The 276,666-nt window shown below is 45.3% G+C and overlaps 1 protein-coding gene across 2 annotated transcripts; it reads right to left on the bottom strand.

The window, feature by feature from the left end:
• Positions 1-7,625: 7,625 nt before the first annotated feature.
• TMEM44 (transmembrane protein 44) lies at positions 7,626-206,417 on the bottom strand. 2 transcript variants are annotated; one of them, XM_085635258.1, is made up of 10 exons: positions 204,894-206,339; positions 177,783-177,909; positions 167,576-167,669; positions 144,595-144,758; positions 76,539-76,625; positions 73,845-74,015; positions 65,153-65,326; positions 60,973-61,077; positions 26,040-26,216; positions 7,626-8,141 (listed from the first exon to the last, which is right to left on the bottom strand). In XM_085635258.1, exons 1-10 carry the CDS (start codon positions 205,073-205,075, stop codon positions 8,001-8,003), a joined length of 1,422 nt encoding a protein of 473 aa, XP_085491384.1. In that variant the 5' UTR covers positions 205,076-206,339; the 3' UTR covers positions 7,626-8,000. The 2 variants fall into 2 exon arrangements, with proteins under 2 accessions (XP_085491384.1, XP_085491385.1); XM_085635259.1 differs by lacking the exon at positions 26,040-26,216 and having other exon boundaries at positions 204,894-206,417.
• Between the last annotated feature and the right edge of the window lie 70,249 nt (positions 206,418-276,666).

A 276,666-nucleotide genomic window follows, 5' to 3' on the forward strand; every position in this document is an offset into this window, starting at 1 on the left:
CTAACATGAAATATGATAATATAATGCAACAGGCTGGCAGGCTTGAAGTGGTAACCCTGGCTGAGTCACAGTCAAAAGACACAGATTAAAGAAGCACCAATTTATTTTACTTCCTTGAACAAAATTGGTTCTGCATAGCCTAATAAAACCCAGGAACGTCAACGTCTTGATTACTAAAATAATCTAAGAATATGTGTGAAATCTCATTGCAAATCCACGATTTTGAGCACATTCACTGCCCTCAACTACTCTGCCTGTGTTTTAATTTAAATACTCGATCAGATATTAAGTACCAACATTCTCCCGTGAGGCATATCATACAAATAGATGTGCACAGTACACTTACAAAACCAAGACAATGTAGGGCCTCTTTTACAAGTATTAGGGACTGTTATTGCAGTTTACATGGGTAGTTTTGTCCCTTGAATGTATGCATTCACTGTTTGCATGTACACAGAGAATAATCCATTCACTTTGAATCAATCTCTGCTATTTATTCTCTCTTAAGTAGAATTCACAATATTTGGAAACGGACTTGCTCATTATTTTACACTTCCGCCCAGATTAACAAAAGTGTAACACAACACAGCACAACATCCAAAGTTGCTGTGTTGCGTGTTAGGGAAAGAGTGTGAAAGCACCTCATCTACAAAGATATGGCACTATCCTGCTCTCACCCTCGCACTGCCGCAGAATTTGGCTACTGAGCAACACGCAAACACCCTTGCACCATAGTGCAAGGGTGTCTGTGAGAGTCTGGCATAGGTTTTCTACTGGAAGGCTACCTCTTCAGTACAAAATACTATGCCTCAAAAAATGTTAAAACTTCGGATGTTTGCTTTAAAGTGAAGCACACATGCAAAGTTGGAAAAATTAGGAGAAATGAAAGCATTTCTCCTTTTTAACGCCCGTTTTCAAGTGGTATTATTTTTTTGTGCAAAACACAGGCTACTATTGCTAGTAAATAGAGTTTAGCACCAAAAACCATAGGTGGTAGCACAGGAAAGCCCATATACCATGTATGGAACACCCCCTTGACTTAGAGTACTGCAAAACAAAGCGTCAAGCTTTTTATTACTAACCAATGCAAATACCAATTTATGTTGGCTTCCAAATCCCCAAAAAGGATTTTGCATCAAGCCTGTGTTAAAAAAAAAAGTAACACAAACCTGAAGCAATACCTCTGTTATTTTGGACGTAGGAGTATTAAGGCAATGAGACAGTTGTGAGTTGTTCTACAATATCAGCATCTGGAGAATCAACAACTAGTCCCTTGACTTCACCGCTTGGCTCTCCAGTGCTGTAACTCGAGTTGCTCCGACCAAACCAGCCAAAAAGCACAGATGCACCAGGTGAGTCAGCTGGTACTCCCCGGAACTCAGCACATCAAAGCGCACATGCAAACAACTGGAAAGAAGATGGAGCTCCAGGAGGAACAATGCAAACAGAGACACCTTCAAAATGGCCCTCAACTTCTACCACCGCCCGCACAAAGCTGCGAAAAAGGAGGCCATGAAACACCACATCAAGACCAGCTCCAGCCAATTCAAGGATCTCTTCACCATCAATTAGAGAGTTCACCCACTGAAAACTCAACCCCCCCTCTTCACAGGAACTCTGCGACACCCTCACCATTCACTTCCACAACAAGATAGCAACCATCTACAGAACCTTCAATTCCTCTACCCACTGACCTCCTCAGCATCCCCCCTGTGGCCTCCTTCGCCGACCACTTCAGCATCCCATCGACCACCAGTAGTGACCACCAGCTCACCACATAGTAAAAACTCAGTACACCGAATGCAGTTACTATAATGAGCTCCATCCACTCGGGTGCTCCAACGGACCCATGCCCCCACCGACTCTTCAACCTCAGAAGAGACTAAATAAGCCACCAGCTCACCACCATCCTCAATGCCTCCATCACTACAGCCACCTTTCCCGACAACTGGAAACATACAGAGATGGGACCCATCCTCAAGAAACCCTCTGCAGACCCCAGCGAGCTCCAGAACTACCGCCCCATCTCACTGCTCCCATTTCCTGCCCAAGTCCTGGAGAAGACCACCAACCTCCAACTCACAGAACACTTGGAGAGAAAACACCTGCTGGACTCTTCTCAATCAGGGTTCAGAGCCAATCACAGCACCGAGGCAGCCCTGAATGCCGCAACAGAGGACATCCGCACCCTTCTCGACAGAGGAGAATCAGCTGCCCTGACCCTGCTTGACCTTTCCGCAGCTTTCAACCCAACTCCCACCTTCACGCTCATCGATTGCCTGCACAAGATCAGAATCACAAGCGATGCGCTCAGATGAATGGCATCTTTTCACTTGGGGCGCACTCAGAGAATCCATCTCCCTTCATTCACCTCACAACCCAAGCACATCATCTGCAGAGCCCCTTAAGGCTCACCCCCATAGCTCATATTCTATGCCAACGATAACCAGCCTATTCTCTCACTCTCAGCGGACCCCACCTTAACGAATGCCACCTTCCACAAATGCTAGAAGATTCTCTTAACCTGGATGAAGAACAACCGCCTGAAGCTTAACATGGAAAAAACTGAAATTTTGATCTTCGGCAAGCACACCTCCCTCTAGTATGACTTCTGGTAGCAATCGGAACTCTGACCCACCCCCATGCCAAAAGGCCACACCTGCACCCTCGGCAACATCCTGGACAGCAAACTCTGCATGAAATGTCAGGTCAATGCCATGCGCTTGGCCTGCTTCTGCATGCCCTGCAAGGTCCTCAAGTGGCTCCCCATCAGCACCAGGAAAACGTTAACACAGGCCCTCATCACCAGCCGGGTGGAATATGGTAAAGCACTCTATGCAGGCAACACCACAAAACTCATGAAAAAACTCTAGACGATACAGCACGCAGCAGCCAGACTGACACTTAACCTGCCAAAGAGGACTCACATCACACAGCACCTGAAATGTCTCCACTGGCTCCCAATCCAAAAAAGAATGCAAATTCAAGTTTCTGACCCACGCCTACAAAGCCGTCTCACCTACATGAACCACGGCCTGAATTTCCACCGACCTCCCAGGAACCTCGGCTCTACACGCCTTGCCCTTACACAGATACCACACATCTGCCGCTGCCGTACTGGGGACACTCCTTCTTCCACCTCGCTGCGAAGTCCTGGAACAGCCTTCCCCTCCACCTCCGCACGTCACCCTCGTTGGAAGGGGTTCAAGACATGGCTTTTTGACTAATACCCGCAGCACTGTGCCTGGTTACCCTCTCGGGCGATAAGTCGAGCTAAAAAAAGTACCCGATTGATTGACGTTATCCAAGGTCAGAGAACATTACAGCAGTGCATATAATAAGTAAAATGTCCAGTGATGTAATCAAAACGATAAAAGCTTACTTTAAAGAAGCCATCTAGAGAATGTGGACACAAAAGCTTTTACAAACTACCAGACATCATAGCAACAAAGAAACCATCCCGAATCCTTAATGTTGGTGACACTTTTTTTTCCTACAGTTTCACTGATGGACCCCTTTTATAAAAAGGTAAGGGGTCACTGACACATTATATATTAGATTCTGTGCAATTTTATGATTTCCCACTCGCCAAACGCGCTTGATGTGTCGCAGGCCAAAGGCAAAATCCTGGGATTTAAATCTTCTTCACGTGAAGTTAGCAAAATGAATAAAGTAATGGATCATCAATTGTGTCTCCAACTTATGAATAAAGCAGGCAATGAGTAATGTGTTATTGGGGCAGAGTACATTGGGTACCTGAAATGAGTTAACCAAACAACAAGTTAAAACTGATGTCTGCTAAACAATCTGTAAGTATTACTTAATTCATGTTCCAAATTGATAAGTTATACAAATTGACTAGCAATGGAGCTTGACAATAATTAAGTCATTTGCAGAAGTTACATTTTTTTAAACATAATACTCTAATAATGGCAGTAGAAAGTATGCAAATTAAGGGCAAGTAAAACCAAAATATTCAAAACAGTGTAGTGTCAGTGTAGGGTATTTACAGCAAGTAACAAAAATAGAGGTATCTTGTTCAATGGCAAGGACAAGTCTACGATGACTAAGTGCTCTTGATGACAAAAGAGAAGATGTCGTTGTAAGACGCTTTGTGGCGGTATCATCATGGTTACTTTTTGCCAATAACAAGGGCAAGCGCAATTCCTCTGTCAGTAATGAAAGTTGACTGTTATGTTATTTCAAATATGTATAAAGCGATTACCTTACCTTAAATGCTACCGAAAAACTCTTTAGAAATTAGAAAAACTAAGATGAACAGTGTCATACAGAATCTAGGAGAAAGGTAAAAATGTCCAAGTATCCTGTTATGAGATTTTTTCCACCCTATGACATCACAATATTTCTGGGAATAACATAAAACCTTAGCCAATCTTTTACAGCAGATTTAGGATGGTCAGGATGCTGAATAAACCTGTGATAGTGACATTACCCCTGGTAATTCCTCTTTTTTCTCTCTGAATATTTAAATACTGTTGTAATAGCTCCCAAAAACTGTTTTACCATCACACCATATGAACAGGCATGTTCCTACTACTAACAAATATCTGACACGTTTGCAATATAACCATGAGACCTATTAAAATATCCCAAAAGGCAAAATAAGAAATCTCAAGATAAAATGTTGCCCCAGCTTGAGTTCAGCATTAACTATTGTCAGGATCTTTTTAAAAACGTGTCACGAAATTTCAAAAAAGGGCTTATTTTCATTCTTTATGTCTAAACGCGTGTGTTTTGGTTTACATAAAAATATATTTTTTGCTTCTTGACAATCATGGATCTTGGATGTGGGCTCTGCAGAATGTTTTAGCTAAAAATAGTGACCTCTGAAACCAATTGGAGGTTTTACAATTTCCTCAGCGACACAAAGATCTCAGGGGTAGGGTAGAAGAGGTTTTTATACATGACCAACGGAATTTATCCTGGCCATATGTGAAATTTACCAATCTTCTGAGATGATGCATGGATAAGAACATCAAATGCCATTTTGGGTTGCATATTAATCAACTAGGTCAACTGAAGACACTTTGATTTCACTCTAAAGAGCACAATCCGTTCTTTGTAAATAGTAACACATAGAGCCATCTTGTAGCATGCTTCAGAGTACACCGTAGACCAATCGCCACAGGGCTGTCTTGTATACAACATGGAAAAGACACAATGCATCTCACTCAGTGGGTGTGAGGGTCTACGGTTTTTCAATGCCTGCTCATGGAGGAACCCACACGGCTGCAGAGTCTTCTAGCGACAGGAAAAAAATATCTAATGTTGCACACACAACATGCACATCATGCACACACAATTTGTATTTATTTTAAGTTTGTGCAAGAAGACTCTATGAGAGAGCTAGCTAGCATTTGAAATCTCAACCTGCGTTCTCTAGCAGAATGCTGTATGTACGTGCTCCAAATTCAACCCGCTAATAACAAATCCTGCTGAAACACTCAGTGCGACTGATAATGTAGGGCCTGTGACACAGACAGTCATCTTGTGGCTCAAGCTCCATAGACAATGGCTTTATGTGCCTGTTTTTTCTGTAGTGTCATCCTTGACATGAAGTGGCCCTCCCGGGGCTAAATCCTGACCAGTGGGGACCTCCTTGGCATTATGCAACCCATTCCTGATATGATTTCCGCTTTGCATAATTGTGGCCCTTTGAGTAATATGGGCACCCTTAGTATGATGGTGCCTACAGCTGGCATAATTATGGAGCTACTGTCAAATGATTGGCATCCCGGCACGTGATGGTGATACATCTGCAATCAGGGCAGAAGAACGTGATAGCATATGATGAGAATGGCAAACTGATGTGTTGCGGAAAGTGAATCTGCGTTTACAGAATGTAAACAAATTGTGTCATTTTCAGAAACTAACAAGCTGGTATTGGGTGACAAAACCATTCAATTTCCAAAATATATTTTAGTGATAATTCATGCAGAGTTCTGGAGACTTACCGCTGACAAGGTTTCTTCGAGAGCAGCACTTGGTATTCAGGCTATTTCATGATTCACGTGGAGGCATTTTGTCATCTTTCGTGGTAAAGCTGTTTATGATAAATTAACTACTGATGTTTGAGGCTTGAGACTGTGGGATTGATGTAATCAGTCAGTGTTTAAATTGGTGTGGTCTCTGTAGCCTGAGCAGTACCTTTACTGTCTGGCCCTCTAAAACCCATGTTGCTGAGTTGCCTAAAGCCTGGGATTTAGGGATCTGATTATTACCACCATGACCTTTCCAAGTAAGTAGATTTCTGGTTTTTACATATAACTGAGAAACTACTAAGAAGGGACAGTTAAAATTAAAAAAGAAAATAAACATAGGAGCGGAGAAAATGTTCTGATAAATAGGAGTCCTTCGATTAGGGTGTGGAAGGTCGGGAGAACTGCCCTACTGGAAGGGGATGGAGATCTTGTTGGACGCGAACGGATACAGGGGATACGTTCTCCCATGATACAGATAAACTAATGAGTATCGCCCTACCTAATGAGGAAAAGTGCAGAGATGTGTGTGCACCACGATTAAACACCACTTCAGTGAGAAGTGGAGAAAAGGAAAAATAATCCTTTTTTATATATAACCCTCACCCACTGTAGCAGTGGCATTCTTCATCGGATTTGTCTCGACTCCCAAAGGTCAGGTTGGGCTCAACAGTGTTCCAGGGAGCTCTTTGAATATTAGTAGTCTGGGAGAGCTACACTTACATATAAATTCCTCATCCACTCCCTAGGTATCCCTTTATTAGCAGAGTGGATGGGAAATGATTAAAAATAAACTATATGAGGGACAACAGGGATTTGATGGTCCTATGACCCTAACAGTGCCAACATGTTTCTGCTCTTAACTACTGGCTGTATAAGGTCCAAGACATTCGCCAGGGCGGGTTCATTTTACTAATACTCCCCTGGTGAGGTCTCTATTCTCAGAGGTTTCTTAATAAGGCATGCACAATGAAAGAACTTTTGGGCATGCACTGGCAGTTAATACTTGCCAACTCAATGGTACCTAGGAGGAGGTATTTTCAAGCCCCACGGATATGACAGTAGTAGGTACACGGATGGTAGGGACCCTTGACGGAAGTTTAAATACATGGCCAACCTCCCTCCGCTCCCTGTGGGGCTTGAAAAGACCCCCTCCCGGGTGTCTTTGAGTTGGCAATTATTAACTGCTCATGCATGCCTAACAAATCTTTTATTGTTCATGTCTTATCAAGAAACCTCTGGGAATTATTTTGCCACATTTGTCTCAAAACAGTCTTGTGGATGATGAAAACACCCATGAGGAGGATCAAGCTTGCTGAGCACACTGGGATAGTACTGTTTTAAATATTGTGTGCCTCTCAGATAGCAAGACCTTCTAGGTGGGTATTCTGTAATAGAATGCATTATTTGTTCACTTTTTCCAAATATTTGCCGGGAGAGGGGGCATTCCTCCTCCAATCACAGTAGAGAAAAGTAGTCCTTTCTATTTTCAAAACCTCCGCAGCCAACATTCAAAATGATCGACTTCTCAATTTATACACTTGAAGTGGCCCATAAGTTGTTTTCTAGATGATTGAAAACAAACTGCAGCAGCATACAAAACAATGAAACGGATATGGATGATCATTTATCAATTTTAACCCATTTTTTATTTTTACACCATGTTTTATAACCAGTATTAACAAATATCACCTGTACCATTTCATAGAGTAATAATATTGAATTGTTTTGAGCACAGCTATTCTTTTCCAAGATTGAAGAACATTTTGCTCCTTTTCTCATTGTTCTTTGGCAGTCAAAAGGCACATGTTCCATTTTCCCTGTGCCTCGTTCTCTGAAAAGACACCTATTCAATTTATGACTAACGGAGAATCCATGACGAAAATCTTGAAAAGAGTGTGAGCTGCCAATAAATTCCAAAACGCAAAATTGTTTCCAGTAATCCTGTCCTTCCTCATTGCATCACCTGCAGTTGTTTCTCATGCCAAATTTGATGCGAAATTACAAACTGGATGGTAACTGTTGGGCATAATCAGAATCCTCCCTGGAGCCCACATTGAGTACGGAGCTGTCATGCGGTTCAATATTCGACATGTCTTCATGATTGCCGTTCCATTGTTGATTCAGGTCTTCAAAGTCCCACTGTAGATAGAAAGATATACCATATTGTGTTTTAAATTCCTTAAAAATAAATGCAAAACAATCACAAATCAATTTCTGTAGAGCAACTCTAAAGGGTCTAAAATCATTGGGTCCAATTCACAAAGAACTTGCATGTTCAATTACTTAATGAACAAGTAGTGCAAGGTAGTCACAAAAGGTGTGGTTGCACTCACAAATCCTTTTACTTGTGTGCAATATTAACCCCAAGATGATTTAATATTGCTATTGAGTAAACCCTACCCAAAGAAAGGGATAATGGGCATTCTGGGGTCTGGTTGTCTGGGAAAATTTGGGAACTTGAGAGTTTGTGTGTATTCCAAACCGTTCTCTTAATCATTCTCACCCAGAAAATGGTGGAAGATTTGCTCCTGCCATCGCTGGGAGCAATTACTTGTGTCGGGTGAGAAGAGGAAGGGAGCAACACCGGAATTAGCGAGTTGTAGGGAAAGGGGTCTCCCCTTGAGGAAAAATGAAATAGACATTGCAAAACAGTGACATTTGCCCTCGAAAAATTGTGCTCTGAGTACAATTGTGCATGCAAAATTGCTTTCACAAAGTCACAAATGCAAATTCATAATGTTTTCCAGGAATATGTCTGGGATCCTCCGATGGTCATAAGATTTGTGGTGTAACCTTGTAAATCCCTAAAATGAGTAAACCGGACTCAAACGAGGTCCTATAACCTTCAAAAGTAGGTTTCTCTTTTTTTGTGTGTGTAGAAATGTGAATAAATCTGTAAGATTAAAACTAAATTAAAAACAAAAAACATTTGTGATCGCTGGGTTGAACCCTGTGTGTGCAGTAAAAGATGTCATGTGAGAGGTTAGAGCATCTGTGAGTTGTGGTTTGTGGGTGATGGGCTAATGAAGATGAGCAAAGTAAAGATCCTTTAGAGACCGGCAGCAATGCATTGAGTTACCCACACATAGAGGAAAGGAGACGCTCCCAAAAGGACAGGTGTTTCTGAGAGATGAATAGGTTCAACCGAACCCCTGGGCTTCTTCGGGTATGGTGTGGTGTGGTGTGGTGTGGTACGGTATGGCATAGGGATTTAAATATGCATAAAATACTTTGCGTATAGGTAGCATGCTACTGCATTGGAGCTTAATGTTATTTAGTCATGCATAAACTATAAAGTTTGTTATGCTGTTGTCATGTTGTCAGGTTAAGGTTGTTTTGAGTTATTTGAGATGATGCAAACTAATACGGAACTTTGACATTATATAGTTTCATATTGTATGGGCATTTATATATTGCTTTCTACGCCTGATGAGGAGCTGATGTGCTGTGACACTCGGTAGAAGGACAGCACTCTATTCTGGGAAACACTTACATTAGAGACACTTGTCATACCAATTGAGCTGCAATTTGTCATGCTATTGGAACAGTTTTAGTAGTTTCCATGCAATTTCCCATTCAAGCTGTTATATAAAGCTGTCACAAACTGTCATGCAATCGGTCATTACATGTCCTAATGAGGTGATGCAATCTGTCATGTAGACCGTCAACAATCTGTCTGCACTTGCGGTAACGTAGTGATCATGCGAGCGATTTTGCAAGTAGTCAGGGAAACGTAGAGCTGCATTCCAAATGTCATCCCAAATGTGACTGAATGCCAGCCGCTGGTGGCTAATCCAACAGGAAGTCCAACATGGGGGTTAACCATAGAGCGACACAATCTTAGCCCCGGCAGGAGTGCCAAGCCACCAGGAAGCACTGTATGGACTCAACACAGGAGTGACAGAATTCTAGCCGCTTGGGTGGTGCTAAGCCAAAAGGAGATGCAATGCGGTCTAGTCTAGTGAGAGAGACACCAAAGGTAGATCACCGGATTCAATTGAGAAGTATTGAATTAGTGGGAAGGCGATGTAGTTGACTGCGATGCCATCTCAAGTGTCCGTAGGAGGATTATGTTAGGATTATGCAGTGCGGGAGCTAGAGGTGAAATGACACGAATCACAGAAAAGGGCTGTTAACGCTATATCCTAATGGCATTCACTCCTTATCACCAAGTGTTCATCACTGACAACCATCTCAAGTATTAAGGAGTAACAATAAAGCATGGAGTGATAGTGCCTTGGCAGTTCCTTTGAGTAAAGTATGGGAGGGTTGAAGTCCTTGGCAGGTTGGATGAGTATTAATGCTCAGTTCATGCCAGCACTAAATGAAGCAGCGATAGGATTGTTTAGAGTCGTGTCTTTGTTCTCCATCATGTTATATCAATTACATAAAACAATTACCACCACTCTGGCAAGTGTTGTGGGAATCACAGGAGAACCCTACATTATCTGGTTTATTTTCCCAACTTTAGATCCACCTATTGATATTTATTAAGGCCGTGTGTGATTGATTTTTATCCCGCAGCGTGGTTTGTATAATCTTTCCTTTCTCTCTTTTTTCAAAAGTTTTCCGGGGTGATCGGGGTTAAAGGCATGTAAGTGAAAATGTGCTCATTTCTAGTTTATTTTGAAATTAGCCCTTCAGGAGCACTTTTTTGTTTCACCCGATACTTACCCACTCTCCTTGGGTTCTATTGAGTTGCCCTTTACGTGGATGCAGCATTTCTAGTTTAATCATATTACATTGATTTGTGATATACATTTTTTCCTGAATCTCTCTACTCATATTCCACTTGTGCAGTGTATTTTCATCACCTGTGCCTACCATTCTCTTATTGGTTTTATCTTTGCTGGTAGAGCAGGCAGTCTGTTAATCTGCACCTGGACTGGAAGCCGCCTGTATTAGTTTGCACGTGTTTTGTCCTCCCATTCAGTTCTCAACCTATCAACGTGGTGACTAGCTCTGTAGAGCTTTTTTTTCCAAATACATTTTTCCATGAGTGTTAGTCCCATACTCTTCAAATATGGAACACTATAACAAGGGTCCATTTCTCTTAATCTAATATCCAGTACAAGACATATTCCACCCACTCCTATACCTTTTGGTGGGCTACCAAAAGTCAGAATAAATGCTAAATTGACCACTGCTTGTGTTACATTAACCAATCTTGGGTATCTAAAGCACTAACAACAAGATATTTTCCGCACTACTATGTTTGAGAATATACTTTGAGGCTCTAAAACAGTCGAGCCAGAATATATTTTGTTAATTCATACTAATTTACAGTAGTGGACAATACGCAGGCATTAACCAATGTTAATAGATGACATAGTACATTGAATACACTTTGAAACTGATGCACTGTGTTTGAATATACAAAAGTGCTCTGTCTGAAATATACACAGGCAACTTAGAGAGCCATTTGATGGTTTGCTATCATTTCATAAATTGAATTCTCGTATTTTCTTTCAGTACACTTTTGTTTTCAAAGTGGCATTGTCTTGTAGAATCAACCAAACTTTGAAAAGCTCATCAAGCAGTGCTTAATTTTTAAAAGAGTGAGTGCCGGAGCTCTCGTCGGAAGGCCACTGCAGCTTGCATCCCACATTGCCCCTGCCAGCTGCCAATGACCGTACAATCACAGCTACTAACCATCACACTCTTACAAGTGTGGCAATTCATACTATTTCACGCCCCCAAAGCTTTAAGAATGGCCTAGGAGGAAGGAATTAGTCATTGTAAATGTAAATAGAAGTTGTTGTGCTCATAACTAAATTAGCCAGACAGCATCACTATGTGGCAGGCTGTCATAAGTCCCGGTGCTGGCAATAAGGTGCCGGTGCCAAGCACTGGAAACCACCGGCTCAAATTAAGCACTGTCATCAAGTCCATCAGTCACCCCTACCACCATGAGAAATGTGTCAACTGAAAGACTAAAAAGTAAAATTAAAAGTACTCCAAAACAATCACATTTGTAATTACTCACTGGGAAAGTCAAACATTTTACCCTACAAACAACTGATCCTCTAAGAACAACGTTATGCGAGGGAAGTTCATTTGACTTTTTTTTTTTTTAAATAAATAATTTGGTCAGCCATTTTTTTTTATATACAAAACCAATTGAGTCTGGAAAGTTAATGAACACATGGGATCAGCACAGTAGGTGCCATATCCAGTGTTTAATTTGAGCCAGAGGTTGCAGGTGGGGCCCACAGCACTCGTTTGTAAGTGCAGGGACTTGTTTGTTTTCATGAGACTTTGACCCAGAATAAGAGAAGAAAAAAGGCAGAAAAGGGAGAATGAAGAGGGAAGAGAAAGACATGAAAACAGTGACAAAGGGATAAAAAATAGAAGCTGCAAGAGTGAGATAAAGGGGCACAGAGTGGCTGGTAGTGGATGAAAGCGGCATGAGTTGGAATCAAGACTTGACAGCTTTGTATTTGGCAACCAAGACATTCAGCTGCAAAAACAATTAACAACTTTGGCACCACTTCGGTTACAAATCAATCGCTTGCCAGATCCTTCTTCAAGCACGATTCATATAGGATTATTGGGGAGGAAGGCCGCTCCCAGTGGACCAACAAACACCAAAGTACTGACACTGAGCAAGGGCAGGAAACAAAATGGATGGGTAGCAACACACATCAGCGAGAGTCCTCACCGACACCAATTCACCTCCCTCTAGATAAGAATTTTCAATTTTGATTCTGTTTCCACTTGAGATGGTGGGAGTTTCACAATGGCATCCCCGCTTTTCAATTTTCATGTTTGTACTTTGTTTACTGAGAGTCGGATTGGAGTAAGCCATTACCTAGATCTGGTTCAGATTGGAGCACAATCTAAAATCCAAGGTAAAGAGTAACCAGGTTATTATTCAAGGTTCCAGGCAATACACAATGTTCATTGAACTTTAGGACATTACATACCAGCTGTCCCACAAACGCAAGCTCTGGGTACTCCTGGAAGCTTGTTATTGAGTAAACAACAGTTTGAAATCTTGCTAACAAATGTTAGCCTCAAGATATACCTGGGTGTAATCTTCAAAGACACACATTTTATGCTTTTCTTTAAACCATAGATTTTTTTTAAATGTCCAAATACAACATGAACATTGCAGCTATAGAGCCTTTATTCAGAAAAATTGAACCAGTCCAAATGCATTAATTCATTAATACCCCCACAGGCTAATATTGGGATTGGTTTTTAAATTCATATAGTAAGATTGTATTCCATTTTGCTACATGTTTTTATTCTAACATCCGAATTTCTTCGTTTTTGGGGTATTTTCCTTCTTGCGCATTTCCCTTTTAATCTAATTTGGTTTGGAAATGTTAACCTCTTTCTTATATATAATTTTGTTTTTTGCTTGTTGTTCCAAATGTATCGCTTGCATAACTCACTTTAACCTCTTTCTTATATGTTATTTTGTTTTTTTGTTTGTTGTTGTTAAGTGTATCATTTGCATAACTCATGAAATCCTTTCTTACTAATAGAGAACAAGAGAACTCTTCTTGGAAACCAGTTTACTATTTAGGGGTTAGATAGTTTGGGTTTTTCCGAAGTTCTGTCAGAGCTCACATCAAGAATCCCCCTTGACTTTTAGATCTTAGACAATCTGATTTTCAACAGTAATTCCTTGTTACAGCAGACATTCATGTGACATAATTCCCTTTACATCAACTTGTAACAATGCCAAGATATACACAGATAACATGGTCATCAGTGTGCAACGTGATACGGATACACAGGCCCCAAACACTGTAAATATCACAAAATCATGCAGAGGATTTACAGTCACACACAAATTACCCATCATATACAGCAACACTCCCACTTCCCCCATAGCTTGAAGATTCTATGATAATAGTCCCACCTAACATATGAACATAACAAGACTAAAAAAATAACGCAGTGAAGTGTTTCCAAGGCTTCTAATGCTAGTAGCACAATTACATGTAGATCTCTTGTCCCTCATCTCTCCAACTCCTGATAAGTCTGATGCATGGACACAAATTGGATCCTGCGGATGAATCAAGCCTAGGTCCCATAGAAAAGAAGGAGAGAATAAAGAAACAGGAGGCTGTGAAGGAAGAATGACAGATATGTGTGTGGAAGCAAGTGAGATGATTGACATCTAGACCATTGCTTCCCATGCTAGTCATTGAGGCGAATGCGAAAGTAGCATTAAACACTGGTTCGATACCATCCAATCCACTACACACATTTCTCCATTGGCAGTCCATGCTCTCGGTCTGTCTCCGTGGCGCCTCGATGGGCTCTTTGCTGTTAGCTGCCTTTATTGCTTTTAGCGCCGGGACGCCCCTTTGCTGGGGCAGCTGTGCGCTCTACAAATCAGCCTAACCTAACCAGCCCTTTTTAGAGTGCTGGGTGATACGTTCTGTAAACACACAAGAAAAACTCCATAGACTTCTCTTGATGGGAGTGCAGAAGAGGCAGGGGCAGGTAAGATGCTAATGAAAGTGGATAACCATGCATTACAATAGTTCTGAGTCGAACACACAAGTTGTTATTGTTATACCTTTATACGATGTCAAAGGTTTCAACCCAGTAAAAATGCAATAAACAACTGGACGAGCTAATTTTTAGCCTACATTTTTGTTCATAGAATAATACAATATTTTCAATGATCTATTTCAGGATTTTATGGCATATACAATCTTTAACCTTGTATTTGAAGTTAATACAGTCCCTCTCCCACAATTGTTCATTTAAACATGAAAATATGGTGAGCCTTGCTCACATTTATAAATATATCCTTAAGCGTGTGCCGTGGACAAAACATTATTAGTTAATGCCATACCAGTAGGGTGACCAGATGTCCCAGATTTGCCAGAACAGTCACTGTAATTGTTGTGCTATCGCGACACTTTTGTCCCTTTAAATACATGTCACGGTTTTTGGAGAAGGCAGTTCATTAACCACGCATGTTGCTATTAAAATATTGCATATGCCCACTTCCACCTGTGCATTTCTGGTGTGAAATAACAACAGTAATTCAAATACTGTAAAAACACAATGGCGGTGCTGTCCCAGACCCAGCCATGCACACCGCAGGAGGCCAGCACGGCCATCTCCCTGAACCCAGTCTCCCACACAGGCTTAACCTGCTAAGTTCAGTTAAAGTGGCAGCCCACAGTTTGCCGACACTCCCGACACGTGATCCTTTGTGCAGCGAGTTCAAAAGAACTAGAGGAAATAACTCGCAGGATAAAGCCGCATTTATCCCGTCAACTTTAATCTGTAGCAGGCGTACTCTGTAGTTAAATTCCCTTTATTTGCCCTTTTCCCAACTGTAAAAGAGGCAACGTTTTCGTTTGTAGACCTGGCTTAGTTAACCACGCATAGTTAGAGGTTGTGATGTAAAGAAATTGATTATTTGCATATTTTAATAATTGTATTTATATAGCACTTACTACCCCTGACAAGGCATTGAAATATTTTACATTTTCTTCTCCTGATCTCACGAATGGCGCTGATGTTTAGGTCAGTGCTGAGCTCTCTTGCATTTCATCTCATATAGCCATAGTCGCGAGCTTGGGCTTTGGAACAGGGCGCTTAAACTGAAGTCGAACTAGGATTTGCAGGGAGCGTACAGTGCTGTATAAATTGTGGTTTACTTACAGTCCGCAAGATCAGTACATTTGTAAGTGTTCACCTGGCATGTGCACTCAATATGATCAACCATGTATGTCTGTGGATATTTACCAAGAAATAGTCAGCGGACTCCCACCCCCCCACACTACCCGCCCCATCTGGCACCCTATCATAGCTTCGGATTCTTTTGAGCTCAATATATACTCTTTTTTTATTTTTATAGCTGCTCTTAATGAACTAAGTTGAATGACATTTTATCCAAAAAGGTTCACTTTTATTAACTTTAAAACAAATGTTGATTACTTTCTTTTCATTCCATGCATTTCCGTAAATCATCCAAATGTACTGCGCGTATTCAATGCATTTTCGGGGGAATTTGGCATCTGCTGCAAACAGGAGACTCATATTTCAAAGCCATGCGTAAATTATATCTTGAGTGTAATGTGTGCTAATTTGACATCACACAGATAGAAATAAAATAATTCACTACATATATTTGTTTACTCTAAAAAAATTTTTTTTTTAAAAAGCCATGACCACTTTGGATATATATACATACACTTGTTAAAATTGTGTATCTGTACTAGGAGAGGGACTGGAGCAGAGCAAATCTCCTAAAAATGCAGGATTGCAAGGAAGCCTTCTCAAGCCGCTCACCTGCTCTGAAGGTGTGCCATTCATTTTTATTGCTGTCGCCAGCTTTTTATCAGCAAAATATTTCCATCCTGGGGATAATGGAAAGTTCCACAGTCCAAGGGTTTTTATAGCTTTTTGAAATCTGAATAACTCTCCAGTCATTATCAGTGAGCTGTGCACCCGGAAGCGTTTCCGTCTTAAAGTGGGACACAATTTTCACTCGCAGCAGGTCACCTACTCAGAGCAAATGTAAACCATATATCTGGCCGGGTTTAGATCTATCTTAGAGCAGAAGATCGAAAAGAAGGCACATAAGTCAGGATAAGGAATACTCCCCTGCATAGTGCCTGAATTTACACATGGGGATGCTAACAAACATGTATGGCTCAGACTTCAGCACTATTTAATAGCTCGGCAAAAGCTACTGCTCAACATCAACTCTTCCTGCCTAATTTTAAATTAATAATAGTAGTCATTATAATAATTTGTTTTTATATGGCGCTTGATGCCAAATTTTTTACCATGAGTAGCTGGTGCCGATATTATCCAAAAGAAAGGTCCTCAAGTTATCAATCTCGGAATTATTATGGGTCGAGTCAGCCCTGCTGTGATTCCAACTTGCGGTTCACACCTGTGCCCAACTTTTCTAGGGCTTTGCACTGGTCCAAAATGATGTCAAGTAATATATATATATATATATATATTCTGCTCCAAAGGTTGTCCACCTAGTGAGTAGCACTCGATCAGCAGCTTTATTTATGATAGGCAGGGATGAGGATCCGCTTGTAGAATCCGCTCCGTAATGGAATTGCAGGACGCGTTTCAAAGCTCCATATGCTTCTCTTCAGAGGCTTGAACGGAGACGGTGTGTGCAAACGCTGAACCCAAATGGAGTTTTTATCGCTGAGGTAATGGTGTTTTTTATGGCTAGTTAAAATAAACAATTTAAAACATATAAAGCGGGTGCAGAGAATTCAATATTTGGAACAAAACAGGTTTCATTTAAAAATACATAGATAATTTTAATGATGAGATAAAAGAGGTGAAGAAAAGATATAAATACATATTACTAGACCACAAACATTTCTGCTTTAATCTAAATAATGCATTTCTTGGCATTTAACTGTTTTGTTTTACTGGTGAAGCCAATTCCTTTCTTTTCCTGATGTTCTGAACCGAACTGTTGCCTTCATAATGCAAGAGGAAGTTGATCACACCAAAGACTTTACATATTATTGTGCGAAAATCCGTTGCTTTATTGCTCTTTAATGATTAACTCTTTGCTCAAGATTGCATGACTGTTGTAAATTTGACATAATTCTTTAGAACTAAAGTCTATTTTACTAATTCGCCATAAAACCTACTATTATATTTAATTACTGAATGAAGTATGATTTTTAACAGCAAAATGTAGAGATTGTTTAAAAGCTACCCATTAGGGAAGTGATTTTAAATGCACATTATCCTTATAAACATATGTGCCGATGAGCCCCGTTCTCATTACCGCGCATGGTTTTAACTCAATGCCACTAATTCGAAGGCTGAGGAAAACTTTAATGAGATACTATAATAAATGCCTATTACAGGGACCTAACCTTATTGAAAATATAATTTATATTCATAATTTTAGGGGTGTTATCAGATGAATGTATATTATATTTAGAACCAATTTTCTCTGGACCTTTTTTTTAATCAATTTACTGTATTGAGCCCTACACCCACCTAGTACATCTTGCCTGGGTAAGCCGTGATCTTGGTCTACCTCACAGAATACATTAGCTGAAATGCCAATGGCTGGATTTGGTGTGAAGGAAGCCTGATTCAACTGTATTAAGAAGCTCTTTTCTTAGCCACTCCCCTCCTGAAATTTATTATTTCAACATAATGAGCACCTTTTATAGAGGAGTGCTGTACTCTTAATAACATCAACCATCCTCTCTAAAACTTGGCATATTTAGTGCGCTTCGTTCAGCAAATCTGTGAGTCTTTGGTAGAACAAGGTGAATAAATTTATTAAGCAAGAATATGGAGACTTAAAAGTAGAAGTTAAATTGGTTTGCACTGAGGACTTTGAAAGTTGCCACTTTAGGTACAAGCGTGAAGGGAGCTGGAGGGACATGTTTTCTTTCACAGCGCCAATCCACTCTATTCTGCACCCCACTTGGATAGTCTTAGAAGGATACCTGGGAGACCCTGGTACAAACTGTTTCTGAAAACCCAAGCGGCAAACAAAATACAAACGACCCTAAAGACATCTCAAAATAGGCACAATCAGGAAAGGTGGTCTGGTTGAAGGCTCAGCCAAGAATTCCGAGACACCACCATGAGGGAAGCTCAACCTTATCTGGCTATTATCAAGAAGATCTTCAGAGACAAACATTTACCCCCGAAGAAGGTGCTAGGAACCAAAATGAAAAGCATGGCCAAAGTGTTGATGTTTTTAGGCTTTTCACCTTTAAGCTGTTGACGGGAAAATGGATGGATGCATTTAATTCTAAAAGTTACAGAATGGATTTGCATCTTTTTTTTACAATGAACAAGTCAACAAGTAATGAGAGGTGTAAGTGAGAATGTGATGCCTTTCCTAGTGTGTTTATAGTTACAGTAGGGATAGTCCCTTCCTTTATAGAAGACTGCACTGCATCTGACCTGAGTGTGGGGAGCCTCAGGAGCACACTGGTGCCAGCATCAGCACCAGCATGTGGAGGTTGCACTGGAGCTCCTCCAGACCTGAAATCATGTGAGATCATCATTCAAAACACAGGATGCCTTTGTGGTTAAGCTGGGATTGTTTGTGTTCCACTTCCTTGAGCAGCCATTGTTCATACTAACCCTCCTTGTGCTCACTACAGTGCACAACTGATTTGTGCATGGTGTAGTTGCATTGCCACAATGCCAGGTTTTAAGGCCTGCTATTCTCTAAGCCGAAACATATTGAAGGGACCCCTATAAAGGAAAAGCGAAGTTCTCCTCACCCTAGCCTCTTCACTACATGTTTTCGCAATATCACAACTGTAACCCACAAATAACTGAGGACGTGGAGGGACAGTATTTTGGGTATGTAGAACTTAGAATTTGTTTTTATCCCTTTCTAATCCAGATATGGGGAAAAACCATGAGAAAGGCTGTTTATATGCGGATTTCTGCATGTTATTCATACATTACACAGCCTTTTCCACGCACATACACGCAGGATTTTCTTAGTGGAATGTGTGCTAGAAAATAACTCTAAGGGTACTATCCATGCAAGTGAAGCAATCTGGATTCTTCCATAAACGTTTGCAATTTTATCGGCATTATAATTCCTGTACTGAGGAGGTCTGTGTCATTTCACGCAGCTCATTATCTCTCACCATTCGTGTCTCTGAATAATGCCGGGTTATAATAAAGAGCATTTAATAATAAAGAGCATTTATAAGGCGCACGGCTACCTCAGGGGAGGTGTCCCTGGTTTACACAAACTTTGCAACACTACTGGTCCTGCCATGTACTTCTCCAGACCTGCAGCAGTCCTAACCTCATGTGGTTCCAGCACCACTCTGTGTCCCATCATCCACTTCTCTTGGTCCTAGTTTTGCACTGCTACAGATTCCATACCATACCCAGTCTGATATTACTCCTTGTCCTTCAACACTTGTTCACCAGCAAATGCTTTAAATTGACCAGTACTCACAGGCACCGAGTTATAGCACCTCTTACCTTTTCCCTTTCAGTACTTGAGCTTCCCCCTTGGTTCAGAAGAGTGTTGGAACAGATCAGGGCATCTTGGCAGGCTCAGCTTTGTGGACAGGAGTAGGAGCTGCTGATGACGAGCTTGTCCATATAGGGTCTTTCTGTAGGTCACTATGACGTCTAAGCACCATTCACCCTTTGCTGAGCTGCTGCTGAATTAACCAGCAGTGGTTCTTTGCGCTAATGTTTCGGCTACCCAGGTGTTGAGAGGCCTGCGTCACAATGTGATTGACAGTGCACGGTCCAATCACGCCTTGCTGTCAATCACACTCAAAATGCAAGTGTGATGCAGGGCCGCTCAGACGTCTCTGCACATGCGGGAAATGTAGACAGCAACCTCAGAGTGAGGATCATGACAGCCACGGAAGTGGGCTTGAGGGTTTAGTATGCATGTATGAGTGTGATTACAAGTGTATGTGATAAGCCCACTTCCCAAATACTGGCACTGGTGGTGTCAAATAAGTTTGTGAGCTTGGCTTATATAGAACACAACATGCAAAATTGTCAATATAATATCACGTTTGGCTTTCATTTATGTGTCATGAGTTAATAAATGTAGATTGGCATATTTATTAGGCGCTCCAGTAATGAAAGGAAGTTTCCCATGGTTGCTTTATCACGGCATTCTCCATGAGTAATGATGAAGTATACATTTCTTGCATTTTAGTTTAGTTTCACTCGAGGTAATCAGATGTAGTCTCAGTGGTGTCTTAGAGAGCTACATATAAAGAAGCTGCCCTCCACTTATCACTCGAACTACCCGGGATTCCCTTTGTCTCCTTTACACAATTTATGCGTCACTCTAAGCCTGAAAGGGTATGGTTTTGAAACTCTATATATATATATAGCCTTCTGGTGAATAAAATATGATGAAAATCTCCCCCAGCGTGTTGGTGCCTGGTCTCTAAAGACGTCGAGAACAAGATTGGAGAAGATATATATATATATATATATATATATATATATATATATATATATATATATTCACTGATAAAAGCACAGATTACAGGGACATTATAGTTGGACTCAGATTATATGCGTACGAAACCATAGAAATTCAGCAGTTATAATTACCTGAGCTATCTATACCTTACGATCCTGCAATGCACTGCTTATGACCTCACATATTGCATCACTCATGACATGGTGAGGGTCATCACTAGCTTATACTTAGTAGTCTTTTGTGTGTGATGAACGCCTAGTTTGTTGTTCTCTGTGCGTCTAACTCTTATGTGCACAATGGAAGCCATTGCTAAGCAAGTCGTACCAGTTCTGTGAAGCTTGGAATGGATTTCCACTGTATAAAAACCAACACCATTAAATTTCTCAGCACTTGTTTTATTTTTAGTGTTGTTTTAGAGAAGAGGAAGTATGCCAATCTACATTGCGTGCATGTCCAATAAAGGTTACGATACCAGTAAAAGTTACTTTGAGGATATCAGGGAGTGGTAGATTTGTGTCTGCATAAGATATATTCAGCAGGAAAACTAGGTGCAAAGTTCAAATATGCTTCAAGATTATGAACAAAAGAAAGGATGTCAGTGGTCCAAAATGAGTTTCGGTAAAATTATTTTATGATGACTGTCCAAGGAGAGATTGTATTCCATGTTATTGTGTTTTGTATCATTCTATCATTATTATGGCACCGGAGTTCATTCTATGCTTTGCTTACTTACGTTTGATATCACCTGCTCTGAATAATCTATTTTACACGGTTTGTAGGAGAATATATGTATGGTCACACTTGGAGGCTAGCCTTCTGGATGCTGTGTAATGCTTATGACAAAGAAGTACAAAACAAACACAGCCACAATTAAGGAGGCACACCACAACCAGGAGGAGTAACAAAATGGAAGAAATAAGTTCCAAGTGGCATTAGAACATTGGATTGTTGGGGACTCCATTAAAGGTAATGAAGCAGCTCAGGCCCAATAATGCTGGTACAAACCATCTGCTCCAACACTGCAATGCTTGACTTTCTTTCTCCTTGTTTATTATGGATGATTGTTCTATCTTCAGTGGGCGGAATGTTCTAATAGCATGATTGCCCTTCTGTCTCATGCTATACTGGTTGTTAAAAGGCTGCCACCGTCTTTATAGGTCCAGGAATTTGTCTCAATACTTTTAACAGCCATTATAACCCTCAGTTTCTGGCTATAAAGCTTATGGTTTCTTGCCATTTTTCACCTGGTAGTACCTAACCTCTTCATCATTTCTTCCTTTCTTTTAATCAATAGAAGATGAGGCTGGTTTTATAATTTAGCTGACTTCTCAAAGAGGACTCAGAGCTGCCCATGTATTTCATAAGGATGAATATATGTTGGGAGTGCTTTTTTACTGCTCCAAAAAATATAGTGTGCAGGGCAGTGCTCGTTGTATAGGAATGTCCACATTACAAATTAGAAAACACAATAAGGTGATGAACGGAGTGCTGAAACTTTTCAGATACTCACCCCCCCAGTCACAGATCTGGGTTTAATCCATCATTGTTCTTCTGCTCACTGAGACACCCCAGTTTGGACCCAGCCATACGCAAATCAGTCTTGACCCTGTTCCTCATGGGAACAGTCCTGCCTGAACTGCCAAGCCAGGTCCTCCCTGGACCAGAAACAAGCATCCTGGTTTTGAGGTTTCACCCCTCATCAGCCAGGCTAGCTTGAATCCAGTGGCAAAGTGAGCAAGGGACCCACGCCTGGGCATACCCTGGCCACTTAGGGTGAACATAGCAAACACAATAAGATGATGGGCGGAGTGCAGAAACCTTTCAGACACTCACCACTGTCACAGATCTGGGTTTAATCCATCATCGTTCTTCTGCTTACTAAGCCACCCCAATTTGGACCCAGCCATATGCAATTCAGTCTTGACCCTATTTCTCATGAGAACAGTCCAGCCCGAACTGCCAGGCCAAGTCCTCCTTGGACCGTAAATAAACATCCTGGGACCTGTTTCGAGGTTTCACCCCTCATCAGCCAGGCTAGCGTGAATCCAGTGGCTGAGCTCAGCTTGCTAAAAAGTGTTATTTAGAGTATCACCCTTTAGGCATATAGATACACACATAACTGGGTAGAAGGCAGGGGGGACAGGGTGGCGTTAGTGCGTATGCATGGCTCCGCCCCAGTTAAACCTGCCCAGGAGTACGGACCAGCAGAGAGTCCCACCCTCTTGGTATTGTGGTCAGATTGTTACTCTTACAAATGCCATTGTCTGCTCTGCATTTCGTTTTGCTCTAAGGAGATGAATTCCACGTGGCCTCTTACCCAAACACGAACTTCCAGTTTTTGGCTTGGAAGCTCTTATTTTAGGCAGCTGAGTATTTAGTCTACTATAAAGCGGAATCACTGTCTACGGTATAGTCATGGAATTTTAGTATTTCCTCTCCTAAAAAGTTAACAGCACTTGTGAACAAATAAAAAGCAGTGCCACAAATATTTACTAGTTTTACCAGATGGTGGGTCTAAAGACAGGAGAATGGAAGATATCCCATGGGCACAGTAGCATATCTTTATCAATTACATGTAACCCCAGACATTTTACTAGCAGCAACTGCCACATTCAGTATTCAAAGATGAGCCTTCAAAGTACACCACATTCTATAATAATTTTATCGCGCTTTATACTGATTCTGCCATTTGTAACCAATGTGTATAATAAATGTGACAATTACCCACTTACATTGGTACTCAATATACTGACTTCAGAAGAGGAGTTTGCCTTACTAGGATCCGAAATTGTGAGCGTCCGGGGTACCTGCCGATGCTCGCAGTGAACATTAACTTACAGAGCTGTCTAGATTTTTTAAATATGTATTACTGTTATCCTTCTACAAAGCAAACATTACAAAAGCAGGCGGGGCCAATCAATGCCCATTAGAACCTTAGATCACATGCACATAGTATCTGTACAAGGACCTTTAAACCTTAGGAAGTCCTACTGAAGACCATTTCAAGCAGAGTAGGAGCAAAACTGTGTTAGACTACTATTTTGTACCCATCTTCATCCTCAGCATTTTCATTAAACTGTTGCCGAAACATGTAAAACATATAAATTAGGCTCAAATGTGTATTGTGCAATCCACAGTATAACATGTTGCGTATGAATCACATAGCACTGCCCAGTGGTGAATCCAATCCAAACAAACGTTTGTTAGTGTTATTTCCTCACTCAGCCCTTTGCATTCATCTTTACTCAATTTTACTAGGGGCTCCAATGATAGTGTGCCTTGTGGGGGAGACAGAGTCTGACAGAGACTAATCTCTGTGGGTTGCACTGCCAGCTGTCCACAAAGATAGCCACATTTTATGGAGCTCCTGGAAGGGCTCCACTGATTAGCAAAACAGACCGGACTATTCTCCATAGGGGGTGAACAGTGTCGCAGACTTAAGGGCAGGTAGCATGGAGTTGATTTTGCCCTTCTCCCGCCAAACAACGCGGGTTTTAGAATGCATTGATCAGTTGAATTGACTTTTGTGGGCATTTGAGGCTGCCATTCCCTTACTGAGCAGCACAGTGAGGAGAGGTGAATGGAGTGGACAAAGAAAGGCTCTGTTGAACAATGGTGGTGTCATGTATAGGGTACATTGTAATTATCTGCTGTAGGCTGTACAATATTGCTTTACCTGGATGGTGAGAAACCAAATTGCATTAGAGGGCGTGTGTGTAGGGAGTGGACCATCAGAAAGGTAGTTATTGAGCCAGGAATGACAGGTGCTTCGAACTAGATCAGGGGTAACGCAGAAGGGGGAACTACAAAGGTACGTTGCTTGCTTGGGACTCTCAGTAAAGTGTGGAAGAGGCTTTATTGGAGGCAGCCTGCAAAGGAATATGGACCAGTGAGTGTGAGCCTTCCCAACCTAGAATCACACTGAGGCAGAGTGAAGCAGCTGAGCTGGATCAAGTGTGGCAAATATGGCAGACATCTTGGGTGTGTGCAATCAGTCCAGAGTTACAGGAGACACTTCCGAAGTCTGTGCTGTAGACATTGAAGCAATCTAAATACATCCTCTTTCCTGGCTAGAAACTGTTTTTCTACATTAAGGGGGTGAAATTGAAAACCACAGCAGTGAGTAATAGCAATGGCATCGGTTTCGGGAAAGTAAAAGAAGGAGAAGAGATTAGTTGCAAATTGCGTTTGACAAGAGGAGGCATTGCAAAGTGAGACCCAGAGAGCCATATAGCTATTCATATCCCTCATTGTCGCCAATGGCATCGGGAGAATTTGAATACACCATATTTCAGAATCATTTTTGTTTGCTAGAATAAATCTATGTATATATATCAAAGTAAAACAATGGGGACAGACAGCAAATAAAACACAAATATGGTCAAACGAGATGACAATGTAAGCAAACTGTAGGGGAGTAAAAACAGCAAGCATTTAGCATGGGAATCTTAATGCAATTTGTAACTAATGGAAGAAAGACACCTAGAAAACTAGGAATGCCCAGCAGAGGAAGGGAAGGAATGGGTAGCGGCAAGCTGTTGAAGAATCGTAATTTGCATCGGGAAAGTAGGGACAACAGTATGCATGTTTTTGGCTTTGCGTCATTAACTTTTTACTTGTCTACGAAACCATTTTGTCTATTAATAAATGAGTGCACATAGGAATAACTGTACAGTCTTGTAAACATACAACTGTGTGTTGTGCCCATATTTCCTTGGGAGGATTGCTTTGATTACCATAAAGATCATTTGCCATTGATATCTCTTTTCTTGTGGATTTTTATGCAGATTTTTCTCTGCATCAGGTTACCGGTGGGGGGTCCTCTTCCTCAGTTAGGGCTATTATTTATGTAATATGACATACGCCCATTAAACTCTACGCCTCGTCTGGTATATAGCCTTATTTAACATACCTCCAACATACGGCTGGAGATAGCTCTCTTTATGGTCACGGAGCATCAACTGTATGTGTTGTCATCACCAGTATCTTCTTAGCCGCGATAATGCCAACAAGGAGGTATGATTAATTCATATGGAAATGATGTTACACCATTGCAAATGATCTTTAATGGTTGGCCCTAGGCAAAAAGGAGAAAGGTAAAGACCACATACCTCAAGTCCAGAGTTTGTGGAAGAAACGCTGGGGGAGCTGGTGGAAGAGATGCTGGCGCCTAAGACCTGCACTGGAGCGGGAGCAGGAGGATCACGGACAGGTGGAAGCTCCTTATGGAATATATATACGGCACTAGTTTCTCCATCACCTGGCAACCTTATCGCATCAAATCCTCCCTAAACATTAGGGGGAGTTGGACTTACTAACAGGTTAAGGAGGATGAATAGTGAGCATCAACAAATAGTTCTACTTTGTTGAATCCTACAATGTGCACAAATACAACATGAAACATTAAACCAAAGAAAGACCTAGTTACAAAGTCAGCACATAAAGGCCAAAGGGCAATTCATTTTATGCAGACTACAAATACGCAGTCCCAACATCCTACCAGAATATTCAGGTTTATTGTTGTGAACCCCTGCCTAGATTTATAATTCCTAAAGACACAGAATACAAGACTGCGAGATGGATACCATATTTCTCTTTGGTAAATTGGTAAATGAAAAATGCAGATACACAAAAAATAGAAGCTACCGTGAATGAGTGAATGATTCTAAGGCGGAAAAAGGCGCACTATGCCTTCTTCTGTGGGGTGTTGGGCATATCAAAAAATTGGAAGGACTGTCCTCACACACCACCAGGTGCCATGCTTCATCACCGGCGGTCCTCGCTCTCTAAAAACCACGTTTATTAGAGAGCGGGCCTTCACGTGGAGACAGGGAGGCACTTCTACAACTAAGTGGGGGGCTATGCAAAGTAGTGAGCGATTTAAAAATGAATGCAAACTCCACATGTAATTTTATTTACATGGGGTTTGCTCAATATTAAAAGCTAGGGTGGGGACACGGGGGTTTAGTACCCCATCCCCATCAGTGTCATCAACATGTTTCTGCCAAAGTGGCCACTTTAGCAGAAACATGTTGACGACACTGATGGGGATGGGGTACGAAACCCTTTTGTCCCCACCCTAGCTTTGAATATTAAGCAAACTCCATATAAATAAAATTACATGTGGAGTTTGCATTAATTTTTAAAATCACTCACTTCTTTGCACGGGCTCCCACTTAGTTGTAGAAGTGTCTCCCTGTCTCCAGATGAAGGCCCGCTCTCTAACAAACGTGGTTTTTAGTGAGTGAGGACTGCCGATGATGAAGCATGACACCTGGTGGTGTGTGAGGACAGTCCTTCCAATTTTTTGATATGCCCAACACCCCACAGAAGAAGGCGTGGTGCGCCTTTTTCCACCTTAGAATCAGACACTCATTTAGGGTAGCTTCTTTTTGTGTGGATCGGTCTTACTTGGAGGTCCGCTCACCCTGAATACTTCGTAGCCTCTGGTTCCCTCCCCTAGTGATTACTAGGGTTAGTATGTGCAAATGAAAAATGTACACATCTTACACGAGAAGTATCTATGGAACTTGCGTGGGCTTGGGAGGCATTAACAGGTGCGTTGAAGGCAGGGGAAGATGATGACGCGGATGGAGAGTCGAATTAGTTGCTGCATGCTAAGAAAATGGGTGCTGACTTAGAACCATGAGTGCCCTTCAGCTTTGGAGCACCTTGTATGTGCGGGACGGACTCGTGTGCCCCTGTGGCTTTCTGGAGATAAATGTCAGAGACGGTGTGCTCCGGGGGAGGGTGTTGATTGCCTCCTATTACATTTCGCTGGGCCATTGACCTGGCAGGGTGAAAGGGGGCTGGGCACAGTGGGGTTTGTGATATTGAGATGTCTTGGTTGGCCAGGTGGACCTTTTCAGTTGCATTTATGGCACAAATGCTCGCTTGCTGCCCTGGATGGGCAAACGTTGCTCACCGCATACGAGCCACTGTTTTAGGATTTGTGAGCTTCATACCCTGTAATAGATACAGATAAGCTGGGTGGCAAGAACCAAACTTGTCTATTCTGTTTCCAGCTCAAATACGTAAGATGCAGTGTGACGTATGTTAAAGAAATTCGGTTTTAAAAATAAATAAATGTGTATTCATTTCACATTCTGACACCACTCTTAACCAAAAGGTGCTCTGGTGCTCTGTATTTACATACGGTTGTTGAAGAACTACGGAGGAAGCCTTCACAACATTCAAGGCTCTTCCTGCCTGTATCATTGCTTATGAGATTTCCATTTTTTGTGCAACTAGATTTGTACTGCCACCTCTGATGACATTAGGTTAGAATAGAGTAGATTAATATTCAGTTAGGAGCTAGCGCTAGAATGGTGACACTGTATATTTCTGCATTATAATTGGTCAGTTCATTGCTGCATTTGCTCACTCTATGCAGGCTGTGTGATATCAATTAACTTCTATTGCAGAGTGGTCTATATAAATGATGCATTTTGGTGGTAAGCCAGACTTCAAAGTCCCTGACTTTGGAGACTGAACCCTAGTTGGTTTGTGTCATGTTTTGGACTTGGAATATTTTTGCCTTGACTTCATGTCGTTTTCTTGCTGCATTTGACTTAGCCCTAAGTTAATCACTTATATTAATTAGATATGCATATTGACGTATTATTTTTGCCTTCTATATAGCACCTTGAATTATTTTAATAAACCTTTATGGTTTTGATTGCACTACAGACTCCCCCAAAAATATTTACTTGAAAAGTTATTTATTTCACCTCTGTGTTTGGGTGGCATTTAGGGACACATTGCCTCGTACATACTAGCGGTTTAACAGTGTCCCGGACTCTGCTAAGGCGCCTTATCTTGATAAGATAGCATCAACAAGTTCATTATTTCCTGTTACTCCCTCCTCCTATAGGTAAGCAGGTCTTTTGCAACTCTGTTGTGGTGGCACACTTTTCCTCGTTTACTTCCTTCTCTGTTCTTGTAACTGTTCATTTCACAATGACTGACATTCACGCCTCCTTACTAGGTTTTTCTTGCCCTTTTTGAGTCCTTTGGAGCAGAGTAAGGTAGAACTCAAGGGTGTTTCATGCCCACCTAGACATGGAACAGTACAGGCAATTGTGCCACCTGTTTTGCCTTCTGAACAGTAGTTTGTTGCAGAACTAAAGTATGTTTTTATATGTTATTTTTAAGGAAACCAGGATTTAATTGTGCAGAATAATGGCTCCACAATTACCCCCTCACTGGGAACCAAGCACCCCATTGACTCTCTCAGGGAAGCAAAGCAGCACAGTCCAAGGCCTACTTAGGTGAAGTGATGTGGGCAAGTAATCTCCATTCATTGGCACACAGTCAACACTCAAACGATTGTCCAATCTGGGCCTTTTCTTTAGAAAAGACAAGGTACAGTGATTACCCACTCACTAATTAAGCCTACTTAGTAATTTACAATTATGCTAGTGGAAATAACTTTGATGCCATTACATTTGGCCTCAATCACAGTATCCACCTCCCATACAATATAGCACATAACCATAGGGAGGCGGGGGTCACTTTATATCAAGAAGGCCTATCGGCTTTATCAATGTTACCACACTTAAAGAGCAGAGTCGCATGTTACAATGCATCACTGACTTCAGCAACTATAATCCATCTGCAATCATTAGAATTAATAATGGATTGCACCCATCTGAAATTATTATAATAAACATTCACAACCTTTCATGAAAAATCATTACTGTGAGCAATAACAGCAACATTTAAATAAAGCATTAACTAAAGCATTGTCAAAACATAATATATGTAGCCATAGAACCAACCAATACAGATTGCTGCATTTTCAGGCTGTAGAACAAAGAATCCAGCCTTCAACGTGCTTAAATGTGGTCTGAGAAACCAGGGAGAGGGATCATAATTTCTTGTACTCCGCAAAATTAAGGTCACTGGTTAACTTCCTTGGTGGGGTGCTGCTGCACTCCTGCAGCCCTTACAACTCTTAGAACGTTGGTGATGCCCCATCCATCCTGAAGCCACCATATGCAGTAAAACTGTTGGGCTTTTTTAGCCCTGCAAGGCATTATTGGGCGCACCCACGAGGTGGCGTGCTTAAGTAATGAACTGCTCTAGTCACAGCTTTGCTTTGATGTGCAGGGCTCCTGCCCCATGTCTTCTTTTGTTTTTCTTTGTTATTTTTTTATGCTAGTCTTTTTTGCCTAGTCCCACCCGGGCAACCTGACTTGCTTCTTTTCTTGGTTCTTGGGGCAGTGTTGGACCTGGTCCTTTTTGCAGGGTTATTTCCAAAATGTTGCCTTCCTCTTGCATTTTTTCTGACCTGTTTGTGTTGGCTTTTGGCCTCTAGGCACTGTACCACTGCTGATCAGTGCTAAAGTGCATGTGCTCTATCCTTGGCTTAAGCCTGTTTGGCATATTTAATTTACCTGTAAGTCTCTTGTACAGTGACCCAGGGCCTGTAAATTAAATGCTACTAGTGGGCCTGCAGTGCTGCTTGTGCCAAACACAGAAGTAGCCTTTCAAACCTGTCTCAGGCCTGCCACCACAGGGCCTGCCTGCGCAGTTTACTACGACACTGACTTGCCAAGCCTGAAAGTCCCCTTTCACTACATATAGGTCACCCCTAAGGTAGGCCTTAGTTAGCCCTATGGGCAGGATGCTGTGTAGGTAAAAAGTAGGACATGGGACTTTATAGTGTGGCATGTCTAGTAGTGATAAACACCCTGTTTTGTTTGTACTACAGTGAATGCTGCTCCTCTCATAGGTTAGCATTGGGAATTCCCTTATATGTCTGTTAGTGGTAATTTCTGATCTGAAAGGAGTAGTGTTGCCATTTTTGGTATGTTTGGAATAGTGGTGATAAATCTTGCTTATTGGTGTAGGTGGATTTATCACTACTATTGTAGAAATGCCACTTTTAGAAAGTGGGTATTTCTATGTGCTTATTACTTTGTGCTTCGCAGCCAGACTCCAATTCACGTCTAGGGCAGAGTGACAGCTAGGCTTTGTGAATACTTTCCAGAGAGCCATCACACAGGGAGGATATGTGCAACAAGGCTACATCTGCATACTGAATGGTCTTCCTGGGCTTGGAGGGATGGTGGTGGGGCGCACTTACATTTGTATAGGCTGTGTCCTGCTCTCACAGAAAGAGCTCGCTTACCCACTATTGAACATCTGGAGCCAGAGCTGGGTTTAAAGGGGGTATTTCGCACTTTTAAGTTTCTTTAGAAGTTACCTCCCCATCAAAGACTTTTTGAGTATAAGTACAGGAGCTCTGACCCCATGATTTTAGACACGGAGTGGACTAGTAACCAGATGGTGATGGCTCTACAGACTGCACATTGCTAGGAGGAACTGGTGTGCTACCACTTGGATTACTTGCTTTGTTGTGCTGACCTGCTGCCTTTTGGGCTAATAGAGGGACTGCCCTCTGCTGCCAGTCACCCTATGTGCTGGTCTGCCTGCTGCTCCTCTTCATACCCCCAATACCTCCAGGGACAGGTGGGCTGGCCCCCTCCCTTCTCAAGTGGGATATCTGAAGGATTCCAGGACAGTGCTGCTTTTTGTAAGAGAGCAGGGAGTGGTTTTAAGCTGCATACTTGTAAGCGTGGGGTGAGCTCTGTTATTTGTCTCTTGCTTGCCTACCATCACTAATGTGTGTACACTTCGTGTTTAGGCGGTGAGACCAGCACCCTTAAGGGAATAGCTGCCCAGGACCGACGTGTTCTCTTGGCAAACCTGCGCCGCAACGGTAGTGCAGACAAGAGCTGGAGAGCAGGCAAGAGGAGGAACCAGTCAGCATGGATCCCGGCAAAAGGAAGTCGCACCAGCCTACACTTCAGAAGTGTTGGACCCCGTGGACACCCACACAGCTGGGAAAGTTGCCCCACTTTTTTTTTTCCTGAGAGGTACTGTGGGGACTGAGTCGGAGGAGCTGTTGTCCTACGCCGCTTCGGAGGTGACACAGCCCCCTTTTCATTGAAGTAGATGAAGCAGGGGTTGTGCAGTTCTCATTCAGCATGGGCAGCTCCATCCACTTGTTTCTGTTTTCCTATCAGCAGTCTGGTAGGCCCTGGAGGACCGATTGTAGGAAGGTGGATAACTGACTATGGTTACCCCCAACTTTTTGCCTAGTGTCTAGCTGGTTTTTCGACTTAGTTGGCCTGAGATCCTGCCATTCAGGGTCTCAGGCTGTCTGCTCTCTCTTTAAAATAGACTCCATGTACCTTAGGTACATACCCAATTAGTAAGGATCACCTTATTGGACCCTGTACAGTGTACCCTAGGTACCCAGGGCATAGGTGTACCCTAGGCCTCCCAAGGGCTGCAGCATGTATTATGCCACCCCTGGTCTGGCCTTCCAATCAGACACAACTGGCTGATCACTCAGCTGGGGCAAGGTCGTGTAATCACCCCTTGCTTAGATATAGTATCCCTATATCTACCCTTAAAATAGACAAATGTGTACCTGTGAGCCACTCCTATGGCAGGCCTTAACAATCCTGGAGGCAGAGTGCTTGGTAACATGTGAGATGGTGCTCTAGCATGAGCTGAGCCTGTCTGCAGCTTTCGGAACCATGTCTTTATAGCTGTTCTATGATATAGCCTACCATATACGCTTAAAGTACCTTATAATCTTAAACGGTTATGGTAACTATGGTTTGGCTTTATCAAAACATGTAGTGTAAGGTGTCTAACACTTTGGTATAATACCCCCATACCATTTCTGGTGAGGAGGATATTATTCCTCCCTTCTAGAGGGAGAGACATGTTAAAATCCTACTTTGATGTTTAACTCTCACCAAAGCCTCAGCATCACAAAATGGATGCTGCTGCCACAGACACAAGTCTGACCTCCTGCTGCTGGGAGCCCTCCCAGCCAGGGAGGCCTGGACAATAGGTTTCCTGCTTGGGGAGGTGCTAGCACCTCCCCAGACAGACTTTAGTGTATTGGGGCAGGGAGGGCTGAAAGGGATGAGACATGCCTGGGGCACACAAGGTGCTCCATGCATAGTCCAGTTCAAACCGGTGCTGGGGCACTCCAGCCCCAGCTCTGGCGCGAAACTGGACAAAGGAAAGGGGGTGTAGCCACTCCCCTTCCTGGTCCCACCCATAGGAGGGACCTTGCAGGTAGCCCAGCCCACTAGCCCAGTATATTAGTAGCTAGTTGGGCCCTGCTAAATTAGATTAACCTGAATCTGCAACTTGAGCAGAAACTCTGGACCTTCGACATTCGACCTCAGGAAGAAGACTGAAGAAATCTCCCTTGTGGCCAAGGAGTGACCACCCTGGGCAACCAGGCACCATCCAGCGACCGCTGCTTGCTTTGCGACTGAATCCTGCGAGGAACGACTACAGAGACTGACCAGCACCAAGACTTCCAGACACCTCTGAACCAGATCCACATCTCCAGCGAAGCTGAGACCCGTGGAGGCGACGAGGGACGTGGGACCGGCAACTTGGGAAAAGTAGCTAGTACCTGACTAGCGCAACTTCCGAGGCTCCCTCGAGGCTGTGCTTGGGGAATTGAGAAGCCCCACTCCCGAGCACCATCTGCAACGAAGACCAGCTCCCCACACTTCACGTGTTCTGCATGGGGCCCTTCTGCACCTGTGTTGCTCGACGTGTTGTCCGGTTGCTGGCCCGTTGGCTAGTAACCTCTGTGACGACGAACCTTTGTTTTCATCTTGCTGGTCCGGCTCCTCCAGACTGGCATCCGCTCCTCTGTGAAAGAGAAGCACCCCAGACCTTCCTGGTCTGCACCAGAAGCAAGTCCTCCATCCTGCGTGGGTTCCGCTTGCCAAGGCTTGTTGGGTTCTGACTCGACTTCGACGCCGCTGACTGCAAGAGCCTTCGTGGGACAGCTCACCTCCTGGTCCTGGTTGTCCTCGACATCTCCTGGTACCCGTGGCTGCTGCGACAAGCTTCACCTCTTCACCTGCATCTTCACGACATCGCCTGGTTCCTTCCTGGTTCCTTCCCGGCTCCTGGCTGGTGACCTAGACTCTGTCCCTTCTGCTTGCAGGTTCCTTCCTTCTTGATCCCCACCTTGGGATCCACCGGACACTCTTCACTGACTGCCTGTCAGCAGCTTTCCTTCAGGCATCCATAGAAGTCCACGACGAAACCCGACGCAAGTTCACACCTATGCACCCGCAGCCCGTGGGCTAGGTAACTTGAGTACTCCGGTGCTCACAAGGGTATTGACTATCCTAGGGTCTAGTTTCCGAGTCTCGACTTTCTAGCTATACCAGAAGTGTCCTAAAACTGTTAAATTCTAACTACTAGTAATTCTATCGACTTTTACGCATTACGCGTGAGTGTTTCCACTCTACACCTGAATCCCGTGGGCCTCCCACTTCCTAACCTTTGGTAGTGTAGTGTAGCCCCAGCGATTCCCTAGGCCTAGGCCTATCCTGTGTTCGTGACAGTGGTCCTTATACCACTTACTTAGTATATGGTTTGCGTGGCCCCTAGGGCCTAACTGTATTACTTACCTGTGTGATTTAATGTATGCATAAATAAGACTGTGTTGTACTTACCTCGAATCTCATAAAGAGTGCTGAGGGTTTGACTAGAATAAATACATTCTTTTTATATATATATCTGTTGTGGTGTCCTTTCATTTGGTATTCAAGGGGTTACATATGGTATAACAGCTGGCTTCACATGCCATTCAGAGTTTAGCCTAAGACTGCTCTTGTCCATGCTACCACTAGGATAGCTGGTCTATAAGGTTGACTTTACAACCAATCACCATAAGGGTTGTTTGGACTGATACAAGGTGTACACTAGAATTAGTGACATCATATATCAGGCCAACTTCTCACACCGATACTTTTCATTTTCTTTTATAAGCTCCTCCAGTGCTGCCATAAGCACTGAAACAGGATGAGCCACCCTTGAAGCAGAAATAGAATGTGAGGAACTGACTCCAAAGAGTCTGAAGGGGAGAAATAATTTAATTTCAGAATATCTATTAACATATTATAATAGGGAAAAATCTATCAACTCTTAAAAGGAAAACATTTTTTCGTTTTACCCATCCTCTCCCTCCAACTCATTCACTTCCCCTCCTCCCACTACCTGTGCATGCTACAGATACCGCTGTAGGTAACTAACAACTCGCCTGAGAAAGGACACCTTTTCAATGCTGTGGTAACAAAATAATAGGCAGTGATGGGGACCCACTGGGTTAGTTAAAAGACCCCTCACACACCCACCTAGTTGGTGTCATGCTTCATCATTGGGGTCCCAACCGGGTGGCCGAATGCCCCCCGGTTGTGCTACGACGCCTGATTTCAGCGGAGCTGGTGTGGTGCAAGAGTGTGATGTGATGTGGGTTAAAAATATCTCTGAGAATCCTTGCCTTTCTATTTTTATTACTGGCGGCTCAGAATATGATTAAAAAATTCTTTGTGGTGCAACTAAAAACAGAAATTAGTTATCTGGTAGTTGTCTTATGTGATGGGTCTACATGTTTCAGCCCGCGGTGGTGTATGGGAGGGGCTTTCTTCAGGACCGGTGAATGTGGTGAGTGGCAAAGTGTGAAGTGCCCCGTGAAAAGTGAAAAGAGAGTACCAACACGCGCTAAGGTGGGTGGACTATGGTGTCTACGTACTTACGGACACCAGAACGTAAAAAACCTGTAGGGAAAGAAAGAGACAGCACACCACATATATATATGTCACAGATGCATAATCAGCGGTCATTCAGCAATTATAAAATGCAATCTTTTGTGCTGTGGTTCGCTCAGTGGGTCTGGCACATGAAGGTACCTGAGGATGCAATGAAAACAGATAGTGCGCATGCTGCATGCTGTGGCGTGTGCAGCAGCTGGTTAACTTATAGGCTAAAAACTATGCAAGAACTGTGCGTTTTACACATGCTTACTTAGTGGCAACCGAGGGTTGTCTGAAAGTCAGTTTAAGTTCACCATGAAATTAGGTGCGGGAACTAAAGGTTGTGGAGCTTGGCCGCTGTGGAGGCTCGAGTGAGACAGCCGGCATTAGGCGTGAGCTGTGGCGTAAGGATATATCTATACGTGGTAATTAAAAGGAAAGAAGCGCTTGGTAAAAAAAATATAATATAATTACACTATGGCTGAGCATATGTAGCTGGTCGGGGCCCGGGAGGAGTGCGCTCCTCTGGCAGACTCTGGGGAAGGAGGAAGAAGAGTAAAGTAAAATAAAGAAAAATAAAATGGTGCGAGTAAGAGGCTTGTGAGCTGTGGCATCGTAGTGCTCACGGAAGGGCCTCGATGGGATGTGCGCCACGCGACCTTACTTGATATCAGAGCGTCACCCGCCGTAAACCTGTGCTGGTCTCCCGCCGTCCCGGATGGTTTGGAGGAGGACAGCGAGTGCTCAGGAGTATATAGCTGTTGGCTCCATGGAGTACGTGTCTGTGGTGAGCCGGTCGTGGGCGTAGCCTCGCTTGTTGAAGGTATGCGCATGTGCGAGGGAGAGTGCCTCCGACCTCACGCATGTGCAAGAAAGTATCAGGAGGAAAATTGCGCGCATGCGCGATGTGGCGCGAGGCGTGTGGAGTGGACTTTGAAATAAAACAGTCCTCACCCGGCAGATGCGGACTTCAAAACGTGGCCAATGTTTGGGTGGCACTGAATGCAAGAGGGCAAGCAAACAATAAAAATTAAAGATTAAACAATGGAAAGCGGGCAAGAAACTAAGAGTGGTCTCATGTGACCATCAGAGTGGTGGCATCAGAGTGGTGTCAGCCTGGCTGTAAGAGTCAGGCCCCATTAATTGGGCCACCCGGAATGTGTGCTGAATAGATGTACGGAACGGGGGGAAGTGTTCCACATAGGTACTGTATGGTGGGGTTATTATGCACTCCTGGGAAGAGGGCGCAACGGGGTACTTGAAAGTGAGATGCGTGGGCATCTGGGGGTTATGATCTGCTTAGGCTGTTCCAGGGTATGTTGTCGTTCAATCCTGTGATGTGGCTTGATAAGCGGTATATCCATCTCTGTTCTTTTTCAAGAAGGCGGTTCTGGATGTGGGGCAAGTTGGGGTCTAGAGCCTCTATGACCACCCATCTCATGTCGTTGGTTGTGTGACCGGTCTCCAGAAAGTGGTTGGTCATTCTGGTTGTGTTTTTCTTGCAACGTATCGTGCTGCGGTGTTCGCAGATCCTAGTTTTGATTTTCCGGGTCGTCATGCCGATATACGCGAGGTTGCAAGGGCAGACGATCAGATATATGACATGTTCTGTGTTGCAATTGGTGTGTTTCCGTAGTTCCCATACTTTTCCCGATTCTAGGTCAAGGTTTTTAGCGGTCTCAGTGATGTGGCACACACTGCAGTTTCCGCATGGAAAATGGCCTGTGATGTTAGGGAGACGGCACGCGTTTAAGACCGTGTTTGTTGGTCTTTTAGGGGGTATGGGTCTAGTAGATACATGGGTGTCTTTTATGGATCTCGCTCTCTTGTTGGAGAGAAGGGGAGGGTCCCAATTGAAGTTGCCAGTTTTCAGTATTTTCCAGTGTTTTCTGATGATTTGTGAGACTTTGTTGTTCACGGTGTTGTATGAGGTCACACATGTGAGTGGAGGTGTGGTCAGTTCTCGCTTGTGGGTTTCAATCAGTCCTTCACGGTTCTGGTTTCTGGCCCTTTTGTTGGCTTGCTTCGTTATGCGTTCAGGGTAACCTCGTTGGTGTAACTTTAGACTCAGGTCTTTGGATTATGTTTTATAATCTTTAACTTCACTGCAGTTTCTGCGGAGCCGAAGGTATTGGCCATATGGAAGGTTCTCACGGAGAGATCTAGGGTGGAAACTTGTGAAATGCAGTAAGGAGTTGCGAGCAGTGGGTTTAAAATGAGTCTTGCTCTTGAGTCCTCCTGCTATTGCTTCAATGTCCAAATCCAAGAATGTCGTCTGGTGTCTGTCCGAGGTATGTGTGAAGCGAAGATTAGGATCACATGTGTTGAGCCATTCACAGAAGGTGGCTAGAGAATCGTTGGTGCCTTCCCAAATCAGTAAAATGTCATCGATGTAACGCTTATAGAATTTGATTTGGGGGATGCGTGGTTGGTTATTGTTGAGAAGATATTTTGTCTCAAAGTCGTACACGTAGAGACCCGCTACACTTGGAGCGAAGACGCTCCCCATGGAAGTACCATACTTCTGGAGGTAGAGTTTTGCCTCAAATTCAAAGAAGTTTTCTTTGAGGGCAAGAGTGGCACAGTCCAGAACGAAGGTGGTAGAGGTGTTATAATGCCAGTTGCAGTTGTTCATCCTCAGTTACCTTCACGTGCCAGACCCACTGAGCGAACCACAGCACAAAAGATTGCATTTGCTGAATGACCGCTGATTATCCATCTGTGACATATATACACATGTTGTGTGCTGTCTCTTTCTTTCCCTACAGGTTTTTTACGTTCTGGTGTCCGTAAGTACGTAGACACCATAGTCCACACACCTTAGCACGTGTGTTGGTACTCTCTTTTCACTTTTCACGTGGCACTTCACACTTTGCCACTCACCACATTCACCGGTCCTGAAGAAAGCCCCTCCCATACACCACCGCGGGCTGAAACATGTAGACCCATCACATAAGACAACTACCAGATAACTAATTTCTATTTTTAGTTGCACCACGAAGGATTTTTTAATCATATCCTGAGCCGCCAGTAATAAAAATAGAAAGGCAAGAATTCTCAGAGATATTTTTAACCCACATCACATCACACTCTTGCACCACACCAGCTCCGCTGTAATCAGGCGTCGTAGCACAACCGGGGGGCATTCGGCTATCCGGTTGGGACCCCAATGATGAAGCATGACACCAACTAGGTTGGTGTGTGAGGGGTCTTTTAACTAATCCAGTGGGTCCCCAACACTGCCTAACAGTGACTGTACCTCACATATTTGGGTTCATCCTTTATTGTTGATTCATACATTATACAGGGGATACAGACGCAACCCCTTTCTCCTTCCCTTGCTCTCTCCTTGTTTTTGAGTAACAAAATAATACACTGTTGTAAAAGTTGATGCCTCCCACTTACGTCTTGTTCACAAGATACTCCCAACCTTGTGGAATGTACTGATTGGCGAGGAGTGATCTACGTTGATTACTAATAGGCCATTGACCTTTGTCTTCCTGCTGAGAGCACAGAGCTGGGGATCATTCCTCTCGCTTACTAGACTGGATCATATTGCTATGGATCTACACAGGCTCCCTGTTGGACCATGCTCTGCTCAGTGCACCCAGTAGAGGACAAGTCCGCCCAGGATATCTTTCAAGTCTGTTCCACTCATCAGCCAGGTAGCTTCATCCGCCCATCCTCTGAAAACAAACAGGCAAAATTCGCCAATCCTTTAGAAACCAACAGGCGACATCTGTCTATTCAGTCATCAACAAAAAGAGGGGGGGACCGGGAGCATAATTAGAAAATAGGTCCAGTACCCACGCTCCCTCAAAATCACGTATTTATATTGAGAGGGTAGCTGTTCCTAAAAAAAGATAGAAAGATCTGCTGTGTGTGCTCTGAGCTTGGTTGGGTCAGAATGAGTGTGGGGAATTTCTCCTTTGAATTATAGTGCCCTCACACACCCTTTCAGGTGTCCTGCTTCATCATAGGGCGTTGCTCCTCGTGGGGGTGGCGCTGCAGTCCCCCACGGGCCCCGCAAGAGGGCTCTTTGTCGGAGTTCTTTTTTAGGAGACGCCGCAGTTGTTCATGGGGGTGTGTGGGTATGTCTATGAGGGATGTGAGTGGTGCGTTAAAAATACTAGGTAGAGACCAAGACCTTTATTCACGGCTCTATCTAGCATAGATTAAAAAAGATCCTGGAGGTCCTCAAAAGTACAATATAATGAGGGCAGATATAAAATGTACTGCAGCTCTCAGGATAGGTGAGTGAATGGGGAGTGAGAATTCTAGAAAAAAAAAGGTCAACATGTTTCGCGCTTCAGACTAGGTCCATAAGGGATCCGATTGCGCTTCGTCAGGACCGAATCATACAGGTGAATCTAAAAAGTATATGAAAAAGAGAAGGTTCCAGTGAAAGTAAGGTTCTGTGAACCAATAGTACCTTCATAGTAAGGGAAATGCGTCGTGGCGCTGGTAGGTGCTCCTTCTTATTGGAAAACCTACACCCAACCCTACGAGATGAAAGGGAAGGGCTCCGTCAGCGGTTCGGATTAGGCGACAGAGAAAATGTGTTCAGTCGTCTGTAGAGTGGAAACCTACCCCTCCTCCGTTACGCGCCGGGATAATGATCTCTTGCGGGGCCCGTGGGGGACTGCAGCGCCACCCCCACGAGGAGCAACGCCCTATGATGAAGCAGGACACCTGAAAGGGTGTGTGAGGGCACTATAATTCAAAGGAGAAATTCCCCACACTCATTCTGACCCAACCAAGCTCAGAGCACACACAGCAGATCTTTCTATCTTTTTTTAGGAACAGCTACCCTCTCAATATAAAAAAGACATCTGTCTATTCTCTGATAATGAAGAGGCGACATCCGTCCATCCTCTGAAAACGAACAGGCAACATCCGCCCATCTTCTAGAAATAAACAGGCAACACCTGCCCATCCTCTGAAAACGAACAAGCGACATCCACCTATCCTCTGCAAATGAACAGGCAACATCCGCCCATCCTCTGAATACGAACAAGCAACATCCGTCCGTCCTCTGAAAACGAACAGGTGACATCTGCGCATCCTCTGAAATGAATAAGTGTCATCCGCCCAATGAGTTGGCACTACTTCTAAGGAAGGTCCCACCACCTTTATGGTTTAAAGTGATGGAATTCTATCCCTCAGAACCTGTGACATTAAAGTAATGCCTGGTTTACCCAAAAAGAAGGAAAGAGAGGCCCTGCCACTTACTTGGGATACAGCTCAAAAACTTCCTTTTTGCATAATAGGTACTTCCGTTGTACCCATGAACAGTAAAACCATTACATGGTTGAACCCTATTCTCAATTGTATTCTTTCCGTGTTAATTCCCCAAGGAGGAGGAGCCGGCTTTGAAATGGCCGCCATCTAGGGAGGCTCCGCGGGCCGGACCGATAATCCGATAATTATCGGGCAGAGCTGGCGGACGCCAGGAGCCTTGGACAGCAGGAGCGGACACCGGAATACTTCAGTAATCAGAAGGAGCACACCTTGGGGCTGGGAACCCCCGCGCTGCAGAGAAAACACTGCTGCAAACTGACGCTACAGGGCTAGCTTTGGGAAGCAAAATAGTGGCCCGCGATCTGTCTTCTAAAACCAGCGGCGTAAACGGAGCTGACTGGCACTGACATCCTTGAATTATAGGAGCGGGCACTGGGTCATCACGGCAGTCAGCGGGAGCGCTCTTGAAGGCTGGGAGCCCCCGCGCTGCAGAGAGAACATTAATGAACCCTGCTGATGTGGGGCTCGCCTTGGGAAAACAAAATGGCGGCCCCGTGATCCGTATTTTAAAGTAAGCGGAGCGAACGGAATGCTGAGTCAGGGAGGAAGTCATTACATTGATACCTACCGTGGCTGGTTGAGAGCGGCTTCTGCACTGAGGACTGCAGTAGACCATCGCAGACCACTGGCGGGCAGATCCTGATCAAGCTCCCTGTGAGCTGGGCGGGCCTTGCAGCGATCGGTGAGTCTGTGGACCGAGGGGGAAGAGAGTGGGGCTCCCCTATTTCCCCGAAGGCCAGCGAGGTGTTACAGCAAGAAGGGGGGCAGGAACGAGCCCCCTCCATGCCGCCTGACCCCAAGATGGCGGACGAAGCACCCAAACAAATAGAACGCCCACGCAGCAGACCGGGGGGGGGCAACAGATGAAAAAAAGCAGTCACAAGTAGGAGTCCCCCCAAGACCTCTGAGGAAGCACCATGGAGACCAGACGCGAGGGAATTACAGGTCCATAACCAATGGCTGACCCTAAGATGGCCGCCTCCAGGGACATCTGAAATGTATAGCTGCCACTCACTCATGACCGTGAAGCCCGAATGTGCACAGCATAGAACCCGGAGAGGAAGCACCATTAGTCATAGATACCTGGCCTGGATGCCCCAGCAAGCAGTGGGGCCAGAGAGCTCCTCGCATCTGCATTGCACAACAACCCCCCCCCCCCCTGCCCGAGTGAAAGACTAAAATGGGAACCGGCTGATCTTAACTCCAAGGTCAGAATCCCTTGCCTGACCTCAAGATGGCTGCCACAGTGGTCCCTACCCAGACCACGACAGTGGGCATCAACCAGACCTCGAACACATCCCCCTTCTGGCTTACCCATCAGGATACTGAATCTGTGAACCTACCTCTGACCCTGGAGACCTAGGTTTTTGGCCAATGCACGGTGGAGCTACTTGATAGCTAAAGAGGAGAAGGGCGGTTGGACTACCCCCTCGGCCGTCACCTACCCAGCCGGACTTTGGGCAGACCTTACTGCATCTCTCCGTTGTATTCTCCCTCCTACCCCTTTACTCCACCCCGTTACGCTCCATTTATCCCTCCTCTGTACTCTTTAATTGTTTTCTCGCTGAGACCTGGCTGTTTGGCTGATGCCCGGTGGAGCTACCTGATAGTTATAAAGGAGATGGGCCGTGGACTTCCCCCTCGGCCGTCACCTACCCAGCCTGACTTTGGGCAGGCTCTCCTTCGTCTCGCCATCCTATCCACCTCATACCCCTTTACCATTCTAAACTCCATTTATTTCATCTTCTACGCTCTTGAAACGTTTTCCTGGTAACTGATGTAACTTGTAACTTTGTGGAACCTTATGTAAAGTGCTCTGATACCTCCGGGTCTAGCCAGTACTATATTAAACTCAAATGAATAAAAATAAATTTAAAATAAATTTGGCAATATTGTTTTTCGAGTAAATCCTCTAAAGGTTCAAGGGGCTGGTAAGCGCTACATAGTATAAATAAAATTAATCAATGTACAATAATTCTTGAAAAATACCATATTCAAATTAGAACCTTAAAAATGGACCAACATCAGAAAACAAATCCCTACTCCTTTTATATAGAGTTTCTCCTCCCAAAAAGCAGAAATAAAGCACTGGCTTACACTTCTGAGGATATGGTCCCATTGAAGATGCTTGCTTTAAGTTTCTGTGAATAGACCGGTTACCGCCAAATGCTGTAAAAGGGGCTAGTGGTAACAAGGTACAAGAGAGGATGTAGGGTCCAGCTTCCTAGGAGTGTAAATAAGCCCTCCTTCCCCACCTCCACGGTCCTGCTGTGGCACAGTCCCACACTTCACTCATACTAAAGGCCTTTTAAGTTTTCAGAAACAAAGGAGACCCTGTCCACAGTTTGATTAAATGGGGGGGGGGGGGGGGGGTTGGAGCTCATGAATGGTCCTTATTCCACTGCCAGGTCTAAGATGGACAGTTTCTTTAGCACAGGCGGGAGTGGCTCATGTCAGGGAAAAGGGGTGAGGTGGGTTGGGGGGCTGTATGGGGAAGACAGAGGAAAAAGAAAAAAAGAACGTACCTGCCGCCATCCAGCATAGTGCTCTTCTGCTCCTCTCCACTGCAGGCGGGCACAGGCTCCTAGACTGCCCTGCGCCCAATCCTGAAGCTGCTCGCATGCATGAGAGCAGCTTCAGGATTGGCCTGAGGGCTGTAAATTTGCACTCCCAGACAGACTGGGAGCCTGTTCCTGCTCTCTCCAACCCAGCATTGCAGTTCGGGTTGGAGAGAGCTTCAGTGCGCATGACGGTTTGGCCGCCCTGAAACGGCTGGCCAAAACGTCATGCGCACTGATAATAGTGCCCACCACTCCCCCTCCAGTAGGTTCACTCCACTGGCCCCACCCCCAAGACTGGCACACAGTCACTTAGAAGAAAAATGAAATGATAATAAAATGTTTTTTAAACCAGTTTTTATTATCGTTTTATTTTTTCTCATTTTTGAGGGCGCTGGCAGGGAGGAGGGTGCGGGGGGGGGGGGGCGCTCCAACGCCATAGCAGAGGAACCGCCGCTGAGTAAAGGTAAGGCAAGTTTGGTGCAAAGATTACAGCCAGCTCGGCCATGTACCTCAGAAGTTTACAACATTTAACCTTTGCTAAGGATTTAAAATTTTCCTTCAGCTTTGCAGTTTTCTCTCTGCTTAGCAAAACCAAAAACCAAGCAACTCAAACATGACCCCCCGAGTGCGATTATGCTACTTGCAACATAATTCATTGTTGGAAATTATACGCATAATTTTTGCTGTTGAGGGTACATTTTGTAGGCCTGTTCTATGGACTATGGCATTGTGGAAGAAAGAAACACTAACGGAGGCCTGAGGCTCGGGCGTAAAACTCCGGTTCAGGGCATTTAACAACCGATATAGCCCTCAGCAGGGGCTATATTTAGAAGACATCAGGGCACTCGGCTGCAGGTACACATTGTACGTTGGGGAAACAAATTTATTAACAAAGATGAACCACGTCTAAAGCTTCGAGTTCCACATCTTGTACAATATGATCTTTTTCGATTGGGGTTTTTGTATGCCTGTAAGAATCCATTCCAAAGAAATAGGACTTAAGTGCTGTAAAGCTGAAAATGCTCTTAAAGGATCCGTTGAATCACAAGTGAATTGTAATTACTTCAGCCATAAGCAATTCTGTGTACTTACCTCACGAATGAATGCATTTTTAATACCATCCTTGTTTGCCCTCTAGTGGTCAATGTAAAGAACGCACACCAACAATGCTGAATAGGATTTGTTTTGCATTATTTATATGTGTACGTTTCTACCCAGAATATAACTGACCACAGTGGGGTAACAATAATCCGTAGTAGTGTAGCATATCTCAATTTATTATGTACAATGTTATACGGCCCGAAAGAAGACCCACTCCAGCTTCTCCAATGCCATATTGGGACAACTTTCAGATTGAAGCTCACCCATCACCAATTGTTTGTCAATCTGATTGCAAACCGCACAAACTCTCAAAATGTTCTCCACTTCTTGGTCCATGACTGGCCACCCGAACTCATGTCTGATACCTCACTTGGTGAGCAGTGTCCCTAAATAGCTCTTATGTACCGTGTAACCAACATATACCCCTCCTAAATGTTACTGATGTGTTGGGACAGAAAAGTCGTCTTCATGATATGAGACGTGTACTCCTGCCCGGAGTACCCAATTGTACTGTTGGTCTGGATCCCTATTGCTGATGATTTTTGTCATAGAAGAACTCGGATCCTGTGTGTGCACCAGGACATAGGCCTGTCTCATGGATAACAGTCTTGTTGGTCCAGGAGCGCGCCCAAAGCCCTCCATTCCTAGTGGTACGCTATTGCCTTCACCAGGTGTTAAACAGCACAAATGCTTTGGTGTGAGCATACCTTGTAGTGGTCAGTAAAAGTGAACAGGACCTTTTTACCCTGTGTCGCGGGAGCTACAGGCTCACGCATCTTTTTAAATGTTCCGCTGCTGTGTGCTTAACTCACCCTTGGCCTACATCAGGTACATGTGGAGTGCTGCACAGCGCAGGAGTACTGACTGCATTAGTTGTATGTGTGCCTGGGAAGGACAGTAGAAGGATGGTGCAGTACATGTGTGGTTAGTACATGGGATGGGTGTATGTACGCCCGAGAGGAATACCTAAAATGAGAGTGTAGGGCTGTGGACCGAGTGTGCAGGGACCACATGTGCTGGAGGTATATGGACTTATGTGGAGTACAATACATGAAGGATGAAGAGTTGTGCAGCACGCACACAACACGTGTGTGTGTGTGTGTGTGTGCTAGCAGTGCATGGGTTCTAACACCCCCTGGTTACAGATAAGAAAACTTCTTTGCTGAACAGTGCATGCAGAGTGTGTGTGCTGGATGCATGGGTACATGTGAGTGTACAATAGACAGAGGTATTGCTGAACAGAAAGTGTCCTAGGAAGGTACACTGAATGTGTGTGCCTGCAACGGTACATTACATGGAGGATCCAGAGTCCCATTTTGGGAAGCCCGGCCTGCCTGGTTAAGACATGTAGAGGAGCAGAATCCCCCCAGACAGATATGTGGATTGCTGCATTCCTGTGAGCTGGGTGGGACCGCACACTGAAGGGAAGGAAGAGGCTTCCTTTTCAGATCAAAAGACTGCTCTTTGATTCAGTGATAGATCAGCAGGGAAGGGGCCTGGACACATTGCAGGAAGGAAGATGGAGCTGCTAACAAAATCATAAAGAGTAGGGCTGGGGGTCTGGGATTAACCTTTTGATGCACATATCACTGGGGCTGACATCCAGGTGTGAACTCTGGTCACTCCCATTAATTAGGTTGTGGTCAATCAGCTTTGGAGTTGTGCCCTCTGTGGCGGACCTCTTTCATGAAGGAAGATCAAAAGGAGAAGTGCCCACTTCAAAAGACCCAATCATAAAACTTCAAAGACCCAGACCCTAACTAGCATATGGTGTCTTGTAAAGGACTTTAAAAAGGGGATGTTGTGTCCACAAATATTTGTCATCTGCCAAGTAGCCAGATTTGCTGTGTAAAAGGGGGAAGCTCTGCAAGACTTCTGCCTGTCACCACGACTAGGGGCAAAGGGTTGCTAGTCTCCATGCTAGGTGAGGGGACATCACCCAGGACACCAATATCATCTGCCCTAGAGCCTGTAGTACCATCGCCTGCCTGCCTGCTTGCCAAGAGCATTTTGCCCTGTGAGGCAGAGGAGAGCGTTGGAGGGTGTGAGCGCCAGTGGGGAGCACTGTACAGGATTCCCTGAGGGAGGTGTGAGGCTGTGCACCAATCAGGCCATTGCCCATGTGCAGTATTTCTCTGCCACCCTTACATGTCAGGAGAGGGCCATGTGTTCTGAACTGTATTGGAAGTCCTGGATGGGAAGCAGGAAGCCACACCTCTGCACTGTGGTGACCCCATATGCCAGAGGGGGGTCACCAATGAACTGAGTTTAGGCCATGTACGCAGGACCTGAGACTGCAGAGATCGGCAAACCTGTAGGTTAGGAAGTGCTGCCATAAGGAGGACAATCGTGTAAGGAGAGTCTGCACCCTGATCGGGCGTATGATGGCAACCCCGTATGCTAAGAGAAGCTGCCAGTTCCACTTTGAGTTACGAGTTCAGGCTGCGATGAGTGGGTCAAGCTTGTACACCGTGATCGGTTTCTGACTAAGTCCACGAGATTTGCTGAGATGCCGGCAAGACCGTTGCACCCTCATTTAAGTTCCAGTCAGGAGTCAGAGGATCACACCAGCTCCCCCTCCCCACTAGGGTGAAGAGCAACATACCTTTTTTGTCCACCTTGCAGGAGCAGCTGCGTTCACTGGAACCCAACCGGCAGTGCTGCTTTAAAGGAACAGCCTACACCACCAGGGGCTGTCGCATCCATTGCGAGCGGCCTAACGTCGCCATACAGGACCGCAACTGAGGAGCGATGAGGAGAGGGCACTCGCTGTACTGCTGAACACTACCATAATGCCGGAGCTGGTAAGACTGAAGCCAGGCCTTAGGGGCTCGGGCGACTTTCTGCAAATGTTGATGCATCATGGACACTTTTGACTAAATTGCTAAAAGGCCGGGGGCGGAGCTTGCCTGACTCCAAGATGGCCACGAGTTAGTGCAGCTCGCCCGATCGCCACCATAAATCTGTCATTATTCAGCATAGGATCCAGTTTACGATCTGTTCAGACCTTGCCATTGTCTTCCCGCAGTCCAGAGCTTTCAAACTAGCCCGGCTGGAAGAAAAACGGCGCGATACAGCGGAAGCCGCTGACTGCTATGCACTTAGGTGCTGAGCTCCGTGACCCATTGCAGCACCCCCGATCAGCATTGTGACCCGCACTGACGGTGGCGTAGCTGTGGAGTGACTGGCCCCTGAGAGGGGATATGATCTGACACGGCTGCACGGGACGCTGACTGCTGGCCCCCAAGAAGTGCAGGTATCAGCTGTACTGCGCAGCATTGACCACTGAGTAACGGGTGTGATCCGGACCTGAGGTGTGTGGTGATCGGAGGGAGTACGCATTCGTCCAGATCAGCTTGTGCACACTGGGGCCCCTATAACACTTGGCACTGACTGTGTAAAGTGGCTCCCACCACCTCATCCCACTGTACTTGGATCCTGCATGCGAGAGCCTGGCGCCAGACGGGATTCCTGCGAGAGACGCTGCTTGGTGCTGTATGCCCCTGAAGTGCCAGAGATTGTATGCACCCTGCCAGACATGTTGCTGAGAGCCCGCAGGCACGTAGGTGACCCCTCAAAGTGAGCTAACAGCATTGTAGCGCTGGGGCTCTGGCTTGACAGTTACAGACACAGAGGTCACTAGCTTTGATAAGTTGGCCCCTTCAAGCGAGGTTTGCTGCCATCTTGCCCCCGGCATCACTGAAGGGAACATTCACTAACTGTTTAAGCAGAAACGATAGGGGATAAGTGCACCCCATGTTATAGAGACTCAAACTGTCCCCTTCACATGCAGAGAATTAGGAACCTAACAGGCACGAACCCTGATACTGCGGTGTTCACAACAAGCACGTAAGTTGGCGCCGCTCATCTAGACTAGCTTTTAACCTTGCAACATGAGCAAGACAGATAAGCTTCAGTCCAAACTCAATTTTGATTTGTGGAAAAACCTAAGATCAAAGAACTCTGCCCCTACTGAGCAAGATAATGCTTCTGATGACCTGGAAACTGGCGCAGATATCTACGTGAAACATGCCTTCCACACAATTCAACGAAGCCTCTCCAAGATGGACAGTAAAATTGACGCACTTTCCTTTAGGATGGACCGCATGTAAGAGCGTGTGGACAAGCACGGGGAACGGCTCGATGCGGCGAAACAGGTCTTCGACATTGAGGACGTCATGTGCGCAGATACAGAAACCTGCGACAAAGAAAGACAAAATCCTACGCGCCCTACAGGCAAAGACTGAAGACCTTGAAGCACGATCAAGGCGGAATAATGTGCGCATTTTAGGAGTTGACGAGTCGACCAACTTTGGCAATATGGAGCAATATTTGAAGAAACTCCTTGTCACACTCCTTGGCCGGAACACCTTCTCCGAAATCTTTGTCACAGAGCGGGCGCATCGATCTTTGTCACCTAAACCAGTCCCCGGTACACCCCCCTCGGCCAATAATCGTACGATTTCTAAATTACAGAGATCGAGACTCAGCTTTACGTAGAGCCTGTGAGCTAGGATCGCTTCATCACGAGAGATCAGATATCTCCCTCTTTCCGGATTTCACGTTGCAAGTTCAAGAGGCATGCAGGCTCTTCATTCCAGCAAAAAAAAAAAAAGCTTTGGGACCTGAATCTGGAATACAGTATGCTTTATCCAGCTAAACTACGAATTAAAATGGACGGCAAGATTTTCTCACTGAACCTAAAGCTGTACTGCGGGCCATCAAGGACAGAGAGCTACGTTCGCGACAATGTGGCTCACCATCCACTTTGCGGTCCCAAGCAGAAGAAGCATCCAGTCCTCTTGAGGAACACCCGCAAGAAGAGTGACTGCATAAACTATTTTGCTGAGGACATCGAAAAGGATACTGAGTGACACTATGGGTAATTAGGGTGATATGCTTCATAAGGGGTAGCTCATACTGTTATGCTATAGCCCATTTTATGGGAGACAAGAGATTGGGGCTTGATCCACGATCCCTAGCACAGTTGCGGATTGCTCGTTGCAGGTACCTCTCGCCGAATGCTGGGATCCGTTTATTTGCTGCTTCACAGTGTAGCAGGATTTTCTTGCTTAAGATCTAACTATAGTCATGGTGGTGGAGGGAACTAGAACTTAAGGCAACATCTGCCCCCATGTGTATCACACTCTTCATTCCTATGTTTCTGGGGTTATTGTTTGTCATTATGGGTTGGGGTGGGATGGGAGGAAGGCATCAAGTCGCGACGGTTGTGTACATTCGTGGTGTGGGAGGGAATGCTCTTTATATATATGTACGCACAGGTATTATTTTGTTTTATGATCTTCATGCCGCATCTACTGTAGACATAGCGAGCTGCTACCGGCAGTTGTCACCTCTGACACATGATCGCTGACAGTATGGTACCCCAGGGTCTTCAGCTCCTCACCTGGAATGTCCGAGGGCTAAATAACAGTAGAAGAATTAGACAAATAGGCGCCTACATAAGAAGACACTCGATATCTATTGCAATTTTACAAGAGACTCATCTTGCCCTAGAATGTAGTCAGGACATACACCGTAAATTGCAGGGGAATTACTTTTCTTTAGTATTCACGTCACATGCTAGGATCGACAGAAAGGCAGGGGTTGAGATGACAGGCCTATTGAGCGATCCACAGGGCAGGTTCGCAGTTGCGCTGTGTACGAAATGTGACTTGCGATTTGTGCTGGTGGGAGTGTATGGCCCCAATTATGATGACCCCCAATTTTACGACTCCTTAGCAGCTAAACTCGTACAATGGCAGAGTATCCCGCCAATTTGGGGGGAGGGGGGGGGGGACTTTATTTGCATTTTAGACCCACATATGAATAGGTCAAAGGGCCCACCCAGATGCCCAGCGGCCGCAGCCATAGCCTTACAAAACATCATGAGTACAGATGGCCTCCTGGACATTTGGAGACACAGATCCCCCACCGCGCACAGCTACACTCACTACTCCTCAGTTTATGACACACATACCCGAATAGACTATTGGTTAATTTCTGGGAGACTAGAGTCCCGCGTCATTGATTGTGATCATCTTCCGATCACTCCCCGGTTCATTTAACACTTAGCTACCACGCTCCTCATATCCCGCCATTCACGTGGCGCTTTCCACCTTACTCGCTATTGGACACAGTATTTCGGCAGGAACTGGCAATGGCGAATGAGGAATTCTTTACTAATAACATTGGTTCTGTCTCTTCTTTTGCTGTAGTCTGGGAAACATTCAAAGTTTACATCAGGGGGGTAGTGATCTCAAAACATGCAGGAGTACTACGTGGCATTCGAGGTAGGCTTAACTTCCTGGAAAAATACATTCGGCACTTAGAACGTTCCCTGTCTGCGGCCGGGAATACACAAAGCGCTGCACAACTAAAACTAAAGTTAACGAAGTTCCAGGAAACTGCCAATGATGAACTATACGGGGAGAGGGATCGACCAGGTGCCATACTGGCAGGATTATTAAGACCCAAGAGGGAGCTAGATAAGATGGTGGGCATGTTAGACGACAGCGGAACACTGCTCAATACCACTGAAGACATTGTAACACACTTTTGGGAGTATTATCAGAACTTATACACCTCGAAAATCCAAACAGACAGCGCTGCCCTAGAGGAATTCCTCTCATACATAAAAATGCCCTGGTTATTGACCAAACACAGAGAATATTTAATGTCACTGTTGACAACCGACAAGATCCGGGGGGGCATGGAGTGGAATGGCGTCCGGGAAAGCCCCGGCGGATGGACTTCCAGTGTATTTCTACAAAGAATTCCTACTCCCTCACCTTCAAACGTTATATGAAGAAATAGCAGAGTCCGGCATCATGCCGTCTTCCATGCGCAAGGCCATCATAGTCACTCTATTAAAATCAGGTAAGTCACCGAGTAATTGTTCCTCGTATAGACCCCTGTCTCTAAGATTTACACCAAAATCCTTGCCAATAGACTGGCCTCCCTGTTACCCGGCATCGTACTACCGGAACAGGCGGGATTTGTCCCCACTCGCAATCTTTCACACAATCTAAGAACCTTGTTTGGAGCGGTACAGGGACTCAGTCCAGAAGTTAAAGCTGCAGAAGGGTTTCTTGATGCTGAGAAAGCTTTTGACTCTGTCAAGTGGGGGTTTAGGTTTGCAGTTCTTCAGAAGATAGGGGTCGGAAATATCTTTTTGCGTCTGGTAGCAGTGTTGTTCTCTTCGCCCATGGCTCGGGTGAAAATTGGGGATGTAGTCTCTCAGTCATTCCACATAACACGTGGTACGTGACAGGGGTGCCCTTTGTCCCCACTCCTGTACGCAATAGTTGCAGAACTCTTGGCTTGCACCCTCCGTGAACACCACGCGCATAGAGGGTTGGGATTCCCCGGGTACACTCTTAATATTTTCACTTATACGGACGACACATTACTGTACGTTTATAACCCAGAAGCTAATCTGTCCCCCTTATTACACGAGGTCGTTCAATTCGGCGGGCATTCGGGACTCTGAGTCCATTATATTCCCCCTCACCCCTGTCACAACAGAGCCTAGCATGGAATTCCTCCTGCGTTGAACATACGAAGCTCTACAGTATTTGGGGATTCAATTTCACACCCACCCTGCGCTGGTGATTCAGGAAAACTATGGCAGGGCCATACAACGGCTGATAGAGAATGTAGATAAATGGATAAAGCTTCCCCTATCATTAATGGGCAGAATCGCTATTATGAAAATGGTAGTCGTACCCCGGTTCCTTTTTCTATTTCAAAACATACCTATTCTCCTACCCAAGCATCTTTTTAAAATCTGGCGTACACAATTGATACGACTTGCTTGGGCCGGCAAACAACCCCGTATATGGTGGGACTCGCTCACTCTTCCTTGGGAGCTCAGTGGTTTGGGTGCCCCAGACTTGGGAAATTATAATAATGCCGCCAACAGTATATTTGCTCACTACTGGATTCATGGTTCACAAGATGCTCCCTTTTTATATCTGGAAAAGAATGCGGCGGACCCGCTTTCCCTGCCCCAGGTACTCACCCGTCCTTCTTCTAGAAGATTGCGTGTCTTTGACTCACTTGCAGTCACGGTACAGGCATGGCAGAAGTTATTACACATGCAGGCTGGACCCTTTTTGTACTCCCCGGAAATGCCACTTCAATGAGGATTGTGGTTCTCGCTGAGCGCAGATGCGGGAGCACGGCAGGCGTTACATTAAAAAATTGGAGACTTTTTCGTGACGGCACACTAGCATCATGGGAGGACTTACAGTGGCCGGAGGTGACACCGACGGGTACTGCTTTGTTTCATTACTTTAGAGCTAGACACTTGTGGAGGGCTCTTCTGGGTGATGAGCTGCAGGAACCGCAAGCTATGGAGTCGTTTACTAAACTCATTAAGATCGAAGAACCCCTTAAGTTGATCACTAAATTGTATTCCAGTCTACAAGCCACTCGTGGGTCTGAGGTTCTTCGAGTTAGATTGGAGTGGCAACAAGATCTGGGCACCCCATTGAGCGATAAAGAATGGCAGTACTGTTGCTCTCGTACTCGTTCGGTCTCCCTCAATGGGAGGCACAGACTCATTCATTATAAATTCCTTCATAGAGCGTACTGCACTTCTGCATGGCAGTTTCGGTGTGGACTAGCAGAGGACTTGCGCTGTCTGAGATGTGGGGTGGAGGATGCTGGATTTTGGCACCTAGCTTGGCAATGTCCGGGAATTAGGGTACTCTGGGACAAGGTGTTTCAAGAGTTGGGAACAATTTTCAGCGCTGACCTAGAACCTGACCCTAAAATGGCCCTTCTGGGATGGGACCTCACAGTTAGTATGCAAAACACCGGGTTGCATTGCGATGGATGGGAGTTGCCATTGATAAAGGACTGGCATGCTGACATGTTATACTGCAACACTCAGGCCGATGCATACAATGAGTTAGTCCCCCCCAGAAGTCGCCCTCGAAACTACTGATGACCTTACCAAACATACCTAACCAGTAGAATTGCCAACACAAACTCAGATCCTCTATTCACCCCCACTTAGACATTCATGTAGGTTGCAGTATTATTGTAGAAAGAGGGAGCCACGGGTGTGGGCATGTCGGCTGAGGTAGAGCCATCAGACAGGAACAGGAACTTTTGAGGGACACTGGTAGACCATATTGAGTATTATATCAACGATGGCCGAAACTTGGGTGGTAGCAGTATTATACAGACAGTATTCTCTAAATGTCTAATTGCGGTTCATGAACAACAGTTATTGATGCATAACAAGCTGCTTTGAAGCAACGTACCTGTGTATGTATTTGTACATTCTTTTGTTTTATTATGATGAAACTAATAACAAAACAAAATGCTAAAATGTCAAATGGGAGAACTCTTGAGTACGGCCTAATAGTTTGCATTCCATCATGAGGTCACCAATGAATGGGGAATAACCCTGGACACGTTACACAAAGGAGGGTGGGACAGGGATTTGCCTGACCACTACTACATTCCCGACCTCAAGAAAATTGTATTGTTGATCCTGAATGTCATATTCCTTTACACTGGGAGAATTATAAATGAAATACTACTTTTTCTTATAAAAGCAGGTATTTGGCTGGACATTTATTTATTGTTCGAACTGTTTGGGATACGAGTCGTGTTCACTGACCTGTATCTACATCCCCTCAGAGGGTGACTTGACTACTTGACCACAGCTACCACTGAGAGTCAAGTGCAGACTGGGTACTTGGCCCAGCGGAGCCAAATCCAGAGTAGGTCGGGCCCCGGCACATCAGGAGTAAAAGGCCTCAACCACCATGGTTGGACCCAATAGCCCCCAGCATGCCCTATGGCCCTCTGTAAGGGGTTCTGACAAGGTGGAACAAGTTTGTCTCCCTGAATCAATATGCCATTTTAACAAACTATTCTGCTCCCTTCAAAAATCCTGGAGGTGTCTGTTCCAAACTTGATTTCGGATTTATAAAGTACCTGAATCACCCCAAAAGGGTATCTCTGCGCTTGAGAACTGCATGGTTGGACAGAAACAGGGAGTAAGTTAGAACAATGAGCTTCAAGAGCTTGCGAAATCTCAGGAGGTCCAAGCATTCACGCAAATGAATTGGAAGTAGGATCCAGAGGGTGGGGGCTAAGTGAAAGAAGGCTTTCCCACCCAAGCCGGACCTTCTTACAGCGGGGAACCACAAGTAGAGATTTGGTCCCTGAGCGTAGTGTCCGAAGAGGCTGAGATTTATTGATTTTTTCTGCTAGATAACGGGGGCCTTTGCCGTTTAGGGCTTTATGCACAATGCAACATATCTTGAAGCGAATTTGTTTCCGTACAGCGAACCCATGCAGTTTCTGTAGGAGAGGAAGAGAGGGTGTGAGAGCAGGGGCATTCGAGACCAGTCTTGCAGCGGTGATTTCGACCACTTGCAATTTGTTCAGTGAAGCTTCACTGGCTGAGATCAGCAACGCATTACAGTAGTCTAGTCGACTCAATATTAAGGCGTGGATCAGGGTTTCGCGAGTCGACAGAGGGAGGAAGGGAAATACTTTACGCAAAAGACCTAATGTATGGAAGCAGGCACCGATGGTGGAAGAAACTTGCTCCTTCATAGTTAGTTTCCGGTCTAATCGAACCCTAGATTTTGGACCACAGTCTTGGGTTCTGGTGCTGGTCCCAATTCTGTAGGCCACCAACTCGGAGACCATCTCGAAGAAGCGTCCCCAAACAGCACGATTTCTGTTTTGCCCGAAGTAAGCTGGAGGAAATTTTGTCTCATCCAGCGGGCAATAGTTTTCATACCTTCTGAGAGGGTGGACTGGGCATTGGGATCTTGTTTGTCAAAGGATAGCAGGAGCGGAGTATCATCATCATAGGAAATGGGTGTGAAACCTAGCTTCCTGAGTAGACCTTCCAAAGGAGCGACATAGATGTTAAATAAAGTGGGACTGAGACAGGATCCCTTAGGTACTCCTTTGCTTAGTTCCGTAGTCTCAGACCAGAAGGGATCCAGATTGACAGTCTGGGTTCTATGCGAGAGGAAACTCATCATCCATTGTAGGGCTGTTCCTTGCATCCCAATCTCACGGAGTCTCTTGAGTAAAGTTCGATGTGAGACAGTGTCGAAGGCCGCTGACAAGTCGAGCAGCACTAATATAGCTGCCTGTCCTTTGTCTAGAGCCTGTCAGATGTTATCCGTGACGGCAATCAAAGCTGACTCAGTTCTGTGTCCGGGTCTAAAACCAGACTGAGATGCATCAAAGTAGCCAGATTCCTTCACAAAGTCTGAAAGATGTTTATTAATATGTTTTTCTAACAACATGCTCTGGTGATGTAACAGTGAGATAGGGCAATAATTAGTTAAATCATCCATAGGGGCCTTAAGATTCTTCCGTATAGGGATGATTTGTGCTGCCTTCCACTCATCAGGAACATAACCATTATTTAGTGATAGGTTGAGAATGGAGCTAATGGGGATGGCCAGCTGTTTGGAGAGTAATGTGGTAGTCCTGGCCGGGATTATATCAAGGGGTGAGCCTGATTTAACAGTAACGAGTAGAGACTCCACTGTATTGGGTGTAACCAAGGGAAAGTTTTCCAGCTTCTGGACAGGGGTTCGAGTGGGTGAAATATCGGCAGATGTGTTGAGTTGGCCACTTCCATCTTGAGGGATTGTGTTGTAGATGAGATCCATTTTCTTTGTGACGTGCATCGCTATTTTGTCGCATAGGGCTTGCAATGGTGCCAGCTTATTATTACATGCCTCCGGGTAAGTAAAGGTTTTAAGGATCAAATAGAGAGTTTTGGGAGCATTCTCAGCCTGCTCCAGTAGGGAAATAATATGCGTTTTTCGGGTATATTTTATATTTGTATGATATTTAGATAGAGCCAGTTTATAGTGCGCTTTATCTAGTGCATTATGGGAGAGACGCCAACGTCGCTCCAATTTCCTGCAGAGACTCTTCTCCGTTTTTAGACTGGGAGAGAACCAGGCTGCCTGAGACCGCCTACCTGAGTTTGTACCCTGCTTTAGTGGGGCTAATTGATGATAGATTTGTATTGGGCTATGCCAGTCTCTACGTTTTCCATATCAAGATTTCATGAGTTAGGTCTTGGAAGTTAGCTGGCGTGATTTTGTGCCACTGTCTGTGCCTGCTCTTTTTGAGTAAAGGGCTGTGTATTAGATATCATAGGACCCCTAAATTTGAACTCGATCAGTGAATGGTCGGTCCATGTAAGAGGACTCGTAGCTCCACATTGCACGTTCGGAGATTTAGTGAAAATGAGATCTAATGTATGTCCCGCTTGGTGAGTGGGGCCCACATTGATCTTATTTAAATCTAAGGAATGTAAATCTGTTAAGAGTGATAAGGCTTCCCGATTCATGGTGTCTTCACTATGCACATTAAAGTCACCCACTAAGATGACATTTTTTGTAGAAATGGCGTGCGCGGAGATTAGTTCCAATGATTGGACAGTAAAGTTACGGATAGGCCCGGAAGGGCGGTAAACTAGAGTGCCTTTCCAGCAGTCTTGTGGGTGTAAGTCAATTCTAAAGACTAACGCTTCCATGCTGTCGTTGCTAAGTTGCTCCAGTATAGTGATTTTAATGGTGTCTTTATATACTATAGCTATACCCCTTCTTACCTTAATAGTTCTATCTAAGCTCGAGATGCGATAAATTCTAGTAGGGCTATAGTTATGGTGGGGGTGGAACTTGGTTTTAGCAAACTTCTTTCCCTGGCCACCATGAAACAACAATGCTTACGATTCTTACTAGGAACAGAGCTCCCTCCAACACGGCACACTCATCTTCTTTGACACCACACTGCTATTAAACACTCTTCAACTTCATCACACAACTGTTGTTTTAGCTTTTCTTCATCCCGTATTATTATAACAAAAACGCTTTAACTCTTATTGACACAACTTACTAAAAACTTCTTTAGACAAAGTATAACTCCACGATTCTCATGGAGAGTACGCTTCTAGTCCTTGTCTTATGAAATGAACCTGTCTTTTAAAATACTCCAAAGTATCCACTCTGTTGGAATAAAAGCTCTGACAATTCAAAAATTGTCAATGGGGCTGTAGAAGTTTCATTGTAGGTATCAACATCAATGTAAACACATATCTTGGATCCTTACTCATGGACATGAATCTTCAAAGATGTCTTTCTTGCACACACAATACTCAACTATGAATGAATCATTTCTACGCATCCAATATGGGCAAGTATGATCCCCTTCAAAGTCGCCACTAACCATAACCCGTGCTCCAAGCAGATGTTACACCTCATCCATGTACACTGTGAATTACAGCATGTACATGACAGCAACATTGCCATACATACGCAATCTCCCACATAAAAAGATGCTGCTAGCCGTCTCCGCACATTCTCATGTCATCACTGTCCACACATTCCACAGCATAGGACTTAGCAATGGAACACGAGGTCGGAGGAGACCTCACCAAGGCTTCCTGGTTGTGCTTTCTTCGCGATCGCTCCACTTTTAACGACATGCAGCTTCTTACCCGACACTCTCTACCCTTCCCCCCTGACAGATAGTCACCTTCCATGTGAACTAGAGGCATTGTGTACCTTAGCTACAACCTTCACAGAGCAAATCACAGACTTCACCAACACCCCATTCATTCCAGCAACATTTTCTCTGGAGACATTAGCCTTCTAGGAGACCTTAAAACTCAGACTATATAGGCAGCTTTTCTCAACTTATCAGTACGGCCAACATTAAAATTTAACTTCATGGCTTGCCGTTGCCCTCAACTCCATGCAAACTCTCAGCCCGCCCCCTCCAGGGGACTGATGTGACCATTTACCAGTCCAAACAGTAAACTGCCCCGTGCCCCGCCCATTAACTTTAACCAGAATGCACCATCAAAATGCATGCGATTGTGAGCTAAAGGTCATGGTGTGGGTGCATTTTGAAGCTCTGGCTGTCTTATAAATGCATCGGCCCTGAAACGTTTCATGTGGCTTGGGAACAGCATTCATCGAACGCAACAATGACTCACATTTGCTCTTCGAATAGTTATACGTAAAAGTGCAATAGTGTTGACGGGTTCACACCTCTTTCCAGCCATTGAAGGAGGAGGGGAGGGAGAGGGCGCAAAATGCGACAATGACGTGTAAACGCCAACAATTAGCCAGACCACTAGAATTATGTGACGTGAGTAAGTCGAATTAGGCAGCAGCATTGACTAGAAAAAGGCAAAAAAAATGCAGCGTAATGTGGCACATTTTGCGACAGTATTACTGCTTTATTTAATCTTTTTACACACATTCATACTGTCTGAGAAAAGGTTCCACCTCATTAGTAACAGTTTAACACTCACATCCAGCAACAGGCAATTGAAAAGTGACCAGTCAACTTTTGCAAAGGGCCTTCCACTGCACTGAAACACGTGTCGCTGCACTTTTAAAAACATTTGATTTGTGTGAGCTAGACACGTTTTCTTTTTATACAAAAATCACCTGAAGATGGATTATGCGGCAAATCCATAATGATGCGGTAAATGATGTTGCCACAGAATCGCATTATTACAGTGGCTCTGACTCCTAGGTATAGCTCCATAGAGGCAAGAATGAGATGTGCAAAATGATTGGCTACATCTTCACTTTCACATTCTCACGTGCATTGTTCCTCGCCGTTGGACGCAGGATCTCGGCTTGTGGATACCATAGTTGGGCCCGATAGGCTAAAGCATCCTGTGGAGGGACCGGTATTTCAAAGCGTGTATTTATTTTTTGTGATTTTATATACTGCAGTCATTACCCAGCGGTGTCAGAGCACTTTACAAAAGAGCGAAGACCGTTACATGAGAGATTAAGCGTAATAGGGTAGCAGTAGACCGTACGTATAGCAACTGCGGTTACTCATGGTGAGAATTACGTATTTACAAAAAACATATTTCATTATAGGTTGCATATTTAGAAAAGTTAGAGCGATTCAGGATACTCAGATAAATATTACATATTTACAGAGCTGAATTCAAGTTAACTTAAGTTACAGAGTTATAGCTCTTGAGAGTGTTATGTAACAGTCAGGGTCACGCCATTAAATGCGAGGGCGTATGCCTGGTGGGGAGCTTGGCGAGGAGTGAAAAATGTCACACGTTCAAATTCTACAGGTCTCTTTGCCGTTCAGAGTCCGTAGCCGGGTCTGGTGGCCTAGTGCCCTCAGGGGCGTAGGAAGGGGGGTGTGGTGGGTGTGGGCCGCCCTGGGTGTCATCACTGAGGGGGGTGACAAAATGGCAAAAATATGTGTTTTAAACACATATTTTTTTGTCAAGCCGGGGGTGACAAGAAATTTTTCGCACCGGGTACCACCTGACCTTGCTACGCCACTGAGTGCCCTAGTGGAATGCGCCCACTGTAGGGACCCGTGTTTGACCTCATGGTCACAGGTTCAAATCCCGGCAGGTTCACTCACCCTTCTGAGGTCGATAAAATGAGTAACATTGGATTGGGTAACAATAAACATCTGTTGTTCAGCGCCAAGAAGCCTACGGCTGAACGTGCGCTCTACAAATGCACGTTAGGTTATAAGAAAGTGAGAGCCATCAGGGTGGATAAACATTAAGAGACATTAAGGGGGCGGCTCAACGAGCGCCCTATATATAAATGCGCCTGCTGGTGTTCCAGAAAGCCGACTTTGAAACAAGTTAGTCTTCAAATCACACGCCCGGTCAAGGCAGCACCGCGTGTCTAGAATTTGAAGCTCGCTGTACTTTAGACGGGGTAACACCGGCAATGTCAGAGGTTAAACCTACAAGGTTTTCCTTATTCAAAAGGAAATACGCCACTGTGAAAATGGAAACACCGAAGATTAAGCAGCAGACGCCATCTAGTGGCAATAGGGTGTAAATGCTTCGTCATTCTTAAGGCAGGCAGCGGTGCTTACAAATCTATAATTAAATGTTTGTCGCACGTTCTCTGGACCGTCAAAAAGTGTAGGGCGTAGGGAATAATGACGCCTCTGATCCCCAACCCGTTCTAACGTGTCTTTGAGTAACCTTTATCAGCACTATACCCAAAGCCACGGGAAATCTGTGGCAGGCTTGGACCAAATTATGTGGCCGGGTTGACTGTGTTATGTGGTAAGAAAGGGCACATTTTGAGGTGTAATACTGCACATTTTGTGATGGTATTACTTTACTATTTTGTGTTTTTGACACTTAATAATACTGTATGGGCAAAGGTTTCACCTAATCAATAGCAGTTCTACCCCTAAATACAGCAATAAACAAATGACTGGTCAACCTATGAAAAGGGCCTTCCATTGCCTGTCAACATGTGTTGCTGCGTTTTTAGTAACTTTTGACGTGTTTGAACTAGAATATTTTTTTGTTAAAATTGGCACATTATGCAGTAGATAATGGGTTATGTGGCAAAGCTATACTTATGCGGCTGCAGAAACAAATAATTTCAGTGGCACCGACTATACCCTTCTTCGACTTTCTTTTTGTTTTTCCTTGTAGCCAGCCTTACCTTCTGCACAGGCTCAATGCTCAGATCCATGTAACGGCCAATTTCTGACACCTTGTGAGAGGCCCTGGCAGTTGGAAACATCTTCAGTGGCGTCCAATTTGACCTCTAAACGCAAAGACGAAAATAGATTTTTAATAATTAGAAAAATATTTTTTATTCAAAGATACATTTAAAATAAATTCAAAAGGTATTAAAGCCGTTCACTAAAACCTTTTGTTGTGTCACACTGATCTAAAGTGCTTCAGATACAACCTTTCTGTTACAATTATTGTTATTAAGTAATGGTAACTGGACTTATTTTATAATTTTATGAAAGATGAAAGGATGACCTTACTTGTCACTCCTTGTAATCGCACTCTCTAGACTACGGACGGCAGTGAGCGGCGTCCTTCCCTTGACGATTGTGTGACTTTAGGGAGACGCTCACATTCCTACCCCGGTTTCAAAGAATGTAAAACAGGAAAAACTCGGAGTGTGGTTGCAAGGAGTTGCAAATAAGGTCACCGAGTAAGATAACTCCACTCAATTTATACAGACTCAAAACAATGGGTGGTTAGATTCAAGTGTGGAATCTTAGTCCTGAGGCAGGCCGACCGACCCATAGGGGCGAATCAACAGGCGAAACATGTTGACAGATAGCAGATAAATAGGATGATGGGGCATTAATATGGAGTCATTGCTGGGTTTTATTTTAATCCTAATCCTGCCAAGGGGGCCCAATATTAAAGAGAAACCAGGGACGTCCTTGAGGTAGTTTTAACGAGATTTTCTGCACAGTGGATCCCCATAAATGTACGTACTGTCTTTCCCCTTAACCCCTTGCTCCATCTCAGGCGTTGGTCTGCGCAGGGATGTCGAAGCACGCCCAATATTGAAGCATGCCACTACTAGTGGGTGAGGGTATTTTAATAAAACTGTGTTTTTTTCCTGAGAAGGAGGCAAACCGCCCCACCCCATTTTTTACTACCTCCTTTTCTCTTTTCGTTTGTGAATTCAAGGTTATTCAAGAGGAAGGACGGAAAAGGAAAGGTACCTCTCACCCCTCTTCTTGTGCATATTAAAAAAATATGTATGGACTTATATACGAGCTCCTTCTCTTGTGGCGCAAGTTAAGCTTTGCAGTCCTGAATAAGAAATACTTGCAAGATGTGCAGCATCCATCTTTTAGAAATCCTACATGCACTCCTAGCAAACACTGGCAAAGGTAATACATCTGGCATGTATTTTGAGTCCTGAGTAAAACATTAAAGAAAGTTTTTCTGCAGTGGAAATACAAAAAAAAAGAAAACAATTGCTTCTGAATACAATGCCTTTATGAGATAAATAATGTAATGTGTGATGTTTCAGTGTACTTGTAAAATGTAAAATAATCCCTCATGCATGCGAGTGCAAGCCCTCTATAGGAGGCCGAATGATGGATCGAACAACCAATAGAATATGGTGAGAGAATTACTCCTCACGCTGGAGCCAACGCCCACTCTATGTATATTGTAATAACGTGGTAACAGTAGGTGAGGCAGACAGCTGTGCTGCCATGCCAGACAGTTCGGCTGAACTGTTCCCATTGGAGTAGGATCAGGGCTGATTTGCATATGGCTAGGTCCAAACTGAGGTGGCATTGTGTGCAAAATAAAGATGGGCTGGCATGTGGCCTGAGTAATTACAGTGGCTGAAATGAATTCAAGCATCCCATCCATCACTTTTTCTGCATACTTTAGTGTGACGCCCAAAGTAGGACAGGTATGTCCAAACGAAATTCTCGTGCTCACTGTCACTGGAATCAAGCTGTACCCATTACTAGGGTGAAAATGGTCCCCAGTTGCTTGCATTCTATTTCAGTGAGGACCTGGTGTGGTAGTTGAGGATGGACTGTTCCCATTGGAGCAGGGCGAAGACTGATATGCATATGGCGGAGTCCAAACTGAAGTTACATGGTGTACAAAATAAGAATGGACTGGGATGCGGACTGGTCCATCACATTTTTGCATCCTTTCGTGCCTGACCTAAACAAGAACTTACAGGCCTTATTTTCGGGTGCAACAATAACAGACAGTTGCTTAGGACATTACCAACAGACAGTGTCAGACTGTGCCTGCAGTCAGCTAATGTGCCCCTCCCCCCCTTAGTAGGAAGGCCCATAGCCTGTTTGTAAAGCAACTGTACACATTCACCTACAACCTTAGTTGTAATTCGCACCTTTCCAGCCCCTTAGCTCCATTCACTTTATGATGAAAGTATAAATAAGGTACATGGTGATTAGATCTACAAAATCAAAACGTTATTAATCTTCTTCAGATTGTTAGGTGCGAGTTGCAGCCTCGGTAAGCTTTGGCAAAGACAAAAGGTCTGGCTTTTTATTAGGCGAGGTGTTTTGTAATAGTTGTGTGACTTTGGGTGTGTTGCCACCTGCTTTTCAAGAAGTAAAAGCCACGTAATTCAATATGAGAAAACATCCTGGTCTACAGCAATGTGGAAGCTGGTGGTAGGACACTTTTCCTGAACAGACTGTAATGGCAGAATTAAGTTGTAGATTTAAAGAATTTGAATAATCTGGATCACGAGAGAGGATCCTTCGGTGAAAATTGAAGATCACGAGGAAAAATATTGAACGTGATACTTCTGATACAGTGAGCTAAATAATATAGACTCCTTGCATTTTTATACTACAAATGAAGAAATTATGAACACATCTCCACCACAGCATTAATAACTGCGGTGGGTTGATAAACCATGGACAAGTCTACCAAATATAACTCGATGACCCCTATGAGAAAAATATTGGAGATTGGTACACGTAAATATATATTTGTGCTCTTATTATAATTGTCCTGAAGAAGGTGGAGAGAATATATAAAACCACCGAAACGCCGCATCGACAATTTTGAGCTATAGTTTGGATGAAATATGACATTGAACATTTGAGATTTTTTTACTATTGGTTTTTAACTATTTGTGTAGTTTTAGTTTTGTACTACAGAATTATTAGAAATTGTGACAACTTGAAAAGTAGGGGTTGCTTTTTGAAAGCAAGACATTTATCAGGGAATTTTTATACATGTATGATCTCTATTCTCTCTTCAACTCTGCATTATTCAGTATTATGTATACTATGTTATAATTTTATACATGAGCAGATGTGTAAAAAAACCTGACCTTTTTACATAGTACAGGGGTCGGTGTTTATTGACAATATCTTCATGTTAACTGGTGATAAAGGTTTTTACCTTTCTATTAGAAGTCATATGGTATGAAAGATGTGTCAGTGAGTGCGTGCCAAGGAAAGGGAGTGTTTCTATTCGTGAATTTGCTTTAAAGAAGACTGCAAAAACATGAATCAGAAAATGAAGCTCGGATTTTAAGTGGTGAACCTAAAGACACACCCAGCAAACATTGCTTGGTTGATTCTTTTAATATAGGGCCAGTATTTCTCTTGCATCTTTAATAAAGTTTGTGTGTGCTCATATCATTCCTTTGTGATAAAAATCCAGCATATTCATCAAGATCCTATATTAACGGCAAAGTAAAACAAATGAAGGTACAACAGTGGTTAAAGGATAGCACTGAGTCGTTTTAACACGCTAAGACATTCAAACAGCAAGTACTTGCCAACTTAAAAAGAGAATCCATAAACCAGCAATTAAACAGTTATTCTGCCAGCAAAGTAAAAACTTAAAAGTGCACATATTTGCTCTAGTCTAACAAAAGGACTACTTCCCACCATCATTATGAACTACTCATTACCCACCTTTTAGAACCACTGTGCCCCTCAAAAGTCAGCAAGCTGCTTTGCATACACATTGATGCTAAACATGCCACAAATACCAAGGATGGCACTTTGGCCAACTACACTCTTTTCCCAAGTGAAACTACAGCATCATATCTTGCCTTAAATCCCTGTTGTGGAACAGTTGCCTATATGCTTGGCCATAGAACACCCCTAGGAGGACAACATGAAAGTAACCCTATTAGTGCCAGCTTATTCAAGTAGCAGTCCAATCAACATCATAGTACGAGTTATTTTTTGTTTTTTCACTAGTGACAATTCAATACAGGGTGATATTCATGAAATTTAGGTTTAAAAATATACATGGTCAGGTGCCCAGTTACTTGCCACTTCACCTTTTGGCATTCTAAGAATTAGTCAATATTTGCAGATTTGCCAATTTGGAGATCCACTCACCTTTTTCCCATCTGTACCACCGAGCTTCTCGTCCAACTCGTTCTCTTCCTCCGCCTCCTCCTCCTCCTCCTCTCGTGCCAGGAGTGCCCGCATGTCCGGAGTCTCAAAGGTTTGCACCACTAGGCCCATCTTGCGGGTGAACTTGCTTTTCATGAGGCAGGAGAGAATGGTAATCTGGTTAGGTTGCAACCTTGTCAAGGATGTTTCCTTAGAAGAGGGTGGTGGCAAAGTACAGCTTCTCTCAACTGAGTGGATCTAAACTTTTCCTACACCGGGTTCCGCAGTGAGATTGAGATTTGAGGACCAACACAAAACCAGCCACCTCTGGTGTGAAAGGATCTCCCAGCATTTCCCTGCATTTACTCAAGCCGTGGTATCAAAGAAGCAACAATGCAGTGAGGAGCAAGTCACTGTGGTCCAGTCTGAAGAGAACGAGGGCTTGCATTAAAGTCTTCAGACTCAAGGTTTCAGGTCGGGTGTGCCTCCTGCTCACCGCTGTTCCTGGTTTTGCCGCTGACTTCTTTGACGCCGACTTCATTTCCCTGCAGGCGCCCCAGCCGCCGCTGAGCCGCCCGCCAGCCTGCACTCGATTTTCCCGCCGCTGCCTCCCTGCGGCCCCACCCCCCCGCCAGCCGATTGGCTCCCACGCTCCCGCCACCCAGCAGACCCTCCCTCCCGGCTCCCTTCTTATGACGCCCCCACGCACGCGCAGCGTTGACATGCAGCGGGCGAGCCGATTGTGCGCCGAAGGCGCGCCAAAGGCAAGCCCGTCTTCGCCCGTCCACGCCTGGACCGTGCCCAGCGCCAGGGCCCCTGGCCCCCGCCGATGCAAACCTACCCTACGGACCTACGACACCGCCACCCTCAACGCACTCAACACCGGCCGAACCCCCGGCTGCTACCGAGCCACCCCGAGACGCACCCACGGACCCTTCACCTGCCACTCCTGCAAGTTCTCCGGCATCCGGACCTGCACTGCACCCGCCAAGCCGACCCCCAGCAGCAACCACCTCAAGTGCATCCTGCTCAACACCCGCTCCGTCCACAGACACGCCGTGGAGCTCTGGAACCTCCTCGACTCGACATCTCCAGACGTCGCCTTCCTCACGGAAACATGGTTGAACACCTACTCAGCGCCCGCCATCGCAATCAAGGACGGCTACAAGATCACCCGGAGGGACCGCGTCAACCAGACGGGAGGAGGCATCAACATCGCCCACAAGAACACCATCCGCATCACAACCAACACCGACGACACCCTCACAGCCGCCGAACACCTGCACTTCCAGATCCACACCGACCCCAAGACCACCCTCAGAGGCACCCTCATCTACAGACCCCCGGGACCGCGCACACAATTCAGCGAAGACATCGCCGACTTCATCAGCCCGCACGCCCTCCCCTCCGCCGATTACATCCTCCTCGGGGACCTCAACTTCCACCTGGAGAACAACGACGACTGCAACACCACCACCCTGCTGGACAACCTCGCCAACCTAGGACTCAAGCAGCTGGTGACCACCCCCACCCACTACGCCGGCCACATGCTTGACCCCGTCTTCTCCTCCAGCAAGGACATCTCCTTCAGCCACGCCACCGGACTCCACTGGATGGACCACAGCTGCGTCCACTTCAGCTTCAGAAGGAACACGATCCACCACCACCAGCAACAGGCTCCACGCAGAAGCTGGAACAAGATCACAGCCGACCAGCTCGCTGCATCCCTGAGCCAGAACCCTCCCGCCAGCTCAGCGAACCCCAACCATGCCGCCATCAACTTCTCGAGGTGGATCAGCAACTGCGCAGACGACCTCGCCCCACTGAGGACCCCTCCCAGCAGACCCGGCAGCAAGAAAGCATCCTGGTTCACCGACGAACTCAAGAGCTCCAAGAAGAACTGCCGAGCCCTCAAGAAAGCCTAGCGCAGAGACCCGACACCAGACAACATGACCACCCTCAAGCTAGCCACTCGAAAACACCACCAACTGATCCACACCACCAAGAATACAGCATTCAAGGAACGACTGGACAACAACGCCCACAACAGCAAGGAACTCTTCAACATCGTCAAAGAGCTCTCCAACCCCAGCGCCGGAAACAACGACATCACCCCATCGCAAGACCTCTGCAACTTACTCGCCTCGTACTTCCACAACAAGATCGCAGACATACACAACAGCTTCAGCACACAGCCGACGCACCCTACGACCGCACCAGCACCCCCCACCACCACCCTCCGCGCCTGGATCCCGGTCAACACCGAAGAGACCATACGCACGATGAACTCCATCCACTCCGGATCAACAACCGACCCCTGCCCTCATCACGTCTTCAACAAGGCCGACTCCGTCATCGCACCCCATCTCCGGGACATCATCAACGCCTCCTTCGACACCGCAACCTTCCCGGAGAGCTGGAAGCATGCCGAACTCAGCGCCCTCCTAAAGAAACCATCAGCCGACCCCACCGACCTCAAGAACTATCGCCCATCTCGCTGCTCCCGTTTCCTGCCAAAGTCATCGAGAAGACCGTCAACAGACAGCTGTTCCTCGAGACGAATGGATCCCTCGACCCCTCACAGTCCGGCTTCCGGGCGAACCACAGTACCGAGACCGCCCTCATCGCAGCCACTGACGACATACGAGCCCTGCTAGACAACGGCGAAACAGCGGCCCTCATCCTCCTGGACCTCTCCGCGGCGTTCGACACTGTCTGCCACCGCACCCTAGTGCAACGCCTCAGCAACGTGGGAATCCAAGAGAAGGCACTGGAATGGATCGTCTCCTTCCTCGCCGGAAGGACACAGAGTCCGCCTCCCCCCGTTCAGATCAGAAGCCACCGAAGTCATCTGCAGCGTACCACAAGGATCATCACTCAGCCCCACGCTGTTCAACATCTACATGAGCCCCCTTGTGGCCATCGCACGCCAACACAACCTCAACATCATCTCCTACGCCGACGACACCCAGCTGATTCTCTCCCTCACCAACGACCCCGCCACAGCCAGAACCAACCTACACGAAGGAATGAAAGACGTAGCCGAGTGGATGAGGAACAGCCGCCTGAAACTGAACTCAGATAAGACGGAAGTCCTCATCCTGGGAGCTTCGCCCTCCGCCTGGGACGACTCCTGGTGGTCCCCTGCCCTGGGCAGCGCACCCAAACCAACGGACCACGCACGCAACCTGGGCTTCATCCTGGACTCCTCCCTCTCCATGACCAGACAAGTCAACGCCGTCTCCTCGTCATGCTTCAACATCCTACGCATGCTACAGAAGATCTTCCGGTGGATCCCCACCGAAACCAGGAAGACGGTCACCCAGGCCCTCGTCACCAGCCGACTGGACTACGGCAACTCCCTCTACGCCGGAACCACTGCCAAACTCCAGAAAAGACTTCAGAGGATTCAGAACGCCTCAGCACAACTCATCCTGGACATCCCCCGACACAGCCACATCTCCGCACACCTAAGAAACCTGCACTGGCTCCCAGTCAACAAAAGAATCACGTTCCGATTCCTCACCCACGCACACAAAGTTCTCCACAACCAAGGCCCAAGATACCTCAACGACCGCCTCAACTTCTACACTCCCACCCGCCAGCTTCGATCGACCAGCCACGCCCTCGCCGCCGTTCCCCGCATCCGAAGAGCCACAATGGGAGGAAAATCCTTCTCCTACCTGGCCGCCAAGACGTGGAACTCCCTCCCCACCCACCTCCGTCTGACCCAAGACCACCTCGCCTTCAGGAAGCAACTCAAGACCTGGCTGTTCGAGCAGTAGCAGGCCCCCCCCACCTCAAGCGCCTTGAGACCCTCCGGGTGAGTAGCGCGCTATACAAATGCTTTGATTGATGGATTGATTGATTGATTGATTGATTGATTGAGCTGGGGACCGGTTAGAGAGACACGCATGCACCTTAAGAACATTCAGATCCAATGTATGCCATCACAACACCTCCAGACCAACCCTCATTTCAGTCATAAAATCAAGCGATTCAAGAGGTTGGAGATTGTAGAAGAATGGCATCTAGGAAACACTAGACTGCTAACCACCGTGGGAGTGTGAACTCCCTACATCAGGGATTCCCATCTGCATCATCAGTATGGGAATTAATACTTAACCTTATGGTATATGTGTCTCCTTGCCTGACAACATTGTGTAGCTGTATTGGCTCTTTGCTTTCGTTCAGTTCAAACTTGGGTACTAATACATTTGTTGTTTTTCTCCCTCTTGGTTCAAGCCTCAGGTTAGTCCTCACCCTTTCACTTTCGCTACTTTGTTGTGTTTGTATGGTGTTTGTCCTTGTTGTAAAGTTTTCTGCTCCTTGGCGTCCTGACAGTGGGTAACTTATCGGTGCAACAGCTTTTATTTGGAATTCTTGGGCACTGACCTTTCAGGGGAAACTGTCCTCACTGAGAACTCCTTCGATCTGCGACCCAAGGTTCACTACTCGCACCAGGCTGTTAACCCATGATGGTCCATGCCAAGTATTTTTTTTTTAAAGAAAATCTTATATTTGAGCATTTCCAGAATAAATGCACATAGATACTATAGAATCAAAGGTAATATTCTCATTATATACAAATTTAGCAGGAAAAATCAATAAAATGTGCTTTAAAAAAATATACGGATTTAGCAGCTTAAACGTGCAATAGAACCCCTAATGGATTTTTAAGATTCCCTAACAATTTGCATGTGCGTTCATAAGCAAAGATTGTTAATTTAATTTCTAATAAAGAGTAGAATTCCAACTATGCATTAGAGAAACATCCTAATAAAGTGCAGAGAATTAGATCAAATATTTCATTAGAGTTCTGATATTTCTAAAAATCAGAAGATTCTAAACCAGAGAGTTATAATAGTACGGCAAGCATACATACGTCATTATAAAGTGCAAAGATTTGTAATCATTCTTACAGTGCGAATTGGATGGATCCTAGCACATAGAGTTGTATTCCAAGATTAAGCTTACATCTTTATAATGTGCTAAGAACTGGATACAGAAATACAAAGTGCTGCCATGCATTACAGGTTAAGGGGACAAAAAATAAAGTTTATAACCATGCTCTCTGGATTCCTAAAAGAACAGCACCATATCTGTCGGAGGATCATCATTAGGCCCATAATGATCCAAAGCTACACTGGACCATAGTAGGCCACATAGTCTTGACTTCTAATGGAATCCAAATACCCCCAACCCTTTTGGCATATGCTTCCTCAAACTGCTTTGTTCTGATCATTTTGATAAGCCCTTCTTGATAACTTGGAGATTCGCCACCTTTGCAAAATCAACGAGCGAGCAACAGTGAACACTATTGGCAAGAACCTCTGCTGGGATTTGGATACGTTCAGAGATTGCTCGGTTTGTACCAAAGCTGGATCGACCTCGGTTGTTTCCCTGATAACCTCATGCCAGGTATTTCTGATAACACAACACCCCAGGAAGCACTCCTGTGTCTGCTTTCCCTTCCTCATGCGCCTCTTCCTTCTCTAGTGAGGTACTTGTTTCTCAATGCAATCAGAGAAGCTTGGGGTGGGATGAGATTCTCATCAGATCTAGGCCCTCAGCAAAAGCTTGACATTGATGTCATTTCCCAGAATAAACTGAGGCCTCAAAGCAACTTAAGACGGTACCAAGCGCTCCTAGCCATAGTGTTTTTTTGAAATTGTAAGTTAAGTCTATGAAACAATATGATTTTGCATGGTCAACAAAGACTAGTTTCCAGTCCAAGTTAAAGGTCCATGATAGATCATTTGGATTTTTAGGAGAAATTAACAATCACTTTCAGAGGTTTGAGTTTTGAAGGATGAAGTCATCCACCTTTGAACGGTCTCCACAGTATTAGAGAGGATAGGGATGGAAATGGTAAGATAGACCTTGACTTCTACCTGTGCATCATCAGCATATTGATGATAAAGGATCTCAGATCTGCTAAGGATAACTCCATTTGTTCCATATATAGACGGATGAGTAAAGCAGACAGTATGGAGCCATGAGAAACTCCTTGTTGCAGATGGACTCCGCTAAAAAACAGTGACAGATTTGAATCGATTGAGATCGATTGACAGGTTTGAGATAAACCAGGTTAGTTGTCATTATGGTCAAAGGGAAGCAAGGATTAAGGTTGGTTTGTTTGGACCAGGCTGCATGCACTTCCCCGGAGGCTGGCTTTGTTGCCGAGACCAAGTTACCAGGGTTTACCGAAGGCTACTTTTATTGAAACCGGTTAGCTCTGTGGACTAGACACTGGGGCTTTGTTCAACGGAGCCTTCTCACACTCGAAGAGTCAAAAGTATTGACTCAAGTTTTGCTACTGCATTAAAGTAATTACACAAACCGAGGTCGTGTGGCCATACCCCATCGAGGTAGGTTGGCCTTGTACAGCTTTGGCAAGCACTGTACTATTACAAATTAACACTATCTCTTGTTTTATGACATCTTAGCTTATCTTTTAGGGGACACAGATGAATAAATCAGACACTGAAAAGGTGCACTTTGGGATACAGGGACTAAATAAACTTGCCACACAAATTATCATGCCTGAGAGGAACACTGAGCAGCTGGAAGTAGAATGCCCCCATAAATTATTTGGGTGACCAAAGTTTATCAATACATTGGAAGAAGAAATGGGATCGATCTTCTGTGAAATCTATGGCAATGTTTGTGGTGGTTAGGTGACAGACTTCTACACTTTCCTTGGTGTGAGCTTGTCTTCCTCCAAACCTTCTACGGCATCACAGACTCCATGTGCTATTAAGCGGTCTCTATTTTTGTTGCACGTCTGGGGCTCCTCTGTGTCAGTTTCATCTCGTAAATAATTCTTAGACACATGAACAGAGAATTATATCAACACATTTATAATTCAAACAGAAAATTCATTTAGATTCTGTATTTAACAGCGCTAACTTTCTAAATATACAAGTAGGGCAGCACTCCTGATGAGAGTGTGTACAAAATCACTGCAAATTACAATGTTAGTGATTCCTAAAGAAAGAAAGTCCAGATACAGAGCGGACCTTTCTAAGCGATTTCTAGCTTTACTACTTGTTAGACCAGCCATCCTTGGTGTGTTTTTCGCCTGGCTTTTTGCCTCTGCCTCCTGTATTTTTTGCTCTGTGATGGATTTAGTTTTTGCTGGTCTAGATGCTTCGGGCACTTTGCGGATGCTGATCAGTGCTAAAGTGCAAGTGCTCCCTCCATAAATTGTGAATATGGATTGGTGTTTCCAGGATTGGCTTGTATGACTTACTACTAAGTCCCTCGTACAGTGCACTGTGTGTGCCCAGGGCCTGTAAGACAACTGCTGCTGGTGGGCCTGCAGCACCGATTGGGCCACCCACACAAGCAGCCTTTCAAAGGGGTCCCAGACCTGCCACTGCAGCATCTGCGCACAGTCTCTACTGCCATGTCGGCCTGGCAAGGGCATCCACTTGCAAGGCCCTCAACTTCCCTTTTACTACATGTGAGTCACCCCGAAGGTAGGCCCAAGGTACCCCTGTGGGCAGGGTGCAGTGTAAGTGAAAGGTAGGACATGTACTGATGTGTGTTCGGATAGTGAAATACAGTGTGTTTCAACAATGCAGTAACAGTCGACGCCTGCTCTTATAAGCCAGTTACCTCTCTAATCACTCGTTAACTGCATCACTGACTGATCTTGTACAGAGCTTGGCCTGCACAATACACCACATACATGCATGCATGTAGGTAGGCAACCAAGTGGTACTGATCTGTGGAAGACAATCTTACAAGATTGGTGGAAGCATTGGCATAGGCAAGGTAAAGCCATCTGCCAAAAACTGTTCAGACCAGGCTACGGAGACCGCAATACGAGGACATGGAGCCCTCACTGTGTGCAAGTTCTGAGTAGTGTCTACAAGATCTGCACAAGATCTAGGAGATCTCTGGAGGGAGAAACCAATGTGCATACGACAAATTCACAACAAACCTTGCCAATTAAAAGGCACCTTGTACAGGCTGGAGCTTTTGATTCAGAGTTTTTGTTTACCAAGAGTTTCCATTTTCCTGATTCAGACCAGTGGAAGCATCTTTGGCTCCATCTTTAGCACCATCCACCTGGTCACTTTGTTTCTCTTCACTGCGCTCTAAGGGAGTAGACAAATGGATTATTCGCCCTTCCCCCAAACTTAATGTGAATACGTAGTTTTAGCCTAACCTGAGCCGTGGGTTATGGAGAAGTACCTTGAGAAGATTCGGTCTGATTTTTGTTAAAAATGTTCACCTTTCAATTTGGGTTATATTAAAGCAGCATTCTACCAATGGGGTTTATAGCAATGGTTCTCTTGAGCAAAATGCTAAATTTTCTTCATTTTTGATACATTTAGTTAAACATTTTTTGCTCTAAGGTGAGGTTGATTATTAAGCATTTTATTTCATAATGATATTGTTGCTCAATATGTTACAACTTCTCCTCCCTCGCTCATCTCTGAAGATGAGCCAATGTAAAGAGGAGCTAGTGTATGCCCTTAGGCAGAAGAATGGTTTACCCTTGTAACCCACCTGTTCAGGAGACCGTGCGGAAGCTCAGTCGCTGATCACAAGACTGTGGCCTCTCTCGTTGATACTCTTCAGCAAGCCTAGTGTATGAAGCCATCAGAATATTTGCTAAGCCACCACTTGTTCTTGTTGTCCAACACTCATACTCCATGCAGCAAAGTACAGTAAAGGATACAGCAACATCGAGCGCAGCAGAACCCAGGAAAATTAGGAACCAAGGCGTTGCTCTGATGAAGTACTCAGCCTTTCGGTCGTGGGCCATAATAGCAGCCGCATAGAGAAGGCTGGCCATCACTGAACAGAAGTTGGCCCAAAGCTGCATCCCTGGAAATGACTTTCCTTTACACTGTAATACAAAATCAAAACAATGACATATCTGCAAATGCCTTTGTGGATGTTTGGCGATTGATGGGTACAGCAACAATACTTCAGCAAAGGCCTCCTAAATCTGTGGGACTGGTTGGGATCTGAGAAAGATTATGTATCCTGTCCCCTTTAATCTCTGGTCATTCTCTGCTCTCCTTGCTAATGGAGGCTGGCAGAAAGAGGATCTGGAGCCATTTTCTGGATTGTTTGACGGTATCAACACAGACTGCGCCCTTAAAGAGTGACAATAGGCTCTCTGATCTAGTTGTGGGTGGCCACCTCACTCAATTTATATACAATGTTTCGAGACCCACCCATTAGGCTTACAAATCACTGCCACCAATTAGGACACTGGCAGTAAACCAAGAATAAATCACCCAGAACGGATGTTATCACATGAAAGCCCATGGCTGGACCACTGTATGTGATAACAGAGTGACATGGCCACTATACCAGCAATAAACCTCAGCTTTACACAATGCAAACTTTACTTCCTGGTTAAAACTGGTCCATGGTAGATAGAGCTATGCCCAAGCAATTCCCAAAACCTCTGATGTGTCATGTCTCATTGTAGGAATTCAAGAGGCACTACACGTAGACCTTCAACCGCGTGTGCTATATGGGTGTTTCAATCTGCTTTCAGGAGGCGCCAGTTGAGGATACCATAGATGCCCTTAAGCAACCTGCATCTTTAACAAAAATGAAAGCTATTGTTGTCCACCCAAAGACATACAATAGTGCAGTATTTCACGCCCCATGGAAAGAGGGTTACAGGAGGAGCCAAAATGAACAATAGACAAATAGATTTATGGGTGCAGGAGAGCCTTACAGGTGGCCATTTTACATATTATGCATCTGTATATTTTGATTGCAAATATCTTCACTATGTTGCTATTTTCTAGGGGTGAGCAGTGAACTCCGCTCCGCTGGCAGAATTCACGGTCTTGTACCTTTCGCGCTCTGCCTGAAGTTCCGGGAAAACTCCACCAACCACCACGTGGAGGAGTTTTTCCTCACGTGAGGCTCACCAATAACACATTGGCAAGCACAAGTGAAGTTCCGATGTGATTTTGCAACGTGGGCGGTTGCGACAGGTCACTACTATTCGCGTTGAGAAAGCGGCCTCTCGAGTACAATATCTACTCAATCGACAGAAAGAAGCAGCGCCTTCTGGTGCACCACATGGTGCCTTTTGTGCCAATTTATCAGTGCGGAACAAGCTCCTGGTGCTTAAAATCAGCACAACGCCACTTGCAGAACTCTGCAGATTCTCACAGAGCTTTCACGGTACTCCGTGGAATTCCGCAGAGTGAAACTCCACGAGTTCCACCCACCTCTATTATTTTCAAGGTCTTACTGTGATTGATAACATCAGCATTGTAGCTAACTCAACTAAACATGTGTACAGTAGTATGTGTATTTAACGGAGTTTGGGTTAGGACTTGATGTTGCAATCTTATATGCAGAAGAACCGTCCATCCAGTGTAATTGTGTAATGGCTCATAACTTAGCATCTGATACCACCAGTGATGGCGGTGGAATCTGCACGCTTGGGTGGAATACATTGTAAGAATAGACTCTAATCTTAAAATCAGGAATTACAGCCAGCTAACTACTACAAGAAAGCCATTGGTGATTTATTTATTCTTTCAACAGCTTTATATAGTCCTGCTTTGCCATGGGGATATTAGAACGCATCACAAGAAACTAGTAAAGTTTACAAATAGGGAAGACAGCACTGGCAAGAAACAAGAGTGATATTAGACAATGGTGGAGTAGTAATGCCCTTAACACAAGATTGTGGATTAGACATTGTGTTCAGTGGGAGGCGGGAACGTTCAGGTAAGATTTTAGTTGTTTTCTGAGCACCAGGATAGTGTGGGTGCAGAAGGTAGTTTAGACAAAAGGTAGCTCCAGGGGGATGTTGAAGCAGTGGAGAACAAGTCATTTAATGCTTGGGGGTCATACAATTCTGCTATGGAGGCTCCTGTGGCCACCTGGGATGGTGAGAAGGTCTCTTACTTGCTATAAAGGTGAACCACTGTTTATTGGCCTTCATTCCACAAAGCCAAAAAACTAGTCAGATGCAGTTTGCTTGCACAACATGCAAGGGAGATTTAAAAAAATGAAGTTCAATGGACACCATTGGAGACCTTCAAATGGCTTACGTATGGAGTCATTCTGCAGGGCAGGTGTACCCGCATGGTTATCAGTTAAGAGCAGCGGCTGCTCCAGAGTTCTTGCCCTTTAGTAAGGCTGAAACTACACTCGTTAATGTAGTATATGGGTACATCGAGCTAGTGGCAGGAACAGAGAGTAACCAGGAGTTCAGATCCCAGTAAGTTTATGTGAAGTTCACGCCCCATAATACCAAAATCCCCGTAATGTAACAAAAGACATATTTTACATCACTGGATTTACCAAAAGCAAACTCTTCTCATGAGTATGCATCTCATAAGTTTAAAATAAAATACTATTATTTCACCTACTATCTCACACTTACCACTTTTGTAAGCACAGGCCCTCTGGACGTCCACGAGATGATCACGGCCACCAGGCCCAGCGTGAACCCTATGATCTCTGTGCTTTCCTGCAAGAAAACCAACACAATCAATACAGGATAGCCAAGCAGATGCCCCTGAGCCGAGTTAAAAGCAAAGTGCATCTTCATATCCAACATCTGCTCTCGGTGGAATCCGAAAAACAAGACACTTCTAGCAGTCATGAACCATTCTTTTTCATTGACATCACATCCTGCACCTTGGCCAACCTAGGCGTGTACGAGCTTTGATAGTCATCTCTTTGGGTCACTTATAAAGATAAGCAAGCCAACTTTTTATAGCTTTGTACATTAAATCCACCACCAGAAAATATGCATAATTATTATCTTCTACGGTTGAAAGTAATTATAGCATTTACAGGATTCTTTGAAATAAAACCTGAAAGAAACCCTAATATTTTCTTGGCAGCACACAGTCAGTCAATGAGTACCACACGGTACAAGGACCCACTTTGCACAGAGATGCACACAGCACTTGCTATCTTGTCAGCAGTGAAAGGACTTGGCAATTTTCAACTTCATAAACATCACATGCATGCAACTGTGCTGCAATTGTTTACATTGTTGACATTCCCGGCAAGATAGCCGGGCCCATTTCCATGTTAAAGCTTGCTTTTTTTTTATTGCAAGCATATCCCCCAATAATAATTTATATATTTAATTTAAAATATGTAAATCTTGCTGTCCTTTAATACTACGGGTGATACCTACCAGTCAGGTGTACTTAGAAGAGGCCGAGCAACCTTTGTTTAGTTTTAATGTGCATCAACAAAAATATTTCTCTTATTGGCAGAAAGAAAATGTACTATTGGCTTCGAACTATACCAATGTGGAGGCGCAATTTAAACACACAAGGATGAATATACAAAAATAAGTATTGACTAAGCCAAAAGGTCTGGGTTTAATATGCTAACACAAGGAAACCGTATTTGCGTGTGGCTGTGCCTGCATGTATACCTTAGATCATGGGTTCTCACAAACATTTGCCCTGGGGACACCAAGTACAGTCTGTGGTGTAACCGAGGGCCGCACTGATGCCAGCAGGGTGGCGAGAGGGGGTCTGGGTGGGTCAGAGATTGTGTGTATGGAGGTCTAAAAAAAAATTTTTAAATACACAGGCAAGAATTTCTTTGCAGGTTAATAAATGCTTGCCCTTTTGTTTAAATTTTTTTTAACTGGATATTAGTGGTCAATAACTAAACAGCAGCTTGTGGCGCATGTAAAGGTCAAGAGGGCCGTACTGTGGGTATCACGGTCTTACATCATTAACCCCTTGAGTGCACCACCCTTTCCCCCTCCTGTGCCGGGCATTGTATTAGCGGGCAGCGTCCATGAAGAGATAGTCTCGTCATGGGCATAGCGCAACCGCGCTCCATGACGAGACTATCTCGTCATGGGCATAGAAGAGGGTTAAAGCCAAAGCTATTAGCAATGGGAACCGCATGCGCAGTTACACAGATCCGCCTACAAATACAGAATAGGCATACTAACAAAGACATCCACAGATTCTTGCCCATGAAGCCTGAAAGCATACAAAGGCACACATACGTGCACACACTACTCATTTAGAGCACACACACGTAAGGCTACGCCACAGCGACACTTGAGACTGAAATTGGAGGGAGTGTTTTGTTTAACTGTTAAGCAATTAAAACAGATTGTTTCACAGAAGCTGTCGGTTTCTTTCATCGGGCTCTGAGATCGTCAATTGAAGGAAGTTCTAGAAGTGACCACTAGATGGAAGCAATTACTTAGTTCAATTCCTGTGTAATTCAGCCCTTCGGCTTAGGACACCGTTTTACAGGGATATGCAACGCAAACATGTACGAAGCATTTTTAGATCTCGCCTGAGCTAGCGCTTTAGCGCTGCTCTGGCGAGAGTTTTAGTAAGCGGGATTTGGAAGTGCAGACTAGTGGCTTTTCAGGCCTCCAACTACAGTGCATGTGCGCCGGGTGCGCGCACCATTTGTCAGCCTGCGTGATCACTTTCGCGGCTGCTCTGATGTTCTCAGTGAGCCGCGCGACCACAGGAGAACATCAAAACGGCCGCGAAAGTGATCACCATTTGCCACCCCCTCCCTTATCCCACTTCCTGCTTGTAGTTCTCCCACCTGGGGCTTTACATTCACACAGGGTGTTGGCAGCAGCCTCGGAAATCTCTGTCATTTGTGTATTTTTTACTTGCTGCCTCCTCCGGAGTCGCGCTCCACCTCCCGCCGCGAGCTCTCCAACAATAACTCCTCCCAGTAAACTCCGACTCCCGCTTGCTTTCCCCGAAGATGGGACATTATTATTTTGCATTTATATTCGGGCGAGATCGTGTCAAGTATGAGCTCCTGGGCTGGCGTGATGTTATTGTCAGAGCACATTCACTTGTGCCAGTCTCTGCCCTCGTGCCGCTGCTTGAGCGGTCCCATTTCCTGCCAACGCCTTACACAAAGCTCACAAAATTTACACCGAAATAACTCCCCCACCAAGTCCACATGAAACTTTAATAAGAATAAGCCGTTCTCGCTACAGAATACATCCGGCTGTGCGTGGGGTTTAGAAAGAACCGAATGCAGATCTTATCAGCGGTCATCGCGGAAACACGCCCCACTTCGGAACAAAACAAGCATTGGCATAGCCAATAGGTCTCGCCTTTGGGACCTTATAAGTATTTAGTTATGCAGCACAAAATCCTTACTGCAACAACATTAACTGTCGCACGGCTAAACACTTATAAGGTCCCAAAGGCGAGACCTATTGGCTATGCCAATGCTTGTTTCTGTCGTAAACAGTTGATTGGGACGTTTGCGACCGCAAAAAATGCATTTACATATGTGCAAGACAAATTGTGATTGGGTAGCACGGTACCGAATCGCAGTTTGCGTTTTGGTATTTGGAAGTGCGTGTTTAGGACGTCCCTTCCAAATACAGAATCTGAATGGGATGTAGGAATGTTTTGCGACCGAAATACGCCTGCAAAACATTCATATTTTACAGACCCCTTGAAGGAGGAGGTAACTTATCGGCAAACAGGAAGGGGTCCCCAGGTGACCCTTTCCCCTTAGAGAATGGAAAACAAATATTTTTTTTTTAAGAGCAGGCAGTGGGCCTATGGAGTGGTCCTGTGGACCACTGCCTAGTCCTAAAAAATTGAACTGCAAATTTTAATGTTTCTTTTTAAACACATCCAGTTTTCCCTCTAAGGAAGACGGGCTGAATAAAAAAAAAAAAAAAAAAGATTGCTTTAATAAAAAGCAGTTATAGACATGGTTGTCTGCTGACCTCAGCAGTCCACCATCTCTGTGATGGCTGTGATTACAAATGGGTCGCAAATTGCAACCTACCTCATTAATATGCAGTGGCGGCTGGCATCTACAGGGATGGGAGAGAACGGGTGTGCACGAGCGAGCACAAATAAAATAGAAAAAAAAAAAAAAAGAATAAAATGAAACACTTACCGAGACGCACCAGACGTCTTCCTCTTCTTTCTGCATCTTCAGCCCAGCCACCAGGAAACTCCCTTGACCAATCCTGGTCAAGGGAGTATCAATCATACCATGAGAGCAGCGCCCTGATTGGAGGGCTGCACTTGCGCTCTGGAGGCCTGCACTTGCTCTAACCCAGCTGTCTTAATTCAGCTGGGTTAGAGATGTTTCATGTGGGCATGTGTGACTGGCCATCACAAGACGGCCAGCTAACAAGACGTGCACTTTAAACAGCGCATAGATAGCCCACTTCCCTCCCTGCTGCTGTCTCAGCAGTGGCCCCACCCAGTCCTGACACACTGGTCGGCAGGGGGGTTGAAAAATAAAGTGGTAATGAATTACCATTTTTTTTTCCCCATCTCTGGAGCTTTGGGAGTATTTGAAGTAGGGCGACGCTCCTCCACTTCAACACCCCAGTTAAAAAGCACAAGGTAGGTCTATTTGCTATCCGTTTCATACATTAGGAATACTGATTTCCTAATTGTAATTTGAAGAGATTTACAATTAGGATGTTGGTATTCCTAATGTTAGTAAATCTGGCCCAAAATGCCTTTACATAATAGCAACACCTTCTTCACACAAACCCTGAAGTCCATTGAGACGATCACACGTGTATAGACGCAGTAATATATACACATTACATACATGCTAATGGGACTAATTCAGACGGGAGACTCCTGATTTTTTTGCTGCCTCCTGCCGGAAATTACCTCTGCTTACATGGGAGAAAAATGCATTCCCACGCTTTTGTTTTCAAAATATTCCAGTTACCTGTTCTAAAATGTTGGCATGCATTATTACACACAATTCATGCATGCATGAAGCACTTCTCTACTTATCACAACATTAAAAAAAAATGTCGATGTTACTTCCTGCCTGTTGAGGTGCAGGATACAAGACACAGCTAAGGGAAAGCGACACAGTACAATCTGTGTGGTTCTCAGTGTAGGATTGCACAAAAACATACTACTCTTGAATTGAAAGCCATAATTGATTCAGTCTTGCCCTCTGCGTTTTTTGGGCCAAGACCACATGAGTAGCTCATCCTTAAAAGCGTTGGGACACTTCCCTCCTAGTTTTCTACCGATTTAGTTCTATATAGATAATAAAAAATAGTCAGTTATTCACCATTTGTGCAAAAATAAGGAACACCTGGAGCTGGAATGGGACTTTCGGTGGCAGCTGCGGTAAGTAAAATAAAATGCTTTTAAAAGTATATTGTGTTTGTGTGTCACGTTGCGGCCTAGATAGTGGGGAAAAGATAGTATGAGTGTCTGTATGAATGTTGCACTATCCGGACTACATCTCCCAGAAGGCCAAGTGGCCATTCCCGTGACACAGGCATAGGAAGCATACTTAAGCACCTCCCTTCCTCTTGACCGGTGCTTGTCAATCCAAGTTCCCGAGTGATTCTCTGATGTTCAGTTTGTCTCCGCAGCACCGTGGAAGAACGCTATTTCTCATCAGGTGCGGCGGAATTCTTCCTTGAAGCGCGCTCCTAGAGTGGGCGTTACCTAGACTTTACCGCCAGCTATCTTCGAACGCACAGAACCGTGCGTAGAAACCGGAACCGTTGCCCCGCAGCTCTCGTGCTCCGCGCTGAAGCGCCCTGGGAACGCTCGCTTACTTTCGTGTCTATGAGTTTGAGTCCTTCGTTGTACTCCTCGAGAACCGGCAACTCTCTCTCACGAGCGAAGGCTCGTCGGCGAGCCGCTTGAAAGGCTCGGATCCCGAGGAGCGTTTTTTCTTTTGTTTCTTTTTTTTGGTTGTGAACTACGCAGAGCGGCTGGACAAAGGGCATGGTGTTTCCGTGAAGGCTCTTTCCTGGGGTTTGCCTTTCTGAACTTCGGAGGCCATTCTTCAGGGATACAGTGGCGGAGGACTTCATGACAGCCAGCCTTCAGCTAAGTACTTTATTTCATTTGATAATTATCGAAACACTGACGTGCTGCAGAAAGCACTGCCTGGACTAGTGTCTATTTCATGCCTTTCGGTCTCTAAGGTGTCTACTTCTATCACCAGTGATCAAGCGTCTATGACCTGGGTTAATTGCAGTTGCCTGTCCAGTAAGTGACCGGCCCAATGGTATACGTATATATATACACATATCATTATCCCTGCATGCCATACAAGTCTTTCAGTGTGATTGTGTTTCTGTCTCACTACAGGGAACATGGGCTTAGATAGCAGGGGATCCCGACGTATACTGAGGGTCGCTTCATCAGTCCCATCCCGGAGTGTGATTTCACAGCTGCACTTTTTTCTTCTTTCATTTGTCCCTTTTTTCCCTTTCCCCGGTGCGGAGTCGTCCCTTGAGGGGTGTTCACAACCTCGGGGGCGGTTCCGTGGTGGGGGACGGGGTTAACTTGCACCATCCATCGCTCCTGCTGCATCCGGAGTGACAGGTTAGTGGGTTACCTGTCTAAAGTCTGACATCGTGCATGCAGATGAGAGCGAGTTTGAAAAAGTGTGTAGTGTACGTGTAAGCATGTGAGCCTGTATGTGTGAGCATCTGTGTTTGAGTGAAAGTCTGTGAGTGAGAGTGACAGGCAGTAAGAATGAGAGACAATGTGTGAAACTGTATCAGTATGTGAATGAGTGAGTACAAGTGAGTGGGAAAGAGTGATTGTGAAAACTCATCAGTGAGTGAAACAGTGAGTGAGTTAGAATGAGTGAGAATGGATGCGTGAGTGCAATTGAGTTTCAGAGAGAAAGTATGAGAGTATAAGAATATAAATGTGAATGAGTGAGTCAAAGTGAAAGAGAATAAGTGAGTGAGGGGTGCAGCGAGTGAGAAAATATGAGTGAGAGAGAGCAAATAGTGAAATGAGTGAGTAACAGTGAGTGAAACAGTAAGAAGAAGTGAGTGTGAGTAAGTGACGGTTGCCACTGTGTAGTTATAGTCAGGTCAATATTTCCATAGGAAAGGTTATTTGTTTTGCTTATACCTCTGGTGCCATTAGACAAAAGTAAAAAGGTTTATCTACCTCAGCTCCTTCCTGGAAAGTTTGTAGGTGATCCATCAAGTGGTGGCCAAGAAAAAGGGGGGCTCTCAAAACATCGTTTCCCATAGGAAAGTTTGGGAAGCGATACAGAAAAAAAGGTTGTATATATAGAAATGCATTTTTAATGGAAACTCTGACCTAACCATGGCTATTACTGCAACTGTGTTTAAAAAAAAAAAATCTATATATATATGTATGTGCTGGAGTGCACGTGTGGCCTGCAATATGTTGGGAGTACCAAATTGCAGGCACACAAGCGTATACTCCAGCACATGAGAGCCATCATTAACCATGATGCGTCTTATCCAGTAGCCAGGCACTTTGGTGAAAAGCACAACAGTAACCTTGAGAACCTCAGCTACTTTGTCATCGATACAATACCTCCACTGAGGCGCGGTGGTGACAGGGAAGCAATGCTTAGGAGATTGGAGACTAGGTACATCCTTGAGCTAGACTCGAAGGCACCCAACGGGTTAAATTCGAGTGAGGACTTCCATACCTGGCTGTAATAGCCCGTATTTGCTGTCTTTCGCTGACGTACTCTGAGTTACCCATTCTTATTATGCTTTTCTGCAGCTTCCAATATTTATTTAACCTCGGTTTTCCTCCTGAGTATATAGATTATCATGACAGCTTTATCCATCTAGCTGTTATGTATTTCACAAATTTGTTGTTAAATTTTGTTGTTGTTTTTCTTTCTTATGTCCCCTCCTCTACATTCATCAGCACTTTCACAAGGAATAACTTTGTATATATGTATTTTTTAGATTGATCAGACCATCACTTTGCGCATTCTCTTTTATGCATGGGTTTTCAAAATTGTTTTTCTTATGTCTTGATTGATTGGAGGCAAGATTATGATTAAGTTTAACCGGATTGATCCAGTTATTATTAGCTTTGGCTTTTTCTGTGTAGGCATTGGTTACCAGGGAGTTCTCTGGTGCAACCGATATAAGCTACAAATTTTAGATCGATTTATCAGATCGAATTGTGCTGCACAGAATGTCTCATCAGTCTTGAAATTTTAAATTCCTTTGGCCAGCACACATGTGTTTTGAAAGCATTTGACTTTTATTTGTGGCTTTAGAATTTATTGCAATATGAATCACACGATGAATTAATGCATTTAACTCTTTGCGCATTTGTACGAATGTATTTTATACAGTATGTTTTCTATATCTATTGTGATGATGTCATGATTAACCTTTGCACTTGCACTTTAAAAACTCTGGCTTCACGAGACAGCGTCATGTGATCAAGGCCTCTGGAAGGCCGAAACGCGTCATGGCAGCTACTGGGTTTTTGATTCAATAAAAACCACTAAGCACTTACTCTGGGTCCGTGTTCGTCTTTCGCGCTGGAATGCTGTGCGGTTGGTGAGGCGATTCCTTGTGGCATATATATATATATATATATATATATATATATATATATATATATATATATATATATATATATATATATATATATATATATATATATATATATATATATATATATATATATATATATATATATATATATATATATATATCCATACCACAAAGTTGACCACAAACGGAAGAGCCCACACAGGAGAGATTTGCCTTGTGATTCTTTAATGAAGACTGCCGCATGGGTAAGTTCAGAATGCCTTCAGCATATATTAAATAAACAAGCAGACGCGTTTCGTGCTGTTGCACTTCTTCAAAGGCTCAGCTCATGTCCGGTCTGCAGAGACCTTTATTCAATTCTGGTACCCGCCCTTGTGGGCGTGGCTAATGGCAAGGCGTCCTGGTACTCGTGCTGCCGATCTCTTTCTCAAGTGAGTTAACCTGCACATCAAATGTCATTAAAAATCCGATGTCCCAAGTGGGTTGCTCAAGAGTCATTCCTTATCACCCTGCGGACTCTTGAAGATCTTCATTACAGGCGTGTGTCCCAATGTAGGTTACGCCGATTGGCGTTTGCCTTGGGTCCGCTTCGCAGCAGGGCTCGTTCCACGGCTCAGACTAGCCGTTAAAATCCATACCACAAAGTTGCCCACAAACGGAAGAGCCCACACAGGAGAGATTTGCATTGTGATTCTTTAATGAAGACTGCTGCATTGGTAAGTTCAGAATGCCTTCAGCATATATTCATGCCATGATTAAAGAATCATAAAAAAAATATATACATGTATATATATATATATATATATACATATATATACATAACCTACTGGCAGTCGCCAGTAGGTAGATATAGTTAGGACCTATTTTCCATAGGAAATCTGCAACATTCTTTTTGGAATAACTTTGGCACCTATTGACGAATCTTTGCGAAATTTTCAAAACTTTTGCCCAGCTCCGGTCCGCTCCTATCCTGAAAGCTTCACGGTGATTCGTCAAGCGGGGGTCGAGAAAAAAGGGGGTCCCAAAACGCGTTTTCCCCATGCAATTTCCCATAGGACCTTTAGCCGCAGCTACAGCCCGAACTGCTGAAAGGAATTACACCAAATTTGGCAAAGAGGTAGTCCTTAGTTCAGACTCGTGCCTTTTGCTTAAATGGTGCAAATCCATTCAGTAGTTCCTGAGAAAATGACATTTGAAAGTACATCTATATCTATGGCCTCGGAGGGTTCGCGTACCCTAAGCGCAGCCTTAGCGCACCCTGCCGTGCACGAGCTGCATTCTAATTGCCTGTCAACACTCCAAATCAGGAAGTGTTGGCAGCCATCTTGTGCCTTGGTACAACCGAGGCACAAGAAACCAAAGAAAAAACCTCGCAAAACGCGAAAAGGGGGCAGGGTAGAAACACCCTGACCCCCTAGGCTTGCTCAGGGGGTCCCACAAGGACCCCCAAGGCCCCCCCAAAAAATGTCTTTTTTTTTAAAAAAAAAAATGGGAGGATGCGCGCATCCTGCCGATAGAAAAAAAAATTTGGCGCGGTCTCCCGCGCTAAATATGCTAATTTGCCCCTGGGGGGCCAAATCCCGGGGGCATAATTAAAAAAAATAGTGTGGGGGGTCCCAATCCCTCCCACACTGCCCCGGGGACCGCCACCCCCGGGGCTTCTTCAAAATGTGGGACGGGGGGCACCCCTCCAGGAGCCTTGTATAGGCCCTGGGGACCGGCACCCCCCAGGGCCGGCTCCTGCAGTGTTCCAGGGTGCCCACCCCCGGGACACTGTAGTTTGCAATAACAGGGCGGGAGCCTTGCAGCTCGCCCTGTCATTGCAAACTGCTTTGCTTCATTGAAGCGAGAGCAGGGAAACCTGCATTCGCTTCAATGAAGCAAAGCAGATTGCTTTTCCACATGGGGAGCAGCATGTCAGCTGCTCCCCATGTGGAAAAGCTATGTCGGCTCCCGCAGGACGCGGGAGGCAGCTGGGACCGTGGGGGGATTGGGGAACCCCCCACGGCCCACAATGAAGAGGGCCAGGCCCCGGTGGATGGGGTCCCCGGGGCCATAACTGGCCACAGGAGGGGGGCAAGGAGGCCCCCTCCAAAATAAAAAAATTAAAAAGGGCAATGCCCCGGGGATGGGGTCCCCGGGGCAAATTATGGCCTCGGGAGATGGGCCACACGGCCCCCTTCACGATTTTTTAAAAACAAATTGGGGGCAGGCCCTGGGGGATGGGTTCTCCAGGGCCAATACATTAGAAAAAGAAGGGGGGCTACACATCCCCCCCTTATAAAAAAAATGGGGGGCTTGAGGTGATATGTGTGCAAACATGCCCTGTGGCGCCTTTTAAGTTGGGGAATTCATTCCTCTTCAATCCAGAGGTCCCCTAGGGGCCAACTAGCCCACCAGGTACCTCCACTAAGCGCCACGGAGCTGCGTTGCAGAGTGTTGTAAAAAGGGGCGTGGCCTCTGAACACCTCTCTGCAACACTGCTCCCTGGCGCATACTGGAGGTACCTGGTGGGCTAGTTGGCCCCCAGGGGACCTCAGGATTGAAGAGGAATGAATTGCCCATCTTAAAACACGCCACAGGGCGAGTTTGCACACATGTCACCTCAGGCCCACACCCTTCCTTCACCATTGTGCAAATATTCCTCTAAAATCAGCCTAACTACGAATTCCGATTTACTCACCTGTTATCAAGAAAGAACTCAGTGCTGCATCTTTGAGCCCAGTACTGATCCTGAAAAGTAATTTTAACCGTACTTACCAGTTACTTGAATTTCCTTCCATAGGCTAAGATTGACTGGTTTCACTTGGAAATTCTTTTAAGTGTGGAGTTTTGGAACTTACAAATATTCCTCTAAAATCAGCGGAACTGCGAATTCCGATTTACTCACCTGTTATCAGGAGAGACCCCAGTGCTGCTTCTTTGAGCCCAGTACTGATCCTGAAAAGTAATTCTAACCGTACTTACCAGTAACTTGTATTTCCTTCCATAGGAATCCATTGTGTGGTTTTCAGCAGAAAAGTTTTTAAGTGTCTATTTACACAAACTAAAAATATACCTCAAAAATCTTCTGTATGACTTAAACACATTCTTTCAACTGTTTACAGGAGGTTGGCCAGTGCTGGATCCAGGATCCACCACTGAGTAAGAAAAAGTAATGATAACACTACTTACCTGCTAAGTGAATTTTCTGCCATAGGATAACATTGGTGATTCTATGTGAAAAAATTTCTAAGTGTCAACTTTTAAAATACAATAATATTCCTTAAAAATCAGTACTGGAACCAAAATGCTTTTACTCAGCTGTTTACAGGAGATGTCCAAGGACTGAATCGAGGATCCAGTCCTGTGGTTAGAAAAGTAATCCATAAAGTAACTAATTGCATTTGACTAGAAATTCACATTGAGCTCAATGTTGCATTGTGTTTGAAATTGTGTTTCCCATTGCAACAACTGTAACTACTGTACTTAAAAGTCTATTGCCTATTTGCAAAGTATTTAAACTAAAGTAATTCATTCTGAGAAAGTATATTTTGTATTGTAATGTATAATGTTATTATAATGTAATTAAAAAATAAAATATCTAAAAATAAATAGTTTAAAAAAATGTAGTAAATCAGTATAGAAAAATCAGTATAACAATTAATACATTAAAAATTGTCATTTACAAAACCTTTGAAATTCACTGAATAAAACATAGGTTTGAGATATGTTATAGTTAGGAATTAGCATTTAAAAAACCTTTGAAATTCACTGAAAAAACAATAGGTTTCAGGACTGATATAGTTAGGAATTAGCATTTAAAAAACATTTGAGATGTCATCAGTAATGTCACTGACCATGTCATGAATGATGTAATAAGTGACATCAGCAGTGGATTGCGGGCGCGCGAGATGTAGTGAGTTCAACTAACTATATCGGAGGAATTTCAATGGTTTTGTACGAGTGAAATGTCCAGCTAACTAGAACACCCCTAAAACCTATGGTTTTTCCAGTGAATTTCTAAGGTTTTTTAAATGCTAATTCCTAACTATATCAGACCTGAAACCTATGTTTTTTTTTTTTTTTTAAACCTACTGGCAGTCACCAGTAGGTAGTTATAGATAGGATCTTGTTTCCATGGGAAGAGCGGTTTTTGTTTTGCCAATAACTTTTTCGCCATTTCATGAATCCTTGCAAAGCTTTCAGAATTAGTACGATGCTCACTTCAGCTTCTGTCTTGAAATTTAGCGGTTATCCATTAAGCGGGGGCTGAGAAAAATGAGGGGTGCCAAAACACATTTTCCCCATGCAAATTCCCATAGTGATTTTAGACACTACAGCCCGAACTGTGAATGGAATTACACCAAATTTGTCAGAAAGGTAGCAGTTGGTTCAGAAAGAGACCTTTTTGTAAACTGGTGTAAATCTGTTCAGTAGTTTTTGAGATAATTAAAGAAATCCATATTAGGATGTATAGGGACGCAGATCCTCCGAGCATCCGACAGTCCTCGTGCTCAAATCTGATTGACTGCCAACACTTCAACCAGGAAGTGTTGGCAGCCATCTTGGGACTCTGCTTCATCTGAGTCCCACAAAAAATGAATAAAAAAAAAAAAAAAAAAAAAAAGAAAAGGGGGCAGGTTAGGAATATCCTGACCCCCTAACTGGGGTCCTGGGGTCCCCGTGACACCAACAGGGCCAAAAAGAAGCACTCTTTGAAAAGATTTTGTGACGAGAATGCGATGGAGCCATTGTTCCGTGGAAATTTAAAAAAAAAAGAAAAAGCATGGCCACCTGTGTCTGTTTACATCATAGCACAGAATGGGCTTCAAAACCTTTTTTTAATTTTATTTTTTTTAAAGCAGGGAGGTGATTGAGGCCCCCCTCCTTGGGCTCAATTATGCCCTGGGGACCTTCATTTTAATAACTGGGGGGTGGGCGGTCAGACCCCTCCCCCCCCCCCCCAAGCTAGGGGATAAGAAAAATATGGATCAGGGGGTTTCACTGACCCACCCCGAGCCCCAGGCACTGCTACCTCACCGGGGCTAAATACGTAGAAATGGTGGGGTCTTGCAGACCCCATGAGCCCCAGGGACCACCACCTCCCTGGGCCTGTGAATAAATTGAAGGGGGGTACGTGGACCCCCCAAACCCCAGGGGCCACCACCTTATCCTAGGGATAATTCAAATATGGAGCGGGAACTGTGCGGACCCCCCCCCCCCTCCTCCGAGCCCTGGAGACCACCACCTCCTGGTTTTTTTTTTCCAAAAAAGAGAGGGGGCTATGAAGCCCCATTCCTGGGTCGTTCTCGGACACTGCGATCACCATCTCTCTGGGGCAGCCATGCAAACAGGAGGGGGGTACGCGGATCCCCTTCTGGAGGCATACGTTGCCTTGGGGACTGCCACCCCGAGGGCCACCTCCTGTTATGTACCAAGGTGCACACCCCCCTGATGTAGCGGTTTGCTTTTGCTTGGCAGGAGTTGACTGCTCCCGCCAAGTAAATGAAAACACTCCAGTTCGGGAACTGTGAAAGTGCTGTCGCCCACTGGAAGCAGTGGTTTCATCTTTTTCATTGCCTGCCGGAATGAAAATGGACTGCAGGCAAGCTGGACAGAAGGGCCGTCACAGGGGAAGGTGCTATTTTTTTTTTTTACCACGTACCCACTGACAGACCCACTCATACACTCATTCACATGCCGGCTCACATGCTCACGCACCCAGTCATAGACCCACTGAGAGACTCACACACCCATTGACACACTAACAATCATGCTCTCATTCTCACACTCATACATCCACTCACAGGCCCACTGAGACACTCACGCAACCACATTCAGATCCACTCACACACCCACTAAGACACTCATGTTCCCATTCACAGACCCACTCAGACTCATGCACCCACTCACAGGCCAAGTCAGATACTCACACACTGACTCACAGACCCACTCAGACACTCACGCTTCCAGTAACAGACCAACTCAGAGACTCATGCACTCATTCACAGACCCACTCAGAGACTTGTTTACTAACTCACAGACCCACTTGTGCACCCACTCACAGATCCACTCAGATAGTCTAACAGCTACTCACAGACTTACTGAGACACTCATGCACTGACTGACTGTAAAAGGTCAATGGTTACATTGAAAAGTTTTTTAAAAAACATTCGAAATTTTCTTAAATAAACAAAGGTTACATGGGCATTATAGTCCTGAAACAACATTAAAAAACTTTAGAATTTCACACAAAAAACAAAGGTTACAGGCACGTTATAGTTAGGAAATAGAATTTAAAAAAACGTAGAAATTCACTGGATAAAAACAAAGGTTACAGGGATGTCTCGCAGCTTCTGGATTTAAAAGCTGATTCACCGGATTTTACTATACTGGACAATTTTAATCTTCAGATGGATAATCCCGATAATAAGGACTCAGTCCAATTTACTGACATGCTGAATAGCCTTGGATTAGAGCAATTAGTCAAGGGACCCACTCATTTCACTGGACATGTACTCAATTGTAATTTTTCAGACTGCCCACACCTTCTAAACATCCCGCCACTCCCCTTGGCCTGGTCCGAACATCGGGTGGGCATGTTTAATATTAATCTGGTACAGAATACACTAACTATGAAGCAACCATTATCCCCTAGGCTCTCCCGCAAATGGGACACTATCGAGTCCGACGAGCTGATAGCTGCCTTAACAGCGAGTCCGCCGCAGGTCACAGAAGACCTGAACTTAGCAGCTAGATCCTATCACCTCTGGTTAGACAGGACCCTGGATAAGCAAGCACCAGTCAAGGCCAATAAAAACAGTAGGTCCTTTCCCTCAGAGTCATGGTTTACAGAGAATTTGAGACTCAGAAACAGGCATGTCAGAGGCAAAAAAGGAAATGGAGCCTGCACTGTGCTATAACAGAAAAACATAAGTGTACCGTAGCCACATACAAAGATTTGATCTTTAAAGTAAAAAGACAGATGATATACTCAGAAAATAGAACCTGCTAAAGTCCTCAAAATACCTTTCGCTACAGTCCAGAAACTATAACTATTCAAGTCCCCAGAAAATGTCAATAATAACTTTAATCAAACTTTCTGTGATTCGCTGGCTACATTTATTCAAGACAAAGCAAATGCAGTGTTCAAGCTCTTCTCAACCAGTCCTTTATGCCACACAATCACACTGCTCTTCAGCTCAAGGAGGATGAAGAGCAGGCAACCATATCAGCCTTCGACAGGATACTACTTATTCAAACCACATCAGGCTCCCTTATCGATCCCTGCCTGCCCAAAATAACACATTTTGCACCAAAATGATTTCTAAACACTCAGCCAACATCTTCAATCAGATGATTAGCTCAGGGCAATTTCCTAGCTAGGTTCTATTCTTCCCCTTCTCAAAAAGTTCAATGTGGATCCCTCTGACCTCAATTACCATCTGATCCCCCATCTTGCTCTCCCTGCTTAGATCACTGAAAAAGCCATGAAGCCAGCTGGCCTCCTTTACTGAGGAGCAAAGCCACTTAGACCACTGCCAGTTGCAGCTTCAGAAGCTCACAGTACGGAGCTGGCTCTAGTAAGTGCATCAGAACAAATTACACAGACTCTGGATTTGGGTGGAAATGCTGCCCTGATTCGGTTAGACTTATCGGCAGCATTCAACACAGTCAATCACAATATCCTACTGAATCGTCTTTCCACCATTGCTATTAAGGATAAAGCGTATCTACTCCTCAAATCATTTTTATCAGATAGGAAACAGTTTGGCGCATTCGACAACTTAAACTCTACCCTCTTCACTCTTCCATGTGGTGTTCCCCAGGGTTCGTCATTAAGTTCAACCCTTTTTAATGTATACTTTGCTCCATTGGCCAAGTTGATCAGGTCATATGGGTTTTCAGCTGTGACATTCGGAGATGATGCACAAATCATGGTCTCTGTGTCAACAGATCCTGTAGCTACAACTAGGTGCTTCCACAACCATATGGAGTAGATAGGGAAATGGATGGCCCAGAATTGGCCAAAACTGAAGTTCTGCTCTTGGGAAAGATACTTCCTTTTGAACCCAAAACTGGTGGCCAATGGAACTTGGTCATCTCCCTATCCCAGTCACTAAGGTTGAACATTTTGGAGTAATGTTTGATAAACAACTTGCCTTCGGGGGTCATATAAATTCCAAAACTTCAGCCTCCTTTTTCATTATGAAATTTCTTCGGAAAATCTTCCCCTTTATACCAAAGGACTTCCAGAAAATTGTAACTTCCTCATTAGTGCTTTCGAGGATAGACTATGGCAATGCTCTTGTTTGTCAATATTAGAAATAAATGTCTTAACAAAATGCAGATTTAGCAGAATTCTGCATCCCGCCTACTTCTAGGCAATCCAAAAATATAATCTGTGTCTGCCTCTCTTTCCCTTCTCCAATGGCTTCCTATAATTAAACATGTCAATTTAAGGCCCTCAGCATTGCCTTTAGAGCACTGTACGGAGAAGGGCCAGCTTTTTCTAGACAAACGTTTCGCTGGTATACACCCTAGATTACTAGGCTCAGCAACAGCTTTCAATCAGACTGTTCCTCAGTTAAAAAAGCACAATGGGGTCGAAGAAGCTTTGTTGGCAGTACCTGTCTGCTTTGGAACTGCCTGTCACTTGCTCTGAAAAAGGAAACTGACCTACTTACTTTCAGGAAAGCCCTTAAGATGTGGCTTTTCAAACAGTAATTCTGCTTAGCGCCCTCTATGTGTCAGTCGGTATCCTACTGTTTGAATGCCATGCCTAGACACCCCCAAGTATTAGTGCGCGCTTATACATTTATATTTCATTTCATGTTATAGTTAGACTCAGATTTCACTAGTACAAAACCAAGCCAGTGAAATTCAGCAGCTATAGTTGGCTGAGCCAACTATAACTTACGCCCCCGCAACAAACTGCTTAAGAGCTAAGATATTGCATCACTAATGACATGGTCCATGACATACCTATTGACATCTCAAATGATATAACTGATGACATCTTCAACAAAAAGCACTCACAAACCCACTCATACCCTATAAAACCTCTAATACACCCACTCATATACCTACCCATTCACAGACCCATGCACAGACCCATACATGTACTCGCACAACTACTAACTCATCCATAGATCTACTCACACAAGCACTCACTCATATAGCTATTCACACAACCAGTCACATACCCATACAGCTACTCAGACACCCACTTATTCAACCATACAGCCACTCATGCTCCTACTCACTCATACAGTCTCTCAACACAGCGACTCACTCACCCATACAAGGACTCACACAACCACTTACATACCTATTCACACATTCTTACAAGCACTCTCACATCCACTCACTCTCCCATACAGCCATACACAAAGATACTCGCTCTCCAATACAGCCACTCACACACCAACTCACTTAAACAAAAGCCCACTCAAACAGCCCACTCAAAGAGCCATTTACACACCCAGCCACTCACCAACACATCCACTCATACAGCCACTCACACACCCATACAGCCATACAGACACCCACTCACACATGGATACACAGTCACACAGCGACTCACATCATATATGTCAGAAGTAGTATCACTCATTAATAGTGTACCTAGTATACTAATCTAACTTTTGTAGTAGGTTAGTATACATCGTTAACATACAAACTCTTAGAAAACCCATACACTCACTGGACCATGTCATTAGTGATGTCTTTTGAGATGTCATGAGTGATGTCACGGACCATGTCATGAGTGATGCAATGTGTGAAGTCATAAGCAGTGTATTGCAGGGGCATACGTTATATTTAGCTCAGGTAACTATAACTGCTGAATTTCACTGCATTTGAATGAGTGAAATCTGAGCTTAACAAGAACTTCCCTGTAATCTTTGTTTTTTCTGTGAATATATATACATATACTCACTCAATGAAAAGGCAATGGTTAAAGCTTGGTTATAGTTTGGAAAATGTTATTCATTATTTCTACATAAAACGAACTTAAATTACACAAACATGAGAAATTCTAACGTTATAGTTATATATCACAGTTATAAATTGTTCCCCGTCCGAAAAGTCCTATAACTTATGCACCTATGTACACAGTTTTGTGAACTACACACTACATTAACTATATCTCAACACTCTACCATGCATAGTGCTCTCAAATATTTTGATTAGACATGCCATCAGTCTGGTTAGGAATGCTAAAATTTAACATGGGACACTATACTCCACTTACAACACTCCACGCAACTCATTGTATGCTACTTATTGGAAAATGGCCCTCTCTGAAGGGTTACCCCAATCTTTTTGCTTTATGCCTCCTCTTTTTACGACCTTCTTTTTGATGGTTTTAAGACTTTTGACACTTTACCACTGCTGACCAGTGCTAAAATACATGTGCTCTCGCTTCTAAATATGGTATAATTGGTTAACACCTGTTTGGCATATTAGATTTACTTATGAGTCCCTTGTAAAGTGGTACACAACATAACCGGGGTCCGTAAATTAAATGCTACTAGTGGGCCTATTTGTTGGTTGTAACGCTTTTCGCCCTAAGTGGGATGGGTATTCCCAGACGTGGGACCCGTGCTCCCTACGCCACTGGAGTCAAGCTATCCTGGCTGATGACGGCTGATAGCCAGAAACCGGTCCTAGGATGCTTGATTCCGGTCCAGGGAAGACATGGCTTGGCAGTTCGGGCTGGACTGTTCCCATGAGGCACAGGGTCAAGACTGATTTGCATATGGCCATGTCTGAACTGGGGTGGCGTAGTGGGCAAAAGAACGATGGATTTAACCCAGATCTCTTGACTGGGGGAGAATGTCTGCATTGTCAGCATTCCGTCCATCATTTGTTGGTTGTAACGCTTTTCGCCCTAAGTGGGATGGGTATTCCCAGACGTGGGACCCGTGCTCACTACGCCACTGGAGTCAAGCTATCCTGGCTGATGACGGCTGATAGCCAGAAACCGGTCCTAGGATGCTTGATTCTGGTCCAGGGAAGACATGGCTTGGCAGTTCGGGCTGGACTGTTCCCATGAGGCACAGGGTCAAGACTGATTTGCATATGGCCATGTCTGAACTGGGGTGGCGTAGTGGGCAAAAGAACAATGGATTTAACCCAGATCTCTTGACTGGGGGAAAATGTCTGCATTGTCAGCATTCCGTCCATCATTTGTTGGTTGTAACGCTTTTCGCCCTAAGTGGGATGGGTATTCCCAGACGTGGGACCCGTGCTCACTACGCCACTGGAGTCAAGCTATCCTGGCTGATGACGGCTGATAGCCAGAAACCGGTCCTAGGATGCTTGATTCCGGTCCAGGGAAGACATGGCTTGGCAGTTCGGGCTGGACTGTTCCCATGAGGCACAGGGTCAAGACTGATTTGCATATGGCCATGTCTGAACTGGGGTGGTGTAGTGGGCAAAAGAACGATGGATTTAACCCAGATCTCTTGACTGGGGGAGAATGTCTGCATTGTCAGCATTCCGTCCATCATTTGTTGGTTGTAACACTAGTGGGCCTGCAGCACTGATTGAAAATCTACTTCTGTGGATCGCACAAACTTGTCTCAGGCCTGCCACTGTCGAGCCTGGGTATGCAGTTCAACTTGGCATTTAAAACTACTTGCCAAGCTTGAAACTCCCCTTTTATTACACATAAGTCACCCCTAAGACAGGCCCTAGATAGCCCTATGGGCAGGGTGCTGTGTAAATGAAAGGTAGGACATGTGCTGGTATGTTTTACATGTCCTGGTAGTTACAAACAGCCTATTTTGTTTTTCAGTACTATGAGGCTTACTCCTCCCATAGGTTAGCATTGGGACCTCCTTAATAACGCTTAAGCTATAATTCCTGATAAGAGAAGAGTAACCTTTTCATGTTTCATAGGTTTGGAATGGTAATGAAAAATCCTCCTTACTGGTGACGTTGGATTTAACATTACTGTTTTAGAAATGCCACTTTCAGGAAGTGGACATTTCTTTGTGCTTATAACTGTGTGTTTTTTATCCTATTTCCTATACATGTCTGGGTTGGCTGACAGCCACACTTTGTGCATTCCCTCTAGACAGTCGCAAATACAGGAAGGGGAAGTTCATCTGCAATCTGAGTACTCATCTGCATTCTGATGGGTCTTCCTGGGAAGGGATTAATGGGAGGGGCTGACACTCACACTTCAATAGGTTGTGTCCTGTCCACACACAAAGCACTGATTTAAGCTCCCAAAGGAAGCCTGTCAGACTGAAGTGGGTTGAAAGGGATCTTGTGCACCTCTGAGAGTCGCTTTGAAGTCCCCCCCCTACATCAAAGGCACTTTTGGGTAGAAGTATGGGTCTCTGACACCCTGAAATCAGACACTTCTGGATCTTTAACTGAACCTCTGTCAGAAGGACCATTGTGCTACTTGAAGGACTCACCTGGACAGCGTTTCTGAAAGGACTGCTTTTCTGCTTGTTGCCCTGCTGCTACCCGACTCTGCTGAAGGAGAGCTATACTCTGCCTTCCCTCCAAATGATCTCCAAGGGGTTGCCTCCTGTTTTCTGAAGTCTCAGGGATACAAAAGACTTCCTGCAATTCTACTGGTGTTGCTGGTCTCTACCTTCTGTGACTCCTACCCTTGCCTGTGGTGCCTCCTCCAAGCTCTGGGCCTCAGAAGTGGGTTCTGCAGCTGCTTTCTTCAAAGCTGATGGATCATCACCACTGCAGCGATCGCAACCGATGCATTGCCCTTCGACGTAGGTGCGGTTAGACTACAGCGATACTACAGCCTGCGTGGCTCGACGACGACGCTCAGTGCGGCTCCACGTTGAAACTTTGCCTTCACTTCTGCAAAGTTTGACGATGACGCAGTGACTCGTCTGCGTGAAAAAGATTGACCCATCGACCCCTCAGCATCAATGCTTTGCTCCAGCCAAGGTCCTTTGTAAAAGGGCCCTGTGTGGGTCCTGTAACTAGCCTAGCCTGCATCACGGTCGGCCTGAACTGGATTTGTACCTGCCCCTCACTACCTCAGGTAACTTTTGACCGCTAGTGACTTCTAAGCACTATTTTTGACTTTAATATTTTAAAATATCATCTCGACGTATACCAATTGTCTTTTTATAATTTTGGTCTTATTTTGCTGAGATAAATATTCTCTATTTTGCTAAACCTGTGTGGAGTCTTTGTTGTATTCAATTATGTTACTGTGTGTGTGTTGCACAAATACTTTACACATTGCCTCTTTAGATAAGCCTGACTGCTCTGCGCTAAGCTACCAGAGGGTGGGCACAGGTCATCTTTTAGTGTGCATCTAGCTAACCCTGACTAGAGTGGTGGTTCCTGCCTGGCCTGGGTGCATACCTCGGCAACCAAGAATCCCATTTCTAACACTTCTTCACCCCACTTTACTCCATTCTACTTTATGACACACTACTCAACTCTGCTGCACTACTCCCCTCTACCTCACTCCCTTCTACAACACTACTCCATTCTATGCCACTCCACTTTAAAAAAAACATTTTTCAATTCCTACAGTGGGGCGTTTTCAAGTGAAGTATCATTGAATGGAAGGGTCATCACGTGGAGCGTTATCAAGTAGAGTGTTGTCAAGTGGTACAGAGTGGAGTATATTGTTGTAGAGTTCAGTGACAGAGTGAAGTAGTGTGTCATACAGTATAGTGTTGTAGAGTGGCATGTCTGAGTGTGGCGTAGCATAGACTGGAGGTGTACATAGTGGAGTAGAGTGGCATAGAGTGGAGGTTTATTCAGTGAAGTAGAGTGTTCTAAAGTGGAGTGATGTGTCGTAGAGTACCACCGAGTGCCATACAGTGGAGTGGAGTTGAGAAGCGAACAGTGGAGGGGCATAGAGTGCAGTAGAGGCTTCTAGGGTGGAGTTGCATAGAGAGAAGTGGCATGTCATAAAGTACAGTGGAGTGGCATAGAGTGGAATGGAGTGTTGTTGAGTGGAGTGGCAGAGGGTGGAGTGGAGTGTAATCAAGTTAAGTTCCATGCCATACGGAGGAGTGACATGTCATAGTGTTTCATACAGTAGAATAGCGTAACGTAGAATGCAGGAGCATACAGTAGAGTGTTGTACAGTGGCATAGAGTGTAGTAGATTGTTGTAGAGTGGAGTTGCATGGAGGAGTAGTAGAAAGGCATAGAATAAAGTGTCAGAGCGGAGAAGCATGTCAGAGTAGAGTGACATGGAGTGTCTTAGAGTGTAGTAGTGTGTCAGTAGAGTGGAGTGGCGTAGAAGGAGTTGCGTAGAGCATCATACAGTAAAGTGTCAGAGTAGCTGAGTGGAGTGTCGTACAGTACCATAGAGAGAAGTAGAGTGATGTAAAGTGGAGCATAGGGGCACAGAGTGCAGTGCAGTAGAGTGGCATACAGTGGCATAGAGAGTAGCAGAGTGGAGTTGCATAGAGTATAGTAGAGGAGTGGCATGAGTGTTGTACAGTGGCATAGAGTGGGGTAAAGTGTGGTACAGTGGAGCAGAGTGGAATGGGATATAGTGTAGTAAAGTGGCAGAGTGGAGTCCCTTGTCATACAGTAGAGTGGAGTGGTCTAGCATAGAGGTGAGTAAAGTGTCATATAGTAGAGTGGAATGTCATACAGTGGAGTGGAGCAGTGTGCCGTACAGTGTCGGAAAGTGTAGTGGAGTAGAGTGGAGTGGAGTGACAGAGTGGAGTAGATTGTTGTAGAGTGGTGTGGAGTAGAGTGTGGTAGAGTGGAATAGCAAAGTGTGTTATACAGTCAAGTGGCACAGAGTGGAGTAGAGTGTAGAAGCGTGTCAGAGTATAATCGAGTAAAGTGGGGTATAGTGGCATACAGGGAGTTGCATAGAGTAGAGTGCAGGAGTAGCATAAAAGTGGAGCAGAGTGTCAAACAGTAGCATAGACAGGAGTAGAGTGTTGTACAGTAGAGTGCTATAGAGAGGAGTACAGTGTGATAGAGTGGAGGGGCTTAGAGTGTCATAGAATGGAGTAGAGTGTCAGAGTAGAGTGGTGGAGTAAAGTAGAGCGGAGTGTCATACAGTGTTATGTAGTAGAGTGGTGGAATGGCATAGAGTGGTGCAAAGTTCTGTAGAAAGGAGTGGCATAAAGTAAAGTGTGGGAGAGTAGACTGGTATAAAGTGTCAGCGTCAAGTGGCATAGAGTGGAGTAGTGTTATAGAGTTGGGTGCAGGGGCATAGAGTAGTAGAGTGTCAGAGTGTAGTAAAGTGTTGTAGAATGGAGTTGTATAGAGGGGAGTAGGGTGACGTAGAGTGAAGCAGTGTAGAGTGGAGTGTCATAGAGTGACATGGGGTGGAGTGGCATAGTATAGAGTGGACTAAAATGTCAGACTGGATTGTCAACATTTCATAGAGCAGAGTAGCGTGGAGTGCAGTAAAGTGGAGTGGCGTAGCACTGAGTGTATTAAAGTGTTATATAATGGAGTGCCATATAGTGGAGTGGTGTGGGATGTTGTATTGTGGATTGGTGGAAACTGTAAGAGTGGAGTGGCACAGAAGGAAGTAGAGTGTAGTGGATTTGAATGAAAGAGTAGTGTGTGGTAGATGTTTGTAGAGTCAGAGTGGCATAAAGCAGAGTTGAGTAGTGGGTTATAAAGTAGAGTGGAGTAAAGTGGGCTGGAGTAGCAATCAGGAAGTGCACAGAGTGGAGTAGAGTGTCGCACATTGGCAAAGATTGTAGTAATGTTGTACAGTGGAATGCAATAGATTTTAGTGGTGGACGGTGCAGGAGCAGTGGGAGGGGAGTCCACAGACTACGATGAGGGAATATAAAATATAAAAAAAACACTTACCATGCTCTCATCGCATCAGCGATGCGGCGAGCACATGGTAAGTGGTTGTTTTTTTTCAAATTTTATTTTCCCTCGCTGTCTGTTGACTCGCCCCCCCACCTCACCCCACCGCTCTTACCTGCACCGGCCGCACCTGATAGATTGGAGTGGAGTGTCAGAGTGGTGTATAGTTGAGTTGCATACAGTGTCAAGTTGTAGAGTGTTGTATTGTAAAGTATTGTGGCATACAATGTTGTAGAGTGGAGTGGTATAGGCATAGTGTGGCCTAAAGTGGAGTAGCATGGCATAGAGTAGAGTGGAGTGGTATAGAGTAGAGGGGCTGAGTGAAGTAAATTGGGGTGGAGTGACAGAGGGAAATGTATAGAGTGGCATAGAACATTGTAAAGTGAAGTATATTTGCATAGAGTGTAGCAGAGTGTCATACAGCGACAGACTGTTGTAGAATGGAGTTGCATAGAGTGGAGTGTCATATCAGAGTGGAGTGGTGTTTCGTACAGTAAAGTGGCATGTAGTAAAGTTGAGTGGTTTAGCATTGAGTGGAGTAAAGTGTTATATAGTGGAGTAGCGTGTCGTACAATGGAGTTTAGTGGTGTTTCATACAGTTGAATGGCAGAGTGGATACAGTGTGGTAAAGTGGTGTGTCAGAGTATTGCAGAGTTGAGTGGCATAGGGTGAAGTAGATTGGAGTAGTGTGTCAGAGTAGAGAGGAGCAGAGTCGAGTGGAGTAAAGTAGAGTGTCACTTTGGGACACTCTATGCAACTCCAGAGTCTAGTAGTTTGTTGTACAGTAGAGTGCCATAGATTGGAGTAGAGTGTGGTAGAAGGGTGGGAAAGAGTGTCGTAGAAAGGAGTAGTTTGTCGGAGTGGAGGAGTGTGTCATGGAGTGGGATACAGTGGAGTGGCATGGAGTGTCATGTCAAAGATTATCGTAGAGTACCATATCGAAGATTATCGTAGAGTATCATGGCATACAGTGTTATGGCATAGAGTGTTTTGGTGCAGTGTGTCATGCCATAGAGTGGAGTAGATTAGAGGGACAAACAGTGGAGTGGAATTTCAGCATAGAAAGGAATGGTGTAGACTTGGATGGGGTACAGTAGAGTGTCCAAGAGTGGCATAAACTGGAGTAGTGTTCTATGGTGGAGGAGAGTAGAGTGGTATAGAGTGTACTGGAGTACAATTGAGTGGCATGCCGTGGAGTGGAGTAGGTGTGTCATAGAGTTGAGTACAGTGATGTACATTGGAGAGGTATATAATGCAGTAGTGTGTTGTGGAGTGGTGTAGAGAGCAGTGGGGTGTCAGAGTGTTTTAGAGTGGAGGGCATAGATTGGAGTGGCGTAGAGTGAAGTAGGATGTCTTAGAGTGGAGTGGCTTAGAGTTGAGTGGCATGTCTCAAAGTGGAGTTGCGTGTTTAGAGTGGAGTAACGTTTCACTGAGTGGCGTGCCTTACAGTGGGGTGTCTGGCGTGTCGTAGGAGTGTCTTTTAACCCCTTCAGTGCGCATGACGGAGTGGTTCCGTCATGCGCGTCGGTTGCGCTGTGCGCATGACGGAACCGCTCTGTCACGGCCCCGCCCGCTCAATAGAACCTTCAGCACGGCGCGGTAATCCGCGCTGCGCTGAAGGGGTTAAACAGACATAGTGGGAAAATGGCTCAGCAGATGTAGATGAAATCTGCAGAAATATAGATTATGAGGTGGAAAGTGTCCTTTCTCGTAGGTCTAAATTGGTTCAGTAGTTGTAAACTTATAAGGCAAATAAAAGTAGAGATATATTGTGCCATGGTATAGCGCAGTAATTTCGTGTTATACCGCCGCATATTGTGTTAACAAAACAGTACATGTTTGGTTAATGAAAACCCTTACAAAAGTTAAAGGACAGCCACATTATTTAGACCACTCTTAGTCTGCATTCTGCATTTTAAGGGGAAATACAGTGCAGTACTGTTTTAAAAGTAAATAGGGAGGAATGTCTGTTTTATTACTTTATATATTTTATAAAAAGTTTATGGAGTATCATGGTAGTACCTAGAAAGTACTTCAATACTTACAGAAATAACAAAACTAAATAAATATGTACAAAGTAAAAAAGTGCACTGTACTACAATTTATTCCCCCTTAAAACACCGAACGCAGACTAAGTGTGGTCTGAATAATATCTCCAATTACAACAATAGATGTTCTGGTCTTGGCTTAAGCCTTTCGATATAACTGATCAATTGAGGATTCCCAAATCCAATTAAAATAATAAGGGCACACTACTGGACTAGAATGCTTTTTCCATTATCCATTGTGGAGTCACACATTTGGCTGTAGTTTTGTGAATCTACAGCACTCCGATTGGCTGGCCATTACAAAACAATTCTGATGACAATACTCAACACTGTGCACTGACCACTGTGTTGGGAAAAGAAAAAGGTCATAAAGAGGCTGGGTGACCCTTCTCGGACCCTTAAGATATTGTGGGCGTTACTCAAAAGGACCCCAGCAATAATATAAAAAGAAGAAATTGTGGCATTTGCAAATCCTATGCCCGTTTCGCTAACCATGGACCCTTCCTGGATCCAGTGGTTCTTCTTGGGCCTCAGGTTTCACAAATCCAGTACGGAATTCACAAATCCTACACAATTGCTTAACCTGAAGTTGGTGGTAATTTGCGATTCCTTAAGCCAAAATCGCACAACTTGGGTGCTTCCTACATTGCATTTAAGGAATCGCAATTTGGGATTCCTTAAATGCATTAGCAAAATAAGGAATCGCAAACGCTGAAATTTGGCAAATTTCAGCATTTGCAATCGCAATTTGGCTTCCTACATATGGCCCCATATCTTTAGTTTAACCTTTGTTGTTTTTTGCCCAATGAAAATATATGATGTTACATTTACACCAATTATTACTTTATTTCAGTCAGGACAATCATAAAAGTACTTAACATCAGCAATAAATATCACACTTCATCTTCAGTTAAAAAGTCTCATTAAAACATATTGTTTAAAAGAGAGATTAAACAATATCACGGGAAAAGCCAGATCAGGGTCTGAAATCACCTAATATTTACACACAAATGTCAACCGAATATAAATGCATACAATAAAATGCAACAGCTATCACAAATTTGTTTTAGCACATTCCTCAATTCCTCGAATACATTTTTCCCAAGACAAAGGAAGGACACAATTATTTCAACAACCAGTAGACACTCTCTGTAGTATTAATATTAGCAATAGAACAGAGCTAAAATACATAATACCATTTCATGTTACCATTACAAGGAATACATGTTCCCCATAATTCAGAGACAAGAAGGCTTTAAGGTGCAAAATTATTTTTTGGGGCATCATTACTTGTATAAATGAAATGGTAAGTCAAGTTTAGGTAGGATATCAAGATCAGGTCTTCACTACAGAAGCTCATGGTCACCATGGCCATTTTAGATACCTCGAGAGTGCAAATACAGTTGATTCAGCTGTGCCACTTTTTAATATATGTAAGGTCATTGCACAACGTTTGACCCCTAGGTTACAGCATACCAGAGGGATCCATCCTGACCTATGGGTTGTGTACCTATCACATACCAATATAAAGCGCACCTCTGTTTACGCTGTATTAGGGCAAAAAGGACCACTCTCTGGACCGGTCTCATCGTACTCCCACTTACAGGTAAACCTCGGAAGGCGTAATTCTATTGAGAAAGTTCAAAAAGCGGGGGGCATTTGTGACTTAGGAATTTGTTAACTAGCTCTTCAGACCTTCTGTTTCGACACATCTTTTGCAAGACATGTTCCCTGTATATTTCCTTCATCTTGCTGGCTGAGTTTTTATCCATTGTGTGTGGGTTCTCCCACAATCCTCATATTTAAATGGGTACACAAAGATTTCACGGCTCTCAGCCACGGTGTAGGGCAGGATTTAACAAGGAGATTGAATTCCTGCAGCGCCTCTTTATAGGGAGTCAGCTCGTGGGCTGTCCATATTCTGGCCCACTAAGTAAAGATTTTAAGGTGTGTAATATAGTCACTTCTGTTGAGGTTCAGGTCCCAGCGTAGAGGAATTAAAGGCATACTAACTGAGACATTTAATAGTACTCTTATACATTTATCTTCTGAGGATTTCAGTCTTGTTAAGTTCCCCCGACCCCCAGATCTCTGCCCCATAGATCTCTCTGCCCGAGGCCACTGCTCTATATACATTAATAGCTTGGGAAACAGCTCTGTTGACCAATGTTTTAGGTTTCCTGGAGTTTGCCGCCGACCTATGGGATAAAAGTTTTTTTGGGGGGGGAGGGGAGTTGCATGTCCAAAATTAATTTCACTGTGAGACTAATACCCAGGTAATCAAAGCTCCTGATTTAGTCTTGATTTGACCCATCTACCTTCAAGTGGTTTCTAAATAGATGGTGGGGGTTTATAGACATGGGCTTTAATTTAACTGCATTGAACTCCACTCCACTAGATTTGGTAAAAGCGACAAAGATGTTAAGGAGATGCTAAAGGCCCATCGGCATGTGAGATAGTAACAAAGGTATCATCAGTGAAGAGCAATACAAGGACGCGAGTGCCATCTATCTTAGGAGCATCATGCTGACAGTTGGTCAACACCTGCACCACTCCATTCATAAGCAAAGAAAAGAGCGTGGGAGCAAAGACGGAACTCTGTCTCACTACCTGTCCGGTAGGGATCCGGGGTGATAAATCGACTTGGTCATTCCACCTCACCTGAGCATACGTATCTGTGTGCAGCCTGACCAGTAGATGGAGAAGGTCCGGAGGCAGACCCTTCTGACCTAGTACTTCCCATAAGGTATGTATTGGTACCAGATCAACTGCCAACCTCAGGTTTATAAAGGCTACATACAGATGATCTTTCCAAATTGTGGCATACTTCCAGGTGCTGGTCATGAAGCAGAATGTCTGGGCAATCATTCTGTTGTTTTTGCGAAACCCTGCCTGTAGAAGAGACAGGACCTTATGCTCCTCCATCCACTCCTGCAGAAGAGATAGTATTTGTTTGCAGATATTCTATTGAGTGTTATCTATCAGGCTGATTGGCATGTGATTAGAAGGGATATCTTTGACCCGCTTTAAAAAAAAATTCTATTACTCATATGCAACAATTGGTAGGTGGTACATTCTAAGTGTCAAAAAGTAGCCCAAACCACTGTGGGTTTTGACCTCCTACATCAAGCCTCTTTCAAACATGTATTGGAAGGTTTGCTGGAGCCACCACTCAACTCCTACTACTTTGAGGTTTGTCTTTAATCCTTGGACCACCAAAGTTCGTTATCCATGCTCATGAGGCTTTCTCCCTTCCTGCTTAGAATACTAACTTAACACAGGAGAGAAGGGTTCCCACATCCTAACCCTCTTTACTGAACCACATACACAATCCATCCTGCCAATTCGCTTCACTGAGTTAACACATCCTATGCAGGTAGGCAGAGTATTCAATATCCATTTAATACAAATTTACCTGCGTGCAATAATTATTAGACTACAGATTAACTGGGATTGTGATCTCACCAAATTTCGTGTATAGCCCTTGACCGTCTAAAATTCCCAAAATAATCCGAGTCAGGCTTACCTCTATCTCGCTTTTCATTACTTCCATTAATACCTTACCCACTTCTTGGCCGCCTTTTTATGGATAGGAACAATTATGGCCCCTTGCCACAACTCGGGTGTTTTCTGGCCTTCTGCTACAGCATTCATTAACATATTTAAGAACGGAAGACAGACATCTAGCTCTGAGTGGAATGAATCCATGGGTACACCGTCAGGGCCAGATGTTTTTACTTTCTTCATATGAAGAAGAGCAGATTTAGTTTCATCCAGTGTGAACACTAATAAACTATTCCGAGGAGGACTTGAATACGGGGAAGTCATACGATAAGACGCTGCAGGAACCACTTCTAGGGAGGGAACTGAACATATTAGTCCTAATAAGTGTTCAACCCAAGATCCTACTGAGACAAGCACTTTGGTAGAAGAGTTCCAATAACCACTACCTACTGCAACAGTTTTCCAAAAGGTTTGATAATCATGCCTCCCAAGGGCCTCTAGCATCTGTGCCCGTTGTTCCTCCTCCCATCCTTTTCAGTCCTTTTGCATACATGTTTTGGACCTCTTTCTAGCCAATGCTATTTCATTTTTAGATCCTTCTTTGATAATCTTTATCAATTTTCCCTTGGCAGCTTGACAGGTTGCTGTATACCAGGGGCATAATGTGGATTTAGCCTGCATCTCAGTGCCTTGCTTTATGAATAAAACTTTAAAAGTTTCAATCAACTCGGAGTGTTTAGTGCTAAAAGGTAGAAATGCTCACAGTATGTTGCTAGAAAGATTCAAGGGATTCAAAATTGGTCACTAGAGATTTTTAGATCGTGGCCTTAGTTTGTTGCTCCTAATAGTTGCCCATTTTATATTCTTACGACAATTTGTAAGGGCTAATGGAGTGAGAAAATTACCATTGGTCTGTTTGAGGAGCTCCCTAATAAATCTCGGGTGAAATCGCCAACAACGGCGTTGTGATCACTATCTGGTCAATCAACAACCATCATGTCTATCAAGTAAGAACAAAGTTATAGATATAACAATATACAGTCTAGGAAGCAGGCTCTGTATCTACTACACCAAAAAAGGCATTGTATGCACAGAGTCCAGAGAGTCCCCAAAGGTATGGCAAAGGTTAAAGTAAATAATACTTACTCTCAAAGTAGTAGTAGCTGGGCTGAGCAGTTAGGCTCATCAGAGGGTAGTGTGAATGTATTTGTGGTACATACTCATACAAAGCAGAAACACACAGTCAAAGACTGACTCCCGGCCAATGTTTGTAGGAAAAGATTACTTTAGTAACCTTTAGTTCTAGGAACCAAGTTAAACTCAGTTACAAGTAAGTACTTTTATGCAACATGTTCAAATGACTGGCAAAAGATTTGTATATCATTAATCAATACTTTGCATGTGCAAGAAAAGCTTTATAGTCTCGGATATACATTCGGGCTTGTCAATCAGAAACAGTAACACTGGGTACTTGAAACCGGTAGATAGTCGGTGCGATAGACAGAATGCAATGCAACCCTAAGGAAGCAAAAACAGTATTATACATCAGCAGGTAAGTAGACTACTTACTTTTCCAGTCTCCAGGGGTTTAGGCTGGGCCTGGGCATGGGTACGTTTACGGTAGGTACTGCCCCAACAGCGGCACTAGGGTGGCCGGGTGCAGGGTTCGCCGAGCCCATGGCAAGTCAATGGAGACTGGGGGCACCTGAAGAGGTGCTGGGTTCAGGATCTATGCAGTGGTGGTTGATACTTGCAATGATTATCAGCGTAAAGCAATGTAGGTGAATGAGAGTCAGTAGACCGCCAACGCTGGAACTGTCAGGTCGTCGTCATCGAGTCACTGTAGGTTGAAGGGAGGCACCCCCAGCTCAGCAGTCGCGGTTGTGGAGATGGAGAGGCGCAGGGAATGAAGGAGTTCCACCAAATTTGGGCCATCTCACACATTTCCCTGCCATTCCTTTGGAGAAATCTCTAAATCTTCTCCGCGCCCTGAAATCTGGCTCCCCTACCGATCCCTGTCCTGCAAAAATCTTGGTATCGATTGCTGAGATAATCAACCCTGCTGTCAACAAGATATTGAATCTCTCACTGTCTATGGGGACTGTTCTGGAGCAATGGAAGCTGGGTAAAATTCTCCCCCTGTTGAAAAAAACCTCCGCTGACCCCTTGATAGCGAGTAATTATAGACCCATCTCACTGCTCCCGGCCTTATCCAAAACTTTAGAGAAGTATGTCAATCACATCCTCAGAGATTTCTTAGAATCCAACAACATCCTACACTCTAGCCAATCTGGCTTCCGTGCTAATTTTAGCACTGAAACCGCTCTCCTTGAGGTCTCTGAATTAAAGTCACTCTGGATAAGGGCGGACGAGCAGTGCTGGTCCTACTCGACTTATCGGCAGCTTTCGATACCGTACCCCATGACCTTCTCTTAGATCGTCTTTGGAGGTGCGGTATCGGGCACCTTGCCTTGCAGTGGTTTCGGTCCTATCTCACCAATAGACAGCAAACTGTTTGGTCCCCCCCTTTTGAGGCCCGCATTCAAGCTATGAATGTTGGAGTCCCTCAGGGCTCCATCCTGAGCCCTACACTTTTTAATGTGTTTGTGGCTCCTCTGGCAACGTTGGTTGAATCATTCGGCGCCAGTATCGTCTCTTATGCAGACGATACTCAACTGCTATTTACATGTGCCAGAGATGAAGTCCTTAATGGGAATAATATCAAGCTCTGCCTTTCAGCAGTCTTCAGTTGGTTTAACACCAATCACCTGAAATGCAATTCAGATAAATCTGAAATGATTTTCTTCGGCGGAGCGCCTGATTAAAATTGGCGTGACTGGTGGCCACCTAACATGCCCGCGCCCACCAATCTGGCTACCACGGTAAAGAACCTGGGGGTTAAACTGGACAGTAAACTCTCCATGAATGCCCAGGTCCAATCGGTGGTAGGCACATGCTTCGGTTTACTCAGGATGTTACGGAACTTTCTTCCTCTGCTTTCTCAATCTCACAGAAGGATAGTCGTGCAGGCTTTGATCCTGTCTCGTCTCGACTATGTCAATGTCCTATATCTGGGTATACCGGAATTTCTTCTTAATCGTCTCCAGGTGGCTCAGAATGCTGCTGCGCGGGCGATTTTTCTTGCTGACCGACGCACACATACTTCCCCCCCTTCTGAGAACACTACATTGGTTGCCAATACGTAAAAGAATTTTCTTCAAGGCTCTGGTCCTTGCCTTTAAGGCTTCTCATAATATCGACGCACCCTATTTAAGAGCTCGCTGTTTACACTACGTGCCTACATGCTTGTTACGGTCCTCTTCTGCTCACCTGTTTCATACGCCCAGGTTTTATCTTTCACGACAGGGTTGCCGCTCCTTTCAGGTTTTGGTATCTTCATTATGGAATAAACTCCCTACTGATCTGCGCCAGGAAAAGGACCTTCTGTGTTTCCGCCACAAATTAAAGACAATGCTGTTTTAATATTCTCTATGGCTATTTCTTCAGCTGAATTGGTTTTGTGTTACGGGTCCTAGGTCTAGCGACGGGACACTCCTGGGAGTAGCCGTGCGCTCAACAAATACCTAGTAACATAACATAACATCTCTGAGAGTCCATGGTTGAGCGGGCAGGAGGAGTCTGACAGGGCCACTTGGAAGAAGATACATGCTCTCAAAAATTGGAACTGTGATCAGCTTGGGTCGTCGGGTCGAGAGGATCTCTCTGGGTCGTGGAGGCTGTCCCGCTGAGGTGCTTTCTTCTGGCAGGGCACAGTCACGTTGACACAAGTGTTGGTCCTCTACTGCTGCAGTATTGTGGCTCCTTTTGTAGTAGTGCGCCGCTTCAAAACAAGTGTCAGGCCTCAATTACTGCGGTATTTGTACCGGCGGACAGGCACTAGCGCTTCTATCCCTAAGGGAGGTTCCTGGAGATTGTTTGAAGCCTGGAAGGTCTCCGGGGTTTCTTGGAGACCTAGCAGTGTTTCTAGAAGGACAGCAGGTCCAGTTGTATCAGCTACAAATGGTGGGGTTCTTGCCGGGCTCTTCCTGCAGCAGGTCAGTTCCTGGTCCAGCAGCAGTCTTCTTCTGTCTTCTTCTTTTGGTCCATCGAATTTGAGGAACAAGGTTCAAGGGAGCCTTTAAATACTACATTTCAGAGTGTTACTGAGGTCGGGGGCAGTAACCAATGGTTGCTGTCCCCTAGGGTGACTACACCCTTTGGGTGTGCCCTCCCTTTAGGGAGAAGGGCACGTCCCAGTTACTATTGGGCCAAATTCTCTAATTCAAGATGGAGAATTTGTAACCCTAGCGGTGTGCTAGGCTGAGGTGGACACTCCTACTCTGTTTCCTAATTTTCCTGCCTGTCCTGCTGCCAAACGTGGAGCCTGGACAGGGTGGGTGGGCATCTCCACTAGTTGGAGCTGCCCAAATCAGCACATCACAAGGTGAGAGCCATTGAGGCTCACCGCCAAGTGTTGCAGCTCCTGCCAGGGAAAGGTGGGCAGGCAGAGCAGGCTTTGTTCCAGACATCTGAAAGCACAAAGGCTCTCACCCCATGAGGTCAGAAACCTGTCTGGTGGTGGCTGGCTGGCAGGGACCAGTCAGCCCATACACTAGAAGTTGGTCGTTTTTTAAGGGGGCATCTCTAAGATGTCCATGTCCTCCGAGTGCATTTTATAATAAATCCAACACGGACATCAGTGTGGGCTTATTGTGCTGAGAAGTTTGGTACAAACTTCCCAGTTTGTAGCATAAACATCATGGAGCTGTTGTAATGACAAACTACCAGCCCATGTACTCACAAATGGCTTCACTGCACTTATGATGTCTGTGAATGGCACAGACACTGTAGGGGCATACTGCTCACTCAGCTATGCCATCACCTGTGGTATGGTGCACCATGCCTTAGGGCTGCAAGGCCTGCCAGAGGGGTGACTTACGCATGCCATAGAGGGATGCGTGCCATGTCAACTCTTTAGTTTGGTCTGTGCCAAAACATGCAGCCTATAATGGCAGTGTGTGGGTGTTACGGTGAGGGGTCTCTGAGGGTGGCACAATACATGCTGAAGCTCTCAGAGGTCCTCTCTGGTCACAAGGCCCTTGGTACCAGGGGTACCTTTTACAAGGGACTTACAGGTGGCCCAGAGGTGTGCCAATTGTGGAAACAAAGCTACAGTTTTGGAAAAGAACACTGGTGCTGGGGCCTGGTTAGCAAGGTCCCAGCACACAATCGAACAAGTTGGCCTCAGGCATCTGGCAAAAAGTTTGGGATAAACATGCAAAAAGGGGCACTTTCCAACATATAGACTATTTGATTAACATACAGCCCGCATTTGAAGGTGGGACAGGACAACGATCAGACTTAGTTCACTCGTTTGTGGCTTGAAGGCCGTGATCTAGTCAAAAGTGAAACAACCGGAAGGCCACTTTTGGCCATTTTGTGGCAGGTTTGGATGCAAGATTAGAAGACCCCACTCTCTATCCTCCCCTTCATTAGAATGGAGAGAGCATCTTCTCCAATGATCGTGAGCCAGGTGTGGTGTAGGCTGATCTCAACTAAGTGGGCTAATGCATGTAACATTGGCTATTCTGTATTTTTTGGGACAGAACGAATATATGTTCAATACAACTATATGGATACCCAGTATGTCCTTTGATCCTGTATCAAGGACCTTCACCTTAAACTCATATGAGTTTCTTCTCCAAATTATTAAGCCCCCAGAGGCACGCCCAGATTTAGCTGGGATGGCATTTGCATAAAAGGTGCAATAACCATGTCTATATATTGTCTCTGTTGCCTGTGTTTCCTGGAGTAAGATGATTTGGCAAGCATCAATAAATTCTCCCCACTCTAGATCATTTAATTTAGCCATTAGTCTTGCCCTCCAGTGTGCCACAGGGATCATAATGACACAGTTGTATTTGACAAAACTGCTGTTCCATAAATCAGGCTTTCATTCGTTCAAGCCCTTTTGTCAAATATAACCGTGTCATTATGATGCCTGTGGCCCACTGGAGGGCAAGACTAATGGACTATAATCAGTTTATCTTGCAGAACCTACTAAGGAATATAAATGGATTCCCAGCATACTACAAATCCCAGAAGGCGATGGTGAAAAGACGCACCTGTGCAGCCCACTGAGGGCAGGAATGAAGTAGCTATAAGCATGCTGGGAAATATGTGCAGATTCACAGCCACGCCTATGAATAAGAAATGGGGGGGCTCCGAAACCAGTCAGGCGGCAGAGTATCAGGAGGATTAATGCCGGTTCCCCATGAAAAAAGAGATCGGAGGAATCACGATTGCTGTTGAGTGCGTTCTTGTTTGGAGTTTAGTGAAAAAAAAAATATATATATATATATATATATATTATTACAAAATCTGTGTGTGTGTTTCTAATGTTTTTTTTTTCTTTCTTAAATACTAGAAGTCTTGGATAACAGCTGACCTAAAAAAAAAAAAAAGTCAATTTATATCTGAGGCTACTATAAGGGTTCAGACGACTTGGATGCACGAAAATATGCAGCTGAAAGAAGCATTGTTTACATTTGGCAGCCTTTGAAAAAGAAGGAATAGTGAGGACATTCGAACTTAAGCCAAGCATTGAATTTTTTGAAACCCATTTTTTAAAGAAAAAAAAAACAGGTTAACCTAGACCTTACATCCAGAACACGCAAATTAAGTTATAAGCGCAATGCACATCTTGCAAGTCTGTTGGTTCTTGCTTTCAAGAAAGCACTACGCTACCCCTCCCCCCATTGCCCCCTGCCATTCCTCTCCCCTCCTAGCCCAACAAGGATCCCTTTGTTACTAGGCTGCCAGTGCTGCAGTGTTTAATAACAGAGGTTTCTGGCTAGAACAACATTCTGAAATGAAGATCTAAACCTCTGTACCTTTAATAAGCGGAATTCCAAGCATGCAGTACGACCTTTTCCAGAAACAATTAGTTTCCCTAGTGCAATATACCAAAGCTACCCACCTTACCTTTAACAGAAAACCAAGAGTACAAAATAAATAAAGGCGCAGGGACACAACCATTTAGGGTGAGGTCACAAATTTAGTCTCAGTTCAGGACAAAGGTGTCATCAGGGCTGTCACAAGGTTTTGTGGAACCTGTGGACCCAGGGTAGTTTTTGTTAGGGCCCGCCAAACCAGTTTTGGACTACATTCTCTTCTGTACACCTTACTTGCTTAACAGCATTATTTCAACCTCCACGTCGCAACTCCCACAACCCCTGTTCATTTACCAGGTCCAGATTCGCTCTTTCACTTGCACTTCTCTGCTCAATTTAAATTCACATATCTCACTCTGTACCCCCTCTTCTCTTTCATGCACCTCTTTCATAGAGCACCCCTTTTCAGAGTGGGCAGTGTTTCAGTTTCTGTTGCCCACATAGTGGATTATAAAATCCTAAATAAATATTGTCCAAGCTCAAGGTTTTCTCCTTAGACATGACAAAAGTGCCCTTAGCGCTCCTTAGGGACATGCTGACTTGAGGTATAGGAATCCCTCAAACCCTGAGCTTTGCCTTTTGCATAAGTTGCAACTGATCTATTTTGGGGATGGATGGCAAGGCAGACCTGGGACTGTATCATACAAAGTGCCCCGCGGGTGCAATGGTTGTTTGCGGCCACTTTGCGCACCCACTAGGGTACCCATGGTATTACAGAAGGGGCCGCAGATGCTTATATGGCCCCCTTCTGTAATGCAGATAGCCCTGGCACACATATACCGCCAGCACTATCATCAGAGGGTGTTCTTATTTTTATGGCAGCGTGACCCATGCAAATGAGGGACTCTTTGCATCTGCGCACGTGCCGTATTATAGATGTGGGCACAAAGGTCAAATAGCTGGGCGCTCGGACCATGCGCCACCTTTCAGGTGTGCCCCCGGATGACAGCCCTCTTGAGTGGGCTCACTCAATGTACCAAACTGTAAGGGGCTCTCTAACCCTTCTTATCCGAGGCTGGTAGTTTGAAATCTCTCTCATTCCTCTCTAATCTACTACCAGACACTCCGTGCTCCTTACTCTCACGCCTGCTGGTTCCTGATTTCGCTCTTTGTTACAGTTTTTCTGTCTTTCTCTTCATCCACCTTTCCAATTTGTGTGTTTTTTATTCTCTTGTTCTCTGTAAATATCTGAAGCGGAAAGGTGCTGGTCCCCATAAATAAGTGCTGGTGGCCATACTGGTTCAAATTAAGCACTGTAGGTTATGCTAGCAATTCACAAAAAGATCTTCTAAACATCGCTACCACTGGTGCGTGAAAATATTATAAAGTATTTGCAGGAAAGTAGGATCTGCTTCTTATGGTTACCCCCACTTTTTGCTTGATGTTGCACCGTTTTTGACTAATCTGACTAGGATCCTGCTAATAAGGACCCCAGTCTATCTGCTTTCTCGCTTAAATTGTTACACATGTACTTTGGTACACTCCAGATTGGATACTGGGGTACCCTTGTTAGTCCCTAGTATATGGTACACATTACCCAGGGCATAGGTACCCCAGAGGCCTTCCATGGGCTGAAGCATGTATTATGCCACCCCTGAGAGGCCAAGCAAAATAGAACAACAGGTCTGCTACTGCAACCTGTGTAAGATGGTGCTTGCACCACTTACATTAGATATAGGGTCACTATATCTATAGGTCACTAAACTTAAACCCTATAAGACACCCCTATAGCAGGCCTTATCAATCCTGAAGGCAGGGTGCTGGGTTTTTAGTGAGAGGGTGCCCCTGTATGAGCAGAGCCTCTCTGCAGCCTTTGGAGACCATTCTCCCAGGTTGTCTATGAGACAGCCAGACATATAGGTAGAGGTGCATTATAACCTCGCGGTAAATGCTATCTCGAAAATAGCTGCATAGAAACATATCGTGTTTGGTATCAAACACCTTGGAATCATACCTCCACACCGGTAACCAATGTGGGAGGTATGATTCCACCCTTCTGAAGTGAGCTTCTTGGGGGAGTACTGGTCTATCCGGTGCCAGCCTTCTTGAACAGGTCAGCACAAAATGGATGCTGCCGACCAGAGACACATTTCTGTCCTCCTGCTGCTGAGCCAAGTTCGAGCAGAGGAAGGCAGCACAATAGGTATCGTGTCACAGGGAGCTGCGACCACCTCCCAGACAGGATTTGGTGTATTGGGGCTGGGTGGGTGAACTCTGAGAGTGCCTGAAAGTCTGCACTTGGGGCACATTTGGTGTCCCTGTGCATAGTCCAGTTCAAACCAGTTCTGGGAGCCATTGGCTCCTGCTCTGGAGTGAAACTGGACAAAGGACATGGGTGTAACAACCCCTCTGTACTGACCCTCCCCTAGGAGGGTCCCCCGAATCTGTCCAACCCCCTCCAGTGGGTACAAAAGGGCTTACCTGGCTGTAAGACTTTAGATTTTACGTGGACAAGATTCTACAAGAAGAAACCACTGACCTTCGACCGTCTGGACACTCTTGGACTTTGACTGGGCCCGACTTAGTCTCCCTCTCTGTCCAAAGCTTTGTCAGCGTCCTTGGTTCATACAGACCCCATGCAGGACCTATGGTGCACGAAGGACAACTGAAGAATCTCCCTTGGAGTGGAGGAGTAACTCCCCTGCATTTGCAGGCACCTTAACGCAACTGACCGGTCTGCTGCTCCCAAGCTCCTGCGGACTCTGAAGACTTCAGCAACACAGGAGGTGGGTTTTCGAAGGTCCCTGAATTTGATCTGCCCTCTCAGCAAGTTTGAGGCCAGTATTCCTCGTGGGGACTGCATTACCTGAACCCCTGTGCACCGCGTCCATTTGCAGTTGCATATGCTTGTTGGCGATTCCCGAGCTTGTGCATTAGACTCCGTGTAGTCCTGACCCTGAGCAGTATTTGCACCAAAGAACTCCGGCCTCCTCACAGAGAGTGCTCTGTGGGCTGGTATCTTGCAATCTGGCTCGAGGTCCCCTCGCAACTCCTGGTCATTCAGCCTGTGGTTCCCCTTGAAGGTCATCTTGGTTTCTATTGGGCTTCCCTGGTTGCCCCAGACATGCCCTGACTCTCCATTGATTGGAGAGTCCCCAGGACCTTGCTGGTTCTCACTGTAACCTGCTTGACCTTCCTGCGTGGGTTGCTTTTGCCGCGGCTTGTTGGTGCTCCAGCCGGACACCAACCCCTCAGCACTCGACATCCTTCGTGGCACAGCTCGCATCTGGCTCCTGGTCATCATCGACATCTCCAGGTACTCGTGGCTGCAGAGTCAAGCATCCCTTCTTCGCACCTGAAGCACCCGACATCGGTGGGCACCCATCTCCCGAGCCCCTGGTCACTCTGAAGTGACCCAGACTCTGTCCTCTAGGCTTTCAGGTTCCTTCCTTCTAGAATCTAGGCTTGGATTTCACTGGACCCTTTTCACCTTCACGGCAGCAGTACTTCTTCACAGCCCTTCATTGAGAACGACTGCAGTTTCCGACACCACTCCAGACCTATGCACCCGGCTCCTCTGGGATAGGTAACTTGGATACTACGGTATCCACAGGTGGGGTGGCTCTCCAACCTCCTGAGTTCCAAAGGGTTTGCTCGAAGTCCTCCTAGAAGGGTCCTTAAACTTTAAAACTCTACCCGCGACTTCCCCCATAGAATTGTACGGAGCCAGCGGTCGTGTTAGAACACTGCACCTGTCCTCAGTGGGGTCCCCATCTACTCACCTTGGATGGTTCCTTGGGGTCCCAGCGATTCTAGGTGCTCTAGAGCTGGTCTTGACCAGAGTCATGGTTGTTATACCACTATTTTATTATACGGTTTGGTCTCCTCCTAGAGCCCACTGTGTATTGTGCTATTTACAACTGTTCGAATGCTCTCGTAGTGTGTGCTTTGTGTTCTATCCTCGTGTAGAGGATACTAGGGAGTGTTATATCAATAAATACATAATTTTATATAACTACTGTGTGGTTCTCCTTTCATTTAGTCAATATAGGAGGTGATATTCTGGTAAAACAAGCTGCTTTACATTCCTTCAAGATTAAGCCTGAAGGCTGATCTCCACAGCTACCAATCGGATAGCTTTCTAAAGGTTATCTCTGACCTCATACATCATAAGGATCGTTTGGACTGGTGCAAGGTTTCCACTTTAATTAGTGGACAGCATATACCAGGCCACCGTCTCACATTGGTGTGCAGAGGTTGGAATTCAAGCCTGCATTGTTTTACCAGATAAATCTCTTTGTATTGATTAACTGAAGACCACTAAAGTAATAAGGCACATATAATACTTTAAGATTAGAATAAGTAAGTTCTACTGAACTTAAGGTTGGGTAAGTTAAGGGTCTAGCACACCCTTTCTCCAACCTAAGAGAGTTTAGTTCCCACCAGGGTAGGTAGGTGGATACACTACACCACACTAGTAATGTCTTCTAAAGGAGAAACCAGTGGCTCTCTGCCTACTAGGTACAATGGCCGTACATTTCAGGAATTGAAAGCCATGTGTGTTTCTAGGAAGCTGAAGACAGGGAGAAATGCCAACACCCAAGGTCTCATTGAGGTGTTACTCTTAGATGACCTTAGGAAGACCCCAGGGTCAGAGGAGGCAGAAAGAGTGGGTGGGGCAGGGAATGAGGACAGGTCAGGAGGTGAAACCTTTTTTGACCTAGACTCAAACCCTGGTCAGGAGGATCAAGATGATTCCCACCTGGACAAATTAGATCTTCAGGAAGAGGGTGGAGAAGGTACCAGTGGCCCCGTCTGTACTCCTCCTGGAAGAGTGCAGAGTTTACCAAGGAGATATAGATCTCCCTCTGCAGAATCTGACCATTCAGGACATTCTATAGGGACCGCCATATCTCATAAGAGAGATAACTCTTATGAAAGACAGTGCCAAATTCTAGAGCTTTAGAAAGTCAAGCTTAGGCTCAGGCAAGAGCAATTTGCCCTAGATAAGGAATCCTTAGAACTCCAGAAAGCCAGAAAGAAATTGGGACCAGAGTCCCATGGTGGCAGCAACAGTGTCCCTAGGGTTAAGGAGTATTCTTATGACCATAGGAACGTGAGCAAGATAGTCCCTCCCTACCATGGTGGGGATGACATCCACAATTGGATAACTGCTTTAGAGAGGACCTGTAAAGTACAAAGGGTCCCTCAAGAGCAATGGGTAGCTATCTTGTGGCTCTCCTTTGCTGACAAAGGTAGAGATAAGCTCCTTACTGTTAGAGAAGAGGATGTTGACAACTATTCAGTCCTGAAGAGTGCGCTCATTGATGGGTTTGGCTTAACCACTGAACAGTACAGGATTAAGTTCAGAGACACCAGAAGACACAGACTCAGGGCTGGGTAGACATTGTAGATTGTGCTACTTAGGCTCTGGTAGGCTGGTTACTTGGCTGCAAAGTGAATGATTTCAAGGGATTGTACAATTTGATTATGAGGAAGCAGATCCTTAATTGCCAAAATCAGTTGTTGCATCAGTACCTGGTTGACTCTGATCGGACTTCTCCCCAAGAATTGTCAAAGAAAGCAGATAGATGGGTCAGAACCAGGGTGAAGCAGAAAAACCAGACCACAGGTGGTGACCAGAAGAAGCAAGATGAAAAACCTTCAGATAAGGGTGGGGAAAAGGGTAAAGACCAGAAGTCTTCATCGAGGCCCCAAAAACCTGCATCTGGGGGGAGTCACAGTCTAACAAAGGTAAAGGCAGAAAGAAACCTTGGTGCTTCCTGTGTAAGGAGAAAACCCATTGGACAAAATATGCCAATTGTCCAAGGGCCAAGGATCCTCCTACCACCGCCACTGCCCCTAAGGCAACTGTTCCCCTAGTACAGCTCAAAGTGGTGGTACAGGAAACAAGGGTATAGTAGGGTTAACCCTGGGATCTAAGATGGGGTCTGGCCTATTCAGAACTCCAGCTCAGGCTGTTCTTGTCTGTGACAGAGGCATAGATATGGCCTCCTTATTTGTGAGCCCCAGTAATCTGGGCAAATACAGACAACATCATTTGATCAATGGTAAGGAGGCCATGGCATATAGGGACACAGGAGCAAGTGTCACCATGGTGACAAAGGATCTTGTGGAACCTAACCAGATCATACTTGGTGAAATGTACCAAGTGACCAATGCTAGCAATGTCAGGACAGACCATTCCTTGGCAGTTGTTAATTTCAGCTGGGGAGGGGTAACTGGCCCCAAGAAGGTTGTGGTTATCCCAGACCTACCTGTGGAATGCTTCTTGGGCAATGATATGGAGACTTCAGCCTGGGCTGAAGTGGAACTCAGGACACATGCAGCAATGTTGAGCATCTCTGCAGATGTGTTTGCCGTGACTAGGTCACAGGCAAAACTGTCTTCAACTGAACAGGCCCTGGATACTGGAAAAATGGACCAGGTGCCTTCCAAGAGGAGGAGCAGCAGGGGTAAGGCAGTGTCTTCCCCCTGCCTCAGAGTGAGGATCAGTCTCCTGAGGACGATGATCCCAGTCCCTGTGAAGGAATTGTCTCAGAGAAACTTGAACCTGACATGTTGAGTTCTTGGGGATAGGGGGCCCTTCCAGGGCAGATCTGAGTCAGGAGCAGCACAACTGCCCCTCTCTTGAACCCCTCAGACAGCAAACTGCTGCTGAGGCTGCTGGGAGTGCCAGTGGGCCCCACAGGGTCTACTTGGATGAAGGACTCCTTTACTCAGAGGGTAGAGACCCCAAGCCTGGTGCAACCAGGAGGTTGGTCATACCTCTGAAGTTTAAAGGTTTCCTACTGACACTGGCACATGATATCCCTCTAGCAGGACACTTAGGACAAAGTAAGATTTGAGACAGGCTTGTCCCTCACTTTCACTGGCCTCACATGTCAGAGGACACAAAGGAATGTTGTCGCTCCTGTATCACCTGTCAAGCCAGTGGTAAGGTAGGTGGTACCACAAAGGCCCCAGTGATACCACTACCTGTGGTAGGGATTCCCTTTGAGAGGGTTGGGATTGACATAGTTGGTCCCATGGATCCTCCAACTGCATCTGGGCACAGATATATTCTAGTGGTGGTGGACCATGCCACTAGGTACCCAGAAGCAATACTCCAAAGAAACACCACAGCTCCTGTGGTGGCCAGGGCCCTCCTGGGAATGTTTTCCAGAGTGGGTTTCCCTAAAGAGGTCTTAACTGACAGAGATGCAAACTTCATGTCTAGTTATATCACTGCTCTGTGGAAGGAATGTGGAGTAAATCACAAATGTACTACACTCTATTACCCACAATGCAATGGGTTTGTTGAAAGGTTCAACAAAACCCTGAAGGGCATGATCATGGTCCTCCCAGAAAAGCTTAGGTGAAAACGGGATGTCCTGTTGACCTGCCTTTCTTTGCCTACAGAGAGGTTCCTCAGAGGGGGTTGGTTCCAGCCCTTTTGAACTTCTGTTTGGATATCCAGTTAGGGGTCCCTTCTGTTTAGTAAAGGAGGGATGGGAGTTACGTCTCAAACCACCTAAACAAGACATAGTGGACTATGTACTTGGTCTTCACTCCAGGATGGGTGAGTATATGAAGAAGGCAAGTAAAAACCTTGAGGCTAGCGAAGAATTACAGAAAGCTTGGCATGACCAAAAGGCTGTACTGACTGTCTACCAGCCAGGACAGAAGGTATGGGTGTTGGAACCTGTGGCCCCAGCAGCTCTCCAGGACAAATGGAGTGGGTCCCATACCATTCTTGAGTAAAAGGGAGAGGTCACCTACTTGGTGAACCTTGGAACTCCCAGGAGCCCCCAAAGGGTGCACCATGTCAACAGGCTCAATCCATATGTAGACAGGGCAGCATGGGCTTGCTCATGGCTACTGATGAGGGACAGGAGGAAGAGAGTGATCCAATCCCCGACCTCCTCTCACAGAACCCGGATTATGGCTCGGTAGATGGTTTAGCCTTGGCAGGCAACCTCACTGAGCAGCAATAGACTGGTTGAAGGAAGGTCCTCAATCAGTACAGACATATGTTTTATCTGACTGCTAGTCAGACCACTTGGTGTGGCCATGAAGTGGACACATGTGAACGTCTGTCTGTTAAAAATAAGATTTACAGGCAACCTGACCATGTCAGGGACTGCATCAGGACTGAGGTCCAAAAGATGCTGGAATTGGGAGTGATTGAACCCTCAGTTAGCCCTTGGTCTAGTCCAGTGGTCCTGGTACCTAAACCTCATACCCAGGTTGGTAAGAAAGAAATGAGATTTTGTGTGGACTACTGGGGGCACAATAGGACTGATGCTCACCCTATTCCTAAAGCAGATGAGTTCATTGATACTCTGACCTCAGCCAAGTTCTTGAGTACATTTGACCTCACTGCTAGTTATTGGCAATTCAGACTAGCTGAGGATGCCAAACCCAAAACAGCATTTTCAACCCCTAGTGGGCATTGTCAATGAATTGTGATGCCCTTTGGCTTGAAGAATGCACCTGCCACATTTCAAAGGTTGGTGAATAAAGTTCTCACAGGCCTGGAAGACTACAGTGCAGCTTATCTAGATGATATTGCTGTCTTTAGTTCCACTGGGATCACCACCTGGGCCACCTGAGAAATGTTCTGGAGGCACTGCAGAAAGCAGGCCTCACTATCAAGGCCACCAAGTGCCAGATAGGGCAGAGTAAGGTTGTGTACCTGGCCACCTTGTGGGTGAAGGCCAGGTTCAACCATTGCAGAGCAAAATCCAGACCATCATGGACTGGGTTGCTCCAACTACCAGACTCAGGTCAGAGCTTTCTTGGGCCTGACTGGGTACTACAGGAGGTTTGTCAAGGGCTATGGATCTATATTGACCCCCTTGAATGATCTTACCTCTAAAAGAATGCCTAAGAAAGTTCAGTGGACAATTAGCTGTCAGAAGGCATTTGATGACCGGAAGCAGGTCATGTGCACTGTTCCCATTCTGCAAAGTCCTAACTATTCCAAACAATTCATTGTTCAAACTGATGCATGTGAGTTGGGGGTAGGGGCTGCATTATCACAACTGAATGAAGAGGGTCAGGATCAGCCAGTAGCTTTTATAAGCAGAAGGCTGACTCCCAGAGAGAAACATTGGTCAGCTATTGAGAGGGAAGCCTTTGCTGTGGTTTGGGATCTGAAGAAGCTGCGGCCATACTTGTTTGGCACTCACTTCATTGTTCAGACAGACCATAAGCCCCTTTTATGGCTAAAACAGATGAAGGGTGAAAACCCCAAACTTTTGAGATGGTCCATTTCCCTACAGGGGATGGATTATACAGTGGAACAAAGACCTGGAAGTAACCATGCCAATGCAGATGGACTCTCCAGATATTTCCACTTAGAAAATGAAGACTCAACTGGTCAAGGTTAGTTTCATGTAATTTTGTTTGGGGAGGTTGTGTAGGAAAGTAGGATCTGCTTCTTATTGTTACCCCCACTTTTTGCTTGATGTTGCACTGTTTTTGTCTAGTCTGACTGGGATCCTGCTAATCAGGACCCCAGTCTATCTGCTTTCTCCCTTAAATTGTTACACAACATGTACTTTGGAACACTCCAGATTGGATACTGAGGTACCCTTATCAGTCCCTAGTATATGGTACACATGTCCATAACCCGATAGACAACAACATCAATGGACTCAAGGGCAAAAGAGAAGTGTTTAGGATTTACACCCTCCGGACCTCTCTTATTGGCCTTAATGAGCATTGTCCTTGGCAAAATGCGTTACTGTAACTGTTTGATCCACTGCGAATATTTTCTTCATTCTTTAGAGGCTTCAAAATTTCTTTGTCCTCCCTTAAGTTTTAGCCTGTTACATTAGCATCCTTGAGTTAGTTCGCCCTACCCTACAGGCTATACTTATTATTTTGAACACCCATTTGTATGGACCTCTTCCTTCTATATACTTATTTTTCTCTGTGTATAAAATGACTTTTTTTCTATCACACCCTTAGTACCCTACATGACGTCAGCCATCCTACGGACATGTCAACGTAATTGTGAATCTGTTCCGATATTTGCGGGCAGTCTGTTTTTTATGTCTATGACATTTTCAGACTTTGTCCATCTGAGGACACTTTTGTGTCAATATTCCAGCGGGCTTATTTTTTCTGCTTTTTACTAGCCTCGTATGAACTTTCATTGTATGATTGAATTATTTTAGCCCTTTATCCCTATTGAGCCACGGGACTTAAGACCGATTTCACTCCCAAGATGGCGCCTGTAATAGTGCGCAAGCTTGTAGTCCGCGTTCTCGCCCTTCACGCCATCGGCGGCTTCAATCATTTCCGGTATTTATACATCCGGTCCTGAAAGGCCATTACCGGACCGCCGTAGAACTAAGGGAATCGTACGCGGGATTCCGTACCTTTTTGCCAGGTGAGTATACATGGTGCGTTATCTTGAACAGTCTTAGTAGTGTCCGCGTGTGTACCGACTCGATCCTTATTGTATTCTTACATTACTCTTGATTAAATTTTAGCCCCGTACATCTGGTGGTCTACTTATGTGAACATGTCTGGAAATTTGGAACTGTTGACCTCACGCGGCTCTTGACTATCACAAATCGCTATCAAGTAAGCCACTTGTTGAATTCCCCTGTAGGCTTCCTGGTCTTCACTATTCCATTTTTACTTTTAGCCAACGCAATGACTATGGGGAATGCTTTAATGCATCTGCATTCTCTGTGTCTACTTCACCTTAGGATACGTTCATATCCTCGGTTGATCCATATTCATACGCCATCGTGCCCGTGATTTCTACCTCATACCTTTGGATACCGGATTAATAGTAAGAGAGCCCACTTACGATTGCATTACCTTTATTAGTACAGATATTGAATAGTATAGTTATACTTTCTTTTATCCTTTTATAGCAACGTCTCACTTTGATTTGAATTCAGACGTATTCTATTTTGTACCACTTCGATATAATTGGCAATCACCGGTTGGGCTCCTCCACAGCAGGTACTATGCCTCCATTGTCCTCTTCGCCATAACGCGTGTGATTGATTTGAATGCAGGAAGCGGTCTCCACCCATCTCGTTCTAAGTATGCAGCGTGTGGAGGTATTTTGTCTCCAGTATGAGTGTGTTTTATATTCTGTATGATTGATTGGAATGCAGCTAGTCGCCTTCATTCCTTACATTTTTTGTATTCTTCTAGAGGCATCTTTTTTCACTATATATATATATATATATCTCGCCTTCACACCCCTCTTATGAACCCTAACCACTTTTTCCAACTCCATTTGCACGATCTTGGTTGACTCCTGGTGGTGTTTAGCTCCAATAGATATGTTAGTTACCAGTTCATATTTTTACATTTATATATATTCTTTTTGACCCTCATTATTGTCCACAGATCTTATTGTGTGATCAAGAAGTCCTGATACCTCACAGTTTGCATTGATATGCTTCTTAAAGAAACTTGTGGATTGGATCGATGACCTAATTAATGACTGATTTTCTGCGCCCTGACGAAGGACTTGTTGGACCTCGGTCCTTCTCCGAAACGCGCGTCGGCGCTTAGTGTGTCTACCTACAGAACTGAAGCATTTTTCTTTGTTATTTGTAACTCTGTTTGTTGTTTTTTAAAAAAAAATTGCATTTTCTTGTATAACCTTGTGATATATGTGGTCTGCTTTTCCACTCTACTTCATTTTTTCCTAGTATAGTTTGTTTAGTATCTTTATTGTTCTAATTTGTACTGTGAGGAGCGAGTATATGTATAGCCTATTAGGGCTCTTTGAACCATAGGCCTACTCAGTTTCTAGAGTGCCTTCAAGTATTAAGTACATTGAAAATACTCTTGCATTGCTTCTACATTTTTGATATCGAATAAACTAAAAATCCAAATATTTTCTGTGGTCTAATGAGGTTTGTCTATTATCTGTTGGATAAATTACCAATGAAAAATTAATAGGGGGAGTTTTTGTTGTTTTATAATTAGTATTTCCCCTGCCTTTCTCATCCTTACATCTTGTCTTCAGGGGCCCTCTTAAGTTTAGGTTTGTTAGTTCCCAGCATGTTGCTGTGAGGGTTGGCTGTTTCCCTTATCCTTTGGAGCTCTCTTCACTACTTTATCTTCTCTTCTCCTATTTTCATTTTTTTTAATCTACTTTGTTCACTTACTGGGGGGTATATCTTCCTTATTTTTTGATCCATACAGCTCTTTTCTGTGCCTATGGATAGTATCAAAACTTTTGGGTTTACTGACGAAGATTATTCTAGACTGATTGGACAGAGTGCGTCTGTTGAGCGTCCCTTTTCCCTTAATAGAACTGAAAACGATGAATGGCTCAAACTCCTGAATTTGAAAAAGAAAACAAGAAGAACACAATCCCATGCTGACTTTATGTTAGAATACCTTAAAGCGGGCGTTATTCCCAATGGACTAAGAATTAGGAACATCCCTGGACTCTTTGTAGAAGTGAGGAAGTTCCTAGAGAAATGGTCACTAATAGCTAACCGTTGTTCCAGGGACCTAATGATTCTTATCATTGAAACAGCCCGAGAAGCAGTCGAAATTCTCCTTAGAGAAATATCTGAAAATGAAGAGTCACTCAAGAAGAATAATCCCATTGAGGAAGCCAAAAAGAAACTAGATGAGGTTAATGTTGAACTCCAATCATTTAGCGAATACCTCATAAAAAAGAAGACTGACAAACTAAAAAAAGATATTCAATATTTCTCAGAAGAAAAGGTATACCCATATTTGGGTACTCAGTATTACAACCTCACTAGAGAACAGCCCTACCAGAGTGACCACCAACATTGGTCTAATAAGAAAATTCTCACCTTCTCTGAGTCTTCTGACTCAGATGGTGAAATAGGAGCGGGGCTATTCAGAAACACCAACTATAGGAGACCTACTGATGAAAACTTTACAAGAGGAAATCGTTTTTTAGGGAACAGACAGGGCACCCCGCGAACGAGATTCAGGAATCAGACCAGAGGGCAATATCAGGAACATCAGTACCTATACCCAGAAAACCCACAACACTTTTTACAGATACGGAGAAATCAATACTGGCGGGAATGACTTCTCCCTCCACTAGTGATTTAATACCCATCTTTAATCTATCTAGCATACCCATGGACCAACAGGCCCTTAATGTACTATCACGTGGACTATCTTTCGTCCCAAGTACAGGACTCAATAAATTTGAATTTCAACGGGATCTCCAATCATTTTTCAGGAAAATCCGATTGAACAAATTCTTTGAAAATTACCATGGACCTCAGATCATTAATAGGTCAGGACTTCGTTCTGATTCGCTCTTCACTCCTACCCTTGAGGAAGTGGGTCCGGAGGTGGGTATCTTTGAAAGGGTAGTTACATCTAAAATCAATGACATCATGAAGTTTGTTCCCAAACCCATATATAACCTCTATTATGAGGAATATATGGCTCTTAAAAATCCTTCTACGAATAATGTAATGTAAGTGTGCATTTATAAAGCGCAAACTGTCACTCCGCAAGGAGCCTCCTGGTGCTGAGGGAACAAGGTAGGAGAAGCTGGAAAAGAAGAGAACAAGATGACGGAGAAAATTAGATTAGTGCTAAACAGCGGTCGTCCGGGAAGTTATAGATCCAAGTTTTTAGTGCTTTCCTGAAAAGTAATTCAGATTCCTGCATGCGTAGGCCAATAAGGAGCACGTTCCATGCCTTGGAACCGAGGTAGGCCACGATTTTTCCTCCTTTAGAGGTGAGTTTGAAATGGGGTGTTTTTAAAAGATGGGCTGAGGAAGATCTAAGAGTCCTGGTGGTGGTATAGGGGGAGAAGCGTGCTGAAAGGTACCTGGGCCCTGCATTGCTTGTGGCCTTGTGGGTGATCAGTAGGATCTTGAAAAGGATACGTTTATGGATGGGAAGCCAATGCAGGGTATGGAGTGCCGAAGATGCGGAGGATCTGCGTGGAAGCCTTAAGACCAGACAGGCTGCTGCATTTTGAGCCACTTGCATTCTTTTTATAGTGGACTTGTTAGACCCTGCCAGAAGGCTGTTGCAGTAGTCCAAGCGCGATAGGACCAGAGCAACTGTAACTGATTTCTTGGCCGCCAGCGGAATGAGCTCAAAGAATTTCTTCAGAGATCTCAATAAGCTAAAGCAGGTACCTGCCGTGGCAAGAGCATGGGGGAGGAAAGATAGGGCGGAGTCAAACTTGACCCCTAAGTTTCTAGCTACTTTAACCATTTCTGGTGGCGGGGAGGTGCCTTCCGGCCACCATCTATTAGGGATGAAGGTTACATTTGTACCGATGGGTAGAATTTCGGTTTTGTCGGTGTTGCATTGCACATGGTTGGTCTTCATCCACTGTAAAATTTGGGAAAGACAAGTTTTGAAGTTGGTTTCGGCCTCTGTAAAGACGATTACTCAAAGTAAAGCTCATAAGTTATTTATTCACATAAGGACAACGCACTCAACCCGGAGGCACAGAGCATACAGATAAACTGACGATCTAACAAACCGTCTAAACTGTCAACATCAGAATGTCCAGCTGTCAACATTCCAGCTGGTGGCTGCCGCGCGCAGGAGGGGTGGGGCGCGCGGGGAGAAGCAATTGGCTAAGGGGGGAAAGGTTAACTACACAACACAACACATCTCCTTCCCTTATGAAAAGTTGTACCTAGAGGAAGAAAGAAGGGAAAGACATGAAAACTTAAAGATGCTGTGCCTGGTTACTTTTCACAATTATAGTCTTTATAAGTGCAGGGTTAGCTACACTGCACCCTCCTTGCTGGTGATGGTCACTCCATCCAAAGTGTTATATTCAGGCACCAGATCATGACTCTGTACTTGTTTTTCAATAGATTCCGAAGAACTACTAGCGGCACCCATATCAGGTGAACTGACTGCACCACTATGTTCCGAACACACTTGTTCTTCCACAGACACCTGGTCACTTCCCTTACCAGGAGATGCCTGCGAGGCGCTTGTGCTGTGTTCTCTCATACCTCCAATATTCATGATATTCTCACAACCTTCTCTATTCCCTTTGTTTTCTCTAATAGTTTGTGGTCGCAAGCCAATGCCCTCCCTTTTCCATGCCCTGACCGGACACTTAAGGGGTTGGAGAGAAGGTCTCAGGGTCGTTTGTGATTTTTCTGAATTTTCACATTGCATGTAATTTCTCACCGCTCTCTCGATTTGTATGTCATACCCAGGCCACCATTGTTTAGTTTTGTTCGTGTCCAAATGTCCCTCATGGCAAGGTTCAATAAGATTCTCTCTCAAAGTGGTCGGAGGTATAACCTTTCCTTGTCTTATAACCAGTTCGTTTTCCACTGACAGTTCATTCTTCACTTCCCAGAAAAGCCGCAATTCTTCTTTAAGTAATACCTTTTTGGGCCATACTTCTACAAAAAGCTTCCTAACCTCTTTTAATGTATCACCACTTTCGTTCTCTTTGTTCCATACCTCTTCTTTAATGCTCGGGAACTCTTCCATGATGCTTGCTACACATAGTTCATCTTTTTCTACCTCGTATTGTGTAACCTGGACCTGATCAACACTACATGGGTTTGGAGTTATTCCAAGTTTCCCCTGGTCCTTCCAGCCAAGCACTGATGGGCCTGTGGCAGCAACATACATCTTGCTGTTGGTTTTCCTTCCCTGAATTGCAAATGTAAGTTTTTTGTAACCCTTAAGTTCTATCGGTTCTCCCGTGAATGTTTTGAGTGATATGTCAGGTCTTTCTAATTGTCTTTCTTCCTTACTGCTAAATTTCTCCCTCTAAACATCATGGTTGATAATAGTGCATGGTGAACCCGAATCGGCTACTATATCTATATGCACTCCTCCTATTTCCACCACGCACATTGGTTTCTCTTTCCTCCTCCTTTCGTCATCCTCTCTATCCGTTGCTTCAGTTACATATATTACAGATAAGTTGTACTCCGAATCATCCGAAGAGTCATTTCCAAATTCATCCTCATCCTCTACAAATTTTACCTTTTCTTTCTTCTTCCATTTGCATGCTTTCTGAAAATGACCAATGATCCCACATTGGGTACATTTGTTGTTTCTCGCTGGGCATTTCCAGTCATTGGCCAAATGCTTGCTGCTGCCGCACCTGTAACATTTCAACTGCTCGTATGAACTAGCATTCTCTTTGAAAATTGTTGTGTCCTTCACTCTATTACGAGTATTTTTACTGTATCCACTTACTTTTGCCACCACATTAGCTTCCTCAATATTACCTTTACTCTCATTGATGACTTCCTTCGCACAACGACCAGTCAATTCTGCCTTCTTTACGATTTCAATAACCTGTTGGAGGGGTTTTTCACCTTTAGCCCATAAGGCGTCCTGAATGTTAGTATTTGCAGCACACATCACTATCTGATCCCTAATTAAGTCATCATGCATGCTTCCAAACTTGCAAACGAGCGCCAAGTTCTTTAAAGCAGCAACATAGTCTTCTATATTTTCTTCTTTTCCTTGCTTCCTTCTGTAGAACTTATACCTGTGTACTGCAACACATACTGTCGGTTTATAATAACTGTCTAAATCCTCCATAGCCTCATCATAAACATTTCTCTCTCCTCCAACTCTTATTTTCTTAGTAATGTTTTTATACACTGTTAGCCCCCCTGCACCTAAACAATGTAATAGTATTTTTTTCTTTTCCTCCTGTTTTAGTGGTTCATCCTCTTTATCGAATGTCGATATATAATTGCTGAAGTACTCCTTCCACTCTTCCCACTTCACAGTTGGTACGCCAGTACCCTTTAAGAACGCTTCTGGTGGCTGTAAATTATATATATTGCCTGTTGCCATGTTAGATCTTGTTTTACTTGACTTATAATTTTCCTCGAATATTTTACTTTTATTTGCTTCTGTAATTACGTACACAAATATCTCTCACCTGCTCATTTGCGCCCAAGCGGTAGACCCCAGTCTATTGTGCTCTTCATTAACCGCACCTTTGCCCTGGAAATTCAAAGCGTCGTGCGCCTCCGTAAGACTTGTACGTCTTGTTTCTGTTTTTCTTTCTCTTACTAGGAACTTCAACTAAGATGGTGACGCGCCCACTTCCTGCGCGTGTTCGCGCGCCGGAACACTAGAACGTAGTCTCTACTTCCTGGAATTCTTCCTCCTCTTCTACGTCTCAACGTTCTATCGTCAGCGCCTTTGCTCTGAGGTGAAATCACATAGACGTGTGGAGTTACTTTACTTGTCCTTACTCTTAAATTGTATTGCAAAACATCACCAGCGATGGCTAGAAGGCAGCGTTAATCCTTCATTCTTTATGCAAATTCAATTTCCTTCGGTTTTACATAGTGTGCTTTATTCCTCAAAACGTTTTCTTTTCTCTTCAATATTTAGCAAATCTTCACCTGCGATTGCTTGAAGGTTGCGTAAAACTTCCCTTCTTTAATCAAATTCAAATTCATTCGGTTTCACATAGTGCGCAGTATACTTCAAAATGCTCTTACTCGCTACTCATATATCCTGTCGTAAAACATCACCTGGGATGTTCTGATGTCAGCGTTATTCCCCTTCTCTGTGCACCTTCACGCTCATTCAGTTTCACTCATAGCGGGGTTTTCCTCAAAACGTTTCCATTTCTCTTCAATTATGACGCCAATCTACACCTGCGATGTCTTTTAGGCAGTTGACACTCATTCAATTCCACTTAGAGCACGGTATTCCTCCGATCACTCTTAAAATTTCCTTTTCGTAACACAGTCCATTTTTTACTTTTACCATCCAATGAATTATTTTCTCCTTCCAATTCTCATTTTATGAAGTGCCAACTATCTTCTCATTTATACGCAGGGCTCACTTTTAGTCCTTACTCGCTACCAATGTACTCCTTTAACTTGCTGTTGCTCCTCATTTAAATATTTTCAAAGTTTTTCATTACCTCCGTAAAATATTTCAAATTCAATCACTTCTTCTTCGTGGGTTCATCCGTGCGTCGTCCCCCCGTCCTCGTCGCCAAATTGTAAAGACGATTACTCAAAGTAAAGCTCATAAGTTATTTATTCACATAAGGACAACGCACTCAACCCGGAGGCACAGAGCATACAGATAAACTGACGATCTAACAAACCGTCTAAACTGTCAACATCAGAATGTCCAGCTGTCAACATTCCAGCTGGTGGCTGCCGCGCGCAGGAGGGGAGGGGCGCGCGGGGAGAAGCAATTGGCTAAGGGGGGAAAGGTTAACTACACAACACAACAGCCTCTATGTTATTTTTGTCCAGGGAGACGATCATTTGAGTATCGTCAGCGTATGAGGGGACTTCAATTCCAAAAGATTTTATAAGGAAGATAAGAGGGGCCATGTAAATGTTATATAACAGGGGGCTCAAGGAGGAGCCCTGAGGGACCCCTGTAGTAATGGCCTTCTCTGTAGAGAGGAAGGAGCCAAGCGAGACGGTTTGTCTGCGGTTGGTAAGAAAGGATCTGATCCATGCTAGGGCGGTGCCCGTGATGCCTCCGCGTTCGAGCCTGGCCAAAAGGATGTCATGAGAAATGGTATCGAACGCGGCGGAAAGGGCCAAGAGGATCAGAACCGCTTTCCTTCCTGAGTCGGCGAGTGTTTTTAGCACCTCTGTGATCTCTAAGAGAGCTGAATCCGTTGAATGTCTAGGATGGAAGCCATATTGCTGAGGGTGGAGGATATTATTGGAGTCAATGTAGTCGGAAAGTTCTTTAAGCACGAACCTCTCTGTGATTTTGCCCAGCACCGGAAGCAGCGAAATGGGCCGCAAGTTTGAGAGGACCGAAATATCCACATGTTCTTTCTTTTTGAGGGGTTTAACCAGGGGGAGTTTCCAATCATCTGGGACAATGCCTGTATTTAACGAGGAATTGACTATTTGGTTTATGACTGTATTAATTATGTCAATAAGTTTGTGTAGGATCATGGGGGGACAGGCATCCAATGGGGAGCCTGATTTACAGGTCATTATAGCCCTGAAGGTAGAGTCAAGAGGAACAGGTGTCAAGGTAGAAAAACCCAGGGAGGCTTAACCCAGAATGGTGGTATCAGTCTCAATGTTGGAAGAGGTGGGCGGGAAGTTTTTCTGTATATTGGAAATCTTTTCTTCGAAGTAGTTAGAAATATTATTGCATAAGGATTGTGAGGGGGGTAGGTCCGTCTGCAGACCCTTGGGATTCATGAAGGATTTGACTATTTTAAAGATAGATTTCTGGTCGAGTTTAGACTCCAGAATAACTTTTGAGTAGTATCATTTTTTTGTGGTTTTGATAAGGACATGATAAGATCTTCTACAAGTTTTATAAGCTTACCTATCCTCATGCGCATAGGACTTTCTCCATTTACGCTCTTTTTATTTGCAGTAATATTGTTCTTTGGATAACTCAGGAGTAAACCATGGTGGTCTCTGAGTTTTAAGTTTCCTCTTTCCTTTCTTATCATGAAGCTCTAGGGGCGCTAGATCATTGCAGATGGTGGATAGCCAAGTATGAAAGAGGCCTGAGTCTTGGTTCGGATTGCCTGTGAGGGTGGGCCTGTAAGCCTGGGCGAGAGGCAGAAGCTTGGAGTTGTTCATAAGATTGGACCATTTGCGACAGGGTTTAGCATTGGGGGGGGGTGTAGACCGGACTGCCTAACGTCGAGTACTCTAGGTCAAGAGGGATCATGTAGTGGTCTGTCCATATTAATGGAATGGGAGGATTCACCGTAAGAGCAGAAAAATTGGAACAAATCCCATCTAAAATGTGACCAGCCTGGTGGGTCGGGTGCTCGACCAATTGTTTTAAAGTGAGGAATTCAATTGTTTGTAGAAAGTTGTCGGTACCCGGAGAACCTTTTGATTCAAAGTGGAGATTGAAGTCCCCTAACATTGTAAAATTAGCGTATTTAAGGAGTGACTGGCTTAGGGCATCTCCTAATGAATCTAGGAAAGTAGTGCTTTGCCCGGGTGGTCAGTAGATAAGGACCCACGAGAATGACAGGGAGGCATCCAGAGAAATATTAAAGCCTAGGCTTTTTGCGCCTTTGAAGGAGGCTAAGTCTAGAATAGAGCAGGAGAGAGAGTCACGGCTAATAATGGCCAGTCCTCCTCCTCTGCTGTCTGTCCTATCTTTCCTATAAATATTGTAGTTAGGAGGAAGAGCGATGGCTATGTCCGGGTTAGAACATTCTTTCAGCCAAGTTTCTGTGATAAACAAGAAATCGAGCTGCATATCCAGTATAAGGTTCCTAATGTCTTGGCAATTTTTGCCAAGTGACATTGCATTAATAAGTCCACCTTGTAACTTGACTTTACGAGTTGGACTGAGAGAGCTCGAGTTATTGGTCACTATGGGGGTGCTGACAAGAAACGCCTGTCTACACTTGTGGCATGTGTAGGAGCCCCATATTTTATCCAGGGCGACTGGATGATTGCATTCATTCCGGTTGTTAAGTGACCTTAAAGCTTCAGCGCTGTACGTAAGTGTAGGTACAGTTTGAGCAGGGGTTACAGTCTTAGGCACGTCCTTGGCGCGGACGGGAGCAGACTGGCTTGCCTTTGGCGCGCCTTCGGCGCGCCAGCTGCGCGCGTCCACTGCGCGCTCGTATTGTCATGGGTTTTAACCCCATTGGCCCGGAAGTGGGAGGGAGAGGGGGGAGGAGTCAGCGCCCGAGGTCCACCCTCGGTTCAGACGGCACTCGCCGCGATGGACCAGGGTGCAGGGCAGCGACGGCTCAACAACGATAAGGTCTGTAACTTTTCCCACCACCCTCCACAATAGAGCACAGTTTCAAAAAAGAATAAGACCATTACCATCAAACCTTGTGACAAAGGAGGAGGCATTGTGGCCCTCAATAGTTCTGACTATCAACAACAGATTGAAAACATGCTCAGTATCCCTGAACATTACTTAAAGGTTACTTCTTACCCCAGCAAAAGAATTAAAGAAGACATCCTATGCATTACTCAAGGAGCACTAGAAAGAGGCTCCATTTGCCAACAAGAGTTTGACTACTTGAATTGTCCATATGCTACCATCCCTACCATGTATGGGGTACCTAAAACCCACAAAAGTGCCACTCAACCTCCCTTTAGACCTTTAGTCTCTACTATAGGATCTATTACAGAACCTTTGTCCAAATATGTGGACAAGTTCCTGAGACCACTGGCGAGCAGCCTTCGGGGATACATCAAAGACACCGGCCATCTTATCAGTACCATCGAAGGACTTCCATTCAATCACCATTTAGACACTTTGGTATCTATGGATATAGAGGCATTATATACTAACATTCCCCAGAGGGGTGCCCTAGAAGCAGTCAAACATTCCTTAGAAGCCAATAACAACATCGATGACAAACTCTTCATACTCGAGTGTCTTAGTATAGTTCTTCATGATAACTATTTTGAATGTAACAAATCCATCTTCAAACAAATTCAAGGCATAAGTATGGGGGCAGCTTATGCCCCAAATGCAGCTAATATCTACATGGGGCAGTTAGAATCCCGTTTCATCTTCAATTAAATTGCACCCTTTGCCGAAAATATAACACATTGGCATCGCTTCATTGATGACATCTTTTTTATTTGGAGAGGACCTGAGGAACAACTAGCTGAATTTTGTCTTTGGCTGAATTTGTAGGATCCTAATCTAAAATTCAGCCCCAATACTAGTAAACTGAAGATCGAATTCCTCGATATCTGGATTCAGGTGACTGATGGAGTCATAGAGGTTTCCCTCTATACTAAACCCACAGCTAGAAACACTACTTCAATATCAAAGTTTTCACCCCCGCAGCCAGAAAGACAGTATCCCCGTCAGTCAATTTTTAAGACTACGTAGAAATTGTACCAATCTCAGGAACTTTGAGACCCATGCGGAAGAACTTCGGAACAAGTTGATCAAACGAGGATACCCCCACAGGCTTGTGAAGGATTCCTACGAAAGAGCTAAATATTTCAATAGGGATGCTCTCTTTCAGGAAAAACCCATCAAGGAAAATTCGAAACTCATTTCTGTCACTAGACACTCCACACTTAATAACAAACTTCGTCAAATCATATGCTCACAATGGCATATCCTCAATTCGGGACCCCACTCCAACCCATTGCCTCGACCACTGTTTGCCTTTCGAAGAAACAGAAATCTTCGCAACATCCTGGTTAGATCTAAACTAGATGAAGTCAAATCTTTCAATCAGAGATCTATCATGGGCACCACTCCAGTGAAAGGTAACCACAAATGTGGTAATTGTCATGCATGTAGCTCTGCCTTGGTTTCAACAGAACTTCGCTGGGGGAAACAAACTTTTCAACTGAAAGAAATGACCAATGTCATCTACCTTATCCTGCGCCCCTGCCTTTTGGGCTATGTGGGTGAGACAGGTAGAGAGTTTAGAACCCGCTTCAGTGAGCATAAATCAGCAATCAGAAACAAACGGAGAGGGGCTCCTCTCGTACAACATTGGCTTGACCATCAACACTCGGAAACTGAACTTAAATGGACCATTTTAGAAAAAGTCCAGAACCCGATAGACAACAACATCAATGGACTCAGGGGCAAAAGAGAAGTGTTTTGGATTTACACCCTCCGGACCTCTCTTATTGGCCTTAATGAGCATTGTCCTTGGCAAAATGCGTTACTGTAACCGTTTGATCCACTGCGAATATTTTCTTCATTAGTTAGAGGCTTCATAATTTCTTTGTCCTCCCTTAAGTTTTAGCCTGTTACATTAGCATCCTTGAGTTAGTTTGCCCTACCCTACAGGCTATACTTATTATTTTGAACACCCATTTGTATGGACCTCTTCCTTCTATATACTTATTTTTCTCTGTGTATAAAATGACTCTTTTTTCTATCACACCCTTAGTACCCTACATGACGTCAGCCATCCTACGGACATGTCCACGTAATTGTGAATCTGTTCCGATATTTGCGGGCAGTCTGTTTTTTGTGTCTATGACATTTTCAGACTTTGTTCATCTGAGGACACTTTTGTGTCAATATTCCAGCGGGCTTATTTTTTCCGCTTTTTACTAGCCTCGTATGAACTTTCATTGTATGATTAAATTTTTTAGCCCTTTATCCCTATTGAGCCACGGGACTTAAGACCGATTTCACTCCCAAGATGGCGCATGCTAGTAGTCCGCGTTCTCGCCCTTCACGCCATCGGCGGCTTCAATCATTTCTGGTATTTATACATCCGGTCCTGAAAGGCCTTTACCAGACCGCCGTAGAACTAAGGGAATCATACGCGGGATTCCGTACCATATTGCCAGGTGAGTATACAATAGCGCGTTATCTTAGAACAGTCTTAGTAGTGTCCGCGTGTGTACCAACTCGATCCTTATTGTATTCTTACATTACTCTTGATTATATTTTAGCCCCGTACATCTGGTGCTCTACTTATGTGATCATGTCTGGAAATTTGGAACTGTTGACCTCACGCGGCTCTTGACTATCACAAATCGCTATCAAGTAAGCCACTTGTTGTTTTCCCCTGTAGGCTTTCTGGTCTTCACTATTCCATTTTTACTTTCAGCCAATGCAATGACTATGGGGAATGCTTTAATGCATCTGCATTCTCTGTGTCTACTTCACCTTAGGATACGTTCATATCCTCGGTTGATCCATATTCATACGCCATCGTGCCCGTGATTTCTACCTCATACCTTTGGATACCGGATTAATAGTAAGAGAGCCCACTTACGATTGCATTACCTTTATTAGTGCAGATATTGAATAGTATAGTTATACTTTCTTTTATCCTTTTATAGCAACGTCCCACTTTGATTTGAATTCAGACGTATTCTATTTTGTACCACTTCGATATAATTGGCAATCACCGGTTGGGCTCCTCCACAGCAGGAACTATGTCTCCATTGTCCTCTTCCCCATAACGCGTGTGATTGATTTTAACGCAGGAAGCGGTCTCCACCCCTCTCATTCTAAGTATGCAGCATGTGGAGGTATTTTGTCTCCAGTAGGAGTGTGTTTTATATTCTGTATGATTGATTGGAATGCAGCTAGTCGCCTTCATTCCTTACATTTTTTGTATTCTTCTAGAGGCATCTTTTTTCACTATATATATCTCGCCTTCACACCCCTCTTATGAACCCTAACCACTTTTTCCAACTCCATTTGCACGATCTTGGTTGACTCCTGGTGGTGTTTAGCTCCAATAGATATGTTAGTTACCAGTTCATATTTTTACATTTATATATATTCGTTTTGACCCTTATTATTGTCCACAGATCTTATTGTGTGATCAAGAAGTCCTGATACCTCACAGTTTGCATTGATATGCTTCTTAAAGAAACTTGTGGATTGGATCTATGACCTAATTAATGACTGTGATTTTCCGCGCCCTGACGAAGGACTTGTTGGACCTCGGTCCTTCTCCGAAATACGGGTCGGCGCTTAGTGTGTCTACCTACAGAACTGAAGCATTTTTCTTTGTTATTTGTAACTCTGTTTGTTGTTTTTTAAATGTTTTTGCATTTTTTTGTATAACCTTGTGATATATGTGGTCTGCTTTTCCACTCTTCTTCATTTTTTCCCAGTATAGTTTGTTTAGTATCTTTATTGTTCTAATTTGTACTGTGAGGAGCGAGTATATGTATAGCCTACTAGGGCTCTATGAACCATAGGCCTACTCAGTTTCTAGAGTGCCTTCAAGTATTAAGTACTCTTGCATTGCTTCTACATTTTTGATATCGAATAAACTAAAAATCCAAATATTTTCTGTGGTCAAAGAGGTTTGTCTATTATCTGTTGGATAAATTACCAATGAAAAATTAATAGGGGGAGTTTTTGTTGTTTTAGAACAAGGTTAGTTTCATGTCATTTTGTTTGGGGGGGGGTTGTGTAGGAAAGTAGGATCTGCTTCTTATTGTTACCCCCACTTTTTGCTTGATGTTGCACTGTTTTTGACTAGTCTGACTGGGATCCTGCTAATCAGGACCCCAGTCTATCTGCTTTCTCCCTTAAATTGTTACACAACATGTACTTTGGAACACTCCAGATTGGATACTGAGGTACCCTTATCAGTCCCTAGTATACGGTACACATGTACCCAGGGCATAGCTACCCCAGAGACCTCCCATGGGCTGAAGAATGTATTATGCCACCGCTGAGAGGCCATGCAAAATGGAACTACAGGTCTGCTACTGCAACCTGTGTAAGATGGGGCTTGCACCACTTACATTAGATATAGATTCGCTATATCTATAGGTCACTACACTTAAAACCTATAAGTCACCCCTATAGCAGGCCTAATCAATTCTGAAGGTAGGGTGCTGAGTTTTTAGTGAGAGGGTGCCCCTGCCGGTGCCCCTGCTTGAGCAGAGCCTCTCTGCAGCCTTTGGAGACCATTCTCCCGGGTTGTCTGTGACACAGCCGGACATAGAGGTAGAGGTGCATTATAACCTTGTGGTAAATGCTATCTCGAACAGCTGCATAGAAACATATCGTCTTTGGTATCAAACACCTTGGAATCATACCTCCACACCGGTGACCTGTGTGGGAGGTATGATTCCACCCTTCTCAAGTGAGCTTCGTGGGGTCACTGGACTATCCGGTGCCAGCCTTCTCGACCCGGTCAGCACAAAATAGATGCTGCCGACCAGAGACACATTTCTGCCCCTCCTGCTGCTGAGCCAAGTTCGAGCAGAGGAATGCACCACAACAGGCATCCTGTCACAGGGAGCTGTGACCACCTCCCAGACAGGATTTAGTGTATTAGGGCTGGGTGGGTGAACCCTGAAAGTCTGCACTTGGGGCACATTTGGTTTCCCTGTGCATAGTCCAGCTCAAACCAGTTCTGGGAGCCATTGGCTCCTGCTCTGGTGCGAAACTGGACAAAGGACATGGGTCCCTCGAATCTGTCCAACCCCCTCTAGTGGGTACAAAGGGGCTTACCTGGCTGGAAGACTTTAGATTTTACGTGGATTCTACAAGAAGAAACCACTGACCTTCGACCGAATGGACACTCTGGACTTCGCTGGACTTCGACTGTGCCCGACTTCGTCTCCCTCTCCGTCCAAAGCTTTGTCTGTGTCCTTGCTCCATACAGACTCCGTGCAGGACCTGTGGTGCACCAAGGACAACTGAAGAATTTCCCTTGGAGTGAAGGAGTCACTCCCCTGCATTTGCAGGCACCTTAACGCAACTGACCGGTTTGCTGCTCCTGAGCTCCTGAGGACTCTGAAGACTTCAGCAATACAGGAGTTGAGTTTTCAAAGGTCCCTGTGGTAGATCTGACCTCTCAGCAAGTTTGAGGCCAGTATCCCTCGTGGGGACTGCATAACCTGAACCCCTGTGCATCGCGTCCATTTGCAGTTGCATATGCTTGTTGGCAATTCCCGAGCTAGTGGAATTGGACTCCGTTTAGTCCTGACCCTGAGCAGTTTTTGCACCAAAGAACTCCGGCCTCCTTGCACAGGGTGCTCCGTGGGCTGGTACATGGCAATCTTGCTGGAGGTCCCCTTGCGACTCCTGGTCATTAGGCCCGTGGGTCCCCTTGATTTCTGGTTGCTCCAGACATGCCCCGACTCTCCATTGCTTGGAGAGTCCCCAGGATCTTGCTGGTCCTCACCGTCATTGGCTTGACCTTCTGCGTGGGTTGCTTTTGCCAAGGCTTGTTGGTGCTCCAGCCAGACACCAACCCCTCAGCACTCGACATCCTTTGTGGGACAGCTCGCATCTTGCTCCTGGTCATGGTCTACGTCTCCTGGTACTCGTGGCTGCAGAGTCAAGCATCCCTTCTTTGCACCTGAAGCACCTGACATCGGTGGGCATGAAGTGACCCAGACTCTGTCCCCTCTGCTTTCAGGTTCCTTCCTTCTATAATCCAGGCTTGGATTTCACCGGACCCTTTTCAGCTTCACGGCAGCAGTACTTCTTCACAGCCCTCCATTGAGAACGACGGCGGTTTCAGACACCACACCAGACCTTTGCACCTGGCTCCTCTGGGATAAGTAACTCGGGTACTACGGCATCCACGGGTGGGGTGGCTCTCCAACCTCCTAAGTTCCAAAGGGTTTGCACAAAGTCCTCCTAGAAGGGTCATTAAGCTTCAAAACTGTGACCGCGACTTTCCCATAGAATTGTACGGAGCCCCCGGTCATGTTAGCACACTGCATCCGTCCTCCGTGGGGGTCTTTATCTACTCACCTTGGTGGTTTCTTGAGGTCCCATCGATTCTACCTTGTCTTGACCAGAGTCGTGGTTGTTATACCACTATTTTAGTATATGGTTTGGTCTCCCCCTGGAGCCCACTGTGTATTGTGCTACTTACAACAGTTCTATTGATCTCGTATTGTGTACTTTGTGTTGTATCCTCGTGTAGAGGATACTAGAGAGTGTTATATTAATAAATACATATTTTTATATAACTATGTGCTTCTCCTTTCATTTAGTCAATATAGGAGGTGATATTCTGGTAAAACAAGCTGCTTTACATTCCTTCAAGATTAAGCCTGAAGGCTGCTCTCCACAGCTACCACTAGGATAGCTTTCTAAAGGTCATCTCTGACCTCATACATCATAAGGGTCGTTTGGGCTGGTGCAAGGTGCCCACTTTAATTAGTGGACAGCAAATACCAGGCCAACTTCTCACAGTATAGCCAACTGGAGTCTTTGCCAACTTTAATATAGTCCATCCAGTCGGGTCTGATCCACATCAGTTTCAAGACTGGCCACTCAAAAGCACTTCAATTGTATTAGTACATCCCAGAGAAGGAGATATCTTATGTGGCTGCCACGTTAGCCTATTTGAGGATACTGATCAAACAAAAGTGGGGAACAGAGATGGCCGTCCACTTGATGGAATCCATGTCAGGCTAAGCAGGGTTGGAAGGTTTGATCTTTAAATTTAGTCATCACAAAAGTTTTCAAAAAGATATAGATTTTCATCCCGATTATCTATCTCAAAATATTTAGAATTCTATGCAAATGGATCAGAATCCCTAAATGCCATGAATTGAAACCACTCTGATGGGGAAATGTCTGGCTCCTTTTGGATTTAAGTGACAACTGCTTAGTGTGGCAAGAAAGAGGGATCATGACTGTTGGAGAACTACTGCAGGATGGTTTATTAAAAACTTTTACAATATTAAGGCAGAATACAACATTCTCAGTAGAGAAATCTTTTTAAAATTCTTGTGACTCTATATTTGGGTTTTATTTTTCATGAACTCCTTTGAACCTGACAAGATCGACTCCGTATTGAGCAGTCTTTGCAAGCAAGAAAGAACCTCAACTCGATATGCCAGATTTCAGTCAAACTACACCAGAGAAAACCCTTTTTCTGAATTTCAACTTGAATGAGCAAAAGCTGGAATAGAACTACCTACACCGGAAACTTCACAACTTTGTCAGAAAACGCACACTCTTTTTCAAGGCTCCAACAATCCTCACTCTATTTTATTTGGTCATGCCTTGCCATTAATTCATGAATGGTTCCCCGAAGCCAAACACAAGTGCCCATGAGGCAAAGAAGTGACATGGTGTTGGAAATGGAGGCTTATAGGACACCCTTACTGCGGCATCCATGGGAGCATGTACACGCTAGTCCAAGTGAACTTACTGGCCAAAATTTGGAAATTGACAGGTTCAGTTGCTGCCTTGATTATATTTTCCCCAAAACCTCAGTGGCCCGAAGAATAATAGCCAAAAAATGGAAAGAACAAATGCATCCTACAATCCGAGAGTGGGGTACTGCGATGAGGAATATTGAGGGATAGGCGAGATGCTACGATGTCAGAAATAGCATATTGAATAAATTAACTAAGTATGGAGCCCATTTCTCATCAGAACTTCTGATGAGTGACTGAAATTGGATCCCAGAGAAGGGTATAATTGAGTTGAGAAGGGCAGGGTGAGGATAATTTAGATTGTACTCTATATCTAGAATCGACACATGACTGGATTGGCCTTAACGAATTGACATGTTTTCAACAGGATCCGAATCAACATTTGATGCGTTATGCTAGCTCCATGTTAATATGCTTAATCTGTTTAATTACGGAAACCCTCATGTATTGATTTTTTCTGTATCCAAATACTCTTTTACAATCAATAAAAAAACTTTCACGTGGAGTGGAGGACAGAGTCTCGTTATTTGCAGACTATCTCACAACTTACCCTAAATATCCCACTTATTCTACCTGTGCAAATGCTGACCATATTTTGGTAATTCTGTGGCCTTAAGGTCAATTGCCCAAAATGTGTTCTCTACCCAATCGACAAAGTTCACTGGATACGGGATGGTCTTTACGTCTACAAGTGACGTCTGATATATTTCAATATCTAGGCGTCGCTGGGGAGGTCTGTAGATTGCAAGATAACCGCCCTCTCTGGACGGGCTGAGGTCTGATCCGATCTTCTGGCCCACATTATCACTGTCTTTGATTGGACGACCTCCCATTACCCAAATGGTTTCCCTCCCCATTTCTTATATGCATTTCAGAACTACTCCTTCAAGATCTCAGAAGGCTTCTTTTGATCACTCAACAACTTACTCATGGGATGTCTATTGGATAGTAGTGCTTCCAAAGTTTTGATGTATAAATCCTTTAAATTCTAGTTTGTTAGTAGCCTGGGCATGACTGACATAATATTGTGCTATTGCATCTCAGGGCTAGCGGTGGCAAATTAAAAATATATTGCTTTCCCTCAGACACTGCCTTTGCAGTTGATAAATTGGCAATGGGACGTAGTCACCCAATAGACTTCTTATAGTTAGGGAACAAGCCTGCTGATCTACCTCCTGCATTGGTCACGGTGCTTAGGCTTTGGCATGAGACCTTGAGAGCTAGGAGCTGGAGTGGAGATACACAAAGGAGATCCCACCATAGGTGGGTGCAGCACTGCCAACTGTTGGCTCAAAAGGTCTTTGAGATCTGGAACACCATAGGTATCTTCAAACTGAGGGATGTGTTTTCCCGTAATACTCTTTGATCCTTTTCAGACCACTCATCAGAGTTTGGTCTCCACAAAAGCCAATTATTTTGGAATCCTCCGCTCCAACACACGCGATCTCCTAAATGGAAGATGTGGAGGTTCTCTCGAATTTTAACCCACAGCAGGCTAAACTGCTGATGAAAGATGTGGGCGGGCACAATTTCTCGTAACTTTATCACTCCTTTCTGATTAATACTTTGTATTCCTTTCCTAATCTTTAGAAATCCTGGGAGATAGACTTGGGTTCATTATCAGACTCAGATCGGATAAGCGCGCCTAAGGCCACAATTGCAGCTCTACTCGGAGAGATCCAATTTGGATACTTGCATAGGACCCAGAAAAAGCTACGGCACATTCAGTGAGACATCTCCCAAAAGTACTTGAGAAGTGGAGACTTGGAGAGAGGTTTCTTACATACTGTGTTTGAATTCTGGAAGCCTCAGCCTTGCTGTACTGGAGATATTTGTTAGATGTACTGGAGCGGTCAGTTGAACTTACCCCTATGGTGGCACTGGTTAACATTCTCCCAGATGCACAAAGGCATAACTTCACACTGGGATACTGCTTGGAGGTGGAGTGATGTGAACCACTCTGACCTCAGCTACACACTTGGGTGAGGGGAATGGATCACTGTATGGCTATAGAAGTCCAGGTAAACTGACCAAGGAAATGCCCCCACAAGAACCACAAGGTATATGGGATGGATGGAGGCTATACATAGATCAGACCATTAAGTTCTATGGTGGAGCATCCTGCCATATGAACGTCACTCTTAACTTTAGTGACTTTCACTGGGAGCTCTTACAGCTGAGAATGAATATCTCAAATTATTGCAGACATATTATATATTTCCTAACCACGTGGTTGCCATGCCTTGTCAGCAGGTTTATTGCTTGATGTTTTTTCTACTTGAAAGCACCAATGAAGTAGTCTTTGAAAAACAGTGGCATGTACCATCATGGATAGTTTTTAGGGCATTCTATACATGTATTTATCATGGTGGCTATTCAAAAATGTGTGGACATTTTTATTCTTCCCAGGAACAGTTTAAAATAAACATCTAGTAAACCTCGAAATTTGGTACTGCATTATTAAAAAGCATTGGCATAGTCAATAGATCTGGCCATGTCAAGGCACTGCAGTGATACCATGCATCATGGTTAATGCAAGCGCTTTGACGCCTCGTCAAGGGTAGTAAGCGCTATACAAATGCAATTACAATACAATATTCCACAAAAATGTAAAGAAAAAAAAAAGCAAGATGCTTTCAAAGCGTAGTGGTCCTACGCGTGCAATAAAAATGGCAATTCAAAAGTAAACATTGCATATGATTTTAACGTAAAAATAGAAGTGCGTCTTAAGAGGGAGGTGAACATAGAACAGATATAGAAACCCTTTTCAATATTAATGAACATCAGAGAAAAATAAGAACCCCAAGTAGCACATAAGAAGATACTATTGCCTTTCAAGTACTGGAAGCCGAAGATATCACTGAAACACACAAGAACGACTACAAAATTTGAAAATCCGAAATAAAGAATTAAAAGGAAAAACAAAATCATTGGTAAGGTTTCGGCCCACCTGCCCCAGCTCTGAGGAGCACCTCTTTTAGGAGGCTGTCCACATGTGAATTTGCAAAATGTCGACCCTCACTGTGCAAACGAACCAATGGCTGAAGTGGGCTGACCAATTGCCCCATGCTGTATGCTGTGGTATGTGGAGGAATACATAAAATGCCAGTTGAATAGACCGAGCAATGAAGATGGCTGATCCAAAGGCCCTCTATGTATGTATTTTTTATTTATGAATTATTTTGATTACATGAGGCTGGAGAGACATTTAAAGCGATTTCTAAGCCAGAACTATAAAGGGCCCTGAACACATCACTGGAATAGACGTTGTGTAACCTGCCAACGCCTCGAAAGTTAATCACCAAAAACACAAATTAGAATATAAAAATCAAGTGCAAATAATTGTAAAAACACAAGTGTACCTGCAGTGGTGTCCCCAAGAGCCGCCTCCTCGGTCCATGGTAGTCTTCTAAAGAAGGCAGGCCTCTGGCAGCCAGGATGTACCCACCAGTGCCCGCAGAAAATAATAAAAACACTGCAAACAAGCTGCTCTTGTACTGCCTCCTCTGCCTGGAATGGCGACGACCTGCAGCAAGAGAGACAAAGATCACCACGACCTCCCATGGAAAGCAAACCAATGGGTTTATGACAGATGTCCATGCCAGAGAAACCACAACCAGACCGTGACAAAGTGATTTTCTACATGAGCACACATGAGTATTGAGATGCATGACATTTATAAAGAAAGTAATCCACTGATTTATAGAAAAACAAGTATTCAATCTCCAAATACTGTTTATGTAAGTCTACAGGTAATCTGTGTTATATTCATAAGAGCAGCCATTGGTTGGTACAAAGGTGTAATTGGGTGCTCAGCGTCAAAGTGGCTCAGCTAACATGAAGATTCAAACTTGCTTCATAAAGAGTGCCTTCATTTAGTATACATTTGTGCATGAATCATCAACACCTTGCAATGCAAACATCCTTCATTTTAAAACAATTGTGCAAATTATTTTTTAGGTGTCTCGTCTGCTTCCTTGTTGACCTGTGTGGTGATTATCTGCCCTCCATCCACAGGAATGCAGCCCATTTCACTTCCACTGGCTGACCAGATCACCCTCTATCTGTTGCCGGGCTGAACCAGGGGAACAGCAAAATGGATCCCACTGGTCTGAGGTCTCAGCCTCACACTCCCTGCACACAGAAGCATTTGACACGCACACTGAATGTCAGCACAAGGTTCTGGGTTTCACATAACAGTGCAACTTTATATGAGACTCACCTTTCTCCGATACAGAGAAAAAGGTTTAGTCCCACTACTGATTCAGGAAAGTTTAGTACCCTGTCTCCACCGCTTTATGCGAGTTACCCAGGACATAGACAGTCCTCCACACTTTGCGCGGCATTCCAGTTCACAGAACAGGTTCTAGACCCTGCCTTACCAGAGGTAGGCTTAGGCCTCTGGGCATATGCGGATTAGAGTGATGTCAGGGCCAAAATAAAGTTGTGGTAGCAGTTTCACATACAGTTGTGTACTCATGACAGGAATGTCAGTCATTACCACGCATGCCTTTACCACGTGTAGTTTACACTGCATGTAATACAAAACGTAAACCTTTAGAGCGCATTGCTTTAGATAGTTGTATTTTACCACGCAAAAGTTCTGGTAACTCTCTATACATCTTTCTTCTTAAAGTAAGGGGAGCTCCCATCCACCATAATATATAGATTACCTAAAGGCAGTCGCCAGCAAGTAGTTATACTTTTAATAGGAAAATAATTTTTTGTTTTGCAAATAACTTTGGCCCCGCTTGACGAATCCTCGCATAATTTTCAAAACTTGTTGGTCACTCATTTCAGCTGCTGTTTGGGAAGTTTTCAGGGCGATTCGTCAAGCGAGGCCGAGAAAAAGGGGGGTCCCAAACGTGTTTTACCCATGCAATTTGCAATAGGGATTTTGAACACAACTACAGCCCGAACTGCTGAACAGAACTACGCCAAATACGGCAGACAGCTAGATCTTGGCCCTGAAAGAGTGCTTTTTGGCTGGCCTCTTCAATGCTGGCCAGCCATTGGAGAAGAGGTCCCGTCACTCCGATCAGGCCCCGTCCTTTTCGGATCGGGGGGTGTGTTTTTTGCAGAAAGTCTAATTATCTCCTCCAGCCAATGGCAAGAGGAGATCACAGCAAAACACGCCACCGAATCCGGAAACGCCGCTGCCTTTCTCCAAGGCATTTCTGCTTCGCCTCATAGAAAGGCGGCGGCGGAATGCTATGACACTGCAACGGTTCCCATATTTTGTTTAATGCACTTAGACCACTGTGGCTGGGGCCATAGGCGTCGCTGCACTGAGCCTTGAATTTGGCAAACTCGAAAAAGCAACAAATCTTGCTACCTTTTTAGTCACATAAATAAATGCGGAGTGAGTACGGGCCGTGCGTGTTGGCGTGCGCGTGTTTGTGTCCGCGTTTTCGTGTGTCTTCCACACAAGGACGCTAAAGACATTGCTCTGCCGCCAGACTTTGAAGTGCGCCTCTTCTCTTTGAACTTGCCACTTCTGCCTGGAGCCAGATTTCGGAAACTGCCCACATAGAGCCAAACAACACCCCTGTGCTACTTAGCTCCATTGGTTCCTGCCGGGGATCAGAGCTGCTTTCTGACGGCGAAAATCAGTGTCCCTAATTTCATGTACATAGTAAAAACGAACTGTAATAGTTCTACCTTAAAATATAACTGCCTATCCGAAACACAATGCCATATGCAGTTTTTGATTTTGCAATGACTAATGTGGTGCTAAATTATTAGCAGAATCCAAATTGTTTATTTAATCCGGCCGTTTAATCATTCCCCTCTTTGACGTGGATGCTTTTTTATACGAGCAGATTAGTTCTGGCGCAACGGGAACCTTAACTCCCTAATCGACATGCGTGATCCTCCTCACCATTTTATTTAAAGAACATTTAATTCGATTTTCTCCATTTCGTTCAGCTGTAAATGTCCCATCGAAAGCGTGGGAGGGAGGGGATGGGGGGCAGGGGGTGAGCTTCCGATTTCCCAACAACCATGAGGGTTAAAATACATTTTACGAGAAACAGGCCAGGAAGTGTGAGGGTGGGGTCTTAACGAGCTGTAGGAAGGGAGAGGAGTGCGGATTGTGAGTGGAATTTATAAGTCAATATTTTATAAAATGGCAATTTGAAAAACTTTAAACCAAAAACGAGTGTGTGCGTTTCTTTCGGATGCGTGTATATGCCAAAATCCCAAGTGAAAAACAATTGAGTTTTCTCCTTATTACCTCTCCGTTTCTTTACATTGGTCTCTGAGGCGAAATGTGGGGCAGGCAGAGAGCCCTCAGTGCTTTGAAGAGGCCCCTGAGGGTGTTGTGGCCCCTTTAACCTAGAGGTGACCTCTCAGATTGCTAACATAACTTTGGCAGCGTGCTTCCTTTCATGCACAGCATGCCTGTAGGGATGACCCCTGCCTTGTGCACATGACAGTCACAGCCATACATGCCAGCATTCCAGAGCAGATCGTACTGCAAACCTTCTGAAGCCGCCTTCCACTGAAATCTCAAGGGGGGAGGGGGGTAGAGGGGTAGGGGGGAGGTGTGAAGGTTCTTCTGCAGTTCTTGGCTCCAGGGCATAGAATCGCCGTCCTATTACTCTGCCTTCCAGCGAATCAGAAGCCTCTTTTAAACAAGCATTTACAATGCAACGGTCTCGGCATTGTTAAAGTTAGAGCTATTGGCATTGCTCATGACATTATTTTTGTTTATGTTTTTGTTTTTAAAACATGTAGAGAAACGGCATTGTTGTTTACAATGTCAATAGCTTAATCAGTGTGTGTGTAGGTGGCTCTGTGTTTGGGTGCAATTGCAATAGGTCTCGCATTTGAGAGTGATTAAGTTATTGACATTGTAAATAACAATGCCGTTTCTTTAAATGTTTTAAAAACAAAAACATAAACAAAAATAATGTCATGAGCAATGCCAATAGCTCTAACTTTACCAATGCCGAGACCATTGCATTGTAAATGCTTGTTGTAATTTGGGGTAAATGTATTATGTAGTTTTGAAGTTATTAAAGAAAAAAGATTTATGTATATCTGAGGACACAGAGCCTCTGTGGATCCGACAGAGCTCATGCTGGGATATGATTGGCTGTCACCACTTCAACCAGGAAATGTGGCAGCCATCTTGGGACTCGGACGCAGCCAAAGTTCCCCCCAAAAAAACAGAATGGGGTAGGGTGGTAACACCCTCATCCCCATGGCCTAGTGGTGGGGTAAAATAAGCTTTTTTTCCTTTTTTAATTTTGCTGCAAATTACCGACGCGAATCCGCAGCAAAATCTAAAAAAAAAAACTAAAAACTAAGCGGCATCTTCAGCACCTTTTTAGGTCTCACGTGGCGTGGCAAAGCATGCGCTGCTCGCCTTGCGAGATTTATTGATAAGGAGTAGTTTCAGAAAAGGGCTTTAAGCCCCGCCCCTCATTTCCATTGGCTGGCATCCCCGTTTATGCTAAACAGTGGCCTGCCATTGGAAATTAGGGTTTTGGGTTCACGCCCTTTTACCTGCGAGCCGGACTGGCTCGCCTGCTTTGTGTCTGTTGTGAAGACATTTCTTATCGGCTTGTTTATTTAACAAGCCGATAAGAAATGTCTACACGAGAGCCATGAAGGAGCATGCACCAGGCGTCCTGTCCTGCACCAGGCGTCCTGCAACCACACTGGCTTCACGCCTGGAGCACGCGCCAGTCAGCTCTCTCATTGGTCTGTCGGTGTCCAGCTGCCAGAGGGCCCCACACAAGGAAGTGGCTCCGTGTCTCAAAGGAGGATGCTCTGAGAAGGCGGGGCAGAGAGCGCCGTGGAGTGGAGCTGCGGGTCTGTGCTGAGAGACCCACTTTGTGAGACCCAGCTGCTCTGCAGGCAAAGACGGAAAACCCCGGCTTGTTTCACTAGTTAATCTGGACACGGGACACGGAATGGGCAGTTCTGGAATTAACAAACGCTGATGCATGCGCCAAACTTTTCAGATGACCACCCCTGCTCATGCGTGCTTTCGTTCCTTGCCGCAGGCTGAAGGGTTCCCGGACGATTCATTTGCCATTTGCTGCTCCGGTGCTTACGTTGTTTTACCCCAGCCTCCTCCCAGCTGTTTCTGCTTCCTTTACCCCCTTCCCTGCTCCCCGTCCAGCTTTAATTTCCACCAACATCCCTCCCTCCTCCCTTGTGTTGCTGGTTAAAGCTGGCACCGTAGTAATCACTGTATCAGAATGCCTTCTTTTTGTATAGCGCCTGCTGCCACAGTATTTGTTTGTTCATAGCGCTACTAAAATAATGCTAAGGTATCCGTCTAGTGAGGCTTTCCTAACATGTTCAAGCAAACACTTTGAAAGTCGCAAAGTCCGGATACGAAGTACAAAGAAAAAAAAGAGAAACTGCGTTTTGTAGATCACAAGCACATCTCTGAGGCCGGGGTAGTAATCTTTCGGGTGTCCTACCCCGACATAGCTGCCTCTATTCTGCGACACCGTCAATCAGTCCACTTTATGGCCAATCATTGGTTGCACTGTGTTCACTCGTGGACTCCAGCTTTGACAGGTTCTAAAACCCCAGCATGCAATGTGCTTTAGGTTAGAAAGCTAGTACTAAACGAGTGGGCCACACACAAACAGCATTCACCAGCGGCTAGACTTGGCTGACATCTGTAGCCTGCAGGTTGCACTGAGTTAGTGACCTACAACAGGTACATTAACCCGCTAAATTATAATATAGGACGGTAACAAGTGACTTGCAGGCTTCTCTCCGGTACCTGCAGCAGGATCTTTGACCGAGTGAGCTATCCTCACGGTTATCCTTCTCGCTTCTCTGTTAGGGAACCTTGGTGGAGCGCCTACTAACTCTACCTAGCCCTGGGGCCATGATATTCCGCTTTGCCTTTGAGCCGCATAAGTGCAAAACGGATAATCTATTGCAGTACAAATGCCTTTTCATACCATGCTTCTTCAGTGAGAAAATACAGCTATTGAGTATCACTACAAACAGTATTATACCTATTAATATAGTTACTATCAAAGTTACAATTGTGTTATATGTTAAGGTGTTTACTGCGCAGTATTATCAATTCCATTCTGATGTGTAACTGACAGGCACAAGAGCTTCGAGGCACCTTCCACCGCCTGGCACTTTTTTTTTTTTAGGTGCAATGCAATAGGTCTGGCATTTACAAAAGTTTAAACTATTGGCATTGTAAATGACAATGCCTATTAATAATGTTTTACAAAAGAAAAACAAAAAAAGCATTGTCATTTACAAAGTCAATAGCTGAAAATAATGTAAATGCGAGACCTATTGCATTGCAAATACGTTTTTTTTACTGCGAGGATGTATTTATTTTTTGGGTGCCCCCCCCCCCACCCTTCCAAGGCCGCTTTCAGCCCCAGGGACCCTATCCCCTGTGGCCCAGCCTTTAAATTACATTGGGAGGAGGGGGCCCATGGACCCCATCCCCTAAGGCCTGGCCGTAGTTTTGAGAGGGGGAGGGAGGCATACAGCCCCTCTTCCCGGGCCGATTTCACCCCTGGGAGCCCTATCCCCCTGAGCCCTGCCGCAAATTGAAAACTGAGGGGGACCGCATGCCCCCCTCCAGGAGCCATTAATGGCCCTGGGGACCCCAAACTCCAGGGTGGGTTCCTGCTATGTCCCGCAGTGCCCACGCCGTGACATAGATGTTTCCCTAGCTGTGTTTTTCTCCCTCTTGGTGGGAGCAATTTTAAACTTCCTGCCAAGTGAGATAATACACGAAGTTCACTCTTAGCTGGAGGGAAATTGGAAAATGCTCCCGCCAGCTGAGAGCGGATTCCAGGTTTAACTATTGCTCCCTCCCACAGGGAGCAGCATTTTTAACTGCGTCCTGCAGGCTGAAGCAATGCCGGCTCCTGCTGGATGCGGGAAGCCAGCTGGGGCCATGGGGGCCTTGGAGCTCCCCCCATGGATATCGTGGGTGACCTGGGTGGGAACCAGCACACCCACCCTTAGTTAGCCGGTCTCCAGGGGATGGGGTCCCACGGGCTGATAGTGGCCTAGGGAGGGGGGCTGTGTGGGCCCCTCCCCCTTTACTCATTGGCTGGGCCCCAGCGGATCTGATCACCGGGGTCTAAACCAGCCCTGGGGAAGGGATCTTGCGACCTCCCTCCCCCTTTAGTCATTGGCTGGGCCCCAGCGGATGGGATCACCGGGGTCGAAACCAGCCCTGGGGAAGGGATCTTGCGGCCTCCCTCCCCCTTTACACACTGGCTGAGCCCCGGGGTATGAGGTATTCTGTGGTGCATGTGTGTCTGTTCAGGGGGATGCATGGAGGTGTTTTCATCATAACCCCTAGTTCAAGCCCTATAAGAACGTATATGGGTACCCATGCATGCAATTAGCGTGGTCTTGTGAACAAGTAAACAAAAAGAGGCACCCATGCCTTACTGGTCCTGTGCCAGAGGCTACCATTGTCCTGATCTGCTGCCATATAATACTGCCCATGACGAAGAGCACCAGACCCTGTGATGCTGCTAAGACAGACCCCTTTGTGAAGGACCCATCACCAGAATCAGATGCTTACCAAACCTATGTGCGGCTGCTAGACATCAGAATATTACATCCCCCCGAAGAGGGCGGAGTCAAGAGCAGCCCAGACACACGGCCTTTGAACAGCTGGATCGTAGAAAATGAAGTCAGTGAGGCCAGGCATGCAGAACTGCTTTGAACAACAATCATTTGCAAATGCAGTAGTTTTGCCTCGCCAAATCCTCCTTCTTACACTGGCTCATGTATTTTGAGCCTGCCTGAACTTTGATGTATGGAAAATAGTTAACAATTGTTCTTTGGCATGATCATATCATGGCTGCCCCCAATATGCCACAATTTGCTATCATTAAACCAGGGCCGTCATTGTGCTAGGGTGGGCACCATCACATCATGAATGCCCTCAATACATCACAAATTACCACTGCATTGCAGTAGCTAGCATTAAAGCAGGCATTGGTGTGTAACTAAATGCCTACAATATGGCAAGAGGTACCACCACATTGTTGGGGTGAATATCATGCCAGGGTTAGGCACCACTGCATAGAAGATGCTCACAATAGGCCAAGAATTATCACTATACTGTTGGGACCACCATTATGCTATGGATGGGAACCATTGTGACAGGGATGCCCACAGTATGTCAAGAATGAGCATCATTTTTTCAGTATCAGGGTTATGCCAGAGATAGGCACCAGTATACCACGGACACCCAAAATATTCTGCGAATTACCGAAATTATACCAGAGCAAGCATTTTACCAAGTGTGGGCAACATGCCATGAAGTTGCCAAGAATTACTACCATGATGTGAGAGCCAGTATTTTCCCACTAGGGGGCAACATCCATCATGCCATGGATGTGCACCAGTTATCAAGAAGTACCACAATTATGTGAGGACCAGTATGAGTGGGTAATGGGCATCATCCGGGTTACTGCTCGTAGCAGAAGAGAAACATAGAGGTTTTATTAACATTGGTAGTTGGATGTTTCACAATTTATACTGACCGATGAGGGGAGATACCCCGAAACTGGTCCCAGGATGCTTTTTTCTGGTCTAGGGAAGAGCTGCCTTGGCAGTTCGGGCTGAACCATTCCTTTGGGGAGCAGGATCAAGACTGAGTAGCATATGTCTGGTCCAAACTGAGGTGGCGTGGCGAGCAAAAAAAAACCGATGGATTAAACCCAGATCTGTGACTGGGATTGAATGTTTGCATTGTTCAGCATTCCGTTCATCTTTTCATTTAGCTTTTTTATTTTAATTTGCTTATCTTGCAACTTGTAGCCTCTACGACAATTTGGTGGGTTTTTTTTTGTTTTGTTTTTTATAGAGAAACTGTCTGATGCGTGGTTGGAACGGACAGCATTTAGAAGTTCATGCAACCCTAGTTATATAGAAGCTTTCCACCTAGCACAAGGAGAATCTATATTCTGTATAGATCGGGTGTGTGCCCCTTTTTGGGATAGGTGCCGCACTGTTCCAAACTTGAAAAGAAAGATAGGCTGCATCGCTTGTGCCAAACAGGTGTGGAATCTATGCAGCACTTCTACTAGAACGCTGATCCTTTGAGACACAAGAATTAAATGTAGTATTACCTTACTTGGTCATTTGGGAATTGCAGTTGGCCGTTAATGGCTTCTAATGATAATGTTCTTGCAAATTTGGATAAAAATATGACTGTATGAGAGCAAGTGATTATTTAAAACAGGAGAGGAGTTGGCCTAACGGCTAGGGCGGTCGACCACACATCTAGGGAACTGGGTTCGAGTCTCGGCAATGACGCTAAACATCCTGTGATTCTGGGCAAATCACTTAATCTCCCCGTGCCTAACAAAAATGAATGTGTCCTCATGTAATGCAAGTGGTGCTATGTGAAGCGCTCCGATACCAGACACCTTCGGGTCAAGTTCGCGCTATATAAAACGCCGCACAATCATATCATTTTTTTTAAAAGTCCTTTCTGTTTTGCAAATAGTGTTTTGCAAATACTGAGTTTAAAAAAAATAATTTTTTTTTACACAACTATACTTTGATTAGTGAATGTTGAAGTGACTTGAATTACATTAGAACCAGGTTGATCTTTTTTATCTATGATATATGATATGCGATAAATGATTTGTAAAGTTAAGCTGGTACCAACACTCAAACAAGGTGACCAAAGGAGAAGGAACCCCTTGCACCATGCTCACATGCCCAACTAGTGCCTGACCACCCAGCAAATGGCTGCATTAGCCTTGGGAGCACTGTCTCAAAGAGGCAATCTCAACTAGGTGTCAAGGAAACAAAGAAAGTATTAAAAACACAACTCGCGCCGGCAATGAAGCAGTGCACCGTACACACTCTGTCCAATCCTGGCATTGTCTCATTGCCCCAGTCACCAAATTGATCCCCAAACATCCAAGCAGCACATTGAAGGCACATTCCCACATCACCGACTTCATCGCATCCCAGACCATCGCCTCAACAAACTACATACTAATTGGAGACCTGACCTTCCACCTCGACAACCCTAGCGCCCCCAACTCCACTATCCTTCGTGACAACCTCGCCAGCACACCGACCCACAGAGCAGGACACACCCTCGACCCCATCTTCGCGGCAGGAAACCGCTTCCAATTCAGCCACACATGCAGCCGCCATGGACCGACCACCCTGCGTACACTTCGCCATCAACAAACCCAAGGCACCCAAACCAGCCCCAAGCCCACCATGAAGGAACTGGAGTAAGGTTACAGATGAGCAACTTAACTCCACCCTCACCCGAGACAACCACACCTGGGCACCAGACGCAAACGATGCAGCCAGAGAACTCCACAGTTGGATCCCCAACTTTGCAAACGTGCTCACCCCGCTACGCAAACCGAACAGACAATGCCCCCTGGGTCACCACCGCTCTCCAAGAAGCCAGACGCACCTGCAGATGCCTGGAGAAGAACTGGAGAAACACCAAGACAACCGAAAACCACACCACCTACAAGGACGCAAAGGCGGACTACCACAACCAGATCAGAGTCACCAAGAGGAACTTCATCCACAACAAAATCCTAGCCAACTCCAACCCCAAGGAACTTTTCAGTGTTTTTCAATAATCCACCAACCCATGCAGTGAAGCCACAGACATCACCCCATCCCAAGCCCTCTGTGACAAGCTTGGAACCTATTTCCACCTCAAGATCAAAAACTTCTATGACAACTTCATCAACCATCCACCAGGCACCACAGACGGCCCCCCGCCCCTCAGAAAGACCAGCCAGCCCACCATCTCCAACTGGACACCGATCACGGCCGAAGACACCGCCTCGACCATGAAAAGCATCCACTTGGAGGCCCCCACCGACCCCCGCCCCCCTCACATCAACCACAGAGCCATGGCCGCCATTGCACCCAACCTACAATGCACCATCAACACCACCTTCAAAACAGGCACCTTCCCAGACGACTGGAAGTGTACAGAAGTCTGACCCCTGCTCAAGAAGCCCACAGCTGACCCCACCGACCTCAAGAACTATCAGCCCATCTCGCTCCTCCGCTTCGCAGCCAAAGTTGCAGAGAAAACAGTCAACAGGAAACGGACACGATTCATTGAAGAGAACACCGTCCTCGACCCGTCCCAATTCGGATTCCGAAGCAACCACAGCACAGAGACCGCCCTACTCACCGCCCCAGATGACATCTGCACCCTCCAGGACCAAGGCCACTCCGCAGCCCTCATCCTACTTGACCTATTAGCGGCCTTCAACACCATCTCCCACTACACACTAGTCGCCAGACTACACGACGCAGGCATACAAGGAACAGCCCTGGACTGGATCCGATCATTCCTCACCAGAAGAAGCCAAAGGATTAGACTCCCACCCTTCCTTCCGACCCCACAAAAATCACCTGCAGAGTCCCACAGAGTTCATCACTGAGCCCCACCCTCTTCAATATCTACATGGCCCCCCTCGCAGCCATCATCCGACAACACGGCCTCAACATCGTATCCTATGCCGACAACACCCAGCTCATCCTCTCCCTCACCAAAGACCCCACAACTGCCAAACTCAAATTCCAGAAAGGAATGCAAGACGTTGCAGTCTGGATGACCAACAGCTGCCTGAAGCTCACCACTGAGAAGACAGAAGTCCTCGTCCTCGGTACCACCCCTTCTGCATGGGACAGCACCTGGTGGCCGACCGCACTCGGAAGCCCACCTACTCCCTCAGACCATGCCAAGAACCTCGGCATCGTACTCGACTCATCAATCACCATGAACCTACAGGTCAACGCCGTCACCTACAGCTGCTTCAACACCCTCCAAATCCTCCGCAAGACCTTCAAGTGGATCCCTCCTGAGTCAAGGAAGACAGTCACCCACACACTCATCACCAGCAGACTGGACTATGGAAACACACTCTATGCCGGCATCAACAAGTTCCTACTCTGCAAATTCCAGACAATACAGAACTCCGCTGCCAGACTCGTCCTCGGCATCCCCCGACACGAACACATCAGCTAACACCTACGAAGTCTCCACTGGCTCCCCATGGAGAAAAGAGTCACTTTCAAAATCCTCACTCACGCCTACAAATGCCTACACAACAACGGACCCAAATACCTCAACGACAGAATCAACTTCCACATACCCAAAAGAAACCTCCGATCTTCCAACCTCGCACTGGCCGAAACCCCGCGCATCCACGGAGCCAGAGAATGCGGAAGATCCTTCTATCACATTGCAACCAAGACCTGGAATGAGCTACCGGCAGACATCAGACATGCCCCCTCCCTGAACACCTTCAGGAAGACCCTCAAGACCTGGCTCTTCGGCTATACAGATCTGCAAACCCCTCCCCCCCCCCCCAGTGCCTTGAGACCCTCACAGGTGAGTAGCATGCTTACAATTCCCTGATTGATTGATTGATTGATTCCTAACACCTGTACAGCATCCCAAAGGGTTTGGAGGAAAACCTTTGTTTAAGTCGCTCCTGCAAAGGTAACTGAGTGCTTCCTCAGTGACTGCCCAATTACTCAGGAAAGGAAGAGAATCAACAGGTACAGATAGCCTGGAATCCTAAGAAACATTGGGAAGCAACTCTTTTACTATCACAATTGGACAACCATCCCAGTAAAAGTACCTGGTGAATTACGCAATTTAACAAAATTAATTGATGGAACACTGCATAAAATAATCAAAAATGGGCCTGAAATTAGGATTGCTACTGAATGCCACTCAGTATACCTGCTACGTAGCAAAATGCATAGGGAATCAAATACAAAAGAAGACACCTGGTACTAGATGTTTTCTGAGAATTTCTCTATCAGCAAGGGCTAATAATGAGAGTCTAACATGGCAGAATGTGGCTGTCCATCTAGTAGTAGGCAATAGTCAAAAGCAGAATGAAAAATACTTAGTCCGCTAACAACTGCACTGCTCTCTGTAACTCAAGGAGACCCTCAATCACTCATAGGGGTCTCCTCAATTTACAAAGAACTTAGGAAGGAGATATAAAAGTGGAATCTGAAACAAGGTTTTAAAATCATCAGATGCCTCTATCAATGGTCATGGATTTGAAAACAAACAGTGCCATTGTGATTGTAATGACCTATCAAGATCTGGAGTTAGATTCAGAAAGCAAACACATACATGAAGAATTTCCACCTCTGGGGAAGCCAGCAAATATTTTTCCTAGGGAAAGTCAATCATGGGTTAAGATGACCAATACGAAACATTTAATACAGAATGGCCACTGCTGGGCATTCCATGGCAAAGCTACCAGGAGAATCGCTAGCTTGTACTCAGGACTATGTGAAGAAATGGAAGACACACAATTGATGGACGGAATTCAAAACCTTCACCCCCAGTCAAGAGATCTGGGTTAAATCCATCATTCTTCTGCTCACCATGCCACCCCAGTATATGTGAAGAAACAGGACAGATGAAAATCTAGATTGAATTAGAATGCCAGGAGATGCCAACAAATGAAGTTGATTCCTTGAAACCAAAAAAGAAATCCTTTTGAAGACTAGCCCGTTAACATTGCTAAAGCCTGGTCGAAGCATAGCCTCGGCATTGAAAACCGAATAAGGTAAATGGATAAAAACAGTGTGGTGGATGTTTGAAAACTGGGTAGATTGGCCACTTGCATCCTATTCATAGAAATAATCTGGTCTACATGTTTCAGCCTCCTCGTGCTGTTTGCGAGGCTTCTGTCAGGACCAACTGCCACGGCGGTATGCGTATGCTAAGGCGCACCCAAACCAGAGGCAGTGAAAGGACAGAATAACTTACGGTTATCGTTGCACCTTTTTAAAAACATTTGAAGGCAGGGAAATCTCTGTTGTAGCGAAACCTTACACCATGGATCCACGCGGGGGGCGGTGGCTTATAGTCACACATCCGTCAAATCCAGACACCCGTTTGGCACCTAGCGTGGATGCACAGTGTAGGGTTTCGCTAGACCAGATTCTTTCTATTTATAGGATGTAACTGGCCAATCTACCTAGTTTTCAAACATCCACCACGCTGTTTTTATCCATTTACCTTATTCCTCCACCATTCATTTTTTTTTTATTTATTTTTTTAGGGTGAATAAAGGTAATTTTAATCTTTTTGCACAAACACTTTATCACACTCACGAATCGAAAAAACCCGCTCCGCTGTAAACAGGCATCGTAGCAAACCAGAGGGGCATTCGGCCTCTCTTGTGGGAAATCAATGATGAAGCATGTCACCAACTAGGTTGGTGAGTGAGGGTTCTTTTAGGAAACAAGAGTGACTCCTCTTGCTGGCTCTTGAGCTTTTGGCCTCACTCTTTTGTTGTTTATGATAATAATTATATACATCAGCAGAAATTATTGAATAACATGAATGTATTCGCCTAAGCTTGATTATCATAGTTGCATGAAATAATTGAAGCAACAAAAACCATGTAAAGAATGTGCATTCGATGAAATCATAGTTGTTCATGTCTTGATTTTGACTAACACACATTTCACATCAAAGGAAGTGGTTCCTGGAGGGAGAAACACTGTATAACAAGAGGTCCAACAATGCCAAAAGATGTCTGGGACTGCTCACATTCCTGTACAGATAGCACATAGTCGTGCAATTAATGGATGGGCCAATACTGATTTGTAGATAGTTGGATCCAGTCTATAGTGAGACAGTGAACAAAAAAACACAATAGACTCTAATGAAGCTCAAAATAATGTCCATTGTTAAAGATTAATTCATGCACTCCGTTGATCGCGTTTTGTTTTTCGAGTTGAGACTGCTTGTGTAGACTGTAAACATGGCTAATAAAAGAAGGTGCAACACAAAAAGATGGTGGACGGAATTTTGAACATTGTCAAACATTCTCCCCCAGTCACAGATCTGGGTTTAATCCATCGTTATTTTGCTCACCACACTAAGAAAATAAGGACAATGTCCTGCGAGTGGTCTACAGTGATAAAAAAATATATATCCATTTTCCTTTTAAAAATGTTACATGACTAAGTTAATTACCAGGAAATATAAACACCCTAACTGGTGGGCAAAATAGGCATACGACTGCATTTAAAAACAATTGTGATGTATTGTTATTACAAGGGACTTTTTTTGCAGGATCTAGATATAACGTTCAGTACATTCAAAGTGCTATCTTTATGCCCCAAACATCTAACACAAACAGAATTGTGATTATAATTAAGAGCAATTTAAATGTTATGGTTAAAAGGAGAAAGAGAGAACAATTTGGAGTTTGGTGGTATGTGAAGTTGTGTCTGAAGAGCAAATACATGTAGTTGCTATAATGATGTGTAGGGCACATCACAATTTTATAAGCTGGCTGAATACTCCCAATATAAATTTGGGGTCAATCAAGCTCTCAATGTTTTAACAGACAAGCGACAAAAGATATTTTGAACCCTTTTCTTGTGTCTTTAGCCTTCTTTCCTGCCCATCAATGAACTATTCACTTTTATTTGATACCATGGCCACACTTGAGGAGCTATTTCCTCATTTGTGCCTGAAACTGGCGTGGAGTCTCCTTTAAGTCATTGGTGTGTATTGGACAGTCTTTTTCAAGTTTCCTATCCTTGAATGTTCTCAATCTTCCCAGCTCTGTTTTTTAAACTCAAATGTGTAGCTTTCTTTTAAGTTTTACAAGAGAAATTTTATTGAAAGCATACAGGTGTCAACATACAATATATCAAATTAAGCATAGGTTGTTTCAACATAAAAAGCTTCTCAATAGTAATACATGAATTGGAAAAATATATAATGTAAATAATATTTACAGAAGTGGGAAGAAGGTATAGTTAATACCAAAATGTAATATGGAAATAGTCAGAGGGATCAAGGCGGTTTAAGGACTTCTTGTTGGCATGGTTTAAACATAGAGAGCGCTTGGCACTTGTATCAATATACAGCGTAACAGGAGAGCATAGTTTAAGAGGCTTTGGCGCCAAAGATAAAGGATAAATAAAACAAGTATCTAACCTGTGGTTATGGCAAACTGCATACCACCATGCCTGAAAAGAGATTTTGGTGAAGTCTTTCCAATTTCTAGTAATTTGTTGAAAGGTAACTGCTAATAACAAATCAATAATATTGACTGTAGATGGATAGTTGCTCCAAATAGGAAAAAGACTTCCCAAAAACACATGAGTAAATGAAAAAGCAAAATTTGTACCAAAGATTGAATCGACTTGAGACCAAACATGTTGCCAGAAATTATGGACAAATGGGCAGGAAAACAGCATATGGAACAAATCAGCATTCGGGGATGAGCATGTCCAACAAGTGTCTTTTACCAAGGGAAATCGTTTACTTAAAGAGTTTGGGCAAAGTAAGAGCCTATTATAAATGAAAAACAATGTTTGCGTTATATTGGCAGCTCTTGAGGATTTGCGTATCTTGGTCCAAATACTTCTCCAGACAGACACCGGCCACGTTGACTCCAAATCCTGCTCCCATGTGTTCTATATTTTGGATTTTTGTCTGGTGTCTCTAGTGCAACATAAGTGACTGTAAAGAGTGGAGGCTTTAGGTCTGGTGCACAATAAAGTGTGAAAACAATCAGGTGAAACAGAAGAGTGGACCCCATCAGATGTGTTGATAAGTTGGGTGTACGTGTCAAGCACTGCCTTTCTAAAGAGATTGTATTTGGGAAGAAAAGAAGCAGGTAAATTAAACGATTTGCTTAACGAAGGGAAGGGTACAACTTGTGAGTTAGAAAATAACTGGTGAATCCAAATTAAACCTTTCTGCCTCCACGTTTTCCAATAAAAAGGTTTATCACTGATTAGCAGGGAATGATTATTAGTTGAGGAATGAATCAGGAGTTAACGAGGGATTTGATCGCAAAAGGAGAGATGTGAATTTGATTATAGGGGTGGACAAAGACTGTGGTTTGCGGGAAAAAGAGAGATATTCTTTAAAGGAAAACGGAGACAAAAATAAGCTTTCGACCAAGGTCCATAAAGGACAATCATCGGTGGAGTCATTCAGCCAATATGCAGATTGGCGAAGGAGGAAGGATTTATGATACATGAAAAAATTAGGAAAATGTACCCCTCCCTCAGATTTAGGGCGAGTTAGTTTAGATAGTGACAAGCACGGTTTTTTATTGTTCCATAAAAAGGAGGAAAGGATGGAATTAATTTTTTTAAATAATTTGGCAGGTATAGGGACTGGAATGTTGGAGATAGTGAATAAGACTATGGGGAAAAGCATCATCTTTATCGTATCGAGGCGTCCCCACCAGGACAAGTAAAGAGGATGCCACTTAGCAGTTAATTCTGAGATCTTTTGGGTTCATTTATTCAGACATAGAGATACTGTGTCGGATATTGAAGGAGCGAAGTGCATCGCTAAGTATTTAATATGATTCGGGTTCCATGTAAAGTGGGAGGATGCAAAATCGTCTTTAAAAGTGTGTTTGGTGAGTGGTAGGATTTCACACTTATCGGTATTCAATTTGTATCCAGAAATAGAGGAGAAAGATTGCACTTCCGTTAAAAAAGCAGGTATAGAGACACTGGGCTGTGACATGAAGAGCAGAATATCGTCAGCATATGCTGCAAGTTTACGTTGATAGCCCTTGAACTCAAACCCGTGCATATCTTTATTTTGGCGAATTTTGAAAGGAAAGGCTCCAGGGCCAAATTAAAAAGGAAAGGAGATAAAGGGCAACCTTGACGCACACCTCTTCCCAGATAAAAAAAAAAGAGAAATTAAACCATTGGCTCAGACAGCAGCGCGGGGGTTCGAATAGAGAATAGAGATTAGAGAGATAAACTTGGGGCCAAAACCAAACCATCTAAAAGTGTGAAAAAGGTATGGCCATTCAACTCTGTCGAATGCTTTTTCCACGTCCAGCGCTATTGCTGCCAGGGATTGTGTTAGGTGGGAAGATTTGGACAAGACATCGAAAAAGAGTTGTGTATTATCTGTAATGAGTCGGCCTTTGACAAACCCAGATTGTTCTTTCCCTAGTAAGTTTGGTAAAAAGGATTCTAAGCGAAGAGCCAGGGCCTTGGAAATCTTTTTATAAATCGATATTAACCAAAGAAATGGACCTATAATTTTGACAAAATTTGGGATCTTTGCCTTCTTTGGGAATGAGACAGATATGTGCTTCAGAGAAGAAGCCCGTGAAGTCAAATGGAAGACTAAAAGAGTGTACCAGAGAATGTAATTTGGGGAGTAACAATTTGGAGAAATAAAGAAAAAATTCACCCGTAAAGCCATCCGGTCCAGGTGCTTTATCTTTTTTAAGGTGTGTAAGAGCATCAAGAAGTTCTTTTTGGGTAAATGTTGTTCTCTTTTTTTCCGAAGGGTTGCTTAACATTAGTGTGACAGAATTTTCTGCTGTCCTGTAACGGCGACCACAACTTTTCTCCTTACATTGCAGCCAGTCAGTAGGAGCTCTGAGTTCCAATCGATCGCTCGTGGGCCAACAGGACTGACCAAACAGGATGCTAGTTTTTGACATTTTCTCCTACATGACTCCTGACGCAACATAGATTTTATAAAGCATAATTTCTCTAAACTGGCTGAACAAATTTACACTAACTATTTTAAAAGAGGGGGAACCAGGAGTATTTTAGGGCCAACATATGAGCTGCTTATCACATCTAGAGCATGAACAAAGGTGTGCAGTTCCAAGTGTAAACTAAAGACAAACGACTGAGCAGGACGTTTTTAAGGGAGGAATATGCTCCAATAGGAGCAAGGGCCCTCACACACCCGAATGGGTGTCATGCTTCATCATTGGGCTTGCTCCTCGTCAGGACAGCACTGCAATGCCCGATGGGCACCCACAAGGGGGCACTTTGTCAGAGACCATTTTAGAACAGCCATTTGATGAAGTTAGGGTGTTTGGGCTAATAATGTGGTGTAGATTGGTAAAATAAGTGCAAGACAAAAATGAATTCAAATAGGTGAAGTCATGCTAAAAAACAAGACATTTAATGAATGAGTTCACTAGCTTAGTTAAACATGACAATAGCTACTACAGGATATAATGGTCCTAGATAGCTTGGTGGATTATTGGCCTAATTGGTCAACATGTTTCTTGCCTTTTATTACTCAAAAATGATCATGTGGCAATTCTTCAGGCCCTAAAAATGACTAATCTACACAGTGACCGGTTTCTCTGGGTGTGAATTCTCAATGTAAGATAACCAGTCACTCAACCAATTTGTGGTAAATCTTGTACCTTACGTTCGTTAAAAACCATCCTAAAACATAAAGACAAACATGAAAATGCATATTTGTCAATCACAAATAAACGTTTCTGAGCACCGCAGGCGAAGCAACTGCCAACAGCATGCCTCAAGGTAATGTGTATACAAGACAACGTGAATATAAATTACACCACCAAAATTTGATAATTGTGAAGCCACAACATTGAGATACACATTCACTGTTGAAGTATAAGTAAAGAATAACAGGGACTCACACAATTAGGGTAATGGTTCAGCCCCCGCAAGTAAAAGCAGAGAGAATGCTAGTTCGCGTCTTGCGGTGAGAGAGCGTGCAGATGAAACTAGGCTTGTCTTACAGTATAAACTGTTACGGTCCTGTGGATAGAAGATATTTACAAGGACAGGAGTCCACTGTGAGACCTACCCCAGCTCTGCTTCCTTGGAGGGAGGTGGAGCAATCGGGGGGGGCAGGTCAATTTATGCACGGTCCAATGAATGCTGATGAGCTATTTAGTGGAACACTGAAGCCAAGCGGCTTACAGTGCAGCACTCGGAAATTGACAGGTGCCATGTTGGAAGTATTTAAAAAGGACGGGTTCACTCCTATGGAGTTGTAGTTCTAAAACAATGTTGCCAGATGGATAATAGTGTATAGGCGCATGGGTTACAAGCACCATATTAGCAAATGGGGCGGAGAGGTGGAACAATCATACCATCCCAATTTTGAGATTACATAGTTCATATGTGCCTTATTATTGGGAACTCCAAAAGAAATTTTCACATGGATAAGTTCATTGTTTAAATGACGAACAAATGAAACAGTACTGGACCACAGTGTTGGTGGGGTGTTAGGATCAAATGGACTCCTCGTGTGAAGGCTAAAATGTATTCTTAATAATTCAGATGTAAGGAAATGCATGGAGAGCAGTTACATGGGTCCACATGGGGCAGAATCAGAGCTACAGAAAACACTATAGTATGCATCTTTCAGGTGTCATCAGTACAATAAGAAGTGATTGTATACATTGCCCCTGTAGTGTGTGGGGTGGCAAGTGTACTCTATGTCCATTTTGCACATAGAGCAAAAGTGTTGTGTGGGAGAGAGAGAGAGAGTGGGAGAGAGAGAGAGAGTGGGAGTGTGGGAGATGGAGAGAGAGTGGGAGTGTGGGAGTGTGGGAGAGAGTGAGAGCGAGAGAGAGAGCAAGAGAGAGAGCGAGAGAGAGAGCGAGAGAGAGCGAGAGAGAGAGCGAGAGAGAGGGCGAGAGAGAGAGAGCGAGTGTGAGTGTGAGTGTGAGTGTGAGTGTGAGAGTGAGAGTGAGAGTGAGAGTGAGAGTGAGAGTGAGAGGAGTTTTTTTTCAATTCGCCTGAGGGAATATCATCGTTGAGGCCATTGATGTGTGTGGATAACCAGAAAATCCAGTTTTGTTCTTTTCTGAAAAGTGTGTTCTTGTTCATGTGTTGGTAGGCCTCCAATGTATGTCATTGGAGGAGTGGCCTACAGTGAAAAATGGGTGCTCGTCTTGGTATTATATTTTTTGCAAAGTTTGTTGCTACGATGCTCCATGAGACTAACCTGAACTGGCTCATCATGCCAATATCTCTCACATGTGACATGGGCAGGTGATCATGAAATTAGTGTGCGTTTTTGTACCCATGTAATTGTGCTGCTCAGTTGGATTTATTTTGTGACATCAGTAGAGGCGCATAAATTGCAAGAGCCGCAGGGGAAATGTCCTACCACGGGAGGAAGATCCCACAGAGGCTTTTGTGTATGTCTTGTAGGTTCTTGGTCTTGTGAGGATCAACATGTCCTTTAAGTTGTCTGTACCTTTACATGCAAACCTGGGTAGCGGTAATGAAAGGTTGCCGGTTTGTAAAATGGGCCAGTGTTTCCTAATAATATTTTGGAAAGCATTGAACTCTGGTGTGAAGGTTAGCACACCTGTACTGGACCTGCTGCATGGTCCCAATAGAGCAGCCCTGTTTTTAGCACGCTTTTGTGCAGTTCTTATGCACTGTTGGGGGTACTAGCAAGCCTCTAGATTAGCTGCTAGTTGTTGTGTTTGGATATCAAGATTGTGTGTGTTACTGCAATTGTGGCATCCTCTTAAAAACTGCCCGTAGGGCAGATTGTCGCGCAACGCTTTTGTGTGATGGCTTCCATACAAAAGCAAACTGTTGCTATCTGTGGTTTTTGTTAAAGTGGACAGGTGGATCATAAGATCCAAAAATGGTAAACACTCTTCAGAGATGTTGCCAGTGAAACATAGGTAGGGCTTCAGCATGTTGATCCATTCACAAAAGGAGGTGAAAGTTGCTTTTTCCCTTTTCCCAAAAAATCTAAATATCATCAATGTATCGACCCCAACTGGGGAGATTTACACTGTAGGGATTGGTAAGACACAGAATGTCCTCTTCCTCAAAGTTTGCCCTATAGAGACAGGCTACGCTTGTGGAAAAGGTGCTTCCCATAGAAGTGCCCTGGGTTTGATGGAAAAGTTTTTCACCATATTGGAACAAATGCTCAGTGAGAGCTAGCGATGCACACTCCATGACAAAACTGATAGGGGTTGATGAAGTCCATTCTGTTGATAAAAGAGTTCTTTCAATCAACCCTAGGGTAGCTCCCTGGGGGATGTTTGTATAGAGAGTTTCTACATCTAGAGTGACCAATAGATCTACTTGTTGCGTGCCTTTGGTCACCTCAATGAGATTCAGTCCATCTCTAGAGTCCTGTAAGAAGGAAGGTGTCTTTTTGACCGGAAGTTGGAGGAAGTGATCATAGAATATCGACAGTGGTTCAAGTAATAAACCTATGCCGGACACCAGGGTTCCGCAGGGGGTGGGGTGTGCTGGGGGGGAGAAATGTCCACTTATGTATTTTCGGGAGGGTATATAAATGAGGGATTTTAGGTTGTTTGTTTACCAGGCAATCTATCTCATTCTTAGAAATCCACGCATGTGTTTCCGCTGTAGATACCATGGAAGTGGTGCAAGTACTCAGGCAGTCAGCAGGGTCTTGACTGATCAGAGTGTAGTAGTCACTAAAATTGCCCAGCTGAGCAGCTGCAACGGGCCCTGCCTAGACCTGCAACTGGACTTGCCTAGAACTAACTGAGCCCTGCTGGCCTCTGTTGGGGTGAGTTCCTGATCCCCAAGAGGTGCTTCCCGAGGTCCTGGGCCCTTGGCTGGCATAAAGTGAGCTATTCTTGTGAAATCCTTAAGTTTTTATCTCCACATGCAGGACCTTGAGAAGGTAACTTTTTCAGTAGGGCTATTCTTGGTCCCTATATTTGTCCCATAGTCCAATGTGGTAGGTCTGAACATGTGATTTTGTCACGGTCTAGCGCAACCAGATGCCCACAGTTAGCGCTTTCTGCCTCTTGGCATTATTTTTGCTTAAACATTTAAAATTACATTTCTCTGGTTCTACTAATTGAATTTTTGTTGTTTTCAGTCTAATTTTATTTATATCATTTTGCACTAGGTTTCTGTATTGATTTGAGATTTTTGTTGTGCTATATGATCACGTATTAGTTTGTGTGCTGCATAAATACTTTACACTTTGCCTCTGGGTTAGGCCTGACTGCCTTTGTGCAAAGCCACCAGAGGGTTAAGCACAGGTTAAAATATTGACTTTTGTGGTTCGCCCTCACCAGGATTGTGGCTGTTGCATTAGAAGGGTTTTACCCTCCCCCTCAACCAACAACCCAGTTTTGTCTCACACCAACACTAAATAGAGACTTACAAAAATGACACACTGCCAACGCCATACTGTCCGCATCAGTTTAACCTCTAACAACTTGGAAACACACAACTTACTTCAGCAGCTACAGCATCACATTGACATAATGTTCTAAACACACAATGCAATCCATAACACAGAACATACAATATGCACCAGCACCACATTCCCACCCTACCACCAGGGTGACAAGGGCCATACAGAAGGCAATGAGTTGCTTTGCACAATACCTTTTCCTCCATTATAATATTATTAGACATTGCATCGATCAGAAATACCTCCTGGCATATTGGACTGGGTTTTGGAAGCAAAGATCATACAACTGATTTGTCTCAGTGAGAAGAATACAGCAAAATGGTAGAAGCAGAGACGATCTCCCCTTCCACGCATGGTAGGGTGAAGGCACCTACCTGATCTAGGTCTGAATTTGACACCACAGATGGGAAAGAGAGTCAGCACAAAGTTAATAACATCTATGGCTGCCATGTACCCTCCAGTGAAAATCTGAAAGACAACAGAAAAGGGTTATGAGATAAGGTGGCTACATTCAAGTCAACAGGGGCTGAAGATGAGCAGTGGGTAAAGTCTAGAGCAATAAATAATGCATGGACCAGTTTAAAACCAGACAACAGAGTTGTAATATTTGTTTTTCCGCATACTTTGTTTGATATATATTTTATTGATATGCAATAACAATGCATTTTAATGCCATTTATAGACTCAAATTTCAAAGTTGAAGAGCGTCAACTGTTTAATGGATTGATAAATGACAAAGATCTTTTAAAAAGTAATGTAAAATAATTGGGAAGGTAAAAAGAAGATGCCACTGTAGGATACCCAGCTAGTTGCACTAAGGGGGGGGGGGGGTGTCTCTTATTCAACACGGATCCCAAAAAATGGACATACATGAAAGAAAATTGATGGATCCTAGTGTAAAGGGCAAGGAAGAAGGTCCTTGCTATTAGTAGATACATAACATAGGCCTTCAGCATAGTTCGTAGACACCGATGGGTGCCATGTCAATTGTAGAAGTCTCAGGTGGCCGATAGACTCCAAATGAATCACAGAAATTGGCTCCCATTGGGAGGAATTCTAATTGCTGTGGTTTCTATTCAATAGGCTATCTTCAGAGGACTGCAGCTTCCGGTTCTCATTTTCAAACCTTTATTTTGTGAAACAATTGATTATTTAGTTTATGAGCAAAATTACAGAGGTCAAATTAGAGTTCCACATCAAGATGTCAACATCAGGACCAAATTCTCCGTCATACAAATAAAGCTTAAGAGTGGGCCCCATGTCGGTACTAGATAAGAAAATAGCAATGGTGGTATGGGGACAGACGCAAGAGTCTTCAAACATTTCTTTAGAACAGCCTAGAATCCCACAACGTACTTGCCTATCACAATCTAGCAACCACAAGAAGTGAAAGCATGCAAAGGATGATACAAATCATTACAACACAATACAGAACAATTCAAAATGAAAGTGGAATGATGCACCCACAAAAAGATCAACAAATCTTCCAGTCTACTTTCAGAAAAGTTCTTCTTTTATTTAATTTCTCTTTTAAAATATAAGGTCCAGCAACCAAAGCATATAGCCAAAACATTTCGTTCAATATAAATCGAACTTCATCAGGGCTTGTTAGTCTTGTAATGCATTAGATTTCTTACTCCTTGAAAAAGTATCAGTAATATTCCATATATAATATCCTGTATCCATATCCGAGATGGCGTGAGAGTGAGAGTGGGCGGCGAGAGAGAGAGAGAGAGAGAGTGAGAGGCGAGAGAGAGAGAGAGAGAGAGAGAGAGAGAGAGAGAGAGAGAGAGAGAGAGAGAGAGAGAGTGGGCGGCGAGAGAGAGAGAGAGAGAGGGAGAGAGTGGGCGGCGAGAGAGAGAGAGAGAAAGAGTGGGCGGCGAGAGAGAGAGAGAGAGAGAGAGAGAGAGAGAGAGAGTGAGAGGCGAGAGAGAGAGAGAGAGAGAGTGGGCGGCGAGAGAGAGAGAGAGTGAGAGAGAGAGTGAGAGTGGGCGGCGAGAGAGAGAGAGAGAGAGAGAGAGAGTGAGAGTGGGCGGCGAGAGAGAGAGAGAGAGAGAGTGAGAGGCGAGAGAGAGAGAGAGAGAGAGAGAGTGGGCGGCGAGAGAGAGAGAGAGAGGGAGAGAGTGGGCGGCGAGAGAGAGAGAGAGAAAGAGTGGGCGGCGAGAGAGAGAGAGAGAGTGAGAGGCGAGAGAGAGAGAGAGAGAGAGAGTGAGAGGCGAGAGAGAGAGAGAGAGTGAGAGGCGAGAGAGAGAGAGAGAGAGAGTGGGCGGCGAGAGAGAGAGAGAGAGAGAGTGAGAGTGGGCGGCGAGAGAGAGAGAGAGAGTGAGAGGCGAGAGAGAGAGAGAGAGAGTGAGAGTGGGCGGCGAGAGAGAGAGAGAGAGAGAGAGAGTGAGAGTGGGCGGCGAGAGAGAGAGAGAGAGAGAGAGAGTGAGAGGGAGAGAGAGAGAGAGAGAGTGAGAGTGGGCGGCGAGAGAGGGGGAGAGAGAGAGAGAGAGAGAGAGAGAGAGAGAGAGAGAGGGAGAGAGAGGGAGAGAGAGAGAGAGAGAGAGAGAGTGGGCGGCGAGAGAGGGGGAGAGAGAGAGAGAGAGAGAGAGAGAGAGAGAGAGAGAGAGAGAGAGAGAGAGAGAGAGAGTGGGCGGCGAGAGAGGGGGAGAGAGAGAGAGAGAGAGAGAGAGAGAGAGCGGGCGGCGAGAGAGGGGGAGAGAGAGAGAGAGAGAGAGAGAGAGAGAGAGAGAGAGAGAGAGAGAGAGAGAGAGAGAGAGAGAGAGAGAGAGAGGGTGAGAGTGAGAGTGAGAGGCGAGAGGCGAGAGGCGAGAGTCGAGAGTCGAGAGTCGAGAGTCGAGAGTCGAGAGGCGAGAGGCGAGAGTGAGAGTGAGAGTGAGAGTGAGAGTGAGAGAGCGCCGAGAGGGAGAGAGAAGAAGAGAGAGAAGAAGATAGAGAAGAGACAGAGACAAAGAGACAGAGAGACAGAGACAGAGACAGAGCCTAAAGGAGGTATGAGAAGCACAGTTCTTCCAAATTCTTAGAAGCTCTGTAATAGTAAAGGGCTTTGCAAAACTAATATAATACTATAGTGAAATAATAATAATAATAATAATAGTACATGGCATTGCAAACTACTATTAACTAGTTTGCAATGCCCGTTATAAACAATGTATGCAATCCTCTAGTAACTGCTGTCTTTGTACTCCCTATACTATACTATACTATATTATGCAGCTTACTATTAGATAGGACTAGCAAAGATGCCTGGCACATTTCTTCTTGACCTGGTGATGTCCTGAAGCACAAAACCACCAATTTCACAACAGATGTTGATCATCCTTCTAGTAGAAAATAGGAGTGAATATGGCGAAGAGCCAAATTACATCTTAACACACTTCTCTCATGCAAATAAAAGGACAGACCTACTGCTGAATGTCTATACTGAGCAGCAAAATGCAAGCATAGGTTTAAGGAAAGTGAGCTTGGCCTCCCTACATGTTCATGTATAAAGAAACAAGAATTGGCATAGCCAATAGGTCTCGCCTTTGGGACCTTATAAGTGTTTAGCCATGCAACAGTTGATGTTGTTGCACCAAGAATATTGTGCTGGATAACTAAACACTTATAAGGTCCAAAGGTGAGACCTATTTGCTATGCCAATGCTTGTTACAGTAAATTGCCGCGCAGAGCTCCACCCTGGTTAGAACAGTTACATAGGCACAGCAAAGAAAACCAGAGAGGAACAAAGGTCAGCTGACCTCGGCTGGAGGGCTGGCGACATTCGCCACACTGTGCACGCACCACCATTAATCCCAGCTCTTATTATGTAATTGTTGAACGGGTGCCAGCCTGTGAGTGCTGAGGAGAGATGTGGTATTTTCTGTTTGGAATAACACTGACAGACAACAGAACTGCTTTGTAATCGCAGCGCCCCCTGGATCTCCGCGAGCACACGCCACTTACAGCCAGAACATTGCTCCTTTTCTGCTTCTCACCCGCCCGTCTTCTTTTCGCTCCGGTTACACGTTGCTTCTGAACAAAGACGTTAAGCGCAGCCCTAAGTGTTGCAAATCAGAAATGTGCCCACTGCCTTTCCAAGCATGGGAGCAGGAGGGGCGGGGCAGCGGGCAGAAGGGCAGTGAGGGGCCCAGTGGATCTGGGCGGAGAAGTTGCATGGACTCCCCGTTTCAACCCTTCTCTCTGTCGCGGACTCTCCAAAAGCAGAGACTGGAAACTCCTTAAGTGGCGCACTGGCCTCTAGGGAAAGTGGGAGATGCCTTGACAAGCTACAGCAGTGGGCAGTGCTGACTGTGCCCAGGAACATCAGATTTTGAGGCACACTCTAGAGCAGACCTTTGCCAATTTCCCAGTAAGCCACTGTGCCTCTCGGTTCTTTTGCACAAAGACATCACTGGTGTGTCAACAAAGTGTGACAGTGCCAAGCTAAATCTTTGTAAAAGAGGCTGTCACCAAGTATTTATAGGATGTGAACGGGTGAAGGATGCCGGAGGTCCAGGTAGGAATCCCTTCCTTAAGGACTGGTAGAGAAGATATCAAAGTGACAGCTCAGAGGGACTGTGACCACATATAAATGAGATGGTGCAGAGGAAGTAGGATCTACCCACACAAGGGACATGGTTCAAATGGTAGAGCTAACAACAGAAAAACAGATATTGGGTAAAAAGTGGCAGGGAGAGAGGCAGAAATGGAAAGAGAGGGAATGCCAACAAAGGGAAGAAAGTGACAGTCAGTAAAGTGAAAAAACGGGCAAGAGGAAGGGTAAAGAAAAGCAAGGGGACAAAGAAAGTGAGAAAGGAAGAGAGTACGGACAAAGAGGAGTGTAGAAGGGATCAAGATGAAGGAAAATAGAGAAATGGGAATCGGTCAGCTCTTTTCAAGCACTCGTGCTTGTGGCGGCATCCACCTTACGGGAGCGAGCAGACGCGCGCGGGGCCACACTAATTGGAAATAGATGGCCCCTGCGCACTGCTGCTCGCTCCCGCAAGGTGGATGCCGCCACAAGCACGAGTGCTTGAAAAGAGCTGACCGATTCCAAAAGGTCATCTCCTATGCAACGCATGTGCGCTGCCTAGGCGAGACCTACAGAGGGGCAAGAAAAACAGCAGAAAGTTTGTTAAAGGGTATTTCCCATGGCTGGATTCATACCAGCATTTGCTATTTAAAGACAGATGATTCAGGGATAAAATCGGTCTGATCATGGCCTTAATAATTTAAAGTTTTAGAAAAAGTGTGTAGGTCCACTAGTGAATGGTCTTGTTGGAATACATAGGGTTAAATGCAATGCGTTTTAAAGAGAATAAATACTTTAACAAACACCATCATGGGGTGAACATCTGCTCCCAGGCCGCGCTTCATTAATAGTGATGTTTTCTCCCATGCAAACACATCCCATTGGGCTCTAGGAACAGAATTTTCTACTGCACTTTCTTGCATTGCCATGGGCTGTTGCTGCTTCAATGAAAAATTAACAAGCTCCTACAACATTTAGAAACAGACCTTGGCCATTGGCTCAGCCTAACACATTCTGCATCTGCCAGGGCTTACAACATCTGTTGCCTCACACCACATAGTAAGGCTGAGCTTTTTACTTCATTTCCCGTCTAGTTACATGTGATGTCACCCATGCTTAATTTGTAAAAGAAATAAGCGCAGGTGTCGAAACGTGTTTTTAAAATGGCACTGCTGACTTTCACCACTGACACCACCCAAAGCAAGGTGCAATACCTAACCCATGGGTCAAATAGTAAAATGGGCACTCTGTTGAGTAGGAAAGAAAAGGCAAAATTAGGGTGTCAGTGGGACACTCACACCCCTGGACCTATTGGACTAATGGAAGCTACCCCCTCATTTGGTGTGTTAGGGAATCTTGCACTGCTATTGGAAGTGACCCCCCCCATTTCTGTGTGTACGAAAGGGTAGCTCTATTGCTGTCTCAGATATTAGACAGTCAACTGGCAGCCCTGGTTATCTAAACACTCTTGTCCAGTGTCTCTATGAGCCCTTTGTTGCCTCAACATGCCTGCTACAGTTTCCATTGCCATGGGTCTTACTGTAGGCCTTTCTATAGATCTCAGTGTTTCTTTCCTCTGTTCTCTTCTTGACTTAACAATGTACCTGCGAGTCTCAAATACTCTGTGGGAGAGTTTCCAGCTGGCGCAAAAAGTGGAGGACTGCCGTCGTATCTTGCGTGCCCGGTTTAAAAGCCTTGTTTGTGCTGTTGAGTGCACAAGTAAATCTCTGGGTGTTTTAGTTGACATGAGTGTCACCCGGTCAGGAGGTGCAGCAGCACTGTGCTGGCTTTGTAGTTTACAATAGTAATTGCGAAGCGCAATGATGCAGTGTGGAGTGCAAGGGGAGGAAGCTCGCCTGGGCCGCAAGCTGAACCCGAGCCATGGGGGCCACTTCTGCAACCTGGGGCTCAACCGTGCAACAAGGCCTAGCTTATTGCCCCCTTGCTGTCACTGCCATTGCTACTGCCGCTTCCACTTCTGCTGCCTCTTTCTGCACCTAATGTAGCTTGTCTCTGGGACCACTCACAGCCTGCCTACCCCTGATGTCACAAGTAAAACAATTGGTGAAGTCCAATTTCATGTAGGGGGCTTGATACAGTAGTAGGCCATGCTGGGTCTTTCCAATTGTGGTCTGTGTAGTACTAATGCAGTGCCTGAAAAGTGCCTTTAGAGCACAGAGTCATCGGGTAGGCTGGCGGGGCGGGGGTGGTGGTGGGTATTGGGAGACCTTTAATGAGCACCAATAACTGACAGGCTTGTAAGGAAACTCTGGATGGGGTTGTCGGGTCTCAATGACAAGCGTATGGGGGTGCCGGCTCCTCGACAAAGCCCAAGCAGCACTGGCCTACCAGCAGCCGCCTCCACAACCCCTTCAAAGAATCCGCTGCCTAATGCCTGTCCACTCGCTATCCCCCATGGCCCTTGGACCAATGGGTGCGGTGCAATCTGCAGCTCGATCTGCGATCGCGGACTCTGGTCTCCGAGCTGCCACTGGAAACAGGCCAGAGCAGAGCGGTTCATAGAAGGGAGCAAGTGGGGGTCAATGCCGTCCCAAACCTTCGAACAGGCCCATATTTATTTATAAGTTCACTGAAAAAACCATAGGTTTCAGGCCTGATATAGTTAGGAATTAGCATTTTTAAAACCTTAGAATTTCACTGAAAAAACAATAGGTTTAGGGGTGTTAGAGTTAGCTGGACATTTCACTCGAACAAAACCATTGAAATTCCTCCGATATAGTTAGTTGTACTAACTACATCTCGCACGCCCGCAATACACTGCTGATGATGTCACATATTACATCATTCATGACATGGTCAGTGACGTCACTGATGACATCTCAAATGACATCACTGATGACATCATCCAATGAATGTGGTTTGGTTCGTTATTTAAATATGTATTATATATATATAGCAATTTGCATTGAAGAATGAGTAGATATAGTGACTAAACTATGTGAATATCTGTATCACTTTGTCAGTTGTTGTGTAAACTGCTGCACCAGTTGGTTACTAGCTACGTGAAAATCTATATTAGTTATAGATTAGTTAACTGAGTATTTGTATGAGAGAGGGAATGTGTGTGTGGTTCGGTGGGGAGGTGTGTGACAGCCCAAAGATGTGTGAATAGTTGATTCAGTAGGTATATGAAGTTAAAACTACATGTTATAACAGTTGTTTGGGTGAGTGAATATCTTTATGGGTGTGGTGATGAGACAATACATGTCTCAATGGTACATGTCCAACAAACTAGAAAAATAAAAGCCAGTGTATGTGTCAGTTGTTGTATAGAAATAAGTATACATAAGACTCAGTGATTGTATGAGTGACTGTATGGATAACTGTATACTTGTAATAGTGTTTTTATAACACACTAAGTAGGAGTTATTATCTATATGAATAGATGAAGTGGTGTTTTTATAAGTGTATAGCTAAGTAAAAGTAAGTATGATCCATTGTTTGCATAAGTGAGTAGGATGACTTCATAAGTGATTAGGATGTGTGCTGGTGTGTAATGTCGATATAGGTGTAAAAGTATATATGATATTGTTCTATTGATCATTGACAGCATGTATGAGTGAATCTATAGGTAAGTGATTAGATGTGTCTATAGATCTAGGAATCACGGAGTGGGTGTTTAAAAACGTGTATTGGTGTGTCAATGGTTTTAAATCTGGCACTCTGTATTTTACAGTGAGTGATGAAAGGTTATACTAGTGTCACTGACCATGGCATGAATTATGTAATATGTGACATCATCAGCAGTGGATTGCGGGCGCGCCAGATGTAGTTAGTACAACTAACAATATCGGAGGAATTTCAATGGTTTTGTTCGAGTGAAATGTCCAGCTAACTATAACACCCCTAAAACCTATTGTTTTTTCAGTGAATTTCTATGGTTTTTAAATGCTAATTCCCAACTATATCAGGCCTGAAACCAATGGTTTTTTCAGTGAATTTCAAAGGTTTTTTAAATGCTAATTCCTAACTATATCAGGCCTGAAACCTATGGTTTTTTCAGTGAATTTCAAAGGTTTTGTAAAGACAATTTTTAATGTATTAATTATTATACTGATTTTCTAAACTATTTATTTTTAGATACATTTTTTTATTACATTATACATTACAATACAAAATATACTTTCTCAGAATGAATTACTTTAGTTTAAATACTTTGCAAATAGGCAATAGACTTTTAAGTACAGTAGTTACAGTTGTTGCAATGGGCAACACAATTTCAAACATAATGTAACATTGAGCTCAATGTGTATTTCTAGTCAAATGCAATTAGTTACTTTATGGATTACTTTTCTAACCACAGGACTGGATCCTAGATTCAATCCTTGGACATCTCCTGTAAACAGTTGAGTAAAAGCGTTTTGGTTACAGTAGTGATTTTTAAGGAATATTATTGTATTTTAAAAGATGACACTTAAAAATATTTTCACATAGAATCACCAATGTTATCCTATGGCAGAAAATTCACTTAGCAGGTAAGTAGTGTTATCGTTACTTTTTCTTACTCAGTGGTGGATCCTGGATCCAGCACTGGTGGATCTCCTGTAAACAGTTGAAAGAATGTGTTCTAGTCATACAGACGATCTTTTAGGAATATTTTTAGTTTGTGAAAATAGACACTTAGAAACTTTTCTGCTGAAAACCACACAATGGATGCCTATGGAAGGAAATACAAGTTACTGGTAAGCACGCTTAGAATTACTTTTCAGGGTCAGTGCTGGGCTAAAAGATGCAGCCCTGGGTTCTCTCCTGATAAGAGGTGAGTAAATCGGAATTCGTAGTTCGGCTGATTTTAGAGGAATATTTGTACGTTTCATAACTGGATATTGAGAAACTTTTCTGGTGAAAACACACAATGGATTCCGATGGAAAGAAATACAAGTTACTGGCAAGTACGCTTAGAATTACTTGTCAGGGTCAGTGCTGGGCTAAAATATGCAGCACTGGGTTCTCTCCTGATAACAGGTGAGTAAATCGGAATTCGTAGTTCAGATGATTTTAGAGGAATATTTGTACAATGGTGAAGAAAGGGGGCGGGGCCTGAGGTGACATGTGCAAACTCGCCCTGTGGCACGTTTTAAGTTGGGGAATTAATTACTCTTCAATCCTGTGGTCCCCTGGGGGTCAACTAGCCCACCAGGTACCTCCAGTATGCGCCAGGGAGCTGCGTTGCAGAGAGGTGTTCAGAGGCCACGCCCCTTTTTACACCTCTCTGCAACGCAGTTCCGCTGCGCAACGGAGGCACAAATGTGTTGCAAGTGGCTTGGAAATCTGCCCCCCAGTCTCTAACTTTACAGTCATACAGTGGAATGTTACCCAAACTGACATTGCCTAGCCTCTACCTTTACTGTTGTACAGCTGGGTGTAGCTCAAGTTGACAATGACAAGCCACTATTTTCAGGTCGAGCCTAGAGTCAGCGCGCATGCGCTGATCTGCGATACTTATTGTAAAGGAGTAGGGAATAGAAGCCCTGTCCACACTCCACCCATATTTGCCATTGGCTTGTGTCATTGTCCATCCTAAATGCAGGCTTCTGATTAGTCAATAGGCAAGTTAGTCCCTCTTTAGTACCGCCTCCTCTTCATTTGTCACCTCACAAGGCGACTGGCAACTTTACCTCAGCTGTTACACAGTACGTGTTATTTAGACTGTGAGCCCTATCTTCTTTAATGAGGTTCTCCGAATGCAGGCATCACATGCTTTGGTGCCTTCTTTAAGTCCCCCCTCCCTCCCGTTATCCGTGCCTTTTTCTCTATCCCCCACCCCGCCTGCACTCTCGTTGTCCATACCTTCTTGCCCCGCCCGCCCTCCTTCCCGTTGTCCGTGCGTTTTCCTCCCGCCTGCCCTCCCTTTGTCCGTAATGCCCATCATTTCCAATGTAATAGATCTCAAATAAATGCGAGACCTATTGCATTGCAAATGCTTGTTACAGTCATGGAGCAGGGTGTCACCCAAATTGGCAATGGCAATCTCCCTCCTTCTTCAGGCATACACCGGGTGCATCATAATCATTAGGCAATGGTTGGCTTTAGCTAACACCTACCTGAATGGCGAGTTGTTTGGACAGGAGGGCCCCGATTGTGTTGCACATGTTTCCAAAAAAACTGTAGACACTACATATTACAGAATCTCCATGCCTGGATTTCTTGCTGTATCGTAAATAGAAGAGCCTGTTAGGTAAAACAAAAGAGAAACTTTAATTACTGCAACCAGGAAAAATAAATTGAGACAAACAGTTAAGAGTGCTATTTAAAAATGAACTTTTAAGCATACATAAGTGTTGGTGAGAAATAACTCAATTTTAATATGTTATTAGGTGCATTAATGGGAATACTTTTATCCGAAAGTCACCTATACCTCTACGAGACGTCGTCAAATACCTCAATTCTTTGTTCAGTAGTCTATTGTCTATTATCTATTCGTAGGGCTTTTGAGAGGAATAGATGATTTTGGAGTAGTGTCCCCAAAATATTATTCCCTTATGACCATCTGTATTGTCAAATTCAGCGAGCAGATAGACTGTAAAATAAGTCCATTCTGAGAGGTAGTTGAGTCTGCTAGGCGGCAGGGCCAGTTCTTTTGTTTGGTCCCATCACCGAAGGCTCAGTTATCAAATGGGTCACTTGTTCGCTTATTTGACCGGTCCATTTTAGAAAGGATGCTGTAGCTGGGAACACCTGTTTTTGTGTTCCTTAGAGATGGACTTTAGAAAATAGTCGCTCTCTGATGTCAATTCATTTTTTGTAGTCCGTAATGTAGGGGGAACACATTCAAAATTGCAATTGTGTAACCCAAGGTAGCTCGAGGGGTGCCCTAAATACGAGTTGCTGCTAAAGTAAAATCATTAAGAATGGCCGTTCAATGCTCCTGGGCCGGGTAAAAAAATAAGAACTTGACAAACAGTTCCCCCTTGTTGTCCCTTTACTGAACGCGCTTACTTTAAGGGGGTATGTTCCATCAGAGCTCCTGTGAGTGTGTGATTGTTTCCTTCCTCATCAGTTGTTCAACTCATTTTAAAATCTCCAGTTAGAAGCCAAAAATAACTGGTTAAGTTAATTTAAGATTTTTTAAAAGTTTTTTCTAAAACAATTTTTTGGGGCAGAGTGAGAGAATATATCTCAGGAGGGATTGTTTTTCTGCCAGTTGTGGATTTTAATCCCCATTAACCATGGCACTGATAGTTGTAGGTCTGTTATTCTCAACTCCAGTTTAGCACATAAGTATATGGCTAGACCCCCCCCCCCCCTCTTTGGACATCCTTTTTAATAATGTATTACACCTTGTGTAGGATAGTCTAAATATCGAATTAATGGGAAAGTGGCTTCGCACCTGGTTACCTAAAAAGGGAGAATGTCGAAATCGCGCCAAAATTCGACCACTTGGCCATCTGAAGCTGTTCATGGTAGACCTTCCAGATCTCAGAAGAAATTGACATGTTTTTATAAATAAATGTATTGCGGCATAAGTTCAGTTTTTATAGCATTTGATAAGGTTAGGGGAAGCCAGGACTAAAGGTTTTTCAGATCTGCTTGTGTTATATTTAAGGGTCATTGAAGCCCTGTAGTTGGTTTAAGTATTTGGTTGAGTACTTTTTGTCAATACCCCATTGTTTTATGGATCACATGCATCATTTTGTTTTCTGAGAACAGTTGAAGTGCAACAGGTCAGTGACTTTACTATGTATTTACTGTTTGTGTCATGGCTTGTACCATTGACAAAACACAGTCCCAAGTTTGCTTCCAAACACCCTCCCATCATCCTTGGCACGCAGTGTTGGTGTGGAGCGCAACAGCTGTAGAATTGTTCGCTTTCCTCCCTGTACTCCATTCCAGGCAATTACAAACCCACAGAGGGCCACACACAAGTTGCACAGTCCTGGTAGGGTGAAAACTCCACACCCATAAATACCAGTAAAGCGTGTCAATCGCCCAAAATTGGGAATAACCATCAGACCTGATTTTCCTTAGCAAGGTTATTTCCTTTTCTCTGTCGATGAACACTTCCATATGTCACCTGCTCTGAGCAGGGGGTAAGTGGGAGCGGGTGGTGTGGAGGGGCACAGTAGGTTGAGGAAGGGGCCAGAGAAGGAAGGGGGCTTGGAAGAGGAGCACAGCTTGCTGCTCATGCTATAGCTGAGAATTGGGCTGGGGCTGTGGCCAAGCTCTTCTTGTAGTCCTATGGTTGTGGAATTTTATTAGCTGGATTTTCTGGCCGGTAAAAATCAAGTCCAGTGTTGACCAGGACACAACTAAGGATATTAGAACCTTACCCCCTAGAGGGCAGAATGTTCTAATTTGTCAAACAAAGGCCTCACGGAGCCCGAGGGGGTTGAGATCTCCTTGGGCTCCGTGAGGCCTTTGTTCACGGCTGTTGCCGTGAACAAACATTGGAATGTTGATGCTCCGGGCTTCTACCAGACATTAGAAACCAAGAGCACTCCATTGACTTCAATGAAGCACTCAACATTCCAATGTTCTAATCCTGGTTCTCACACAACTGAGTGACAGCCATGCAGTACTAGCTGGCCTCCTCGATGCTGCCCTAGCTCCTCTTAAAGCCATTTTCCATTCTGCAGCTCAGCTCCTCAAAGGCACAAAGACATCATAACACATCACTTCCATTCTGGTAGCCCGTCAAAGGGCACCTTGAGGCCAGTATCAACTTCTAAATGACTAGCATCATGCATAAAGCTCTACATTTGAGCCCACTTATTTGTCTGTAAAAGAAACCCTGCACCACAGAAGGTGAAAGACATCAGAAGCAAATCCGGTCTACTAGAGGAAGCCTGAAAACATAAAAGCTGAAAATCTCTGCCAGGCCCTCACCTACCAAGCACCATTTTCTAGAAGGAAAACAGACTCAATCCAAACGTGCTTCTTTCGAAAAAAACTAAAAAACACATCTACAGGGCCAACCTATTATTTCCTTACCTGCAACCCAATATGGTTTTAATACAATTGTTGTATTTCCTTGTTGCATGTGAAGACAATGGCTTTCCATGTGGATAGGTACATCCAATCCAAATACATTAATAAGACTTCAGCGATCAGCAACATTTCACTCATCCATCCACTGATTGCTAGGTGTAGACCCTCCCACACATCCACTACTTTTTATTTAACCAGCTGCTCACCCATACAATCACTCAACCATCCACTTGCAGTCTCATTCTTCTTACTCCTTCTCTGCCTCACCTGTCCACTCATACACTTGTTTATCCAACCGCCCACTTGCCAACCCACACGCCATCAGGCCAATAAACCACTTTAACACCCCACCTCAGATGTACCTTTCTTTACAGGCCACACTACATCAGGAGTTTCCCGATACAACCAGACACAATAAATACCTCACTGCAGACCAAGAGGAATTAACATCACTCCAGATTGGGCCTCCAAGTTTGTACTCAATACAACGGAAAAGTAATCCAGAACGTGTGACAATAGCCCCTGGACAATACATCAAAGTGACTTCTGAGCTGGAGTTAATACTCTAGTTGAAACCCCAACAATTTGATGCAACATGCCAAAAGTACCCCCAAGAACTGCAAAACGCTCCAGCGGTCTGTATATGGTATATGTGTCCAAAACTGGGCGCACTATGTCCGATGTGGCCTCTTAACATTGCAATTCTTCTGCTGATACAATGAGGATTGGACACAATGTTCAAGGTGGGGTTTAAGCATTCTAAACAACACTCTAGATACTCTCGCCAGAATAGATGCAATATGCCAGATGAGGTCTCCAGAACAGGACACAATATGTGGCCTCCAGAAGCTGGGGCACAACAGTTAAAATGTGGGCTACAGAACTGGAAACAATACGACAAAGTGGACTTCCGGAATTGGACACTTTACTCCAGATGAGGCCAGAAGAAGTATAAACATGGCAGAAGCTACATCTAGTATCAGATATAGTATAGCAGAATTGACATTCAGAACTGGGTATAACGCTCAAGATGAGGTCTCCAGAATTGGGTACAACACTCCAGAAAAGGCATCCAGAAGTAGACTGCACTACTGTGGCCTACAAAGGTGGACCAGAGCTGATCGTTCGAACTCGGCAACGATATATGGTCCCTCCTAAATAAAAAAACAACACATGCGATGTGGAATCCAGAACTTGACAGACCACCCAAGCTGTGCCCCCTCAGAACTGGAATCCAGAAAAGGCCACCAAAATTGGGAAATACACCAAATGTGGGAAACAGAATTAAGCACATTAAGACAGTAACTTTCCCAGGCGGACAGATTACTCCAGACGTCTCTTGCAGAACGAAAAACATATAGCAAAGCTAGCAAGCAGGATTGGACACAATATGAAAGATATAACATCAATGATTAAACCGATCAACCAATTGTGTCTTCTAGACTGGGACACAATACTCCAGATGGGCTCTCAATGATGTTTCCAGAACTAGTCAACACTCCAGATGGGGACAAAATTGCCAAGATCTGGGCTATAGAATTCTAAACTATGCATCAGATGGGGTTCCCAGGCTTGTAAACACTACTCCAGCTATGCCTCCAGAACTGTACACAACACTCAAGATGTAATTTCTCCCACAGGAAATAATACACCAGACAGGGCCTCTATAAATAGTTGTAAAATGCCAGATGAAGAATCTGGAGCTTGCCTAAATATTCCAGATGAAACCTCCAGAATTAAATAAAATACTCCAGAAATGGCAAAAGGCAGTGCTTAATTTGAGCCAGTGGTTTCCGGTGCTCGGCACCGGAATTAAATTGCCAACACCTGTGCTTGTGACAGTCTGGCTAATTTAAAGACAACCACAACAACAGTTAATTATTAATTCAATACACATTAAAAATGACTATTACATGCCGCCCAAGCCATTCTGTTAGCTTTGGGGGCCTGGAATAGTCTGAATTGTCACACTTGTAGGAGTGTGACAGTAAGTAGCATAGCTGTGTTTTTACTATCATTGGCAGAACTGGCAGGGGCAATGTATGGTGCAAGCTGCAGTGGCCTACTGATGAGAGCCCTGGCACTGAAACATGCACTTTGAATACCAGCAGCAGACTTCCCTGGTGAGCAGTAGCTTTACTACAGTGATCTAATGATCAACTAGAGTGCTACCATTCAGAATTTATGGCAAATGTGTGACCCATCTGAATGCCTTCTTGATGGAACCAAAGTAAACAAGCATTGAAAATGCAATAGGTCTCGCCCTTGTTTAAGTTAAAGCAATTCTGTTTGTAATTAGGTGGCTTTTTAGCTTCGCTTTTATTGGTGTTTTTCAAACTTTCATGTACATAACATGCATATGTATGCGTATATGTATGCTTGCATATATTTGTATTTATGAGAGGTAGAGGTAGAGAGGTAGAGGTAGAGAGGTAGAGGAGTAGAGAGTGAGTAGTAGAGAGTGAGGAGTAGCAGAGTGAGTAGCAGAGAGCGAGTAGCAGAGAGCGAGTAGCAGAGAGCGAGTAGCAGAGAGCGAGTAGCAGAGAGCGAGTAGCAGAGAGCAAGTAGCAGAGAGCAAGTAGCAGAGAGCAAGTAGCAGAGAGCAAGTAGCAGAGAGCAAGTAGCAGAGAGCAAGTAGCAGAGAGCAAGTAGCAGAGAGCTAGTAGCAGAGAGCTAGTAGCAGAGAGCAAGTAGCAGAGAGCAAGTAGCAGAGAGCGAGTAGCAGAGAGTGAGTAGCAGAGAGTGAGTAGCAGAGAGTGAGTAGCAGAGAGTGAGTAGCAGAGAGTGAGTAGCAGAGAGTGAGTAGCAGAGAGTGAGTAGCAGAGAGTAATAGAGAGTGAGTAGCAGATAGTAAGTAGAAGAGAGTGAGTAGCAGAGGGTGAGTAGCAGAGGGTGAGTAGCAGAGGGTGAGTAGCAGAGAATAGCAGAGAGTGAGTTGTAGAGAGTGAGTAGATAGTGAGTAGTAGAGAGAGTAGTAGAGAGTGACTAGTAGAGAGTGAATAGTAGAAAGTAGTGAATAGTAGAAAGTAGTGGAGAGTGATTAGAGAATAGAGGGTAGTAGAGAGTGAGTAGCAGAGAGTGAGTAGTAGAGAGTAAGTAATAAAGTAGTAGACAGTGAGTAGTAGAGACTGAGTAGATTGTAGTAGAGTGAGTAGTAGAGAGTGAGTAGTAGAGCGAGTCGTAGAGAGCAGTAGAGAGTAGTAGAAAGTGAGTAGTAGAGAGCGAGTAGAGAGTAGTAGAGAGTGAGTAGCAGAGAGTAAGTAATAAAGTAGTAGACAGTGAGTAGTAGAGACTGAGTAGATTGTATTAGAGTAGTAGAGTGAGTAATAGAGAGTAGTAGAGAGTGAGTAGTAGAGAGTGAGTAGTAGAGAGTGAGTAGTAGAGAGTGAGTAATAGATAGTGAGTAGTAGAGAGTGAGTAGTAGAGAGTGAGTAGTAGAGAGCGAGTAGAGAGTAGAGAATGGTAGAGAGTGAGTAGCAGAGAGTGAGTAGCAGAGAGTGAGTAGCAGAGCGAGTAGTAGAGAGCGAGTAGAGAGTAGCAGAGAGTGAGTAGCAGAGTGAGTAGCAGAGAGTGAGTAGCAGAGAGTGAGTAGCAGAGAGTAGAGAATGGTAGAGAGTAGAGAATGGTAGAGAGTGAGTAGCAGAGAGTGAGTAGCATATTGTAGTAGAGTGAGAAGTAGAGAGTGAGAAGTAGAGAGTGAGAAGTAGAGAGTAGTATAAAGTGAGTAGCAGAGTGAGTAGTGGAGAGATATAGAGAGTGAGTAGTGGAGAGAGTAGTAGTGAGTGAGTAGTAGAATGAGTACTAGAGAGTGAGTAGTAGAGAGTGAGTAGTAGAGAGCAATAGAGAGTGAGTAGTAGAGTGAGGAGTAGAGTGAGGAGTAGAGTGAGGAGTAGAGAGACGAGAGTGAGGAGTAGAGAGACGAGAGTGAGGAGTAGAGAGACGAGAGTGAGGAGTAGAGAGACGAGAGTGAGGAGTAGTGAGTAGTAGAGAGTGAGTAGTAGTAGTAGAGAGAGTAGAGAGAGAGTAGCAGAGAGTAGCAGAGTGAGTGAGTAGTAGAGTGAGTAGTAGAGAGTGAGAAGTAGAGAGTAGTATAAAGTGAGTAGTAGAGAGTGAGTAGCGGAGAGTGAGTAGCGGAGAGTGAGTAGTGGAGAGTGAGTAGTGGAGAGTGAGTAGCGGAGAGTGAGTAGCGGAGAGTGAGTAGCAGAGAGTGAGTAGCAGAGAGTGAGTAGCAGAGAGTGAGTAGCAGAGAGTGAGTAGCAGAGAGTGAGTAGCAGAGAGTGAGTAGCGGAGAGTGAGTAGCGGAGAGTAATAGAGAGTGAGTAGTGTAGAGAGTAGTAGTGAGTGAGTAGTAGAGGAGAGTAGTAGAGAAGAGTAGTAAAGAGTGAGTAGTAAAGAGTGAGTAGTAGAGAGTGAGTAGTAGAGAGTGAGTAGTAGAGAGTGAGTAGTAGAGAGTGAGTAGTAGAGAGTAGTAGAGAGTGAGTAGTACAGAGTAGTAGAGAGTGAGTAGTACGGAGTAGTAGAGAGTGAGTAGCAGAGAGTGAGTAGCAGAGAGTGAGTAGCAGAGAGTAGAGTGTAAGTAGTGAGTAGAGTAGTAGAGAGCTGCTACCGGGCAAAATGTTTTGTATGAGGCTAATATATAGGGTCGCCTCAGAACCAGCAGTGTCAATTTAGCATTATCTGATTCAAAACAAATATACAGGGTCACCTCAGCGCTCTCTGCTGTCAAACAAATGACTTTGTATGACCCAAATATGCAAGGTCACCCCGGTGCCTTCTGCTACCGCACAAAACGACTTCTATGAGGCAAATATACGGGGTCACCTCAGCAGCAAACAGCACTGTGACTTCAACATTGTCTGATCTAAAATAAATGTACAGCATCGCCTCGACGCTTTCTGCTACCAGAAAATACAATGTAAATCTTATGAAAATATATATATATATATATATAGATATACACACACATAGACATACATACATACATACACAATACTCTCTGCTATTGATCAAAATATAATGCAACATCAACAGTTTGATACCAAATAGATATACAGGGCCACTTCGACATCCTCGGCTATCGAGTAAAATAGATTATAACATTATCTGAAATAGAGCAGAATGCATTCTAATGCCGGTCTCTCAATCAAGCAAAATACATTGTAACTTCAGAAGTATGTTGTCCAGATCTAAATAGTGTCGCTTCAACGAGCTCTACTACCGAACTGAAAATATGGGCGGTCCTCAACACTCTCTGCCACGGTGCATTATTTATTTACATTTTTTATGTTATCTTGCGTGCATTAGTAGGGCGCGCTTACTTTAACTAATAAGGTACACGTTGTAATTTCGACTTTGTACGATACAAAATAAAAATAGGGCTTTCCTTCAGCCACTACCACGCAAAAAACACAGGTGACCTCAACCTTCTTTGAATAAACTACACTGTCATTTCATCGTGTAGTAGAGAGTGAGTAGTAGAAAGTAGTAGAGACTAGTAGAGAGAGAGTAGTAGAGAATAGTAGAAGAGAGTGAGTAGCAGAGTGAGTAGCAGAGAGTGAGTAGCAGAGAGTGAGTAGCAGAGAGTGAGTAGCAGAGAGTGAGTAGCAGAGAGTGAGTAGCAGAGAGTGAGTAGCAGAGAGTGAGTAGCAGAGAGTGAGTAGCAGAGAGTGAGTAGCAGATAGTGAGTAGCAGAGAATGAGTAGTAGTAGGGTGAGTAGCACGGGGACTAGCAGAGAGAGAGTAGCAGAGAGAGAGTAGCAGAGAGAGTGAGTAGCAGAGAGAGTGAGTAGCAGAGAGAGTGGGGAGCAGAGAGAGTGAGTAGCAGAGAGAGTGAGTAGCAGAGAGAGTGAGTAGCAGAGAGAGAGTAGCAGAGAGAGAGTAGCAGAGAGTGAGTAGCAGAGAGTGAGTAGCAGAGAGTGAGTAGCAGAGAGTGAGTAGCAGAGAATGAGTAGTAGTAGGGTGAGTAGCACGGGGAGTAGCAGAGAGAGAGTAGCAGAGAGAGAGTAGTAGAGAGAGTAGTAGAGAGAGTGAGTAGTAGAGAGAGTAGTAGAGAGAGTAGTAGAGAGAGTGAGTAGCAGAGAGAGTACAGAGAGTGAGTAGCAGAGAGTAGCAGAGTGAGTAGCAGAGAGTAGCAGAGAGTAGCAGAGTGAGTAGCAGAGTGAGTAGCAGAGTGAGTAGCAGAGTGAGTAGCAGAGTGAGTAGCAGAGTGAGTAGCAGAGTGAGTAGCAGAGTGAGTAGCAGAGTGAGTAGCAGAGTGAGTAGAGAGTGAAAAGTGAGTAGCAGAGAGTGAGTAGCAGAGAGAGAGTGAGTAGCAGAGAGAGAGTGAGTAGCAGAGAGAGAGTGAGTAGCAGAGAGAGAGTGAGTAGCAGAGAGAGAGTGAGCAGCAGAGAGAGTGAGCAGCAGAGAGAGTGAGCAGCAGAGAGAGTGAGCAGCAGAGAGAGTGAGCAGCAGAGAGAGTGAGCAGCAGAGAGAGTGAGCAGCAGAGAGAGTGAGCAGCAGAGAGAGTGAGCAGCAGAGAGAGCAGCAGCAGAGAGAGTGAGCAGCAGAGAGAGTGAGCAGCAGAGAGAGTAGAGAGTGAGTAGAGAGTGAGTAGAGAGTGAGTAGAGAGTGAGTAGAGAGTGAGTAGAGAGTGAAAAGTGAGTAGCAGAGAGTGAGTAGCAGAGAGTGAGTAGCAGAGAGAGTGAGTAGCAGAGAGAGTGAGTAGCAGAGAGAGAGTGAGTAGCAGAGAGAGTGAGTAGCAGAGAGAGAGTAAGTAGCAGAGAGTGAGTAGCAGAGAGTGAGTAGCAGAGAGTGAGTAGCAGAGAGTGAGTAGCAGAGAGAGTGAGTAGCAGAGAGAGTGAGTAGCAGAGAGAGAGTGAGTAGCAGAGAGAGTGAGTAGCAGAGAGAGAGTGAGTAGCAGAGAGAGTGAGTAGCAGAGAGTGAGTAGCAGAGAGTGAGCAGCAGAGAGAGTAGCAGAGAGAGTGAGCAGCAGAGAGAGTAGCAGAGAGAGTGAGCAGCAGAGAGAGTAGCAGAGAGTTCGTAGAGTAGCAGAGTGAGTAGCAGAGAGTGAGTAGAGTAGCAGAGTGAGTAGCAGTGAGTAGCAGAGAGTGAGTAGCAGTGAGTAGCAGAGTAGCAGAGAGTAGCAGAGAGTGGCAGTGAGTAGCAGAGAGTGGCAGAGAGTGAGTAGCAGAGAGTGAGTAGCAGAGAGTGAGTAGCAGAGAGTGAGTAGCAGAGAGAGTGAGTAGCAGGCAGAGTGAGTAGCAGGCAGAGTGAGTAGCAGGCAGAGTGAGTAGCAGGCAGAGTGAGTAGCAGGCAGAGTGAGTAGCAGGCAGAGTGAGTAGCAGGCAGAGTGAGTAGCAGGCAGAGTGAGTAGCAGGCAGAGTGAGTAGCAGAGAGTGAGTAGCAGAGAGTGAGTAGCAGAGAGTGAGTAGCAGACAGTGAGTAGCAGACAGTGAGTAGCAGACAGTGAGTAGCAGACAGTGAGTAGCAGACAGTGAGTAGCAGAGTGAGTAGCAGAGTGAGTAGCAGAGAGTGAGTAGCAGAGAGTGAGTAGCAGAGAGTAGTAGAGAGTAGCAGAGAGAGTAGCAGAGAGTAGCAGAGAGTAGCAGAGAGAGTGAGTGGCAGAGAGAGTGAGTGGCAGAGAGAGTGAGTGGCAGAGAGAGTGAGTGGCAGAGAGAGTGAGTGGCAGAGAGAGTGAGTGGCAGAGAGAGTGAGTGGCAGAGAGAGTGAGTGGCAGAGAGAGTGAGTGGCAGAGAGAGTGAGTGGCAGAGAGAGTGAGTGGCAGAGAGAGTGAGTGGCAGAGAGAGTGAGTGGCAGAGAGAGTGAGTGGCAGAGAGAGTGAGTGGCAGAGAGAGTGAGTGGCAGAGAGAGTGAGTGGCAGAGAGAGTGAGTGGCAGAGAGAGTGAGTGGCAGAGAGAGTGAGTGGCAGAGAGAGTGAGTGGCAGAGAGAGTGAGTGGCAGAGAGAGTGAGTGGCAGAGAGAGTGAGTGGCAGAGAGAGTGAGTGGCAGAGAGAGTGAGTGGCAGAGTGAGTGAGTGGCAGAGTGAGTGAGTGGCAGAGTGAGTGAGTGGCAGAGTGAGTGAGTGGCAGAGTGAGTGAGTGGCAGAGTGAGTAGCAGAAAGTGAGTAGCAGAAAGTGAGTAGCAGAAAGTGAGTAGCAGAGAGTGAGTAGCAGAAAGTGAGTAGCAGAAAGTGAGTAGCAGAGTGAGTAGCAGAGTGAGTAGCAGAGTGAGTAGCAGAGTGAGTAGCAGAGTGAGTAGCAGAGTGAGTAGATTGAGTCGTAGAGAGAGAGTAGAGAGTGAAAAGTGAGTAGCAGAGAGTGAGTAGCAGAGAGAGTAGCAGAGAGAGTAGCAGAGAGAGTAGCAGAGAGAGTAGCAGAGAGAGTAGCAGAGAGAGTAGCAGAGAGAGTAGCAGAGAGTGAGTAGAGTAGCAGAGAGTGAGTAGAGTAGCAGAGAGTGAGTAGAGTAGCAGAGAGTGAGTAGCAGAGAGTGAGTAGCAGAGAGTGAGTAGCAGAGAGTGAGTAGCAGAGAGTGAGTAGCTGAGAGTGAGTAGCAGAGAGTAGTAGGGTGAGTAGCAGAGAGTAGTAGGGTGAGTAGCAGGGTGAGTAGTAGAGAGTGAGTAGTAGAGAGTGAGTAGCAGAGAGTGAGTAGCAGAGAGTGAGTAGCAGAGAGTGAGTAGCTGAGAGTGAGTAGCAGAGAGTGAGTAGCAGAGAGTAGTAGGGTGAGTAGCAGAGAGTAGTAGGGTGAGTAGCAGGGTGAGTAGTAGAGAGTGAGTAGTAGAGAGAGAGTAGCAGAGAGAGTAGCAGAGAGAGTAGCAGAGAGAGTAGCAGAGAGAGTAGCAGAGAGAGTAGCAGAGAGAGTAGCAGAGAGAGTAGCAGAGAGAGTAGCAGAGAGAGTAGCAGAGAGTGAGTAGCAGAAAGTGAGTAGTAGTAGGGTGAATAGCAGAGTGAGTAGCAGAGTGAGTAGCAGAGTGAGTAGAGAGTGAGTAGAGAGTGAGTAGAGAGTGAGTAGAGAGTGAGTAGAGAGTGAGTAGAGAGTGAGTAGAGAGTGAGTAGAGAGTAGAGAGTGAAAAGTGAGTAGCAGAGAGTGAGTAGCAGAGAGCGAGTAGCAGAGAGCGAGTAGCAGAGAGCGAGTAGCAGAGAGCGAGTAGCAGAGAGCGAGTAGCAGAGAGTAGTAGTAGGGTGAGTAGCAGGGTGAGTAGTAGAGTGTGAGTAGAGAGTGAAAAGTGAGTAGCAGAGAGCAGTAGAGAGTGAGTAGCAGAGAGTGAGTAGCAGAGATTGAGTAGCAGAGAGAGTAGCAGAGAGAGTAGCAGAGAGAGTAGCAGAGAGAGTAGCAGAGAGAGAGTAGTGGAGAGTAGTAGAGAGTAGTATAAAGTGAGTAGTAGTGAGTAGTAGAGAGTAGTAGAGAGTAGCAGAGAGAGAGTAGCAGAGAGAGAGTAGCAGAGAGAGAGTAGCAGAGAGTGAGTAGCAGAGAGTGAGTAGCAGAGAGTGAGTAGCAGAGAGTGAGTAGCAGAGAGTGAGTAGCAGAGAGTGAGTAGCAGAGAGTGAGTAGCAGAGAGTGAGTAGCAGAGAGTGAGTAGTGGAGAGTGAGTAGTGGAGAGTAATAGAGAGTGAGTAGTAGAGTGAGTAGCAGAGTGAGTAGTAGAGTGAGTAGTAGAGGAGAGTAGTAAAGAGTGAGTAGTAGAGAGTAAGTAGTAGAGCGTGAGTAGAAAGTGAGTAGTAGATGGTGAGTAGTAGAGAGTGAGTAGTAGAGAGAGAGTAGTAGAGAGTGAGTAGTAGAGAGTGAGTAGAAAGTGAGTAGTAGATGGTGAGTAGTAGAGAGTGAGTAGTAGAGAGTGAATAGTATGGAGTAGTAGAGAGTAGCAGGGAGTGAGTAGCAGAGAGTGAGTAGCAGAGAGTGAGTAGCAGAGAGTGAGTAGCAGAGAGTGAGTAGCAGAGAGTGAGTAGCAGAGAGTGAGTAGCAGAGAGTGAGTAGCAGAGAGTGAGTAGCAGAGAGTGAGTAGCAGAGAGTGAGTAGTGAGTAGAGAGCAGTAGAGTAGTAGAGAGCTGCTCCCGGGCAAAATGTCTTGTATGAGGCTAATATATAGGATCGTCTCAGCACCAGCATTGTTAATTTAGCATTATCTGATTCAATACAAATATACAGGGTCATCTCAGCGCTGTCGAACAAATGACTTTGTATGACCCAAATATGCAAGGTCACCCCGGTGCCTTCTGCTACCGCACAAAACGGCTTCTATGAGGCAAATATACGGGGTCACCTCAGCACTCTGTGCTCTCGAGCAAACAGCACTGTGACTTCAACATTGTCTGATCTAAAATAAATGTACAGCATCGCCTCGACGCTTTCTGCTACCAGAAAATACATTGTAAATCTTCTGAATGAAAATATATATATATATATATATATATATATATATATATATATATATATATATATATATATATCCACAAGAAATCCCTCCAGCCGGAAAGAAAAACGGGATGCACTCTTGACAACCTTTTATGCGCTTTATTTTCTTTATATTTTCATTGCATGGGGTACAGGCAATAGCTGATCTACGCGTTTCGGTATTCCTGATACCTTGCTCACGATCAACTGTTTGTTTGGTCCCGCCCTTTTTAAGTTCAATTGAAATTACATAATTTCCTGGCGGTTTCCAAACACCCCTTTGCATTCTGGAGAATGTAGTTTTGAAACCAAATGTTTCTTTATGTTATATATGTCCTTCTTATTTATTTGCACTCCAATGCTTTGTTTTTTGTAAGAAAAGTCCAGTCAACATTGTTCTTCGTAAGCGCTTTATCTTTTCTTCGCTTTACCTCCTCTGGTGGAGTTTAATCTTGTGAGTGATAAGTTCTTTTGGATCATTAATTTCCATTTTTACGATTTGTTCTTCGATGTTTTCATCCCTGGACTGCATTTTCTTTTTATTTTACTGTTTTCATGTTCTTGTCTTCTTTTTTATAGATGTATGTAGAGCTCTTCTGACTGTTATTCATTGTTAGAACCGATGGCTAACTACATTGACTTCTTCCTAAACCCCTACGTAACTCAACTCAGCTCCTATATACAGGACACAACAGACCTGTTAAGACTACTGCAAAACACTCCCTGGCAGGACACATATCAATTGGTAACAATGGATGTTATATCCTTATATACTAACATTGAAAATGACATGGGCCTGGAGGCATGTGACTTCTTCTTGAAAGAACGTAACATCAAATACAGTGAACATAACAAGATGCTCCTTGATATGATATCAATATGCTTGAACAAGAATATCTTTGTTTTCGGAGATGAGGTGTATCGCCAGAGGAATGGGACTGCAATGGGATTTTCTTTTAGTCCCAGTTATGCCTGTTTAGCGATGGGATATTGGGAGAAAGAGGTCGCATGGTGTGAAAGTAATGACAGAATGGTGAATAAGGTCGTCAGTTGGAAACGGTTTATTGATGACCTTTTCATCATCTGGGATGGCACAGAAATGGAATTCAAGGAATACTTTGAGCTACTAAACAACAGCAAAACAAATATAAAGTTTACATATGAGATCAGTAATGAAAGAGTGGTATTCCTTGACACGGTAATATACATCAAAAATGGCCACATACAAACAACTCTACACAGAAAAAGTACAGCAACCAATGCCACCTTGGAAGCAACAAGCTTCCACCAAAGAACCCTAATTTCAAGTATCCCTTATGGGGAGTTCTTGAGGATTCGGCGAATATGCAGTGAAGAAGATGAATGGCGAATACACGGACAAAACACAATGGAAAGATTCAAAAAAAGAAAATACAACACCCACATAGTAAAAAAATGCTGGGAAAAAACAAACAGCAAAACGAGAGAGGATTGTCTATCCAGAAAATCAAAGAAAACAGAACCTGAGACCATCCGGCTAATAATGGATTATTCATTGGAAAGCAAACAAATAGTGAGTATCTTGAGAAAAAACTGGAAGATACTACAGTTGGATCCTACTGTGAAGGAACTAGTAGGAAAGCATCCGATGGTAACATACAGAAGAGCAAAGAACTTGAAGGATCATTTAATCCATAGTCACTTCAAAGGAAAAGATAAGGAATCTACATGGCTGAAGACAAAAGGTTTCATAAAATGTCATATGTGTAAAGCCTGTCAAATTGCCCAACAGACAAAAAACATAAAGATGGCAAATAACAAAATCTGGGAGATTCGCCAATTAATAACGTGCAAGACGCAATATGTGATTTACATGTTGGAGTGTCCCTGCCCACTGAAGTACGTGGGGAGTACCATCTTTGAATTGAAAAAGAGAATACTGGAACACATAAGAGCTACAATACATAAAGACAAATCCAACGCGGTGGCAAAACATATGGAACAAGTCCATCAAGGAGACTGGAAAAAATTGAAATACTATGGAATTGAGACCATTCCAAGGAAAGAACGTGGGGGAGATCGTGAAAGACAATTGCAACAGAAGGAGTCACGTTACATTTTAAAATTACGAACATTATATCCGCACGGCCTTAACCAGTCAGAAGAGCTCTACATACATCTATAAAAAAGAAGACAAGAACATGAAAACAGTAAAATAAAAAGAAAATGCAGTCCAGGGATGAAAACATCGAAGAACAAATCGTAAAAATGGAAATTAATGATCCAAAAGAACTTATCACTCACAAGATTAAACTCCACCAGAGGAGGTAAAGCGAAGAAAAGATAAAGCGCTTACGAAGAACAATGTCGACTGGACTTTTCTTACAAAAAACAAAGCATTGGAGTGCAAATAAATAAGAAGGACATATATAACAAAGAAACATTTGGTTTCAAAACTACATTCTCCAGAATGCAAAGGGGTGTTTGGAAACCGCCAGGAAATGATGTAATTTCAATTGAACTTAAAAAGGGCGGGACCAAACAAACAGTTGATCGTGAGCAAGGTATCAGGAATACCGAAACGCGTAGATCAGCTATTGCCTGTACCCCATGCAATGAAAATATAAAGAAAATAAAGCGCATAAAAGGTTGTCAAGAGTGCATCCCGTTTTTCTTTCCGGCTGGAGGGATTTCTTGTGGATTTGAAGCGGTGTGGTTCAACCGCAGGGATTTGCACCCACGAGGAGCGCTGCAATCACCCGGTAACTGGGAACCAGTGGAGTATATATATATATATATATATATATATATATATATACACACATACACATACATACACACACATATACACACACACACCACTCTCTGCTATTGATCAAAATATGATGCAACGTCAACAGTTTCTGATACCAAATAGATATACAGGGCCACTTCGACATCCTCGGCTATCGAGTAAAATAGATTATAACATTATCTGAAATAGAGCAGAATGCATTCTAATGCCGGTCTCTCAATCGAGCAAAATACATTGTAACTTCAGAAGTATGTAGTCCAGATCTAAATATTGTCACTTCAACGAGCTCTACTACCGAACTGAAAATATGGGCTGTCCTCAACACTCCCTGCCACGGGGCGTTATTAATTTAATTTTTATATGTTACCTTGCGTACATTTGTAGGGCGCGCTTACTTTAATAAGATACACGTTGTAATTTCGACTTTGTACGATACAAAATAAAAATAGGGCTTTCCTTCAGCCACTACGACGCAAAAAACACAGGTGACCTCAACGTTCTTTGAATAAACTACACTGTCATTTCATCGTTGTGAGATAGAACAAGATGCACTGTCACTTGACCATTAACAACACGCACTTCACTGCTAGTTAACAAAAGGCAGTGTGACGTCATCGCTGTGTCACACGGAGAGGTTGCAGCGTTGCTTCACTGCTACTTAACACGCAGTGTGAGGTCACAGTTATCTCAGCCCGAGAGAACGCGGTGTCGATTCACTGCTATTGCTTACACATAGTGTGACGTCACATCGCTGGTGTGGCAGAACATAGTGCAGTTTACGTTCTGTGCGGTCTTAAGGAACAAAATGCAACGTCGATTCAGCACCCACTTCCAAATAACAGAACAGAAGGTCCATTCAGCATTCGGCTGTAGTTCGAAGTACAAACTCACATCAGCACTTTTTGAATCAAAATAATAGAGATAACCATCCAGGCTATGGTACAGAACAACAGTGGTAAGCAGCTGTGTCTCACAGAGACAGACGGAAGGGGAAACAAATAGTGCTTACCCAGTAAATAAAGGCACTAGTGTAACGCCGCGGGAAAAGATCCAATCCCGCAAGGCATAGATAAAAGGAGACAGGGTGGCAACAATAAGGGAGTGACATGCCTTCAGTGCAATCATTGCACTGCCTGTGGCATAATTCGTGACGCAAGACAACGCGCACAAATCAAAAGTTAATGCGGAGCTGGGACGAGGCTTCTGGAATCGTATCGATTCCAAGAAGCCTCGCATGACGAGGCAGAGCTTAATAGAGATAACCATCTAGGCTATGGTACAGTGGTAAGCAGCTGTGTCTCAGAGAGACAGACTGAAGGGGAAACAAATAGTGCTTCCCCAGTAAATAAAGGCACTAGTGTATCGCCGCGGGTAAAAAATTAAAAGTTAAGGCGGAGCTGGGATGAGGCTTCTGGAATCGTATCGATTCCAAGAAGCCTCGTATGACGAGGCAGAGTATGGGCTGCCTACGTCAGGCCGAGACCTACAAAGGAAGCCTACCTATGAGGAGGGTAGTTAATGAGGAATAGTTTCGGCCGTGGCATTGTCCGCTGCTTTGCTGTGGTCATTGACACAGGGTGGGCTTGAATGTGTCCCAGAGTAATTAACAGTTCCTGAGATTAATTCAAGCATTCCACTGGTCGTATTTTTGTTTTTGGCATTCATGTACCTGTCCGGCATGCACAAGGAAGTGCGCATTGCTGTTGCTCATGCTGTATTAAATATGTGGGAACTTTGGTGAAATTTTGTTAGTATACGAAATACAAAAAATATGTTTTTGTGGTGCGTATACAGCATAAAGAGGGGCTTACCCTACAGTCTAAGGTGGTATCCGTTTTAGATGGCAGAACAAATGGTGGCAAGTGGGTCACGGTAATCAAATCAGGGACATTTATTCTATTTCGAAAACGTAGTCTGAAAGTTTTAATTTAAGTTAGATCTGCAACTTCTCCTCTACTCCCCCCTTCAAATAAACCTTGGTGGACTAACCCAGCGCTTGAAAGGAGCATTTATTGTTAGGTACTAAATAGATGCACTTCTTTAATTTGAAAGAAAGAGTACCAGCACTTCCCAGGGGCAGAGAAGCACACTGGGATATCGAATATCAGCAGTCCTCAGTGGCAAACAAGTACGAATGGCGAGTAGCTGCACGTTTATATTCCAATTTCAAGCACCAGTCTAATCCTAATGCATGCATTCTTCTTAGTCAGTGACTTGACCAAAACTGACCCTCATTCAAGCTAACAGACCTGAATGCGGTCGGAGACTCCCGATTTTTAGGAAGAAAATGGATTTTAGCTGTCTCCCACCTACAATTGTCTTAGCTTCAATGCAAGATAATAGAGAAATTAAAGTACGTTGATTTTTTTTTTATCAAACCTCCTCTTAACGGTTCCAACATTTTGCCATGTATGGACCCCTGTCTCATGCCCTCACCACCAAAACATGTCTAGCAGTCCCTTGGATACAGCGCTTAATTTGAGCCAGTGGTGTCCGATGCTCAGCACCTGCACTTCATTGTCAACACTGCACTTATGACAGTCTACCACATGGTGGCACTGCTCATTTAATTTAGAGATGAGAAGAACGGTTGTTTGTGAATGCAATATACATTAAAAATTACTAACACCTGCCTCCCCAGCCATTCCTTTGGGGATCAGGAATAATCTGAACTGTCGCACTTACAGGCGAGAGAGATCGATAGTAGTTGTTTTTGGTACCACCACAGGCAGCGATGATGGGGGCAATGGGTGGTGCAAGCTGTAGTGGTCTCCTGGTCAGGGCTCTGGTACTTATTATTTTACAAATAAAGCACTGCTCGGATTCCCGCAAAGGCCTGTGTCCCTGCCAACATCATAAATCTGGAAGACCAACACACACATAAATGGCTCATTGAAGATTCTGGCTGATGTCAACGTCCTTAAGGATCTTCAAACTAGGAGGCGGACTCTTATAGGCAGGAGGGAGGGGGGCCTTCAGGCTTTGGCCTGGTGCCACTTCACCAGCAGCAGCAACGCTCATGTGAGCAGCTCTTGTGTTTTGAGAGAAGACCAGCGTGCCTCAGCTCGAGACATTATGGTCCGACTTGACAGCACAGACAATTGCGTGATCATCACTAAAGAGGGGCTTTGGCTCCGCCCACGTGTTGGGAGACAGGAGTTCTCGTGCTAGTTACTTGCAATGCTTCACATTACCGTTCAACATTTGGCATTACCAATGCTTGCTTTCCGTTTGTGGAGCACTGCTCTATGACTGTGTGAGCCTGGCAAAGGTGCAGCCTGCTGCAAACAATAGCAGGAAACAAAATCGTTATCTGCACGAAAATGTAAACATGGCAGAGAAGCCATTCTGCAGTTCTGGCTGCACCCCGCCCTCCCCTCTCCAGGATGCAGCTTGCACCCAGCGGGCCCGCCATGTTGACTTAGCACATGGCTTCATGACACCCATTCCTGGCTCGACGACACGCGGTGGCCTCATTGGTCAGACTAGAAACAAATGGTGTGCATGGATTAAACATTAAATAAAATGTGAGAAAATTAACACATTATCTCACGGGATTGTTGGTATGTATCAACAACGCCTCCTTTTCAATTAGGATCAGGCTCGTCCCAGGGCAAAATAAAGGGCTGCAGTATAAACTAGTTTGAACCCCAATTACTTCTTTGTTGGTAACATAACAACACGTGGACGAGTCTGAATAACAGGTCATGTCGGATCCGGCACTAGAAGCCGTGGCGGTCACTCCCAAACACTTCTCCCCCCCGTAATGGAAAATGATGCTCCCCCCGCGCACCTAATGTGACTACCCCCCCCCCCCCTCCCCCAGTCTCTCCCATATCTCAGATAGTTATTTGCCTGGAGTTAAATGCCCTCTCCCTGAGGGTTTGAGGCCCCTTGGAGGTGTTGGGCGTCCCTACGACACAGGGCTACGGGGAGCCTTCGTTACGCCCCCGCCCTGCGCATTAAGGGGCATTTCAGCAACAACCGGCGATAATTATCGCTAAGCGCACCTAGCGCTAGGAAAATTATCGCCGGCTAAGGTGGATTTTTATCGCTGAGATACCATGCTAATAGCAACGCTTATCTCAAAAGCGATAAAAGTCCTAGCGCTAACTGCCAAACGTGAGATTATCGCTGGAAACCCAGCGATAATCCCACGAAGTTTGGCGATAGCTTGCTGATAGGGCCTCACATATTTAGCCATGATATCCACCTTCCATAAGATATCATGGCTAAGTCAGTCCTGAAGCAGGCGTAAGGAAAGTAGCGATAACAGAGGTTATCACTACTTTTCTTGTCGCTATGCTTCATAGCGTGGGGCTTGATGATTGGAGAAATGTCGCTTAGCGACATTTCTCCAGTCGTGTCAGGTCAGGAACGCCCACTTTGCATCTCATTAGAGATGCAAAGCTGGGCGTTAAGAATCCGGGCGCTAATGCAAGGTTTCACGCGATAGCGGGACCTTGCTAATTAGGCAATAAAATTATCGCCGCTTTTCGCCCAAAAACGGACGCAAAAGCGGCGATAATTTTCTATCGCCTCGTTGCCGAAATGCCCCAACGTTCTTCAACGTGCCAGACACGTCTTCAAAGGGCACACAGCATAAATGGTACAGTCCAAAAGGCTATTATGCTTTTCTCTTTCCAAGCTCGTAGAAAGCAATGTCCTACATGTACAGTTGCAAGGCTATTGTACAAAGCACCCATTAAATGTAATAAATATAGAATAACTTAATGCAAGAAGAACAATGACTAAATACACAACTTTTATTATCGCTTCACGGGTCCGGGCCGCATTGGTAATAGAGGGAAGTTGTGTTTGCGACTTTTTCCAAGTTGTTTTAGTGAGGAACGTCTACTTTGCATATCATTAGCGATAAATATCGCTGACATGCAAAGCGGCAAATAAACACGGCTGCTGTCGCACGGAAACAAGCGCTAACGCAGGTTATCGAGTCCTTGTTGATAGGAAAATCGCCGCTTTTACGGCGATATGTGCCAGAAAAGCGGCAAAACTTCTCGATAATATGCCCCTAGATATTGCACCAGAGCTTCCTTTCCTCACTGGGAGGGCAGGTGCCCACAGGTGGGGTTTTCCTGTGGAGCATGGCTTGAGCATTGGGACAACTTTCAGCTACCCACGTGTTTCTCTAACCCCTTTCTGTGGGAGCACATCAATCCCAGCTCCTGAGATTAAGGGTTCAGCACTCCTGATCCACTGGGGAGCTGGGAATATCTGGGTGAAATAGAGATAGTTGGCAGTCACCTCGGCTGCCCTCTAACTGGGTAGAGAGGGCCGCATGCACATTCCTGCCTAGCCACTGGGCAAGGCTGTGTCCAGTTCGGGCAGGACAGTCCCCATGGGGAGCAGGGTGTAGACTGATTTGCATATGGCTGGGTCAGAACTGGGGTGGCATGGTGAGCAAAAAAATAATGGATTTAACCCAGATCTGTGACAAGAGGTGAGTGTCAAAAGTTTCAGCACTCCGTCCATCATCTTGTTGTGTTGCTATGTTCGCCTTAAGTGACCAGGGTATGCCCAGACGTGGGTCCCTGGTTTGCTGTGCCACTGGATTCAAGCTAGCCTGGCTGATGAGGGGGGGGGGGGGGGAAGACCTGAAACCAGTCCCAGGAGGTTGCAAATAAAGAGACATCCCTTGGGGCCATCAGTATTGGGAGTATTTTGCCCATGGAGTGAAAGCAGACTAGTGGAAAAGACCCATCTGTTGTAGATTAGCCCTCATTGGTGCACTAGTCTGGACTGATTTACCATAACCACGAGGATCTTTAAATCTGGTTCACCAAGCTTTCATTTCATCTTGTATGAGGTGGGAATTGTTTTCGCAGTCGCGAATAGAGAATCAGCTTATCACTGAAAATGTAATTGGAGGGTAACAGTGGAGTGGCTTGTTCGGAAAAACACTCTGGGGACACAAATCATCTGTGGAGGTATTAAGGAGGTACAAAGCAAACACAAGGAGATGATGGACTGAGCGCAGAAACTTTTCAGACACTCGCCCCTAGTCACAGATCTGGGTTGAATCCATCATCATTCTTTAGCTCACTTTGCCACCTCAGTTCAGACCCAGCTATATGCAAATCAGTTTTCACCCTGTGCCTCCTGGCTGAACTGCCAAGCCAGGTCTTCCCTGAACCAAAAACAAGCATCCTGGGACGTGGGTCCATTGCTCACTTTGCCACTGGATTCAAGCTAGCCTGGCTGATGAAGGGTGTTACCCAGAAATCAGTCCAGGATGCTAGTTTCGGGTTCATGGAAGACAAAAAATTGTTTTTTAAATCTATCCAACTCGGGAAAATACCAATCTGGTTTCTACTCAAGCCACAGCACGGATCCAGCCACCCTGAAACCTGTTGCCATCAATGGAAATTGCCTCTTAATACTATCCATCTTTCCATCAGCCTTTGACACTATCAACCATGACATTCGCCTAAAGACTCTAAATGGAAGAATCGGCTTGAAAGGAAGTATCCTAAAATGGCTTTAGTCCTACCTCTCCTATTGAGCACAACTTTTTTTGTAACCGTATTTTATATTGCGTGAGCTTGACCGACGGTATTGGAGAGCTTTACATGAGCACCATTACACAATGACACATTCATTGTTTTTGGTGGGTACAGAGAGATTAAGTGATTTGCCCAGAGTCACAGGATGTTGAGCAGACATGTACCTGGTTCCCCAGCTTCAAAGTCGGCAGCTCTAACCGTTATGCCCACATCCTCTCCCATTAGTTTTTGCAAAAAAAAATTATATATAATAACCTAACGGCGAGCACTGTGGCAGTAGGATTAATATACGGCAATTAAATATTACTGTATGTTATTAAAAACCAAGAAATTTACTGAAAAAAAACAAAGGTTACAGGGATGTTATAGTGAGGAAATAGCATTAAAAAAAAAGCAGAGATTCCCTGAGAAAATGAAAGTTTACAGGGACGTTATAGTTAGAAACTAGAATTGAAAAAACCTTGGAAAGTCAGTAAAGAACCAAAGGTTACAGGGATGTTATAGTTAAATTCCAATTTTACACAGATGAAACCATAGAAATTCAGCAGTTCTAGTTATCTCAAGAAACGATAACTTGTACCCTGAGTAAACTATAACTCACGCCCTCGCCATTCGCTGCTAATTACACTTCAATTTTGGCACGCCCTGGACAAATTCTTGAAAGAACTGGGCATCAATATCTTACAATACACCGGTTTCATACTTCTTTACATCAAAAATCTCTCAAGACACAAAACCAGATATCCTGAAAAACTGACTTTCAAAAATCCAACACTGGAGCACAGACTAATCCCAGTATCCAACAAGAAGCAATAACCACTGGATTCAAAGAAGAAGAGGCACTTAAGGATAAATGACACCAAAATGGAATTTCTTTTCCTCCTACCAAATAGGACATGCTGTTGCAGTGATAGCTGGTTAATGCTTTTAAAACCCTAAATTATTAACTGAGTAAACCCTTGGGCTTCATACTGGACACAAACCTAAATCTGGGGGTTCATGACAAATGCATCTGAAAGACGCCTTCTACCAGATAAGACTTTTCAGACACTTAAAAGACTTTATTCGACAAAAATGATCTTAGGGCATTGGTCCAACCCTTTGTACTTGTATGTACTGATCATAGAAACAAACTCTTCTCAAATAACCTGAAGCATCCCAAAAAGCACTCCTACACGCTGTAGCGCCAGTGGCGTAGCTAGATCTTTTGCTGCCAGTACGTTTGCCACCCTACGGCAGCCACATGTAGGAGCAGGAGGGGGAGAGGGGGCTGGAGATTCTTGTGTTTTTTCTGCCCCACGACGGCTGCAGGTAAGAGCTGGGTGCCGCCGCCCCCACAACTTGTGCCACCCGGGGTGGACTGCCCACCCTTGCTATGCCACTGTGTAGTGGACTTACTCAATGGCTAGCGTAAATCTGCTGTAGAGCACAGGGGTAATCCCAATTACCAACTAGAACAACCCAAAAAAAAAAAAATCACTAACCCTGGGATCTCAAGTTACGTGCTGCCCTGCGTACAGCACAACAATGCCTTGTCAGGGGTAGTAAGTGATATATAATGCAATATATAGTCCATACAGAACCTAGTACCGTTACATTCAGCAGTCAGACAGTCGACTGTAGTTCATACAGGCTGCCTAAAAAGTATTTTGACTGCCGGACACTCTTACACTCACTTAAAACAAAACTGCTAAGGGTCAATTCCATCACCCAGTAGTGGATTAGCCCACAGCAATACCACCCATTACCACCTGAACAGACGTGGAATAACTGAAGAGATCGGCAACATGCCGCTGGCCAACTGCGCACTCTTAGTTCACCATGGCAGGTCCCGACCACTTACATACAATGGCCACTGCTGGGCATCTCACAAGGAAGATCAAATTTAGGATAATATTAGCAAGATTCATCCCTGCAGATCTCTCTACCAGGTCTCCCTCTAACCTATGCCTGCTCAGGACAAAAAACCTCAAACAAAATATCTCAGAGACTGGACAACCCGGTGCAGTAACCAGCTAAGTGGACTATGAACATAGGAAGTATCATCAGAAGACCTTCAGAGCTGCTGAAAGTGTCCAACTAACAGAAAACAATACACTGTGCACCTCTCACACTTCTTCATCCATCACACTGCCAAGCGTCGGGTCCCATAACATGATACCAGCACCACGGTGGTCCTCGCGTGCAACACTGAGACACTTCCCACACACGATCAAAACGAAGACGACACTCTTCCAACCACACACCCTACAGGGCGTAGCATGCTACCCGTGTAGACAAGCATTTCTCTAGTACAAAACATAGACCAAGAGCTATCACGTTGGGAGAAAAGCTACAGCACTGCGTAAACACTGGGAAAAAAGTGCAGCACCGCATTTACTGTGCAATGGTGGTGTCATCAGACAAGCTTTTGATAAAAATGCCTCGAGTGCGGGAAACTGGACGCTATTTTTTAGCATTACGGTGCACAGGCCAGCAAGTGGAGTTCTAGGGTGCGTTTGTGCACGAGGCACGCCCTACCAGTTACAAATCTCAGTGCACAATCACCCATCCCAAGTGTCTTTTTACCATAAATAGGTTAGGAGAATAACTCAAGTTTCACCTCCGCCATTTGTTTGCCCCGGTTTCTACTGGGTGCTAGGAATGCACGCAAACTGAAGTTGCAGCTTTAGATGATCTGACTTTGCGTGGAATCCCAGGGTGGTTGCCCTGTTCCCACCCATACACTACTCTTTAACTTATCACTGTTCAGGCACCTTGGGACGCAATGCATTTGGCTTTTGCACCCGCCACCTAAACGGCGCCTGCCCTAACATGTTGGAAGTCTGTGCACACAGTGTTAGCTGGGAGTGATGCTAACCAAGCACTATTGCAGTCACTGGAATTAATCGATTTTGTGGCTGCGCCTTTCCTGCACAATTACAGATTTAATACACTTGCACCACAACCCATCATCTACTGCATAATCTGGAGATTTTAACAAAAATGTTTCTACCTCAGACGGATTATAGGTTATTAAGAATGTGGTGAAACTGGTCGCTCTGCAGTGGAAGGCCCTATGCAAAGGTTGACTGGTCACCTTTCTGTTGCTTATTGCTGTATTTGGGTGTCAAACTGGCAATAATGAGCAAGGCTGGACTGGCCATCGGGTGTTTCCCCGGAAGGCTGAAAGTGTGGGGACCGGTTTTGTTAGAGGGGCTGGTTTGGTTGCAGTGCGGCAGTTTTAAAAGCACTGCAAAGTTCTTGTATATCCAGCAGTTTTCGTGCAACAAGAAATATGTCAAGAAATCTCTTGTGATTAAGGTACCTTATGGAGAGAAATGGGAGATTTATGCACTGGCAGTTTTGAATCATCTACGGCAGCGCAGAGGGTTAACATGCCTGCTGCAAAGAAAGTGTACCATGCATACCAAAGAACAGTCTTTTAGGAGCATAGCTCAGTGGGTTACTGCTTTTGTCACAGAGATTCTTTTGTTACTGTGCAGTTCATAAGTTACAATCGTAATGTAGCACAGTGAGCTATGAACTGCCATCAAAGAGCTGCATGAAAAACTGCATGATACAGGTTAGAAAGTTATGTTTTTTCACACCATTTCATCATCCTGATTTGGGAAATATAAAGTGTGGGTGGAAATAAATTCTTATTATTAAAGTCAACCCTAACCGCTGTGTGTTATGTTCTGAATCCTGAGTTTGTGCATCTCCAGACCAAGAACTCTTAAAAATGCCTACCAGTACGGGTGACATGAATCCTACATCTTGTAGTTCCCTTTGCCTTATGTAACATTTTCTATACACTGAGTTACCCACATACGATTTATTGGTTATGTGTGATGTAAAGTGCTCCGACACCCTACACTGGTATGCGAGGTGCTATAAAACAAATACAATTCATGTGAGAGAGGGGCCAAGGAGAGATGAGAGGCGCTGTTGGAGGGTGATAGTGAGGAGCCCCAAGAAAGGTTGCCATATCCTGGTGCACAGCAAGGTCCTCATGTACTATGCTTGAAAAGCTAATGCTATTGAATATACAATGACAAATGTGTTGTAGAATGCCACCATTTAGTTCCCAAGTGTTCTTGGGAGAACCCCAAAGCCCCCCTGTGTAATGGCCAGGCTCCCTCGCTATGCACTGCATGGGGGCGCTGGTCTGACACAATTTGCCTGGACTGCTTTGGGTTCCCAGCCCGGCCCTGCTAAAGAGGTGAAACGTTTGCCAAGATAGCGTTAACGTTTAAAAATTACAAACTAAGGAGGCAATACCATCACAAAATGCGCCGCATTATGCCACATAATATGCCTTTCCTTGCCACATAATTCAGCCTTCCCTGCCGCATAATTCCGGTGGACCTACATTTATGCAGCAGTGGAGCACAGACAGACAGACAAACTCAACCACATCCTTCAACAGCTAAAAAAACGTGTTGGAGACAGAGTCCCCCTATGGCAGTTCAACAAAGCACCATTAAATGGCACCGCAGACGTGTCAGGATTGCTTTCAAAACCAAACGCGCGAGAAGGCGCTTGCGCGGCGCCGTGCACAGCTATAAAAAGGATATATTTACAGTGCATGCGAGGTGATCCATAGCAGCGAGGCCAGCGCCCAGAGGCCGAACGACAAGCACACTTTGTCATCTGCGAAGCACTTAGTCAGATAGTCCCAGTTCCAAAGCGCCAAGGTTACAAGCTGCTGTCCTCCGACCGCTTCTGTTCCATTTTCGGGGGGACCCGTCGGTGGGAGACCCATTTCTGAACCCTTAAATTACCACGTTTTTGATAAGCGTAACGCTGCCCCGCTGTGCGATTGGGGCCGCGACATACAGGTACACTGTTTCTAGTGCTCTAGCCTCTAGGCACTACGTTGCTATTTGTGCACGGGCCAGTAAAGTGCGCAGTTGCTGATACCATGGCTTCTAGGTCCTGAGTACATGTTTTTGGCGTGGGGGTTCCCAATTAGTGAAAAGCTGCTGGTACAATTCCTTTAACAACCACCCCCAGTGTCCCTCGTGGTTCTAGGCACTAAGTCGCGAAGGCCTGGACATATGGTTAACATGTGCAGTTAGCCCCTTGCCATCCACGCGTGACTCCGATTTGTGGGTGCTGAGCTACCGATGGCCATGTTGCAAGGTGATGTTTTGCAGATGTTACTGAGTCTGTAGCTGGTGTTTGTGCTTCTAGGCGCTGTATTGCAAGAGTAGATTCCAATCCTTGCTTTTAAGAAGTTTCGATATTTTTTTCCTGGGTAGCTCGAAATTGTGCACAACAGTCGCGCACTTACAAGGAGAACAGAGACACGCAGGTTACAGTTAGTCCTAACGCAGAGTCACGCATATTGCGGACAGCTGAGGGATCTGACAGCAAGTGCGAGAGAAGTAGGATGTCCAGGACGCCGGGAGCCGAGATGGGATGCAGTCCTCCTCGGTGAAGCCGGATGTACCCGTGAGCTCAGGTGTCCAAGAGGCAGCTCGGATCGCGGTCTATCTGCTGGCAGGGACTCCCCGTCCCATCACGTCACCGAAATTCCTGCTGCTCTCAACTTCTAAAGGGTTCCTTCCTAACACAGCGCTTCTGTCTCAAGCGAATCCAGGGCGGTTGGAGGGGCTCAAAACCTCTTCGCGCTCACCCGAGCCTCCGAACAGCTGTTAAGATTCTCGGCCGACGATACAGGTCACACCTGTGCTTGTTAGCAAACAGCATGTTGCATTCTGGGAATTGTAGTTTCACTTTCCGCATTTGCTAAAATACCCCCGTAAGAATTGGCTAAAACGCCTGGGATGGTTGAAAGTGTCCCACGACGGTGGGGCCTCTTTAGCAGACGACGGACGGCCGTGCTACTTCCTTCACACTTCAGCTGGCTTCCTCGTGTGGGTCTGCCCTCCACCCCTCCCTCAGTAGCAGAGCGGGAAGTCGCTGCCTTCACTCCTCACCTCCGGGAGCTGGTGGAACCACATTCCTGCACTTCACCGCACCTGCTGTGGCGAAAAATTCTATCCCGGTTTGGGTGGATAAGTGGTCAGGGCGGTGAGACAGCGCCCCCTCCTGCTGTGCAAACATGTCCCTGAAGGCGAGGGCGCTGCCTACCCACCTACGCCCTCTAAGTGCAAGACTGCCTCTCCCAGCCCAAGACACGGAGGCGTTCATTCTGAACACGTGGGCTTAGGTAAACAGTTTACCATAAACATCACCGGCTGACTTTTTTAAGGCACTATTTGCAATTGTAATTTCACAATGAAATTACAGTGACTACTTCCGGCCAAACGGGTAACAACTCTTGTCTCGTTTCAGTTGCTTACTTTTTTAAATATATGTATATATATATATATATATATATATATATATATATATATTCACTGAAAAAACCATAACCATAGGTTTCAGGGGCGTTATAGTTAGGAATTGGCATTTAAAAAATCTTAGAAATTCACTGAAAAAAACATAGGTTTCAGGGGTGTTGTAGTTAGCTGGACATTTCCCTCGTACAAAACCCTATAAATTCCCCTGTTATAGTTAGTTCAGCTAACTATAACTTGCGCCCCCGCAATGCACTGCTGATGACGTCACATATTACATCACTCATGACATGGTCAGTGACATCACTGATGACATCTCAAATGACATCACTGATGACGTCATCCATGTGAAAAATTAGTGCATCTTCTCACACCCTAATATAACCTTTGATACGCAGACTTAAAATTTCAGACGGCCATTTTGACAACCATAGATACTCCAATACCAATAACTACTCACCCATTCATTGACTTTTAAGTCTACATACATCTCCACTCACTCACCTGTACAGTCACTCATACTTACAGTCACTCTGTGCATTTCTACACCTATATAGACACTCACACACCGCCAATCATCCATTGAGGTACTGACACATCTAGTCAGTCATGCAAATAATTAATCACAGTAAAATTTACTCACCTATACAGTTAAAAACACTCAAGTTCATTTACTCATAAAAATACTAACAAATTCTGTGACTTCCTGCAGAAAAACAAACAGCACATGACACAGATATCCTTGCACTATGGCGCATACAGCCACTCCCAAAATCACACACTCTCACATATAGATAGTTATATACTCTTACACACATATACACTGCATTTCACATATGTAGTTACTGACACATGTACAACTGAGATATACATTCAATCACTAACACACCCATACATACACTCACCCAACCATACAGTCCATCACAGATGCACTCTTAAAAACATGCACCCACTGAATCACACACTCACACATCTAGTCACAGAGTCACACACACCCTACCCACACAAACACTCAGGCACCCATACAGATACTCAGACAACCAATCAATAACCCATATAGACACTCATATAGCTATTCACAAAACCATGCAGCCACTTCTACACCAACACACAGACACATACAGACATTCACACAGTTTAGTCACTAGTCTGTAGTAAGATACATTTAATGACTCACTTATAGACTCAGTTACGCACCTAGAAAATCATCCATTCACACACTTGTACACCCACTTATTTTTCAACAGGCCTTTCCCTATATATATTAAACAGAATAAAACTGTTCAGAAACACATACTCAATGGATGATGTCATCAGTGATGTCATTTGAAATGTCATCAGTGATGTCACTGACCATGTCATGAGTGATGTAATATGTGATGTCATCAGCACTGCATTGCGGGGGCGCGAGTTATAGCTAGCTGAACTAACTATAACAGGGGAATTTCTAGGGTTTTGTACGAGGGAAATGTCCAGCTAACTATAACACCCCTGAAACCTATGTTTTTTTCAGTGAATTTCTAAGGTTTTTTAAATGCCAATTCCTAACTATAACGCCCCTGAAACCTATGTTTTTTTCAGTGAATTTCAAAGGTTTTTTAAATGCCAATTCCTAACTATAACGTGCATGAAACCTATGGTTTTTTCAGTGAATTTCAAAGGTTTTTTAAATACTAATTCCTATCTATAACTTATCTCTGAAGATATCATGAAAAGCATTCTTTTTTAAAAGTAGGGTGCACAATCTTTGTGATTGGTTAAGAAAAAGCAGTTTCAACGTGGAGTACATCTCATAGGATAAAATTTGCTCAGCTCAACCACACCTGCTACTTGCATTTGGAAGGCACTGTTCGAACTTAAAACAATCGTCAACTTTTAACCTGCACGTGTCGTTAAATGTTCAAGAAAATGTTACAAAAAAATATCGTAAAGTTTTAAAAAATTGATGAACTTTTAACCTGCACTTATTGTAGAATGTTCTAGAAAGTGTGTTGATAGAATACGTTGCACTTCTGACTTCTATGTGTTATTGAATATTAAAAAAAACGGTTCATATGGAAAATTAAAAAGAAACCAATAGAGAAGTTTTGAAACCTAAAAGAATCAAGGAACTATTCTAATTTATTCTTTACATGTATTTATGTGTGCAGCAACAAAATTATAGACACAACAGCACTAGGAAAAGGAAGAAGTAGGGAGTGGGGGGAGGGGGGAGATGGGCAGAATGGCACACATGCACAATTAAGTACAACACACATATAGACTAACAATGGCCAAAATGAAACACACCAACAAGGAGCACAAGTCACACAACCTGCCAACATCACACCACTGAACGAGCATAGAAGTAAAAACCACGCTGCATTCATACAGGATGTGTACAAAGGCCAGTCGTTGGTGTTGTGGAATGTCTGTGACCGTGGTCATCATGGATGAGATGCCCAGCATGTGGCACATGGTCGAGTTCACTGTGTGTTATGTTGCCAAACGGCTGCTCCTCCCTCCCACAAGCCCCCACACTTTTGTACGGTGAGCTGTTGTATCTCGTGCACTCGTACGGCACGCCATTGTAATGCCTATTTGCGCATGTCCTGCTACATTCCAACTACAACATCACAGTGCCGTTGGAAGGTGGTGCATGCCACTTTACAACATCGACTGCTGCGGCTCTTGTAATAGGCCACACCAGAACACAGAGACACACTTACCTCACTTCATGTACACGGCCATGTCCGAGACACCCTGTTCCCCTTGCCAGATAGGCACACCCCTGCACTGACCTGTGAACGACAGACCAGCACACGCCAGTTGTGCATGCAGGAGGATGCGTACGTAGCTACACATCCAGGCTCACTGCCACCGCTGAGGTGACAGCACACTGTGATGTTGCAGGGCTCGTGCCTATCATGCTAAGACAATGACCACAGGGACACACTTACTAAGATGTGGGTTTGGGGGGCATTGGCGGTCCTGGAGTTGTTGAGATGAGTCTTCTGGCCCTCATGGGTATCCCTGTATCATGCTCATTGACTCTATGGCACCTGTGGGTGTTCTGGTGTGGCTCTTGGCTGTGTTCCCTTTCATGGTGCAGGTAGTTGTCCTGCTTAGCACCAGCAGAAAGCAGGTGTAAAATCCCTGGTGCTAACGTGTCTTATCGCCGGAATTTGTATCACATTGCAATTGGTGTGAAAGTTGTAATGTAATTTTTTTCATGTGCACAACAATATACGAACTGAGCAGTGTATCTCGTCAAGATCCAGCACCTGACGCACTATTCCCAATACAATGAGATTTCTTAATAGATTTTGTGTGTACACTGTAAGTGCAGCCAATACCTCAGTGCAATACAATACAGGATTTTAGTATTTAGAATAAATCACAAAGGTGCACCTCGTGTCTTTTTGCACGGGAACGGCTACTCTCCATTTCATTATCAGCACTTTAACGGAAGTAAAGTTGAGATAAATCTAACACACTATTCAGAAGTTGGTGCAAACTGCAGATATCACCAGTATTCCAGCGATAAGTGCCCCAAAATTTAACACCATGGTGGACTCCATCAAATAACAGTAATAAGAACAAGAAAGAGTCACACAGCAGTTAAGAGAACAACCAAAAACATTATTAATTCTTTTTTCAAACTTTATTTTTTCTAATAATAAATATATAAACGATAAACTATTTTCAAACTTTATTTTTTTATTAACATAAATATAAACAATAAACTAATAAACAAAATGTAACAACAATAATACAAAACAACAAGGCGGAACACTCCTGTGGGAACCACGGATGTCGACGACAGACCTGGAAAATCAGAAAGATTGTTAAAAAAAAAACAACATGGTATTCTCAACAAAATACCACAAGAAACAAATCACAGATATATAAAATGTATACAGCTAACAAAATTTTATAAGTTTAACTTACAAAAACTGTAAATGTTGCCGCTTTAAAATATTTACAGAATCTGAGGACATTTTTTTGCAGAAGGCACCACGCCCACAACGTTTTTCTTCATCGGTGAAGACATTTTTATCTTTTTCCAAGGGGCAAACAAAGACCAATGCCACCTTCTTCATTCGCAAGATTTGCCAAAGAGTTCTGTTACGAGGGGATCCTAACAAAAAATACTCGTGCGGCACAGCAAGTATGATGAAACACCTAAGGACCCTTCATCCAAACAATCTTGCACAAGAAGAGTGCAAACAGATGAGAAGCACTCCTGTTCTGTATCTGTAAAAAAGAATCACAAATAAATGTATATTAATAACTTTCAAATTTATACTATTCCATTACTGTACAAACACATTTTATATAAAAACTGACTAAGAAACTATAGCCCTGAACCACAAGTGTGACGATCGTTAAAACACTACATGCATAGTGCGTACTACTTTGAAGCAGTTCGTGCCCTAAAGCCTACCTCACTAAAAGACTACATGCTAACTGACTAAATGATTACAATACTATAAGGAGACACACTGGGTGAGTGACAGGGTGTTTGCTAGAAGAGTATGAATACTAACTAGGGAATTGAAGGTGTGAAACACAACTGTGTAGGTGATTAGAGGACTGCATCCATACTGCATAGGCATTTAAAGCAGTCCATGTGCTAAGGCCTGGCTCACTGCATGACTACTTGGGTACTGACTGAATGCTTAGAGTACAGCAAGGAGAGTGCCTAGGTGAATTTATAACTGCTAGGCTTTTCGCACAGGGAATGGATTAGTTCTTGGTACTGAATGGGTCACTAGAGGAGTGCAAAGGCAGTCACAAGTGCTGGACTGTATGGATACTGACTAGGAAATTGAAAGTGTGAAAGACAAGTGTCTAGGTGGTTAGAAGACTGCATGCATAGTGCATAGGGGTTTGAAGCAGTCCATGTGCTAAGGCCTGGCTCAGTGCATGAATACTTAGGCACTGACTGAATGATTAGAGTACTGCAAAGATAGTATCTTGGTGAATTTATAAGTGTTTGGGTTCTAGCACAGTGAATGGATTAGTACATGGTGCTGAATGGGTCACTGGAGGACTGCAAATGGAGTGACAGGGTATTTCCTGGAAGTGTATGGATACTGACTAGGGAATTGAAGGTGAGAAAGACAATTGTGTAGGTGGTTAGAGGACTGCATGCCTAGTGGACAATGGTTTGAAGCAGTCCATATACTAAGGCCTGGGTCACTGGATGAGTACTTGGGTACTGACTGAATGATTAGAGTACTGCAAGGAAGTGCCTGGGTGAATTTATTAGGGTTTGGCGCAGTGAATGGATTAGTACATGATGCTGAATGGGTCCCTAGAGGAGTGCAAATGGAGTGACAGGGTGTTTGCTGGAAGTGAACGGATATTGACTGGGGAATTGAAGGTGTGAAAGACAAGTGTGTCGGTGTTTAGAGGACTGCATGCATAGTGGATAGGGGTTTGAAGAAGTCCATGTACTAAGACCTGGCTCAGTGCATGAATACTTAGGCAGTGACTGAATTATTAGAGTACTGGAAAGAGAGTGTCTTGGTGAATTTATAATTGTTTGGGTTTTGGCACAGTGAATGGATTAGTACATGCTGTTGGATGGGTCTCTAGAGGACTGCAAAGGAAGTGACAGGATGTTTCCTGGAAGTGTATGGATACTGACTAGGGAATTGAAGGTGTAAAATACAAGTATATAGTATGTTAGAACACTACATGCATACTGCATAGACATTTGAAGCAGTCTATTTGGTACTTAGAAACTGACTAAATAATCAGACTACTTCTAGGACAGTGCTTAGGTAAAACTTTTAAATTTTCAGTTCTGCCACAGTGAACAGAATAGTACATGGTACTGCACCTTAGTGTCAAACCCTGACTCATTTTATCAATGCATAAGCAAAGACTAGCTTCTAATGCTACTAAAACTTGACAACATGAGAAGTTTTAAATTAGTTATCTCTCAGCAAATACACAATCTCACCAAATGCTTCTCTCACAGTGGTTCTCAAATGCACACAGACTCACAGTGTAATTCTAGACAACAACCACTATACCTAGGTGTTTACCAAAACTCATTCACTACTGTGGAAGTGGTAAGCGAACTGCACACAATCTTCATATTTCAGGACTGCACTATTATGTCAATGCCTGACTCATATAATCAAAGCATAAGCAAAGACTGGCTTCTGATGCTACTAAAACTTCACAACATGACCGGTTTTAAAACAGGTATATGTCAGCAAATACACAATGTTACCAAATGCTTCTCTCACAATCCTTACCCAACTGCACACAGACTCACAGTGTGATTTTAGACAAGCAACACTATCCTAGGAGTTTACCAAAACTAATTCACTACTCTGGAAGAGTTAATGGTACTGCACACAATCTACATATTTAAGTACACCACATCAGTGTCAAAGCATGACTCATTTAATCAACGCATATGCAAAGACTGGATTCTAATCCTACTAAAACTTCACAACATGACAGGTTTTAAAACAGCTATCTGTCAGCAAATACATGATGTTACCAAATGCTTCTCTCACAGTGGTTCCCAAATACACACTAACTCACAGTGTGATTCTAGACAAGCACCACTATCCCTATGAGCTTACCAAAACTCATTCACTACAGTGCAAGTGGTAAGGGAACTGCACACAATCTACATATTTCACGACTGCAATTTACTATCAATGCCTGACTCATTTAATGAAAGCATAAGCCATAACTGTCTTCTAATGCTACTAAAACTTGGCAACCTGACTGGTTTTAAAACAGTTATCTGTCAGTAAATACACAAGGTTACCAAATGCTTCTCTCACAATCCTTACCCAAATGCACACAGACTCACAGTGTGATTTTAGACAATCAACACTATCCTAGGACTTTACGAAAACTCATTCACTACTGTGGAAGGGGTAAGGGGACTGCACACAATCTACATATTTAAGTACAGCACATCAGTGTCAAAGCATGACTCATGTAATCAACATATAAGCAAAGACTGGATTCTAATGCTACTAAAACTTCACAACATGACAGATTTTAAAACAGTTATCTGCAAGCAAATACATGATGTTACCAAATGATTCTCTCACACTGATCCCAAATACACAGTGTGATTCTAGACAAGCACCACTATCCCTATGAGCTTACCAAAACTCATTCACTACAGTGCAAGTGGAAAGGGAACTGCACACAATCTACATATTTCACAACTGCAATTTACTGTCAATGCCTGACTCATTTAATGAAAGCATAAGCCATAACTGTCTTCTAATGCTACTAAAACTTGACAATCTGACTGGTTTTAAAACAGTTATCTGTCAGCAAATACACGATGTTACCAAATGCTTCTCTCACAATCCTTACCCAAATGCACACAGACTCACAGTGTGATTTTAGACAATCAACACTATCCTAGGAGTTTACCAAAACTCATTCACTAGTCTGGAAGAGTTAATGGTACTGAACACAATCTACATATTTAAGTACAGCACATCAGTGTCAAAGCATGACCCATTTAATCAACGCATAAGCAAAGACTGGATTCTAATGCTACTAAAACTTCACAACATGACAAGTTTAAAAAAAGTTATCTGTAAGCAAACACATGATATCACCAAATGTTTCTCTCACACTGATCCCAAATACACACTAACTCACACTGTGATTCTAGACATGCACCACTATCCCTAGGAGTTTACCAAAACTCATTCACTACAGTGCAACTGGTAAGGGAACTGCACACAATCTACATATTTCAGGACTGCACTTTTCTGTCAAAGCCTGACTCATTTAATCAAATCATAAGCCATACCTGTCTTCTAATGCTACTAAAACTTCACAACATGACAAGTTAAAACAGTTATCTGTCAGCAAATACACAATGTTACCAAATGCTTCTCTCACAGTGGTTCCCAAATGCACACAGACTCACTGTGTGATTCTAGACAAACAACACTATCCCTTGCACTATACCAAAACACATTTCTTCATCTGGAAGTAGTACTACATTTTAGTATAGAAACATAACATAACTCATTTCACATATTCATAAACAATGACTGGTTTCTAATTCTACCAAAATATAAAAACTGCACAGTTATCTGTTTACAAACACATGAAAAACACAAATGCTTATCACAGAATGGTTTCTACATGCACACACATTGTAGAGAAAAAAAGTACTCCCTACACTTTAGCAGGAAAAATAAATTAGTCTGATTAAAATCAAAATAGTCTAGATACACCCCCTCACAATTAAATAACTCATCTTTCAAGTTCTTTTGTAGATTAAGAAGTATATCAATCACTCACCATATTATCTATTATAGAATCTCTGCACTGTGCACCTCTCAGCAAAAGCAAAGAATGAAAAAGTTTCCCTTTCATTTTCCACACATATACATGTAAACATCAAATCACAATCCTTCGCACATAAACTCAAAAGCAAACACACATTTCTATTGGTTAAACATTTCAACCCTTTCCAACTGAAATACATTTCAACCCTTCCCCCAATCTGCCTTCTGCCTGTTACCATAGAAACAGGTCATGGAACACTGAACTGAGCTCACAGGTCACAAGTTCAGCACACAATGTTCCTACACAAGACAGGAAGTGTGCTTGACTTTTCAACATATCAGCTTTTCATATATAATGTTCCTTACAATCTGTTTTTGTTAACCAATAACAATCATACCTTTAAAAAACAGAAATATACACCCTACCTTTCAGTGTAGAAAGTTGTCATACAACCAATGATTTCTTGTCGTTTTTCAAAAAACGTTGCAGTGGATCCGCGCACCCACCGCAAGAGAATCCGTGCATCCAATGCGATAGGATGCGCGCACCGTGCGCGCATTTCGCCGTTTAAGAAAAAAAAAAGTGGGGCCCCAGGGGGTCCTTCTGGGACCCCCTAAGCACCTCTAGAGGGTCAGAGTATTTCCAATCTGCCCCCTTTATATGTTTTACACACTTATTCCCCTTGCATCTTCAGCCTCGCTTCTACCGAGGCAGAAAATGGCTGCCAACAGTTCCTGGTTTCGAATGTAGTGAGACACTCGATAGCCAATTAGCATTCAGCGCGCGATCGGGAGGCTGCGTGCTCGGTTCGGGGAGGGTGCGCTTACGGTGCGGGTAGGGTCCGCGGATCCTCCCTGGCTATAGATATCACTAACTTTTTTACCCTAATTTTCTCAGGAACTACTGAACAGATTCACACCATATATGCAAAAGGCACGAGTCCGGACTGAGGACTACCTCTTTGCCAAATTTGGTGTCATTCCGTTCAGCGGTTCGGGCTGTAGCTGCGACAACAGATCCTTTAGGAAATTGCATGGGGAAAACGCGTTTTGGGACCTCCCTTTTCTCTCGGCCCCCGCTTGACGGATCACCGCAAAACTTTCAGGGTCGGAGCGGAGCTGGCCAAAAGTTTGGAAAATATCGCGAGGATTCATCAACCGGCGCCAAAGATATTCCCAATAGAATGTTGCGGATTTCCTATGGAAAATAGGTCCTAACTATAACTATCTACTGGCGACCGCCAGTAGATAATATATATATATATTTGATTTGACATTACATATCACTTCAGTAATTCAGCACCGTTTAGCACCTCTATACCACGTGAAAAGCTTCAGTTAATCTGTTATTAAATTGAGTTGGGTCCATTCCTTTGACAAACATAATTAGTAGACGTTAAATAAATAAAAACAACGAAAACTGCAGTAATATAATGCAAAATGTAGGCATATCAGATATTCCTGCAAAAAAAACACACGGTTGGTATGTTCACTCGTGTGGTAATTGTAATGGTGTGTTAGCAGGGGCGTTACTTGGAGGGGGAGGAGGGGCGGCGTTACACCCACTGCTTTAAATAGGCCAGTTCTATCCGATACTAAGTATAGGCACTTTTTTTTTATTTTAAGAGGGAGAGTACCTGCACTTCTCAAGAAACACTTAATACTTTTTTATTGGAAAGTACCGGCACTTCTCAGAAACAAACGGGCACTCCCGAGTACCTGCACTTCAATCTTTCCAGTTCAAGCATTGGTTATGTACCTTAGGGCCCCTAACTAATGCTTTTTCTGATGAATAATTGGGGACAGGCGCTTTCAGTCGGGTATGGGGAGGTCCCGTCGAATTTCACCTGGGTTTTTTGCACGTGTACACACACGCGCACACGCACTCACTCTCGTCTCTGTTCTGAAAGTCCACAAAATGTTGGTTATTTTACAAAATATTGTTTCTCTCACTTAGTACTCCTATCAATCTGCATTCCTCTCCCTTTCCGCTGCCCCCTAAGTCCCTCTCATGCAGCCTGCTTATCGTATATTGTATTTTAATATTTTATGCTGCCTGATTGTTGGGAAAACAGAATCCCCCTCCCCCCACCCCCCAATTTTACTAACCAAGCCACGCCCTTGTACGCCAGACCATGTATGTCCTTTCCGAGCCCTTGCGGATTAAGTGTCAGCGTCCACCTTTGATGTTTTTTTTGGGGGGGGGGGGGCCTTCGCTGGTTTTCAAGATCGAGCAATCGGACCTTTGTCTGTCAGTCCTACTGGATAAATGAATATACATTCCACTCTCGTTCCTTTAGGACGTGGCCTAACTCCCGGGCCAGGCGTTTCAGGGTTCTTAAATCCCGTTTTACCTGTAAAACCGGTTACTGTTTAAGTGACGCTTATCTGGTATTCTGCTGTTTCTGTGCGAGAAACCCGCACAGTCGTCCTTGTATCTGGGATGGATAACCGATGTATTTATTAGGGGATATTCTGTGGAAGCATTTGGGGCGAGGTGCATCATGTAGAAATAGTTACACGGAATCACGGTAATTTGTAGACACGCTAGCAGCATATCCTCTTTCTAAGGCTGTTTCTCCCTTGAATGTGATTCATACATCTCCTTTCCTTCCGGACTGGGTGTCACGGACTCACTCATTCTCCTATATAACTGAGTTATGTCTTCGGAGTCTGTTCCTTCACTCTACAGCATCTGCGGTGTCTGGTCAGTCAGTAAGGATTCATCCAACTCGCAGCCCCCTGGTCTTTCCATTGTGTGTGGTGGTTGTCTGTCTGCTATGTCGCGAGATTACAACAATTACCCTGCTGTAAATCAGTGGCCTATGGAGTAATACCAGTAGTCTCGACTGCTAGGAACCTGGGGTTCAGACTAGATACTTCATTGTCATGCAGGGCCCAGATAGGCCATGTCTCCTCGTCCTGTTTCTGGAAGGTGAAGGCCCTCTGGAGATTTCTCTATCTTCTACCGGTGGACTGTAGGAAACCAATAGTCCATGCGGTGATTACATCACAGCTCGACCATGCAAACAATTTGTATATGGGGCTGCCAGCATACCTGTTCAGGAAACTGCCGACTATACAGAATGTGGCAGCTAGGCTCATTAGGAACATCCCTCTAAGACATCAAATCTCCCCCCATTTGCGTAGCCTCCACTGGCTGCCAGTCAGGAAAAGAACTGAATTTATGGCACTAACTCTTGCATACAGAGCACTCAATGACATTGGCCGCAATACTTAAAGAAGAGAGTTCGCAAATACCATCAGTCTAGGACCCTAAGATCTAATCATCTCGAGCGCCTTGTCATCCCCCGTTTTCTCAAGTCCAGAATAGGAGGGCGGTCTTTTTCCGTTAAAACCGCGACCCTTTGGAACTCCATGCCTATCCACATTAGAAAAGCAAAATCGGAACTCACCTTCCGGAAGGCTTTGAAGAACTGGCTCTTCAGCCTCCCTTAGCAAACTAGGGCTCGACAACCCCAACCAGCCCTCACCGTCCACTGTGTCCGCAAGCGCCAGGACACCCCCGTTGGGAGTAGCTGAGCGCTATACAAGCTTAAATACATACATACATTAGGCAAAGGTTCATGTCCCACTGTTGCCGCCATCTTGTCGTAGCCAGTTTGGCAGCAAAACACAAACTCTTATGTATGACATTACAGTCTTTGACTTGGATATGTGCGCATGCAGGTTCATGGCAATCAGAACAGATAACCATATAGCATGTCTGCTTCGCAATAGAGTCAAAACCAAACACCACGTGGTCAGTAAAGTAACTTCAGTATACTCTAGCCCTTCTGTACCAGGAAAAAATTATATTTTGCTCATTGGCTCTCAACATGACATACCACTTGGAACTCCAGATAAACAGTCAATGAGTTCCAAATCAGCATGGAAGTCAGTAAGAACCTGATGCTTAGAACAGGAGTTCCACTCCTCTGGCCATGCATAAGACAGACTAGGTTTTGGGTTTCCACCAGTACAGCTCTGTTCTCCTGGCCTGACCAGTCTGCTTACTTGGTTGATGGCCAACATTTTTACCCTTCTCCGGCTGATAAACAGGGATGGTACCTCACCTCCACTCTCACTCATGTTTGTGTGGGTGATCATATTAACTTATCATTAGTATGTCAAAAGTTTATTGTTTCAGTTGATTAAAACCATAACAATACGTTTACTAAAACTGAATGTTGCAATTAAAAGAAATTATTTTCCCTTTTTTTTTTGTATTCCTAAAAATCGTAAAAGCCTTTCGTTTCTACTATAATTATGTGTGAAGAATGGCATTGTTTAAAAAGAAAAAAAAATGAAGTCATTTTTAACATGCATACTTTACAGTTTGGTGGGCCTGGAACATTAATTAATCTCTGAAAAGTGTTCCTCCCAATGTTCTGATATTATTCTGCGTTGTGTTTGGGAGTACCGTCTGCTTCTGAGTTGACCGTCTTATTTGCTTTTTGCGAGCAGAGCACAGGGTTACCTTTCAGTGCTTGTACATGAGCTGAGAGGAACGTTGTTCGTTGGCAATTCAATGGAGTGTCAGTTGGGTCCAAGGACGCCATAATTGCCGATCTGCATGTTTTTATGCCTCTAGTGTTCATGGCTTTTTTATGTCTCGCCTGAGACAGCGCATGCTGTCTCTTCGAGACAGTTAGTAAGTGGCTTTTAAAAGTGCCACCAGAGGCTTTTGCTGGCCTGCAGCTTGCGTTCACGAGAGCGTGCACGTGCACAGCTGCCATCTGTCTTTTTATTGCTGTAATCAGGCTCCTCTGCTTGCACTACCCCCTCCCTTTTCCCCCTCCCTCCTGGTCAGCCTCACTCTCCCAAGCGCCTCGCTTAGGCACATACATTTAAAATACATCAACAAAAGCAACCTTTCTTGCCCCCTGTGCTTGGAGCGACCAAAATACAGCGTGCTAAACTTAACTCTTTGACAAAGAAAATATTAAAACAGTGCAGTTACCTTTTCATTTTTGCATTCACGATGATCGGTGTGAATAATCTTTTTACCGTGAAGACGATTTAACTCATGCCTTCTTTGTTGCATGACTTTAAATGTTTGCGTTTAAAAATCGCAGCAATACCTTTCTACGTTTCTTTAAATTAAATTGGTTAGTAAAATTAAATTGTAAGTTTACATTTTGCATGACTTACATGAAGGCCGAAAACACGCATTACAATAAAAGCAATGGAATGCGAAACGCATAAATAAATGCCCGTATTGACTAGACTAGCCTGTTGATATTTCAGCTAAACTGTTCTGTGTTAAGTACTTGCAGGGTACATCCGATACACGGGCTCGCAATCACCTTTTTGATATATATTGTGTGTTTTTTTTAAAGTTTATTTTAAATTCTGAGATAAAAAGTAAAGTATTTTATGCATCATCGGATGGAGAGCATTCATCCCTTGCAGTTCATCTGCATTGTTTGATGCCCTAGATATATTTCTCAACCCATTTTTGGTTCAGGTTCCAATCGTTTAAATTTATCTTGGTTCCAGGCGATGCTTGGCAACTGATTAGATACATTAGACTGGTCCTTTGTATTTAAGAATCTAGCATGGGGTATGACACTATGCTGCCAGCTACTTCTCAGAATGGCTATTGTATTGCTGGTCGCAATTAATAAATCTTTGGGAACAGGGGTTGGGTGCAAAATCTAAAATGGCTGAACCTGGACTTTTGCCAAAACCTACCACTGTGCCATGCCTCCCACATTTAACCTTTATTTAAGAAGAGTACTTTCCACGGTTCTACTGAAAGGTAGTGCATAGGATTGCAAGACCGCTTTCAGATTTCTGAAATTTATACATTTCTAATTTTAAAGCCAATCCATTAAAATGATGCTTCTTACCCAAACATATACAGAAACGAACTTTAATCACCTTAAAATTACTCTTCTGATATTGAATGCCGTTCAGTATGAGAAACATCCTTAAAAAAGCATTGGCATAGCCAATAGGTGTCACCTTTGGGACCTTATAAGTGTTTAGCTATGCAACAGTTGATGTTGTTGCACCACGGATATTGTGCTGCATAACTAAATACTTATAAAGTCCCAAAAGCGAGACCTGTTGGCTATGCCAATGCTTGTTTAATACATCTGTGGGTTTCCGACAATCCTATTGTGGTGATAAAGTTCTTCACCCAACTCTACGCCAAAATACAAGATCACCATTCATAGCAAATTGCTTTCCACTTACATTATGGAATAAAGACGACCCTTCTTGCATGGAATTTTAAAGATGCAGTATAGGGTTAAATAATAAGTTAGTAATGCATTTGCTCGTTTTAGGTTGCCATTTCTTCCACCTCCCCAGCTTATAATTACATGCACAGGCATACACTTATCGCACTTTTACTTTTGTCTGCTCATGATGAACAATATCGTCAAAAAACAATGGCAAATCTAGTAGGTCTGCATTAGCATCCAATAGGCGAGACCGATTGGCTATGCCAACGCTTGTTCTCAGTTGAGCAGCCTTAGTTGAGTCTCCTTAATGCAAGTAGATGAACATGCCCACTTTCCTCGTTTACTTCATTTCGGGTAACCCAAAAGTGCTGTAAAGTAGTAGATTTCATCCTAGAATACTAACTATGCTGCTTGCTTAGTCAGCGACCCAGACCGTGTTCTAACTGCTAATATGGGTTAAAGCGATGTGTAATCAAATGTTGTTATTGACTTAAAGATTGGGCTTCTGGGTGCTCGCTTGGCTGGTAGTTTTTATAGTCTGCGTAGATATTTTAAAGTATGAACAGTTGCCTGCTCAATATGCCCCAATGTGGAATGGAAGAAAGGAGTGTATGTTAACTAAAGTAAATAACGTTCCTTCTGCGTCAGTTCGCAACACTTCCTGTATTACGGTAAAAGGGGCTTGGCACTGTTTTTTGAACACGTGTATTTAGTGTTGTTTGAAGTTTTCCTCAATAGAAATGTTTGATTATCTGCTGCCCTCCTATGGCTCAATATGGAATTTTCCACAGAAAACCACATTTTAATGGCTTCTGTACTCTCAGCTACTTTAAACAAGCACGCAAAAAGAAAAAAAAGTGAACGCAAGCGCTAGGCCACCAAAAGCCTGTGGCAGTCCTTTGAAAACCCACACACTAAATTTCTCGCAGAGCAGCGCATGCACTGACTCAGCGAGACCTAATAATCTAGACAACTCCCATCAGAGTGAAGGGCAGTGTAAGAATCATGAAAATCTCTCAAAACAGATTAGAATGTGTGGTCTAATCTGAGGGATGATGAGAGTATTGTTCTACAAGAGGCTGACAAGGGAGAAAACACAGTTCTGATAAACAAAGAGGATTATCTGAATGAAATTAGCAGGCAATTGAGTGACCAAATATGCTCTGGAAGGTTAAAAGGCAATCCAGTTCCAGATAGTGAAAGAGATATTAGCACACAACTGAGGGATTGGCTTGAAACATGTCTTATTACAGATCAAGAATATAGATATCTTCAAGTATATAATTCCAGACATCCCTGTATATATATCTTGCCAAAGATTCATAAGACAACACAGTTTCCACCCAGAAGGCCGATCACTTTGGGGACTGTGTCCCCCACAGAACAGCTAGCATAGTATGTGAATGGGATTTCGACAACTATGTGTTAAAAGCCTCCAATCATACTTAAGAGACAGCAAGGATGTGCTTTGCAAACTTGAGGATTCCCAATGGGATAGTTATAAACTTTTGTTCGTCACTGTGGATGTTGAAAGCTTATATACCTGCATATGGATAGAATGTGGGCTGGAGTCTTTGAATTTTTTTCTTTACAGATGAAATGCCTGTCATCTAGGACATACCCTCATGTTGTTGAGGATGGCAGAAATCATATTGACAAGGAATGTTTTGCTTCACAGTGGGGTGTGGTGCTTGCAAAAACAAGGGACAGCCATTGGCTCTAGGTTTGCACCATCTTATGCAAACCTATTTATGCGTTTGATTGAATTAGAGCATGCCTGTGGTCCAGACTCTAGCAACTGGGCAGATAACATTTTCTATGGCCGGTATATCGACATTTTGATGATTTGGAATGGGACCACGGAAGACTTATTGGTACATCATGCCTATCTAAATGACAATAGGTTTAATATCAAGTTGACCCTTAAATATAATACCAACGAGATTGACTATTTGGATCTAAGACTGTATATGAACCAGGGGGCTATTACAAGTGAAATACAAAAAAAACAGACTCCAACAGAGTGCTTCATGCCACCAGTGAACACCCTAAATCAACCATAGAAGCCATACCCTATGGTGGGATTGTTAGGGTCTGAAGGAATTGTAGCCAGGATCCGCAATTTCATGAAAGATTGCAAGACATAAAGGAGGATGTCAGGGAATGAGGTTATAATGATCTCCGTCTTGATAAAGCTTAAGTAAAAGCAAGCAAATTAGGCAGAAAACAGACCCTGGCTGCAGGATCAGGACATAAAAAAAAAGAAAAAAGTCTGGGGCGAGAAAGAAAGTAATTTTTGTTACTCAATACAGCATGTACTGTAATTATATATTTGATATCCTGCGCAGAAACTGCATTATCCTGGGATCTAACACTGTACCTGAGGTGAGTAACACAAACGTCAAGTGGTATATTGCAGGGGTGTTACTCTGAAGAAAACTCTGTACCCTAGCTTTGTCAAAAATGTGAAAGGGAAGGACACCTTGAGAAATTGGCTACCGTATAAACAAAATGGCTTCTTTGTATGTGGAGGTTGCTCTGTCTGTCCTCTATGGCTGTATAAAACTGTGAAATTCCATTATAACATCAAACAGAATACAAGGTGACCTCTTTTATAAACTGCAATACTACATACACGATTTATGCTATTGGATGCACATGTAATAAAATCTACATTGGAAGCAGTGTGCGATGTCTAAAAACACACATACAAGAACATGTGCGGGCAAACACTGTGATGAAAGGTACCCAATGGCTATACCTATACAACAGATCCATCCTATGAATACATCAGTCTGGTTTCATGCCACAGAACAGATCACTGTGAGCAAAAGAGGTGTAAATGAACAAGTTACTTACCTTCGGTAACGCTTTTTCTGGTGGATACAGTATCTGCCTGTGGATTCCTCACCTTGTGAATATCCCCTGCGCCAGCATTCCACAGAACTTTTCTTCCCCAGCATCCCACATCGATGTGGGCGACGTCATAATACACCGGCTCTGCTCGCGACTCCGATCGACGTCACCGGAGCCATAAGAAGCCCACGTCGGCGTGATGACGTCAGTTCCACCCATTTTTCCCCCGTGCCTTCGAGGCGAACAGGTGGACTAACGACAGACTCAAAGTATACACAGTATACAATACACCAACACATATGCATAGCATACAAAGGAAAAGAATGTTAAATAAACAAGCATTTCCTACAATTGCACAACAAAGCATAAAAGCATATCAACAAGACCTATTTCATGGTATACAAAGGTGGACAACGGGGAGGCGGGTGGGTCAGTGAGGAATCCACAGGCAGATACTGTATCCACCAGAAAAAGCGTTACCGAAGGTAAGTAACTTGTTCTTCTGATGGATACATCTGCCAGTGGATTCCTCACCTTGTGAATAGATTCCCACAGCAGTCCCCACTCCCGGAGGAGGGTGTCCACCTTCCTATACCAGAAAGTCTTGCAAGACAGAGCGCGCGAAGTGGCCCTCCCTCCTCATCTCTGAGTCCAAGCAATAATGCTTTGCTAAAGTATGGAGGGAGGCCCAAGTCGCGGCTTTACAAATATCTGCCACAGGAACACCCCGGGCCAAAGCAGATGTAGAGGCCTTAGCTCTAGTTGAATGCGCTCTAATACCATCAGGAGGAGTCTTACCAGCCAGGGCGTAGCAGATCTTGATGGTCAGAATTATCCATCTTGACAGCGTGCGCTTGAGCACCGCCTTCCTCTTAGAACGACCAATGTAGCCAATAAAGAGCTGGTCATCAAGGCGAAAGTCCTTGGTTCTATTCAGATAAAAACTAACAGCCCTCTTCGGGTCCAAACGATGGAGTCTTTCCTCCTCTTTGGAAGGGTGAGGAGGAGGGTAGAAAACAGGGAGAGTAATGGACTGCCCCAAATGAAACGGAGTGACTACCTTTGGCAGGAAAGCAGCCCTGGTCCTGAGAACCATCCTTTCAGCATGCAAAGTAAGGAAAGGAGGTTTGGAACTAAGAGCTTGAAGCTCACTTACCCTCCTTGCCGAGGTTATGGCCACAAGAAAAACCACCTTAAATGATAACAGCCTCAAAGGACAAGTATGAAGAGGCTCAAAAGGGGACCCCATTAGAAAGGTTAAAACAAGATTAAGGTCCCACTGAGGCATTACAAACGGAGTGGGAGGAAACATGTTTGTAAGGCCCTTGATGAACCTCAGAACAACCGGGGACTTGAAAAGTGAAGGTTGATCTGGAAGGCACAGAAAAGCCGATAAGGCCGAAAGATAGCCCTTGACCGTGGCCACAGCACAGCCCTGCTGAGCCAAGGAAAGAGCAAACTGGAGAACATCAGAAAGATGGGCTTTTAAAGGGTCAACGGACCTCCCTCCACACCATTTTACAAATTTAGACCACCTGTAGGAGTAAACGGACTTGGTGGAGTGTCGCCTGGCCGATAAAATAACGTCCACCACATCAGGTGGGAGAGAGAAGGAACTCAGGTTGCCCTGTTCAATCTCCAGGCATGAAGGTGTAAGCTCTGGAGGTGGGGGTGTAGAACCTGCCCCTCCGACTGCGAGAGGAGGTCTGCCCTCAGAGTGAGACGGAGCGGAGGGCACGAGGAGAGGTGGAGAAGATCCGTATACCAAACCCTTCTTGGCCAATCCGGGGCGACCAATATGACTTGGGCCCGGTCTTGGCGAATCTTCCTCAGAACCCGAGGAATCAAGGGTATGGGAGGAAACGCGTAAAGGAGTCGTGAGCCCCAACTCAACTGAAACGCGTCCCCCAACGCCCCCTGCATCGGATACTGGAGACTGCAGAATGACGGGCAGTGCGCGTTCTCGAAAGTAGCAAACAGATCCACCCGAGGAGTCCCCCACGTCCGAAAGACGTAACGAACTACCTCCGGATGGAGCCTCCACTCGTGGTCGGCGGAGAACTGCCGACTGAGACTGTCCGCACGCACGTTCAGCACCCCGGCCAGATGATTTGCCATCAGACAAATCTGATGGTCCTGAACCCAGGACCATAGACGTAAGGCCTCTCTGCATTGACATACCACATCGCGGTAGTGTTGTCCGTCAGGACTTGAACAGACTGACCGCGAAGGGAAGTGAAGGGAGGAAGGCCTTGAGTGCCAAACGAATCGCCCGCAATTCCAGAAGGTTGATGCGAAGCAACCTTTCCTCTGGAGACCACAGACCCTTGATCTCCAGGTCCCCCAGATGCGCACCCCACCCTAAGGTGGATGCATCCGTTATCACTGTGGCCACTGATGGAGATAGATGGAAGGGCTTTCCCTGCGACAGATTGCCCTCTACACTCCACCAAGACAGATCCGCTGCAGCTTCTCTGGAGATCTTGACTGACTCCCTGAGATCCCCGTTGTGCTGATACCACTGCTTGCGGAGGCACCACTGGAGCGCCCTCATGTGCCAGCGTGCATGGTTGACCAACAGAATGCAGGAAGCGAACAGACCGAGCAGACGAAGGACCTTCAGAACTGGAACAACCGCTCCACTTTGGAATAAAGGGACCATCTCCTGAATGTCGAGAATCCTTTGAGGAGGAGGGAATGCTCGACACACAGTAGTGTCCAGTACTGCCCCTATAAACAGGTTGCGTTGAGAGGGCACCAGGTGAGATTTGGGCACATTGATTGAAAAACCCAAGTCGAACAACAGCTGAGTTGTCACCTGCAGATGACGCTGCACCATCTCTGGGGACTCTGCCTTCAGAAGCCAGTCGTCCAGGTAGGGAAAAACCGGAATCCCCGACCTCCTGAGATGAGCAGCCACCATTGCCATCACCTTTGTGAAGACTCGAGGTGCGGTAGTAAGACCAAACGGGAGGACCGCAAACTGGTAATGTTGCGACCCAACCGTAAAACGGAGATACTTCCTGTGCGACTTCAGGATTGGGACATGGAAGTACGCGTCCTGCAAGTCGAGCGACACCATCCAGTCTCCTTGCTGCAACGCTTGAAGAACAAGGGTCAGCATCTTGAATTTCTCCTGTCTCAGGTAAAAGTTCAAGATTCTGAGGTCCAGTATAGGACGCAATCTGCCGTCCTTTTTGGGAATCAGGAAATAACGGGGGTAGCATCCCTGACCCCTTTCCTGCTCTGGAACCACCTCTATCGCACCCTTTTGAAGCAAGGCTAGAACTTCTTTCTGCAGGAGAAGCAGATGGTCTTCCGAGCAATTTAATTTAATTTAATTGTGGGTTTATATAGCGCTAGAATCGACTCCCGGAGGAGTATCTCTGCGCTTCGACCGCTGGGGAACCCGTCCTGGCTCACCCTGAGAGATGGTCCCTAATGGGTATCTCTAAGGTGCGACCAAGCATCCCCGGCGGTCTGGGGGGGCCGTTGTGAAGATGAGGCAAGCTAATGCCCAGAGTTGCCGAGTGTGGTCCCTGACTGGAGTAGGCACCGAGGCGAGAATTATCGAGCCCGCTGACCCTGGTCCACGACCCTGCCGCGTCGGGAATCGAACCCTGGTCCCGGGCCGTCCTCTGCTTACGGGTCTGCCGCCTCTAACCAGTGAGCCACACCTCCAATAACCTTGGCAAGGAGGGTAAGTGGGAGGAAACTCCCGAAAGGGAAGGGCGTACCCAGTCTCCACAAGGTTCAAAACCCAAAGGTCCGTTGTAACCGATTTCCAACCCCGTAGAAAGTAGGACACCCGACCCCCCACAGGCCTTACATGATCCAGGATGGGGGATCTAGGGCTGCTTCCCTGAGGCCTCATTGGGAGCAGAGGAGGAGGAAGAAGAGGGGTTGCGTCCAGAACCTCTCCGACCCCTTTGCCTCCCTCTATAGGACTTATAGAGGGGATTCTGCTGCTGCTGCTGCTGCTGCTGGGGCTGCCGGTAAGAGCGAAAAGACGATCGCCCAAAGCCCCTAAATTTTCGAAAGGTCGAACCCTTTGCCGGTACTTGCAGGCTCAAGGATTTTGCAGTCAATCGGCTGTCCTTAAAACGCTGAAGGGCAGAGTCCGCTTTCTCCCCAGACAGCTTCTGACCATCAAATGGAAGATCGACCAGCGTAGCTTGAACATCCGCTGAGAAACCAGAGTTACGGAGCCAAGCCTGCCTTCTCACAGCAACAGAAGACCCCATGATCCTTGCCACGGAGTCCGCAGTATCCAACCCTGACTGGATAACTTGTCTGGCAGCCGCCTGAGTGTCCGCTACAACCTCCATGAAGGATGACTTATCCCCTTCAGGCAACTTAGGAGCCAAGGACTTAATGGAATCCATTAGAGCGTGCACGCAACGCCCCAGCAGGCATGTAGCATTAGTCGATTTTAACGCCATGCTTCCTGTCGAAAAGGTCTTTTTGGCTGCCTGATCAGCCTTTTTAGATAACCTGTCAGCTGGAGACTGAGGAAAGGCACCGGAAGCATGCTTGGAGCATGAAGCCTGCACAACCAAACTGTCCGGGGACGGATGAGTGGATAAAAAGTCAGGATCCCCTGGTGCAACCTTGTACCTTCTTGCCACCTGTCTACACACTGCAGGAGAAGAAAGGGGCTTCTTCCATACCTCTAATACCGGCTCCAATATGGCCTCATTGAAAGGCAACAAGGGCTCCGATGTCGAAGTCGGAGAATGTAACACTTCTGTGAGCAGGTTGGATTTGTACTCTACAGAAGGCAGCTGTAAATCCAGAAGCTCCGCTGCTTTCTTTATCACTACGTGATAGGGAGCCAACTCATGAGGTGGAGAAGACCTGGCAGATGTATGTTCCCACTCTGGGGTCGTATCCAGCCCACTGGCTTCCTCAATGCCCTCGAATTCGTCCGAAGAAGAATCAACCTCACCTTCTTCCACCTCTCGATATCTTCTTTCCTCCAACACCCTCTTGGCTTCCCTCCTCGACCGGATTCGGGGAACCGACGTCGGCGACGTCGTACTCGGCGTCGGAGGAACCAGAGGAACCGGCGTCGACGGATGGAGTCGGCTTCGGCGTCGAAGGAGGCTCCGAAGCCTGCCGAACCTTCCGAGGTCGAATCGGATCCCCAGACGGCGCCGGAAACTGCCAAGAAGGCGCCATCAGCATAAGGGGCATAAAGGGGGCCTGAGCATACTGCTGTGGCACCCCCATTGTAAAGGCCATCGGACCCACGGGACCAGCTGGTGCTCCGGATGGGTAGGCCGCCCTATTAAAAATGCCATACATAGCATTTAAGAAATTAGCCGAATCCGTACCTGGGGCCGGGAACTGAGGCAAAGGAACCTCTTGTGGGGCCTCCGGCACCGGCTCCGCAATATCCTCCACTGGAGCCTCAGAATCTTCAGGTACTGGAACCGACTCTTCCTGCTCCTCATGCATAGAAGCATCCGACTCCACACGAACCGGAGTCGACGTCTTAGACGGAGCCGAAGACCTCGTCGGAGACTGATTCGGAGTCTGCTTCCTCGAAGGAGAACCATCCGGAGACCTTGAAGGTGAAGGAGAAGGAGACAAACCTTTGCTCCGACGTCGAGACGAAGCCGACCTCGACCTCGACTTCGATTTCTTGGACTTCGAGGATCGACGTCTAGAATGTTTACTTTTTTTATGGTGTTTCTTCGACCTCGACGACCTCGAAGTCGATGACTCTCTCTTCGATCTCTCCTTCTTCCTCCCTCTTTTTTCCTCACCAATCTTCTTCATGAAGAGCTTGGTCTTCCTTTCCTTGAGTGCCTTCGGGTTCATGCTTTTACAGCATCCGCACTCCTCCATATCATGTTCCGAGGAGAGGCACCATAAACAATTCTGGTGAGGATCCGTTATCGACATCAGGCCTCCACACTCCCTACAGGGCTTAAAGCCCGACTTCCTAGTCGAAGACATAGTCGAATAAACAGAGATACACGACCAAACTACAAAGTAGCACTGGATAAAAACCGTTGCGCGTCGAAGGCACGGAAAAAAGGGAACTGACGTCATCACGCCGACGTGGGCTTCTTATGGCTCCGGTGACGTCGTTCGGAGTCGCGAGCGGAGCCGGTGTATTATGCCGTCGCCCACGTCGACGTGGGATGCTGGGGAAGAAAAGTTCCGTGGAATGCTGGCGCAGGGGATATTCACAAGGTGAGGAATCCACTGGCAGATGTATCCATCAGAAAGAGAGTTACTGTTGCAACAAGTAGAAGCGAAATAGTTATGCCATTTAAGAACAGCGCACATGGGTTTAAACACCAATACTGAATTCCATCACTTTTTATAATGTAGGGTGAATTGGGCAAAGATACATCAAGTCCTTTCCATAGACATAATGAATAAAATAAGGGATATTATACGATTGAACTTTGGATGACTGGGGAATGATGTATTGGCTGTGTATACAGTCTGGCCTACATTTATTGAAATATGGGAAAGTTGAAAAAAGGAAAAAACAAAAACCTTAGATCCTTGGAGCCAGACTGGTGCCAAGGGCGAACGCCCAGGGTGGTTCTAGCAGAGGCCCCTCATGCGTGGGTGGGGCCCAAAAGCGATCCAGAGGGTCCGGGCCACTCAAAAATGAAGTACATGGCCTCATACAATTCCTTTTGCTGGGCAGGGTTGCTCCGGCAAAAGCAGGGGAGTGTGGAGCAGACCTAGGCTCAGACCCTGCCAACTTACAGTGCCTGGAGTGCCAACGTTCTCTTGTCAGATGACTTCGATGGACATTAGGAAGTCGTAGAATGTTTGGACTTTTTCAACTTCTTATGTTTGTGGGACTTATCTGACTTTCTAGATGACTTAAGAGTGCAATAAGGAATGTCGGGACAGGATCCGAGAATGGTACCAGCACCTCCAACATGTATGGGACCTCAAGCTTCATGAGTCGAATGACGGCGGCTAGCGAAGAACTTGAGGGACCACTCCCTCAGCACCTTTGGGTGCATGGCGGGCAGTCCTCACACACCCTGTAGTCGTGTCCTAGCTCCGGCACCACAAACAGACCAAGTGGGGGCTGTCATCGACATTTGCCTGTGACAGGCCCCACATGGTTTAAAACCAGTTGGTTTATTGGGTTACATCCTCACACCAGGAGAAGAAATCTTAGAAAAAAAGGTTGATAAAATGTAGAAAAAGACTAGTCAAAAAAAGACTGAGGGGTAGCTGAATATAGACCAGCGCTATCTGTTGCGGAAAGGAAAGCACTGACATCAGCGTGCCAAAGTGGCACCTATGTAGGTACAGTGCACATCATTTTCTTGGTGCAGACGCAGCCAAACCGAACGATGCCACCTACCAGTGTGCAGGGGTACTGCTCGCAAATGTTCCTGATCCAATCTGATGTTTGGGGATATTCAAAGGCAAGGAATCTGTGGCTAAATAGAGTCCTTACCAGATAAGGAGTAACCAAAGGTAAATAACTTGTTTGTCTTTGAAGTAATGTCAGGTGTTTTATCATAGCTTCGGATCACAGCACCACAAGATGCCATTGACTAGAGAAAGCAGTGATAAGGACATTCACTTGACACATGACATGTGGACATGTGGGCCCTGAGTATATCGAATTGAACCCATTGCGGCATCTTCTCCATATTAGTGATCTGATTACTGCAAATCCGGAAGATCAGCAGCCTAGTTCCAAATTCTTTTCCTTATGGTATCATTTTAAGCATGCAGAGGTTTGATTCCCAACCACACATGACCTGATGATTCTAAGGTAAGGAATCTGCGGCTAGAAGTCTATCACATATCAGTTTTCTACAATATAACATATCCACAAAACCAAGCCAACATTTAAGGTGTGTTATCGTCTAACTGGTTGTATTGCCTCGCACTCCCAGATAATATAGAATACCACTCTCCCACACCAAGGCTCAAACACGACAAAGCAAACACAACACCACCTAGAAAGGGATTTTACTTTGTAAAATGAAGCACATCAAAGACTGTTCTCAGAATAAGACTTGGGGTTTTATTTATTTTAACAGAAAGGCTTTCCCAGATGTCAAATGAACAAATATATACATATATACACACACACACACACACACATATATATATATATATATATATATATATATATACACACACACACACACACACACATACATACACACCACACAAGCAATAACACTTGGCAAATGCAACTGTTAAATGCATGGATAATATATTAAAATGAAGACAAGCAGAAAATAATGGACATCCTGCAAGAAATCAGAAAGATATGTACACTAAATATGTACACTAAATACATCAGATGATTAACTTGGATGTGCACAAGACTCTCACACATCACAAAGTCAATACTCAAAGAAAATACCTCAGATGATTGTAGCCACTGGAAACTGAAGGTGCACACAGTCACGCATCACAATGGAAACAATCAAAAATGAAACACATCACCTGGTGCAAACTTCATCCTGGCCCATTCCCGACTGGGGGATTCACAGCAGGGTCAGGAGACTCTGCAATCAGATTCCTGCACTGAAGATGCGGCCACTGTTCAGGCTCAAATCCCGGTTTCCAAGTCTACAAACCTCAGCATTATAATCTCAAAACACACTAGAAGGTTCCGAGAGGCCTTCCCTCTGCGCCAAGGAAACTTAACTGGATTGGCTACTTTACATGCAAGCATTCCAAAGGCAAAGGAGTTCTTATGTTCCTTCTGCATTCTCAGGTGTTCCAGCCTTTATCTTAACGGAGGTTACGAAAGTCTCCAGCAGTACATTCCACAAAAATCTCCAAAAACATAGCAACCTTGAACGTGAATAATGCAAGTAGACGAACATGCCCACTTTCCTCATTTACTTCATTTCAGGTAACCCAAAAGTGCTGTAAAGTAGTAGATTTCATCCTAGAATACTAACTATGCCTCTTGCTTAGTCAGCAACCCAGACCGTGTTCTAACTGCTAATATGGGTTAAAGCGATGTGTAATCAAATGTTGTTATTGACTTAAAGATTGGGCTTCTGGGTGCTCGCTTGGCTGGTAGTTTTTATAGTCTGCGTAGATATTTTATAAAGTATGAACAGTTGCCTGCTCAATATGCCCCAATGTGGAATGGAAGAAAGGAGTGTATGTTAACTAAAGTAAATAACGTTGCTTCTGCGTCAGTTCGCAACACTTCCTGTATTACGGTAAAAGGGGCTTGGCACTGTTTTTTGAACACGTGTATTTAGTGTTGTTTGAAGTTTTCCTCAATAGAAATGTTTGATTATCTGCTGCCCTCCTATGGCTCAATATGGAATTTTCCACAGAAAACCACATTTTAATGGCTTCTGTACTCTCAGCAACTTTAAACAAGCACGCAAAAAGAAAAAAAAGTGAACGCAAGCGCTAGGCCACCAAAAGCCTGTGGCAGTCCTTTGAAAACCAACACACTAAATTTCTCGCAGAGCAGCGCATGCACTGACTCAGCGAGACCTAATAATCTAGATAACTCCCATCAGAGTGAAGGGCAGTGTAAGAATCATGAAAATCTCTCAAAACAGATTAGAATGTGTGGTCTAATCTGAGGGATGATGAGAGTATTGTTCTACAAGAGGCTGACAAGGGAGAAAACACAGTTCTGATAAACAAAGAGGATTATCTGAATGAAATTACCAGGCAATTGAGTGACCAAATATGCTCTGGAAGGTTAAAAGGCAATCCAGTTCCAGATAGTGAAAGAGATATTAGCACACAACTGAGGGATTGGCTTGAAACATGTCTTATTACAGATCAAGAATATAGATATCTTCAAGTATATAATTCCAGACATCCCTGTATATATATCTTGCCAAAGATTCATAAGACAACACAGTTTCCACCCAGAAGGCCGATCACTTTGGGGACTGTGTCCCCCACAGAACAGCTAGCATAGTACGTGAATGGGATTTCGACAACTATGTGTTAAAAGCCTCCAATCATACTTAAGAGACAGCAAGGATGTGCTTTGCAAACTTGAGGATTCCCAATGGGATAGTTATAAACTTTTGTTCGTCACTGTGGATGTTGAAAGCTTATATACCTGCATATGGATAGAATGTGGGCTGGAGTCTTTGAATTTTTTTCTTTACAGATGAAATGCCTGTCATCTAGGACATACCCTCATGTTGTTGAGGATGGCAGAAATCATATTGACAAGGAATGTTTTGCTTCACAGTGGGGTGTGGTGCTTGCAAAAACAAGGGACAGCCATTGGCTCTAGGTTTGCACCATCTTATGCAAACCTATTTATGCGTTTGATTGAATTAGAGCATGCCTGTGGTCCAGACTCTAGCAACTGGGCAGATAACATTTTCTATGGCCGGTATATCGACATTTTGATGATTTGGAATGGGACCACGGAAGACTTATTGGTACATCATGCCTATCTAAATGACAATAGGTTGAATATCAAGTTGACCCTTAAATATAATACCAACGAGATTGACTATTTGGATCTAAGACTGTATATGAACCAGGGGGCTATTACAAGTGAAATACAAAAAAAACAGACTCCAACAGTGTGCTTCATGCCACCAGTGAACACCCTAAATCAACCATAGAAGCCATACCCTATGGTGGGATTGTTAGGCCTGAAGGAATTGTAGCCAGGATCCGCAATTTCATGAAAGATTGCAAAACATAAAGGAGGATGTCAGGGAATGAGGTTATAATGATCTCCGTCTTGATAAAGCTTAAGTAAAAGCAAGCAAATTAGGCAGAAAACAGACCCTGGCTGCAGGATCAGGACATAAAAAAAAGAAAAAAGTCTGGGGCGACAAAGAAAGTAATTTTTGTTACTCAATACAGCATGTACTGTAATCATATATTTGATATCTGCACAGAAACTGCATTATCCTGGTATCTAACACTGTTCCTGAGGTGAGTAACACAATCGTCAAGTGGTATATTGCAGGGGTGTTACTCTGAAGAAAACTCTGTACCCTAGCTTTGTCAAAAATGAGAAATTGGCTACCGTATAAACAAAATGGCTTCTTTGTATGTGGAGGTTGCTCTGTCTGTCCTCTATGGCTGTATAAAACTGTGAAATTCCATTATAACATCAAACAGAATACAAGGTGACCTCTTTTATAAACTGCAATACTACATACACGATTTATGCTATTGGATGCACATGTAATAAAATCTACATTGGAAGCAGTGTGCGATGTCTAAAAACACACATACAAGAACATGTGCGGGCAAACACTGTGATGAAAGGTACCCAATGGCTATACCTATACAACAGATCCATCCTATGAATACATCAGTCTGGTTTCATGCCACAGAACAGATCACTGTGAGCAAAAGAGGTGTAAATAGAGAGTTACTGTTGCAACAAGTAGAAGCTAAATAGTTATGCCATTTAAGAACAGCGCACATGGGTTTAAACACCAATACTGAATTCCATCACTTTTTATAATGTAGGGTGAATTGGGCAAAGATACATCAAGTCTTTTCCATAGTCATAATGAATAAAATAAGGGATATTATACGATTGAACTTTGGATGACTGGGGAATGATGTATTGGCTGTGTATACAGTCTGGCCTACATTTATTGCAATATGGGAAAGTTGAGAAAAGGAAAAAACAAAAACCTTGGATCCTTGGAGCCAGACTGGTGCCAAGGGCAAACGCCCAGGGTGGTTCTAGCAGAGGCCCCTCATGCGTGGGTGGGGCCCAAAAGCGATCCAGAGGGTCCGGGCCACTCAAAAATGAAGTACATGGCCTCATACAATTCCTTTTGCTGGGCAGGGTTGCTCCGGCAAAAGCAGGGGAGTGTGGAGCAGACCTAGGCTCAGACCCTGCCAAATTACAGTGCCTGGAGTGCCAACGTTCTCTTGTCAGACGACTTCGATGGACATTAGGAAGTCGTAGAATGTTTGGACTTTTTCAACTTCTTATGTTTGTGGGACTTATCTGACTTTCTAGATGACTTAAGAGTGCAATAAGGAATGTCGGGACAGGATCCGAGAATGGTACCAGGACCTCCAACATGTATGGGACCTCAAGCTTCATGAGTCGAATGACGGCGGCTAGCGAAAAACTTGAGGGACCACTCCCTCAGCACCTTTGGGTGCATGGCGGGCAGTCCTCACACACCCTGTAGTCGTGTCCTAGCTCCGGCACCACAAGCAGACCAAGTGGGGGCTGTCATCGACATTTGCCTGTGACAGGCCCCACATGGTTTAAACCCAGTTGGTTTATTGGGTTGCATCCTCACACCAGGAGAAGAAATCTTAGAAAAAAAAAGGTTGATAAAATGTAGAAAAAGACTAGTCAAAAAAAGACTGAGGGGTAGCTGAATATAGACCAGCGCTATCTGTTGCGGAAAGGAAAGCACTGACATCAGCGTGCCAAATTGGCACCTATGTAGGTACAGTGCACATCATTTTCTTGGTGCAGACGCAGCCAAACCGAACGATGCCACCTACCAGTGTGCAGGGGTACTGCTCGCAAATGTTCCTGATCCAATCTGATGTTTGGGGATATTCAAAGGTAAGGAATCTGTGGCTAAATAGAGTCCTTACCAGATAAGGAGTAACCAAAGGTAAATAACTTGTTTGTCTTTGAAGTAATGTCAGGTGTTTTATCATAGCTTCGGATCACAGCACCACAAGATGCCATTGACTAGAGAAAGCAGTGATAAGGACATTCACTTGACACATGACATGTGGACATGTGGGCCCTGAGTATATCAAATTGAACCCATTGCGGCATCTTCTCCATATTAGTGATCTGATTACTGCAAATCCGGAAGATCAGCAGCCTAGTTCCAAATTCTTTTCCTTATGGTATCATTTTAAGCATGCAGAGGTTTGATTCCCAACCACACATGACCTGATGATTCTAAGGTAAGGAATCTGCGGCTAGAAGTCTATCACATATCAGTTTTCTACAATATAACATATCCACAAAACCAAGCCAACATTTAAGGTGTGTTTTCGTCTAACTGGTTGTATTGCCTCGCACTCCCAGATAATATAGAATACCACTCTCCCACACCAAGGCTCAAACACGACAAGCAAACACAACACCACCTAGAAAGGGATTTTACTTTGTAAAATGAAGCACATCAAAGACTGTTCTCAGAATAAGACTTGGGGTTTTATTTATTCTAACAGAAAGGCTTTCCCAGATGTCAAATGAACAAATATATACATATACACACACACACATATATATATATATATATATATATATATATATATATATATATACACACACACACACACACACACACCACACAAGCAATAACACTTGGCAAATGCAACTGTTAAATGCATGGATAATATATTAAAATGAAGACAAGCAGAAAATAATGGACATCCTGCAAGAAATCAGAAAGATATGTACACTAAATATGTACACTAAATACATCAGATGATTAACTTGGATGTGCACAAGACTCACACATCACAAAGTCAATACTCAAAGAAAATACCTCAGATGATTGTAGCCACTGGAAACTGAAGGTGCACACAGTCACGCATCACAATGGAAACAATCAAAAATGAAACACATCACCTGGTGCAAACTTCATCCTGGCCCATTCCCGACTGGGGGATTCACAGCAGGGTCAGGAGACTCTGCAATCAGATTCCTGCACTGAAGATGCGGCCACTGTTCAGGCTCAAATCCCGGTTTCCAAGTCTACAAACCTCAGCATTATAATCTCAAAACACACTAGAAGGTTCCGAGAGGCCTTCCCTCTGCGCCAAGGAAACTTAACTGGATTGGCTACTTTCCATGCAAGCATTCCAAAGGCAAAGGAGTTCTTATGTTCCTTCTGCATTCTCAGGTGTTCCAGCCTTTATCTTAACGGAGGTTACGAAAGTCTCCAGCAGTACATTCAACAAAAATCTCCAAATACATAGCAACCTTGAACGTGAATAACCTAAATAACTTGAGTAATCTGGGGGCCTGCCTGTGCTCGCAAAAAGCTCAAGCAAGACAGAGTCAGAATTCAAGATGACATGAGGGCATGTCAAAGCCAATAGTAAGAACTTCATAATACTTCCCAATGTACAACACAATGCACATTTGAGCACCACTGATCAGAACATTGCACTTCAAGACCAAAAAGTACATTGCACACCTCTCTCTCACTCATGCTTTCAAATGCAAATTCCACACGTTCTGTTCTCGGCAAGCTGTTCTACTCTGTGACAGCTCTCACTTTAAAACTAAAAAAGATACGAAAGTAATCTTCAAGGGAAACCTGCCACTCGCACTACACTGGTATATTTTTTTTAATGGTGTTTAAGGATTTTTGGGGCTTTTAAAAAATATCTTATGAAATGGGGTGGGTCACATCCTTCTATGTCGTTCTACTGGTCATGCCTACCTGGATGGATATCATCCACATGTCTCTCATAGCCGCCACCAACCTTCCTGACAATGCTAGTGCTAGCAATGTTATTGGGCATGAAATATCCAGCAACAAATTTCTTTGACATTCTATCAAAATCCGTGCAACCAGAATGGGAGGGAGATCCTTCTCCTTCCTCGCGCCTGCCTTCTGGAATAAACTGCCCCTATACTTGCGCACCATCTCAAGTCAATAATTTGTAGTGAGCTAAAAACTTGGCTGTTTGACTCCTAAACGGCTCTGCTTAATTAACATCTGAGTTTTTCTGCAAGCGCCAGGAGACTTTCGGGTGATACGATTGCGCTAAATAAATATTCCTGATTTGATTTGATTACGAAGATGCTACTCAGAAGGTGACTGAGAAACCAATGTTGAGGATGCTACTGCATAAATTGACAATCTTTTGAAAATGTCCTCCATTGCTCATGCTTAGGACTGTGAAGCAATGGATAATAGGATGCCAAAACAAGGGCTTGGTCTTCCCAACAAGATCTATTGTTACAAATTCTTTAAAATATACATCTAGTGGGTCATGGCTTAATCCAGAGGAGTACTGCCCTCTAACCTCATGCTGTTTGGTGTATTATACCACCTTCTATAGAGTGATTGCATTGTTCTGTATGAGGGACTGCTTTACATCTCAGAAGTACATTGTATAATTGCACATTAGAACATTGGAATGTTGGAAGCTCCATTGAAAACAATGGAGTGCTCCTGGCTTATAATGGCTGGTATTAGCCCGGAGCGCCAACATTCCAATGTGTCTTTGTTCACAGCTCTGGCTGTGAACAAAGACTTCAGGGAGCCGGAGGGGATTTGAATCCCCTCGCGCTCCCTGAAGGCTTCGTTTTGTTTGAACATTCTGCCCTCTAGTGGTAGAATGTTCTAATAGCCTTATAGCCCTTCGTAGCAGGGCTATACCGGCTTTTAAAGTCCCGCTGCTGTTGTTAAAGTCCCTCGCCTTCGGCTCGGGCCTTTAACGCTGCATCGGGCCTTTAACAGCTGGTATAGCCCGCTACGGCGGGCTAAAAGGCTATATTGAAATATTTCGCTCAAACCTGCATTATTTATAGACAGTTAATGTTTTGTATTTTTTTTTTCATGGCAGCGGAGATCTTTAAAATGTTTTAGTCAGGGTTGTGTGTGTTTCCCCTCTGTCTCTCCTACCGACTCCCCATCTATTTAATTCCAGTTGTTTCCACTGTATACATTTTCCTTTTTTTCTTCATCTGTAATTCTTATTTATTGTACTTCCTCCTCTGTTTACACCTAAAAAGAATTGCCCAGCCTGTAGGCAAACACATGCATGCACAAATGCGGTTTCTCTGACTTATCAAATTTAAGCCAGCCCTATCGGCTTTGCCAATGCTGGTTTCTTTTACTGAGGATTGAGATGGCAACGTGTTTGGTTTGTGCATTTGCTTTTATGGACATGAGATCATCCAAAGAACCTGCCGATACAGAGATAGACCTCCTGGTCAGGGATACAATCTCTGAATAGTGGACTGTGGGAGACAGTGAAATACTTAGCAGAACGTACAAAACAACAGATGATCTGCTATAACTCCGCTGCTCCTGAGATCTGCAGACCAGTGAAGACAATTGCTAAAACTTCGAACTCAATGATGTCTAATCTATCCTGAGCAACAGGTAATGTCTGAACTGAAAACAGATTGACAGCCTGTAGGAGGGGGTCCGACATGGGCCCCCAAGCCTCCCTTTCAGGTCAGCTCACTGAGTTATGGTGTTACTGAACGGAGACCCATGACTTAGCCCTTGGGTGGGTTAGTTGGAACTGTTTTGAAGAGTGTTTGTGGTGATCTGTTGAATCCTTTCCATTGTGCACTTGATTGGATAAAGGAGATGGGCTGGAAACCTTGATCCCCACCCCACATGCATGAATGACTCCCATATTACAACAGTATAAGTTCTCAACATGGAAAGTCCGTGGCAGACCAACGATGGTTGCTCGCATAGCCTTTTTGCAAGAGACACCTCACACTATAAAAAGGCAATAAACTGTGGCGATGGGATCCAGTTTTATGCTGCTGAATAGCTTTGCTAGGGGTGCTTTATATGGGTGGGATCAGGGATACAATTTACATTTGTTGGCCATAGAATGTACACTGAGCGGGGAGGTATGTGATGGTTGAGGACATGAGTGATGGAATAATGGTCTTATTTGTTAGTATATATGCACCCCAAAAAAAGAAACTGAGTTACTACTGCCCATGTTGATAGGGAGAGGAGGCTATAATGGAATATGGTTATTGACAGATCTCATCCTAGCCTCTTTATTCGTTCGCCATGGTTTTCCCACAAAGAACCTGAATACAAGCAATATTTCGACAAGCTACGAACAACATATCATAAGCTAAATCACCTTCCTTCCTTCTTGTTGAGGTCGAAAATCACCACCCCACTAGGACATCAATGCCTCCTTTTCATAGATCGACTTTATGTAAAATCAGAGCACAAGTCGGCGGTACACATGGGTAGACTGCGTCCACCCACTATTTTCACATGGTGGATGCCGCCCACCCCGTCAAGAAGTCATGCTGCACTGAAATACGCAGAATTCGTCCTTCATTAATTTTCAGACACTGGGACACATTCAGCAGAGCCTGCATGCTGTCTGCTTCGTTCCGAGCAGCAACGCAGGCGGTGTTAAGCTATGTTATTTAAAATTCTAGATGCGCCAAAAGCAAAGACCGAATTTAAGCGGCCAGGAGGCCTCTTTTTGTTCTAGTATCCCGGCTGGGAGGTACCTGGAGCCTCACACCCAGATGCAAGTGTAATGCAGGGGAAGCAGAGGCACTCAGCTTATTACTTCACAAGTACTTGAAAGGCATCTTTTTGACTTTGTTAAATACCTGTATATAAGAGATATGTATGCATTGTGTCTCAGTACTCACACAATTGATTTACCACTATTTTGATATACGTATATATTGGAGATATATATATATATATATATATATATATATTACCTACTGGCGGTCGCCAGTAGGTAGTTATAGTTAGGACCCCTTTTCCATAGGAAAACCTCAACATTCTATTTTGAATAACTTTGGCGCCGGTCGATGAATCCTCGCGAATTTCTCAAAATAGGTGGGGCGCTACGCTCCGCTCCTACCCTGAAAGTCTCGGGGGGATTCGTCAAGCGGGGGCTGAGATAAAAGGGGGGTCCCAAAACGCGTTTTTCCCATGCATTTTTCCATAGGACCTTTAGAACGAGCTACAGCCCGAACGGCTGAACAGAATTACTAGAAATTTGGCAGAGAGGTAGTCCCTAGGTCAAGGAAGTGCCTTTTGTAGGTTTGGTGTAAATCTGTTCAGTAGATTCTGAGAAAATAGCCTTTAAATCAATATATATATCTGAGCCCGCTTACCGTACGCTTACCGTAAGCGTACGGTGGCGTGCGCGAGCGCGATTCTGATTGGCTCTTAGATCTTAGTAAACATTCGAATCGGCCGAAACCAGGAAGCGGCGTCCGCCATTTTGTCTCTCGCATTGAGAGTTATTTCTCAAACTTGATGCCCAAAAACATGTTACGGGGCATTTTTGACAACTCCCTCCCACACAGTCATGTTGAGGGAGTCCCCAAACATCCCCCAAGAGCAAAAACGTTTTTATTTTTTTTTCGGCAATTTCGCCGAGTACGCTTACCGTACGCTTACCGTAAGCGTACGGTAAAAAAAAACAAAAAAAAAAAACACTATCCACACTTACCCCACCCCCTGTGCTTTTGGTGGCCGGAGGCCACCAAATGTACAGGGCTTATTAATAGGTAAAAAAAACTAAATTTTGGCAACATGAAATTATAAAATCGAAATAAAAAAAACACTATCCACATTGACCCCACCCCCTGTGCTTTTGGTGGCCGAAGGCCACCAAATGTACAGGGCTTATTAAAGTTGATAAAAACCGTGCACGGAACGAACTGCGTTAAGTGGGCGCGCACGCCTCGAATGGCGTAAAGTAACTTAGCATTTAAAAAACCGTACAAATTCACTGAAAATACCATAGGTTTCACACACGTTATAGTTAGGAATTAGCATTTAAAAAACCTTGCAAATTCACTGAAAAAACCATAGGTTTCACACGTTATAGTTAGCGGAAATTTTACTGATAAAAAACCAGTGAAATTGCCCCGTTATAGTTAGTGCTGGCAACTATAACTCACGCGACCGCAATCTTCTGCTGATGACATATGTGTCTTTATGAAAAAAAAATATTTGTAATATATGTATAGCTAAAAATGTATGGAAGAAGACATGGGCAAATAAGTGTCTAAATACAGTATTAGCATCAGCAGAGGATTGCGGTCGCGTGAGTTATAGTTGCCAGCACTAACTATAACGGGGCAATTTCACTGGTTTTTTATCAGTAAAATTTCCGCTAACTATAACATGTGTGAAACCTATGGTTTTTTCAGTGAATATATATATGCTTTATGGCACACATACACATTAGCAAAAACCAAAGGACATGATGGACGGAGTGTTGAACATTGCAAGCACTCACCCCTAGTCAACTGATCTGGGTTTAATCCATCACCGTTCTTTAGCCCACTCTGCCACCCCAGTTCAGACATGGCCATATGCAAATCAGTCTGACCCTGTGCCTCATGGGAACAGTCCAGCCCGAACTGCCAAGCCATGTCTTCCCTGGACCGGAAACAAGCTTCCTAGGACCGGTTTCTGGCTTCCTAGGACCGGTTTCTGGCATTTCAGCCGTCTTCAGCCAGGCTTGCTTGAATCCAGTGGCAAAGTGAGCAAGGGACTCACGTCTGAGCATACCCTGCCAACTTATGGCGAACAAAGCAAAAACCAAAGGACATGATGGACGGAGTGTTGAACATTGCAAGCACTCACCCCCAGTCAACTGATCTGGGTTTAATCCATCACCGTTCATTAGCCCACTCTGCCACCCCAGTTCAGACATGGCCATATGCAAATCAGTCTGACCCTGTGCCTCATGGGAACAGTCCAGCCCGAACTGCCAAGCCATGTCTTCCCTGGACCGGGAACAAGCTTCCCAGGACCGGTTTCTGGCATTTCAGCCGTCTTCAGCCAGGCTTGCTTGAATCCATTGGCAAAGTGAGCAAGGGACTCACGTCTGAGCATACCCTGCCAACTTATGGCTAACAAAGCAAAAACCAAAGGACATGATGGACGGAGTGTTGAACATTGCAAGCACTCACCCCCAATCAACTGATCTGGGTTTAATCCATCACCGTTCTTTAGCCCACTCTGCCACCCCAGTTCAGACATGGCCATATGCAAATCAGTCTGACCCTGTGCCTCATGGGAACAGTCCAGCCCGAACTGCCAAGCCATGTCTTCCCTGGACCGGAAACAAGCTTCCTAGGACCGGTTTCTGGCATTTCAGCCGTCTTCAGCCAGGCTTGCTTGAATCCAGTGGCAAAGTGAGCAAGGGACTCACGTCTGAGCATACCCTGCCAACTTATGGCGAACAAAGCAAAAACCAAAGGACATGATGGACGGAGTGTTGAACATTGCAAACACTCACCCCCAGTCAACTGATCTACACATTATACGTTGACAATAAATCACGTGTGCGTAAATCACAGGATGTGTTACACAAGACCAGGAAGGACTACTGGAATTATGTGGCAATGTATGATCACATTATACACCAGGGCTTACTAAATTATGTGACATGAACATGCAAATTATTCAGCATAGCAGCACATTTTGTGATAGTACCAGTTCATTATGTTGTAATATTTACACATCTTAATATTGTCCCCCCAAAAGTTTCACCTTATTAGTACTAGTTTAACAGCCAAATGCAGCAATATGCAACTTAAAGGTGAACAGTCAATCTTTGTGAAGTGCCTTCGGCTGCACAACAACACATGTTGCCACATTTTTTGTAACTTTTGATCCATTTGAGCTAGAAACTTTTTTTGTCAAAATCTGCAATTTACGCGGCAGATGATGGATTATGTGGCAAATCAATTATGCAAAAAATGCAACAGCTGCAGAATCATATAATCCCAGTGGGCCTGCACGAGAGTGAGGATTACAAAGTGTAGGAGTCACATGTCCTTCATAGTTTACTGTGCTATATTAGAATGATTGCAATTTATGAACCGCACGCTACAAAGGGATGTGTTAAAAGCAGTAATCCACTTACCCATCTACATAAATTAAAAATCTGTCATCTGCATGTTACACGATGTGCTTTGCAGAAGACACATTAACTCTCTATGCTACTTTAATTTAAAACTGGGACTAGACAAAATTCAATCCCTTCAGCAAACGTGTTAACCTCCAGAGTCAACTGACAATTATTGTTATTCCCTGAGATTTACTGGGCACAGAAAGATCTCTGCAGCAGGTGCATTAAGCCCCTAAGATAATTTAAAATGCAGACTTTGCAACCAATTTCAGCAGAAAAGATTTACTACCACATTTCTCCTTTCTTTGTGGCAGAATTTTAATAATAATAAAAAAAAAAGTATAAATTGAGGCCCGGTTTTTCATTAGGGTTGTGTCAGTATTTTGGCACAACCAGACACAAAATCTAATTTGTTAAATCTCGTTATGCGTTTAAATATACTCATGATAGACCTGCTAAACATATTTGTGAAGTTGTAAGATCGGATGTCACTTCTTGTGATGTCACTTCCATGGAGTTTACGGGTTGTGATGGCGCTTTCTGTGATACCACTTCCTGCGATGCCACTGGTATTGTCACGTGGTGTGATGTCGCACACCATGATGTCACTTGAATACTGCTTAATTTGGTTAGTTCCCCACTTTTTTTTTTAAGGACTTGTGCCTGGTGTACAATATTTGGGCTATTCTCTTCATTTACTTTTTAAGGTTAATTTGCACCTCCCACAGGCTTATACATTAAAGGGATATGAACAGAAAAGGACTGACACTTGCATCAGACACAGAGTCCATACGTGACGTTGCGTCTTGACATTGGACACCTGGTCTGACGTGAACTTGGATGCCGCGTCCAACACCCAGTGTACTCGGCACCTCGCACCAGTTAAAAACGACAAATGCTCCTGGATACTTTCCAAGACGGTTGGAGGGCGACAGGTGGATCAAGGGCAATCTAGTAAGTTACTTAGCAGGGATAAGGACCTATTGAGACTAATACAAATGAATTTGCTGGATTTTGACTGAGTTTGTGTGTATGTTTTTGATCCTCTGACTCCTATAGTGTTAGACTAGATGAAATTGCCACCTGCCTTCGACTCTGGGCTAAAATTCCTCAATTGCTAAGGCAAGTTAAGACCACTGTTCTGCACGGTCTTAACTGAATTACGCTGTGCGGTTTTGCAGTGATACCCATGGGTACATGCATGATCTTGGGGTTTTTAAAATGCCGTACTTTGCATTTGGTAATGCCACATTGTGTGATAATGACAGATTCTCGTTTTCCATCAGGAAATTGTTGAAGTTGCGACCAAGAAGGCAAGTTTTCTCTCATGTTGCATGTATGTAGTACCACAGTACAGTCCCCTCCCACACACACACACACACCCTACACACTTTATGTAGGGTGGATCAGACATTCAGGATCCAGGTCCTGAGGAAGGCCACTGACTCAGTTTAATTTTGGTTGAAAGATGTCAATTTAGCATATGTTGCAAGAATAATAGGCATTCCCATGCACCTGTTTTATATGATATTCAGCTTATCAAGGGCATCCTCAGTAAATCTACTTCAGATCTACCAGATAATTTTATTCTCAATTCTTTTCATTCTGAATCCCTCAGTCTAGAAATATACAGGAGCTCTGAGGATGGGCTGAGCCAATTTAGGAAAAGACTTGGCTGGAATGTGGTGGACCACATGATAATGCATGCCACAAATTATGGGTGAAGATTTCCAGTCCAAATACATTAGTCTTATTGGGAAACACATCACATTATAAGTTCTTCTCTCGTGGATGGCTACACCTTTTTGAGTTGCGTGGGAAGTACCAGAACCATAAAGGATAGAGGGGCAAATAAGATGGGTGCAGCATCTCGCCCTTTATGTTCGCCCTGGGAATGGAATCCATCGCTAAAATTAGGTGCCATGAAGGCAAGAATTGGGGTATTTGCATAAACAATACCAAACACATTTTGCTATGGGCAGACGATTTCACTGCTTTATTGGAAAGATATAGCATATGGATGAAAGCCTGTGGGGAATATCGAAACAGCACATACATTTTGTAAAATCCAGGGTTTTCCAATACAGCCAAGTTCTGGTATGAAGATATGTTAACACTGCGATGGGAGGCTGACATTGTGAGCTAGATGGACACACAAATAGAATGATGCTAGCCCTTTAAAGTTTTATCTCCTTCTAGAGGTCTCTTCCCTTGCCATTGGCAGAATACCATTGACAATAGTGGTAAATCCATGACTTTTGTGCCGTTTCACTCATTTGCCGGTGCTCTTGACCAAGCCACTTTTCCTGGGAGCTAGACTTGGAACTGGTTGCCCTTTTTTGGAAGGTAGGTATAAATAAAGTGGCATTGTGAAAAATAATAATAATAATAATAAAAGTCCCAGCTGATGAGAGTGGACTTGGAGTCTTGGATTTTAGATTGTATTAAAAGACAGCTCAACTACAGTGGGTGGATTGGTGGTTTTCTGAGACTCCAATGCCAAAAATGCGATATTGGTTGTGAAATTTAGAAAAAACAAAATCATAACCCTGCCGTTGAAAACAAATATTCAGATAGGAGAACTGCTCCATCTGCTGAGTAGTAACATAGCTGCAGGATACAGACCAACTGGAGCAGCATGTTATCCTGAAATCCCAACTAGAGCAAGGGCCAGGACACTGGGAGGGAGCAATGGTTGAAGGCTCAGGATAATGCCAATGTGAGTTTGATGAATGATTTGCACGAGGCAAGAATCTTCAAGCCCTCTGCAGATTTCATGCAGGCTCCTACCACCTCCATCCAGTTACTAACAGATGGGAAGGCACCTAAATGTGATGAAGAAAATCTGGAGAAATGGGGAATAGGAGCAACTCACCCCCTAGTACCGTGCACAGTATTCTCATTTTAGTTAGAAAAAAGCTGTGACAATTTATAAGACCCTACTGAAGAGCACACAATGGTCACAGACAGAACTGCAGGACAAACGGTCGAAAGATACAGAAAAGGAGGCAAGGGAGGACATGTGATATTTGATACTGAAGACATCCAAGATGTTTTAAAAAAAAAAATAAACACTTTTTTTTATTGTAAACCATTTTTATTGATTTTTCACGACACTTTATATAGTTATAGGCATAACACTTGGCACGATAGTTCTAATTGCACATTACATTTCTACTGATCTACCAAGGGTGACACAGTGTACGGGAGTAGTGGGTCTGCCTGTTGATCACCCTGCTGTGGTCATGCAGTGTCATGGTGTGTCGTACTGTAGCTGTGGGGAGGAGCTATTCGTCTGGAAAAGTATCTGGTCCATGGAACTACCGGCGTGCACAACTAACTGCGGATAGGAACTGGGGGTAGGCGGGGCAAACTAGAGCTGCTCCTGCGGGCGTCTAACAAAGGGGTAAGATTGTTATTGCGGGCATTCGTGGGAGAGGGGGGGGGGGGGGGGAAATAAGGATCTCCAAAAGCGCAGGGCAATCGAGTTAGGGCGTTTTAATTGGACTTCTATTCTCGTGGGGGTGCTACAAAATCAAGTGTCATCTTGGGGCCTGAGGGTGTCTGTGTCATCACAAGTGTTGGGAGAGGACTCGGGTTGTGTATCTCGGCTCAGGATTTCAGTCATAGTTATCAGTGGTAGTGGTTGCCGGGTGCTTAGTGTGGTGGCGGAATTGGTGTGACAATGTAGCCCAATCTGCAGATATATGTTCTCTACGGATCCCTTGTACCTCCTCCCGCCTGATTGTGTCCTCCTCCACCGAGCCCCATTTACTGACTGCTCCCATCCAAGCTGCCAGCTAGGCCCCCTCTGGGGCTCTCCGGTACATTGTGATACCTCTCTTCGCCAGGAGGACGGCTAGGGAGGCAGAGCGCGTTTGAACCTCAAGGGTTTTGCGCCTGCGAAATATTCAGAGCCCGCTGGCCTCCCAGGTATTATTTTCAGTGAGCCCGGTTAGGTTCCGCAATGCCTTGTGTATTGTACCCCAATAGGGCCGTATCGTGGGCCAGACCTAAAACATCTGGTTGAATGTTGCATCTGGGGATTGACATCGCGGGCACAGAAACTGTGTCTGGGTAAAAGCGTTGGAGCCGCGCCGGGGTAAGGTAGGCACGATGTAGTATGGAGAACTGTATATTTGTAAAATGAGCGTTTCGGGACACTTTCTTTTGGTATTCTAAGGCCTGTACCCATTCCTTGCCATGCAGTGGGCGCCCTATCTCATCCTCCCACCTCTGTCGCAGCAGGGTGAGCATAGTGGCGGTGAGATCTCGGATTGCTTTGTAAAGCAATGTAATTAAAGCACAAGTTACTACTTGTGTAACAATATATCTGTAAGAGACATTAGTTAGTGATAGATACCTTACCTTAAAATATCCCCAGGCATCAGGCTGGATCCGGAAAGTTTTGCTAGCAGTACCCCTGCGCGTCAGTAGGTGGCGTCATGCGGTTCCATGTCAGACGCTGGCGTCGTAAGCACCGAGATGTCACGGAGACTACTTAGGAGCCACCCATGCTTGCTGATGTCAGTTCTGTACACGACTTTCAGTGCCAGGAACGCAGAGCCATGCAAGAAACTGACCACAGGTGCCATGAAACAAGGGCCCTGAAAGGGGGATGACCGTCACCCTAGAATCAGGTCGCAGAACGGGGAGGATGGGTGGGGCGGTAAGGAATCTATCACTAACTAATGTCTCTTACAGGTATATCTTTACACAAGTAGTAACTTGTGCATCTGAAAGAGACACGTTAGTGATGGATTCCTTACCTTAAAATACATACCCCAGCAATACCAACCCCGGTGGAGGGTCTGCGAACAAGATCACACCAGAAAGTCACGGAGGACAGAGCGGCCCAAGAAGCAGTCGCTCCGGACCTGACTGTCAAGGCAGTAATGCTTGGTAAATCTGTGCAACGAGGACCACGTAGTTGCCTGACAAATGTCCTGCAAGGGAACGCCACGTCCCAAGGGAGTAGTAGCTGCAGTTGCCCTGGTCGAATAGGCACGCAGCCCCACAGGAGGCTCCTTAGCCAAGGAGTAACATGCCTTGATACACAGAACGACCCACCGCAAGATGGTCCGTTTGTGCACAGCCCAATCTTTTTGGCGCCCACGTAGCCAAAAAAAGAGCTGGTCATCCACCCGGAACTGCTGTGTACGCTTCAGATAGAACGCGAGCGCACGTTTTGGGTCCAGATTGTGGAGCCTCTCCTCCTCCCTTGAAGGATGGGGAAGCTGAAATAAGGTGAGAAAAGTGATTGCCTGCCCGATGTGGAAGGGCGTGACAACCTTTGGCAAAAAAGAAGGACGGGTCCGTAAAACCACCTTGTCTGGATGAACAGAAAGGAAAGGAGGTTTAGAAGAAAGAGCCTGGAGCTCACTCACTCACTCTTCTGGCAGAGGTAATAGCTACCAGGAAAGCCGTCTTGAGAGTAAGAAGACACAAAGGACAGGTATGAAGGGCCTCGAAGGAGCGCACATCAGATATGTCAAGACAAGGTTTAAGTCCCACTGAGGCATTATGAACGGCACTGGAGGAAACGTATGCGTAATGCCCTTCAGGAAACGGTTAACAACCGGGGACTTAAAAAGAGGGCTGATCTGGAAGCCGAAAAAGGCAGAGATGGCCGAAAGATAACCTTTGATAGTGCCCAGAGCAGAGCCCTGCTGGGCCAGCAGAGCCCTGCTGGGCCAGAGAAAGAAGAAACAGAAGGACTACGGAAAGAGGGGCAGAAAGGGGATCAACAGTCTTAGTTGTGCACCATGCCACAAACGTGTTCCATCTGCAGGCATAAACCGTTTTAGTGGAGTGGTGCCTGGCTGCCAGAATGACATCACAGACTTCGGGAGGAAGATCAAAAGCTGTCAACTGTGGCCGCTCAATCTCCACATATTGAGGTGGAGGCTGGACAGGTTTGGGTGGAGGACCGTCCCCTGCTGCTGCGACAGAAGATCCTCCCGAAGAGGCAGCCGGATCGGGGGATCGATCACCATGCTGAGTAACTTGGGATACCAGTATATTCGTGCCCAATCCGGAGCCACAAGGATGACTTGGGCCGGTTGCGCAGACTCTTCTTCAGCACTCTTGGCAGAAGTGGAATAGACGGAAAGGCGTACAACAGACCGCAACTCCATTCGCGACGAAAAGCGTCGCCTAGCGAGAGCCGCCTTGGAAATTCCAACACGCAGAACTGATGACATTGCGCATTTTCTTCAGTGGTGAACAGATCTAACCAAGGCTCTCCCCACTGCTGAAAGAGACCTTGCGCCACGTCCGAGTTCAGACGTCATTCGTGATCCATCAAGCACCGGCGGCTGAGTTCGTCCGCCCTGGCGTTCAGAGAACCCGCCAGGTGTTGAACCACCAAGGTAATGCCTTGATGTTCCAGCCATGTCCAGAGGCGCAGAGCCTCCTGACAGGGTCCAGGACCCCACCCCGCCCTGTTTGTTGCAATACCACATCGCGGTGGTGTTGACCGTGAACACCTGCACCACACTTCCCCGTACAGAGGGAAGGAATGCCTTCAGTGCAAGACAGATCGCCCGTAGCTCCAAAAGGTTGATGTGGAGCTGGGCCTCCGCCAGACCCCAGGGGCCTCTGATCTCCGCCTCTCCCAAGTGGTCTCCCCATCCCAGGAGGGACGCATCTGTCACTACTGTGTGTGCCGGTTGGGGAAGGGAGAGGGATCTGCCATTGACCCAAATGCGATTCGTGAGCCACCACTGCAATTGCCGTGCAGCGCCCTCTGAGGTCTGGACATAATCGGACAGGTTGCCCTGATGCTGCGCACACTGGAACTTCAGGTCCCACTGCAGAGCCCACATATGCCATCTGGCATGTTGCACTAGCAGGATGCCATCAGGCCCAGGAACCGGAGGATCATCCAGACTGAAACCCGGGATAGAGACTGAAAGATCGGAATCATAGCCTGAATATCCCGGACTCAATGCTCGGGAGGATAAACCCGAAACAGCGTCGAATCCAGAAACGCTCCGATGAAGGGGAGCTTCTGAGAGGGACTCAGGTGCGACTTCGGCACGTTGATGGAGAACCCCAGCAAATGCAGGAGGTCGGCTGCAGTCTGAAGGTTTGTGACGACTGTCTGGGGCGAGCCCGCCTGCAACAACCAGTCGTCGAGGTAGGGGAAGACTGACCCCCCTGACCTGCTCAGATGAGCTCCGACCACCGTCATCACTTTTGTGAACACCCAAGGGGCGCTGGTACGGCCGAAGGGGAGCACGGCAAATTGAAAATGCTTGCGGCCTACCGTGAACCGCAGGTAACGCCGGTAGGACGGGGATGTGAAAATATGCATCCTGCAAGTCCAACGCTACCATCCAGTCTCGAGTCAACATCTTGAACTTCTCCTTCTGGAGGAAGCGATTGACGTTCCTGAGGTCCAAGATGGGCGCAGGCCCCCTTTGTCCTTCTTGGGGATCAGAAAGTAGTGGGAATAACAACCATGTTGCACTTCTGGCCCAGGAACGCGCTCGATGGCCCCCTTGGCCAAGAAGGCCGTAACTTCCTGCTGGAGAAGCAGCAAGTGATCCCCCGACATGCGGTGGCACCGATGTGGCATGGCGGGAGGGGCGGGCTGAAAGGGAAGAGAATAACCCCGCGGATGATCTGCAACACCCACTTGTTCGATGTGATAGCGCGCCAGTGGTGGAGGTGGTGGTGGATCCTGCCATCTACCAACGTGGGGTTCTCCACAAAGCTCGGATTAGGAAGGTTTGGAGGTAGAAGCAGCGGGGGCGGAGGTGGACTGCCCCCCACGCTGATTCCCAGAGCCGCCCCTGCGGAAGCTGCGTCCATGCTGAGGCTGGTTCTGCACAGGCTTGTTGAAGGAACATGCCTGGGCGCCCCTGCCTTGGCCACGAAAGGAACGAAAGCCAGGAGTAGCTGGGCTCTTAGTGGAAAGACCCAAGGACTTGGCTGTGGCCCACGAGTCCTTAAAGCGCTCCAGCGCACTGTAGGCCTTATCGTCAAACAGGCGAGTGCCATAAAAGGGCATGTCCATGAGCGAGCTCTGGACGTCAGGCGAAAACCCAGTGGATCGCAACCAGGCGTGGCAACGCAGCGCCACAGTCGTAGAAATCGCCCTGCCCAACGAGTCAGCAGTGTCCAAAGCACACCGAATGGCAAACTTAGCCGCATCCTTACCCTCAGCAACTGCCTGGGAAAGCACAGCATGGACCTCCTCTGGACACTGTGGTAACACCTGAGCAACCGTGTCCCACACCGCGTGGGAATAGCGGCCCAACAAGCAGGCGGTGTTCACCGACCGTAGCACCAAGCTGGCCGACGAGAACAACCGCTTACCAAACTGCTCCAGCTTCTTAGAGTCCTTATCCTGTGGAGCCGTGGGAAAGCACTCTGCGACGTCGAGGCCTGAATGACCAAACTCTCAGGCGTGGGATGAGTAGTCAGAAGCGCGGGGTCACCAGGCCGTGATGCCTGGCGACGCTCTTATCCACAGGGACCCCTGTGGCCGGCAGCGTCCAAGTGCCCAACAGGACGTCAGTGAGGGCGTCGTTGAAGGGAAGCAGTAGCGCCGACGAAGTAGACGCCGTCTGGAGCACCTCAGTAAGGATGTTAGTTTTGAGGGCCACCGTGGGAAGATCAAGTTTGAGGACCTCAGCAGCCAGACGGTGCACCATCATGTAGGAAGCGCCCTCCTCCATCGTAGGTGGGGGAAGAGGCAAACTCAGGGTCAGAAGAGACATCGAGGTCGCCGGTGTCCTCCAGATTGTCCACCCAGTCCCACTCGGAGTCACATTGACGGACAAGAGGATCATCGGACCCCTCCCAGTCATCCTCCACCCCCGTTGCAGGAGGAACCTGTCGCGGCGGCACAGCCGGAGCAGGGACAAACGGCATCGGAAATGGCGCCGTGAACGGCGCCGACCGGTGTCGGGCTAGCGCGTCTCCCAATGTGGATCCCAGGCAGGAAGTAAATGGTCCTGGAACCGGGGCAAGGGTGGAACGAATGGCACCCCTCTCGGCACCAGAGGTGGCGCTGTGGCCGGAGCCAGCAGCGCCAGACCTCGTGGCACCAGGGCCAGAGCCAACGGCGAAGGATCCTGTGGCTCCGAAGCTGGATCCGCCGACGGGCCAACAGGATCTGGACACGGGACCGCGTGGCCCGAAGGCACGCTGGCGGGAGCCCGAGCCCTAAAAAGGCAGTCCATGGTGGCAAGAAACTCTTGCACCTGTTCGGGAGTCGCCGATGGACCCGGTCAAGGCGGGTAGGCCGCGGGACTCCCAGGCTCCAAGGGAGCCGCAGGGGCAGAACCCCTGTCCCCCTCATCTGCATCAGAGGACCGATGGGGGGGACGTCTGAGAGCGAACACGCTTCTTTGACTTTTTATGTTGTCGCTTACCGGAATCCGAGGGCGAAGACTTGGAGCCGGAGGAGTGACGACTGCGGCCCCGCGAGCGGTCCCTGGACCTGGAGCGACGTTAAGACGAGTGCCGGACCTCCAGCAACTTCCGGCACCGCTCCCTCAAGGCCTTCGGGCCATGGCTCGACAGTCCCGGCAGGACCGGGAGCCATGTTTGGTCTCCAGGCAGTAGAGGCAAACATCAAAACATCATGGGGGTCTGCCACCGACATGTTGCGACGGCAGGCCCCACAAGATTTAAAGCCAGGCATGCCTACGTGCACCAGGAGAAAAAAGGGGGAGACCAAAAGTCTCAAAAGAGTAGTCAAAAAGTGACTAAGGTACGTGCTCTATCCGGATCTGCACTTGCTGGCGCGGAAAAAGAAAGAACTGACATCAGCATGCATGGGTGGCACCTAAGTAGTCTCCGTGACGTCATCTCGGCGCTTACGACGGCAGCGACGGACGCGCAGCTGCATGACACCACTTACTGACGCGCAGGGGTACTGCTAGCAAAACGTTCCGGATCCAGTCTGACACCTGGGGATATTCTAAGGTAAGGAATCTATCACTAACGTGTCTCTTTCAGATTGTCAACCGTGCCCATGTGTAGAGTACCAGGTGTGTTGCGGGTTCCCCCTCAGAGAGGTTCCAGACATGGCGGCTACGGAGGACTATCGGTCTGTGGAATAGGAATTGCTCTGGTGGTAGACCTGTCTTTTCTGATAACTGGTCAAATGGGAGCAGGTGGCCCTCCGCAAACAAGGACCCCACCTCCAGGATCGACTGATTCGTCCAGACTTGCATTGGGAGTGATAAAGTCTGATGCAGACGTATTGTGGAGCGCCGATACTCTAGGCAATGCTCGAGTTTCCAACTCATCTCTTGTGGGGGAAGTTCTGGACATAATGGGTCTATAGTAGATTTTGCCCAGTTGACCTTTAGCCCTCCTGCAAAATCCAAAAGTGTGTTCCACATCGGATTGAGATCTGTCATGACATCTCGCACGTACAGCAGCACGTCATCCGCGTAAAAAGGACACAATATGCGTGGCTCCCGCTATTGAGATGCCCCAGGCTTCGCACTCCTGGGGTATCCGGATCGCAAGAGGCTTCACCCAATGGCGAACAATAGAGGGGAGAGAGAGGACACCCCTGTCGCGCGCCTCTCTCTACCCGGAAGAGCGGTGAGACGCATTTACCCAATCGTACCCAGGATGCGAGCTTTGTATATAATAGTTTTATGTTCGCTCTGAAGACTGGCCCTAGTTCCATCCGCTTCAGTGTCTCGAAGGTATGGCCAGGTCAGTGTGAAATGTTTTTTTCCGGGTGGACCAGGCAAGCCGCCCTAGGGTAGCGGCCTCGGGCAACCTTGACATGAAACAGCCTGCTGATGTTTTGGGATGTATTCCTACCCAGTACAAACCCGTTGAGATCAGAGTGTATTAACAGCGGGAGCATTGGGCCTAATCGGTCTGCCAGGATCTTACAATCCGCGCACAATAGTGTTATTGGCCTATATGAGGCCATCCGTATCGGGTCCCACTCAGGCTTCAGGATCGAGACTAAGATTCCCCTAAGGAACCAGACAGTTCCCCCCCTCCTCCAGCGCTGCCTCGTACAGGTCTGCCAGTTTTGGCGCCAAAAGTTTGGGGAAGGTACTGTAGTACTCCAGGGGTAGGCCATCTAGCCAGGGGGCTTTGTTACGGGCCAGAGCCTGGATCGCTTGTTTCACATCAGAGGGCGTGCTGGCTGCCTCAAGGAGGGCCTTGTCCTCACTCTGGACCCGAGTTACAGTGAAAGGGGCTAGGAAATGGTCGACTAGCCCTCTGGCAGTTCTGTGCAGTGCTCTTGTATACCTGTGCATAGTGGTCTTGAAAGAGCCGCAAGATATCTGTCTGGGATGTGGCAATCTTACACGAGGGCCGATGATTTAATTTATTGGTCATGCATCCTGGTTCGCAGACGAGGAGTGCTCCTGACCTGTCTCCTTCCATGTTTCCTGGTTGCATACAACTTGAATTTATATCTCCACAGGTCTGACAGACTCTCCGCGTATGTGGTCTTGGCTACCGCGACCTGGGTTGAGGTCACCGAGCCAGAGTCTGCTGCCTTGGTCAGTTCAAGCTCTGCTTTTTTGTAGACTTTGGTCAAGTGTCCTGCAGACTGCCGCTATCTGCCTGATAAGGTCCCCACTGATGACCACCTTCAAAGCGTCCCATTCCAACGCACTGGTGAACGCCTTGTTGGCATGGTTTGTAAAGTATTCTTTGATACTGTCCTCCTGGGGTGGCGGAATACTGGATCTTCCAGGCATTCTCGCTGTATTTTCCAGGTGGGGACTGGCGGGTGGGTTGGTCGCCATTTAAAGGTTAAAAGTTGTGCGTCATGATCAGAGACCACTCGCCCTAAATATTCGTCCTGCTGGGTCATTGGGATTATCGCAGCATACCCGTAAATTATGAGGTATCGAGTAGGAGTACAGTCTAGAGGATGGGTTCCAGCTTCTCCAAACATGTCAGAACCCAGTGTTGCGCCCACGACCGGAAATGCTCTATTTGTGCCTGGGCAGAGGAACAGATGCCCAGGGGTGTGAGCGGTCCAGGTACAAGTCCAACACTAAATTATAATGGCCCCCCCCCCAGCACCCATGGCGACGTCGCAAATTGCGTCAAAACTGCCGATAGAGTCCCAGACCTCCCCTGGCCAGTATTCAGGGCATCAATGCTGCCCAGCAGTAAGACCTGACCATCCAGGAAGCCCTCTATAAGTGGATACCGTCCCTCTTTGTCCACCGTCCTATGGGTTTTCTTAAATGGGATCCCCAGCCTAAACCAGATCAGCGCTACACCGCAAACGAAAAGAGCCATGCCAGCGTCTTTGCACACGTTCTAATTCGGTCTATGTGAGGTGAGTTTCCTGTAACAGGATTATCTGCGCTTTCTGGTGCTTGGCATAGGAGTAAACCATGTATCTCTTGCGAGCCGGGTGCATTATCGGACGTTTAGGGGCAAGAGAATAATGTCCACTGCCATTGGCACGATAAAGCGTATTCTGGGGTTGGGGGAGTTAATGGGGGTATCATGCACCAATTCTGACCCCAGCCCCCATACATGTAATGCCACCAAGTGAAGATGCCCGCCCTGAGTGGGAGTGTTTGTGTAGAGTGGGGGTAACTGGGAGGGAATTTAAGCATCGGTGAGGGGCTGGGTAACAAAACATTGCTCACTTATCACAACTGGTGATACATCCAAATGGTGTCTATAGATAAAGTTCTAGTGTTTTGTGTGGGGGGGGGGGGCTGTGTGCTCAGGGTCTTGTTTCTGTTGCCCTTCGCGGCCCATTGTCTGAAGTGTGTTATCGGTGGGGTCTATTGTGCCCGAGAGGGAGACTGCTAAGGCGGTGAGCAGCAGCGCAGCCTCCACATGTTTTCCTAGGCATGAGCTGGATGGGAACTTTGTCAGGAGAGGGCTGAGTGGGAGGGAGGGCCGTGGTTCGGAGTATCTGGTCCCCTCAACTCAAATGTATCTGCTGTCGGGGGGGGGGGGGGGGGGTTTACACAAGACCCTCACGGGTGAGTAACATGCTTACAATTCCCTGATCGATTGACTAGGGGTGGAGTCATAGAGTCCGCTCGGGATATACTTGTGTCTCTGGAGTCCTCTTCGGACCAGAAGATATGCGGCTCATCCTCTCTGTCAGAGTTCGCCGTAACTAGATCCAGAGTCGCCGCTGCTTGAAGAGCTCTTCTTCGTTCAGCAATTTTTTTCTCCAGGTTGAGGGGGACCAATGACAGGGCCCCGATGCCCCGGCTCTCGTCACCGAGAGGTTCTTTTCTCCAGTTGACGCCGGTTTCGTGGTTCCTGTGGATTGTGGGCTGCTTCCCTCTGTGTGCTGTCCTGGCCATAGAGTTTCATCCAGTCAAACAGCGCCTTCGGGTCCGTGAAGAATCGCCTGCCTCCGTCATGTTGGATCCTTAGGCGGGCTGGAGAAAGTTGCCAGTATTGGATCCCTTTTTGGCAGAGCATTCATTTTGCTTCCAGGAAAGAGGTCAGCTGCTGCTGCAACGCCCTAGAGTAGTCCAGGAAGACCATCACTCGCTTATCTTCCACTTGAAGTGGCCCATGTTGCCTGGCTGCTCTCAGCACGGCATCCCCGTCCAAAATGTGGAGTAACTTTAGGAATAGTGGACGTGGCGGTGTCCCCAGTGGAGGTCGCAGAGTAGGGACCCTATGGGCTCTCTCCACTGACAAAAAGGGTGTGAGTTCGGAGTCAACGATCTGAGCCACGTCTCCATGTACCCCAACAGGTTGGATCCTTCTGCCCCTTCGGCAAGTTGATCACTCTGATATTGCATCGTCGGTATCGCCGTTACAAGTCGTCTGCTCTCTCCTCCAATCTGGATATGCAGGTTTTGAGGTCCCACAGGGTTTCTTGCTGCGACTTAGCTAGCAGCTGAAGGGTGGCCAGGGCTTTCACCCGGTCTGCCACTTTGTTAGCCAGCTTACGGTGGTCATCGCACAGCTGGCCAAGATCCGAGGACAGGGCCCGAACCTATACTTCATTGTGACCCGTGAGTGCTCGATTGCAGCCAGCACTTTGTCTAGCTTGTCGGACATGGACTGTGAAGTGGTCGTCTCGGCCGCTGGGAGATGATCAGAGTCCATCGAGAACTGACGTTGCTCTGGGACTGGAGTCTGTGACCCTGTGGTAGGGTGCAGGTGCCCCATGACACGGTTGGTCGCATAACAGGATCTCCTTTTCACGTGTTACCTGGAGCGGCCCAGTGGTTTCAACCTCCTGTGTCGAAGGGCTGGCTACTGCTGTTGCCTGTCGGTGAGTCGTCAAGGCTTTGGTGTCCTCTGGCGTGGCAGCAACGGCCCCAGCCGGGATGCCTGGCTCTGAACAGCAGAGGTGGTTGGGAGTGGCTGTTTCTTTTGTCCTTAGGGTGTGTCAGCAGGTTTTTGTACTTAGCCTTCCATAGTGCATCCTCTGTCTGCTGTCCTGGTTTGCCGGTCTTCTACGCTTGAGCTGGCTGGTATTGTGAGGTAGCTAGCTCTTCAGTTGGTATGATCTCCTGCGTTTAGTGTTGCACTGACTGGGGGCTCATGCTTCGTCACCGACTCCTGGGGCAGTCTGGTGACTTCTCGTGCCCCGGCCGATACCTCGCTCGATGCTCGCTACATCACTTGTACCCTGGTTCCGAGCAGTAGGACTTATACGGTGCACTGATGTACCCCTGAATGAGCTTCCCTCTTCAGAGTATTTCAGCCGGCTTACATAGCAGGCCTTTCGCAGCCCATTGGCGGTCCATCGTTCTAATATGCCGCTTTTCTGTGCCTGGACTGGTTTGTGTTGTGCTCAAGCTGGATGCTCGAGTTGGAGCAATCTCCCAGATCTAGCACTGTCTTGATTGGTGGCTCCTGCGCAGTCACCGACTTAGTTGGCAGTCCCCTGGTTTCTCGCGTCCTGACCAATACACTATTGGGTGCTCGGTATATGACTTGTGCCTCGTGGCTCGGCGCCGAACAGCGAGATTTCTGCAGTGGGTTGATGCGCCCCTAGGTGGACTCAAGGCGCTGCTTCTCCACAGTGCTCCAGATTTTCAGAGGAAAATATGGATTTCTGGTGATTCCTCGTCTGCCCTACCACCGGGTAGTCCACTGGGGGCTGTGAGGCAAGCTGGGGTACCCAGCTGAGGGCCACACCACAGCCCCAGCTAGATCGACTGGAGTGCTGGGCCTCCACCAATTGCCGCGCCCCAGGATGGTTTTCACAGGAAGGGGGTCCCCCCCGAGCTCTTGCTGGGTTAGAGGGCCAGTCGCCGTGTGCCAGGCGGCGGGGTACCCCTTTTGGGCAGTCCTGGGTTGGTGGCGGAGGGGTCTGGCTCCCCCCTCGCCCCGCGTCCATGTGAACCCAGCACTGCGTCGGGGTCCCCCGGGTCGCATACCCGTGTGTGCCTGGCTCTGGCGCCGTGCGACTCACGCTTCCCAGGTTCGCGCCCCACCAGATATTCCTCTGCGGCAACAGCTTGTGCTCAGAGTGCGGGCCGGGCCGTTGCTCCTCACTGGTGTGCCGCGCTCGCTCTCAGCCTGCAAGCGGCTCGCAATTCGGCTCCAAAATCGTCCAGCGCACCATTATCTGCCAGTGAGGACCACCATTTTGGGGGAGCAGCCGTGAGGCCAAGGTGCTCCAAGTCTTTCCTTATGGCGCCGCACCGCGCTCAGAGGCAGTCCCAAGGCACTCGCCTGGTATCTGGCAGAAGGGAGCCGCCATTTCACTGCGTTGTAGGGACGCACCCAACAGGATGTATATCGATGATTTAGGCCGACGGCCGGCGCTCTACTCTGGCACGTCCGCCATCTTGGCTGGCTTGGCCACCAATACAGAACATACTTGACAATGAGGAAGATAAAATGTACCGGACCTCTAGGGCTCTTGCGTGTCCTACATGCCAATATGCCAAAGTGGGTTTATTCCTCATGAAGCTGACTTGCCAAGTGATAGTGGGCTGGAAATTAGTAACAGAGGACTGAACTGCAACAATGGCCAGGAAGGTACTCTTAAAAGCAGAGAGACTTGTAAATTGGTTTATTGCCACCACCTAGGAGAAGGAAAACAGGTGGCAAGGTCATTCATTTATTACTAGTATTAGCTTGGAGTTGTATCTCACCAAACTACAAACCGATTAACATGTCCAATGTAATACACTGGAAAAAAACTGAGGCAGAATATTGGGCAAGGGTAGGAGGTACAATATTACACATGGAAGGTCAGAGGAGGGAGAAGTAACCCAACCTTGGGTATTTCTACAGATTTTCAACCTGAAAAATGTATATAAAATCGGACACTGCTGTATGCTAGCTGTTGTGGGGAATGAAGTATCAGGTAGTTTCATTGTTACATGACCCAGGCCTACCAAAGGCATACTCCACCTGAGCTCACTTTCCCTACCGATAGTTCACCTTCAGATGACTCCCTAATGCTTTCCAGTGTTAGCATTTATCGTGTAAAAGATGCCAATGTGAAATGGGTGCATACGCCGAGAGTGTACAAAAAAATTGCAATCATTTTACTGCAAAAGACTAGCACAAACTCAGTTTTGAATTTTGGAAAAAAAAGCAGATTAACACTGCTGTGTCACCTGTAAAAATGTGTTACTTGGAATTGTACGCATTTTGGCGATATACAGTAAGGAAAATGCTACTTACCAGTATGCATTTGTTCTTGGCATGTAGAGCTGTAGATTTGTATACTTGTGCATAGAACGCCATCTGGTGTTGGGCTTGGATGTTTGCACTTTGTTTTTGTCTTTGTAGTCACGAGGTAGGTGACTCCTCCTTAGGACCATAGTGCGCATGGGCATTGACTACATCTCCAGATTGTTTTGCCATGGAGGATTATGATGGAGTTAGTAAGAAATAGAAAAGGATATCCACGTGTAATGTATCTAAGTAAGATAGTACTGGAACAGATAGAGGTATCCGGGGAGGCACATACGAATCTACAGCTCTACATGCCAAGAACAGATGCATACTGGCAAGTAGCATTTTCGGTTCGAGGCATATGAGCTGTAGATTGTATACTTGTGCATAGACTATACAGCAGTTACCTCCTTAGCAGTGGCTACCTGTATTTGTTGCAGTGGTTTGAAAAGGTGTTCTTAATACAGCCTGGCCCACACTAGCTTGTTGTTTTGCTTGCACATCTACACAACAGTGTTTTGTGAAAGTGTGTGGTGTAGACCAAGTTTCTGCTTTGCAGATATCATCTAGGGGAATGATCCCTAAAAATGCCATAGAGGCCCCTAGCTTGTGTGTGGAATGAGCTCTAGAGAGAACATTAGTGTGCGTTTGGCTTTAAGATGGCATATTTGAATGCATTTAACAATCCACCTTGCAGTACCAGCTTTGGAAATGGGATTGCCCTTATGAGGTGGAGAGAAAGCCACAAAGAGATGTTTGGTTTTCCCAAAGAATTTTGTCTTTTCAATGTAGTAAAGTATTGCTCTCTTAACGTCTAAGGTGGAAAGAGCTCGTTCTGCCACTGAGTCTGGTTGCGGGAAAAAAAACTGGGAGTTCAACAAACTGGTTAAGATGGAAGGCAGAAACGACTTTAGGTAAAAATTTTGGGTAAGGCCTAAGAACCACTTTGTTATGATGGATTTGTAAAAATGGTTTCTGTATGGTTAACGCCTGGAGTTCACAAACTCTTGTGATAGCGACTAGGAAGGCTACTTTCCAAGTGAGGTACTGTAGTTCACATTTGTGCAAGCAGGGGTTCGAAAGGGGGACCCATGAGTCTAGTAAGGACAACATTTAAATTCCATACTAGACAGGGTGGAGCTCTAGGTGGAATTACTCTTAAGTCCTTCCATAAAGGCTTTAATAGCGGGTACTCTAAACAAAGATAAGTGTTGTCAGTTTTGGAGATAAGCTGCTTTTACAGCAAGATGTAGTCTTATGGATGTATATGCTAGGTTACACCATTGTATGTGCAGGAGATAGCATATTATGAATAGAAGCATCTAGTGGATTGATTGTTATTTGTACAATACATTACAAATAGTTTCCACTTTGCGGCTTAACATGCTTTGGTGGTAGGACGTCTAACTTCTAAAATGATGTTCATGCAGTCTGATGGGAGATCAAGGTAACCGAACTCTAAGACTTCACGAGCCAGATCGCAAGATTGAGTTGATTGGGATCTGGGTGCCTTATATCTCCATGGTTCTGAGTGAGAAGCTTGGGTGAATGGTGTAGTTTATGATGAGCAACTACTGATGGTTCCAAGAGGGTTGTGAACCATGGTTGTCGGGCCCATGTTGGAGCAACCAGGATCATTATGAGGGAATGCTGTTTGAGCTTCCTAACGGAATTAGTAGGAGAGGCGGAAAAGCGTAGCAAATTGTCTGACCAGTTCATCCATAGCGCATTGCCTTTGGACAATGTGTGTGGATACCTGGAGGCGAAGCGTGGGCATTTTGTGTTTTGATGTGTGGCGAACAGATCTATTTCTGGCTGACCCCACATGCAAAAGAATGGAAGAAGAACTTGAGGGTGAAGTTCCCCTTCGTGAATCTGCTGTGTTTGACGACTGAGCAGATATGCAATCTGATTGTGTACCCCTGGGAGGTGTTCTGCAAGAAGATGTATGTTTTATGGAATGGCCCACCTCCATATGCATTGAGCCAGGTGTGAAAGCTGTCGAGTGTGTCTCCCCCTTGTTTCTGTATGTAGTACATTGCTGTCATATTGTCTATACGAACAAGGACAGCTTTGCCTACTATATAGAATTGAAAGGATTTTAGCGTTAGAAAAATTGCCAGTAGTTCCAGGTAATTTATGTGGTGCTGTTTTTGCCGAGCGGTCCATATACCCTGGATGGTGTGGTTCTGAAGATGAGCTCTGCAGCCGGTGAATGATGTCTGCCATATAGCACTATCTGTGGAACCGGGCCCAGGAACGGCTGCCCTTTGGAAAGGTTGTGTGTTCCACCACTGCAGAGAGCGATGTGTGCGGTCAACCACCAACACCAGATCTGTTAGCTGACCTTGAGCCTGGTTCCACTGACGTGCCAAACATAAGGGACGCATTTGGAGTCTTGCATAAGGAACGATGAGAATGCAAGAGGCCATCATCCCGATCAACTGCATGAACACTCGAGCTGGTAATGAGTGTTGAGGCTGAAATTTGAATATTAGAGCTTGCATACTGCTTATTCTGAGAGGGTTGGGGTACGCTAAAGCTTCTGAGGTGTCTATTGTAGCACCTAGGTATTGTTGTGTGTTGGGCGGTTGGAGGTGGGATTTGGTGAGATTCACCGTGAATCCCAAGTTGTGATGCAGTTGGATTGATTTGTGTGTGTGTTGCACACAGCTGCTGTGTGACTTGGCTTTTATGAGCCAGTCGTCCATATAAGGGAACATGTGAATGTGTTGTCTTCGTAAATGAGCCGCTACTACTACAAGGCACTTGGTGAAGACTCTGGGTGGTGTAGTCACTCTGAGGGACTTTGAATTTATAATTTTGTCCGTCTTCCACGAACCTGAGATATTTCCTGTGAGTGGGGTGATTGGGAATATGAAAGTAGGCGTCCTTTAGATCTAGAGTGGCGAGAAAGTCGCCCTGTTGAAGCAGTGGGAGCACCTGTTGTAGAGTGACCATGTGGAAGTGGTGCGACTGAATGTAGAGGTTTAGTGGTCTGAGGTCCAGTATTGGCCTGAGAGAGCCGTCCTTTTTTGGGATTAGAAAGTAGAGGGAGTATACCCTGATGCCTTGATGAGGTAAGGGGACTGGTTCTAGTGCATTTTTTTGTAATAGAGAGAGGACCTCTTGTTTTAGAAGTGTTAGATGTTCTGAGGACATTGGACGTTGTCTGGGAGGAATATTTGTGGAAGTAGAGGTGAGTTCCAGGCAATAACCATACTGGATAATTTGTCTTACCCACTTGTCTGTTGTGATTGAAATCCAGACAGGTAGGAACTGTGAGAGACGTTCCCCGACAGGAGTGGGATAATCAGGGGAAGTGAAGGGAAATCACTGTTTGGTGGTAGGGGAATTGCGGGTATTGTTACTGCGGCCTCTTCCTTTGCTGTTGTTGCCTCAGTAGCCTCCGCAAAAGTATCCTCTGGAGGACGTTTGATTGGGGCTCTTATAGGAAGAAGAGGGATGTTCTGAACCAATGGTTTTGGAGCCTGCCCTGTAGAAGGAGTGGCGAAAAGAACCTCGAGTGGAAGTTAATTGCAAGGCTCCCATGGACTTAGTGTCAGTATCTGTTTCCATCTTTTCTAAAAAAAGTGTCAACTGTGGGCCCGAAAAGATATTCTTGATCAAAGGGCTGGTTAAGAATAGCAGATTGCACTTCCTGCTTGAATCCGGAGATTCGGAGCCAAGCGTGCCTGCGTATCAAAACGCTAGTGTTAATGGCACGTGATGCGGTATCAGCCACGTCTAGCACACACTTAATTGAGGTGTTAGTTATTAATTTTCCCTCCTAAATAAGGTTGTTAGCTTTTTCTTTATATTGGAAGGGAAGGTGTGGCATGAGCTTTTCAAGCTCATCATAAGCTCATCATAATGAGCTCTGTCATACCTGGCCAACAAAGCTTGGGCATTGGCAATCCGCCAATGATTTGCAGCCTGTGACGCGATACATTTTTGTTGGACCCGGCCTCGTAACATGGCTCTACTGGTCCCCACACCACCTAACCTGGTGCCGGCAGCCCCAATCCCCCGGCCTCACCAAGCCTTTCCACCAGAACACACGCACTCAACCCGGACACCCTCGTCCATGGCCTCTCTCCTTTCGGCCACCCCGGGCCCGCGTGCCCACTTCATGCACCAAGATGGCCGCCCGGCCCCAGCGCGACCCGGGCCTAGAGGCGCCACTCCGGCTGGAGGACATCACGCTTCCAGGGGTTGAGAGAGGGAGGAGCAGTTTCTATCGCACCTCTGAACTCCCCTGGGACGATGGGTTTCGATCGGCCCTCCGGCCTCCCTGAAGGCTGGCTCCACGCCTGCTGGGTGTCTGGGACTCCTCCCGACCCGGCCCTGAAAGGATCAAAAGACAATGGCAGGAAACCCCCGACAAGCGACCCCCAGGTGACAAGACCCCTGCCTGCACAGACTCCGGACATCAAAGAGGGGTCGACCTATAACAAGGGGTGCTCTGGGACTGTCCGGCAGATTCGACGCTGGAACAACGAGAGCCTGCTGACGCGGTCGCGGCTCCTGGAACTTAGAACTACCTGAGCCCTGCTGAGTGACTCGCGGCTCCCCGAAGATCGTAAGACCTCCGAACTTGTACCTGAGCCCTGCTGAGTGACTCGCGGCTCCCTGAAGATCGTAAGACCTCCGAACTTGTACCTGAGCCCTGCTGAGTGACTCGCGGCTCCCTGAAGATCGTAAGACCTCCGAACTTGTACCTGAGCCCTGCTGAGTGACTCGCGGCTCCCCGAAGATCGTAAGACCTCCGAACTTGTACCTGAGCCCTGCTGAGTGACTCGCGGCTCCCCGAAGATCGTAAGACCTCCGAACTTGTACCTGAGCCCTGCTGAGTGACTCGCGGCTCCCTGAAGATCGTAAGACCGCCGAACTTGTACCTGAGCCCGCTGAGTGACTCGCGGCTTCCACAGACTCCACTGGTCCCGCCGGACCCCACGACAACCAGCCTACCCCCCAGCTCGAGGATTGTGAGCTGTGCGCCGGGTACATCCTTACCTTGAACTTTTGTGCCAAAGACTGTCCCGCTACCCCCTATCCCTTCCGAGACTCAATGAGCCCGCGCTCTCCTTGTACATATTTGCAGTGCTAACCTAATTGATAAAGATTGGTTCCTGAGAACGCACGGTGTGTTGTTTCTGTGTCGTGTGGTGCCCGAAGTACGATCCTCGATACGAGACTTCTCCTCCTGAGGAGTCTCCCGCCAGTGCCCGGCTACGATACTTGAGGGTGGGTCTCAGGGTAGTCAGGACTCCCTTCCCGGGCTCCTCTGAGGTCGCCGTCTAACATTGGTGGCAAGCGACGGGATTCGGGCCCATCACCGAGAGATCGTACTGTGAACGACGGACGCACTACCAACAAAGATGGCAGAAGGAAACACCGTGATCCCCGCAGAAATCAACGAACAGGGTGTTCCAGGTGGAACAACTAGAAGAATACACACACAAAGAACTAAAGCAATTCTGCAAAGAACTTAGAATCGCTACCACCGGTCTCAACACCAAGGAAGATTTGCAGAAAGCACTGAAAGCTTGGGTGGATACCGGGGCCTCCAGCCCGGAAAACACGGGGGAGCGCCCCGACGAGGCCGAACCTCCCCAAGGCGAAAGCAGCAACAATCAGGTGCGAAACATCGTACCAGACGGGGGCCTATCCCCGGAGGAACTCGCGGACAGAGAGAGAAGCCGCAATCACGAACTCGAGTTAGCTAAGCTCAAAATCGAAGGCGAATTAAAGTTAGCAGAGAAAAAGCTAGCAGTAGAGCAAATGCGCGTGCAAGGCGAGCTAGAAGAGAAGAAGCTCCAACGGGAACACGAAGGAAGGAAGCTCCAACTGGAGCACGAACGCCGCTTGAAGGAAATCGAACTCAAGGCCAGAAGTGAGGAAGGGAGGCCCCCGGGAAACCGAGAGGCGACCTCCCCAGCGGAGCAGAAGGTCCACATCCCCAAAGATGTGGTCAAGGAATATTATAAAAACGATGACATTCAGCAATGGTTCAGGGCCTACGAGGTCGCCATGACCTCCCATCGGGTCCCGCAGAAGGACTGGGGGGCAGGGTTGTGGGGACGATTTCTGAGCGAAGGAAGAGACACCCTGCTCGACCTACCCCTCTCTCTGCAGACCTCCTACAGCCACATGAAAGAGGCTCTACTCACAAGGTACGGTCTCACCCCAGAGATGTACCGTCAACGATTCCGGGACTGCAGGAAAATCCCGGGCACCACCTGGGTAGAATATGTAAACTTTTTTAGTCGGGCCTTCGATGGGTGGGTCAAGGGCAGCAAAGTCACCACTCTTGAGGAGCTCACCGACCTCCTATTGTGGGAACACCTGGCTGCGAACTGCTTTGTGGAACTACGCCAGCATCTGCTCGACAGCAAACTCACCGATCCCAGGAAGCTGGCGGTGGAAGCAGACCGCTGGACCAACACCCGGGTCACCCGGGGCATGGTAGGAGAATACCCCCGAGCCAGTCAGGGACCACCCCGCCAGAGGGGAGGGGGGAACCAGGGAGGCCAGAGAGAGTCCCAGCCTAGTCCTCCGAAGACCCAATCTCCACCTTTCCCAGCGCCCCCCCCACCAGTAACCGGACCCCCCGGGAGACGGGGACACAGGGTAACCGTCACTTGTTTCCGTTGCCAGAAGCCCGGGCACTACGCCAATGACCCAGAGTGCCCCATGGCCACCCAAAACATCCCTGCAAGACAGATAGCCAACATAGCTCTGGGGGAGGAGGTTGAGGAAGCCGGGGAATGGGAACCCGCAGCCATGGCCCTAGTATCCCTGGGAGATAGGGAGATGGTCCCTAGTAGCCTCCTGCCCTCCAACACGAAGAAATACGGGCAGCTCGTTAAGATCAATGGCCACCAAATAGAGGCCCTGCGGGACACCGGGGCCAGCATCACCGGTGTCCTCAGGCACTTAGTCCCCGAGGAGCAGATCCTCCCCAACATCTATTGCCCAGTCATTTCCGCCGATAATAGAGAGAGTATGTGTCAGGTAGCTCTGGTGCCGTTTGAGTGGGGTGGAGTAATAGGTAAACTGAGGGTGGCCGTAAGAACCTCCCAGCCGGTCGACTGCCTCCTAGGGAACGACCTGGAGAGTTCGCCCTGGAAGCACGTCGAACGCAAGGCCCACCTAGGGATGATGGGGTTCTCCGAGTGGGTGTGCGCCACCACCCGATCTATGTCAGCCCGACTCACCCCCCTGGGAGAAGTCGAAGACGCCCCGACCGAAGAAGTCAGAGCAGTAACCCCCGAGGGTCCTCCCGTCCCCCCATCGGAGGGGCCCGTCGCCAGCGACGAGCCCTCCCTGTCCGACACCGCCCCGGTCCCTGAGTTAGGCGATCTACCCGAGTTGGCCCAATGGCGCCACGAGGGTGGACCCACCCGGAAGGAGTTTTGCCGGGAGCAAGCCACCTGTCCTTCCCTGGTCGGACTGCGGCACCAGGCCGAGGGCCAAGCCGCAGGCGACCAAACTGGCACGCACCAAATTTATTGGGAAAATAGCATTTTGTATAGTGAGCAGAAGTCGGTGGAGCTGGGATCCGGACGGGTGCTGGTGGTACCCCTCCGCTTCCGAGACTTCCTCCTGGGCTTAGCCCCCGACGTCCCCCTTGCCGGCCACCTGGGTCAAGACAAGACCTACAGCCGTCTCGTGACCCATTTTTACTGGCCTAAGATGAGAGCAGCCGTAGAAGCCCACTGCAAGTCCTGTCCCACGTGCCAAGCTAGCGGGAAGAGTGGGGGGAAGCGCAAGGCTCCCCTCCAACCCTTCCCGGTCGTCAGTACCCCCTTTGAACGAGTCGGGATCGACATCGTGGGGCCCCTGGACCCCCCCACCTCCCAAGGTCACCGTTTCATCCTGGTCCTGGTGGATCACGCCACCCGATACCCTGAGGCGATCCCCCTACGCACCGTCACGGCCCCCGTAGTGGGCTGGGCCCTGATGGGGATCTTTTCCCGGGTAGGGTTCCCCCGCGAGGTCGTGAGCGATCGCGGCACTAATTTTATCTCGAGGTACATGACGTCCCTGTAGCAACAATGTGGAGTGTCCTACAAATTCACTACCCCGTACCATCCCCAGGTGAACAGCCTAGTAGAGAGGTCTAACCGGACTCTGAAAGGGATGATCACCGGCCTAGAAGAGCCCCTCCGGCGTAAGTGGGACGTCCTGCTCCCCTGCCTCTTGTTCGCTTACCGAGAGGTCCCCCAGAAGTCCCTAGGGTTCAGCCCGTTTGAGTTGCTCTATGGACACCCCGTCCGAGGTCCCCTCAGCTTGGTTAAGGAAGGGTGGGAGGCGGCACCCCAGACCACCCCACGAGATGTGTTCCACTATGTTCTGACCCTCCGGAACCAGACCAGGAAGTTCCGAGCACTGGCCGAGGCCAACCTAGAGACAAGCCAAGAAGAGATGAAGCGCTGGTACGACCAGAATGCCACTCTGGTCGAGTTCCAGCCGGGCCAACAAGTATGGGTCATGGCTCCCGTGAAGCCAGGCGCCCTCCAGGACAGGTGGACCGGGCCCTACAAAGTGATTGAGCGGAAGAGCCCAGTCACATACTTGGTGGACGTCCAGTCGCCTCGGGATCCCCTCCGGGTCCTTCACGTGAACCGCCTCAAGCCTCACTTCGTGCGGACAGAACTAAGCCTCCTGCTGGCCACCGATGACGGGGCCGAAGATGAGTCCGATCCCCTCCCGGACCTCCTGTGGGTCAAGGAGCAGGATGGCTCCGTGGAGGGAGTGAATCTCTCCCCAGCTCTCACTGCCCAGCAGCAAGAGGACTGCCGCCAGCTACTAGGACAATTTGCCGACCTCTTCTCCCTGATCACCCGAGTCACCGACTGGTGTGTCCATGACGTGGACACCGGGGACAGCCCGCCAGTGAGACACCGAGCCTACCGGGTCCCCGAACGGGTCCGGTCCTGCATTCAAGCTGAAGTCTCAAAGATGTTGACCATGGGAGTGATCGAGCCATCTGACAGTCCCTGGGCCAGCCCCGTGGTCCTGGTCCCGAAGGCAGCGGCCCCCGGTGTCGCCCCCGAGCTCCGGTTCTGTGTGGACTACCGGGGGCTCAATGACGTCACCCGAGCCGATGCCCACCCCATTCCACGAGCCGACGAGCTCATTGACCGACTCGGGGCAGCACGGTTCCTCAGCACCTTCGACCTCACCTGCGGATACTGGCAGATTGCGCTCACCGAGGGGGCCAAGGAGTGGTCTGCCTTCTCCACCCCAGATGGGCATTACCGCTTCCGCGTAATGCCCTTCGGAATGAAAAATGCCCCGGCCACCTTCCAGCGACTGGTAAATAGAGTCCTGGCCGGGCTAGAACAGTTCAGCGCAGCCTGTCTGGACGACATCGCCGTTTTCAGTTCCGGATGGAGTGAGCACCTCCAGCACCTCCGGAGGGTGCTAACCGCCCTGCGCCAGGCAGGCCTGACAGTAAAAGCCAGCAAGTGCCAAATTGGACAAGGATCAGTAGTCTACCTGGGGCACCAGGTCGGGAGTGGCCAGGTCGCCCCTCTACAACCAAAAAGCGACGCCATCGTGGCCTGGGAACCCCCCACCACCCAAACGGAGGTCCGAGCCTTTCTGGGCCTCACTGGCTACTACCGCAGATTCATCAAGGGGTATGGCAGCCTTGTCGGCCCCCTCACAGAACTCGCATCCAAAAAACAGCCAAAAAAGGTTCAGTGGACACCCGCCTGCCAGGAGGCGTTCGATGCCCTAAAGAAGGCCATGTGCACGGCCCCCGTCCTCCAGGCTCCCGACTACTCCAAGGAGTTTGTAGTCCAGACCGATGCCTCCGAGCATGGCATTGGGGCCGTCCTGTCCCAGATGAATGACCAAGGCCTGGACCAGCCCGTCGCCTTCCTCAGTCGGCGGCTGTTACCCAGAGAACAGCGATGGAGTACCATTGAGCGCGAAGCCTTTGCCGTGGTCTGGGCACTCAAGAAACTACGCCCTTACCTGTTCGGCACCCATTTCAAAGTCCAAACCGATCATCGGCCCTTGCGATGGCTTATGCAGATGTGGGGAGAAAACCCCAAGCTACTGCGGTGGTCGATCTCCCTTCAGGGGATAGATTTCACCGTGGAACACCGTCCTGGGACGGACCACGCCAACGCCGATGGCCTCTCCCGGTTCTTCCGCCTCAGCGAAGAGAACCCCCCAAGATGATGGGCAGTTCTCTCCGGCTTTCAGCTGGGGGGGGGGGACGCGTGTTGGACCCGGCCTCGTAACATGGCTCTACTGGTCCCCACACCACCTAACCTGGTGCCGGCGGCCCCAATCCCCCGGCCTCACCAAGCCTTTCCACCAGAACACACGCACTAAACCCGGACACCCTCGTCCATGGCCTCTCTCCTTTCGGCCACCCCGGGCCCGTGTGCCCACTTCATGCACCAAGATGGCCGCCAGGCCCCATCGCGACCCGGGCCTAGAGGCGCCACTCCGGCTGGAGGACATCACGCTTCCAGGGGTTGAGAGAGGGAGGAGCAGTTTCTATCGCACCTCTGAACTCCCCTGGGACGATGGGTTTCGATCGGCCCTCCGGCCTCTCTGAAGGCTGGCTCCACGCCTGCTGGGTGTCTGGGACTCCTCCCGACCCGGCCCTGAAAGGATCAAAAGACAATGGCAGGAAACCCCCGACAAGTGACCCCCAGGTGACAAGACCCCTGCCTGCACAGACTCCGGACATCAAAGAGGGGTCGACCTATAACAAGGGGTGCTCTGGGACTGTCCGGCAGATTCGACGCTGGAACAACGAGAGCCTGCTGACGCGGTCGCGGCTCCTGGAACTTAGAACTACCTGAGCCCTGCTGAGTGACTCGCGGCTCCCCGAAGATCGTAAGACCTCCGAACTTGTACCTGAGCCCTGCTGAGTGACTCGCGGCTCCCCGAAGATCGTAAGACCTCCGAACTTGTACCTGAGCCCTGCTGAGTGACTCGCGGCTCCCTGAAGATCGTAAGACCGCCGAACTTGTACCTGAGCCCGCTGAGTGACTCGCGGCTTCCACAGACTCCACTGGTCCCGCCGGACCCCACGACAACCAACCTACCCCCCAGCTCGAGGATTGTGAGCTGTGTGCCGGGTACATCCTTACCTTGAACTTTTTTGCCAAAGACTGTCCCGCTACCCCCTATCCCTTCCGAGACTCATTGAGCCCGCGCTCTCCTTGTACATATTTGCAGTGCTAACCTAATTGATAAAGATTGGTTCCTGAGAACGCACGGTGTGTTTCTGTGTCGTGTGGTGCCCGAAGTACGATCCTCGATACGAGACTTCTCCTCCTGAGGAGTCTCCCGCCAGTGCCCGGCTACAATACTTGAGGGTGGGTCTCAGGGTAGTCAGGACTCCCTTCCCTGGCTCCTCTGAGGTCGCCGTCTAACAATTTTCCAGATGCGTCTATCAGTTTGGATTCCTTATCAGGAGGAGGGGGGTCACCTGTACTCTGAGTTTGCCCTCTTGCATACATTTGACACAAGAGAATCCAAAGGGACGTGACCTTTAACGTAAACTGGGTCATTGAGAGCTCCTTTATATTATTTGTCCACCCTGGTGTTGAGAATCCTGGCTCCGACTGGGTCCTTAAAAATGTCTGGCGCATGTTTTAGCATGCCTTTTAACATTGGCAGGGTGTGCGTGGACTTTTGTGAGGGTGCAAAGGTTTCGAGTAAAAAGTCTTCCTCTAAGGGATCAGAATGTAATTGTACCCCGTGGTATTGAGCAGACCTATTAATTAGTTGCGCAAAACCAATATTGTCATCTGGTAGTGATGGCCTAGATGGATAGAGGGCCGGGTCATTATGCGGGTCGGGATCTGTGTTGTAGTAATCCCAAGGGTCTACGTTGTGTGGGATGGTATGTGCATCATCATCCCCATCTGGATCTCCATTCCCACCCCAAACGGTATCATCATCATCATCTTGTGGTTGAGGTGAAAAAGTATGTTGTGGGGAGTGTTCTGGAGAAATTAAGAGATTTGGATCAGCTGGAGGAGGAGAAGTGTTAGTGGCCATTTCCTTTTGTTTCTTGGGTATTTCATATTCCTCTGGAGGGTCCAGTTTTCTCTTGTTAGGAGGTTTGGTGACAACTTTACAAGTATCTGGGTCAATATAAAGAGTTTGTTTTTTTTATCCGAAAAATCTGGCACAGACTGTGTGGTTAGAATGTCCTTTTTTGGTGCCGAAGCTATAGGGTCAGATTGTTCTTTAGACCGGCTTTCTGTGGGGTCTTGGACTCCTTAGGTTTTGATATACGAGTTTGTGGCTCGAGGCTTTTTTGGGCTCGGAAGGCATTTTCGGCTCCTAAGGTGTTTTCGGTTCCGAATGTTTATCCTTGGTGTGTTTCGACGCAGAGGGCTTCGGCGTCGAGGCTGTCTTCGGTGCCGACGAAGAAGGGCGTGGCACATCTTTGGTTTTGTGTCTCGGTGCCGAAGGGGACTTTTCGGCACCAGAATGGGGCTGGCTTGAGCTGGAAGGTTTGTCTTTAGGTTTCATAGCCAGGCCCGAGGGCGGGGCGTCTGAGACATGTTGCCGGTGTCGACCTGAGCCAGAGGGAGAAGGTGTTACCAGAGCCTTAGGTTTGGTTTTTGGGAGAGGGGTTTCTGTACTCACGGACCGCTGAGCCGGGGTGACTGTCTCCTCTTCGACGTCGGAGTCATCGGCTTTGGAGACGGAGATGTCTTCTTCATCACCATGTTGTTCCGGCAGGACATTAGAATCTGCTCCGAAGATGTCCAGAATAGATGCTTCCGCGAGACATTTCGTGACGTCGAGCCAGACAGACAGTCACGGATGGTTTTCTTCGACCTGAACGATGCACAGGCCTCGCAGTTCTTGTCTTCGTGCTCCGGGGAGAGGCAGAGATTACAAACCTCGTGCAAGTCAGTGTGTGGGAACTTAGCACCACACCGGGGCATTTTTTTAAAGGAGTCCTTTCCATTGACTGCTGGCATGGATAGGCCTAACGGTCTGCATCGAAGATCGAGGTCGAGGAGTTCGTTTTAAAGATGCGTGGCGAAAGGGAAACGCGATCGAGACAATACCGTCGAGTGGAGAGGTATTGCGCGTCGAGGGGAGATTCGAAACAGATATCGACCCGGAGCGCAGCAAATCACATCCAAACCCGATGGCGGAAAAAAACCAATCTGGAGATGGAGTTGATGCCCATGCGCACTATCGCCCTGAGGAGGAATCACCCACCTCGTGACTAAAAAGACTTTTTGCAAGACAAAAACAAAGTGCAAACATCCGAGCACAACACCAGATGGCGATCTATGCACAAGTATACAATACAGCTCATATGCCTCGAACATAAGGATACAAACCTGCTGAGGTGGTATACTGTACATTATGCACACTTGATGAAAATGGTAAAAAAAAAGCAGAACCTATTTTGAAAGAAAAAGGAATCCACCTGTGCATAAAGGGGGAAGGCGGGACTGAGAATAAGTGCGGGGGTACAAGGAGGAAAACTGTAGTTTGAACAAGATCCAGTATTTTAGCTGACTATAACCATCTAGCCCATATCCTGGCGTAAAAAGAGGACTCTGGTGGCTACTTCCCCCAATCCACAGGGTGAATACAGTGCTAGTTAGTGAAGCTTTCGAGAGCCAAGATGATTTTGTTACCCTGAAGAAGGGCACCATGCCGGAACAGCATTGGTGAGGTGACGGGAGGAAGAGGCACAGAAGGAAGCAATCATGAATATAAAAGACTACATCACAAAGGGATTAGTACTTGATAATGCATTAACAGTTTAAATCCATAGAAAAGCCTTAAGGAATTCATTTTGGTACAATGTATGAATGCAGCTTATGAGGGGCAAAGACCAGCAGAAATAAACATAGTAGTGTGAAAGTACTGTGACACGAACCAAGACAGGATGAGTGCATCATGAACCCTGCCATTTAAACACATTCTCCTGTGCCTCCAACTAGGATCTCTCTCCGGATTGCACTTTCTAAAACCTGGCTGCCAACCATGCTCTTACTCCCTTCTCCACGCCATGAGATTACCAGGAAATTCAGTCAACCATTGACATAAAATCGAATACCTAAAATACTTTTATGCAGAAATCTCACTGAGGCAAAACAAGGCATTTTTGACGATATCAGAAATCTGGAACACTTTTGATTGACCAATTAAATCACATGACCATAAAATCAACATATTTATTTCCGAATGGATGAACACGTGCTGTATGAAGCTTGAGCATTTGACAAGTGAAATATGGGTAGGACTATACAGCCTAGAGATTAATTAACATCTATGTACGCATTTTGGGTTTAACCTATAGATGACAATTATCAAGTCTATTGCCATCTAGTAAAAGCAGAAACTCCCAGTAAGGATTAGAAATTTGCATTCTACAACATGACAATTGTCATTCTGTGTATGCTTTGTCATCGGCTACCGACAACACTTTGATGTAAGTTAAAGTCCCTGTAGCGGCTTGCCATAGGACAAAGCACTTCTTTGAAAACAGAGGGTTGTCAAGTTTTTAATATATATATTTTTTGGGGTATTGTTATGTCAACCACATACTTAACCCACAGAGTTTGAGTGCTGTACTAATCTTGTGAAGGAACCTCACTATAAGCAATTTACAGTCTTGGTAAAGAAAATAAATAGAAATGCCTCCATTTACGGTGTATATTTCTGCAGCATCTATTTACCTACTTATTCATAACTTCTATTATTATTACTTTCAAACACTTTAGTGTTTAAAGTTAAGCATATTTTAACAATACATTTTAAGTTGTCCATTGGTATACTGGATCCAGTTTAGTGCAGTATTGCAGTCTTCCACTTGTAAAAGAAATGTCACTACATACCTTACTGCATTATCCTAATAGATGCGGGTATGTTTTAAGTTGAACAACGCATTCTGAAAATGGGTAATTTTTATACTGCGAAGTGGGGCTCCCAAGTCTGTATACAGGCTCGAACAAGAATAAGGCCTCAAAATAGTTGCTTATCAGTAGTTTTTTTGAAGGTGCAGAACGGAAAAAGGATAACCTATAATCATTTTAGCAATATCCCAGTGTTCATGTCTGCGAATATGTTTAGGTTAATTCCACAGCCTTCTGCTATCAGAGAAGCATACTGTTGAGCATCAAACTCCAATAAAGAAAAGTGAGGAAAATTATGAACTGTACACAGAAACATCAGTTTCTGCTTAACGCTATAAATCAGCAACATTTTAACATTGCCATTAGAGTTGCAAATAATGGAATGTAGGTTTGGCTATATGCCCTGTTTACCTGTATGAGACTAGATAGCCCGTTTGTGGTGTGACCTGCTAATACACTTAAACACGCTATATCAGGGATTATAAAACAATGTAAAGTGCATTAAGCTATGGCAGGTGCAAGGAAATCTATGTAAACAACAAGTGACAAAGCTGTTCCTAAAGGGGTTGGGAAAGGAGGTACCATGTGTGAAGATATCTGTTATGGATATTGGAGCCCTCACACAGCCATCGGGATATTGTGAATCACATACCCTTCAGGATGTAATGTAACATCATCGGGCTGCTCCTACGTCGAGTCGGCT

Source organism: Triturus cristatus, chromosome 11 (genome assembly GCF_964204655.1).
Source record: "Triturus cristatus chromosome 11, aTriCri1.1, whole genome shotgun sequence".
In the NCBI taxonomy this organism is placed as follows: domain Eukaryota; kingdom Metazoa; phylum Chordata; class Amphibia; order Caudata; family Salamandridae; genus Triturus; species Triturus cristatus.

Coding starts and splice junctions, on each gene's coding strand:
- TMEM44 (XM_085635258.1), bottom strand. CDS start 205,075: ATGGGTCTCCCACCGACGGGTCCCCCCGAAAATGGAACAGAAGCGGTC. Junction 167,670..177,782: donor CCAAACAACTCGCCATTCAG/GTAGGTGTTAGC, acceptor GTTGTCTTTCAG/ATTTTCACTGGAGGGTACAT. Junction 8,142..26,039: donor CCACAAACTCTGGACTTGAG/GTATGTGGTCTT, acceptor TTCTATCTACAG/TGGGACTTTGAAGACCTGAA.